The sequence below is a fragment of the Mobula birostris genome, chromosome 6, assembly GCF_030028105.1.
Source record: "Mobula birostris isolate sMobBir1 chromosome 6, sMobBir1.hap1, whole genome shotgun sequence".
NCBI lineage: Eukaryota > Metazoa > Chordata > Chondrichthyes > Myliobatiformes > Myliobatidae > Mobula > Mobula birostris.
Genome location: NC_092375.1, coordinates 41,135,353 through 41,423,710, shown reverse-complemented (window position 1 = coordinate 41,423,710; position 288,358 = coordinate 41,135,353). Strand labels below are relative to the sequence as shown.

The following is a 288,358-nucleotide window of genomic DNA, read 5'->3' as shown; positions in this document are numbered from 1 at the left end:
TTCCCCACTCAGGCCTCTTGCTTCTTCTCCTCAGCTGTCTGTTACTTCCCCCGGCACTTCTCCTTCAACCCAACCTCCAATGGTCCCCTCTCTTCTCCTGTCAATTTCCTCCTTCTCCACCCTTTGTCTTTCACACCACCTGGCTTCATCGATCACCTTTTAGCTTGTGCTCCTTCCCCTCCGCCCTCCCTTTTTAATTCTGTCATTTTTCCCCTTCCTTTCCAGTCTTGATTAAGGGTCTCGGTCCGAAACCTTGACAGTTTATTAAATCTTATAGATGTTGCCTGACCCACTGAGTTCCTCCAGTATTCAGTGTGCGTTGCTCTGGATTTCCAGCATCTGAATAATCTCTTGTGTTTAGGATGTAAAGATATTTTAAGAGAATACTGACAAGCTGAAGGGCTGATTAAGGATATGGCAGACAAAACGTGTGTGAAAGAACGTGACACTTTCCTCATCTTAGGCAATCCTTCAGGACTGAGAATGACTTCCTTCCACTCCAGACTTGCGGGTTCAGATGTGGCCAAGTTGTCACCATAGAAACTACAGATTCTTCCACAGACAGGACAAGAATTGGCCGACAGTGTGAGCAGGTAGGTAATCTGTCAGATGGTGTGTTCCCTCTGCTGCTTATGCAGGCCTTCTGGATGTTTCTAGAGCACAGTCTTGAGGTTCTCAACACCATCTGGAAGTGGCTTCCCCACTTTGAGTTAAAAGGTTCTGAGAGGTCAGTGGAAACGTAACATTTATTTAAGGAAGCTTTAAGCATATCCTGGAATCTTTCTCCTCGGTTCACCTGGTAATGACAAAGTTTGGTAGGAAGTGTCTATTTCTGGAGCCTCACATCATGTTAGAAAGTGAGAAGAGAACTCACTGGAATTCCACATTATTCAAATTGCCTTTTCTGGGACCTAGGAATAAAGGATCGGTCATGTGGGAATTTGATGAGCAGAAATGTATTCAAAGGTGAGTTTTGGTTTAAGATGCTGCTGATGAAGCACAACAACAACCTGTGGGCAGCAAAGAAAAGAACTCGCACACACATAAATAACATTAGAGGATCTACTATAGAAGCTGGCAAATTTAAAATCTTTAATGTCCCTTGTTTTAAATAGCTTTTGTTTAAAGCATGGTAGTTATTTTTGGTTTCTTCAGTCTGGATGTACAGTACGTTAGGGGTGGTGTAGTTTGCCTGATGCGGACTCCCTGGGCCAGAGTCGATGTAGTAGTAGTTTCCTGTGTTAGAAGCCTTTTCAATTTAATGGGCATGAACAGCTCCCATGATCCAAAATCCTCTTCAGATTTTATGAAGCTGGCATTACCTCAAGCCCCACATTCTCCCCCCCCCCCCCCCCATCAAAAAACTTGCAGGAAATTGCAGTACTGGTATTGTCAATGGGTGACTTGCCCGGTTATTACAAACATGATCTGACAAGACTAAATGATTCACAGCACTCCTGACACTCCCACAATACAAGTTCAAATAACTAGTTTCTATTCCCAATCATGTTTAAACAACCAACAATAATCATATCACTTACTACTTTTGCAGATTGCATGTTTCAAACTTCTTTTTCCAGTACAGTAAATTTCTGCTCTTTACTTTTAATCATTAGACCACAAGAAATAGTATCAGCAGGAGTCTTATTTTGCCTCTAGCGTCTTCTTTTATTCTTGCCAGGTTTTGTTTGCACTTCTTTTGCATTGCAGTGAAAACAATTCTCATTCTTCTAATTGCAACAAAGTGGAGCTTAATCTTTCCTCATACAATGACCTGATGTTCCATAAATCAATCTGGTGACCCTTCGGTGTATCTGCTTTATTTCCAAATAAATCCTTTTACTAAGGTGTTGAAACCCATGTAAAATATTTCAGAAGTTCTCTTCTCAACTTGCTCCAATTTAATAGGTGTGAAGACGACCTGAAATATTTTACGTGGATCTCACCTTCTTATTAAAAGGATATATTCGGAAAGGAGTAGATGCAGCCAATTATTTGCTTTCCAAACTGCTCACTTCACCATCATGTTCATATTCAGAGGATTCCATGCTCCCTCCTACAGCAGTTCTGTTAGCTCCCTTATTATTAACCATATAACAATTACAGCACGGAAACAGGCCATCTCGGCCCTTCTATTTATTTATTGAGATTCTAGTCTATGCCGAACTCTTACTTTCACCTAGTCCCACCGACCTGCACCCAGCCCATAACCCTCCATTCCTTTCCTGTCCATATAGCTGGCCAATTTAACTTTAAACGACAACATCGAACCTGCCTCAACCACTTCTGCTGGAAGCTCGTTCCACACAGCTACCACTCTCTGAGTAAAGAAGTTCCTGTTACCTCTAAACTTTTGCCCTTTAACTCTCAACTCATGTCCTCTTGTTTGAATCTCCCCCATTCTCAATGGAAAAAGCCTATCCATGTCAACTCTATCTATCCCCCTCAAAATTTTAAATACCTCTACCAATATTATTCTCCTTTCCTTTTGTAGACCTGAGAAGGGTGCTGAACCATTCCCTTTTTCCTACAAACTCCTAGAAGGTTATTAATTGAAGAACCTGATTTGTATAAACAATTTAGATATTACATTTTTAGGACATGGACACCCAGATCTTTTTAAACATTGATACCTTTCAGTTTTCACCAATTAAAAAAAATACTCTTTCTCCCTCACACTTTTCCACATAATATTCCATGTTCTGCATCCATACCTGTTAACTTAATCCTTCTCCTATCTATTGAAAACCTCTGTCTATCCTGTTCATAGTCCACACCCTGAATTTGCTTGGAATCACCAGAGACACACATGGACTGCAAGCACCTAGCTCTGTAGAACGTGTAGGCCGGGATGACTGACACAGCAACATGCTTCTGAAGCCACAGGGAGAGGCAAAAATTCTTAGTTGCTGTTCTGCAAATATTGCTGAAGCTTACATTCCCTTTTTGCCCCACCCAACTCCTAGAAAGTTATTATTTGTACAAACCATGTAGATGCTGCATTTTATTTGTCCCAATTAATCCAAAAAATCAATTAAGGGGCACAAATACAAGAGATTTTGGAGATGGTGTAAATCCAGATCAACACACAAATTGCTGGAGGAACTCAACAGGTGGGGCAGCATCTATGAGTGGAATAAAGATTTGACAATGCAGCCTTTCATGATGAACAGTCTTGACCTGAAATATTGACTCTTTATTTCTCTCAATGGATGTTGCCTGACCAGCTGAGTTCCTCCAGCGCTTTATGAATTAAGGTTTCCAATCCAGTAGCATATGTGTTGAATCAGATAGACGTGATGTGTTTGGATATCTGACAGAGTTTCAGTGAAGCTGCGCACAGTGAGTTCATTAATGAAGTTAGACATGTGGAATTCCAAATAACATATGGATATGGATTGGAATTGGATGTTGGACTGAAGGCAATGAAAGTGAATAAGCAGGTCCTTCGGAGGTGGTGGGCTGTAACTAGACGGATACCAAAGGGGACAATGCTTCAGGCTCCTGCTATTCACAATTGACATCAACTGTTCAGCTGATAGGACCAAGAGCAGATTTCCAAGTTTGCTGGTGTTGCTAAACCAGGAGGGATGGGGTGAACAGACAGCAGGGTGTAGGAGTAGCCCTCATATTCTATCTAAGTATCCTCCAACATGATTTCATGAACATTAATTTTTCCTTCCAGTAGTCTTTTCCCTTTTTTTCTGTTCACCTCCTCTTTACTTCCCTCTTCTTCAATTCCCCACTCAGGCCTCTTGCTTCTTCTCCTCAGCTGTCTGTCACTTCCCCCGGCACTTCTCCTTCAACCCAACCTCCAATGGTCCCCTCTCTTCTCCTGTCAATTTCCTCCTTCTCCACCCTTTGGTCTTTCACACCACCTGGCTTCATTGATCACCTTTTAGCTTGTGCTCCTTCCCCTCCCCCCTCCCTTTTTAATTCTGTCATTTTTCCCCTTCCTTTCCAGTCTTGATTAAGGGTCTCGGTCCGAAACCTTGACAGTTTATTAAATCTCATAGATGTTGCCTGACCCACTGAGTTCCTCCAGTATTCAGTGTGCGTTGCTCTGGATTTCCAGCATCTGAATAATCTCTTGTGTTGAGGATGTAAAGATAATTTAAGAGAACACTGACAAGCTGAAGGGCTAATTAAGGATATAGCAGACAAAACGTGTGTGAAAGAACGTGACACTTTCCTCACCTTAGGCAATCCTTCAGGACTGAGAATGACTTCCTTCCACTCCAGACTTGCGGGTTCAGATGTGGCCAAGTTGTCACCATAGAAACTACAGATTCTTCCACAGACAGGACAAGAATTGGCCGACAGTGTGAGCAGGTAGGTAATCTGTCAGATGGTGTGTTCCCTCTACTGCTTATGCAGGCCTTCTGGATGTTTCTAGAGCACAGTCTTGAGGTTCTCAACACCATCTGGAAGTGGCTTCCCCACTTTGAGTTAAAAGGTTCTGAGAGGTCAGTGGAAACGTAACATTTATTTAAGGAAGCTTTAAGCATATCCTGGAATCTTTCTCCTCGGTTCACCTGGTAATGACAAAGTTTGGTAGGAAGTGTCTATTTCTGGAGCCTCACATCATGTTAGAAAGTGAGAAGAGAACTCACTGGAATTCCACATTATTCAAATTGCCTTTTCTGGGACCTAGGAATAAAGGATCGGTCATGTGGGAATTTGATGAGCAGAAATGTATTCAAAGGTGAGTTTTGGTTTAAGATGCTGCTGATGAAGCACAACAACAACCTGTGGGCAGCAAAGAAAAGAACTCGCACACACATAAATAACATTAGAGGATCTACTATAAAAGCTGGCAAATTTAAAATCTTTAACATCCCTTGTTTTAAAAAAGCAAGTACTATTATGCTTTTGTTTAAAGCATGGCAGTTATTTTTGGATTCTTGAATCTGGATGTACAGTACATTAGGGGTGGTGTAGTTTGCCTGATGCGGACTCCCTGGGCCAGAGTCGATGTAGTAGTAGTTTCCTGTGTTAGAAACCTTTTCAATTTAATGGAAATGAACTGCTTTGTCCTTTGTTATTCAAATAACAAGTCATGGGAGACAAAGGACATTAAGGACAACCTGAACACTAAAAAGAGGGCGTTTAGAGATGGAAATAGGGAGGAGCTGGGGGAAATACAGAGGGACCTGAAAGCCAGGATCAGGGAGGCTAAAGACAGGTACAGGAGGAAGCTCGAGTGGAAGCTCCAGCAGAACAACATGAGAGAGGTCTGGAGGGGGATGAGGACCATCACTGGGTTCCGGCAAACTAGCAACAGAGGAGCTGAAGGCAGTGTGGACAGGGCCAACGAACTTAACCTGTTCTTTAACAGATTTGACATTGTGACCCCTGCCCATCCCTCACATGAGCCATCTGTTGTCGGCCCCCAGCCAACACATATTCCACTCTCCCCTCCTACCCCTCCTCACAGTCCCCCACCCTGCTCTCATGACTATACCCCTTCCCCACACGAAACCACCACGGTGGGCTTCACAGCTGAACAGGTGAGAAGACAGCTGAAACGCCTCAACCCAAGCAAGGCTGCAGGACCGGATGGTGTCAGTCCCAGGGTGCTCAAAGCCTGTGCCCCTCAGCTATGTGGAGTACTTCACCATTTATTCAACATGAGCCTGAGGCTCCGGAGGGTTCCTGTACTGTGGAAGACGTCCTGCCTCGTCCCTGTGCCGAAGACGCCGCGCCCCGGCAGCCTCAATGACTACAGACCGGTGGCATTGACCTCCCACATCATGAAGACCCTGGAGAGACTTGTCCTGGAGCTGCTCCAGCCTATGGTCAGGCCACACTTAGATCCCCTCCAATTCACCTACCAGCCCCGACTAGGAGTTGAGGATGCCATCGTCTACCTGCTGCACCGTGTCTATGCCCCCCTGCACAAGCCAGCGAGCACTGTGAGGGTCATGTTTTTTGACTTCTCCAGTGCATTCAACACCATCTGCCCTGCTTTGCTAGGGGAGAAGCTGACAGCGATGCAGGTGGATGCTTCCCTGGTATCATGGATTCTTGATTACCTGACTGGCAGACCACAGTACGTGTGCTTGCAACATTATGTGTCCGACAGAGTGATCAGCAGCACTGGGGCTCCACAGGGGACTGTCTTGTCTCCCTTTCTCTTCACCATTTACACCTCTGACTTCAACTTACTGCACAGAGTCTTGTCATCTTCAGAAGTTTTCGGATGACTCTGCCATAGTTGGATGCATCAGCAAGGGAGATGAGGCTGAGAACAGGGCTATGGTAGCAAAGTTTGTCACATGGTGTGAGCAGAATTATCTGCAGCTTAATGTGAAAAAGACTAAGGAGCTGGTGGTAGACCTGAGGAGATCTAAGGTACCGGTGACCCCTGTTTCCATCCAGGGGGTCAGTGTGGACATGGTGGAGGATTACAAATACCTGGGGATACGAATTGACAATAAACTGGACTGGTCTAAGAACACTGAGGCTGTCTACAAGAAGGGTCAGAGCCATCTCTATTTCCTGAGGAGACTGAGGTCCTTTAACATCTGCTGGACGATGCTGAGGATGTTACATGAGTCTGTGGTGGCCAGTGCTATCATGTTTGCTGTTGTGTGCTGGGGCAGCAGGCTGAGGGTTGCAGACACCAACAGAATCAACAAACTCATTCGCAAGGCCAGTGACGTTGTAGGGATGGAACTGGACTCTCTCACGGTGGTGTCTGAAAAGAGGATGCTGTCTAAGTTGCATGCCATCTTGGTCAATGTCTCCCATCCACTATATAATGTACTGGGTGGGCACAGGAGTACACTCAGCCAGAGACTCATTCCTCCGAGATGCAGCACAGAGCGTCATAGGAAGTCATTCCTGCCTGTGGCCATCAAACTTTACAACTCCTCCCTTGGAGGGTCAGACACCCTGAGCCGATAGGCTGGTCCTGAACATTTCATAATTTACTGGCATAATTTACATATTACTATTTAACTATTTATGGTTTTATTACTATTTATTATTTATGGTGCAACTGTAACGAAAACCAATTTCCCCCAGGATTAATAAAGTATGACTATGGCTATGACTATGCTATCATGATCTAAAATCCTCTAAATCTAAAACCTTATGAAGCTGGCATTACCTCAAGCCCACAGATTCTTCCCCCCACCCTTCCCCACCAAAATCAAAAAGCTTGCAGGAATTTGCAGTACTCCTATTGTCAATGGGAGACTTGTCTGGTTATTACAAACATGATCTGACAAGACTAAATGATTCACAGCACTCCTGAGACTCCCACATTACAAGTTCAAATAACTCCAGTTTATTCCCAATAGTGTTCAAACAACCAATAATAATTATATCAGTTACTACTTTTTCAGATTGCATGCTTCAAACTTCTTTTTCCAGTACAGTAAATTTCTGCTCTTTACTTTTAATCGTACGACCACAAGAAATAGTATCAGCAGGAGTCTTATTTTGCCTCTGGTGTCCTCTTTTTCCTCCCTCAGTAACAACATCCAGCACTAATCCCACTGTTCTTGAATCCCACCGTATCTAAAAATCTGTTGATTTATGTCTTGAAATTTCTCAGTGACTGAGCCTAAACAGACCTCCCAAGTGGACAACTGTAAAGATATACTATTATCTGGGTAAAGAAGTTTCAGTGCATTTCTGTCATGAATGGTAAGCCCCTTATCATGAGACTGATCTGTGGTTCTGGCAGCGAACTATGGGAAATATCAACTTCACATCTACCTTGTTCAAGTTCATATTTAATTATCTTTCAATGGTGCCCAAATACAGCTAAATGAAACAGCATTCCTCCGGGGCCAAGATACAAAACACAGTACTAACAGTCATACACAGCACAAATACTTAGAGGCACATATAAGATAAGAAGTAAACATACAGGCACACATAAAAAATATATACAGCCCAAGCCCCTGAGGGACATGTCCTGTAAATTGATGGTGCATGGGTGTTAAAGGTCTTGTCAGGTTTTGTTTGCACTCTTTTGCATTGCAACGAAACCACTTTTCATTCTTCTAATTGCAATAAAGTGGAGCTTAATCTTTCCTCATACAATGACCTGATGTTCCACAAATCAATCTGGTGACCCTTCAGTGCATTTGTGTTTTATTTCCAAATAAATCCTTTTACTAAGGTATTGAAACCCATGTAAAATATTTCAGAAGTCCTCTTCTCGACTTCCTCCAATTCATTAGGTGAGGAGATGACCTCTGAAATATTTTACGTGGGTCTCAACTTCTTAGTAAAAGGATATATTCGGAAAGGAGTAGATGCAGCCAATTATTTACTTTCCAAACTGCTCACTCCACCACCATGTTCATATCCAGAGAATTCCATGCTCCCTCCTACAGCAGTTGTGTTAGCTCCCTTATTATTAACCATATAACAATTACAACACGGAAACAGGCCATCTCGGCCCTTCTATTTATTTATTGAGGTTCTAGTCTGTGCTGAACTCTTACTCTCACCTAGTCCCACTGACCTGCACTCAGCTCATAACCCTCCAATCCTTTTCTGTCCATATATCTATCCAATTTAACTTTAAATGACAAGATCGAACCTGCCTCAACCACTTCTGCTGGAAGCTCGTTCCACACAGCTACCACCCTCTGAGTGAAGAAGTTCCCCCTCATGTTACCCCTAAACTTTTGCCCTTTAACTCTCAACTCATGTCCTCTTGTTTGAATCTCCCCCACTCTCAATGGAAAAAGTCTATCCATGTCAACTCTATCTATCCCCCTCATAATTTTAAATATCTCTATCTCTATTATTCTCCTTTCCTTTTGTAGACCTGAGAAGGGTGCTGAACCATTCCCTTTTTCCTACAAACACCTAGAAGGTTATTATTTGAAGAACTTTATTTGTATAAACAATGTAGATATTACAGTTTGTATATTTTTTGGACATGGACACCCAGATTCTTTTAAACATTGATACCTTTCAGTTTGCACCAATTTAAAAAAACACTCTTTCTCCCTCACACTTTTCCACATAATATTTCATGTTCTGTATCATACTTGTTAACTTAACCCTTCTCCTATCTATTGAAAACCTCTCTCTATCCTGTTCATAGTCCACACTGTGAATTTGCTTGGAATCACCAGAGACACACATGGACTGCAAGCACCTAGCTCTGTAGAACGTGTAGGCCGGGATGACTGACACAGCAACATGCTTCTGAAGCCACAGGGAGAGGCAAAAATTCTTAGTTGCTGTTCTGCAAATATTGCTGAAGCTTACATTCCCTTTTTGCCCTGCCCAAGTTCTAGAAAGTTATTATTTGTACAAACCATGTAGATGTTGCATTTTATTTGCCCCAGTTAATCCAAAAAATGAATTAAGGGGCACAAATACAAGAGATTTTGGAGATGGTGTAAATCCAGATCAACACACAAATTGCTGGAGGAACTCAACAGGTGGGGCAGCATCTATGAGTGGAATAAAGATTTGACAATACAGCCCTTCCTGATGAATGGTCTTGACCTGAAATTTTGACTGTTTATTTCTCTCAATGGATGTTGCCTGACCAGCTGAGTTCCTCCAGCGTTTTATGAATTAAGGTTTCCAATCCAGTAGCATATGTGTTGAATCAGATAGACGTGATGTGTTTGGATATCTGACAGAGTTTCAGTGAAGCCACGCACAGAGAGTTCATTAATGAAGATAGAGCATGTGGAATTCCAAATAACATACAGATATGGATTGGAATTGGATGTTGGACTGAAGGCAATGGAAGTGAATAAGCAGGTCCTTCGGAGGTGGTGGGCTGTGACTAGATGGATACCAAAGGGGACAATGCTTCAGGCTCCTGCTATTCACAATTGACATCAACTGTTCAGCTGAGAGGACCAAGAGGAGATTTCCAAGTTTGCTGGTGTTGCTAAACTAGGAGGGATGGGGTGAACAGACAGCAGGGTGTCGGAGTAGCCCTCATATTCTATCTAAGTATCCTCCAACATGATGTCATGAATATTAATTTTTCCTTCCAGTAGTCTTTTCCCTTTTTACTTTTCTCCTCCTCTTTACTTCCCTCTTCTTCAATTCCCCACTCAGGCCTCTTGCTTCTTCTCCTCAGCTGTCTGTCACTTCCCCCGGCACTTCTCCTTCAACCCAACCTCCAATGGTCCCCTCTCTTCTCCTGTCAATTTCCTCCTTCTCCACCCTTTGTCTTTCACACCACCTGGCTTCATTGATCACCTTTTAGCTTGTGCTCCTTCCGGGGGCGTATCTACGGAAAATAGCGCCTATGGCAAAGCACTGAAATTGCGCCCCTGTCCAAACATCTGACACCCATCTGTTAGATAACCTTACCATAATATCAGCTCAAAAATACAAGTCAATCTCATTAATATTTTAATTAACAAATTATGGCACTACATGAAAATTATAACTGCACCTTCATTGCTTTCACTGATGCAAATTGGTCTATGATGTGATCAAAGTCAGCCTTTTCAGTTTCTTCTCTTTCTACACTCAGCAGAGCAAGATCACAGAGTCTGCCTTGACCCATGGAGGCTCTCAAATTTGAAAGTATTAGTTTTAACTTGCTGAATGATCTCTCATAGCTAGCGATGGAAACTGCAATGGTTAGCATTATCTGAATAGCAACGCAAAGATTGGGGAAGACGCTCTCATCTCCATACTGAACAATAAATTCAAGAAGCTCTTCAGGTCTTGATATTTTCATGTTGACCTACCTTGATAGCAAAATTCCGCAATCCAAAATTTCTTCGTATATCTGCTGTCCATCAACATCAGAGCTGAACAATTCTCCCAAATTTTCACACTTCTTCTTTAGGTCGTTACTGTCGGTGCCGTAACACAGTCCCTCGACATCGAGAAGGAACCCAAACTTGGCGTCAGTGTTGTGCAAACAAGTGAACCTTTCGTCTATTTCTTTGTGAAGACAGTCGAGTGTTCCCTTCATGACTCTTTCCATTTCCTCCTTAGCTGTTAACTCAGCGTCTCTTGAGTTCTCATCAGCCATTCGTTCCTTTCGTCTCCGACGTCTTTCAACTTCAATATTCCATTCTTGACAGAGACCGACTCCTTCTTCAAGTGACTCACTGACCAACACTTCTCTTTCATCATAAAAATGATCTCGGGGGGCTTTCAAATCCAAGGCAGCATCGTGGAAGTTCATGCCAGGATCCTGCAGCCTCTTTTGAATGCGGTCAATGCGAGTGAGTACTTTATTCCAAAATCCGAGCAAAATCAGGAAATCATAACTCAACATGCCCTGCGTCACTTCTTGTTTCACTGTTCTCATTTTCATTGTCTATCACGTCCTGGAGAACTTGAAGTATCTCCTCAAGGTACTTGTTGACGGGCTTCACTGATTCTGTCCTTGCACTTCATCTGGTTTCAGACTCTGACTTAACAACCACAGGCAAGGCGTTTTTGAGCTTTTCCCAGTGCTGTGTTGAACAAGAGAAAAATACGTAGAGATCTTTGATGGTTCCAAAAAACATGACATTCATTGTATCCTGCTTGGCTGCATATATACCTACCAAGTTGAGTGAGTGATTGTCGCAATTCACAAACACTGCCACAGGTTGTTTTTCTCACTTATTCTTTGATGAACACCACTTCTGTGTCCAGCCATCACAGCAACATTGTCATAGCACTGTGACCGACAATCTTGTTGTTCCATTTCATCCTTCTCCAGCTGTTTCAAGTTGTCTTCAACCAAGCTCTCAGCATCCTTCTGGCTTATCTGGATAAAACCAAGGAAGGACTCTCTAACATGGACTGTTTTCCTCTCAAAATCAACTTCCACATACCTCACTAATTCTGACATCTTCTCACGGTGTGCCTCATCAGGAGTCGAGTCAAACATGAGACCATAGTACTTGGCTTTACAAATGCTTCTCAGTAAACTCTGGCGAACAGTGGATGCCATCATGTGGATGAATTCATTCTGGACACCCGGTGAAAGATAAGACGTGGATCCAGGATGACTTTCCAAATGAGCGAGGTGTCCTTTTATGACAGGGTCAAAGATGGCCAGTAGTTTCAGTAAACCAAGGTAATTTCCCACATTGGAGTCATCATCTAGTTGAAGTGACTCCCTGTGTCCTCGCAAAGCCAGGTTCTGAGTCGCAAGGAATTTTATGCGGTGAAGGATTCTCGTCAAGATATCATGCCTCTTCTGCTTTTCCTTCTCAATCTGTGACTGAAATACCACATCAATAACTCCTCTGTTTCCAGCTAAATTTCTTTCCATTTCTTTCCACTGTGTGAAGCATTCCTGACGATTCTTGGCATTTTCATGAACACTAATCCTTTCAGGTGCTATCCACTTTCCTGCTCCAATAAGGATTGATGGTCTGACTGGGAATAGAGAAGACAACAGATACAAAATGCAGACTTTTTAGAAGGAGAATAGACCAGCCATGAGCAAGTCACTTCCTCACCACGACCATTTCCCAATTTCCTCTCGAACCAAGTTTTGTTCATTGAGCAGTTATTTGTTGGTAGGAAAGGCCCCTCACTGTTCTGGAAATACTTCGAACCCAGCATTGTTATTTCTGTTCTCAACATGTCAGGCAGAATTGCTTTTCCAGTATCCTTGTCAAACTTCAGAAGTTCAATGTCATGCTGTTCAATCACTTCTGGGATGACAGTTCGAGGCTCTTTGACACCATCCAGTTCACTAGGTTCAGTGTCGTCAGGTTCAATCTCGTCAATAAACTCAACATCACCACTACCACCACCACCATTGTCTTCCCATCCTGTCATGTCCACGTTCTCTGTGGCAGCCTCACTCTTAATCTCATCATACTCGAATTTATCTGACTTGACTTTCTCCTCGGCTTGTGATGCATTTGTATTTGATCCACCTTCAGATTCTAACAAACTTGTAGCAGGTGCAGGCGACTCTATGAAACGTGTCGAGCTACTTGTCCTGGGCTTTTCAAAGAAAGGCATGAAGAACTTGCTCGACTTCTTGGCTTCCTCCGCCTCCAACTTTCGTTTCTTCTGTCCTTCAGCTCCACATTCCTTCTTCTTCGTGAAGAAATGTTTCATGGTTTTCTTACACAATGCTCCGAAATAAGACCTTCCTAGTGCTTCTCGTCCATGATAATCAAAGACAGATCACACATCTGAAGAAAATTCTTTTTTCACTATCCAGGATGACTTGTCTGACTTTAATAGAAACTGCTCAGTGCCGCCCCCCTTCAAGTGGTGCCCAGGGCACGTGCCATACCTTAGATACGCCACTGGCTCCTTCCCCTCCCCTCACCCTTTTTAATTCTGTCATTTTTCCCCTTCCTTTCCAGTCCTGATTAAGGGTCTTGGTCCAAAACCTTGACAGTTTATTAATTCTCATAGATGTTGCCTGACCCACTGAGTTCCTCCAGCATTTAGTGTGTGTTGCTCTGGATTTCCAACATCTGAAGAATCTCTTGTGTTTAGGATGTAAAGATATTTTAAGAGAATACTGACAAGCTGAAGGGCTGATTAAGGATATGGCAGATAAATGTGGTGTGGAAGAACGTGACACTTTCCTCACCTTAGGCAATCCCTCATGACTGAGAATGACTTCCTTCCACTCCAGACTTGTGGGTTCAGATGTGGCCAAGTTGTCACCATAGAAACTACAGATTCTTCCACAGACAGGACAAGAATTGGCCGACAGTGTGAGCAGGTAGGTAATCTGTCAGATGGTGTGTTCCCTCTACTGCTTATGCAGGCCTTCTGGATGTTTCTAAAGCACGGTCTTGAGGTTCTCAACACCATCTGGAAGTGGCTTCCCCACTGAATTAAAAGGTTCTGAGAGGTCAGTGGAAACGTAACATTTCTTTAAGGAAGCTTTAAGCATATCCTTGAATCTTTTTTCTCTGTTCACCTGGTAATGACAAAGTTTGGTAGGAAGTGTCTATTTCTGGAGCCTCATACCACGTTAGAAAGTGAGAAGAGAACTCCCTGAAATTCCAGAATGTTTACCTTGCCTTTATCGGGGATCTAGGAATAAAGGGTCGGTCAGGTGGGAATTTGATGAGGAGGAATGTATTCAAAGGTGAGTTCTGGTTTAAGATGGCGCTGATGAAGCAAAACAACAATTTGTGGGCAGCAAAGAAAAGATCTGTGGCAAGGCCAAGTCAAGGCAATGGGGCCCAATGCCGAGAATGAGGAACAAGCTGATATTAAACTGATCTAAGCACCAGACCAGATTCAAAAAGTCAAGTATGGGCTGAATCAAGGCAGCAGATCCTTGGCCTGAGATTATAGTGAAGCATCATGGCCTGGATTCAACAGCGAGGAATGAGGGTATTGGGCGTGGAGGCAAGTCACAGGCCAGTGTTCAGCTCATTGCTGGTTGAGGGTGACTCATCGCCGGACTGAACTGAGGCTGTGGTCTGTAACTAATGGGCTCCTGGATCGGCTGTGACTGGCTTTGTGGCTGAGGTCTCACTTCTGTAAACCTCAGCTCTGAATGTTATTTGCTTACTTTTATTGGTTGCACGATTCGTGATTTTTTTTGCTGCACATGAGGTGTTTGATGTCTTTTTTTCTTGGATTCTATTGGGTTTCATTGTTTTTTGGCTGCCTGTAAGGAGGTGAATCTTGCAGACTTTGCTCCAGGTGCATGTTGTACTTGCTGCGACACACTACGCCTGTTTTAGACACCACTTGCACGAAATATCCCCGTGCACATGTCAGCCATGAACAGTGCAGCTTCGAAAGGCCTTATTCTCCGGGCATCAGCATTAATCAAGGGCCTTGATCCTGGTATCTGATGTCCTTCCATTGCCATCCATGCCAATCTCCTACCCCCTCCGCCAATCCACTCCAACAATCTTCATAATCTCTCCCAATAACTTCCTCACCTAGCCCCCTCCCAGATCACACACCCCTTTTCCCTCATACCTTCCGTGCTCATGATCTATTTTGTTACATAATTTTACATGCATTTTAATATCTGGGAAATATAAAAACTCAAAGGAGCTGTATTTATTACTTTTTAAAGAGATACTAAGAAATGATCATAGAAGACCGCTGCATAGGTTTCCTCCGGGTGCTCCAATTTCTTTTCACAGTCGGAAGACGCACTGGTTTGTAAGTTAATTGGTGATTGTAAATTGTCCCATGATTAGGCTAGGATTAAATGGGGGATTGCTGGGCAGCCAAGCCTGAAGGGGCAGAAGGGCCTACTCCATCCAGCATCTTAATAAATAAAAAATAACCACAGTCTCCCATGTGGGGCAGACTGCGAACCAACCTAATGTCTGAGGACTGAGGCATCCATGAGGAGTTGTGGCTCGCCAGCGGCTTAATTGTACTCTGCAAGCTCATGTCTGGGAATATTGCCCATTCTAACATCAGCATCAAATCGGGTGATTGGCCCTGAGCTGGTGAAGAGTGCAGAGGGCATGCCAGGAGCACCATCAAGCACACCTCAGCCTGGCGTAGCTACAAGACGGCTACGTGCCAAACAACGTAGGCAACACACACTAGAAGAGCTGACAAATTCCGCAACTGATGGATCAGATCTAAGCTCTACAGACTGCCTGATTGGTGAACACACTGATGCGATGGATAGTCACTCTCCAGGCCCAAGAAGTCAATTGCTAGATATAGCTTTTTAATAAGTCTCTGTCCGTGCTCAGGAGGCCTTTTGCTAATCTCAGGTTTTTAGCACAGCGGAAGAAGCTGTCTAAGGTTGTACTGCCGAAGGGTTTCGGCCAGAATGTCAGCTGTACGTTTTTTCCATAGATGCTGCCTGGCCTGCTGGGTTCCTCCAGCATTTTGTGTGTGTTGCCTAAGGTTCCAGATGTTTAAGTTGAACCTTTGACTAGTACTATTTAACCATCCTCTTGTGAAACAAAACTGAATTTGTGCAACCCGTCTGATAAAGGCAACTGTGAAAACATCACGTGCAGATGAGTTATCACCAGATGACAGGCAAAAAAAAGAATAAGTATTAGTTGAGGAAGAAATACAGTAACAGCTTTTGGCTTTTAACCAAAAGGATGCTGTTGAGGAGGAACTGGGGGGCTATGGTCCCGGTACAGGTCAATCAGACTAGGCAGAACAATATTTTGGCACAGACTAGATGGGCCGAACAACCTGTTTCTATGCTGTGATGTTTTACGGCATAGGTCAGCTTTGAACTGAGAAGGACTTCTTCCTTCGATGATTATGTTTGTAAGAATTGTACACTGGTGTGGAAATCCTTTGTAAAATCACCGTCTCTGGTGGAAATCCGAACGCTATGAGAGCGGAGCGGGATCCGCGGTTTCTTCTGGTTTTCCCGTGACCTCCAACATTCCTGTTTTGATAAGAAAAAGAATTAATGAAGTGCCTTCAGCTCACATGGCAAACTTACAAAGCTTGATAACTGTTGCACGTCAGCCAAAATCAAATTCAGAAGATGTTTTTAACACGTTAAACATATCCTTAATGTTTGGTCTTTGGCTGGCAAATCACTTTTAAATAATGTTAATTATCAGAAACAACCTTAATGTCATGCTTCTGATGAAGATTTGGCTAGACCAAAACGGCTGTGCAGTTCTTATGGAATCAGCTCCTTCTAATATCAGTTTCGTAACTGAGACCAGAATAAAGAAATGAGAGGGAGGAATAGCCGTTAGATTTAATCATTCTTATCAGTGTAAGCAGATATCATATGGAACATTTGCATCTTTTGAATATCCTGCTGAAATCCTCCCGTCGTGCTTTATTTTTAACTATATACAGGCCACCAAAGTATTTTGCAACCTCTTTTGATGTCTTCGCTGAACTACTGTCTAGGTAACATGTCTGAACAACTGGCATCCTGTCACATAAGAAAATGCTTTGAGAGGCTGGCCAAGGATTACATCTGCATCTTGCTGCCACCCAAACTGGACCCCCTACAATTCAACTACCGACACTACCGATCGACAGATGACGCAATAGCCACAGCTGTACACACTGTCCTTACGCATCTGGAGAGGAAGGATGCTTATGAGAGAATGCTATTCTTGGACTACATCTCAGCATTCAATACCATAATCCCCTCCAGGCTCGGCAAGAAGCTCCGAGTCCTCGGCCTTCACCCTGCCTTTTGCAGCTGGATCCTGGACTTCTTGTCAGATCACTGCAAGTGGTAAGAGTGGGCTCCCTCACCTCTCCAAAGGCCCCTCCTTTACTTTCTGTCTACCCATGTCGGTGTCGCCACCCACAGCTCCAATCTGCTAATTAAATTTGCAGATGATGCTACATTGAGTGGCCTAATCTCAAATAATAACGAGCAGACTAAAGAGAAGTCATCACCCTGACACAGTGGTGTCAAGAAAACAATGTTGCAAAAACAAAGGAGCTGGTTGTGGAGTACAGGAGGAACGGAAACAGCCTAATCCCTATTGAGAGGGTGAATAGCTTCAAGTTCCTCGGTATACACATCACTGAGGATCTCACGTGTTCTGTACATACTGGCTGTGTGGTGAAAAAGGCACAACAGCGCCTCTTTCACCTCAGACGGTTGAAGAAGTTTGGCATGAGTCCCCAGATCCTAAGGACTTTCTACAGGGGCACAATTGAGAGCATCCTGACCGGCTGCATCACTGCCTGGTATGGGAACTGTACCTCCCTTAATCGTAATACTCTGCGGAGAGTGGTGCGGACAGCCCAGCACATCTGTCGATGTGAATTTCCCACTACTCAGGACACTTACAGAGACAGGTGTGTAAAAAGGGCCTGAAGAATCATTGCGGACCCGAGTCACCCCGACCATAAAATGTTCCAGCTGTTACCATCCGGGAAACGGTACCACAGCACTAAAGCCAGAACCAACAGGCTCCAGGACAGCTTCTTCCACCAGGCCATCAGACTAATTAACTCACATTGACACGATTGGATTTCTAAGCTATATCGACTGTTCTGTTGTATATCTTACTGTACATACTATTTATTACAGACTACTATAATTTGCACTTTACACGTTCAGACAGAGACGTGATTTAAAGATTTTTACTCCTCATGTATGTGAAAGATGTAAAAAATAAAGTCAATTCAATTGTTTGCATTGACTTTGACTGGGTAGTCATTGTTGGTGATTTTAATATTCATGTTGATAGCCCCAAGGACAGTACTGCTAATGGGCTGTTTTGTATGCTAGACAACTATGGACTGACGCAGCATGTGATAGGGTCCTCATTCAGCAAAGGCCACACTCTCGACCTAGTCATTTCTAAAGATATTAACACTTCTGAGATTGTGGTAGCCGAATCTGCTCTTTCTGATTATTTCTGTGTTTTCCTTAAAATTACCGTGTTTCTGTTCACTAGTGCTCAAATGGGTAATCACCAAACGGTACATCACTGAAAACACCAAGCATTAATCACCTGGCCTTTTCTTCCTCTCCTGCCCTCTCCCTGGTCTCTGTCAATGATCTTGTAGACCATCTCAACTCTAAAATTACAGATGCAATCGCCCCCATAAAAGTAAAAGTAGTTTCTCGGAAGAAAAAAGCACCATGGAGAAACACCTTGCTGGTTAAACTTCAAAATAAAACAATGCAGGTGGTGGAAAACAAAACTCCAGGTCCATTACAACATTTATAAAGAAACTCTTTGCATCTGTATTTTAGAGTTGAGACGTTCGAGGCAGTCCTTCACTGATATAAATAAAAACAGCAATAATGCACATGCCTTATTTGCTACAGCTGATAGGCTCACATGTCCTCCGGTATCAGCAGCACCAGAACCTCTGTCTACAAAGTCACTGCGTTCCTTTTTACCGAAAAAATTCAGAAGATTAGACATGCTGTCAGTGTCTCTGCATCAGGGTCAGAAGTCAGTGTCATCCTTTTACTCATGTAGAATTAAATTTACTTCAGATGACACAACTCAAACTAATTGACTATCCACTTTGCAAGGAATAATAGAAAAGCAGATTGTTATTTAAATGGTGAAAGATTGCAGCATGCTGTTGTGCAGAGGGACTTGGGAGTGCTTGTTCATGAATCACAAAAAGTTGGCTTGCAGGTACAGCAGGTTATTAAGAAGGCAAACGGAATGTTGGCCTTCATTGCTAGAGGGATTGAGTTCAAGAGCAGGGAGGTCATGCTGCAACTGTACAGGGTACTGGTGAGGCTGCACCTGGAGTACTGTGTGCAGTTCTGGTCTCCATACTAGAGGAAGGATATACTGGCTTTGGAGGCAGTGCAGAGGAGGTTCACCAGGTTGATTCCAGGGATGAAGGGGTTAACCTATGAGGAGAGATTGAGTCACCTGGGACTATACTCTCTGGAATTCAGAAGAATGAGAGGGGATCTTATAGAAACATACAAAGGAATAGATAAGATAGGAGTAGGAAAGTTGTTTCCATTGGTAGGTGTGACTAGAACTAGGGGACATTGCCTCAGGATTCAGGGGAGAAGATTTAGGATGGAGATGAGGAGAAACTGTTTTTCCCACAGAGTGGTGAATCTGTGGAAATCTTTGCCCAGGGAAGCAGTTGAGGCTTCCTCACTAAATATATTTAAGATACAGTTAGATAGGTTTTTACATAGTAAGAGAATTAAGGGTTATGGGGAAAAGGCAGGTAGATGGAGCTGAGCTTACGGACAGATCAGCCATGATCTTGTTGAATGGCGGGGCAGGCTCGATGGGCTGGATGGCCTACTCCTGCTCCTATTTCTTATGTTCTTATGACTATAAAACTTTAGATGAAATTTTGCTACACCTGAAATCCTTCTCCTGTTCCTTTGACATTTTACCTACTACCTTTTAAAAAAATGTTTTTAATTTTTGGCGCCAGAAATTCTGCGAATAGTCAGCATTTCTCTTCTATTAGGCTGCTTGCCAAAAGCCCTGAGTCCTGCCGAAGGGTTTCATCCCAAAATGTCAACTGTACTCTTATCCATAGTTGCTGTCTGGCCTGCTGAGTTCCTCCAGCATTTTGTGTGCGTTGCTCAGATTTCCAGCGTTTGCAGATTTTCTCTTGTTTGTGATTGAAGGCAACAAAATATCTTACCTTAATTATGCGGATGACCCTCAGATTTATATAACCGTGTCATCAAGTGACTATGGTCCCGTACAATCACTAAAAAACTGAACAACGCACTGATTGGATGAGCCAAAATTTCCTCCAGTTAAACAAAGAGAAAACTGAAATAATTGTATTTGGTGCCAGAAAAGAACAATTAAAAGTCAGTGCTCACTTAGAATCCCTGTCATTACAGACCACAAACCAAATCAGAAACCTTGGTGTTGTGATGGACTCTGGCTTAACTGCCGCAAGAAACAATTACAAGTCAGTCTACTACCATCTTAAAAACATGGCAAAAGTTAAAGGGCTTATGTCTCAACAAGATCTAGAAAAACTCATCCATGCATTTATCTTTAGTAGGCTTGACTACTGTAATGGCGTTTTCACAGGTCTCTGTAAAAATTCCCTCAGACAGCTGCTGCTCATTCAGAACGCCGCTGCCAGAGTCCTCACTGAGACCAAGAAAGTAGAACACATCACCCCATTTCTCAGATCACTACACCGGCTTCCTGTCCATCAGAGAATTGACTTTAAAACATTACTACTGGTTTATAAAGCACTGAATAGTCTAGGGGCAAAATACATCTCCGATCTCTTGCTGCATTATGTATCTTCCCGAGCTCTCAGGTTGTCTGGGGCAGGTCTGCTTACCATCCCCAGGGTCAAAACTAAACATGGTGAAGCAGTTTTTGGTTACTATGCTCCACATATCTGGAATAACCTTCCAGAGGATCTGAATTCCGCCCCAAACTTAAGGTCTTTTAAATGAGGCTTAAAACTTTTCTTCTCACTTTAGCTTTTAATTAGAATCTCCTGCACTGTAACTTCTATTTATCATATCTATTTTTGTGTGATTTTATTCTCTTACATATTGTCTGAAATTTGATGTTTGATTTTTATATCTTGTTCTGTGTAAAGCACCCTGAACTGCCTTGTGTTTGACAAGTGCTATACAAATGAACTTGCTCGCTTGCTTGAATAAATTTATTTAAAATAAATAACTGTGTTTAATCTGCCTCATTAGCTGGAATGATCTCCTCCTTGGTTGAGAGAGGGAACTCACCACTCAGGTGAGCTGAGGGCATCTGTCAGTCAGAGTTGACCATGGATATTGTGTCCTAGCTGTATAGATATGCAAGCCTGGGGAGAACGATATTGAGAGCAAGTTGTTGCCCATGTAGCAAGCTCCCCCTGTCCACATATCTGATGAACCCAAAGAAACAGGAAAGACCGATAGTTTAGTACCAGCAGCATCGCAGGTGTTGCTAGTCAACATTGAACTCAGTGTAGGACTGCTTTACGGACTCCGGCGCCAGATTTTTCCCTCAGGGTTTACTCTTGAAACCTTCCCCATGAGTGGGTATAACCGCAAGGCAGCGGGGGTTTGAGATCAGAGTTTTCCTTCTTCTAGATGAGCTGTCAACCATGGCTAACAAGCCCCATCTGCCCAAAGTGACTGGTTTTAAGGTGCCAATAACCTGCCTTTGCTCCTTCTCCTGTCAGTAGAAATGGTTCTGCTGGGCTTGGTACTAAGCCTCACGTGAAGGCCAGGAGCTGGACTTGTTTGTCAGAAGCTATTTGAGGCGCATGCCATTGGGAGCACTTAATAGGTAGTGGGAGCTTGACCCCGTTAACAAACCTGGCTATAACAACCTCAAAGGAACCACTCAGTCATTGCTCAAAATAGTGATTATTGACAGCTAAAACCCTTCAGGAAGGAGACTAAGGGAGTTAAGTAGTCTTTGACCTGTAGGTTGTTCTAGTATAATCTTTCTGAGGTGAGAGTACCGTTAGACACCAATACCTGTCTTGGCTTAAATTTAGGGCTCTAGAACAGGTACACTCAACATCATCACCGAGGAGCAGGCTCCTCAAATATCTCCTTTCCCGATGATGTACAGCAATGCAAAAGTGAAAGCTGAAGCATTTACAAAAAGCTTCAGAGGTGCTGAGTGGGTGATTCCTCACAGGCTCCTCTAGTGTTTCCCAGCATGGCGGAACAGAATACAGAACTTAGACCAGTAACACAGGAACAGGCCCTGTGGCCCAAAATGTCTGCACTGAACACAATGCCGCATTAAACTATTTCTCTTCCGTTGTACCTGACATTGTCCATCCATTCACATTCACATGTCTGGCAGCCTCTTAAATGCAGTTATTTGAACTGCTACAGCCTATTCTGGATACCTACCACCCTCTCCATATTTAAAAAAATGCTCTATACATATCCCTTAAAATTTCACCCTATCACCTTAAATGCATGGCCTCTAGTACTTGAGATTTCTACACAGGGAGAAAGATTCTAAATGCCTCTCATGATCTTGTAAGATTCTATCAAATCTCTCCTCATCCTCCAACGCTCCAGAAGAAACAACCCTACTTTGTCTGTCCTATCCTTATCCTCTACCTTCTAAATCAGCAGCAACCTGGTAACCCTCTTCTGCACCCAAAGGCTTCACATCCAACCAGAACCGCACGCAATACTCCCAACTGCAGCCTGACCAAAGTTCTATAAAGCTGAAACATTAATGCCAACCTTTAGCTAATTCCATTGACTCCACAAGATGGCAAGAAATGGCTAAAATCATTGGATACAGCAAAGGCTATGAGCCCTGGCAACATTCCAGCCATAGTACTGAGACCTGTGCTGCAGAACTTGCTATACCCTTGGGTAAGCTGTTCCAGTACATCTACAACACTGGGTGTCTACCCAACAATATGGAAGGTCCTGTCCTTAAGAAGCAGGACATATCCATCCTGGCAAATTGGCACACTATTAGACTATTCCTGACTATTAGCAAAGTGAGGGAAGGGATTATCAACAGAGCTTTTAAGCAGTACATGCTTAGCAAAATCCTGCTCACAGAAGGTCAGTTTACCTGCTGACCTCGATATAGCCCTGGTCCAAACTTGGTCAAAAAAGCTAACCTCCAGAGATGAAGTCAGAGCGTTAAGGCGGCATTTTATCGAGTATCAAGGTGTTCTGGCTGAATCTGAGTCAATGAGAATTGGGGGTGGGGGGGGGGGAGCCCTTGGGTAGTCATAGCTAGCACAATGGAGGATAGTTGTCAATTATCCCAATCTCAGGACGCCTCTGCAGGAGTTCCTCAGGAAACCTTGCTGGGCCCATCCATCCTCAGCTGATTTATCGATGACCTCCCTTCAATCTGAAAATCAGTAGCAGGGATGTTTGCAGATTACTGCACAATGTTCAGCATCATTCGCAACTGCTCAGGTAATGAAGCAGTTCCCGTCCATATGAAGGAAGACCTGGGCAATATCCAGACTTGGGCTGTTAAGTCACAAGTTAAAATTGTGTCACACAGGGTAGCAAAAGGACGGGAACACCATGCCTGGAAGTTGACCCAAAGCCACACAGCATCCTGACTTGGAAACACATCACGTTCCTTCACGGTCACTGGATCAGACTCCTGGAACTAACAACATTGTGGGTGCTTCAAGGATCGCAGCGATTCAAAACAACGGTTCACTTCCACCATCCGAGTTACATGGAAAGGTTGGTCAGGCTAGGTATGCTTAGAGAGATTATGGGCCAAACACCAGAAATAGGGACCAGCTAACTGGGCACCATGGTCAGGATGGACTTGGGCTGTAGGGCTGGTAGCCGTGCTGTACTGCTCTGTGACTCTGTCTCCAGGACAGTGAGGGATGGGCAACTAAATGCTGCTGAAATCTGCGAAGCCCACACACCGTAAATGAATTATAAAATAAAAGTCACATAAGGTGCCAGATAAGTGGCTAGTGCATAAACTGAAAGTCCAGCATATCAAAGGAATTCATGGCTCATTATTAAACTACATTAATGATCTGCTGAAAGTAAGTTTCCAAAATTTGCTGATGATGCAGAAAGGCACGTTGTGATATCGTCATGGCTATCCCTCGAGGTTGAGGGTGATGGTCTTCGTTCTGTCGATCTGTTTATGGGCTCTCAAGTGGCTTATGTGTCCAATCTTGATCCACAGAACAAATATGCCTGTGCATGTATTTGCTTAACATGTACTTGATGTTAAGTAGCACACGATACTTCACAAATCAACCAACTGATTCCAACGGCATGGAAACCATGATGATTGGAGCTGATGGATTTGTTGCAGCCTTCATCTGACTTCACAGCTGTTGAGTTTGAAGTAACTTCGTCCACCGTTGAGGTCTTGGTTGGATTGTTCTTTGTCAGGGACCTCACCTTCGACCTTACCGCCATGGGTGACCCTACCAGGAGCATAGCTCCAGACAGCATTGCTCTTGGGATCTCAGGACCACACAAGCTTCTCCAATGTGACAAGGTGAAAATCCATGGAGAAAATTGTGATATAGATAATGGACAGAACGATATCTGCTTCTCCCTTGTTAGTGAGAGAGACCCTGTGGGATGTCAAAATGTTGGAGTGAACAGCTAGTTTTTGATGGATTGTAGACCACGGTCTCTCTTTGGGGGCTTTTCTGGCATGGTGGGTGGTGGGAATGCTGATGCTTTATGCTAGAATCAGTTGGGGGAGGGTTGAGGCTGCTTGTCTGTGCAAGGGGGTAGAGGGTTTTGGGGGTTTTTATGCTTTTTTCTTGTCATTCACTCTTTGGGGCTTTTCTTCTGTTTCGAGGATGTCTGCAGAGAGTAAGAATTTCAGGTTGTATATTGTATACATTCTCTGATATTAAATGGAGTTATTGAATTATTGAAGCATTGATACTGCAAAGGGATATAGATAGAGTAAGTGGGGGAAAACCGGCAAATGGGGTTTAGTAAGGAAATGAAGGAGGTTATGAGTTTCAATAAGAGAAAATAAAGGACAGATTAATATCTTGTTTAAATGGATTTGAGTTGGTGGATTGATGTTTTTCTTTTATGGAAGCTTCTATGGTATATAGCTCTGGGATTGTGCTCCCAATGGTTTTTTTTTCATTTATTTTTTGTTAGCAGGTTTTTTTTGTTTTAGTTAGTAGGGGTTCTTTTTTCCTTCTTTTTTCCCTTAAAAATATTCTTAACACTTTTATTTTTTCTTATTATTACTGATATATTGTTTAACTTTGTTAATCAGTTATTTGGTAAGTTAATTCTTCATTGTACATATTGACACATTGACTTGATTACCGCAATGTATTTTTTTGTTGATCTTTAATAATAATTAATAACAAAGATTTTAAAAATGAAATATCTAAACAGAGGATATATGCAAATGAGTGAAGTGCAAAGGAGACAACCAAGAGAGGCTAAATCATTTAGAACATTAATGACACACCTCATTCAAACATATAATATTGTAAAGGGGATTGATGGAGACGGATGTTGGGTTGTTTTCACTAGTGAGAGCCTTAGCAAATGAATTTAACTGTAAAAAAAAAGCCGGTAAGTTAAAATTGGTACATAGAAATTTAATCTTGTAGAGGGTGATGAATCTCAGGAATTTTCTGCCCCAGCAGGTGGTGGATCATTAAAAGTGGAGGTGGATAGGTATTTGATAGACTGACGAATTGATGGCTATAGAGAACTGGCAAAGAAGAGGACTGGAGACCAGCACAGATTGGCATGATCATACAGAACACGGTCGGGCAGGTTTGGGGTGTAGGGTTATCTACTTCTGTTTCTATTTTGTGTTCTTGAATGTCAGAGAAAACTCCTGAAAACATTAATCTAATTCTGGATTGAATTTTTTGTAATTATTACCGTATAAGTTTAATGATGGGAAAAGGAGTCGTCTTCAATTAACATACTTACTGACCCTGAAGGATGAAATGAGTTTACCTGAGAATTCACACACGGGTATAACACACATAGGATCCTGCTGAGTGGTGGCGGAAACATTGTTTGATGTTTACGTGATAACTCAAGCTTCTTCCTACACGTGAATTTTGTTGTAGTAACTACCAGCAGAGGCCAGCAGATGTATTGAAATCTGCTCATTCAGGAATGTGGCTGAAAATAATGAAGAGACACAGAATAAGGTGTGTTACACCTCATATTCTGTCTGGATAGCTTCAATCCTGATGGCACAAGCATCAATTTCTTGAATGTCTGATAATTGTCCACACCCTACAATTTCCCCTTCACCATTCCCCACTCCCATTTCCCTCTTTCACCTTTTCTCCTTACCTCCCTTCATCTTCCTCTGGTGCTCCTCCCCCTTCCCTTTCTTCCATGGCCTTCTGTCCTCTCCTTTCCAATTTCCCTTTCTCCAGCCCATTTCCTCTTTCACCTTTCGACTTCCCAGCTCTTTACATCACCCCTCCCCATCCCCGATTTCACCTACCACCTACTACTTTGTCATTCTTCCTCTCCTCCCTCCACCTTATTTGACTTCTTATCATTTTTTTCCAGTCCTGATAAAGGGTCTTGGCCTAAAACATCGACTGTAGTCTATTCCATATTTGCTGCCTGGCCTGCTGAGTTCCTTCAGCATTTTGTCTACACCCTCAAAGTGTCTATTGCACAACCTCCAACTCCGACTCCAGCCTGGACCTTGACCGACAGCACCTCCAGGGCAGGTCCTTACAGTTCCCCAGTCGCCCCTTCGCCCATCATCACTCTGCAATCTCGTCTCTCTCAGGTCCCACCACCAGCCCTTGGGCCCTTGGAGACTCCATCTTCCTCTCACCCTGAACACCCCAACCCTCCCCTCTCCTCAGACACTACCAGCCTTTTTCTCCAGCCTGATCCCAGCTTTTATCCGTGCTGAGTCTTCACCATCCCCTCCGACCTTCCCCTCTCTGAGGCAGAACAGTAAGGACCTTTCTCCCCCTGCACTTGCACTTCAGTGATTTCTGCACCTGCCATGATACTGAGCTCTTCTTCCGCCACCTCCGTCTCCATGCCTACTTCTTTGGCAAGGGCTCCCCAACATGCACCGATGCCTCTTTCTTCCATCTCCAACCCTCCTCCTCTTCCTGGATACCCTGCTCCGGTCTTCTGCCTGCTCTGGATTGTTCCATTGCTAACTGCCGACAAGACATCAACTGTCTCAATTTTACTGCTTCTCTCTCCATTCTAACTTTACTCCTCCTGAACGCTCTGCTCTCCACTCTCTCCACACTATTCCTAACCTCACCATCAAACCATCAAAATAAGGGGAATGCTGGAGTAATCTGGCGGACTGACCTCTACCTTGCTAAGGACAGGCGACAATTCTCAGACACCTCCTCTTTCTTATTCCTTCAACAGGACCTCACTAAGGGGTGCCAGGCCATTGTCCCCCACACCATCACTGACTTCAGTAACTCTGGGGATCTCCCATCCACTGCCACCAACCTCATAGTTCCCTTACCCCACACCTCCTGTTTCTACCTCCTTCTGAAGATCCATAAACCTGCCTGTACAGCTAGACCCACTGCTTCTATTTGTTCCTGCCCCACCTAACTTATAGCTGCATGCTTTGACTCTGTCTTATCCCCCCGGTTCAGTCCCTTCCTACCTACATCTGTGACACTTCACACATCTTGCTCTTTTCAATGACTGGACCTGGTCATCTCATTTTCACTATGGATATCCAATCCCTATACACGTCCAACCCCTGTCAGGAAGGTCTCAAAGTCCTCCGCTTGTTTCTGGACACCAGACCCAAACAGTTTCCATCCTCCATCACTCTTCCATCTGGCAGAACTGATTCTCACTCTTAATAATTTCTTGTTTGGCTCCTCCCACTTCATTCAAACACTCACATGGGCCCCTGCTGTTCTTGTCTTTTTGTCAGCTATGTGGAATAGTTCATGTTCCAATCCTACACTGGAATCATTCAATGTTCCCACTAAGGTGTGTGCGCCTTTGCTACAAGCGCACAAAGGAATTTAAACTGCACACAAAAGGTTGTCACCCTCTACCTCATTGGTGTGTTAAGTATATTTAACAATTGAACACAATCACATTTCCTTTTCTGGTTTCTAACGCAGACAGTGTTGACAATGTGGAGTTCGTGATGATTTGTCTGCAGATTTTAGAACTGCCTTATTTAAACTGTTTTTATTGAAGAAATTATTGATCACCATGTCAAATTCCAAATAAGCAAATGGCGTGAAGTGCAAAAGAACTGCTAGTTCACTTAAAGTGGAATGGCTTAATGAAACAGTAGAAACTGCTACACCGAAAGCTTATGAATGTGCAGCTATGAGAAATATTTATGCACAATGCAGAAACTGGTGTTACCTGTGTGGATTGTCGTGATGCAAAAGTTGCTGGAGAATTTGCAGGTGGGAAGAATTGGAGAGATATTTGGAAACTTGACTTTTTAAAGCATTATTTAGCAAGCAACTCACACTTGGATGGTCTGCAAAAGTTCCGGTGAGAAAATCCTTCAGTACCCACTACAGGCCTGCTATGGATGTTTTATGACAGTGCAGATGACCGAAAGGAAAAATGATCAAACCCAGAGGAGATCAAAGTTTTTATTGACAGTGTTTGGCTAGCTGTTAAAATGAATACCTATATACATTCAGTTCAACAAGAACATATGGAAAAGTATACTCAATTCCCAGACAAAATAGCTCAGGTTTACTTTCACTTCAAAATTCAGTGCGCACATGTTGTTGTCACTGGGCCAGAAACTGCAAAGCACAAGATTTTTGCACACACTGGTCATTACAAATGAGAGAGAACACGGGTATCACTCCCCCACTTTTCCTACGCTATGACTGCATTGGTGCTGCTACCTGCACCCATGCTGAGCTCATCGACTTCATCAACTTTGCCTCCAACTTCCACCATGCCCTCAAACTTGGTCCATTTCTGATACCTCCTTTCCCTTTCCTGACCTCTCTGCCTTTATCTCAGGAAACAGTTTACCTACTGATATCTTTTATAAACCTACTGACTTTCACAGCTACCGAGACTGTACCTCTTCCCACCCTGTCACTTGTAAAAATGCCATCACCTTCTCTCAATTCCCTCTCCACCGCATCCGCTCTCAGGATGAGGCTTTCCATTCCAGAACAAAAGAGATATCCTCCTTCTTTAAAGAAAGGGGGTTCCCTTCCTCCACCATCAATGCTGCCCTCACGCGCATCTTTTCCATTTCACGCATGTCTACTCTCACCCCATCCACCGCCACACCACCAGGGACAGGGTTCCTCTTGTCCTCACCTACTACCCCACCAGCTTCCGCATCCAGCACATAATTCTCTTTATCTCTGGCATCTCCAACGGGAACCCATCACCAAGCACATCTTTCCCTCCCCTCCCCCCCCCCCCCCACTTTTTGCTTTCCACAGGGATCACTCCCTATGCAAATCCCTTGTCCATTCATCCTTCCCCACCGATCTCCCTCTGGGCACTCACCCTTGGATGCTGAACAAGTGCCACACCTGCCCCTACGCCTCCTCCCTCACTACCATTCAGGGCCCAAAACAGTCCTTCCAGGTGAGGCAACACTTCACATGTGAGTCTGTTGGGTTCATCTACTGAATCTGGTGCTCCCAGTGTAGCCTCCTGTAGATCAGTGAGACCCAACATCCAATGGGAGATCGCCTCGCTGAGCACCTATGTTCTATCCACCGGAGAAAGCAGGATCTCCCTGTGGCCACGCATTTTAATTCCACTTCCCATTCCCATTCTGATATGTCAGTCCATGGCCTCCTCTGCTGTTGCAATGAGGCCACACTCAGGTGGGAAAATAACACCTTATATTCCATCTAGGTAGCCTCCAATCTAATGGCATGAACATCAATGTACCAAACTTCTGGTAATTGCCCCCCACCAATCCCCATTCCCATTTTCCTCAGTCATCTTATCTCCTTATTGCCCATCACCACTCTGTGGTGCTCCTCCCCCTTCCCTTACTTCCATGGCCTTCTATCCTCTCCCATCAGATTCCCCCTTCTCCAGCCCTTCATCTCTTTCACCAATCAACTTCCCAGCTCTTTACTTTACCCCTTTCCCTCTTCCAGTCTCACCTGTCACCTCCTACCTTGTATTTCTTCCTCCCCTCTCCCCATCTCCTTACTCTAACTTCTCATCTTCCTTTCCAGTCCTGAAGTAGGGTCTCAGCCTGAAACGTCGACTGTTTATTCTTTTCCATAGATGCTGCCTGGCCTGCTGAGTTCCTCCAGCATTTCCTGTGTATTACACAGAATCAAAAGGTAGAGCTGGTTCAATATAATCTACCCACAGCCTATGGCAAAACTGAATAACACAAGAGGAATAATCTTACTTTGAGATGAATTCAGGAAAATGGAAAAAAAATATATCTGGGACATTAGTAATTCTATGTAAAGTGAAAATATTCTTGAAGCATAAACACAAGAGATTCTACAAATGCTAGAAATCCAGAGTAACACACACAAAATGCTGGAGGAACTCAGCAGGCCGGGCAGTATCCATGGAGAGGAATAAACAGTTGACATTTCAGGCTGGGACCCTTCATCATCTGACCATTTACTCTGTGTTCTGGAAGCCGACACTTTTCTCTTCTTCTGCATTGCAGGGAAATGGAAAGAGATGACAATACCTGAATCATTGTCTACTGGAGGCTGCACACAATGTCCTCCTCAACTCACCTACCCTACCTGGCACTACCTGCCCGTCATCTTACATCTTTCCCTCATCCTCTGGATCTTTACTTGGCAATCTACTTTTCCTGGCTTTCTCGCCTCTCCACTCTCAGCCCCAATGCAGGGTTTTGACCCAAAAGATCGAGGAATTCTTTCCTCAGCTGCTTGACCTGCTGAGTTCCTCCAAAAGATGGTTTGTTTCTCCGAATTCCAACATCAGCAGCCTTTCGTCTTCTCACCATAAACCAGCATTTCTCTTTGATCATCTCAGGACTATGGCAGCAGGAGTGAGCATTATGGGACCCTTTAGTTCCACAATGCCAAAGATATGGGCAGTTGGGCCAGCTGGCAAAGGTTAAAGATTAGCTTTACTTGTCAAATGTACATCGAAACATACAGTGAAATGCATCGTTTGCATCAAATCAAATTAATGAGGACTGTGCAGGGCAACCTGCTCGTGTCGCCATGCTTCTGGCACCAACGCAGCTGCCAACAATCCATTAACCTAATCAGTACATCTTTGGAATGTGGGAGGAAACCAGAGCACCAGGAGGAATCTCACATCATCACAGAGGGAATGTATACACTCCTCACTGACCACGGCAGCAATCGAACCCCAGTTGGTGATGGATGGCACTGTGAAGTGACGCGTTAACCACTATGCTATGGTGCTGCCCCAAAGCAATGGCCCATGGAATTCAATAGCTAAGGCAGTTATTTAACAGATGCTGGAGAAGACTGTCACAGCTGAATATCCTGTTCAACAGACTGAACACAGATATGATAAAGAGCAGCAAAAGACAAAAACATACAGTAGCCTTCTAATGGTGAGAGCAGTGCATCTGCCCTTCTCTACCTTAACAACAATGTCTGGCATTCTCAGAGAATTGCACTGCAATTTGCCAGAGCATGGTAAATAATTCCAACACATTTATTATGAACATAAGAAGTTTAAGCTCTATTAATTGCCTGGCTGTCACATGATAACGAGTATTTTTAAACCAAAATAAACTTCCCTATCACCTGCCCGCTTGTACTCCTTCCCCTCCCTCACCTTTTTCTTCTGGCTTCTGCCTTCTTCCTTTCCAGTCCTGATGAAGAGTCTTGGCCCGAAATGTCAACTGTTTATTCCCCTCCATAGATGCTGCCCGACCTGCTGGGTGTTAACCTACTTTTTCAAATAATGTTGTGTATTTAATCTTTCAATTATATTTGAATAATCTTATATATATATAGATTAAGCATTCTTGCTTGGTTTAAATAATTCATTACGGGTTAAATGTAAAAATTCACAAATTGCATATCTCATCATGCTGCCATGTGATACATGCACACCTCGCTTAAGGTAAAGGCGAAACCAGACCCGCAATCCCGGACAATCATTTTGAATTAATTTAATGTTTTGAAGTTATAGGGCAACACATTGGCAAGGAGGTATTTTATAACGAACTTGAGGCAGCGAAATGTTCTAAAATAAATAAAATGCACTGGGAGCATTGGCAAGTGAAAAAGGCAGCCTGGCACATGGAAAGATGGTGGAGTTTAAAACAAAAGTAGCCACCACATGTTCTTCAGACGAGAGATTTTAAAAGGCGGTAAACAGAAGAATTCAGGGGCCATATACAGTGAGTACCAGATGATAATAATCATTTTTAAAAAGTCAGTAATGGCTGGCTACATCAGAACAATTGAGCGTTTTGATTACACAACAGGTAATTGGCTTTTGTATACTGAGCTATTGGAATAGTATTTTGAAGCAAATGGAATAGTAAATGAGAAGTGAGTTCCAATTTTGCTAAGTGCATTGGGTTTAAAGGCATACAGTTCACTTCGAACTTTGACTGCTCCAACCAAACCTGCAGAAATGAGCTTTGCTACTATTGTAAAAGTGTTGCAGGAACACTTAGAACTGAAGCCAGAATGTTTTAGGTTTCATAAGCGGAATCATAAAGAAGGGGAGTCCATTTCAGCATACGTGACCGAATTGACGGTAATGTCTGGGCATCGTTAGTTCGGTAATGGTCTTAATGATGCAACGAGGTTTCACTTAGTTTGTGGAATCTTGAAAGAAAAGATTCAAAAATAGTTCCTGACTGAAGCACACCTCACATTCAAATGAGCAATGGAAATTGCTATTTCAATGGAAACCTCAGAGCTGCAGTTGAGTTGCAGTCAGAAATAAAATTACAGCATCTAAACAGAAACAAGCCTGCTCAAACAAATCATATTACTGTTGTGACAGAGGCTCACAACACCAAATAAATGTAGATTTAAAGATGAAACTTGCAGAAAACACGACAAAATAGGACACATACAAAGAGTATGTTGGGCAGACACGGAAGAGAAAACACTAAAAAGTCCCTTACTCACTCTTCCTTCAGTTAGTCCTGACGAAGGGTCTCGGCCTGAAACGTCGACTGTACCTCTTCCTAGAGATGCTGCCTGGCCTGCTGCGTTCACCAGCAACTTTGATGGGTGTTGCTTGAATTTCCAGCATCTGCAGAATTCCTGTTGTTTGCGACTAAAAAGTCAAGTTGCAGTTTCAGAAAGAGTACTAATCTGCCTGCCGCTGATGAGAAATCTGTTAACGATGAAAGTAAATCAGGAGTGGGTACCCGTGAGATTTACAATTTGGAAACTAACAGGAGACAAATTAATTAATTTGACATTCATTGCTGGTGTAAGCCAAATTACTTGTTTTACACCAGGCGTGAATGGTAAATTAATTAAAATGGAATTGGACACTGGCTCAGCTGTTTCAGTCAGTCTACAAAATGATTTTGAACGGCATTTTAAAGTTACTAAACTGAAGCCTGCAGATATCCAATTAAGAACTTACACTGGAGAAAAGATAACTCCTGTGGGAATGATACTTGTAACAGTGAAACACAACAGCCAACAAGCCACATTAAGCTTGTATGTGATGGAAACAGGGGGACTAGCACTGTGAGGACGTGAGTGGCTGAGACAACTACAACGTGATTGGCAATCCATCTGCCATGTGCATGCCACATTCCCTGCAAAAGGTATGGTTGCTAAGTTTCCAGGAAACACTGGGGAGGGGGAGATCTTGACAAGATGGATCTGGAGCATGGAACAATCCAGAACTAAAGGTCAATGTTTATAAGTAAAGGTCACCCACTTAAAATCAGACTTGAGACAAAATACTGTATTTCTCTGAGAAGAGTGAGAGATTGTGGAGTTCTCTCCTTCAGAGGGCCTTTAAATGTTTTTAGGGTAGAGTTAAATACAATAGATTCTTGAAAATATGGAAGTGAAAGATTACCAGAATTACCAAATTTCATGACACATGCCGGTGATAATAAACTTGATTCTGATTCTGAAAAATGTGAGAGATTGGAGATGAGGTGACCATCAGATCAGCCAGGATCTTATTGAAGTCTGGTACAGGTTTGGGAACTAAGTGGCCTGTTCCTACTTCTACAGTACATGTTCTTATATCTATATGTTTATATGCATGCAGATCTGACAACATTCAACAGAAAGTGACAAATAACAAGTAATATTTGCACCAGCCAATGCCACCTCCAACAAGACATTCTAACCATTTACCCTTGATATCTATCATAAAGCAGAATTGTGCTGTGTTTAACGGTTTTCAGCTATTGAACCAGACCAAAAATTGCCTCCTGGGATCAGGAGGCTTTTTGCTTAACACCAGTCTCCTCATCTCTATCTAAAGTCTGCACACAAGAAGAGAATTAAAGACATGCAGTAACTTATCAAACAGTCAGGGACCTTAAGTTATTTTCCTGCGGCCTAGATCTCTCAGAGGAACCTTTTCGTGTAGAGTAGAACTTTTGTAGTAACTACAGTATAGCATCCTACACAACTAGCTGAGTTAGCATTCCAGTTCTGAGGGAGCAAGTAGTATTGGAGATGAGGTTGAGGTCCATTCAGGAAAAGAATAACATTATTAGGAATATAAGTGATGTTCAAACTCCGATGGTGTCCAACAATAAAACTCACAACGATCTCTTCTCCAATCAATACCAACATATCTGCAAGTTTTGAGAATACCATTAAATAAAAGGAAAAGAAGAAAGGTTGACTATACTAAATCTGGGCAAATTACTTGGTTCAGATGGGGGTGCATCCTGGGTTGTGTTGGAAGTGGAGATAGAGATGGCTGAAATGTTTGTCATCATCTTCCAATCTTTCCTAGGTACAGGACTGAGGCCAATGGGTTGAAAATACATACCTAATACATGACGTTTGCTGACCTGCTGTGATCTAATGTTGCAATACTTCTATAAAATTAGCATTGCACAAGGGCAGATATTACAGTCTCCCTGCACCTACTCTAGTAAGTGTGGACAATACACATACAGACACCCTAATTTACTTACTGGATGGTACAAGACTTACTAGAAACTTGTGTGCCTGAAACTAGCATAGGCATCTGGAAGGAAATTGATAGGGACAGTGGAAGCCACGAGCATCACAAAGCTCAACATCACTGTTTGGCAGCAAAAGACAAACAGAAGTGGATTACAGGCAGAAGGAAAAACAAAGGGGTTGATTTTAATTAAAACTCACTTGCTGGTCAATGGTCGAGCCCAAAATGCATGCCAGCTGAATTTTTCTGATCCGTGCACCGAAATTGCAACAGACAATTGGTCCAGTTCTGATGGTAATTCCATCCATCATAACATGGCACTGAGACGCGAGGTCTTTTTGAGGACAATTAACAGGAGGAAAATATAAATGGAACTTGAATTTGTATTTTTACTTTAATGGAGATGATTAAACACAGGTGATGCTAGAAATCCAGGCTAACATGCACAAAATGCTGAAGGAACCCCAGAATTCCTGGATGTCTGGAACAGGTTAGGCATCATCTATGAAGAGGAATGAGCAGTTGATGTTTGGGCCAAGACCCTTCATCAGGACTGGATTATTTACTCGTTATCAGGACAGGATCAGGATTACTTGTTGCCGCAATGAATATGTATCTGAATGTATGGAAATGCATTATGTTGAAAATGCCCTTGAAACCTAGATACCAATACTCTGCCTTGAAATCATATGTTAGAAACATAGAAAACCTACAGCACAATACAGGCCCTTCGGCCCACAAAGCTGTGCCGAACATGTCCCTACCTTAGAACTACCGAGGCTTTACCCATAGCCCTCTATTTTTCTAAGCTCCATGAACCCATCCAGGAGTCTCTTGAAAGACTCTATCGTTTCTGCCTCCACCACCGCCGCCGGCAGCCCATTTCACATGCTCACCACTCCCTGTGTAAAATACCTACCCCGACATCTCCTCTGTACCTACTTCTAAGCACCTGAAAACTATGCCCTCTCGTGCTAACCATTTCAGCCCTGAGAAAAAGCCTCTGACTATCCACATGATCAATGCCTTTCATTATCTTGTACACCTTATCAGGTCACCTCTCATCTTCCGTCGCTCCAAGGAGAAAAGGCCAAGTTCATTCAAAGTATTCTCATAAGGCATGCTCCCCAATCTAGGCAACATCCTTGTAAATCTCCTCTGCACCCTTTCTATGGCTTCCACGTCCTTCCTGTAGTGAGGCGACCAGAATTGAGCACAGTGCTCCAAGTGGGGTCTGACCAAGGTCCTATATAGCTGTAACATTACCTCTCGGCTCTTAATCCCACAATTGATGAAGGCCAATGCACCGTATGCCTTCTCAACCACACAGTCAACCTGTGCAGCAGCTTTGAGTGTCATGTGGACTCGGACCCCAAGATCCCTCTTATCCTCCACACTGCCAAGAGTCTTACCATTAATAATATATTCTGCCATCATATTTGACCTACCAAAATGAACCACCTCACACTTATCTGGGTTGAACTCCATCTGCCACCTCTCAGCCCAGTTTTGCATTCTATCAATGTCCCACTGTAACCTCTGACAGCCCTCCACACTATCCACAACACCCCCAACCTTTGTGTCATCAGCAAATTTACTAACCCATCCCTCCACTTCCTCATCCAGGGCATTTATAAAAATCACAAAGAGTAGGGGTCCCAGAACAGATCCCTGAGGCACACCACTGGTCACCAACCTCCATGCAGAATATGATCTGTCTACAACCACTCTTTGCCTTCTGTGGGCAAGCCAGTTCTGGATCCACAAAGCTATGTCCCCTTGGATCCCATGTCTCCTTACTTTCTCAATGTTAATTGAATTAATGATATATTGTGGAGATATTTTTAGTGCAGTGCCTTTTCTTTTACTTGCTTAAATGGTCTGGTTCATTATCAGAGAATGTATATAATATATAAGCTGAAATACTCGACTATACCTCTTCCCACCCTGCCACATGCAAAAATGCCATTCCCTATTCCCAGTTCTTCCGTCTCTGCTGCATCTGCTCCCGGGATGAGGCTTTCCGTTCCAGGACATCTCAAATGTCCTCTTTCTTTCAGGATCGTGGTTTCCCTTCTGCCGTCATCAATGATGCCCTCACCCGCATCTCCTCCATTTCCTGCACTTCAGCTCTCACGCCATCCTCCTGCCGCCACAACAGGGACAGAGTTCCCCTTGTTCTTACCTACCACCCCACCAGCCTCCGGATCCAGCACATTATCCTCCGCAGCTTCTGCCACCTTCAACAGGACCCCACCACTAAGCACATCTTTCCCTCTCCACCTCTCTCCGCTTTCCACAGGGATCGGTCCCTCCGCGACTCCCTGGTCTACTCGTCCCTCCTCATGGATCTCCCACCTGGCACTTATCCCTGTAAGCGCAAGTGCTACACCTGTCCCTACACCTCCTCTCTTGCAACCATTCAGGGCCCCAAACAGTACTTCCAAGTGAGGCAACACTTCACTTGTGAGTCTGTTGCGGTCATCTATTGCATCCGGTGCTCCCGATGCGGCCTCCTCTACATCGGTGAAACCCGACGCAGACTAGGGGACTGCTTTGTTGAGACCTCTGCGCCGTCCACCACAACAGACAAGCTCTCCCAGTAGCCACCCACATCAACTCTGCTTCACGTTCCCATTCAGATATGTCCATACATGGCCTCCTCTACTGCCATGATGAGGCTAAACTCAGGTTGGAGGAGCAACACCTCATTTACCGTCTACGTAGTCTCCAGCCCCTTGGTATGAACATTGAATTCTCCAACTTCCGGTAATTCCCTCCCCCTCCCTTCCCCTATCCCTATTTCACTCTGCCCCCTCCCCCAGCTGCCTACTACCTCCCTTATGGTTCTGCCTCCTTCTACTACCCATTGCGTTTTCCTCTATTCCTTCTTCACCTTTCCTGCCTATCACCTTCCTGCTTCCCCTCCCCCACCCTTTTATCTTTCCCCTTACTGGTTTTTCACCTGGAACCTACCAGCCTTCTCCTTCCCATCTTCCCCCACCTTCTTTATAGGGCCTCTGCCCCCTCCCTCTTCAGTCCTGATGAAGGGTTCCGGCCCGAAACATTGACTGATCGTTTCCACGGATGCTGCCCGACCTGTTGAGTTCTTCCAGCGCGGTGTGAGTGTTGCTTTGACCCCAGCATCTGCAGAGTATATGGTGCTTACAAAATACTTATCTTCTCAGACATCCACGAAAAGCAGAAGAACCCCAAAAGAATGAATGACAGAAAAATGTTAAAATCCCAAAGAAAAAAATGGAAAAAATATACTATTGTTGATCAACTTTACAGTATAAATATAACAATGCCCAAGGTCTAATAAAACTGTTTAGTCAAACTAAATTCACTCACTGTGCCTTAATGTTATCTTGTTTGATAAAAAAGGCAACATTCTTGAATAAGGGCATATTTGAACTGATGAAAGGCAAATTAAATGGCTAAGCATTTTGATCACGTCTGTACTAACATTCCAATGAATAACCTACTATGAACTTTGCCAACCGCTGGAGCTCTGGTGTATAGTCTATTAGCAACCGTTGTACCTGGCTACTGCCTGGTGTTTTAATTGGCTTTCTGTCCCTGATCCCACTGTGGTTTCTACTCAACCGCCTTCTATGCTCCATTTGCACTCCAGCTTTGCACAGTTATAAAGCACAGCCAAGGGTATGACTAGTTGGCAACAATCTAAGATTCCATTTACTTGACTTATTGGCTGAGATGAGATTTCCATTTGAAGAAACATTTTCAAAATAAATCTCTATAGGCTTACTGCATCATGTGGAAAATGCTGAAGGCCATTTTGTAAAATTGGGAGCTGGGAATGAATTTTTAAAAAAATAGTCCCCTTGGGTCAATTGTAATGTGTTGTGTATGTGTTAATGTTAGCACTTGGGAAGTAATGACTAAAACCAGTTACATGCTGTTTGGACTGCTTTTCTTTGTTCATAACATGTCAAAGGTCTATCACAGCCCAGGGGCTATTTAAAGGTAAAACACAACTTAAAGTGGTAATTTACTGTTGAAAGTAAAAGGAAAGCAGCAGGATATGAAGCCAATCTTAACTGCTTGATTAAAATACCATTTAGATATAATCATTTAGGCATCTGACTCCTTCCAGTGTGTGGCTGGAGACATTAGCAGCATCTCGAACATGCAGTGCATGCTCTATAAGGAAGAACATGAAGGCTGCAGATATAGAAAGATGGTTTCATTTCATTCTCCTTTGCTTGGCACACGTTGCTTGGGAGAGCATGGTTGCTAACAGCATTTAAGAAGCTCAAGATCAGCTGGCAGGAGTATTCAGCTTCTATCTACTCCAATCTGAGGTTCCTAACTGCTTTAAGAAGACCATTATCATTCGACGGCCAAAGGAAAGTAATTTACATGCCTTAAAGGGTATTGCCCAAAAGCTCTGACATCCATCATCATGAAGAGCTGGTCATGGTACACATTAACTTGAGCCTCCCCGACAACCTCGACCAGCTGCATTTCACCTGACACTAAAGCAGGCCACACCTGACACCATGTCCCTGGACTACACGAACAAAGACTCCTAATTTTTGACTTCACCTCCACCGTCAATACCATAATTCCAAACTCATCTCCAAATTCCTAGAGCTAAGACCCTGCATTCCCCTTTGCAACAGGATCCTTGGCTTCCTGACCAAAAGACCACAATCTGTAAGGACAGGTCGTAACACCTCTACCATGATTATCTTCTCACTGGGGCTCTACAAGGATGCGTCTTCACCCCTTACTTTATTCCCTATACACTCAAGACTGTGGGGTCAGATCCTGCTCTAACTCCATTTACAAGTTTGCAGATAATACCACTGTAGTGATCCGAATCCCAAACAAAGACAAGACAATACAGGAAGGAGAAACAGAGCCTAGAGACATGGTGGCAAGACAACAGCCTCTTCCTCAATGCCAGTAAAACAAAAGAGCTGGTCATCAACCTCAGTACACAGCCCTGTCTATGTCAATGGTCCTGAGGTGGAGGTGGTTAAGTACTTCTAGTGTCTCAGTGTAAATATCAGCAATACTTTGTCCTGGTCGAGCCACTTTGGACAAGAAAGCACACTACCATCTCTACATCCTTAGAAGGCTAACGAAATTCAGCACGTCCCTGATGATCTTCACCAATTTTGACAGGAAGCATCCCATCCAGATGCATCTGCTCCGCCTAGGACCACACAAAGTTGCAGAGTTGTGAATACAGCCCAGTCTGTCACCAAAACCAGCCTTCCCTCCACAGATTATCTACACTTAAAACAGTGTGGATTCAAGTACGCTCACTGTAGCATACTCTAGGTAACATCCATGCTATTGAGAACAAGGTTAGTGAAATAAAAGCAAGACTGTCCTATCAAAGGGAACTGAAAAACTGTAGCGATCTCTCTTTCACAGACACATGGCTTATATCAGCTTCACCTGACCACATTGGACAACTTGAGGGCTTCTCAATTAATCAGGTGGACCATTTGGTGTCCTTGGGCAAAGGACACCAATCACCTCCTTGTGGTGCTCAGATGGGACAGACCAGGAGAGTTCCCGCTCACCAGATTTGGAATATCGGGGGTGAAGTGCCATCCACGCTATGTGCCATGGCAGAGCACTTCAGCTCTCCTGATCCCAATGCGGATGGACATGAAGCCTACACTCAATGAAGTACACTCAACATCCTCGAAACAGGATACCCTGAGACTTCAACCAGGCCAGCTTCAAGGGTGTGTTACCAAAACGTTACCAGCACATCTGCTGTGCCAGCAGGAACCCAAACACTGTCAACCATTGCTACACAATTGCCAAGCTTGTACCAACCCGTCCCCAGCCTACACTTTGATAAATCAGATCAGTAGGTTGTGCTTCTTCTCGCTGTGTACAAACAGAAGCCGAAGTGTGAGGAACCAGCTACCAGAAAGTTGTACTGTGCCGGTCTGAGGAAATAGATGTGCGCTGCATGACTGTTTTGAGCTGGTAGAGTGCGTCACTTTCAAAGACTCAGCAGCCAACCTAAATGAGTATGTCACCACCATGATGGACTTTATTAGCAGGCGTGGAGATGACCGTGTTTAAAAGATGTCAGTCTGGGTGCTCCCAAACCAGAAACAATGAATAAAAGCAGGAGATTCACTCCCTACTGTTCAGGGCTGCAGTGTTCAAATCAGATAACCCTCACCTATTCAAGGAATCAAGATACAGCCATTGTAAATCGATCAGGGATAACAGGAGTCAATATCAATCCAAAACTGAGTTCCAGACCAGCTGTCAGTTGTGCCAGGGCTCCCATGCCATGACAGGCTATAAAATGAAGTCAGCAGTATTGCCAACGATAGCACAACTATTCCTGATTAGATTAATGCATTCTATGCATGTTTTGAACAGGATGGGAACAGAATGTCACTACTTGCCCCAAGAGAGCCTTCAATGCACGTGCAGCCACAATCATCCTACCAAAAGCAGCCAATATAATCAAAGCCATTATAACCCACCTTTTTATTCTGGTATCTTCCCCCTTCCTTCTCAGTCCTGAAGAAGGGTCTCCACCCGAAGTATTGACTGTTAATTCTTTTCCATAGATGCTGCCTGACCTGTTGAGTTCCCCCAACATTTTATATGAGTTGCTTTGGATTTCTGGCATCTGCAAACTTTCTCCTGAATATAATCAAAGACCATCTGCCACCCAGACATTTTCTCTTCTTCCTCCATTCTATCAGGCAGAAGATACAGAAGTTTGAGAGCACAGTTTAAGGACAGCCTCTGTCCTGCCCTTATAAGTTGTTGAACAGGCCTCTTGTACAAAAAAGATAAGCTTTCAATTTCTCAATCTATGTCACCTTCACTCTTGCACTTAGGATTAATGTGGCTGGGCACCCACTGATCAGCATAGATGCTTTGGGCCAAGTAGCCTGGTTCCATGCCAGATATCTAAACATGACTCACGATTCCAACCTGGTCCCCAGGCTCATCACACCACCAGACCTACACAGAGATTTATGTTGCCTCTTAATTGAGATGTTTCCTTGTGGCCTCAGCATGGGGAGTAAACGACCGGTAACTTGCAGTGAAAAAGACCGAAAAGACTCGGGGGGGAAAACAAAGTCAGATCATCAGGATAACAGCACTGCTGGCACTTGGGTTACAGCGGGCTGACAGGCAACAGCAGGGTTTCCTGCAGCGGCAGGGGTGAGAGGAGAACGCTGTGTCTAAAGGAGAGCAGCACACGTGCTCACTGGTATAACTGTTGTCACCATAGACCATCAGATAAAGCAACAGCATTAGGCCATCTGGCTCATTGAGCCTGCTCCCCCATTTTATCATACATCCAGAAGACATAGGAGCAGAATTAGACCACTTGGCCCATCGAGTCTGCCCCGACAGTTCATCATGGCTGATCCAACCCTCCTCTCAGCCCCAATCTCTTGCCTTTTTCCCGTATCCCTTCATGCTCTGACCAATCAAGAATCTATAAACTTCTGACTTAAACATGCATAAAGACTTGGCCTCCACAGTTGTTTGTAGCAAGGAATTCCACAGCTTCACCACCCTCTGGCTACAGAAATTCCTCCTCATCTCCATTCTAAAAAGACCTCTATTCTGAAGCTGTGTCCTCTGGTCTTAGACGCTCCCACCATACGAAACATCCTCTCTACATTCACTCTATCAAGGCCTTTAACCATTTGATAAGTTTCAATGGTGTCACTCCTCATTCTTCTGAATGTCAGTGAATTCAGGCCCAGAGCCATCAAACGCTCGACAAGCCATTCAATCCTAGAATCATTTTCTTGAACCTCCTTTGAGCTCTCTCCAGTTTCAGCACATCCTTTCTAAGATAAGGGGCCCAAAACTGCTCACAATACTCCAAGTGAGGCCTCATCAGTGTTTTATAAAGCCTCAACATTACATCTTGCTATTATATTCTAGTCCTCTTGAAATGAATACAAACATTTCATCTGCCTTCCTCACCACAGACATAACCTGCAAATTAACCTTTAGGGAATCCTGTACAAGGACTCCCAAGTCCATTTGCACCTCAGATTTTTGTATTTTCTTTCCATTTAGAAAATAGTCAACCTTTTCATTTCTTCTGTCAAAGTGCCTAACCTGACACTGTAATCAATCTGTTATTTCTTTGCCCATTCTCCTAGTCTGCCTAAGACCTTCTCTAGTCTCTCTGCTTCCTCAAAACTATCTGCCTCTCTAACTATCCTCATATTATCTGCAGACTTTGCAACAAAGCCATCAATTCCATCATCCAAATCATTGACATATAACATAAAAAGAATCGGTCCCAACACAGACCCCTGTGGAACACTACTAGTCACTGGCAGCCAACCAGAAAAGTCTCCTTTTATTCCCACTCTTTGCCTCTTGCCAATCAGACACTGTTTTATCCATGCTAGAATCTTTCCTGTAATAACATGGGCTCATAGCTTGTTAAGTAGCCTCATACAAAGCACCTTGTCAAAGGCCTTTCTGAAAATCAAAGCCCATAACATCAACTGATTCTCCTTTGTCTATTCTGCTTGTTATTTCTTCAAAGAATCCCAACAGATTTGTCAGGCAAGATTTTCCCTTGAGGAAACCATGCCCACGACAAGCCTATTTTATCATGTGCCCTGAGACCACATTCTTAATAATCGACCCCAACATCTTCCCAACCACTGAGGTCAGACTAACTGGCCTATAGTTTCCTTTCTTCTGCCTCTCTCCTTTCTTGAAGGTTGGGGTGGGATCTGCAATTTTGCATTCCTCCGGAACCATTCCAGAATCTAATGACTCTTGAAAGATCATTACTAATCATGTGCCTTCAGAAGATGGTGGCGCGACACAGCGCGCGCGGCCATTCCGAATTGATATCGTATCTGTGAAGTAGGATGCCATGCACAATCCTGATTTGATAGAGACAGATGTGAAGAAGCACGGAGGAACATCTGGAGAAACTTCTGAAATGTCTGCTTCGCTGCCGCTGCTACTGTGCGATCGAGAATCTCCGGAGGGAAGGCCCCAAATCCTCAGCCTTGCCTGTTGCCTGTTGCCAGGGCCGGGGTCAAAGCGCTTGGCAGAGATGGTGCTCGGTGCATCGGTGTCGGGGAGCTGGTTGGAGGCTCGGAGCTTTTGGACGGACTCGGAGTCGGACTGTGGTCGGATGCTTCCAGGATGCTGCATCGGCAAGTTGGCGGCGCTGGAGGTTTACCGTCTGCGTGAGATGATGGGACTTTCGAGAGACTTTGAGACTGTACCGTGCCCATGGTCTGTTCTTATCAAATTATGGTATTGCTTTGCACTGTTGTAACTATATGTTGTAATTATGTGGTTTTTTTTCAGTTTTTCAGTCTTGGTTTGTCATGTGTTTCTGTGATATCATTCTGGAAAAAACATTGTATCATTTCTTAATGCATGCATTACTAAATGACAATAAAAGAGAACTGAGTGTCCTCATAATCCAATCTAATCTAACGCCTCCACAATCTCTTCTACCACATACTTCAGAACCCCGGGCTGTACACCATCAGGTCCAGGTGACTTATCTACTTTCAGACCTCTCAGTTTCACAAGAACCCTCGCTCTAGTTATGGTGACTTCACACACTTCATGACACCTGGAACTTCAACCATACTGCTAGTGTCTTCAGCAGTGAAGACAAATGCAAAAAACATATTCAGTTCATCTGCTGTTTCCTTGTCCCGCATTACTAGCTCTCCAGCATCATTTTCCAGTCACCTGATATCCACTCTCATCTTTCTTTTACACTTGATGTATCTGAAGAAACTTTTGGTATCCTCTTTAATATTATTGGCTAGCTTATGTTTGTATTCCATCTTTACCTCCTTAATGACTTTTTTTAGTTGCCTTCTGTTGGTTTTTAAAAGCTTCCCAATCCTCTAACTTCTGACTAATTTTTTGCTCTATATGCCCTCTCTTTGGCTTTTATGTTTTGGCTTTGACTTCTCTTGTTAGCCATGGTTGTGTTATCTTGTCTTTAGAATATTTCTTCTTCTTTGAGATGTATATATCCTGTGCCTTCAGAATCATGGCTGATCCATTTTTCACTCAGCCCCAATCTCCTGCCTTCACCCCGTATCCCTTCATGCCCTGACTAATCAAGAATCTATCAACCTCTGACTTAAATTTCCTCAATGACTTGGCCTCCACAACTGCCTGTGGCAACAGATTCCACAGATTCACTACTCCCTGGCTAAAAAATTCCTCCTCATCTCTGTTCTAAAAGTACTCCCCTCTATTGTGAGGCTGTGTCCTATGGTCTTAGACTCCTCCACTATGGAAAACATCCTCTCCACATCCACTCTGTCGAGGCCTTTCAACATTCGATAGGGTTCAATCCAGTCACCCCTCAAGCACACACATTGTATTGAAAGCACAGGTAAGTAGGCAAGGGGGGTGTTTGGCTATGCTGGTAAAAAATGAAATCAAATCCTTGGAAAGAGATGAAACTGCAAGGGTAAAAAGACATTGATGGGAGTTATGTACAGGCCTTCAAACAGTGGCCAGGATGTGAGGTACAAATTACAATGGTAGACAGAAAAGACATGTAAAAAGGGCAATGTTGTGATAGTCATGGTGGACTTTAATATGCCGGTAGATTGGGAAAATCAGATTGGTCCTGGATCCCAAGCAAGGAATTTGTAGAATGCCTAGAGATGGCTTGTTAGAGCAGCTTGTGATTGAACCCACCAGGGAAAAGGCAATTCCGGGTTGGGCATTGTGTAATAAACCAGATTTGATTTGGGATCTTAGAAGGCAGTGATAATAATATTATAAAATTTACACTACAGTTTGAGAGGGAGAAGCTAAAGTCAGATGTATCAGTATTACAGTGGAGTAAAGGGAATTACAGAGGCATGAGAGAGGAGCTGGCCAAAGTTGATTGGAAAGGGACACTAGCAGGGATGACGACAGAACATCAATGGCTGGAATTTCTGGAGACAATTCAAAAGGAACAGGATAGATACATCCCAAAGATGAAGTCATATTCTAAAGAGAGGATAATGCAACTGTGGGTAACACGGATGTCAAAGACAGCATAAAAACAAAAGACAGGGCATATAATATAGCAAGAATTAGGTTTGTTAATGCTGCATGGTGGGGTTTAAACTGGAGTTGCAGGGGTATGAGAACCAGAGTACCAGAACAGTTCATGGAAAGGTTGTGGAGGAAGATATTGGTAAAACCTCAGACAAAATTAGGAATCAAAAAGTTGAGCACGATGCAACAAAATCAAAATGGGTGAAACCAGAGCTGAATGTGTTGTATCTGAATGTGCACAGTATGTGGAATAAGGTAGACGAACTTGCAGCACAGTTGCAAATTGGTAGGTATGATGTTGAAGGCATTTCTGATTCATGACTGAAAGCTTATAGTTGGGAGACTAATGTCCAAGGATACACATTGCATCGAAAGGACAGGCAGGAAGGCAGAGGCAGTGGTGTTGCTCTGGTGGTAAAAAATGAAATTAAGTCATTAAAAAGAGGTGACGTAGGGTCAAAAGGTGTTGAATCATTATGGTTAGAGCTAAGGAACTGCACAGTAAAAAGACCTTGATGGGACTTGTATACAGACCCACCCACCACCAAACAGAACTAAGGACGTGGCTTACAAATTACAATGGGAGGTAGAAAATGCATGCCGAAAGGTCAATGTTACAATAGTCATGGGGGATGTCAATATACAGATAAGTCAGGAAAATCAGCTTGGTGCTGGATTACAGGAGGAATTTACAGGGGAATTTCTAGAGTGCCTATGAGTGGCTTTTTAGTTCAGCTCTTTCTTGAGCCCACTAGAGGATCAATGATTTTGGACTGGGTATTGTGCAAAGAATCAGAAATGACCTTTAGGAGAAAGTGATCATGACATGATCGAATTCACCCTGAATTTTGAGAAAGAGAAGCTAAAGTGTGGTGTATCAGTATCAAGTGGAGTAAAGGGAATTACAAAAGCATGAGAGAGGAGCACTGTTCAAAAAGAACACTGGCAGGGATGACAGCAGAGCAGCTATGGCTGGAATTTCTGGAAGAAATTTGGAAAGTACATGATATATATATCCCAATGAGGAAGAAGTATTCTAAAAGAAAGATGACACATCCGTTGCTAACACGAGAAGTTAAAGCCAGTATAAAAGCCAAAGAGAAGGCATATAATATAGCAAAAATTAGTGGGAATGTAGATGATTGGGAACTAAAAAGCCATAAGAAGAGAAAAGATGAAATATGAAGGTAAGCTAGCCAATCAAAGAGAAGGGGATACCAAAAGATTTTTCAGATATAAAAAGAGTAAAAAAGAGAAGAAGGTGGATATCGGACCTTTGGAAAACGATGCTGGTGAGGTAGTAATGGGGAACAAAGAAATGGCGGACAAAATTAATGAGTGTTTTGCATTGGCTTACTGTGGAAGACACAAGCAGAATGTCAGAAATTCGAGAGTGTGGCGCAGGGGGCAAAGTGAGTGTAGTTGCTATTACTAAGAAAAAGGTGCTTGGGAAGCTGGAAGGTCTGAAGGTAGATAATTCACCTGGACCAGATGGATTGCACCCTAAGTTCTGAAAAAGGTAACTGAAGAGATTATAGAGGCATTAGTAATTATCTTTCAAGAATCAATAGATTCTGGAATGGTTCTGAAGGACTGGAAAATTGCAAATGTCACTCCACTCTTTAAGAGGAAGGGGGGGTGGCAGAAGAAAGGAAATTATAGGCCAGTTAGCCTGACTTCAGTGGTTGGGAAAATGTTGGAATCCATTATCAAGGATGAGGTTTCAGGATACTTGAATGCACGTGATAAAATAGGCCAATGTCAGCATGGTTTTTCAAAGGGGAAATCTTGCCTGACAGATCTGTTGGAATTCTTTGAGGAAATAACCATTAGGATAGACAAAGAGGAGTGACAAGATATTGTTTACTTGTGTACGGGGTTTTTCTTTTCTTTGTGTTAAACTTAAAATGACTTCTTTGCTATGTTATACTGGGGAATGCTTCTTTGTTATGTTAAATGCTGAGAAAGTCTCTAGCTAGACAGTTGCCTGGGTTAATACAGACAGCAGGGTGCTATTAGCCAATGAGTGGTCATGTATCGTTTTGTTTTCGGGTGACAATACTGTATCATATGACTGTGGATGGGGTTTTTGGTGGGGAGTCGGAGGAGAGACGAGGAGGACGGTGGACGGGATTTTGGCGGGGAGTCGGAGGAGAGACGGGGAGATGGAGGAGAGACAGGGAGGGCGGTGGAGAGACGAGGAGTCGGAGGAGAGACGAAGAGACGGAGGAGAGATGGGGAGGACCGCGGACGTGCGGAAAGGCTCCAGTCGATCACTTCGGGTGGTCCCGAGCCGTGAGTCGACAGGATTCGGGTGGTCGTCAGGAATCGATTGAGCTCCAACGGTTGCGCATGAAGAACTTGGACTTTGATAAGTCTTGGCACCTTTTTTTTTCCATTACTTCCTTTTCTGTATTGAATTTATATTAATGTCATAGAATTAGTAATATCTATAAAGTGTACTTGGTAAAACGTACTGGGTGTGCTGGCTGATGATTGATGTTTGGGATTGATTCGGATGGCAACCAACTCCGTGGGAAGCGTTGAGGCAGGTGCTGGGTGGGATTTCCCCTAGACATATACGAGCCAATATAACTGAGTGTTACACTTGGATTTTCTGAATGCCTTTGACAAGCTGTTGCACATGAGGCTGCTTAACAAGGTAAGAGCCCATGGTATTACAGGAAAGATACTAACATGGATAGAAAATTGGCTACTTTCAGGATATAGTGAGTGGGAATAAAAGGGGCCTTTGCTGGTTGGCAGCTGGTGACCAGTGGTGTTCCGCAGGGGTGGTGTTGGGAGCCCCAAAATCTTGGTCTCTGTACCTCCCACTGCAACTGGATTCTCGACTTCCTTACTGGAAGACCACAGTTTGTGCAGATCAGAAATAACATCTCCAGCTTACTGATAATGAACACTGGTGCACCTCAAGGAAGTGTGTTTAGGCCACTGCTCTTCTCTCTCTACACCCATGACTGTGTGGCTAGGCACAGCTCAAATGCCATCTATGAATTTGTAGGTGACACAACTATAGTTGGCAGAATTTCAGATGGTGATGAGAAGGTGTACAGCAGCGAGATTTATCAGCTGGTTGAGTGGTGTCACAGCAACAATCTTGCACTCAATGTCATTAAGACCAAAGATTTGATTGTGGACTTCAGAAAGGGTAATTTTATTTTATGTTATTGACATAGAGCATGGAATAGGCCCTTACAGACCTTCGAGAAACACCACCGGGCAATCCCCGATTTATCCCTAGCCTAATCATGGGGCAATTTACAATGACCAATTAATCTAACAACTGGGATGTCTTTGGACTGTGGGGTGGGGGGGCCAACCGGAGCACCCTGAGGAAACCAATGCGGTCACGGGGAGAGCGTACAAACTCCTTACAGGCAGTGGCAGGAATTTAACCCGGGTCACCTGCACTGTAAAGCATTGGGCTAACCACTACGTTACACTACTGTGAGACGCAAGATGAGAGAACACTCACCAGTTCTCGTAGAAGGACCAAAAGTGGAAAGGGTGAGCACTTTCAAGTTCCTGGGTGTCAACATCTCTGAAGATCTATCCTGGGCCCAATATATCGATGCAGTTACAAAGAAAGTATGACAGCAGTTATATTTCATTAGGAGCTTGAGGAGATCTGATATGTCACTGAAGACACATGCAGATTTCTACAGATGTACAATGGAGAGCATTCTAACCAGCTGCATCATTGCCTGGTATGGGGATGGGCACTGTACAGGATCGAAATATGCTGCAGAAAGTTTTAAACTCAGTCAGCTCCATCATGGACTCTAGCCTCTCCAGCATCCACCACATCTTCAAGGAGAGAAGCCTCAAACAGGCTGCAGCCATCACTAAGGAACTCCAGCACCCAGGACATGCTTTTTTCTCATTGTTACCATCAGGGAGGAGATACGGAAGCCTGAAGGCACACACTCAGCGATTCAGAAACAGCTTCCTCTCCTCTGCCATCCAATTCCTGAATGGACATTGAACTCATGATCACTACCTCACTACCTTTTCCCCCTCTTTTTGCACTCTTTACTTAATTTAATTTATAAAATATATATAATTTAGAGTATTTCATTGTTATGCATTGCAAAACAACAAATTCCACGACATATCCCAGTGATATTAGACCTGCTTCAGATTAATTTGTGCCTATGCCCACCGGGTCATTTTGATACACTATGTCTTGAGCCATTACCTCTTAATTTTAAAGAAACTTCATAATTACCCCAACAAGTTCAGCCATACCTGGGATTATGAGGAAACAAATCATGATGAATCTCAAATGAGTCATCTGAATGGATGATGATGCCCAAGTTAACATTTCCCAGTTGTCTGTTGTGAAATCAGTTCCCATTTTTGCTGGTTACAGTAATCTGAATAGATAACATGGATAAGAATCACACATTACCATTTCCTTAAAACATAGGAAGAGGCTATTTGGCCATTAAATCTTTGCCAGCTCACAGAGCAATCCCATTTCTCCACTAATTTTTCCTGTAACATATTCTCCCTATATATTTCCACATCTCTACGGATGTTTCAATCCACTTGCATGAGAGGGAAATTTAGATCAGTCAACTTACCAACCAACTCATATGTCAGCAAAGTGCATTCATATTATTTTGAAGCAATATAAGAAAGCTAAAGTTGTTGGGTGAACAGTATGCCAGCAGGACAAACTGATCTGGTTTTAAAAGAGAAGAGAACTTCACAAAGTTGGTGCTTTTTTAAGAAGTTATGGAACATATGATTTGAGTTTTCATCAATTTTCCAACAAATTTATAACAGACTCCAAGTTACATATCACCTCTGAGTTTGGCAGAAACACTTCCTGCCTTCCAACAGCAGCCTACAGCTCAGCTCTCAGTACCAACCCAACAAGTTGGCAAATAATCGGCAAAGAATTTAAAAGGCCCAAGGCTTGGTCCTACTGTCATGGCCATTGTCCCTATACTTGGACAATCCAAGTGTTAATTGCATATGCATTAATTATAGGGAAGGTATTGATTAGTTGTTGCACCTGGTTTGACATCATTCTGAGATGCTCCATGTGCAAGTTACAGTTTTGGGGAAGAACAAGCAAAAGGGAAGAGTAAATACTTGGACAAGGCAGGGAGATGATCAAATCGGAAGAAAAAGACAGTAGAAAGGAAAGGGGATTGGAAGGAATTAGGGATTTGAAGGAGACTGAAATGGACATAAGGGAGAAAAGTTGAGTGGTTATCAAAGCCTATAAACAAAAGACCATAAGATATAGGAGCAGAATTAGGCCATTCTGTCCATCATCTGCTCTGCCATTTCATCACAGCTGTTTTTTTATTGCTCTCTTCCCCATTCTCCAGCCTTCTCTCCATAATCTTTGACACTCTTACTAATCAAGAATTTATCAACCTCTGCTTTAAAAATACTCAATGACTTAGCCTCCACAGCTGTCTGTGGCTGAAGAAATTCCTCCTCATCTCATTTCTAAAGGGATGTCCTTGTATTCTGAGGCTATGCCCTTTGGTCCTAGACTCCCCCACTATAGGAAACATCCTCTCCCCATCCACTCTATCTTGGCCTTCCTAAATTTGGTAGATTTCAATGAATCCCCCCGATTCTTCTAACTCCAGCAGGTATGGGACCAATGCCATCAAATGCTCTTCAAATAGTAACCCTTTCATTCCCAGATCATTCTCGTGCACTTCCTCTTGACTTGACATGAAGAATAGTGCCTACGATACTCCAATGTTAGAACAAGGTTTTGAAAGGCACTGTGGAGCTAGGTCAACAAAGGGGTGACTTAGAAGGAGGTTCTGAGGCCTACAGGATGGAAGGAGGTGGACAGGTGGAGACCTAACGTGAAAAAACTAGGTTGTGAAGCGTTGGATGACATTATTCTTCAGATGTTTCAGATTGTGACCTGTGCAATATTTATCAATCTGAAAGCATTTTCTAGGAAATCATATGATGAATAAGGTCCCATGAAAATAGATCCAGCTAAGGAGTAGGACAGGTGACAATTTACTAACACTATCATTAGATACTTCACGGCTTTAAATTTAAATTACACAGGATGAACTCCATAATTGATCACATTATTCAAACTCCTTAAATTATCTCTAGGCCTTTTGGCTTCTGTTTAGCAAGATCACTTATTGATACTTCAGTTGACTGATGGCATGAAAAGAATGGATTTTGCATTGACTTGGATGATATTTATTTGAAGCATATATAACATTGGTTTTAAGCAATGATTATTACTTTAAACACCAGAGGATCCTGCAGATGCTGGAAATCTTGAGCAGCACACACAGAAATGCTGGAGGAACTCAGCAAGTCAGGCAGATTTATTTTCAGATTCTTGATTGTATCTTTATTGCAGCAACATTGGAAGATTCCACAGACAGCCTATACGAAACCTTTGAATCAACTAAACCCACTTCTGTACAATTTCCTCATGCCTCATCTGTACCTTGTCTTTAAGATTAAGAAACCTTGAAGACACACACTTTACAATAACAGTATCAATATACATCGGGCCTGTGACGGGGTCCTGAATTACCCCTATAAACTGTGCTCGATTAGCCCTATGAACTGTGCTTTTGAAAAGAAAGAGAGACCAAGATAAGGACTAACTTTTGGACTGTCACTTTAAGGCAAGAGAAAGAACTGGCTAATTCTTGGATTTCTGCTGAGTTGGAGATGGCATCGAGAAGCTTGTAAGTTGCCATGGTGACCGAAGGCGGCGTTATTTGATGGACAATCGATGTTATGATTTTCTGGCAGTGTGTTTATACTCCTCAAGGATATTTGCCTGCTTGTACATTTCTTACACAGAGAAGGGAAGGAGGATTTATTTGAATGAAAGTTGATACTCAGTACGGTGAGATAAATAGGAGGTCAGATGAAATGGACCTCAGACACATGTTTTGAACACTGAATGAGCTTTGTTGTGCCCGCAGAAAAAGTGGGTTTTTGGAGGATTGATCAAGCAGATCGATCAGTGGCTCTTGCAGTGAAAAGAAAAGGCAGTGACCGGTGGGGAGTTGTCCATGTGTCCACCCTTGCCTGGATGATAGCTCCACCACAGAAAACCGGTCCCCTTTGTTGTGGTCACAGTCGGTGACTTTTCAAGGATTTCGGAGGACAACGAGAAGATCAACGGCGTCAGCTCACCTGAAGACTCAAATCTCTCCCTCTCTCTCTGTCCATCACTACTTAACTCAACACCGCGAACTGAACTGAACTTTATTCATCATCATAAGACTGTATCTTTTTACCCCAGACTTAAAGGAGCTTGGTTTTTCAAATATATATTTCCACACTTACTGATATACTTACTTATATATATAATCATTGCTAACCTGTTTGATTTATCTACATTTCTGTTACTATATTGCATAGTTACTAATAAATATTATTAATTAATAGCAATACTGGACTCCAAAGTGTTTTCTATTTCTGCTGGTTCTTTATTCCCGTCACGGGGTACGTGACAGGGCCATACAAAGCTATTGGAAGAATTTCTCTAAATAATACATAAAGGCATAATGTTCCATGTAAGTATAGACTCTTTGATGTAATAACATTCTATTGGGCTACTTCATACAAAGGATTTATATTCAATTTGAAAAGCTATTTTGTGCCTAATTCTGCAGTTTCGGTATATACCTCAATTATTTCTGAATACATTCTTAAAAAGAAATTACTGGACTGGACCCAGTCTGCTTTGATTCATAAATACCTAGCTTGGGACTATTTCCGCTTGTTCTGTTTTCAGCTTTTCAACTTTTCAGAAAAAGTATGGATGATTTTTGTGTGATAATATAACTGACCAAGTAAGCTAAATACTAACCAAGCTCTGCCTAAAAGCAATTGGGTCTAAAACAAAATGTTTCACCATTTATTCACTTATAATACGTAACTCCAATAATGTTATTATTACAAAATCTGTTTCGTAATACTTAGAACTCAATTTTGTACTGAGGGAATTCAATCCACATGAGGACATACAGTTGAGACTCGAGGTCAATTCCTTTCTACAAGACGTAAATGAAACAACCCTGAAAAAAACCTGCTGAATTCCTATTGAACTTCTACTGCTGTACACATGATTTCCTAGAATTATGCTGGTAGGGTTACAACCATGCTCTCTATTAAATTAAGTATTGCAAGAACTCTTTTCCTATTGGAGCTTGTGAGAGAAGTGCAAAGGATCATTGATTCAAGAAGAGTTAATTGGTCGACTACAAGGCTGGCCTTTGATTTCATATGCAGTTCAGTTTTAGAATTCTTGTATCTAAAAAAAGCTTGCAAATTAGTGGTGATGGAGATGAAGAGATTCAAGGCAGGATATCTAAATATCCTTACATCATTACACCTAAACGAGATCCCTACAAATTATGTTGAACTGAGGATGATGAAACTACAGTTTAAATTTCTTCCATATGGCGGTTTTTCATAAATTTAGATTTTTATTTCCTATTCTTTGTAAACAAAAGATTGAACAACTACTCAACTAGTAGACCAATCAGATCAATCATTAACCAAGATTATATAGCTTTGACCTTTTTTTTAGAGCTTTGCGTGCATTGCATTAATATGCAAAAGACTAAATTATGTTGAATTAACCCCAAGGAAAATATCACAAAGCTGAACTCCCCCAAGTGCAAAATGAGCACTGTTGGTCGCCATTACAGGAACATACATTTGTGTTAATGAAATATTTCCAGCTATCTGAAGGTTATTAAAATATTTCTGTCAGGATGCCCTCAGCTAAGAAATCAATTCTGCAAGTTTCCCATTGACGTTGCATGAATAACTGACGAGTGCATCAGAGGTAAGAATTTGTTCCAATCCAATTTTAATTCCAATGCTTTTACATAGAGATTCTAATTTCATTATAGTCCAGTAATTGGATTTAAAATTAAACTCAATAACTTCATAAGAATTACTTTCAGGATCTTAAATGAATGAAATAAGCAATTGCAGAACTTAAGATGTGAGAGCAATGAGCAATCGGGGAAAAATGCTGTTTCACTTAAGTAAGTAAAAGGAAGAAATTATCCAAGATATGTGATCGCCTCTCAAGGACTGGTTTTTACCATAATACCAATTTCCAAAAATAAAACTAGAATCCAAGAAATGGTAAAGTATTTTTAAAAACACTTTTGAAAACAGATAATTTTGGTGGGTGGTAGTAGGTGGTGAGCGAATGGAATATAGAACAAGGACCTTGTTCACTTAATGACGGCTGTTTTGTTAACCTCATTTAAAACAAAAAATATTATTCTAGTAATTCAGATAGATATACACATTGGATGATGATTGACAAGTGTTGAGCTCTCATTTGGTGTGATTTACAAGTAACTTTTTAGATATTTTAGTGGTGAAAATGTCATTAGGGATTAGCTGCCTAACTTTGATTTGAATGGTAAGGCTGTTTCTGTAATGGGTGCCAACCCAGATTACCAGATAAACGCCTGAACTGAAACTTAAAAATAGATGGTTAAAATGGAATATCAACACTTAATGAATCCAATCTACAAAATGCAACCAAATCTCTTTCAATATACCTGATCAAAAAGTGTGTTTTTAAATATACCTTGTCAGAGCACGAAGCAAATCGCTCCAACTATTGCATTATACTTACTTTTTTCATGACATTGGTACTTTATAGACTAGGGTTGGGTAACACCTCAACCAAAAAGGCCAATTGTTTTGTAATTTTGGTTTTTAGTTATCCTGAGCAATGTTTTGTACATATTGCACTGCACACAGCAAATTTCAGCGCTTTGAAATGATTAATACATTTACCACAGTGACTAACCAAAAAGAATTTGTTTTAAGTTGTGAAGTAATGTCCTTATAACTGTTGTGAAACACAAATGATTTCCAAATATTGTTCTAACATTTACTTTTGCAGCTTGGCAGTTTGAGCAATTCATACAATTTATTTTCGAGCCAAGCATACTGCACAATGTGTGCAATAAAGGAACAGCAGTTATAATGGGTGACTTCAATCTACATGTAGATTGGGTGAACCAAATTGGTAAAGGTGCTGAGGAAGAGGATTTCTTGGAATGTATGCGGGATGGTTTTTTGAACCAACATGTCGAGGAACCGACTAGAGAGCAGGCTATTCCGGACTGGGTTTTGAGCAATGAGGAAGGGTTAATTAGCAATCTTGTCGTGAGAGGCCCCTTGGGTAAGAGTGACCATAATATGGTGGAATTCTTCATTAAGATGGAGAGTGACATAGTTAATTCAGAAACAAAGGTTCTGAACTTAAAGAGGGGTAACTTTGAAGGTATGAGACGTGAATTAGCTAAGATAGACTGGCAAATGATACTTAAAGGATTGACGGTGGATATGCAATGGCAAGCATTTAAAGGTTGCATGGATGAACTGCAACAAATGTTCATCCCTGTTTGGCAAAAGAATAAATCAAGGAAGGTAGTGCACCCGTGGCTGACAAGAGAAATTAGGGATAGTATCAATTCCAAAGAAGCAGCATACAAATTAGCCAGAGAAAGTGGCTCACCTGAGGACTGGAAGAAATTCAGAGTTCAGCAGAGGAGGACAAAGGGCTTAATTAGGAAGGGGAAAAAAGATTATGAGAGAAAACTGGCAGGCAACATAAAAACGGACTGTAAAAGCTTTTATAGATATGTAAAAAGGAAAAGACTGGTAAAGACAAATGTAGGTCCCCTGCAGGCAGAAACAGGTGAGTTGATTATGGGGAGCAAGACATGGCAGACCGATTGAATAATTACTTTGGTTCTGTCTTCACGAAGGAGGACATAAATAATCTTTCAGAAATAGTAGGGGACAGAGGGTCCAGTGAGATGGAGGAACTGAGCGAAATACATGTTAGTAGGGAAGTGGTGTTAGGTAAATTGAAGGGATTGAAGGCAGATAAATCCCCAGGGCCAGATGGTCTGCATCCCAGGGTGCTTAAGGAAGTAGCCCAAGAAATAGTGGATGCATTAGTGATAATTTTTCAAAACTCGTTAGATTCTGGACTAGTTCCTGAGGATTGGAGGGTGGCTAATGTAACTCCACTTTTTAAAAAAGGAGGGAAAGAGAAACCGGGGAATTATAGACCGGTTAGCCTAACGTCGGTGGTGGGGAAACTGCTGGAGTCAGTTATCAAGGATGTGATAACAGCACATTTGGAAAGCGGTGAAATGATCGGACAAAGTCAGCATGGATTTGTGAAAGGAAAATCATGTCTGACGAATCTCATAGAATTTTTTGAGGATGTAACTAGTAGAGTGGATAGGGGAGAACCAGTGGATGTGGTATATTTGGATTTTCAGAAGGCTTTGGACAAGGTCCCACACAGGAGATTAGTGTGCAAACTTAAAGCACATGGTCTTGGGGGTAAGGTATTGGTGTGGGTGGAGAGTTGGTTAGCAGACAGGAAGCAAAGAGTGGGAATAAACGGGACCTTTTCAGAATGGCAGGCGGTGACTAGTGGGGTACCGCAAGGCTCAGTGCTGGGACCCCAGTTGTTTACAATATATATTAATGACTTGGATGAGGGAATTAAATGCAGCATCTCCAAGTTTGCGGATGACACGAAGCTGGGTGGCAGTGTTAGCTGTGAGGAGGATGCTAAGAGGATGCAGGGTGACTTGGATAGGTTGGGTGAGTGGGCAAATTCATGGCAGATGCAATTTAATGTGGATAAATGTGAAGTTATCCACTTTGGTGGCAAAAATAGGAAAACAGATTATTATCTGAATGGTGGCCGATTAGGAAAAGGGGAGGTGCAACGTGACCTGGGTGTCATTATACACCAGTCATTGAAAGTGGGCATGCAGGTACAGCAGGCGGTGAAAAAGGCGAATGGTATGCTGGCATTTATAGCGAGAGGATTTGAGTACAGGAGCAGGGAGGTACTACTGCAGTTGTACAAGGCCTTGGTGAGACCGCACCTGGAGTATTGTGTGCAGTTTTGGTCCCCTAATCTGAGGAAAGACATCCTTGCCATAGAGGGAGTACAGAGAAGGTTCACCAGATTGATTCCTGGGATGGCAGGACTTTCATATGAAGAAAGAATGGATGAACTGGGCTTGTACTCGTTGGAATTTAGAAGATTGAGGGGGGATCTGATTGAAACGTATAAGATCCTAAAGGGATTGGACAGGCTAGATGCAGGAAGATTGTTCCCGATGTTGGGGAAGTCCAGAACGAGGGGTCACAGTTTGAGGATAGAGGGGAAGCCTTTTAGGACTGAGATTAGGAAAAACTTCTTCACACAGAGAGTGGTGAATCTGTGGAATTCTCTGCCACAGGAAACAGTTGAAGTCAGTTCATTGGCTATATTTAAGAGGGAGTTAGATATGGCCCTTGTGGCTACGGGGGTCAGGGGGTATGGAGGGAAGGCTGGGGCGGTGTTCTGAGTTGGATGATCAGCCATGATCATAATAAATGGCGGTGCAGGCTCGAAGGGCCGAATGGCCTACTCCTGCACCTATTTTCTATGTTTCTATGTTTCTATACTCATTTCATTAGAGCAGAGACTAGCTAATTCCATACTAGAAATATTTAGTTTATTTAAGTGTAATAGATCACTTATAACAGAAGAAAATGTCCTAAAGTGCTTCACAGGCATGCTTTCAGAGAAAAAAAATAATGTTATCAAATCTGAAAAGAAATATGAAGAGGACTTAAAAATATCTTAAAAATTGGGTAAGGAAGTTAAGTTTGCAGGAGGAAGTAGGACAAGACTTAGAGTTGGTAATGATAGGATGAAGGAAGTGGGGAATGCGCTTAAATAAAACACATGCCACATTCACCACATACCTACCCACTTTTGACCCAATGGGCAGGGTTTAAATTAACCTGAAAATATTTTCCAAAGTATTTATGGTGGCAGGCCCTGCCTGTATAGGTCAGCAAATCAGAGCATGCTGTGATAAAAATCCAGTCATTACGGCGTTCTCATGGCACAAGGTGTGCTGTGAGGAAGATGCCAAGCGGATTTTAGGCATAACAAATGGAATATAATGTGAAAGCATTCACTTTAGTAGAAAACATAGGAAGGTGGAGGATTTTCCCGATTATTGAGAGATTAAAAGTGTAAATTGGCAAGGGTACTTGGCTGGCCTTGTATAAAATCACTGGAAGTTAACAGGTAGGTAAAACAGGTAGGGTAATCGGTTTGTTGGTCTTCACAGTAAGAGAATTTGACTACAAGAGCAAAAGCACCTTACTGTGATTCTATCACACCCTGGCAGGAACATACAGAATCTGGAATATTTGCACTGGTTTGGTTTCCCTGCCTGAGGAAGATCAATAATGCAATAGAGGGAGAGTAGTTAATGTTCACCAGTTTGACCCTTGCAACAATAGGGCAAGGTTGTTCTCTGATACAGAGAATGAGCTTACACCCTTATTCAGAAGACTGAAAGATGATATAATTGAAACAAAATTGGTGGCCTTGTTAGGGAAATGGCTTGGGTATCTAGAACTGAGAGTCAAACAAAGGGTTTGATATCCTTGGCTGAATTAAATTTCTTCATCCTAATGACAGTGAACCGTTGGAATCTACTAACCACAAAGATGAGCTGAAGATTCAGTAACTGGATGAATAAGACAGAAATTGATGGATTTTTAGATATGAAGTGAAATTAATAATAAAGGGATAATGCAGGAAAACGGCACTCAGGGAAAAGATCACCCAAACCAGTGCTGTAGGCATGAGGAGACAAATGGCTGACTGCTTTCAGTTCTCATGCTCTTAATTAAAGTGTCTACCTTGGACTGAGCAATCTATTAGCCAATATCACTAATATCCAAATGTTTGCCAATGAATTTTAAGTCAAAAGTATTTCCTTTAAATAATTAGCAAGTACATGGCAAAAGGAATATATTGGGAAAGATAGTGAGGCCATCATATTTGGAATCAGACCTGTGTGGCCAACTAACTGGTACTCACCTGGCCAATCAGGGAGATACATGTGCATGCAAATTATGTTCTGTAACTCTGGCATGGAATAAGTAATGGCGCAATCTTTTCAAAAATCAGTTCAAATATTTAAACTGTCAACATAAATAGTTAACAAACTAGACCAGCAGTAAGTTCCATTTAATAACTAAAGTCTTCTTTCTAAATTAATTGTGAGGTCCAAACTGGTCCTGTGCAACACAGAAGCAGCAAGCTGTATAAATCAACAGAATTGGGGGGACCCTAAGGATATCCACAGTGGGAAAACACATTTAATTAGGATATCACATAACGAATGACACTGATATTTCATACTGCAAGAAATGGATTAATTCCTTTCTTTTTATCTGAAGGAAAGCTATTTCATGGGAATTTAAAAAATATTCCCAGCTTCAATTTATTCATGAAAATGGCTCTACTTTTCTCTTATCATGATCTTTTGAGTGATTTAATTAGAATTTTTTAACCAACATATGAGAAAAAATCCAAATAAAGGAGAGAATAGTAAATATTTATTTTAAACAGTGAGTAGTAGTTCATTGAACCATGGAAAAAGTTTCATTTAGTTATCAAGACAGAGATGTAATGTGGAAGTCCTCATTCCACAGTCACTGTGAGGTTTATGTTACTCACAGAGATGTGTCAACTTTTGAGATCAATGGAGCAACTTTTTAAAGAATCTTTAACAGAAAGCGTGTTGAGGTGTCCCTATTGGTCTCTAAATGACCACAGCTCCTTGACCTTCAGATAGATTTGGACAAAGATAGGAGGAGGCAGTATTTAGTTAGGGAAGCGCTAATTATGATGCTATTAAACAGAATCTTTGGAGCATAAATTTGGAACAGATATTCTCAGGGAAATGTGCAACAGAATTGTGGAGGTTGTAAGGAGGCACATGCATGGGGTGATATGCTGCGTCTGGTGCTCTCGATGTGGCCTTCTATATATTGGCGAGACCCGATGCAGACTGGGAGACCACTTTGCTGAACACCTACCCTCTGTCTGCCAGAGAAAGCAGGATCTCCCAGTGGCCACACATTTTAATTCCACATCCCATTCCCATTCTGACATGTCCATCCACGGCCTCCTCTACTGTAAAGATGAAGCCACACTCAGGTTGGAGGAACAACACTTTATATTCCGTCTGGGTAGACTCCAACCTGATGGCATGAACATCGACTTCTCTAACTTCCGCTAATGCCCCACCTCCCCCTCCTACCCCATCTGCTATTTATTTTTATACACACATTCTTTCTTTCACTCTCCTTTTTCTCCCTCTGTCCCTCTGACTATACCCCTTGCCCATCCTCTGGGATCCCCCCCCCTTTGTCTTTCTCCCTGGGCCTCCTGTCCCATGATCTTCTCATATCCCCTTTGCCAATCACCTGTCCAGCTCTTGGCTCCATCCCTCCCCCTCCTGTCTTCTCCTATCATTTTGGATCTCCCCCTCCCCCTCCAACTTTCAAATGTCTTACTAACTCTTCCTTCAGTTAGTCCTGACGAAGGGTCTCGGCCTGAAACGTCGACTGTACCTCTTCCTAGAGATGCTGCCTGGCCTGCTGCGTTCACCAGCAACTTTGACGTGTGTTGCTTGAATTTCCAGCATCTGCAGAATTCCTGTTGGTTACATGCATGGGGTTCTGGTTAGGTTTGTTCCATTGAGGTAGGGAAAAGGTGATAGGGTGAAGGAACTATGGTTGACGAGAGAGGTGGACATCTAGTCAAGAGGAAGATGGAAGCAAAGACCAGATGGGTACTTGAAAGTTATAAGGTAGCCAGAAAGGAACTTAATGAGTGACTTTATGTGAGTTAAAAGAGCACATGGGAAGGGTTTGAGTAGGATTTAGGAAAACCCCAAGACATTCTACATGTACATGAAGAACAGGAAAATTATGCATGCAGGTAAAATTCCTCAGTGAAGAGTGGGGTGAAACTGGAGATTATCTTACCATATCCTGTTATAGTCATAGTCATAGTCATACTTTATTGATCTCGGGGGAAATTGGTTTTCGTTACAGTTGCACCATAAATAATAAATAGTAATAGAACCATAAATAGTTAAATAGTAATATGTAAATTATGCCAGTAACTTATGAAATAAGTCCAGGACCAGCCTATTGGCTCAGGGTGTCTGACCCTCCAAGGGAGGAGTTGTAAAGTTTGATGGCCACAGGCAGGAATGTCCTCCTATGACGCTCTGTGTTGCATCTCGGTGGAATGAGTCTCTGGCTGAATGTACTCCTGTGCCCAACCAGTACATTATGTAGTGGATGGGAGACATTGACCAAGATGGCATGCAACTTAGACAGCATCCTCTTTTCAGACACCACCGTGAGAGAGTCCAATTCCATCCCCACAACATCACTGGCCTTACGAATGAGTTTGTTGATTCTGTTGGTGTCTGCTACCCTCAGCCTGCTGCCCCAGCACACAACAGCAAACATGATAGCACTGGCCACCACAGACTCATAGAACATCCTCAGCATCGTCCGGCGGATGTTAAAGGACCTCAGTCTCCTCAGGAAATAGAGACAGCTCTGACCCTTCTTGTAGACAGCCTCAGTGTTCTTTGACCAGTCCAGTTTATTGTCAATTCGTATCCCCAGGTATTTGTAATCCTCCACCATGTCCACACTGACCCCCTGGATGGAAACAGGGGTCACCGGTACCTTAGCTCTCCTCAGATCTACCACCAGCTCCTTAGTCTTTTTCACATTAAGCTGCAGATAATTCTGCCCACACCATGTGACAAAGTTTCCTACCGTAGCCCTGTACTCAGCCTCATCTCCCTTGCCTCATTATGTGCTGCATAGTATCTAGCTCTGTGCACTTTACTCAAGCTTAAAATTAGAATGAACATTTTTTACAACCAGTAAAGCTTTGAAGCATCAACACAACAGTGAGTGAGAGGAATAATACCCATGTGTTTTAGTCCATAAGGTGGAATGCATTAAAGATTTATGCTGATGTCACAGGGATGCTGAGAGTAGATATGATACTAGACTGAAGGTGGTAGGTTTATTGCAACAGGTCAGCCATCTGGATATCCCTTCTGCAACGTTGTGAAACATGACGCAGGAGCTTGAGCCAGTCAAAGAACATTAAAACAGCATGGTGCAACGAGGGACTCTGCTGCACCTCACTGTCTTCCTGAATATCATTCTAGAACACTTGCTGTCTTTGATTACATGCCAGTTTTGCCTCTAGACAATGAGTTGTGGCAAGATCAGAGAGAAGTGGTTTGGCTTACCTTTTTGGGGGTTTTTAAATTAACTGATACTGATTTAGTACACATTCAACATAGCCCAGGCCTGGATGTCTCTGCTAGTGCAGGAAGTTGATTTTCTTCATAATCAGAGGAGTGGGGAATGGAGCTGAACACAATAGAACATAAAAAAGCAGCTTCACTCCTGCCCCAATGTCAAAAGGTAAAGATTTTGATAGATGATTAGAAGGTGTTCTTCTGATGCAATACTGCTCTAGGCTTTCCATAACTGCCATTAGGCTTGTTAATAATTTATTGTGATGGATACTCACTGTCCAGGACCAGGGGGCTTTTTTTTTTGCCAAACTCAGCTTTCTAACATTGCATCTGATACTTGCAGAGATGAAAGAGTTGTTTGTGAGTAAGTTAGACTTCCAACTAATATTCTTTGTTCAGCTTCTGTCGTAAACAGGAGCCGGTTTTTGGTTCTTAACGTAAATTGCAAGTCTGAAGGTAAAAGGACAGCCTTGCAAACAAATAGCACTGTTTTGCCCATGACCTATGAAAATAGTAACCTAATTATAGCCTTATACATGCAGCAAGTATAATGAAGACTTAGTATGCATGTATGTGCAGATGATTCACCTATTATAACAATACACAAACATGAGAAAATCTGCAATGCCTGAAATCCAAGCAACACATCCTTCCTGATGAAGGATCATAGCCCAAAATGTTTACTCTTTTCCATAGATGCTTCCTGGCCTGCTGAGTTGCTCCAGCATTTTGTGTGTGTTGCTATAATAATTAATAGTAAGTTATTGATAAACTTTCTAGAGCTTGGCAACAGTTGTTTGGAGATACAGTCATCCACCAAAGTGGAACATAGCTTCTCATACTTAAAACAAACCTTAAAGAGCATGTGAATTACAAAGGGGATTACATAACAGAATTAAAATAAAACAACACAGGGAAACACTGAGACAAAAGCAGAGTCGATGCTGGTAGTATTTTTGCCTATCTCGTATCTGAGAAGTAATGCAGAAGTAGACCTGACTGCAGTTCCTCAGCAACAAGGAACAATGATGCAGCATATACTGATTTGAAATTCAATATCTATAAGATCAAAAGTGAAATCTACAGAAGTTGTACCTAGTTAATAGTTGAGAGTAAAGGCTGTCCAGTAGACAAAGTGTATCGGATATACTGTACAGAATACTGTATTGAAGTTAACAGGATAGTAATTGACCATCTTTAGATATGAACTACAAGTTGACTAGGATAACTTAAGTTTATCAGTCTGATTCCGCATAAGCTTCATCTCATCATCATGGGTCAGGTGTTCAACCCACTAATTCAAGTCATGGATGGCTGACTCTCCTTTTACCTTTTGATTTTGAAGGTTTGCTTCTTGATATGTGTTGGGGTGGAATAGACAACAGTTAAGAAGGATCACAGAAACATGATTATTATAATTTGTAACAGTCAGCAATATAAAATAACACTGAGGTCTATCTTGCACTGCCAGTCTGTAGCTTAATTTGAAAAACCAACCTAATAAGAACCAGTTCTTTTGAAGGGGGTGGAGTGTTGTCAGGGTTGAACATTTCCAAGGCTCTTCGTGTTCTCTGGGGTCAAGAGGCTGAGTAAAGAAGAGTGGTGGACAACTTTGTTGAGTGGTGTGGGCTGAATCACCTGCAGCTCAAAATCACTAAGACAAAGGAGTTGGTGGTGGACTTCAGGAAGGTGAAAACACCCTGTATTCCCATCTCATAAGAACATAAGAAATAGGAGCAGTAGTGTGTCATTCAGCTCATCGAGCTTGCTCTGCCTTTCAATAAGATCTGTCCATGGACTCCTCTCCACCTACCTGTCTTTTCCCCATAACCCTTAATTCCCCAACTATGCAAAAATCTATCTAACCTTGTCTTAAATATTTTTACTGAGGTAACCTCTCCTGCTCCATAGGGCACAGAATTCCACAGATTCACCTCTCTTTGGGAAAAGAAGTTCCTCCTCATCTCCTTCCTAAATCTACTCCCCCAAATCTTAAGGCAACGTTCCCTAGTTCTAGTCTCACCTACCAGTGAAAACAACTTTTCTACCTCTATTGTTCTACCCTTTTCATAATTTTATATGTTTCTATAAGCTCTCCTCTTATCTTTCCGAATTCCAGCGAGTACAGTCCAGGGCATCTCAATTTCTCCTCATAGTCTAATCCCCTCATCTCTGGAATCAACCTGGTGAACCTCCTCTGCACTGCCTCCAAAGCCAGTATATCCTTCCTCAAGTAAGGAGACCAGAACTGCACCCAGTACTCCAGGTGCAGCCTCACGAGCACCCTGTACAGTTGCAGCACAACCTCCCTGCTCTTAAATTCAATCTCTTGAGCAATGAAGGCCAATGTTCCATTTGCCTTCTTGATAGTCTGCTGCACCTGCAAACCAACCTTTTGTGATTCATGCACAAACATTCCCAAGTTCTTCTGCACAGCAGCATGCTGCAACTTTTTACCAGTTAAATAATAATCCAATCTTCCATTTTTCCTTCCAAAATGGATGACCTCACATTTACCAACATTGTACTCCACCTGCCAGACCCTTGCCCACTCACTTAACTTATCTATATCTCTCTGCAGACTCTCTGTATTTTCTGCACAATTTGCTTTTCTACTTAATTTAGTGCCATCAGCAAACTTAGATACACTACACTCAGTCCCTTCTTCCAGATTGTTAATGTATATCATGAACAGTCGCGGGCCCAGCACTGCACCCCCAAAAGAATGGATGTGGAAGTCATCCAGGACTACAAACATCTGGGTACTCATCTGGACAATAAACTGGACTGGACTAACAATACAGAGGCTCTGTACAAGAAAGGACAGAACTGACTGTACTTCCTGGGGAGGCTCTGGTCATTCAACGTCTGCAGTACTGTGCTGCAGATGTTCTACGACTCAGTGGTGACCTGCGTTTTATTTTACGCTGTAGTCAGCTGGGGCAGCAGGGTGAGAACAGCTGATGCCAAGAAGGTCAACAAGCTTGTCACGAAGTCTGGTTCTGTTCTGGGGTGGAGCTGGATTCCCTGGTGGCTGTGTCTGAGAGGAGGATGCTGCAGAAACTACAGAACATTATGGACAATTCTGGTGACCTTTTATTCAATATTTTCATTTAATTTGATTTATTACTGTTCCAATCTTTTTTTCGAAGTCTTAGATTTGATCAGAAAGTCTTTCTTTTATTTGGTCGTATCCTCAAAATGGACTGCCCAGTCCCTTTTTTTTTGTTTCTTTTTTTTAAAGTGTAGTGGGGTTTGTTTTCTTCATTTAAAATTCAAAGTTTTTTCTTTCCTCTTCATGAACTGATAAGAAGAGAATTGCTGTTTTTTTATTATATATTTTATACTAGCTTAACAATATGTATGATTTTGATAATGTCTATCTTAATCTTGGTTTGTATTGTTATTGATATATATATTTGAAATAATTCTCCTCTTGTTTGTATTTATGTTCCTTTTAAATCAATAAAAAGATTAATAAAGGACCTCTCACCCCCTCCATGACATACTGGACAAACAGAGGAGCACCTTTAGTTACAGATGGATTCCACCAAGGTGCACCACTGAATGTCACAGGAGATCCTTTCTCCCTGTGGCTGCAAGACTCTGCAACTCCTCCTCCTTAAGTATACAAGTACATGGTTTCCTTTCACATCTGTATTTTGCACTATTACTTCTTAATGCACCTTTTGGTTATTTTTGTACCTCACTAAATTTTGTATTTTAAGTACATATTTCTGACTGAATAACAATAATTTCCTTCAGGAAAAATAAAGTTTTATCCTATCATATCTCATGTTTCTGCTCTCAGTTAGACTTGAAACAATCTTACAAGCTGGAATGTGTGAGTCACATTTATGGTTTAGAAGGGAAGAAATTGACTCAGTTAGTTCTAGCGAATCCTTAAATGAAAACAGAAAATGCTGGAAACACTCATTAGTTCCGGCAGTTCTTTGTTCCATTGCCACACAAGGTCATAAGTAGAAATACATTTCAATACAACAGACTTCTACTGTAATGGGCACAATTGCATCGGCTGATTTATCTCAAACAGCTGCGACTCCTTCCTTGGGATGTGACAGAAGATAATTTATTACAGGCACAACATTTCGTTGGCTTTAAATTAATCAGAACAGTTCTGTTGTCTAAGGGACCATAAAACTTCCTCATGTGATATATTAATGACATGATGGTGTTGGGTTTAAAAAAACATAGAAACACAGAAAAACTACAGCACAATACAGGCCCTTCAGCCCACAAAGCTGTGCCAAACATGTCCTTCCCTAAGAAAATACCTAGGGTTACCCATTGCCCTCTATTTTTCTGAGCTCCATGTATTTGTCCAGGAGCATCTTCAAAGAACTTATCGTATCCACCTCCACCACCGTCGCGGCAGCCCATTCCACGCATTTACCACTCTCTGCGTAAAAAACGTACCCCGACATCTCCTCTGTATCTCCTTCCAAGCACTTTAAAATACTGCCCTCTCGTGCTAACAGCCCGGGGAAAAAGCCTCTGACCATCCACACGATCAATGCCTCTCATCATCTTATACATCTCTATCAGGTCACTGCTCATCCTCCGTCGCTCCGAGGAGAAAAGGCTGAGTTCACTCAACCTATTCTCATAAGGCATGCTCACCAATCCAGGCAACATCCTTGTAAATCTCCTCTACACCCTTTCCATAGTTTCCACATCCTTCCTGTAGTGAGGTAACCAGAAATGAGCACCGTGCTCCACTGGGTTCTGACCAGGGTCCTATATAGCTGTAACATTACCTCTTGACTCTTAAACTCAATCTCACCATTGATAAAGCCCACACAGCCTTCTTAACCACATAGTCAACCTGCGCAGCAGCTTTTAGTGTCCTATGAACTCGGACCCCCAAGATCCCACTAATCCTCCACACTGCCAAGAGTCTTACCATTAATACTATATTCTGCCATCATATTTGACCTGCCAAAATGAACCACCTCACACTTATCTGGGTTGAAATCCATCTGCCACTTCTTAGCCCAGTTTTCCATCCTATTGATGCCCTGCTGTAGCCTCTGACAGCCCTCCACACTATCCACAACACCCCCAACCTTTGTGTCATCAGCAAATTTACTAACCCATCCCTCCACTTCCTCATCCAGGTCATTTATAAAAATCACGAAGAGTAGGGGTCTCAGAACAGATCCCTGAGGCACACCACCGGTCACTGATCTCCATGCAGAATATGACCCGTGTACAGCCACTCTTTGCCTTCTGTGGGCAAGCCAGCTCTGGATCCACAAAGCAATGTCCCCTTGGATCTCATGCCTCCTTGCTTTCTCAATAAGCCTTGCATGGTGTAGCTTATCAAATGTCCTGCTGAAATTCATGTACATTTACATCTACATCTACTGCTCTACCTTCATCAACGTGTTTAGTTACATCCTCAAAAAAACGAATCAGGCTCGTAAGGCATGACCTGCCTTTGACAAAGTCATGCTGACTATTCCTAATCATATTATGCCTCTCCAAATGTTCATAAATCCTGCCTCTTAGGATCTTTTCCATCAACTTACCAACCACTGCAGTAATACTCACTGGTCTATAATTTCCTGGGCTATCTCTACTCCCTTTCTTGAATAAGGGAACAACATCTGCAACCCTCCAATCTTCCAAGACCTCCCCCATCCCCATTGATGATACAAAGATCATTGCCAGAGGCTCAGCGATCTCCTCCCTCGTCTCCTACAGTAGCCTGGGGTACATCTCATCTGGTTTCAGAGACTTATACATCTTGATGCTTTCCAAAAGTTCCAGCACATCCTCTTTCTTAATATCTATATGCTCAAGCTTTTCCATGCGCTGTAAGTCATCCCTACAATCTCCAAGGTCCTTTTCTGTAGTGAATACTGAAACAAAGTATTCATTAAGTATATCTGCTATCTCCTCCAGTTCCATACACTTTTCCACTGTCACACTTGATTGGTCCTATTCTCTCACGTCTTATCCTCTTGCTCTTCACATACTTGTAGAATGCAAGTTTGCTGAACGTGAAGTTCTAAACTCAAAGCAAAGATCTTAAACCCTATCTGATATAGATAGCTACAGATACCCTCACCAAAGTGAGGTTTAACTGCAGCTACCTACTCTTCAAAGACTACTTCACTTCACTGTCTATCTTCTATGGTGAGGTTAGCTGCCAATACCCAATATTTGACTGGTAGCCCCCCCACCATTAAGGAGGAGATACTTCAACTAAGTAGTTTAATTACTGTTTTTGTGACACACATTTAAATCCAGACAAAGTTCTTAAAACACACTTAAAACTCATAGAGGTTTACTATCTTATAAAAGATTTCTAAATTACAAAAGATTTCTAAAAGGATTTCCAAACTGCCGATGGGACACTAACCCTCTAGAATTTTTACTCTCCTCCCCCAATTCCAACCTCACTCATAGAAAACCTACATCACAATACAGGCCCTTCGGCCCACCAATGCTGTGCCGAACATGTCCTTACCTTAGAAATTACCTAGGATTACCCATAGCCCTCTATTTTTCTGAGCTCCATGTACTTATCCAGGAGTCTCTTAAAAGACCCTATCGTATCTGTCTCCACCACCATTGCCAGCAGCCTATTCCACGCACTCACCACTGCTGTGGCCTCTCGTGTTAGGCATTTCAGCCCTGGGAAAAAGCCTCTGACTATCCACACCATAATGCCTCTCATCATCTTATACACCTCTATCAGTCTCCTTCACTCCAAGGAGAAAAGCCAAGTTCACTCAACCTATTCTCATAAGGCATGCTCCCCAATCCAGGCAACATCCTTGTAAATCTCCTCCGCACCCTTTCTATGGTTTCCACATCCTTCCTGTAGCGAGGTGACCAGAATTGAGCACAGTACTCCAAGTGGGGTATGACCAGGGTCCTATATAGCTGCAACATTACCTCTTGGCGCCTAAACTCAGTCCCACGATTGATGAAGGCCAATGCACCGTATGTTTTCTAACCACACAGTCAACCTGCACAGCAGCTTTGAGTGTCCTACGGACTCGGATCCCAAGATCCCTCTGATCCTCCATACTGCCAAGAGTCTTACCATTAATACTATATTCTGCCATCATATTTGACCTACCAAAATGAACCACCTCACACTTATCTGGGTTGAACTCCATCTGCCACTTCTCAGCCCAGTTTTGCATCTTATCAATATCCCGCTGTAACCTTTGACAGCCCTCCACACTATCCACAACACCCCTGAACGCTCTGCGCTCCATTCCTACTGCACTAATCTTAACCTCACCATCAAACCGGCAGACAAGCGTGGTGCTGTAGTAGTCTGGCGTACTGACCTCTACCTTGCTGAGGCCCAGCACCAACTCTCAGACACATCCTCTTACTTACCCCTTGAATAGAAACCCACTAAGGAGCACTAGGCCATTGTCTCCCACATCATCACTGACCTTATTAACTCTGGGGAATCTCCCATCCACTGCCACTAACCTCATAGTTCCCACAACCCACACCTCCCATTTCTACCTCCTACCCAAAATCCACAAATCCATTTGTCCAGGTAGACCCATTGGTTCAGCTTTTCCTGCCTCACTGAACTCATATTAGCATACCTCGATTCTGTTTTATCCCCTCTAGCTCAGTCCCTTCCTACCGTGACACCTCACACGCTCTTGATCCTTTCAAAGATTTCAGGTTCCCAGGCCACCATCATCACATTTTTACTATGGATGTCCAGTCTCTATACCCCACCAGGAAGGCCTCAAAGCTCTCTGTTTTTTTCGGGACTCCAGACCCAACCAGTTCCCCTCCACCACCACTCTCCTCTGCCTAGCAGAGCTTGTCCTCACTCTGAATAATTTCTCCTTTGACTCCTCCCACTTCCTTCAAACGAAAGGGGCAGCCATGGGCATTTGCATGGGTCCCAGAAATGCCTGCCTTTTTGTCAGCTCTTTGGAACAGTCTATGTTCCAAACCTACACTGGTGACACTCCCTCATTTTTCCTTGCTACATCGATGATTGCACTGGTGCTGCTTCCTGCTCCCGTGCTGAACTTGTCAACTTCAACCACTTTGCCTCCAATTTCCACCCTGCCCTCAAATTCACCTGGTCCATTTCCAACACCTCTCTCCCCTTTCTCGATCTCACTGTCTCTGTCTCCGAAGACAGCTTATCCACCGATGTCTGTTACAAACTCACAGACTCTCACAGCTACCTAGACTACACCTCGTCCCACCCTACTACTACATCCCCTTCTCTCAATTCCTCCGTCTCCGCCGCATCTGCCATTGTCAACCATTGTTGGTAGAATCTCAGGTGGTGACGAGAGGGCATACAGGAGTGAAATATCCAACTAGTGGAGTGGTGCCGCAGCAACAACCTGGCACTCAATGTCAGTAAGATGAAAGAGCTGATTGTGGACTTCAGGAAGGGTAAGATGAAGGAACACATACCAATCCTCATAGAGGGATCAGAAGTGGAGAGAGTGAGCAGTTTCAAGTTCCTGGGTGTCAAGATCTCTGAGGACCTAACCTGGTTCCAACATACTGATGTAGTCATAAGGAAGGCAAGTCAACGGCTATACTTTATTAGGAGTTTAAAGAGATTTGGCATGTCAACAAATACACTCAAAAACTTCTACAGTTATACTGTGGAGAGCATTCTGACAGGCTGCATCGCTATCTGGTATGGAGAGGCTACTGCACAGGACTGAAAGAAGCTGCAGAAGGTTGTAAATCTAGTCTGCTTCATCTTGAGCACTAACCTACAAAGTACCCAGGACATCTTTAGGGAGCAGTGTCTCAGAAAGGCAGCATCCATTATTAAAGACCTCCAGCACCCAGGGCATGCCCTTTTCTCACTGTTACCATCAGTTAGGAGATACAGAAGCCTGAAGGCACACACTCAGCGATTCAGGAACAGCTTCTTCCCCTCTGCCATCCGATTTCTAAATGGACATTGAAGTTTTGGACACTACCTCACTTTTTTAATATACAGTATTTCTGTTTTTGCACATTTTAAAAAATCTACTCAATAAATGTAATTGATTTACTTGTTTATTTATTATTATGTTTTATTTTATTTATTTTTTTCTCTCTCTGCTAGATTATGTATTGCATTGAACTGCTGCTGCTAAGTTAACAAATTTCACGTCACATGCCGGTGATAATCAACCTGATTCTGATCTGCTCTCAGGATGAGGCTTTTCAGTGCAGAAAGAAAAGGACTTCAAAGAAAAGGACTTCCCTTCCTCCACCACCAACGCTGCCCTCAGCCACATCTCTTCCATTTCACGCACATATGCTCTTACCCCATCTTCCCTCCACCCCTACCAGGGATAGCGTTCCTCTCGTCCTCACCTACCACCCCACCAGCCTCCACGTCCAGCACATAATTCTTCGAACATTCTGCCACCTCCAATGGGATCCCACCACCGAACACATCTTTCCCTCCGCCGCCCCCCCCCCCCCCCACTTTCTGCTTTCTACAGGACGACGACAATGACGTTGACTCAGGCCTGAGAGGCCAGCGTCGGGCATTTTCATGCCTTACAAGGCGTGGAACGAGAAACTGTGTGGCGCACCACTCCTCACACTGATCGCTCCTTAAGTGACTCCCTTGTCCATTCATCACTCCCTCCTGGCACTTATCTTGCAAGCGGAACAAGTGTTACGCCTTCTCCCTCATTACCATCCAGGGTCCTAAACAGTTCCCTTTCAGCTGAGGCGACACTTCACCTATAAGTCTGTTGGGGGACATTTACTGTGTTCAGTGCTCCCAGCTTGGCCTCCTGTACATCAGTGAGACCCAACACAGATTGGGAGACCACTTCGCCAAGCACCTATGCTCCATCCGTCAGAACAAGCAGGATCTCCAAGTGGCCACTGATTTTAATTCCACTTCCCATTCCCATTGCGACATGCCAGTCTTCCACTGTCATGATGACGCCACACTTAGGTTGGAGGAACAACACCTTATATTCCTTTTGGGTAGCCTCTGACCTAATGGCATGAACATTGATTTCTCAAACATTCAGTCGTGATCCCCCCAACCCCCCCCCCCCCCCATTTTCTCCATTTCCCATCCCCTTTCCCTCTCTCACCTCTTCTCCTTGCCTGTCCGTCTCCTCCGTCTGGTGCTCCTTCCCCCTTTTTCTTTCTTCCATGGCTTTCTGCTTCTTTCCCCAATCAACTTCCCAGCTGTTTACTTCATTCCCCCCCTCCAGGTTTCACCAATCGCCTGGTGTTTCTCTCTCCCTTCCTCCCACCTTTTAAATCTGCCCCTCAGCTTTTTTCTCCAGTCCTGCCGAAGGGTTTTGGCCTGAAACACCAACTGTACTTTTTTCCATAGGGGCCTGCCGAGTTCCTCCAGCACTTTGTGTGTGTTGCTAGGAACACGTTAGATACCAAAACCAAATACTTTTTAACAAAGCTCTTTGATGCTCTACTACCTTCAGTGAGAGTGAATACTGTTTGCTCAGTTCCAAAAGGTGACTTATCAAGCTGGCACCAACAGATGGGCAGATTTCCTCAACAGTTTGTTTTGTAGTTGCTTGCTTTTGATACTCAAGCAAACAGATAAGTAGTGGGGACATGGAGCAGTATGTTGCCATAATGGTGAATGGGTAAACGGGACCTGATGGTCTGCATTCCAGGGTACTTAAGGAGGTGGCTTTAGAAATTGTGGACACATTGGTAATCATTTTCCAATGTTCTATAGATTCAGGATCAGTTCCTGTGGATTGGAGGGTGGCTAATGTTGTCTCTCTCTTCAAGAAGGGAGGAAGAGAGGAAACAGGAAATTATAGACCCATTAGCCTGACGTCGGTGGTGCGAAAGATGCTGGAGTCAATTATAAAAGATGAAATTACGACATATCTGGATAGCAGTAACAGGATCGGTCCGAGTCAGCATGGATTTATGAAGGGGAAATTGTGCTTGACTAATCTTCTGGAATTTTTTGAGGATGTAACTATGAAAATGGACAAGGGACAGCCAGTGGATGTAGTGTACCTGGACTTTCAGAAAGCCTTTGATAAAGTCCCACATAGGAGATTAGTGGGCAAAATTAGGGCACATGGTATTGGGGGCAGAGTACTGACATGGATTGAAAATTCACTGACTGACAGAAGACAAAGAGTAGCAATTAATGGGTCCCTTTCGGAATGGCAGGCGGTGACCAGTGGGGTACCACAGAGTTCAGTGCTGGGACCGCAGCTGCTTACAATATATATTAATGATTTAGATGAGGGAATTAAAAGTAACATTAACAAATTTGCTGATGACACAAAGCTGGGTGGCAGTGTGAAATGTGAGGAGGATGTTATGAGAATGCAGGGTGACTTGGACAGGCTGGGTGAGTGGGCAGATGCATGGCAGATGCAGTTTAATGTGGATCCATTTTGTGAGGTTATCCACTTTGGTGGTAAGAACAGGAAGGCAGATTATTATCTAAATGGAGTCAAGTTAGGAAAAGGGCAAGTACAACGAGATCTCGGTGTTCTTGTACATCAGTCACTGAAAGCAAGCATGCAAGTACAGCAGGCAATGAAGAAAGCTAATGGCATGCTGGCCTTCATAACAAGGGGAATTGAGTATAGGAGCAAAGAGGTCCTTCTGCAGTTGTACAGGGCCCTGGTGAGACCACATCTGGAGTATTGTGTGCAGTTTTGGTCTCCAAATTTGAGGAGGGACATTCTTGCTATTGAGGGAGTGCAGAGTAGGTTCACAAGGTTAATTCCCGGGATGGTGGGACTGTCATATGTTGAAAGATTGGAGCGACTGGGCTTGTATACTCTGGAATTTAGAAGGATGAGAGGGGACCTTATTGAAACATATAAGATTATTAAGGGATTGGACACGCTGGAGGCAGGAAGCATGTTCTCGGTGATGGGTGAGTCCAGAACCAGAGGCCACAGTTTAAGAATAAGGGGTAGGCCATTTAGAATGGAGTTGAGGAAAAACTTTTTCACCCAGAGAGTGGTGGATATGTGGAATGCTCTGCCTCAGAAGGCAGCAGAGGCCAAGTCTCTGGATGCTTTCAAGGAAGAGATGAATAGAGCTCTTAAAGATAGCGGAATCAAAGGTTATGGGATAAGGCAGGAACTGGATACTGATTGTGGATGATCAGCCATGATCACAGTGAATGGTGGTGCTGGCTCGAAGGGCTGAATGGCCTACTCCAGCACCTATTGTCTATTGTCTATTGTCTAAACCTGACAAGTTTAGGGATTCTTAGCTGATGAGAGACATCGGGGCTCTAGTCAAGAAAAGAGAAGGATGCATATTTTGGGTTTAAGTGAATCCCTTTATGACTATGAAAAGATTAAGAATACACTTAGGAAGGAAAACAAGAGAGTAAAGTGAAGGTATGAGATGCTTAAGGAAAATCCCAAGAGGTTCTATAGCTATATGAAGAGTAAAAAGGTGGCTGGGGAGAGAGAAAGTCCCCATGGAGATCAATAGGGCTGCCAATATCTTGAGCTGCATGAGGTGGGTGGTATTTGGCCTTTACTACAGTCCCACAATCTACAAATCTCACCGGCACAAAAAAAACTGTCCATCTCAGAAAGTACTTATGGCATCCAAGTCCTTGCTGGAAGAGAATGACAAAGATTTACATCTTCTCATTTAAGTGGCTGACTTGTTACCATAAACTTACTATCTTCGTAATTTTCAGCCCCCTTACAGAGGGAAACATCCACAGGCCAACTGCACAGGAACCAGCCATATCCCCCTAACCCCCTCTACCCCCATCTCTGCCACCCCACCCTCCTCCAAATCCAACTTCAGAATCTTAATAATTTGATAACATCACTTTTTGTTTACAAAAATAAAAATTCACTGTGAAAAGTTGAAAGCTGCTCCTTCTTTCCTCATAAGCCAACCTTCTCATCCCAAGAATCAAAGAACTTCATTATTCAGCAACACACTGTCCTGCCCTGAAAAGCATATCTTGTATTACACAAATTTTTCTTTATGGAACACTGAGGAAACAGTTTATTCTTTGTCACACCCTGTTATTTGGCCATATTGTGAAGACAAATGTTTTTGATATGATCACCTGGCAACAAAATCCCTTGCAATAAGGCCTAAAGCCTGTTTTGGGATCAAGTACCAAATGTGGACTTCTGACTGTCTAACCAGCAGTCTCAAAAGAATTAAATGGTACCAATATGAAGAAATGTTATTTTTTCATTCACCTCAAGATAGAGCCAGTGAAAGTAAAAATAAACTGTCTACTTCCATCGACATGCACCAGGACCCTAGCCCTCCATATCCTACTATCCATGTACCTATCCAAACCTCCCTTCCACATTGAAATTGAGCTAGCATGCACCACTTGAGCTGGCAGCTCATTCCACACTCTCATGAACCTCTAAGTGAAGATGCTTTCCTTCATGTTCCCCTTAAACTTTTCTCCTTTCACCCTTAACCAATGACCTCTAGTTGTAGTCCCATCCAACTTCAATGAAAAAAGTGTGCTTGCATTTACCCTATCTATACCCCTCATAATTTTGTATTCCTCTATCAATCGCCCCTCAATCTTCTACATTCCAAGGAATAAAGTGCTAGCCTATTCAATCTTTCGTATAACTCCGGTACTCCAGTCCCGGCAATATCCTTGTAAATTTTCTCTATATTCTTTCAAACTTATTTACGTCTTTCCTGTGGGTAGGTGACCAAAACTGCACACTATGCTCCAAATTAGGTCTCACCAGTGTCTTATACAACTTCAACATAACATGCCCTCTTCTGTACTCAGTACTTTGATTTATGAAAGCCAATGTGCCAAAAGTTGTCCTTACAGCCCTATCTACCTGTGACACCTCTTTCCATAAGACCATAAGACCATAAGACAAAGGAGCAGAAGTCAGCCATTCGGCCCATCGAGTCTGCTCCGCCAATTTATCATGAGCTGATGCATTCTCCCATTTAGTCCCACTCCCCCGCCTTCTCACCATAACCTTTGATGCCCTGGCTACTCAGATACCTATCAATCTCTGCCTTAAATACACCCATTGACTTGGCCTCCACTGCCGCCCGTGGCAACAAGTTCCATAGATTCACCAAAATGAATTTTGGACCTGTATTCCCGGTCCCTTTGTTCCACCACACTCCTCAGTATCCTACCGTTAACTGTGTAAGACCTATCCTGGTTTGTCCAGCCGAAGTGCAAAACCTCACATTTAAGGCATTAAATTCCATCTGCCATTTACCAGCCCATTTTTCCAGCAGTTCCAGATCCCGCTGCAAGCTTTGATAGTCTTCCTCCCCGTCCTCTACACCCCAATCTTGGTTTCATCTGCAAATTTGCTGATCCAGTTAACCACATTATTATACAGACTTTCTTAACAAGAGAAAATCTGTCAATGCTGGAAATCCAAGCAACACACATAAAGTGCTGGAGGAACTCAGCAGGCCAGGCAGCATCTCTGGAAAAGAGTAAACAGTTGACGTTTTGGTTTCGGCCCAAAACGTTGACAGTACTTTTTCCATAGATGTTGCCTTTCCTGTTGATTTCCTCCAGCATCTTGTGGGTGTTGCTCAGTATACTTCCTTCTCTAGAAGAGTCTGTCAGTGCAGGTTCAGAAATTGATTTGCAATGTAATTTACAGCAGTATATAATAATGGTAATAAAGTTAATAACCAACACAATTGCTGCATACTCTCAGTAGCCACTTTATTAGATACAGCTGCTTGTTAATGGAAGTACCTATCCAAACATGTGGCAGCAGCTCATTGTATAAAAGTATGCAGACGTGGTCAAGAGGATCACTTGTTGTTCAGACCCAACATCAGAATGGGGAAGAAATGTGATCTAAGTGACTTTGATTGTGGAATGATTGTTGATGCCAGACTGCGTGGTTTGAGTATCTCAGAAACTCCTAAGATTTTCATGCACCACAGTGTCTAGAACTTACAGAGAATGATGTGAAAAACAAAAGAAAAAGTTCAGTGGATAAAAATGCTTTGTGAATGAGAGAGGTCAGAGGAGAGTAGACAGAATGGTTCAAACTGACAGGAAGGCAACACATTACAACATTGGTGTACAGAAGAGCATCTCTAAGTATATAACATGTCGAGCCTTGAAGTGGATGTCTACAGCAGCAGAAGACCATGAATGTACACACTGTGGTGACTTTATTAAGTACAGGAGGTATCTAAGAAAGTAGCCACTGTACTGCTGCTGTAAAACCACATACAGTATTTCATGACATGTCAGGGATAGTGAAATGATTCTGATTCTGCCTTAAATTTATTCTTCAAAGACCCGGTGATTTCCAGTTAGCTTTTCCCCTTGCAGATTCTAAAAGCTAGTAGAAAGGGACTGGATTCCCATTCAAGTACCGTAGCTCACTCCGCTCAGGTTCAAGCCTGTAAGGAGCCAGCTACAGATCGGTGGATCTCAGCTGCTTCTGAAGGAGCCTGGCACGATGGCACTATGGCAGATATTAGTTAGCTGCAGAGCAAACAAGCAGAGGAACTGATATCCTGAGGAAGTAAATACATACCATCGCTACGTAGTCACTACCATTCCCACCTCAACCAGTGAGCAAACTACAGGATGAGAGATTACTTAAATAAATCTTGTCTAGTCAGTCCATGAGTCTATGCAACAGGGGAAATAGTCCTCAGTATTCAGGAAAAGAGCAAGGGGAATGGAACTGAATAGGTTGCTCAACAGAGAGCTAGTATGGACTTGATGGTGCGAACTACCTCCAGGTAACAACTCGATTATTGCAGGTGAGCACCAATCACTCCAATATGGTTTAGAGGTCCATAGCTATAGAAGCATGCATTAAATTTGCAAACTCGAGCCACACTGGCTCTAGCACATACATTGATTTAATAGTTATTAATGGTCAGAGACACAGACCAGCCCAACTATGACCATGGGCATAAAAAGTTAGTATCCATTGTGATGACCGCAAAACGAATGATTTACTCATATCCCTTAGAACAACTAATTTCATGCTATTTTTTTCCTTGACTAACAGAAATGAGACCAACATCTTTCAAAATATTTTTGGTCTCCTTATTTAAGAAAGGATGTGCTGACATTGGAGAGGGTACAGAGAAGATTCACTAGAACGATTCCGGGGTTAACATATGAGGAACGTTTATCCGCTCTTGGACTGTATTCCTTGGAGTTTAGAAGAACGAGGGGAGACCTCAGAAACATTTTGAATGTTGAAAGGCATGGATAGAGTGGATGTGGCAAAGTTGTTTCCCATGATGGGGGAGTCTAGTACGACAGGGCATGACTTAAGGATTGAAGGGCGCCCATTCAGAACAGAAATGCGAAGAAATTTTTTTAGCCAGAGGGTGGTGAATCTATGGAATTTGTTGCCATGGGCGGCAGTGGAGGCCAAATCACTGGGTGTATTTAAGGCAGAGATTGATAGGTATCTGAGTAGCCAGGGCATCAAAGGTTATGGTGAGAAGGCGGGGGAGTGGGACTAAATGAGAGAATGGATCAGCTCATGATAAAATGGTGGAGCAGACTCGATGGGCCAAATGGCTGACTTCTGCTCCTTTGTCTTATGTCTTATGGTCTTAAAATACTTAGCAAACTACTCAGTTGGGTAAAATTGCTTCAAAAAATAGTTGATAATCTAGTCTGAGCTCTGAGCATCGGCCTAGATACCAGTTACATCAAAGGAACATCATACCGGTTGACATTCAAAGTTCTTCTTAATATCTGTGGATGGCCAAAATTGGACAGCTATCCCAAAAACTGCTCAGTCGTAGATAGGCAGGATCATGCTTGCAGAACCAAAATTTTTAGCTAATGCCCTTTCATCAGTAAATTTTGATGTGGTTTATCTTAAAGGCAGACCAAGCAGTGGTGCTGGATGTGCTATGCAGTCAGGACAGAGAGAGTCTCAACAGTGCTTCTAAAACCCAGAAGGCTTCTATCAGCGGGTCAAATAGGAGCAAAAAAATCTCTACTGTCTTCTCTCAGCTGATGTATCAGTATTCTGGTATTTTGAACACTATTTGGGGGAAGTGCAAGACCATTGAATATACTCTTGGTGAAAGAGAATGTTTGAATCTTCAAGAATGGCTCAGTGGAATTAGCAAAAGGAAACTTAGGTGGGATGATATGTAAAATTATAAGGAAAACCCGTCATGGTCTTGTACAAAGTAGGCTCCTGAACCAGAGGATGTAGCATTCACTCCCCTGCAGACTGGGATACATTCAAAACAGTTCAAAGTCAGCTGCTGTAGGAGGCACAACCACCTGCAGCATCATTGTCTTCAAGCACATAGACATAGACTGTGAAATCCTTCACTCTACAACTATCATATCAGAGACGTTACCTTCACCCACTGCCAGCTGTAGAAGAAGGCAACATCAGACATAGCTAAAAGCAGCATCTACGAAACAGTCAATGGTCTTGAACTGTTGAAAGGTCATAACCCGAAATGATAACCCTTTCTGTACCGAAGTTGTCTTACCTGCAGAGCATTTCAACATTTCCTGTCGGACTTCCACTATTTGCAAATTTTTAGATCCCTAAAATCACCCTTCTTAACTTATAGTCAAGGACAATTTGCATAATACAGACCAAATGCATTGATTTTATTTTGAAAAAAAAATAATTTGCAAATCTAAGTTTTCAAGAGCATAAATTTAACAGAGCCTGAGTGCATAAGCTTCCAAGGAATGTATGAATGATTTAAATTCAAGTAACAATGGAAACGGTACAGTGCCTCAAGCTGTGTATTACTCCTGTCTAATAGTACAGCTTGGTGTTCTCTCCCCAGGCTGCAATGAATTACTAATTTCAATAAGGGTGCTCAGAGGCTGTTGCACCTACCGTAGTTGACCTCTGCCGGTGCTATAGTTACCATCTGTTACTGAGGCTGCCACAGACCAGTGGTTCCAATGTTACTCTCGACAGTAGTTCCTCTTGGCTTTTAGAAATGACAGTACTTCTTTTTTCGCAATCCTGCATTTGGTTATATTTAACATAACATGCGAAGGAGTTACAAAAACTGCAACTGTATTCACGGTAGTAGAGTTATTGGTAACCACAACCTGGAAGTGGAATTTAAACGTTAGTATTTTTTCTGGTTATAATTCTTTTTAACTCTTACTGTTGTATGGATAATTTAAATTCATTACCTGTATTCATTGAGAACCAATTTGTACGATTTTCACACTCATCAGTTTATTTAGTGGCATTTCTTTGATATAAAATCTTGTTCTGTGCATCATGCTCTGCCAACTTTACTGACCAAAGGGAATTTGAGGTAAATGATGTTTATTTAAACTTTATTCTATTGATGAATGTTTAAATCAAAATTATAATTTTATAGTGGAGGATGTTCTGGCTTAGTGATGTTCAGGTAGCCAGTTAGCCATCAATCAGGATAGCTCACCATCTCATCATGAATGCAAAAGCTAGCATGGGCACAAGTGTGGGGAGAGGGAAAAGCAAGAGGAGTTTTGTTTTTGGAGGCAGGGCCATCAGGGACACCAGGGAACCAAGCATTTTAGAGGAAGCTGATTCCAATTTCCTGTCACCACAATTGTAACTCACCCCACCTAATTTTTTTCCCCTTTGAACTTGGACAGAGGGTGCAATGCCACATTAGTCCCAGAATGGTGGCAGCTGTTTTACTTTTATCACCAATTGCCTGTGTTGGCTACAGAAGAATGTATTCATTTCAGAGCTGGTCACAGAAGCCTCTTTGATCAAACCCACCAGTACAATACTGCCTGATAGATTCAGGCTGGCCTAACACTAGCAGCCAGATTGCAAGACCTGGGATGGAGTATAACACTCATAACAGGTTAGATGCTTGAATAAAATAGTATAGCAGCCCAGGGAAGACCCTGAAAAATAACCTGTGTTTGGCTACTTCACTATAAAACAGGTCATTTATTCCACCTCCTTTGATTTGATGTGAATGATATCTTCACCATCGTTATGTGTACAATCAATTGGTGAAGCGGATTACCCCTTTATCATAGAGTGCATTTGCTTGATATTGACAAGCTAATGACCTGCTTGCTCCGTCTTCCAGTGAGGATGAAAATCACCACTCGTTACCTTCATTGGTTTGCTTCTATATTTCTAGTCAGTGACAGTAACCAATGCTTCTATAAATTATTCCTTTACTCTATCTAGTGAAATTGAGGAGAAAAATGGGAGTAGACGTAAACAAGAACAATTTTGAAGCAACACGTCCCTCGTATAATATGAGGGCATCTGAGGTAAAATTTAAAACATGACCAAATATGCAATGGAAATTACAATGTCAAGCGAAGCTTTGTAATACTAGGTTTGTGTTTTTTTTGAGAATTGAAGCAAAGACAAGTAGGAAGCCTCCAGCTGGATATAATAACACTCAAAAAGCAAAAGTCTACAGAAGCTGAAAATCTGAAATAAAAACAGAACATGTAAAATATACTCAGTAACGCAGGCATTATTGTTGTCAGAGCAGATGCAGCTAACGTTTCAAAGTGAAGGCCAAACAAGAAATCAAATGTTGTAAATAGAGTGCAGAGGGAGAGTGGGAGTAAGGAGAGACCAAGTGGACTGGGTGACAGTTGAGTTGATGAAGGAGACTACAGCTTGCTAATTGCCAATTATTTGTGTAGAGGAGGTACAGTTGGAGAGAGATAGCGTCAGGATAGGTAGCATCAGTGACAAAAGAGTAACTGAGTTACACGTTGTTGGCCTTTCGGTAGAACTGCCCAGTTCTGACACAAAACTAGAAAGGTTGATTTTCTGAAATCATTACATCAACGTTGAACTGTTGAACCTTTGGACCTTCGAACTGGAGAGTTGTAATGTGCTTAATTGGAAAATGACATGCTCTTCCTTAAGCTTACCTTGGGCTTCAGTGAAACATGCAAGAAGGCAAAGACAGTGAGGTCAGAAAGGAAATAGGATGGACAGCCAAAGTGATCAGTGATTCTAAGCTCATGGTCAGCCTTTGTGAAAGGAAGGTAGAAGCCGAGCAAACTGATCACGCAATTTGCCTTTGGTTTCTCCAGTGCAGAGACCACATTGTGAATGGATTGGAAAAAGTCCGAGTAACTTACTGCTTCACCTGGAAGGTGTTTTCAGATCACTAGACTGCAGAAGCTGAAAGGGTAGATGCTGCATCTTGTGCTATTCCATGGAAAGTTGTTGTGATGGGTGGAGTTGAAGAGTAACTTGGGGGACAGAAAGGGAATGATTCTGAAGGGAGAATGGAGGAACAGATATCTTCAGTGGTAACATCACATCAATATGACAGAAACTATGGAGGATAGTCTGCTGACTGTGAAGGTTGGTGAGGTGGAAGTTGAATATAAAAGAAATGCTTATTCTGAGTTGAAAGAGATAGAATAAGAGCAAAAATGCTACAAATGGAACAGATGAAATTGAAAGACCTGTCAACAACGGAACCCAGGGTAAAGAGAAAATGAAGACCCCTCAGAAACAGTGGTAAAGGAAAGTTATGTCATCAGAACAGAGCCAGAGACATGGGGTAACAGGCCTGGAGCCTGCAAAGGAAGGTGGGGGGGTGGGGAGTCTATAGGTTTGCAATGGATATTAAAATCAGTCATTCATCTCCGGAGTTAGAAATAGAGAAAAAAAGGAGAGGAACAGAATGAAAAGAGAACGGAAGCTGGACCATGGAAAAGTGAGAGAAGGATGGAGGTTGGCAGTGGAGGTGCATGAGGGTCAGAAGCAGCATCAATATACTGGGGATAAAAACAGTCCTAGGGACTGTTCCACATATATGCAAAAAGACACAGATAGCCTGCATTGCTGTGAGCTCCCATAACCAAACCTTTGACTTCTGGGAAGTGAGTGAAATTAGAAGGGAAATTGAAGGAAAATGGCAGAAGTGGACTGATTGGATATCTGCTGCAGGAGAAAGTGAAAGGCCCTCAGGCTAGCAGATTGTGGTGGAAATGTAAGCACCTCACTGGTAATCATTATTTTAGGGTACATTTTGAAAGATGTTTGAACAAATGGGAAGGCAAATTAGTTAAATATTGCTTCATTGACAATAATTTTTTTTTATGCACAGTTAAGTTGTAGTGGTTGAGGTTGAACCAGAATGAGCACTAATGAGCTTTTTTCACTCCTGTACAATATGTTTTTCTGTTACTGTTCTATATGTTGTTACGTCGCAGGATATTTAATGCATAAGAATCTGTCAAAAGGTAGTGATATATCACACAAAATGACTGGAGCTTTTTACTTCTCTGTATCTCAGCTGCAGATTTATTTGTCACGGATCATGTTTAGTCTCTGCTGTCACACACACAACTTTGCTTGTTCCAAACTACTCCAATATCTTGAGTAATAATCCACAGGTTACTCAACTCTCACGATATGATGAATTTCCTTATAAGTGAAACATGTTTCCAGGGATTTCATGCACCATAGTAATATTTGAAAGTTCACTCTTATGCCTGACAATGTGAATGTTACATTGGAATAACAAAAACAACTGTATTAACTAGTTATGAAAAATATGCAAATAATTGCTTTTCTGTCAGGTTCCTCCCTCTAAACAGGCATCTCTAACTTCTATTTTTAAAGCAGGTATTTCCAAAAACGTATTTGCGTGTAAATTGTTTTATGCCCCAAACCAGCTGATTTTTCAGTGGAGACACAATTGGCATACAGCAGAGCTAAAACTAAAGCAACAATCTGTTGAAGGAACTTAGCCATTCCAGCAGCATCTGTGATGGGCGCAAGATGGAGGAATTGTACACTTCATTTCCGATGTAAGGCTTTGACCTGAACTATCTACAGTTCCTTCAGTCCTTAGAGCTGGAACTAACATGGTTCTTAGGCTTCAGTGTGAACTATGGGGAGCTGTCAGTACTAACAAAGTACAGGTCACTGATGGGGACGATACCAAATATCAAGCAGAGGTAAGAAAAAATTGAAGTCATAGCTTGTAAGACAGGTAAGTGAAGAATTCAGGATTTTAAACAAAATTTTACACTGTGGGCTCCTGAAGAATGCCTTTAGTTGTACTTTTACTTGCAAGCACTGTGTTTTTCTATGACCTGTCTTGCTTCTACCAGACAGAGAAACATTATACATTCATAGTTATCTTTCGCTGCATCTTTTCCATAATCACAAGCCAAGGGAATGGGAATGGGCTTCATGGAAAGATATAAGGATAGAAAGCAAGAGAAACTTAATCCATGGCAATTCTAAAGTGCAAGCGTTTAGTTACCCGACTTTTGTCTTTTCTTTCCTAAAGGAATCTGACAAAATGGAACAAAGTTGAAGAACTTATTCACTCATTCTAGGAATATATGATCAACTTTTCACAAGATGGAAGACATCAAGGAGAAATCAGTTTTCATCTTTCAAAAATTCTACAGCAGAGTCAACCCCTATTACAAAGATAAGCAAAAACCCTCACTGAATCTTCTCTAAAGAAATATTGGCAGGACTGGAGCTGTCAAATTTGATGAAGAGAAAGGACTGCACAATGGCGCATTATTACTGTCAACTCTTATTCTTGGGATTTACCCTTCTTCAGTCTTACAGTGTCTCAGGATATGGGCCAAACCAAAGGGCACAAAAAAAGGGAGACATTATACTGGGAGGTCTTTTCCCAATACATTTCGGAGTAGCTGTAAAGGATCAAGATTTAAAATCTAGACCGGAGGCAACAAAATGTATTCGGTAGGAGATTAAGTATAACAAACTTTTCAAACAATATTGTGTTATCTGATTTTTTTTCCCTTAAAAGTATTTGTGAACATCTTCAGAACTCTTTTTTGCGATTGAAATGTGACCTCATGAGCTTGTGGAATTTCTCGTGTTAATTACCGACAGGATTACATTCAATTTGTATAAAGGGAACATATGAAAAATATCTGTTCCTATCCTAGACAATTTTTAAAACTCCATTTCCAAAACTGCAATTCAGAACTGACAAAAGTGAGGCAAAGCTGAAAAAAAAAAGCAGAATTGTACTTCAGTTAGGGTTTTGAGACAGTAGTTGAATTGAATTTTCAGTGCATACTGTTGAATTATACCACAGTTTGTGAATAGGAAATTTTCACTGTAACATTGATACAAAAACGCCATTATGTGGCAGACTAATGATTTGTGGTTCCTTAAGGTTGTCATAGCCGAAGGGGGGAGCATTGTGGTTCGTGGGGATAAGCTCCCAATGGCATGCACCTCAAATAGCCTCTGATTACCAAGCCCCGCTCCTGGTCTTCATGTGTGGCTTAGCTACTAAGCCTGGCAGATCTGTTTCTACCGATAGGAAAGTGGGGAAAAGACTTAAAGCCAGTTGCTTTGGGCAGATGGGTCTCATCAGCCGTGATTGGCAGCTCATCCAGGAGAAGGGAAACTCTGATCTCAACCCTTCACTGCCTTGTGGCTATGCCCACTCATAGGGGAAAGCTTCGGGAGTGAGTCCTGAGGGAAAAATCCAGAGCTGGAGTCCCTAAGTCCTAAGTTGAGTTCAACATTGAGTGGCAACTCCTGCAACACTGCTGGTGCCTGACTGTATCGGTCTCTGCCGTTCCTTTGGATTCATCAGCTGCGTGGAGGGGGGAGGCAGAATCTGCTGCATGGGCAACAGCTTGCTCTCTATATCGTACTGCCCTGGCTTGTGTAGACTGCTGGGACACATCATCCATGGTCAACCATTGACCAATGTAGACCTACCAATTGATGAATAATTTGCAGCTGGGGTTTTATTAATCTAGTTGTGATTTATTGAGTTTTGTTTAATGCATATATCATCACATTACAATTCATTGCATTAGGACTGAATTAGCATCTTAACATAGCTATTCACCAATGCAGTATTGGAGATCTTACTCAATTGTGCAGGGAATTAATCAGATTAACTGAGATCTCACTGAGCTCTATTGAAATGAGTGAAGCTAGTGTTTGCAATCTCATCTTGTACTACTTGATTTATCAGAGGTATAGCTTTTATTGTATTGTTTTCAGTTAACTTGTTAATGTATTCCTACATTGTGACTTTACTGAAATCTCACTGAAATAGAACATTGATCTAACTAAACCACAAAATGATGAACTGAAGCTTCACCTAGATCTTAATTAACTGCAAGACTCAGTAGGATATAAGTGAGATTTCTCATTTATGATGGGGTTTCTGAGATATGGCTAAGTTTCAGTAATGTTTGTCGACATCTATCTGAACGCCCACTCACTGTCACTCAGCATCGAGTTCTAACCCAAACCCCAATGGCACTCTAAGCACATCTGAAATTTTACTGAGGATTCATTATTATTTTCTTTGACTGAATCCTGAAATAACCTTCTGAAATGAGAATTAATGTCTTTCCAAGATGCACATATATTCCATGTAACTACTAGTAACCTCGTATCTGTTTTTGTAGTGAAATCCACTACAGTAATGGAACTGAAATAGCATTTCCCCCGAGTTTTGTTCTTTACTAAGATGCAAGTGGAATTTCACAATTCCACCTGGTCAAGTTTCAGGCTTTAACACTGAGTCTTAATAAAATTTAATTCAATAACTGCAATATAAGTGAATTTCACATTTCACGAGGCACTGTTCTGTTTACTAAGACATTAGTCAACTGTCCATCTCAATCAACAGTTACCATGCTGGTAGGGAAGTGAGGAATCTCAGTGACGGGAAGGAAGCAGGACAGAGTACTGTAGTATTTTAATTTTGGCTCAAATTACATTATATTTAGTAAATTGCATGGCTGGAATTGGCTGATTCAAGCATGTTAAGATTCCTTCAACAATTAATCTTGTACATAAAGTTGCACACAGTCAATCCATCAGAAATATTTTCTCGTCTTGACTAATTTGGCCTTGGATAGATTTGAGTATTTTGTTCCAGAATTGCATTTTAAGAGCCTTCCTACATTAATGAATTTACCGAAAACACAAAAAGTAGGAGCGGGAGTAGCCACCTAGATTTTCAAGCCTGCTCTGCCATTCAATGGGATTATAAGTGATCTGCCTTTTCTGTGACAATTCTTCATAGTCTCCAACTATTTGATCGTTCAAAAAATGAATCTCTTTTTTTCAAAACTCCACTGAACAAGCCTCACAACCTTCCAGGCAAGAGAAATACAGAGACATACCACTCTGTGCAATCAAGTCAATCAAGATTTGAAAGCAGTTGATTAGACAATCAAGATTTGAATAGCTCAGACAGAGCAGAAAGCAGCTGATTGGGCAATCGAGGTCAAAGCAGTTTGAACAGCTCAAACAAATAAATAGAGGGGTAGCTCAATTGGAACAGTGAGTGAGTGAGTGAGCGAGTGAGCGAGTGAGTGAGTGAGTGAGTGAGTGAGTGAGCGAGCGAGCGGGCGGGCGGGCGGGCGGGCGGGCGGGCGGGCGGGCCAGTGGGCGAGTGAGTGGGCCAGTGAGTGGGCCAGTGGGCCAGTGAAGGAGTAGAGTTTTGAGGCTTTGATGAGAAGAGGTGGAGGACAAGCTTGTTCCCAGTTAGTCTTTACAATGTCTCCTGAGACGATGATGTGCCTCTCATGTGAGATGTGGCTGTCTTGGGGGAACGCCCCTCTCCCGCAGAGTCACATCTGCCAGAAGTGCATGCGGCTGGGTGATCTGGAAGACTGTGTAAGGAATCTGGAGCAGCAGTTGGATGAACTTCAACTCGTAAGGGAGAATGAGGCAGTCATAGATGAGAGCTGCAGGGAGGCAGTTACACCTAGGCTGTCGGAAGCAGGTCGTTGGGTGAGAGTCAGAGGGGGGGAAAGCGAAGGTGAGCAGACAGGTAGTGCAGAGCACGCCTGTAGCCATTCCCCTGAATAATAAGTTTACCGTCCTGGATACTGTTGGCGGGGATGACCGACCAGGTGTGAGCCACGGTGGCAGGGCCTCTGGCACTGAGTCTGACCCTGTGGTGCAGAAGGGTGGGACGGAGAAGAGGAGAGCTGTCGTCATTGGAGACTCTATAGTCAGGGGAGCAGACAGGAGATTTTGTGGGCGTGAGAAGGACACCCGCATGGTTTGTTGACTCCTGGGTGCCAGGGTCTGGGCTGTCTCTGACCAGGTGCACGACATCCTGGTACGAGAGGGAAAGCAACCAGAAGTCGTGATACATGTTGGGACCAACGACATAGGCAGGAAGAGGGATGAGGTCCTGAAGTGTGAGTTTCGGGAACTAAGCAGAAGGCTGAAGAACAGGACCTCAAGGGTGGTGTTCTCAGGATTGCTGCCAGTGCTATGTGATAGTGATGGTAAGAATTGGAGGAGATGGCAGTTGAATGCGTGGCTGAGGAGTTGGGGCAGGGGGCAGGGTTTTAGATTTTTGGATCATTGGGATCTCTTCTGGGGAAGGTGGGACCTGTACAGATTGGATAGGTTGCACCTGAACTCAAGGGGGAGCAATATCCTTGCAGGTAGGTTTGCTAGCATGGTTTGGGAGGTTTTAAACTAATTTGCAAGGGGGATGGGACCCGGAGCGATAGAGCAGTGAAAGAAGTGCATGGAGTAAAGCCAGATCTAGCATATAACGAGGCTTTGAGGAAAGAGAAGCAGAATAAATGGTGTTAAGACAGTAAGGTAGAAGGGCTAAAGTGTGTGTACTTCAATGCAAGAAGCATCAGGAACAAAGATGATTAACTGAGAGCTTGGATACATACATAGAATTATGATGTAGTGGCCATTACAGAGACTTGGCTGGCACCAGGGCAGGAATGGATTCTCAATATTCCTGGATTTCAGTGCTTTAAAAGGGATAGAGAGGGCGGAAAAAGGGGAGGAGGAGTGGCATTACTGGTCAGGGATACTATTACAGCTACAGAAAGGGTGGGTAATGTAGCAGGATCCTCTTTTGAGTCAGTATGGGTGGAAGTTAGGAACAGGAAGGGAGCAGTTACTCTATTGGGAGTATTCTATAGGCCCCCTGGTAGCAGCAGAGATACCGAGGAGCAGATTGGGAGGCAGAGTTTGGAAAAGTGCAAAAATAACAGGGGTGTTATCATGGGTGACTTTAACTTCCCTAATATTGATTGGCACCTGATTAGTTCCAAGGGTTTAGACGGGGCGGAGTTTGTTAAGTGTGTCCAGGACGGATTCCTGTCACAGTATGTTGACAGGCCAACTAGGGGGAATGCCATACTAGATCTAGTACTAGGTAACGAACCGGGTCAGGTCACAGATCACTCAGTGGGTGAGCATCTGGGGGACAGTGACCACTGCTCCCTGGCTTTTAGCATTATCATGGAAAAGGATAGAATCAGAGAGGACAGGAACATTTTTAACTGGGGAAGGGCAAATTATGAGGCTATAAGGCTAGAACTTGCAGGTGTGAATTGGGATGATGTTTTTGCAGGGAAATGTACTATGGACATGTGGTCGATGTTTAGAGATCTCTTGCAGGATGTTAGGGATAAATTTGTCCCGGTGTGGAAGATAAAGAATGGTAGGGTGAAGGAACCATGGGTGACAAGTGAGGTGGAAAATCTAGTCAGGTGGAAGAAGGCAGCACACATGAGGTTTAGGAAGCAAGGATCAGATGGATCTATTGAGGAATATAGGGTAGCAAGAAAGGAGCTTAAGAAGGGGCTGAGAAGAGCAAGAAGGGGGTATGAGAAGGCCTTGGTGAGTAGGGTAAAGGAAAACCCCAAGGCATTTTTCAATTATGTGAAGAACAAAAGGACGACAGGAGTGAATGTAGGACCGATTAGAGATAAAGGTGGGAAGATGTGCCTGAAGGCTGTAGAAGTGAGCAAGGTCCTCAATGAATACTTCTCTTCAGTATTCACCAATGAGAGGGAACTTGATGACGGTGAGGACAATGAGTGAGGTTGATGTTCTGGAGCATGTTGATATTAAGGGAGAGGAGGTGTTGGAGTTATTAAAATACAGTAGGACGGATAAGTACCCGGGGCCTGACGGAATATTTCCCAGGCTGCTCCACGAGGAGAGGGAAGGGATTGTTGAGCCTCTGGCTAGGATCTTTATGTCCTCGTTGTCTACGGGAATGGTACCGGAGGACTGGAGGGAGGCAAATATTGACCCCTTGTTCAAAAAAAGGTAGTAGGGATAGTCTGGGTAATTATAGACCAGTGAGCCTTGCTTCTGTGGTGGGAAAGCTGTTGGAAAAGATTCTTAGAGATAGGATCTATGGGCATTTAGAGAATCATGGTCTGATCAGGAATAGTCAGCATGGCTTTGTGAAGGGCAGATCATGTTGAACAAGCTTGATAGAGTTCATTGAGGAAGTGACCAAGCATATGGATGAGGGTAGTGCAGTGGATGTGATCTATATGAATTTTAGTAAGGCATTTGACGAGGTTCCACACGGTAGGCTTATTCAGACAGTCAGAAGGCATGGGATCTAGGGAAGTTTGGCCAGGTGGATTCAGAATTGGTTTGCCTGCAGAAGGCAGAGGGTGGTGGTGGAGGGAGTACATTCAGATTGGAGGATTGTGACTAGTGGTGTCCCACAAGTATCGGTTCTGGGACCTCTACTTTTCATGATTTTTATTAACAACCTGGATGTGGGGGTAGAAGGGTGGGTTGGCAAGTTTGCAGACGACACAAAGGTTGGTGGTGTTGTAGATAGTGTAGAGGATTGTCGAAGATTGCAGAGAGACATTGATAGGTTGCAGAAGTGGGCTGAGAAGTGGCAGATGGAGTTCAACCTGGAGAAGTGTGAGGTGGTACACTTTGGAAGGACAAATTCCAAGGCAGAGTACAAAGTAAATGGCAGGATACTTGGTAGTGTGGGACAGCAGAGAGATCTGGGGGTACATGTCCACAGATCCCTGAAAGTTGCCTCATAGGTAGATGGGGTAGTTAAGAAAGCTTATGGGGTGTTAGCTTTCACAAGTTGAGGGATAGAGTTTAAGAGTCACGATGTAATGATGCAACTCCACAAAACTCTGGTTAGTCCACACTTGGAGTACTGTGTCCTGTTCTGGTCGCCTCACTATAGGAAGGATGTGGAAGCATTGGAAAGGGTACAAAGGAGATTTACCAGGATGCTGCCTGGTTTAAAGAGTATGCATTATGATCAGAGATTAAGGGAGCTAGGGCTTTACTCTTTGGAGAGAAGGAGGATGAGAGGACACATGATAGAGGTATACAAGATATTAAGAGGAATTGACAGAGTGGATAGTCTGCGCCTCTTCCCCAGGGCACCACTGCTCAATACAAGACATCATGGCTTTAAGGTAAGGGGTGGGAAGTTCATTGGAGGAAGGTTTTTTACTCAGAGAATGGTGGTGCGTGGAATGCACTGCCTGAGTCAGTGGTGGAGGCAGATACACTAGTGAAATTTAAGAGACTACTAGACAGGTATATGGAGGAATTTAAGGTGGGGATTATATTGGAGGCAGGGTTTGAGGGTCAGCACAACAATGTGGGCTGAAGGGCCTGTACTGTGCTGTACTAGTCTATGTTCCATGTTTGTAAGAATAAATTCTCATGCGCCTCAGTTTTAAATGACTGTGCATAATCTTGTAACCCGATTTCCTGGTTTAAGATCTCCCACTGGTGGAAAGACTTCAGTATTTACCTTGCCATCACTCCTTAGATATTTCTTGATTCTTATAAACTCTAAATAATATGACTAGCAATCTGCAATGGGATAATCTCATCGATAAAGAATCTCATATACTGTTCTCTAAGTATGGCCGCACCAATGCCCTGCATGACTGTAGTATTTGTTAACTCCAACTCCCTATCAATGAAGGCCAACACACCACTTGCCTTCTTGATCACTTGCTGCATCTGTTCATTAACCTTCTGTGTTTTATGCACAAGAACACCTTGGTCTGTCCACACTCGACTCACCTGCATGCTCTCTCCATTTATAGATCATAATCTGTCATCTAACCCTCTCTCCGCTGACTGCACAACCTCACACTTTCCTAAATCCAGCTCTATTTGCCAGGTTTTTGCCCTCTCACTCAGCCTAGCCACATCCTGTTGCAGAGTACAAATTCTAAGCTCTGTTGCAAAATCTCTTTTCTAATTCTAGCTATGTCAGGCAACTGTGAGATGCAGCTGGATGACCATTAAAGAACATGTTAAAGGAACTGGAACTTTGCAGCTGAATGGCCTTCGGCCCATATGGAAGAACGAGGGGGTGATAGATAGAAGCTACAGGGAGATGATCACCCCTGAGTTGCGGAGGAAGTTGGCTAGGTGACTGTCAGGAGAGGAAAAGGGAATGGAAGGCCAGTGCAGAGTACCCCGTGGCCATCCCACTCAATAACAAGTATACTATTTTGGATACTGTTGCGGGAGGGGTGAAGCTTCAGTGACCTGATCTCTGGCACTGAATCTGTCTGTGGCTCAGGAGGGACTGGGAAAGAAGAAGAGTGTAGTAGTGATAAGGGATTTCATAATTAGAGGAGCAGACAGCAGATTCTGTGGACATGAAAGAGGCACCTGGATAGTATGGTGTCTCACAGGTGCCAGCGTCATGGATGTCTCGGATTAGGTCCACAGCATTCAAAGAGTGGACGATGAACAGCAAGAAGTCATGGTGCGTCTTGGTACTAACGGCATACCGTAGGTAAAAGAGAGGAGTCCTAGGGAGGAAATATAGGGAGTCAGGAAGAGACCTGAAAAGCAGGACCTCCAGGGTAGTAATCTCTGGAATACTGCCTGTATCAGGTGCCAGTGAGGCTAATAATAGGATACTTTGGCAGATGAACGAGTAGCTGAAGAATTGGTGCAGGGGGCAGGTTTCAGTTTTCTAGATCATTAGGACCTCTTCTGGGGAAAGTATGACCTGCACAAAGAGGGTGGGTTACACCTCAATCCAAGGGGAACCAATATCCTTGCAGGCAGGTTTAATCTAATTTGACAGGGAGTGGGAACCAGACTGATAGAGCTGAGGATGGGGCAGTTGGTATACAACTAGATGCAGTGCGTAGTGAGACTGTGAGGAAGGACAGGCACATGATAGGGCAAAATCACAGTCTGTGGGATAAATTAAAATGCAAGAGGGGCCAAGGTCAAAAAACAGTGAGGAATAGAGGACTTAAGGTGTAATATTTGAACGCACACAGTATATAGAGTAAGGCAGATGATCTTGGAGCACAGTTAGAGATTGGCAAGAATGACATGGGCATCGCTGACTCTGGCTGAAAGATTATGGTTGGGAACTTAACATCCACATGTATCAAATTGTATAAAAAGATAAGCAGGTAGGTACAGGGGGTAAAATGAAATGAAATCCCTAGGAAGAGGTGACATATAATCAGAAGATGTAGATGCCTTGTGGGTAGAATTAACAAACTGCAGGAATGAAAAGACCCTGATGGGAATTATATACAGACCTCCAAACAGTAGCCAGAATGTGGAATACAAGTTACAATGGGAGATAGAAAAGGCATGTAAAAAGGGCAGTGTTGTGATCATCATGGGGAATTTCAATATTCTGGTAGATTGGGAAAATTAGGTTGGTACTGGCTACTAAGAGAGGAAATTTGTAGAATGCCCATGATTCAAAGATACAAAGTACATTTATTATTAAGATATGCATGCAGTATAAAACCCTGAGATTCGTGTTCCTGCAGAAGGCTGCGAAACATGGAACATTGTTCAAAGAAAATATCAAACATCCAACACAAAAAAACATGTATACAGCAAGAAATGAGAAAGTAAGACACAGAATATTAAACATCAAACCGCAGAGTCATTAAAACAGTCTAGGAATGTTCAGTTTAGTTCAGTTCAGTTTAATTTAGTGTTGCGTTATTCATTGCCTGCTGGTCTTCCCTGATCAAAATCACACTAAATTGCAACAAATAAAAGAGTACAGTAATCAGAAACTAGAAATACATATAACATGTCTGAAGGACATCGCTGTTGGTCTCATGGTTTGCTAACACCATCTTGTCACAGGTCATCATGGCTTTTTTAGAGCAGCTTGTGACTGAGCCTACCAGGGAAAAGGAAATTCTGGATTAGGTGCTGTATAATGACCCAGATTTGATTAGTGAGCATAAGGTAAAGTTACCCTTAGAAGACAGTGATCATATATGATAGAATTAACTTGCAGTTTGAGAAGGAGAAGCTAAAATTCAATGTATCAGTATTACAGTGGAATAAAGGTAATTACAGGGGCATGGAAAGACCAGAAAGCCTACACCCTAGGTTTCTGAAAGAGGTAGCTGAAGAGACTGTGATAAATTAGCTATGATTTTTCAAGAACCATTAGTTTGTGGAATGGTTTTGGAGGACTGGAAAATAGCAAATGTCACGCCACTTTTTAAGAAGGAAGGGAGGCAGAAGAAAAGAAATTATAGGCCAGTTAATCTGACTTCAGTGGTTAGGAAGATGTTGGAGCCATTATCAGGGATGAGTTATCAGGTACTTGGAGGTACATGACTAAATATGCCAAAGTCAGTATGGTTTCCTTAAACATAAATCTTGCCTGACAAATCTGTTGGAATCGTTGAGGAAATAACAGGCAGGATAGACAAAGGAGAGTCAGTAAATTTTGCTTACTTGGATTTTCAGAAGGTCTTTGATATGGTGACGCACATGAGGCTGCTAAACTATATAAGAGCCCATGTTATTACAGGAAATACACTAGCATGGTTAGAAGATTGGCTGACTGGCAGGACCAAAGAGTGGGAATTAAAGGAGCCTTTTCTGGTTGGCTGTTGGTGATAGTGGTGTTCCACAGGGGTTGGTGTTGGGAGTGCTTCTTTTCACATTATATGTCAATGATTTGTATGAAGGAATTGGTGGCTTTGTGGCCAAGTTTGCTGACGATACAAAGGTAGATGGAGTGGCAGGTAGTGTTGGGGAAGCAGGGACTCTGCAGGAGGACTTACACAGAGTGTAAGGAAGTGGATGGTCATGCACTTTGGTAGAAGGGATAAAGGCATGGACTATTGTCTAAATGGGGAGAAAATTCAAAAATCGGGTGCAAAAGGACTTGGGCATCCTTGTGCAGGATTCCCCAAAGTTTATCTTGCAGGTTGAGTCAATGGTAAGGAAGGCAAATGCAATGTTAGCATTCATTTTGAGAGGACCAGAATATGACAGCAGCGATGTAATGCTGAGGCTTTATAAGGCATTGGTCAGACGGGACTTAGAGTATTGTTAACAGCTTTGGGCCGCTTATCTAAGAAAAGGTACGTTGACATTGGAGAGGGTCCAGAGGAGATTTACGAGAAGCATCCCAAGAATGAAAGGGTTAACATACGAGGAGCATTTGATGGCTCTGGGCCTGTTCTGGCTGGAGTTTAGAAGAATTTGGGGGGGTGGGGAAGGATCTCATTGAAACCTATTAAAAATTGAAAGGGCTAAGCAGAGTGGGTCTGGAGATGATGTTTCCTATAGAGGGGAACACCAGGAGCGGAGAGAACAGTCTCAGAGTACAAGGACAGCCATTTACAATGGAGATGAGGAAACATTTCTCTAGTTGGATGGTGGTGAACCTATGAAATTCATTGCCAGAGAGGGTTGTGCAGGCAATGTCATTGGGTGTAAATATAAGGTGGCAGTTGATAGGTTCTTGATTAATTAGGGCATCAAACGTTTCAGGGAGAAGGCAGCAGAATGGGGTTGAGGGGGATAATAAATCAATTATGATGGAATGGCACAGCAGACTTGATGGGCCAAATGGTGTAATTCTGTTTCCATGTCTTATGGTCCTTATGTTATCAGTGCCTGTGTGGGTTACGTGAAAGCTGTGGACCAGGTGCTATGAGACTACTCAGAATGTAGAACAGTGTGGCACAGTATAGTCCCTTCAGAACGTAGAACAGTGTGGCACGGTATAGTCCCTTCAGAACGTAGAACAGTGTGGCACGGTATAGTCCCTTCAGAACGTAGAACAGTGTGGCACGGTATAGTCCCTTCAGAACGTAGAACAGTGTGGCACGGTATAGTCCCTTCAGAACGTAGAACAGTGTGGCACGGTATAGTCCCTTCAGAACGTAGAACAGTGTGGCACGGTATAGTCCCTTCAGAACGTAGAACAGTGTGGCACGGTATAGTCCCTTCAGAACGTAGAACAGTGTGGCACAGTATAGTCCCTTCAGCCTCTGCTCCGAACCAACTGTTCAACCTGCTCCATGATTAATCTAACTCTTCCCCCACACATAGCCCTCCATTTTTCTTTCATCCACGTGCCTCTCGAAGATATCCCTAATTTATCCGCTTCTATTACCAGCCCAGGCAGTACGTTCCATGCACTAACCTCTCTCTTTGTAAAATAAAAAAACAACTACCTCTGATATTGCCCCTATAGTTTCCTCTAATCATCTTTAAGGTATGCCCTCTTGTATTAGCCATTGCTGCCCTGGGGGTAAAAAAGCACAGTCTGTCCACTCTTTCAGCTTATACAGCTCTGTCAAGTCACATCTCATCCTCCTTTGCTCCAATAAGGAAAGTCTTAGCGCACTTAACCTTTCGTCATAATATATATTCTCTAATCCAGGCAGCATCCTGGTAAACCTCCACTGTACCCTCTCTAAAGATCCACATCCTTCCTATAGTGAGGTGACCAGACTTAACAAAATACTCCAAGTGTGGTCTAACTAGTTTTATAGAGTTGAAACATTTCCTCAAGGCTCTTGAACTCAGTTCCCTGATTAATGAAGGCCAACATACCATACGCCTTCTTAACCATCCTATCAACTTGTGTGGTCTGTGGGCATGGACTTCAAGAACCCTCTATTCTTCCACCCTGCTAAGATTCCTCTCATTAACCCTGTACTCTGCCTTCAAAATTTGACCTTCCAAAGTGAATCACATCACACTTTTCCAGATTGAATTCCATCTTCCATTTCTTAACCCAGCTCTACATTCATTCCATTGTAGCCTTCAGAAATCTCCTACACTCTCCACAGCACCACCACCCTTGGTGTCATCTGAAAACTTACTAACTTATGAACTAAGCCTTCAGAAAAGAATTTGTTGCTTCTATCCAACCATTAATTAATGTTTACGTGCAAATTTTGGCACCTCAGGTACAACACTGGTACTCCAGTCCAGAGTATGTGTTATCATCTGGAGTGGTGTCCAATTCCATGTGCTAACTCGGGAATCCCATTATTGAACTAAGATGACAAAATAAATCAATATGTGGATTATTGAGATCTTATTTCACACTTCTGTCAATCACAATATATTTGAATGAAACCTTTAAAATTGTAAGACTTAGTCAGGTTTTGTATGTATTTTGGAAATAATAGCCAGTCTCTGGTTAATTTGGCCGGCTGGTGGCGCAGTGGCATTAGCGCTGGACTTTGAGGCGGAAGGTCCCGAGTTCAAATCCAGCTGGCTCCCGTGCACGCTTTCTATCCGTACTGGGTTGAGCATTGAGCTAGCAACTCGACCTCGTAAAAAAGAAATTGCCTGCTACAGAAACATCAACAGCAAAAAGTTGATGGCCTCTGCTCTCTCGTGAGTTTTTCTTTCTCTGGTTAATTTGAATTTGATCAGTGGGCAGGAGTGTGGAACTGCGGAAAAGGCACGTTCACATTGTTGCCCTGCAAGGGTCTCAGACTTACATTTGCCAAGTTCTGCTCCCTGCTTAGAAAAGACTGGGGACTATGGAGTAGATATACAAGCTCTCTATGGTACCACAACAATGGTGCCGTTCAAGAGGGGAGAGAACAAAGAAATGTCATTGAGCATTAAATAGTTCAAAGAACACACACTGTTCTTTGCAGCAAAGACTGAGAGACAGATAAATGCAGATGCAAAAAAGTTCATTCACGATCTCCCCCATCTCTTTTGGCTTCATGCATAGATGATCTTCAAGTGCACCAATTTTGTTGTTAATATATCTATAGAAGCCCTTGGGATTCTCCTTCAGATTGTCTGCTAAAGCAACCTCATGCCTTCTTTTAGCCCTCTTGATTTTCCTCCTAAGTGTTCCTTTGATACTCCTCAAGCACCTATTCTGTTCCACGCTGCCTTTAACTACTATGGACCACCACCTTCTTAACCAGGGCCTCAATATTCCTCAAAAACCAAAGTTGCTAAAATCTATTAGCCTTGCCTTTTATAAAAACAGGGACATACAGACTCTGTACTCACAAATTTTCACTTTTGAAAGCCTCCCACTTACCAAGCATCCTTTCGCTGGAAAGACAACCCATTCCAATTCACTGCTGCCAGATGTAGAATTGGCCTTTCTACAATTTAGAATCTCAACTTGAGGACTAGTCCTATCCTCTGTAATTATTTCGAAACTAATGGAACTTGGAGTAGGGAGAGGAGAATTTATTTGTTGTAAATCACTTAGGCACTAACAACATAAGAACATAAAATATAGGAGCATAATCAGGCCACTTGGCCCATCAAGTCTGCTCTGCAATTCCATAATGGCTGATTTATTGAGATGCATTCAATATTGAGTTGGAGTTTATAGCTAAGCAGGGAGGAGTGTTGCATATTTAATATTTCAGTAATATTTGAGTAATCTTGTAAATATATTGTTTGATGAAGCACTTGTCGGTGTTTACATAATGCATTGTGCATTATATGAAAAAATATGTGAATGACATACATCTTCATGCCACCAAGTCATATGCGTGCGCCTCACTAAAAGTGGAAATGAAACTTACATGTGTCTTTCAGGCTCCCTTGGTTTTTCTTTCGATTACTTTTATGTTTTGCAGTTACAAAATATAACACTTCTCCCCCTTGAACACATTGTTCTCCATTCTCTCCGCAACAATCTCAAACTCACCATTAAACATGCAGACATAGGGGGCACTGTTGTAATGTGGCAGGCAGACCTCTACCTTGCTGAGACCAGGCGGTAACACTCAGACATCTCTTAATACTTGCCCCTTGAAGAGGACTCCTCTTAGGACAATCAGAAAATTGCCTCCGACACGATCACCAACCTCATTTACTCTGGAGATCTACCAAACTCATAATGCCCTTATCCCACACTGCTCTTTTCTACCTCCTACCCAAGACCCACAAAACTAACTGTCCTAGTAGGCTCTTTGTTTTTGCCTGCTCCTGCTCCACTGAACTTGTGTCTGCATACCTTGACTTCATTTTATCCCTTTGGTTCAGTCCCTTCCAATCTATATATGCGACACTACACATGGTCTTGATCTCCTCAACAACTTGCAATTTCCTGGCCCTGATCACCTCACTTTCACCATGGATGTTCAGTTCCTATGCACTTATATCCCCTATCAAGAAGGCCTTAAAACTCTCTGGTTGTTTCTTGACAACAGACCCGACCATTTCCCCTCCGCCACGACCTTCCTCCATCTGGCGGAACTTGTCTTCGCCTTAACAATTTCTTTTTCAGCTCCTCTCACTTTCTCCAAACTCAACGGTCAGCCATGTGCACCTGCAAGGGCCCCACCTTTGCCTGCCTTTTCCTTGGCTATGTGGAACAGTCCATGTTCCAAGCCTTCCCTGGTAATGCTCCCCAACTCTTTTGAGTGCTACATTGGTGAAGCTGCATGCACCCATGCTGAGCACATTAATTTCATTAACTTCGTCTCCAACTTTTTCCCAGCCCTTAAATTCACTTGCTCCATTTCTGACACCTCTCTTCTCTTTCTCTATCTCTCCGTCTCCATCACTGGAGACAAACTTTCTACCGATGTCTTTTATAAACCCACCGATTCCCACAGCTATCTTGACTATTCCTTTTCTCACTGTTTCCTGTAAAAATGCCATTTCCTTTTCTCAGTTTCTTTGTCTCCACCTGGGCTCATTGTTCCCAGGATGAAGCTGTCCTTTCCTGGACATCATAGATGTTCTCCTTCTTCAACGAATGGGGTTTCTTTTCCTCCACCATTGTGCTTCCTTCACCCACATCTCCTCCATTTCCCAGACATCCGTGCTCACCCCATCTTCCTACCACCTTCACAGGGATAGAGTTCCTCTTGTCCTCACCTACCACCCCATGAGCCTCCACATCCAACACATAATTCTCTGCAACTTCCGTCACCTTCAGTGGGACCCTACCACAAGCACATCTTTACCTCCCCCATCCTCTCACTCTTCCATAGAGATTGTTTCCCCTGTGATTCCCTTGTGTCATCTTCGACCTTCTGCACTAATCTTTGCAAGCAGCAGAAGTGTTACACCTGTCCATTTACCTCCACCCTCGCCTCCATTCAGGGCTCCAAGCAGTCCTCTTCCAGGTGAAGCAACACTTCACATGTGAATCTGTTATATCTGGTGGTCCTGATGCAGCCTTGACGTAAACTGAGGGACTACTTCGACGAGCGCCTCAGCTCCATCCGCAAAAAGCAGAACTTCCTGGTGGCCGACCATTTCAATTCCTATCCCCATTCACGTTCCAACATGTTGTTCCATGGATTCCTCTTCTGCCATGATGAGTTCGCTCTCAGGTCTGAGGAGCAATACCTCATATCCCACCTGGGTAGCCTCCAACCTGATGGCGTGAACATCGATTTCTCCAATTTCTGGTATTTTTCCCCCTGCTCCTTCCCTCTTCATTTCCCCACTCTGGCCTCTTAACTCATCAGTCTACCTTCAATAGTCTGGTCGTTCTCTGGTTATCAGTGTTTCACATTCCTTTACTCACTTCTATCTGAGATTTCAGGCGGGAAATGCTGTTTGACGGGAAACAGGAGGAGGGATGCTCTGTGTCACTAGGTGGAGATGGGACTTGCCCACCTTCTCACAATAGTAGGTTAGGAGTAGGAAGAAATTGATATTCTTGTTCATGGTCGCAATGCACAAATTTCTGTATAATTAACCTGATAACTCATTTTCTTTTTTCTTTTTCGTTCCAAAGATGGTTCTGAATTGACTAGTTAGAATAGTAATGCACGGTGCATTAATAAGGAAATGAATATGTATGTAGATTGTTTGTATTGGCTCATTGGTAACAGGCTACATGCAAGTCATGAGTATTCAAATCCTATTCCAGGAATGAGCAGAAAATCTTCATTGGTAGTCCAGGACCTTACAAGGCCATACTGCACTAATCTGGTTCCTGTGAGTCCTGTCTACCCTCTATTAGTGCCAGTAAAGCATCTATTTTTCAGGGAATATCAAAGTTGTCCCTGGTGTACTGGACAGCACTTAACCCACAACCTAAAAATCATTTTAAAAAACATTATTTAGAGTTATCAGCTTATTGCTTGTGGGACCTTGTAGGGAAATTGTCTAAGCATCTTCTATGTCTATAACCATGCCCTCAAAAGTACTTCACTAGCATCAAAATACTTTGACGCTTCAAGGGTCTGTAATGGAACCAACTAATAAATATTTTTAAGAGGACTTTGTCTTCATCATAGAATCATGTTAGCAATTAAGCAGCATATATTTTTAAATTAAGGCAATAAGAGAACTTTGCAGGAAGTATATAAGCCCTTGTACTGATCACAGCAGACGCTTTCTTGCATCCATTTAGGGTGTTAATTGAGTCAATAAGCCTGTCTGGTTGAAAGTGTGGATGAGAATTAATAAACCAATTTTCATTTAATTTCAGGTACAATTTTAGAGGATTCCGATGGTTACAGGCAATGATATTTGCAATTGAGGAGATCAACAACAGTATGACATTTCTGCCAAATATCACCCTTGGATATCGGATATTTGACACATGCAATACAGTATCCAAAGCTCTGGAAGCAACACTGAGCTTTGTAGCCCAGAACAAAATAGACTCCCTGAACTTGGATGAGTTCTGTAACTGCTCTGATCATATACCATCCACCATAGCAGTTGTGGGAGCAACAGGATCTGGAATTTCAACTGCTGTAGCCAATCTTTTGGGATTGTTTTACATTCCACAGGTGCGTATATTTGACAAAGATGGTTCCATGTAATTACACGCAAATTACAAGCGAAGGCCTGCAGTCATTTCCTGATTCCCTAAGCACTATGCTTCAGCAGGATAAAATCTTATAATCTAAATTGTTCAATTGCATCTAAGGTCTGTATGAGGGAAACATCAATATATTACAAGTATTATTGTATTTTATGTAGGTAACAGTGTGGGCACATGGCCAAGTGGTTAAGGCATTCGACTAGCGACCTGAAGGTCGTGAGTTCGAGCCCCAGCTGAGGCAGCGTGTTGTGTCCTTGAGCAAGGCACTTAATCACACGTTGCTCTGCAACGACACTGGTGCCAAGCTGTATCGGCCCTTGCCCTTCCCTTGGACAACATTGGTGTCGTGGAGAGGGGAGACTTGTAGCATGGGCAACTGCTGGTCTTCCATACAATCTTGCCCAGGCCTGCACCCTGGAGAGTGAAGACTTTCCAGGTGCAGATCCATGCTCTCGCAAGACTAACGGATTACTTACTATGTCTTAGACATAGAGATTTAATCAATATACCAATGATAGTAATACTTCTTCGACTTTGTCACCACCATTCCTTTATTAAAGAAACCAGAGATGAATCCACATTTCCTCCTGTTTAGTGGGATGCTGGTTCGCTGGTTGTGAGATTGTGAAGTGAATAGTCAGGAAAGGCATCAGGAGCAAAAATACTTCCAACATTTGTAGGCCTGAAAGAATTAATTGACACAAAGTGCAATCTTATAACAGTACTCAGGACAGAAAACCAAGATCAATGCAAGAACATTTTACAACAAAATAAAGCTGAAGAAAAATACAGCAGATGCAGACAAATGCCTTGAAACAAAAATCAAAAGTGCTGGAAATTCTCCTACGGACCAACCACATCTGCAATTTACATTCTCAGTGTGAGGCGATCCAACTGTAGCCCCAATCCTCTTCTCCAATGCTGCTGAGTATCTCCAGCTCTTACCACAAATACTCTGTGACCTCAGAATCAGACTCAGGTTTATTATAGAAACATAGAGAACCTACAGCACAATACAGGCCCTTCGGCCCACAACGCTGTGCCAAACATGTACTTACTAAAGAGGGTTACCCATAGCCCTCTATTTTTCTAACCTCCATGTACCTATCCAGGAGTCTCTTAAAAGATCCTATTGTATTCGCCTCCACCACCGTCGCCGGCAGCCCATTCCACACACTCACTACTCTCTGCGTAAAAACCTTACCCCTGACATCTCCACTGTACCTACTTCCAAACACCTTAAAACTGTGCCCTCTTGTGTTAGCCATTTCAGCCCTGGGAAAAAGCCTCTGACTATCCACATAATCGATGCCTCTCATCATCTTATACACCTCTATCACGTCACCTCTCATCCTCCGTCGCTCTAAGGAAAAAGGGCCGAATTCACTCAACCTATTCTCATAAGGCATGCTCCCCAATCCAGGCAACATCCTTGTAAATGTCCTCTACACCCTTTCCATAGTTTCCACATCCTTCCTGTAGTGAGGTGACCAGAACTAAGCACAGTACTGCAAGTGGGGTCTGACCAGGGTGCTATATAGCTATAATATTACTTCTTGGCTCTTGAACTCAATCCCACGGTTGATGAAGGCCAATCCACCGTATGCCTTCTTAACCAGTCAACCAGCGTAGCAGCTTTGAGTGTCCTATGGACTCAGACCCCAAGATCCCTCTGATCCTCTACACTGCTAAGAGTCTTAGCGTTAATACTATATTCTGCTATCATATTTGACCTACCAAAATGAACCACCTCACACTTATCTGGGTTGAACTCCATCTGCCACTTCTTAGCTCAGTTTTGCATCCTATCAATGTCCCACTGTAACCTCTGACAGCCCTCAACACTATCCACGACACCCCCAATCTCCCCAGCCTTTGTGTCATCAGCAAATTTACTAACCCATCCCTCCACTTTCTCATCCAGGTCATTTACAAAAAATTACGAAGAGGAGGGGTCCCAGAACAGATCCTTGAGGCACACCACTGGTCACCGACTTCCATGTAGAATAAGACCTGTCTACAACCACTCTTTGCCTTCTGTGGGCAAGCCAGTTCTGGATCCACAAAGCAAGGTCCCCTTGGATCCCATGCCTCATTACTTTCTCAATAAGCCTGGCATGGGGTACCTTATCAAATGCCTTGCTGAAATCCATATACACTACATCTACTGCTCTTCCTTCATCAGTGTGTTTAGTCACATCCTCAAAGAATTCAGTCGGGCTCGTCAAGCACGCCATGCTGACTATTCCTAATCATATTATGTCTCTCCAAATGTTCATAAATCCTGCCTCTCAGGATCTTCTCCATCAACTTACCAACCACTGAAGTAAGACTCACTGGTCTATAACTTCCTGAGCTATCTCTACTCCCTTTCTTCAATAAGGGAACAAAATCTGCAACCCTTCAATCTTCCGGAACCTCTCCCGTCCCCATTGATGATGCCAGTGGTATATCTAAGGTATAGCAGGTATGGCACGTGACCTGGGAACCACTGAGCAGTTTCTATTAAAGTAAGACAAACCATCCTCGGATAGTGAAAAAAGAATTTTCTTCAGATGTATGATCTGTCTTTGATTATCATGGGTGAGAAGCACTAGGAAGGTCTTATTTCAGAGCACTGTGTAAGAAGACCATGAAATGTTTCTTCACGAAGAAGAAGGAATGTGGAGCTGAAGGACAGAAGAGACAAAAGTTGGAGGCAGAGGAAGCCAAGAAGTTGAGCAAGTCCTTCATGCCCTTCTTTGAAAAGTCCAGAACAAGTAGTTTGACACGTTCCATGGAGTCGCCTGCACCTGCTACAAGTTTGTTAGAACCTGAAGATGGATCAAGTACAAATGTGTCACAAGCCGAGGAGGAAGTCAAGTCAGATAAATCCGAGTATCACAAGATTAAGAGTGAGGCTGCCACAGAGAACGTGGACATGACAGGATGGGAAGACAATGGTGGTGGTGGTGGTGGTGATGTTGAGTTTATTGACGAGATTTTACCTGACGACACTGAACCTAGTGAACTGGATGGTGTCAAAGAGCCTCGAACTGTCATACCAGAAGTGATTGAACAGAATGACATTGGACTTCTGAAATTTGACAAGGATACTGGAAAAGCAATTCTGCCTGACGCGTTGAGAACAGAAATAACAATGCTGGGTTCAAAGTTTTTCCAGAACAGTGAGGGGCCTTTCCTCCCAACAAATAACCGCTCAATGAACAAAACTTAGTTCAAGAGGAAATTGGGAAATGGTCGTGGTGAGGAAGTGACTCGCTCATGGCTGGTCTAGTCCCCTTCTAAAAAGTCTGCATTTTGTGTCTGTTGTCTTCTCTATTCCCGGTCAGACCATCAATCCTCATTGGAGCAGGAAAGCGGATTCAACCAGTGGAAGGCACCTGAAAGGATTGGTGTTCATGAAAATGTCAAGAATCAACAGGAATGCTTCACACAGTGGAAAGAAATGGAAAGAAATTTAGCTGGAAACAGAGGAGTTATTGACGCTGTATTTCAGTCACAGATTGAGAAGGAAAAGCAGAAGTGGCGTGATACCTTGATGAGAATCCTTCACCGCATAAAATTCCTTGCGACTCAGAACCTGGCTTTTCAAGGGCACAGGGAGTCACTTTAACTAGACGATGACTCCAATGTGGGAAATTTCCTTGGCTTACTGAAACTACTGGCCATCTTTCACCCTGTCATAAAAGAACACCTCACTCATTTGGAAGGTCATCCTGGATCCATGTCTTATCTTTCACCAGGTGTCCAGAATGAATTCATCCACATGATGGCATCCACTGTTCGCCAGAGTTTACTGAGAAGCATTCGTAAAGCCAAGTACTATGGTCTCATGTTCGACTCAACTCCTGATCAGGCACACCGTGAGCAGATGTCAGAAGTAGTAAGGTATGTGGAAGTTGATTTTGAGAGGAAAACAGTCCATGTTAAAGAGTCCTTCCTTGGTTTTATCCAGATAAGCCAGAAGGATGCTGAGAGCTTGGTTGAAGACATATTGAAACAGCTACGGAAGGACGAAATGGAGCTACAAGATTGTCGGTCACACTACTGTGATGGCTGGACACAGAAGTGATGTTCTTCAGAGAATAAGTGAGAAAAACAACCTGGTTGTGTCTGTGAATTGCGACAATCACTCACTCAACTTGGTGGGTGTACATGCAGCCAAGTAGGATACAATGATGGTCACGTTTTTTGGAACCATCGAAGCTCTCTACAAGTTTTTCTCTTGTTCAGCACAGCGCTGTGAAAAACTCAAAAACGCTGTGCCTGTGGTTGTTAAGTCAGAGTCCAAAACCAGGTGGAGTGCAAGGACAGAAGCAGTGAAGCCCTTCAACAGGTACCTTGAGGAGATACTTCAAGTTCTCCAGGGCATGATAGACAATGAAAATGAGACCAGTGAAACAAGAAGTGATGCAAGGCAGCTGTAAAACCGTATGTTGAGTTATGATTTTCTGATTTTGCTAGGATTTTGGAATAAAGTACTCATTCGCATTGACCGTATTCAAAAGAAGCTGCAGGATCCTAGCATGAACTTCCACGATGCTTCCTTGGATTTGAAAGCCCTCTGAGATCATTTTTATGATGAAAGAGAAGTGTTGGTCAGTGAGTCACTCGAAGAAGGAGTCGGTCTCTGCCAAGAATGGAATATTGAAGTTGAAAGACATCAGAGACGAAAGAAACAAATGGCTGATGAGAACTCGAGAGATGCTGGGTTAACAGCTAAGGAGGAAATGGAAAGAGTCATGAAGGGAACACTCGACTGTCTTCACAGAGAAATGCTTCGCTCATTTGCACAACACTGACGCCAAGTTTGGGTTCCTTCTCGATATCGAGGGACTGTGTTACGGCGCCAACAGTAACGACCTAAAGAAGAAGTGCGAAAATTTGGGGGAATTGTACAGCTCTGATGTTGATGGACAGCAGATATACGAAGAAAATGTGAATTGCATAACGTTGCTATCAAGGCGGGTCAACATGAAAATATCAAGACCTGAAGAGCTTCTTGAATTTATTGTTCAGTATGGAGATGAGAGTGTTTTCCCCAATTTGCATTGCTATTCAGATAATGCTAACCATCGCAGTTTCCATCGCTAGCTATGAGAGATCATTCAACAAGCTAAAACTATTACTTTCATATTTGAGAGCCTCCATGGGTCAAGGCAGACTCTGTGATCTTGCTCTGCTGAGTGTAGAAAGAGAAGAAACTGAAAAAACTGACTTTGATCACATCATAGACCAATTTGCATCAGTGAAAGCAAGGAAGGTGCAGTTATAATTTTCATGTAGTGCCATAATTTGTTAATTAAAAGATTAATGAGCTTGACTTGTATTTTTGGGCTGATATTATGGTAAAGTTACCTAAAAGATGGGTGGCAGATGTTTAGACAGGGGCGCAATTTCAGCTTGCCATAGGGTCTATTTTCCATAGATACACCCCTGGATGATGCAAAGATCATTGCCAGAGGCTCAGCAATCTCCTCCCTCACCTCCCACAGTAGTCTGGGGTACATCTCATCTGGTCCCGGAGACTTATCCAACTCGATGCTTTCCAAAAGCTTCAGCACATCCTCTTTCTTAATGTCTATATGCTGAAGCTTTTCAGTCCACTGTAAGTCATCCCTACAATTGCCAAGGTCCCTTTCCGCAGTGAATACTGAAGCAAAGTATTCATTAAGTACCTCTGCTATCTCCTCCGATTCCATACACACTTTTCCACTGTCGCACTTGATTGGTCCTATTCTCTCATGTCTTATCCTCTTGCTCTTCACATACTTGTAGAATGCCTTGGGGTTTTCCTAAATCCTGCTTGCCAAGGCCTTCTCGTGGCCCCTTCTGGCTCTCCTAATTTCATTCTTAAGCTCCTTCCTGCTAGCCTTATAATTTTCTAGATCTCGATCATTACTTAGTTTTTTTGAACCTTTCGTAAGCTTTTCTCTTCTTCTTGACTAGATTTTCAACAGCTTTTGTACACCATAGTTCCTGTACCCTACCATCTTTTCCCTGTCTCATTGGAATGTACCTATGCAGAACGCCACACAAATATTCCCTGAACGTTTGCCACATTTCCCTGAGGACATCTGTTCCCAATTTAGGTTTCCAAGTTCCTGCCTGATAGCTTCATATTTCCCCTTACTCCAATTAAATGCTTTCTTAACTTACCTGTTCCTATCTCTCTCCAATGCTATGGTAAAGGAAATAGAATTGTGTCCACTATCTGCAAAATGCTCTCCCACTGACAGACCTGACACCTGACCAGATTCATTTCCCAACACCAGATCAAGTACAGCCTCTCTTGTAGGCTTATCAACATATTGTATCAGGAAACCTTCCTGAACACACCTAATAAACTCCACCCCATTTTAACCCCTCACTCTAGGGAGATGCCAAACAATATTGGGGAAATTAAAATCTCCCATCACCACAACCCTGTTATTATTGCACCATTCCAGAATCTGTCTCCCTATCTGCTCCTTGATGTCCCTGTTACCATTGGGTGGTCTATAAAAAACACCCAGTAGAGTTATTGACCCCTTCCTGTTTCTAACTTCCACCCACAGAGATTCAGTAGACAATCCCTCCATGATAGCCTCCTTTTCTGCAGCCGTGACATTATCTCTGATTAGCAGTGCCATGCCCCCACCTCTTTTGCCTCCCTCCCTGTCCTTTCTGAAACATCTAAAGCCTGGCACTCTAAGTAATCTTTCCTGCCCCTGAACCATCCAAGTCTGTAATGGCCACAACATCATAGCTCCAAGTACTGATTCATGCTCTAAGCTCATCCACTTTGTTCATGTTACTCCTTGCATTAAAATAGATACATCTCACACCATCAGTCTGAGCGCATCTCTTCTCTATCACCTGCCTATCGCTCTGTCTCCAAGCTTTCTCTATTTGTGAGCCAACAGCCCCTTCCTCTGTCTCTTCAGTTCAGTTTCCACCCCCCAGCAATTCTAGTTTAAACTCTTCCCCAACAGCCTCAGAAAAACCTCCCTGCCAGGATATTGGCCCCCCAGGATTCAAGTGCAACCTGTCCTTTTTGTACAGGTCACTCCTGCCCCAAAAGAGGTCCCAATGATCCAGAAATTGGAATCCCTGCCCCCTGCTCCAATCCCTCAGCCACGCATTTATCCTCCACCTCACTCTAGTCCTATACTTACTGTCGTGTGGCACAGTCAGTAATCCTGAGATTACTACCTTTGAGATCCTGCTTCTGCACTTCCTTCCTAACACCCTGTAGTCTGTTTTCTCCCTTTTCCTACCTATGTCATTGGTACCAGTATGTACCATGACCTCTGGCTGTTCACATTCCCACATCAGGATATCATGGACGTGATCAGAAACATCCTGGACCCTGGCACCTGGGAAGTAAACTACCATCCATGTTTCTTTTCTGCATCCACAGAATTGCCTGTCTGACCCCCTAACTATAGAGTCCCCTGTCACTGCTGCCATCCTCTTCTTTTCCCTAGCCTTCTGAGCCACAGGGCCAGACTCTGTGCCAGAGGCGTGGTCACTGTTGCTTCCCCCAGGTAGGTCCCCCCACAACAGTACTCAAACAGGAGTACTTATTGTTAAGGAGGACAGCCACAGAGGTACTCTCTAGTATCTGACTCCTGCCCTTCCCTCTTCTGACTGTTACCTACTTATCCGTCTCCCAAGGCCCCAGTGAGACTACTTGCCTATAACTCCTCTCTATCACCTCCTCACTTTCACTGACTAGACAAAGGTCATCGAACTGCATCTCCAGTTCCCTAACCTGGTCCCTAAGGAGCTGCAGCTTGACGCACCTGGCACAGATGTGGCCGTCTGGGAGGCCGGGAGTCTCCTGGACATCCCATATCTGACACCCAGTACAGAACACCACAGACATACTTCCTATTCTTATTCTTCACAAGTAACTTACCTCGTCTCGACCCGATATTGCCAAAGCCCCATTGAGCGAAAGCCCTCCTACTCTGAGTCCCTCTACTCTGATGCCCGCTCCATAAAGCTGTCTTCTTTTTAAATTCTTTCTGCTGGTCTAACTTGCTGAAGTCCACGCGCCTGCTCAGTCATGCCATGATCAAACTGCTGAAGAAAAAATGCACTCCTTTTAATTATCACTCCATATGCCATGAAATTTGTTGTTTTTCAGCTGCACTACAGTACAATGCACAAGAAATTGCTCTAAGATACAGTTTTATATACATACACACAAATAAATAGTGCAAAAAGAGAGCAAAATGATGAGGTAGGGTTCATGGACCATTCAGAAATTTGATGATGGAGAGGAAGAAGCTGTCCCTAAAATGCTGAATATGCATCTTTAGGCTTCTCTACCTCCTCCCTGATGTAGAGTGCTTAATGATGGACACTACCTTCTCCAGGTACCGCCTTCTGAAGATGTCCTTGATGTTGGGGAAGTTAGTGTCCATGATGGAGCTGGTGGACTCTATAACACTCTGTAGCTTTTCTTGATCTTGTTCATTGGAGCCTCCATTACAGGTGGTGATGCAACTAGTCAGAATGCTCTCTCGGGTATATCTGTAGAAATTTGGCAGAGTCTTTGATGACATACCAATTCTACCCAAACTTCTAAGAAGTATGGCTGCTGGTGTGCATTCTATGTGTTGGGCCAAGGATAGATGTTCAGAGATGTTTACACCCAAGAACTCCACAGAAATTTTACTAAAGCTTTAAAAACTCCAAAAGCTCTGCTAAATGGTTTGCTTATTTTTAAGTTCCCATTAATCTGTCACAACCATAAAAACAGAAAACCAATTAAAGCTTGACACGGGGTCATGACACATTCACCTGTATGTATGAATCACTAATTAAAAACCTCACTCTTTCTTTCACCTGTGCTACCTGTTATGGGTGGAAATCAGGACTCACTGTGCAATGGGGAAATCTACTGACACCATAAAAGGAGGCACTGGAAACCAAAAGTAGGTGAGGTACTAGAGGATTGGAAGATAGCCAATCTTGCTAATGAGGATGCAAATGTCACTCCACTCTTCAAGATGGAGAGAGGCAGAAGAAAGGAAGTTATAGGCCTGCTAGTCTGACCTCAGTAGTTGGGAAGATGTTGGAGTCGATTGTTAAGGATGGGATCTCATAATAAAATAGGCTGTAGTCAGCACGGTTTCCTCAAGGGAAAATCATGCCTGACAATCTGATGGAATTCTTTGAAAAAGTAACAAGCAGGATAGACAAAGGAAAATTGGTTGATGTTGTGTACTTGGATTTTCAGAAGGCCTTTGACAAGGTGCTGCACATGAGGCTACTTAACAAGCTATGATCCCATGGTATTACAGGAAATATTCTAGTATAGATAAAGCAGTGGCTGACTGGCAGGAAGGCAAAGAGTGGGAATAAAGGGAGCCTTTTCTGGTGGCTGCCGGTGACTAGTGGTGTTCTACCAGAGGTTTTACTGGGATTGATTATTTTTTACATTCTGTGTCAATGATTTGGATGATGGAATTGATGGCAGATGATATGACAATAGGTGGAAGGACAGGTAGTTTTGATGAAGTAGAGAGTCTACTGAATGACTTATACAGATTAGGAAAATGTACAAAGAAGTGGCAGATGGAATCAGGAAGTAACAGGAATTGTACGGTCATGCACTTTGGTAGAAGAAATGAAAGAGTTGACTATTTTCTAAATGGACAGAAAATACAAAAAATCTGAAGCATAAAGGGACTTGGGAGCCCTTGTGCAGAATTCCCTGAAGTTGAGTCTGTGGTAAGGAAGGCAAATGTGATATTAACATTCATTTCAAGAGGACCAGAAAATAAAAGCAAGGATATAATATTGAGACTTTATAAAGCACTGGTGAGGCCTCACTTGGTGTATTGTGAGCAGTTGTGGTCCCTTATCTTAGAAAGGATGTGGAGAAACTGGAGAGGTTTCAAAGGCAGTTCACGACAATTATTCAGAATTGAATGCTTATCATATGAAGAGCATTTGATGGCTCTGGTTTCGTATACGCAAGAATTCAGAAGGCCTTGACGGAGTAGAAGGGTAGAGAATGCTTCTTATGATGGGAGAATCTAAGACCAAAGGACACATCCTCAGAATAGAGTGGTGTCCTTTCTGGAATGGAAATGTGGAGGAATTTCTTTAGCCAGAGAGTGGTGAATCTGCAGGATTCTTTGCCACAGGCAGCTGTGGAGGCCAAGTCTTTTTGTATATTTAAGGCAGAGGTGGATAGATTCTTGATTGGTCAGGGCATGAAGAGAATACCGGGGAAAGGTAGGAGATTGGGGCCGAGAGGAAAAATGGATCAGCCATGATGAAATGGTGGTGCAGACTCAATGGGCTAAATGTCCTAATTCTGCTCTTGTATCTTGTGGGCATATAGTCTTATGCGTCTTGTTACACAATTCAAGAAAGGCTCTAAAAATAAACTATGATTTATAGGCTGGCATCAGTGATGGGAAAATTATTCTAAGGTATTTGAGCAACCGGATAAATGAGTATTTGGATAGACATGGACTGATTAAGGATAGTCAGCTTGGCTTTGTGCATGCTAGGTCATGCCTAACTAATCTTATAGAATTTGTCGAGGAGGTTGCAAGAAAAGCTGATGAAAGCAAGGCAGTGGATGCTGCCTACATGGAGTTTAGCAAGGCATTTGACAAGATCCCAAACAAAAAGGGAGACTGATCAAGAAATTTCAGTCACTCAGCATTCAAGTTTAGGTAGTAAATTGGATTAGGCATTGTCTTTGTTGGAGAAACCAGAGAGTGGTAGTAGATGGTTGCCTCTCTGCCTGGAGGCCTATGACTGGTGGAGTGCTGGAGGGATTGGTGCTGGGTCCATTGTTGTTTACCACCTATATCAATGATCTGGATGATAATGTGGTTAACTGAATCAACAAAATTGCAGATGACACAAAGATTGAGAGAGTAGTGGACAGTGGGGAAGGCTATTAAAGTTTGCAGCAGGATCTGGACCAGCTGGAAAAATGGCTGAGAAATGGTAAATGGAATTTAATGCTGCTAAGTGCAAGCAACAAGATAGGACCAACCAGGGTAGTGAACTGTAGGACAACTGTGGAGTGCGGTACAACAAAGGCTTCTGGGAATACAGGTCCATAATTCATTGAAAGTGTCGTCACAGGTAGATAGAGTCGTAAAGAGAGCTTTTGGCACTTGGCCTGCATAAATTAAAGTATCGAATACAGGAGATGGGATGTTATGTTGAAGTTGTTTACGACATTGGTGAGGCCTTATTTGGAGTATTGTGTGCAGTTTTGGTCACCTGCCTACAGGAAAGATGTAAATAGGTTGGAAGAGTATAGGTAAAATTTACAAAGATGTTGCTGGGACGGGAGGACCTGAGTTATACAGGAAGTTTGAATAGGTTAGGACTTTATTCCTTGGAGCATAAAGATTGAGAGACTTGATAGAGGTATACAAAATTATGAGGGGTATAAAAAGGGTAAATGCAAGCAGGGGTTTTCCACTGAGGACTACAATCAGAGTTCATGGGTTAAGGGTGAAAGCTGAAAAGTTTATGGGGAGTATGAGGGGAAACTTCTTCACTCAGAGGGTCATGAGGGTGTGGAATGAGCTGCCAGCACAAGTGCTGCATGTGAGCTCGATTTCAATGTTTAAGAGAAATTCGTATAAGCACATGGATAGTAGGGTATGGAACGCTAAGGTCCTCATGGAGTTTGATGGGGTAGGCAGTCTAAATGGTTCGACATGGACTAGATTGGTTGAAGGGCATGTTTCTATGCTGTACTTTTCGATGACTCTATGGCTCTAGAAAGGAAATGGAGATGAATGGAATAACTAGAAGTGATACAGAGAAAGTAAAACATGCCTCTCAGGGATGTAGAATACCCAGTGACAACTTCAACTAAAAGGTGAGAAGCACCTGAATTAAAGAAAGGGACTGGTGTGGAGCATTAAGAGCTGGGGATTACCCTTTCACTAGTCAGAACTCAGACAGGAATAGACCAGCAAGAGGTCCAAGTGGAAACGTAGAGTGGACAGGGAGGGCTGATCAAGAAAATGCAGGGCCTTCACTGTAATTAAAAAGCACAAGTAACTGCAGATGCTAATACTCTCAAATAAAAACAGAAGGTGCTAGAGATACTCATCTAGTGTAGGGAGAAAGAAAGTGTTAGGATGAGGCCGTTTCATTAGGCATGAAATGTCACACAAGTGGTTGCAGAGAAAGGAGAGGGGTTGAGAAGAAAGGAAATGTCTATTACACACCGTAGACCAAGATTTTTTAGGTGACATTAACTATGTTCATGTCATCTGAAAGAGAGTGATTAATCACAACTGGTCTATCTGAAGTAAATATATAGAAAAAGATGAGGGCAGTAAAGAGAATAAGTGCTAGAACTGTGGACAACATGCTAGAAATCTGAAACGGTAGCAGATCAGATATCATCTGTGGAGCAAAAAACTATGAGCAAAGACACAGGTTGATGGCATGAGAACTGGCCAGTTCTGTACGCAAAGTGAGAAGACCAGTTATACAATAACATTGAATTCCAATTTTGGTTCTCTATGGCTGCAATGTGACTTGTTCAGGATGAGGAACCAAAGGCAGATCATAGTGAGGGCAGGATGCAGAGTTAAAAGTGAAAGCTAACTGAAAGCTTGGGTCACCTCATGCTTTGGTCACAGTGTTTTACAAATTAGTCATCCAGTCTGTTTTTGGTTTGCCCAACACAGTAAACATCCCATTGTAAGAATGTGTTGCAATGCAAAACTTGGGAAAAACAGTGAATCTGCCTATGACTTTACTTCTTTATCCTATTCCCACTATGATCTCTGTCTTTGACCTTCTACTCTGTTTCAACATTGCTAATCTAAACTCACGGAACAGCACCTCATCTTTTGTCTAGCCATGTTGCACCTCTTTGGATTCGATAATCTTTTGTCTAGCCATGTTGCACCTCTCTGGATTCGATAATCTTTTGTCTAGCCATATTGTATCTCTCTGGATTCAATAACCACATTCAATAATCTCAGATAACCAGCCTTTCCCCTTTTCAAAGGGCTAGCCATTTCTTGTGCAAGCTAATCCATTTGTAATTTAACTGATTTTTGATGAGGGGTAAAACTATTATTTAATCTACTGAATATTTTTATTTTATTCCTCCCTGATTATCAGCAGATACTGTACTTTGCATCTCACAGTCCCAATTTTATTCTCTGCTTCCCTCATTCATCTCCCCATCAATTTCTGCTATTATTGCAAGACTATGAATCCTGATTTTATGCTTCTGAATGTAAATGAGTAGATAATGTTTTATAAACCATCTTTTTACAACCTGCTCTGATTATTAATGACTATAGATGAAGATTAGCTTGATTTGTCACAAGCACATCAAAATATACATTGAAATGAGTCGTTTGCATCAATGACCAAAGCAGCCCGTGATCTGTTGTTGACAGCCCGCAGGTGTCGCCGGCACCAACATAGTGTACCCACAACTCACTAACCTTAGCCTGTATGTCTTTGGGAGAAAACCGGTGCACCCGGAGGAGACACACACAGCCACGGGGAGAACATACAGACTCCTTACTGACTGCTGTGGAAATTGAACCCCAGTCTTACAGCTGGCACTGTAAACCATTGTGCTAAACACCATGTCACTCACTACACCTCTGTGCAGTCCAGCCAGTGATCATTAACATTGCTTATTGTGATCACTCAACCCATCTCATATGGAAGCAAACCATGCTTCAGATAACAAAAATGGATCATATTTTGGGTAAACTGTTCCTGGATTTCCACTGCTAAAGCTTGGCAGAGAGGCAATTTGCTGGAACAAATGTGTACTAAGATCTGTGCTCAGGTGATTTTCTTTATTGAAACTATATGAGAGCTTCAGTTAATTAAGACTTAGTGGACATTTGCCAAATTCCCTTAAAACTTCAAATATTTATTGGAGACTTCAAAATGCAAGAAAATCCTTAGAATAATGTACAAGAAATATTCTTGGTAGTTTAATCAAGCCCAACTAGAAAGCAACACTCAATTCCTTTATTTACTTAAAGTTAATTTCCCCTGATGTGTGTTAAGGAACTTTGGTTGTAAATCATTGGTTATTGTTTGGGGTTCTAACATTTTTACTGTCACTCACTCTTTGGGGCACTCTTCTGTTTTCGTGGATGTTTGTGAAGAACAAGAATTTCAAGTTGTATATGGTATACATTCTCTGATATTAAATGGAGCTATCGAACTATTGGAACTATTGAAATGAAACGCAGCACTATCTATAACCCAAACTGTAATTTTGCCTTAATATCATAACTGTTTATTCAAGATAGGTTGAACTCTGCAGTAGTCAGTTTTTCAAGCTCTTGGTCAACGTGAATCAAATGCCCCAACCCTAACATCGAAGTGTTGATTTTAATATTGTTTAACTTTTGCAGAATTGAACACTGCTGACAAATGTGTTTGTATTGAAGGTTAGTTATGCCTCTTCAAGCAGGCTCCTGAGCAACAAGAACGAGTACAAGGCCTTCCTTCGCACAATCCCCAACGATGAGCAACAGGCCACAGCAATGGCCGAGATTATCGAGCATTTCCAGTGGAACTGGGTGGGAACTCTTGCGGCCGACGATGACTATGGCCGTCCAGGAATAGATAAGTTTCGAGAAGAGGCTGTTAAGAGAGACATCTGTATTGACTTTAGCGAGTTGATTTCTCAGTACTATACACAGAAAGAGCTGGAGTTCATTGCAGATGTTATTCAGAATTCCTCAGCCAAAGTAATTGTTGTCTTTTCAAATGGCCCTGACTTGGAACCACTCATACAAGAGATAGTTCGACGAAATATAACTGATAGAATATGGCTGGCAAGTGAAGCATGGGCTAGCTCCTCACTGATAGCTAAACCAGAATACTTCCATGTTGTCGGTGGAACCATCGGATTTGCACTAAGAGCAGGACGCATCCCTGGATTCCATGAGTTTTTAAAGCAGGTTCACCCCAGCAGATCCTCTGATAACGGATTTGTCAAGGAATTCTGGGAAGAGACATTTAACTGTTACTTCACCGAGGAGTCTCTAACGCAACTGAAAAACTCCAAAACACCATCCCATAGATTAGGATTGCATGACGACAGTGTTAAAACTGGGCATTCCCGAAGGACAACATTAAGGCGTCCATGCACTGGAGAAGAAGATATCACGAGTGTAGAGACTCCATACCTGGATTATACTCACCTCCGGATTTCATATAATGTCTATGTGGCAGTGTATTCTATTGCTCATGCTCTGCAGGACATCTATTCCTGCACTCCTGGGAAGGGTATTTTTGCAAATGGATCATGTGCGGATATAAAAAAAGTCGAGGCATGGCAGGTAAGCAAAAATTATTAATGCAAACTTAAAAAATAGTTCAGGCTGTTGCTTCCAATGATCAAAATAGTTACTGTACTTTCAAATATTATGAAGTGCTTGGTAGCATTCAGACTTTCCCTTTAGTTGCATCTAATCAGGATGCAGAAACATCCCATTCATCCATTACTCAACCATGTCATGTGTCACCTGAAAACCACAGCTCATAACTGTGTTTCTGCGTAGTGGAGCCTCGTGACTGTGTATTTGATCAATGCATACCATGTTATTTGCATTAACAAACTAGTGTACAGATGTATCTAATCAAGTAGCCACTGAGTATATTACTATTGCAGACTCATTCTTTTATTTTCTTTCAAACTTTTCTTCCCCACTCTAAACATTTTTCTGCACTCCATATTGCCCTTCCCCATTTCCACTTATCACTATTAAGTTCATAAAAATCTGATTTAAATAGATTCATGGTTTTTTCCTGCATTTACTAAGATCCCATATGCCCCAAGAAGCTACTGTGCCCCCTCACATTTCCAGAAGCTATGTGCAGTGTAAAGTATCACAGCACGTACACAGTCATACGCCCAACTAAAGGCAAATGAATTTTGGTTCTTGAAGGTCTTAAAAGGACATCTGAAATAGGACTTAAGAATGAAAGACAACAGAGCATTCTGATTTTAGATGATAGGGCATTCTGATTTTAGATGGTAGGGCATTTGGATTTTAGATGATAGGACATTCTGATTTTAGCTGACAGGACAAACTGAAATGCTCATTCTGTTTGTTCCTCTTTCCACAAATATTACTCAACTTGAGCATTTCCAACATATTCTGTTCTTCATCTTCTGTCAGTATCTCATGACGAGTATCCAAGCCTCCTTTGTTTAGCAAATTTTACTATCATTTCATCATTTAAAATCTGTTTTTTCCACATTAAATCCCTGTCATTCTTATCTACAGTATTGTGCAAAAATTTTACGCACATATATATATAGCTAGGGTGCCTAAGACCTTTGCATAGCACTGCAGTAATTTTATGTACTTCAATGTACTGCTGCCACAAAAAAAGAACAGTTTTCATGACATATGTGAGAAATGATAAACCTGATTCTGATATGGGTCTCTATTATGGACTGAGAGTGGAAAGGGACTCACAAAAACCGTAATGACCAAGACACCAGTTGTTTGGAATCAAATGACCTTGCTTGGTGTATCAGGGCTAGACACCAACCCCCGTCCCTGGTACTCCTTCTTTGTCACCTGTCTACACCCGTCCCATGGTGCTTCATTCTGGCTATTCCCAACATCCTTTGCTCCCACTAGATTTATAAACTCCCTTTCCACTCCACGTTGTCAAACATAGTACTGATCAAAACTCTTAGGCACCTTAGCTATATATATGTTCCTAATACTTTTGCACAGTAGTGTACCTACTTAACCTGTATCACTCTGTGGACTCTTCAGGCAGGAAACTGCATCTATTGGAGTTGTTTATTGTGTTCATGAAAGTAATTACACATGGGTTGGTTCACTCTTGCAGTCAGAGACTCCATTCTAATTTTTCTAGATCTAAGTCCTGCCTTCGAAACAATAGGCCACAACGTTCTCCTGGAATACCCTGAGAACCGGGTTGGACTCTCTGGTAGTCCTCTAACTGGTTTTGCTCACATATCTTGGAGAGAATTTTTTTTGTCTTTTTCGGAGAACAATTTTCCAAGAGATACAAAGTACCTTTCGGTGTTATTCAGGGAAGCTGTCTTGGTCCCCTACTCTTCAACCTGCACTGGCTTCCCCTAGGAGACGCCATTAGAGAGCACAAACTTCATTTCTACAGTTATTCAGATGACAAACAATTGTACGTCTCAGTTGAGCCTGATGATGATAACACCCTATCTTCTCTGACATCTGGAATGGCTGCTGTAATGTTTTGTACCTCCAGAAATGAACTGAAAGAAAAAACACAGGAGCCTGGGATAACTTGTCTACTTAGTTTTACTTTAGTGAGGCATTCACATATGACATGGTGGTGTACTGACGTATGCCATTCACATACTTCTTAGTGTAAACAAAGAATGTTTAATCAAACAATATAGTTACAATATTACTCAAATATTGAATACACTACTCTCCTCCCTGCTTAGCTATAAACTCCAACTCCATATAGTATGCATCTTAATAAAGAAAAATATATATACTGTATACAGAGTATACTATATTATACAACTACTATATAGACAGCCACAGCATAGTAAAATTTAAATTGCCCCATTCAGGCCTAAAGATTTAATTGCTGAGGAGGGTTTCTTACTCTTGTGGCATAATGCCTCTCCTGATGGGTGGGGGTAGGGTCACTCTGCTTCACTGGTGAGACTTGTGGCTAAGAAACAATCTCAGATTTCAGTGTTTCCTCTTTGAAGGCTGTAGGAGTTGAGTCTGGAACCGCAGCAAGTGTTTCTGACAGCTCTGGAAACCTTTCTTCTCTAATGAATGACTCTGCTCTCCTCAACTGATCAATGTTGTCTCCAGATGATATTAGACGCAATCTCCACTCTACAGGAGAGTGGTCCAGTTCTGTCCTAAATCTTTCCAAGCACTCAACCTTGGAAAGAATTCCTGTAGCCTCTGTGTGATCTAGCTCACTGGCTACTTTATCATGAACTGGACAGGCTTTGTAACCCTTGGGTGTGGTTTTTAACACTATTTTATCTTTGATCTGCTTGAATTTTCCAATGCCACCCTTGAACACTGCTGTGGCGTCATTCAGCACCTTTCCTAATTCGCTTTCAGTTGTCTCTCCTGCATGGGATGTAGCATGCAAATAGTGTTTTGGTTTTTAAAAAGCACAATCAAGTTGTGATTGTCTCAGTCAATCACAGCCCCACAATTCTGACCTCCCTGTTTTTTTTACCATGTACAAGCCCGACGTGGCTTGTTGCTTGCTGTATTTCACTGTTATGAATGACATTCCCACAGCAGTTATCTTTTCTCCAGTGTAAGTTCTTAGTTGGATATCTGAAGTTCAGTATCTTTGAAATACCATTCAGACTCATTTTGTGAAATAACTAACCAGCTGATAGTGTCTAATTCCATTTTAATTAACTTACCATTCACTTCAGGTGTATGCCATATGCTTGTCTCTTATTAGTTTCCACATTGTAGATCTCAAGGGTACCCAGTCCTGTTTCATTCTCATCATGAGCAGCTTTTTCATCAGCACCATGCAGATTAGTGCTCTTTTTGAAACTGCAACTTGATTTTTTTTCACTCTTCTCTGTGCAGTCCACTTATTTTGTCTGCCCAACATTCTCTTCATTTGTCTACTAATTTGTTGCATTTCTGCAAGTTTTGCCTTTAAACCTGCATTGGTCTGGTGTATGTGAGATCCTGCTATAATGGTAACACAATTTGTTCAATGTCAATAAGACCAAGGAGCTGATTATTGACTTCAGGAGGAGGAATCCAGAGGTTCATGAGCCAGTCCTCATTGGAGGATGAAAGATAGAGAGGGTCAGCAACTTTAAACTCCTCGGTGTTCTCATTTTGGAGGATTTGTCTTGGGCCCAGCACGCAAATTATGAAGAAAGCATGGCAGTGTCGATACTTCCTTAGGAGCTTGTGATTATTTGGCATGACATCTAAAACTTTGAAAAACTTCTATAGATGTGTGGTGGAGAGTATATTGACTGGCTGCATCACAGTCTAGTATGGAAACAACTATGCCCTTGAACAGAAAATTCTACAAAAAGTAGAAAAGTAGAAAGCCCAGCCCATCACGCATAAAACCTTCCCCAGCACTGAGCACATCTACATGAAGCTTTGTCGCAGAAAAGCAGCATACATCATCAGGGACACGCACAACTCACGTCATGCTCCCTTCTCACTGCTGTCATCGGGAAGAATGGTACAGGAGCCTCAGGACTCACACCACCAGGTTCAAGAACAGTTTTTCCCCTCAACCATTAGGCTCTCGAACCAAAAGGGATAACTTCACTCAACTTCAGTTAACCCATCACTGTAATGTTCCCAAACAACAGGAATTCTGCAGATACTGGAAATTCAAGCAACACACATCAAAGTTGCTGGTGAACGCAGCAGGCCAGGCAGCATCTCTAGGAAGAAGTACAGTCGACGTTTCAGGCCGAGACCCTTCGTCAGGACTAACTGAAGGAAGAGTTAGTAAGAGATTTGAGAGTGGGAGGGGGAGGGGGAGATCTAAAATGATAGGAGAAGACAGGAGGGGGAGGGATGGAGCCAAGAGCTGGACAGGTGATTGGCAAAGGGGATATGAGAGGATCATGGGACAGGAGGTCCGGGGAGAAAGACAAGTTGGGGGGGAACTCAGAGGATGGGCAAGGGGTATATTCAGAGGGACAGAGGGAGAAAAAGGCGAGTGAGAGAAAGAATGTGTGTATATAAATAACGGACGGGGTACGAGGGGGAGGTGGGGCATTAGCGGAAGTTAGAGAAGTCAATGTTCATGCCATCAGGTTGGAGGCTACCCAGACAGAATGTGAGGTGTTGTTCCTCCAACCTGAGTGTGGCTTCATCTTTACAGTAGACGAGGCCGTGGATAGACATAGCAGAATGGGAATGGGATGTGGAATTAAAATGTGTGGCCGCTGGGAGATCCTGCTTTCTCTGGCGGACAGAGCATAGGTGTTCAGCAAAGTGGTCTCCCAGTCTGCGTCGGGTCTCGCCAATATATAGAAGGCCACATCGGGAGCACTGGACGCAGTATATCACCCCAGCCGACTCACAGGTGAAGTGTCGCCTCACCTGGGAGGGCTGTCTGGGGCCCTGAATGGTGGTAAGGGAGGAAGTGTAAGGGCATGTGTAGCACTTGTTCCGCTTACAAGGATAAGTGCCAGGAGGGAGATCAGTGGGGAGGGATGGGGGGGACGAATGGACAAGGGAGTCGCGTAGGGAGCGATCCCTGCGGAAAGCAGGGGGCGGGGGGGGAAGATGTGCTTAGTGGTGGGATCCCGTTGGAGGTGGCAGAAGTTACGGAGAATAATATATTGGACCTGGAAGCTTACGGAGAATAATATGTTGGACCCGGAGGCTTACGGAGAATAATATGTTGGACCCGGAGGCTTACGGAGAATAATAAACTTTTCGATGATTTTAAGTTCCCTGGCCCCCACCGCTTTATTTTCACCATGGATGTCCAGTCCCTATATACTTCCATCCCCCATCAGGAAGGTCTCAAAGCTCTCCGCTTCTTTTTGGATTCCAGACCTAATCAGTTCCCCTCCAACACCACTCTGCTCCGTCTAGCGGAATTAGTCCTTACTCTTAATAATTTCTCTTTTGGCTCCTCCCACTTCCTCAAAACTAAAGGTGTAGCTATGGGCACCCGTATGGGTCTTAGCTATGCCTGCCTTATTGTTGGCTTTGTGGAACAATCTATGTTCCGTACCTATTCTGGTATCTGTCCCCCACTTTTCCTTTGCTACATCGACGACTGCATTGGCGCTGCTTCCTGCACGCATGCTGAACTTGTTGACTTTATTAACTTTGCCTCCAACTTTCACCCTGCCCTCAAGTTTACCTGGTCCATTTCCGACACCTCCGTCCCCTTTCTAGATCTTTCTGTCTCTCTCTGGAGACAGCTTATCTATTGATGTCTACTATAAGCCTACTGACTCTCACAGCTACCTGGACTATTCCTCTTCTCACCCTGTCTCTTGCAAAAATGCCATCCCCTTCTCGCAATTCCTCTGTCTCCGCCGCATCTGCTCTCAGGATGAGGCTTTTCATTCCAGGACGAAGGAGATGTCCTCCTTTTTTAAAGAAAGGGGCTTCCCTTCCTCCACCATCAACTCTGCTCTCAAACACATCTCCCCCATTTCACGCACATCTGCTCTCACTCCATCCTCCCACCACCCCACTAGGAATAGGGTTCCCCTGGTCCTCACCTACCACCCCACCAGCCTCCGGGTCCAACATATTATTCTCCGTAACTCCCGCCACCTCCAACGGGATCCCACCACTAAGCACATCTTTCCCTCCCCCCCTCTCTCTGCATTCCGCAGGGATTGCTCCCTACACAACTCCCTTGTCCATTCGTCCCCCCCATCCCTCCCCACTGATCTCCCTCCTGGCACTTACGCTTGTAAGTGGAACAAGTGCTACACATGCCCTTACACTTCCTCCCTTACCACCATTCAGGGCCCCAGACAGTCCTTCCAGGTGAGGTGAAACTTCACCTGTGAGTCAGCTGGGGTGATATACTGCGTCCGGTGCTCCCGATGTGGCCTTCTATATATTGGTGAGACCCGACGCAGATTGGGAGATCACTTTGCTGAGCACCTATGCTCTGTCCGCCAGAGAAAGCAGGATCTCCCAGTGGCCACACATTTTAATTCCACATCCCATTCCCATTCTGACATGTCTGTCCACGGCCTCCTCTACTGTCAAGATGAAGCCACACTCAGGTTGGAGGAACAACACCTTATATTCCGTCTGGGTAGCCTCCATCCTGATGGCATGAACATTGACTTCTCTACCTTCCGCTAATGCCCCACCTCCCCCTCATACCCCATCCGTTATTTATTTTTATACACACATTCTTTCTCTCACTCTCCTTTTTCTCCCTCTGTCCCTCTGACTATACCCCTTGCCCATCCTCTGGGTCCCCCCACCCCCCGTCTTTCTCCCTAGGCCTCCTGTCCCATGATCCTCTCATATCCCCTTTGCCAATCACCTGTCCAGCTCTTGGCTCCATCCCTCCCCCTCCTGTCTTCTCCTATCATTTTGGATCTTCCCCCTCCCCCTCCCCCTCTCAAATCTCTTACTAACTTCCTTCAGTTAGTCCTGAAGAAGGGTCTCGGCCCGAAACGTCGACTGTACCTCTTCCTAGAGATGCTGCCTGGCCTGCTGCGTTCACCAGCAACTTTGATGTGTGTTACTATAATGTTTCCTCAACCTATGGACTAACTCTCAAGGACTCTTCATCTCATGTTCTAAATATTTATTGCTTATTTATTTATTGTTATTTCTTTCTTTTTGTGTTTGTATAGTTTGTTGTCTTCTGCACACTGGTTAAACACCCAAGTTGGTGTGTTCTTTCATTGATTCTATTATGGCTTTGCTGAGTATGCCTACAAGAAAATGAATCTCAGGGTTGTAAATGGTGACATACATGCATTTTGATAATAAATTTACTTTCAACTTTAACACTCTGAATCAGAATGTGTAGTAAGTGGCTGGAGATTTCAGCAATCAATGGACTGAATAATTTTAATGAGAATTTCAAAGCAAACATTCGGTAGCATTAATCAAATTGCTTGCATTATATTGACCCAGAGGGGATAGTTTCACTCAACTTTACTTGCCACATTACTGAACTGTTTACCACAACCTATGGACTCACTTTCAAAGACACTTTATCTCATGTCTTGGACATTTTTTATTATTATTATTTTCTTTTCTACTTGCACAGTTTGTGGCTATTTGCACACTGGCTGTCTGCCCTGTTTAGTGCAGTCTTTTATTGATTCCATTATGGTCATTGGATTTTTTGAGTATGCCTGCAAGAAAACAAATCTCAGGATTGAACATGGTGATAAGTATGTACTTTGATAATAAAGTTACTTTGAATTTATTTAACTTGCTTTTAACTATATCTTTTTGTCTTTTATTTTTATTTTATCTTCATGCTTGCACTTTATCCCATTGTAAAGCACTTCGAACTACATTGTCTGTATGAAGAGTTCTCTATAAATAAGATAGTATTATTTTTCTTTCCTCTCAACTAAAGTTGGTAAAACTTGAGGTGCAGGCGTAGCCAAACACGCTCATTTATCAATTGCTAGGAACTTTTGGACAATTTTAGTAGTGTTTAGTATTGCGGCTTTCCGAAGTTTTACATAGATATTGCAATGTAGCCCTAATTGTTTAATACTATTATCTAGTGACTTTAGGATGACACCAGTTGTAGATATTACTATCGAGACAATGTATACCCTGTTCATGTACCAAAATCTTTCGATATCCTCTTTTAATTCAGCATATTTCTGGTGCTTTTCACTTATTGATTTCTGTATGTTTTGTGTGTTTGGAATGACTATATCTATTAAATAAGTTGTTTTTGCTTGTTTATCTTGTATAATCACATCTAGACGGTTATTATGGATTGTCCTATCTGTAATAACTGACCAGTCATAATATAATTTGTGGTATTCTGACTCTAAAACTGGATTATTATTATTAAAATTCCTGGTTAACATCAGCCTATCAGGCATATCACTAAAATGTAATTGACATGAAATAATCTTGAACATCATAAGAAAAGAATTCAGCCAAGACATAATAGTAATATTGCAGGAAACATAACCTTGGTTGACATCACCTGCTCATTACTGGAGATTGACTATGATATGGTAGAAATTAACACTTAGTTGTCAACTAGTATTCCATCCCTGGTCCCTACCTATCCACAGTCTACACTTCTTCAGAGGTCATCAGGAGCCTCAAGTTGTAAGTCAAAGAATGCTTTCCCAATGCATTTTAAGTGATAGGCCACTTAGTTTACTTTCATAGTTTATAATAATCAAATAATGCAGTTCATAAATATTTAACCTATTGTTTTGTTATTTAACTAAATTCATTAATAAGTGGTTTATAGAAGAAAGCATAAATGAAAATGTGTATAATGCACAGTGAAAGGTTAATGACCAAAGGGTGGGCTGATCTATGTTACCTCCAGGTGGAAATATAAAGTCACAAATATTCATTTACACCAGGCCCTGTATGGTATAATTTCTCACCCATCACTCTCCACTACCCCCACAGAAACTCTCCTGGGTCTCACTGCATTATTTGATTGTTATAAACTATGAAAGTAAACAAAGTGAACTATCACTTAAAATGCATTATGAAAGCATTCTTCTATGAACAAAGACCTTCAATGTAGGTGAGGAGGTTTTCAACTGCTAAGAGGAAGCAATAATTGCTGACATATTTTGTAAATTTTAGAAAAGTAGGATACCGTCAGGATGGATCTATAGAGTCTCTCAAAAGCAGAGGTAGAGGAGTATGTCTCACGATCAACTTTTCTTGGTGCGCAAATATATCAGTGCTGTCCCAATTCGGCTCACCAGACCTGGAATATCTTGCGGTTAAGTGCCGTCCATGGGAGAATTCTGGGATCACTTTAGTAGCAGTATACATTCTACCTCGGGCCAATGTCAGTCAGGCTTTAGATGATCGGAGCAATGGGATCAACGTGCACGAAACAGCACACCCTAACGCATTCACCATCGTTTTGGAAGATTTTAATCAGGCCAGTCTGAAAAAAATCACTAAGCAATTCCATCAATAGATCACTTGCAATACTAGAGGAAACAACACACTGGACCACTGTTACACCACCATCAAGAACGCCTACGGTGTTATTCCACGCCCTCACTTTGGGAAGTCTGATCATCTGGCTGTACTTCTACTCCCTGAGTATAGGCAGAGACTGAAGACTGCAGCACCAGCAGTGAGGACCAAGAAGGTATGGACAAGGGAAGCACAGGAGCACCTACGGGACTGCTTGGAATGGTTAGACTGGACTGTATTCAAGGATTCATCTTCGAACCTGGATGAGAATGCTGCAGTTGTTACTGTCTTCATTAAAACCTGTGTGGATGAGTGTGTGCCTGTCACAATGTGGTGCTGGGAATGGACCCAAATGCAAGACACAGACACTGAAGTACAAGGGACAGGACTTGACTAGAGTAGGGACGTGACAGGATTCAGACCAGGAGCAGGGACAAGAACGCAGACTAGAGCTAGGTAAAGTGGGACCAGGACTAGAAACCATGGACTAGGAGACAAGGCTTGGACTCTGAGCCTGAGACGGGACAAGGACCCAGAACCTGGGTCTTGCCTCGGGCTCGGACCCCAGAACCAGGCAAGGACATGACATGGCTTCAGGACAGGACGTGGCTGGGGTTTAGAGGCCTGAGCTTGGAGACAGGCTGAGGTCTTTGCTCTTGAGGCTTGAGGCCGGGGTCTTGGTTCCTGGAGCTTGGCTGCGGGATCCTCGAGGCTTGGGTTCTTGGAGCTTGGCTGCGGGATCTTCGAGGCTTGGGTTCTTGGAGCTTGGCTGCGGGATCGTCGAGGCTAGGGTTCTTGGAGCTTGGCTGCGGGATCCTCGAGGCTTGGGTTCTTGGAGCTTGGCTGCGGGATCCTCGAGGCTTGGGCTCTTGGAGCTTGGCTGCGGGATCCTCGAGGCTTGGGCTCTTGGAGCTTGGCTGCGGGATCCTCGTCTTGAAATGCGGAGGCTGATAACATGGAGGCTGGAGCTGAGAGACCAACTGGGAACTGAACACTTACATAGTCCGGGACTTGTCCTTCGAAAAGCCGGGACTCATCGTTACCATGACACCAATATGAGACAGGACAGTACATAGACATAGAGCCAGGACTTATACTTAGACAAGCCAGGACTCAAACTCTCCACACCAAGGTAGGCCAGATCCACCTGTTGGGTAACGGCAGAACGGCCGGACTTACCTAACAGAGGCAAAGACAAGACAAGACATATCCCCCCGCAGGGCAATGGAAAAACGGCCTGACTTACCCCACGGAGGCGAGGACAAGACAAGACAGATACCCCCGCAGGGCAGCAAAAAACAGCCTGACTTACCCCACAGAGGCGAGGACAAGAAGAGACCAACACCAAAGAACAACAGACGGTTCCATCTCTGCTTCAGGGTAGCTCCGAGTCTCAGTTCGGCCAGCAACCTCAGCTGGCTGCGGAAACAGCCGTATCCCTACCTAGCTCGGAGTGGCTGGCAGCCACTCAGCTGGCCCAGGAAACAGCCAAATCCATATCACAAAGACAGCTCCAACTACTGACAGCAAGGCTCCATGAGGGGATGATTCCCCAACGCAGCCTAAAGATGGCAAGTGGTCGCTCTAGCTTTCCACCGGCAGGTTGCTCCCAGGGGATCTTGACAAAACAAACCAGCAGCTCACACTCAACCCCAAGGCTACTCATATTCCAAGCCCCAAGATGGGAATCTGGTGTCTTTGATTAACTCAATCAAGGGACAGCTGGATGACCCGGAGTCCTGAGTCCACAGACCGGACCGTGAACCAGAATATGGACTTCATGGACCGGACCATAACAGTGCCCACAAAGACTTACTGTACATTCCCAAACCAAAAGCTATGGATGAATCAGCGAGGGCTATTTCAAGGGCAATGAGACAATTTCAAATGAGTTTGGAGGTGACATTGGATGTACGAAAACTCTGGCAGGGTTTGCAAGACCTTACTTCCTACAAAGCAAACCCAATAGCATGAATGGCAGTGATGCTTCACTACCGGATGAACTTAACACCTTCTATGCCCGCTTTGAAAGGGAGAACACAACTACAGCTGTGAAGATCCCTGCCTGATGACTCTGTGATCTCCATCTCAAAGGCCGATGTTATACTGCCTTTAAAGAGAGTGAACTCTCGCAAGGTGGAAGGCCCCGATGGAGTACCTGGTAAGGCTCTGAAAACTTGTGCTAATCAACTAGCGGGAGTATTCAAGGATATTCTCAACCTCTCATTGCCATGGGCAGAATTTCCCACTTGTTTCAAAAAGGCAACAATTATACCAGTGCCTCAGAAGAGTAATGTGAGCTGCCTTAATGACTTTCACCAGGTAGCAATCACATCTACAGTGATGAAATGCTTTGAGAGGTTGGTCATGACTAGACTGCCTCATCAAGGACCTGGACCCATTGCAATTTGCCTATCGCCACAATAGGTCAATGGCAGATGCAATCTCAATGGCTCTTCACACAGCCTTAGACCACCTGGACAACACAAACACCTGTGTCAGGATGCTGTTCATCGACTACAGGTGGCCCCTGTTTTCCGAACGTTCGCTTTACGGCACCTCGCTGTTACAAAGGACCTACATTAGTTACCAGTTTTTGCTAACAGAAGGTGTTTTCACTGTTACGAAAAAAGGCAGCGCGTGCCCGAACAGCCAAGCGCCTCCCCCGGAACTGCATTCTAGCCGCCATTGCTTAAACACGTGCTTTATCTCGATTTATTTTTTGCATCCATTAGCAAGATGAGTCCTAAGGTATTGGAAAAGCCTAAAAGAGCTCATAAGGGTGTTACATTTAGCGTAAAACTAGACATAATTAAGCGTTTCGATCATGGTGAACGAAGTAAGGACATTGTCCGCGCGTTGAACTTGTCTGCATCCACCATTCACACTATTTATACGCAGAGAGAAAGCATTTTGAAAGCTGCCGATGTTACTGTTGGTTCTGCTCATAGCAAAGTGGTCTCTCTCAGTTGGCATCCAATAATGGATAAATGGAAAGTCTATTGTTTGAGTGGACTGATGGGTGTACAAAACGTGGTGTTCCGTTCAGTTTTCTTATACTTAAGGAGAAATCAGTCAGTCTTTTTAATAAGCTGAAACAGAAAGCACTGGATGATGGTGATGAAAGTGTTGTGAAAGTGGAATTTAAAGGTAGTCATGGTGGTTTGATCGGTTTCTGAGGCGAGGGCAGCTTCATAGTTTAAGCAGTGGTCCCCAACCTCTGGGCCACGGACCGATACGTAACCGCGCAGAATATAGTGGTGCAGCAGTAGTCCGAACACACCCAGCACATCTTTAAGAAAAGAGGCAAAATAAACCAGCTAATTAATTAGGTGTCGCCCAGCACGTAAATGTCGGCCCAGATCAGAGGCGATTGCCGATTGTGTCAGGTGGTTATTCGTATAAGCAAGTGTTTAACTGTGACGAAACTGCAATTTATTGGAGTCTTCCCGATTCCAGTAAGTGAAACTACACTGTACATACATTATTTCTACTTTATATAGGCTGTGTATTTTTATGTGGTATTTGGTATGATTTGGCAGCTTCATAGCTTAAAGGTTACTGGAGAAAGCGTTTCTGCCGAAAGCGCTTCCGCGAGATTTTCGCTGCGCTAGACGGAGCTGCAGAAAAGTATTTCTACTTTATATTGGCTGTGTATTTATCATATCATTCCTGCTTTTACTATATGTTACTGTTATTTTAGGTTTTATGTGTTATTTGGCATGATTTTGTAGGCTATTTTTTGGGTCTGGGAATGCTCAAAAATTTTTCCCATATTAATAAATGGTAATTGTTTATTCACTTTACGACATTCTGGCTTAAGGAACCCTTTCATAGGAACGCTCTACCTTCGGATAGCGGGGGAAACCTGCATAGCTCAGCATTTAATATCATCATTCCCACAATCCTGATTGATAAGTTACAGAACCTGGGACTCTGTACCTCGCTCTGCAACTGGATCCTCGACTTCCTGACCAGAAGACCACAATCTGTGCAGATTGGTGATAACATCTCCTCCTCGCTGACAATCAACACTGGTGCACCTCAGGGGTGTGTGCTTAGCCCACTGCTCTACTCTCTCTATACCCATGACTGTGTGGCTAGGCATAGCTCAAATACCATCTGTAAATTTGCTGATGATACAACCATTGTTGGTAGAATCTCAGATGGTGACGGGAGGGCGTACAGCAGTGAGATATGCCAACTAGTGGAGTGGTGTCACAGCAACAACATGGCACTCAATGTCAATAAGACGAAAGAGTTAATTGTGAACTTCAGGAAGGGTAAGACGAAGGAACACATACCAACCCTCATAGGGGGATCAGAAGTGGAGAGAGTGAGAAGTTTCAAGTTCCTGGGTGTCAAGATCTCTGAGGATCTAACCTGGTCCCAACATATCGATGCAGTTATAAAGAAGGCAAGACAGCGACTATATTTCATTCGGACTTTGAAGAGATTTGGCAAGTCAACAAATGCACTCAAAAACTTCTATAGATGTACTGTGGGGAGCATTCTGACAGGCTGCATCACTGTCTGGTATGGAGGGGCTACTGCACAGGACCGAAAGAAGCATGTAGTTGGTCAGTTCCACTTGGGCACTAGCCTACAAAGTACTCAGGACATGTTTAGGGAGCGGTGTCTCAGAAAGGCAGCACCCGTTATTAATATCCTCCAGCACCCAGGACATGCCCTTTTCTCACTGTTACCATCAGATACAGAAGCCTAAAGAAACACACTCAGCGATTCAGGAACAGCTTCATCCCCACTGCCATTCAATTCCTAAATGGACATTGATCCCGTGAACACTACCTCACTTTTTTAATATATATAATTCCTTTTTTTTGCACGATTTTTAATCTATTCAATATACATATACTTTAATTGATTTACTTATGTATTTGTTATTATTATTATTTTTTTCTCTCTTCTCTATTCTGTATTGCATTGAACTGCTGCTGCTAGGTTAACAAATTTCACGACACATGCTGGTGATAATAAACCTGATTCTGACTCTGAAATAGTATCACTTCACCATTTTAAAAACAGTAATGATTGCAATATTACTAAGTTAAAATAACTCCTATTGAATTCTCTCTGCGAGTGAAAATCACTGCCTCTCTGGATGTTGCTTGCTGAATTTCTCCATCTCTCTTAATTCTTTGACCATATTTTTGATCATCTATCCTAATGTCACTTACATAATTCAAGGTTAATTTTTGTTAATTAATCCTCTTGTGACACACTCTGGAATATTTTGTTACACTAAAACTGCTACATTAACATTTGTCATAATTAAGTTTAACATACTATGAAGCTTATGTGATCTAGAGAACCAAACATATAAACACATCTTCTGTATTCAGGAGAGTTCACTTGATAGACGATGTAACTTGTCCAACTGATTTTACCTTTTATCCGAATCACATGTAGTTGTCAGCCTGATATCAGATTGAATTATGTGATGAATAGCAAATTACTAAAATTAAACTGCTTTAATTAATGCTGCTACAAATATTAAAAATAGCTATTTTTAATACTTGTCTGGTCCATTTCCTCCTTTGTTACATAATGTTACCTAACAGAGTTTGAATACAAGCTGTGTAAATTGGTAGAGTAGTTCTTAATGTAACATTGTGCTTGAGCATTCTAAATAGCCACTCTAATGGACTTTCTCAGTCATGGAATTACACAGTATCGAAACAGGCCCTTTGTTCCACTATGTATGTGCCAGCATTTCTGCACATACACAATAACCCTAGTTGCTCACCCCGTAACCTTCTATGCTTTGCCTATTTAAGTGCGTCTAAAAGTCTCTTAAATGTAGTGACTGGGATTCACATCTTCCTAACAATTCTGTTAAAAAAAATCTTTACCCTCAAACCACCTTCAAAATATTTCCTCTCACCTTAAACCTAAAACCCATGCCCTTTTGTCTTTCCTATCCCAGTCATGGAAAGAAGATTCTATCTACCTACACTTCTCATCATCCAAAATATTTCTGTCAGGCCATTACACAACACCCACTCCGGAATTGCCGTTCTCAACCACAAGCTGAACTAAAAAGCTATCTTGTGGGCATCCTACAAATTCCCTCTTCTGGGATCCAGCACTTACCGGATTTTCCCAATCTACCTGCATATTGAAATCCCCCATGATTATCGTAGCATTGCCCTTTTTACATGCCTTTTCTATCTCTGTTGTAATTTGTAGCCCACATTCTGGCTGTTGTTCGCTGGCCTGTCTATAAATCCCATCAGGGTCTTTTTACCTTTACAGTATCCTAACTCTACCCACAAGGATTCTGCACCTTCTGATCCTATATCCCCTCTTTCTAAGGATTTGATTTCATATTCCACAAATAGAATTACCTCACCCTCTCTGCCCACTTGCCTGTCTTTTCAATACAATGTGTATCCTTGGATGTTAAGTTACCAACTTTGATCTTCTTTCAACCACATCTCAGAGATGCCAGTAACGTCATACCTGCCAATATCTAACAAGTTTAGTTAATCATTTATTGAGATACAGTGCAGAATAAGCCCTTCGAGCCTCACCGCCCAGCAACCCCCCGATTTAATCTGAGCCTAATCATAGGACAATTTACAATGACCAATCAACAGGTATGTCTTTGAACTGTGGATGGAAACCAGATCACCCAGAGGAAACCCACACGGTCACGGGGAGAACATACAAACTCCTCACAGGCAGCGGTGGGAATTGAACCCAGGTTGCCTGTACTGCAAAGTGTTGTGCTAACCACCATGTTACCACGCCACCCCGCCAACCTTATTCCGCCTACTGCGTTGCACTCAAATATAACGCCTTCAGTGCTGTATTCATGACCCTCTTTTTGATTTTGATCCCCTGTTATATTTTAATTCATACCACTGACAGCAATTTTTCCCTGTCATCTACCTGTCCATCCTCACAATCTCACTACACACTGCGTCTAGTTGTACAGCAACTGCTCCACCCTGAGCCGTATCACTCCAGTTCCCATCTCCTGCCAAATTAGATTAAACACTCCTCAACCCCTATAGCAAAACTGCCCCCAAGGATATTGGTCCCTCTTGGGTTCAGGTGTACCCCATCCTCTTTGTACAGGTCATACCTTCGCCAGAAGAGATCCCAATGATCCAGAAATCTGAAACCCTGCTCCCTGCACCAATTTCTTAGCCAAGCAATCCTCTGCCAAATCATCCTATCTGTACCCTCACTGGCATGTGGCACAGGCAGCAATCCAGATGTTCCGACCCTGGAGATCCAGCTTTTCAGCTTTCTGCATAATTCCTTATACTCTCTCTTCAGGACCTCCTCCTTTTCCCTACCTATGTTGTTAGTACCGATATGTACCATTCCCATTCCCCCTTTAGAATTCCAGACCTGATATGAGGCATCCTTGACCCTGGCCCCTGGGAGGCACATACTATCCGAGTGTCTCTTTCACATTCACAGAATCTCCTCCCTGCTTCTCTAATTATGAAATCCCCTATCACTACTGCACTCCTCTTTTTCCTCGTTCCCTTCTGAGCCAGAGCCAGATCGTACCAGAGTCCATTTCATTGTGGCTTCCCTGGTGGGTTATCACCTCTAACACTATCCAAAGCCGGATACTTATTACTGAAGGGGAACAGCCACAGGGGTACTCAGCACTGGCTGCCTATTCCCTTTCCCTCTCCTGACAGTCACCCAGGTACCTGCTCCTGCAACTTAAGGTGATTACTTCCCTATAGCTCCCGCCTGTCACCTCTTCATTTTCCCGTATGTGCCAAACGCCATCCAGTTCTTTAACACGGTCTCTAAGGAGCTGCAGCTTGATGCACTTTGTGCAGATGTAATTATCAGGGAGACTGGAAGTCTCACAAATTTCCCATGTCTCACACAAAGAACATACCACTACCTCCCAATCCAATCAGAGTGCACCAGATATCTACCAACAGAAAGAAAAACAACTTACTTAGAAGCTCCAGCTGCACTTGTCCTAGCCCACTCTTGCCAAAGCCAGACCATTCGTCGAGAGATGGTGATTGGGAAGAGTTGTTAACACGTTAGACTGCAATAAAATGATATTGTGCTATTTAATTATGTTAATTGTTCTTAATCTGAAATGGAAAATATTCTTTCATCACTGAAAGGGAAGGAATAAAACTAGTCTAATTGAAGCAGAAAGTGGAATAAATTAGAACCAAACCTAAAGATTCAAGCAACACACATCAAAGTTGCTGGTGAATGCAGCAGGCCAGGCAGCATCTCTAGGAAGAGGTACAGTAGGCGCTTCAGGCTGAGACCCTTCATCAGGACTAACCGAAAGAAGAGCTAGTAAGAGATTTGAAAGTGGGAGGGGGCACCTCCCCTTCCACTTTCAAATTTCTTACTAGCTCTTCTTTCAGTTAGTCCTGATGAAGGGTCTCGGCCTGAAACATCAACTGTACCTCTTCCTAGAGATGCTGCCTGGCCTGCTGCATTCACCAGCAACTTTGATGTGTGTTGCTTGAAATTCCAGCATCTGCAGATTTCCTCATGTTTGCAGCCCTAAAGACTGTTTTGTTGGTTCTGATTGTGAAATAGGCTCGATTTTGGTGTTGTCAAGAAACAAATATTCACTTGAGGAATGAGTCACAAATAAGACAAAATCTATTGAGTATATAAACTTAAGGAGTAAAAGTGGCAGAAAGCCATTCAGCCCCTCTCCTCACAGAACCTCATAGGCAATCTCTTCCTGGACTTGTCTCTTAAAATTCCCATGAAATGGTTACTAGCTAGAGGCAAGAACTCTGGTTTAATTTAAGAACCAATTAAACTGTAGATTCCTTAGAAGGCAAGAACCACTTGAATTGAATTAATTGCCTCAGTAGTCAAAGACCTCCAGTCAAAGAGGCAACTATCTACGGCCTCTCTTAGGCTTCATCCTGAATGCCAAGCAATTGAACCTTCTTGACCAACCACCCACTTGGCAATATGTCAAAGGGCTTGCTGAAGTCCATGTAGACAATGCCCATTTCCTTCAGCAACTTTCCTAGTAACCTCCTTGAAAAACTATGTAACTTTGATAAGACCAACTGTACCTCACACAAAACCATGATGACTATCCCTAGTCAGTCCCTGTCTACCCAAATACTTGTATTCAGTCCCCAAGAATACCTTCCAATAATTTATTGATGTCAGGTTCATAGTTTCTCAGTTCATTCTTGGAGCTTTTCTTAAACAATGAAACAACATTAGCACCATACCCATGGTTAAGGACATTTTAAATACCTCTGGGGTACCAGCCTCCCACAAGGTCCAAAAGAATATCTTGTCAGGCACTGGGGACTTATTCACATTACTGTGCCTCAAGACAGCAAGCACCTTTTCTTCTGAATTTAGCCCATGACTTCACTGCTGTTTCTCTTGCCTTCCCCACCATTCAATTGTTTCTCTCTCCCTCTTTACGTTGATCTTGACAAAAGCTACCACGAGCCATCAGCAAGATCTTAAATGTGCCTTTTTTGTCAAGTACAATTTCTCGCATTTTAAGTTGACTCTTCTATATGATAGGATCATACATTTAGCAAGTTGGAAAATCCTATGAAAGCAGTGTTTACAGCCCAGTCTATCACTGGTAAAGCCCTCCCCACCATTGAGATCATCTATATGGAGCACTATCACAGGAAGTAGCATCCATCATCAAGAACCCCAACCACCAACATCATACTCCCTTCTCTCTGCTGCTATCAGGAAGAAGGTACAGGATTCTCCAGACTGACTCCACCAGGTTGAGGAACAGTTACTCAACCATCTGGCTCTTGAACCAGAGGGGATAACTACACTAAACATCACTTGCCCCATCACTGAACGGTTCCCACAAGCTATGGACTCACTTTCAAGGACTCTTCCTCTCATGTTCTGGATACTTGTTGCTTACTTGTTTATTTTTTCTCTCTTTCTTTTTGTATTTGCACATTTTGTTGATTTTTTTGCACATTGGTTGTTTGCTCGTCATTTTGTGTGTGGTCTTTCATTGATTCTATTGTGTTTCTTGTTCTCACTGTAATTGCCTGTTAGAAAATGAATCTCAGGGTTGTATGTGGTGGTATATATGTACTTTGAATATAAAGTTACTTTGAACCTTTGTAAAGAATATAAACATACTTGAAGTACATAGTGCCTTCTCTTCACTACCTCCACAGTGTTGTGTATTTAATATTTCAATAATATTGAAGCAATCTTGTTTCTATATTGGTTAATTAACCATTCTTGTTTGTTTTAATTATGGGTAAAGCTACGTGAATTTCCTATGTTGTCATGCTACCACGTGATATGTATGTGCCTCGCTTAAAGTAAACTTAAAGACAGACCCATATTTTTGGACTCCTGTGTCTTCCTTTGATGTTTAATGTTTTGAAGATACAAAATACAACACTGACAATGAGGTATTTTTAAAAAATGAACCCAAGATGGCTACCGACCTGTTAAACACAGTGGGACATTCAAATTAAAAAAAAACAGTGAGGAATGTCAAGTAAAATACACAGCCCAGCACGTGTAGACTATCAGGTTAAAAAGAAGCATCACAGCACATATTCTTCAGAAGGGAAGACATGATTGAGTTTTTAAAAAAGTCAGAAGAGGGAAGATTTCTTGGGTTGTTAAAGAGAACGGAAGGATTCTTGGGTTGATCAAGAGTGAGTACTGGGAGATAATAATCAATAAAAAAAGAGCAGAAATGGCTGGCTATATTGGAAAGATTGACACATTTGATTACATGACAGGTAATTGTTTCATGTATACTGAGCTATTGGAACAGTATTTTGAAGCAAATGAAATAGCCAATGAGAAGCAAGTGCCAATTTTGCTGAATTCATTGGGTTTAAAGGCATAAGTTTGCTTTGAAGTTTGACTGTTCCAACAAAACCATCCGAAATGAACTTTGCTAATATTGTCAAAGTAATGCAGGAACATTTAGATCCAAAGCCAGTTGATTGCAGAATGCTTTAGGTTTCATAAGCGGAACCAAAAGGAAGGGGAGTCCATTTAAGTATACGTGGTGGAATTGAAGAGATTGTCTGAGCATTGTCAGTTCAGAAATGGTCTTAATGATGTACTGAGAGGTTGTTTAGTTTGTGGAATCCTACAAGAAAGCATTCAAAAACTGAAGTACAACTTACATTTCAAAGAACAGTTGAATTGTTGTTTCAATGGAAACTAAAGATAGATTTCTCAAGTACCTTATTTGTTCTTTGCTGTCTATACATGCTATGGACCTCTTTCTTCTTAACCAGGGCCTCATAATCCTTCGAAAACAAAGCTTCCCTAAACCTTGGATATTTTAAATGCATTTGTTTTGACCACTGCAATGACAATATACAATCAAACTTTTAAAAATAGTTACTGTGTAATGCTGTGCAAGGTGACTAGTGTACCAGAATGAATTATGTATGCAACATTTGTTACAATGACTTCCAAATTTCTACCCAGGTCCTCAATCACCTATTGCATTTGAAGTTTACAAACAGCATGGGCGAGCACGTCGATTTTGATGATCAGGGTGACCTCAAAGGAAATTACACAATTATCAATTGGCAGTTGTCCCATGAGGATGTGGTGTTTCAAGAAGTTGGCAACTATAATGCGTACGCTAAACCAAGTGACAGACTCAACATAAATGAAAAGAAAATCCTGTGGAGTGGATTCTCCAAAGAGGTATGAGATTAATTATTCACCACACATTTTACCTCACCCTTATAGCATTTGCAAGGTTAAAAAAATCCATCATTTGCATTCACTGTGCACTGTACTTCTGACATTCATTAAGAAGATCACTTAAGCTAAACTGCCATTATATTATGAAATTTAGTTAAAAAAAACTTCTGCTTTCTTTTTTTGCAGATAAAGTTATAGCTGAGTAATTTTTTAGATGGTTGTACTCACTGGATTAACTGTTCAAATGCCCAAATAGTGCAAGAATTCCACGATACTTTCACTGCACTGGGATCAATTCTATAGCTTTTTAAAAAATATACTCAGTTTATAGATGTGGGTGTTGCTGGTAAGGCCCATTTTATCATCCATTCCTGCTTACGGGGAGGTGTCATCTTGAAACATTGCAGACTAGGTGGTGTCAATAATCTCACAGTGGTATGGAGTAATAGGTTACAAAATTTTGCACCAACAGTATATTTAACAATCAGGAAGGTGTCTAGGAAGGGAAGATGCAGCTGGTGATATTGCAATGCATTTGATACCTCTACTGTTTGTTTTAACTAGGTCGTACATTTGAGAAATAAAGAAGACACCCTTGTAATAGCTGCAATTGTAGAATGGTCCTTAATCTGTTATTCTTGCAATGCATTTCCTATAATTTTTATATAAAACCCAGTTGCAATTATGAGAGATAAATGACTGATGATTATTTTTCTCATAAACATTTGGTTCTGAACAACAAAATGTCAAGCAATGGTGATAAAACTACCAGGCAGGAATATCAAGTACGAGAAGTCATTGGTCCATCAAACTCTTGTAGAGTTGTATTATGAATAGCTGTCAGACCAATCATTCTCCTGAAGGGGAAAATCTGCTAGGTGTATAATTTTAAAGGACAGGTTAAATGGCACCTTACAGGAAAGATGTAGACATTCAAAATGAAATAAATAATTTAGAAATGTAGATCTGTTGATGCTGTATCTCCCAAAATTATTACTTATTTCAGATATCACAGTGGATTTCACTTCAAGCTGTTGTCCAATTTAATTGTTTCTTAGTTGGCAACCAGCAGCATACTGATTTGGCAGAAATACTTCTTAATGAACAAATAATTCTTACAACCAACTTTTTTTAACAAAGACTCTCACTTTTCCTACCAAGAAGTCTGGCTGTCACAGGCAATAGAAACTAAACTACAACCATCCACCTTGGGTGCACCTGCTGCCCGTTCGATATCTCAGCTTTTCTGTAAACATCGGTAATGCTCATTAGGCTTATGAGGACTTTTGTTAATTATTTGAATGCAAGGGGTAGAATTGCAAATGCAAATAGTGTGCATGCATATAACACACACAGACACACACTCACTTGCTGTAATGTTGAATTTCAAGTTCAAAGCAACTATAGTTATGTGAAAAAGTCTTAGGCACATGTAAAGAAATTCTGCAAAGCAAAGACGCTTACAAAAATAATCCAATGTAAAGTTTATAAATATCAAAAAAAATAGTATAAAGAGCAGTAACAGTAAAAATCTATATTAAATCAATACTTGGAGTGACCACCCTTTGCCTTGGAAACGGAATCAACTCTGTTAGGTACACTGTCGTGCAGTTTTATAAGAAAATTGGCTGGTAGGTGGTTCCAAGCACCATAGAGAACCTGCCACAGTCCTTCTGCAGACTCTGGCTGTCTCACTCGCTTGCTCACTTGCTCATGCCGGCCGGTTTAGCGAACAGAGTGGCGGACACCCCTGCTGAAATCTGGAGGAAAACACACAGAGGATGCAGAGGGGGATCACAAAGGCAAGGAAGGAGGACCGGGTCGAGACAACAGAGACTTATGGAGAAGAGGAGTTCAGTGGGTCATAAAATGGGACGAGTTGACAGCGCTAGCCAGGAGTCAGAGAACATTTTTGGGAGTGCAGTGTTATGTGTTTTACTGAAACGGGGCTGCACGAGGACATACCCAACCAAAATTTTTCCATGGAGGGCTTCCAGACCGTTCGGGCTGACCGGAAGTGCACTGAGAGCGGTAAGCGTAAAGGAGTTGGAGGCTTGCTGTTCTGGTTAACAACGGATGGTGCAATCCTGGTCATATTACGATCCAGGAACGTGCTTGTAGACCAGATATTGAACTTTTTGCTGTTGGACTCCGGCCATATTCCACCGAGATACAACACTGGGCATCACGGGAGGTTGTTCCTGCCTGTGGCTATCGAACTTTGCAGCTCCTCCAGTGGAGGGTCAGACACCCTGAGCCAATAGGCTGGTCCTGGACTTATTTCCATCTGGCATAGTTTGCATATTGTTGTTTGATTGTTTGTGGTTTTTGTATTGCTATATTTATGCTCTATTCTTGGTTGGTGCAGCCGTAATGAAGCCCAATTTCCCTTGGGATCAATAAAGTATATCTATCTATCACGTAATGCCAGTGAAATCTTGATGATGTTGAGATCAGGGCTCTGCGGAGGCCCTATCATCAGGCTTATTGCACAGTACAGTACATATGAACAAATGTATAGTAGAAATGGGCCAAAAACAGCTACAAAAGAATAGTTACATGGCAGAATTGCTTTGAATAGAAATAGTTTGTTTTATATAGGTAGAAATATCGGAGTATGTAACAGCTCAATTACTGAGAGAGTAAGTAAACATAAATTTATTCAAATTAACTAAGCTTTTCAATCAAAGTTCTAAAATGTCCTGTCTCTATTTGGTTTTGCAGGTTCCTTTTTCCAACTGCAGCCGAGATTGTGTGCCTGGCACCAGAAAAGGGATCATCGAGGGAGAACCCACCTGCTGTTTTGAATGTGTCGCGTGTGCAGAAGGAGAGTTCAGTGATGAAAGTGGTAATTAAGACTGTTTTTACACGTAAAAGTACCTGAGACTGGTACAAAAGTTTAATTCTCAGTCAATTTTCTTTGGAAATGTGTAGACTACAATGATGTGTTCAACGAAACTACTTTCATTAGGTACCTTTAGAGGAGATTGGCTCTACCAGGTTACCTATGTTTAAAAGAACTAGCAAAATGTATAAGTGAAGAAATTCAACACTGTTACATTTAAAAAGTGGATAGCTTCAGTTATAAATCAGGAGGAGGTCTTTTTGCTCTCCCTACAATTCCCGAAGCTGTCTACTGCTACATTCAGGCAATCTGCTAAAGAGCAAGCAACCTGGGTGTTTGCAACGGATCGACATACAAATGGTAACAACTGTAAGTTCGGATCTCATGCAAATTATTTGGAGAAATTCGCTAAGATGGGAAGGTTGGAAAATGAATTCCAGTAAGGAAGCTGAAGACCCTACTAATAATACTGAAGTATTGAGATAATAGAACACACAGTCAGCAAAGAATATAAAATGGGAAATAAGGCTAGTGGAGACTGGTGTCAGCAGTCGCAGACAAGCAGATGGGTTAAGACATGAATGGTGATCATTCTGATAAGCTCTAGTGTGTAACAGATGGACTTGAAGAAGCAGGTACAGTGTGTGGTGGGGAATTCAAGGCAGGATTAAATTTGTAGCTGCATGTATGGTTTAGAGGAGCTAAACAGGAAGTGCTTATACTGTTGGAAAAGAAATACAGTAGGTGGTCAGTATATCAAACACATTTGTCATTATGAATTTAACAAAAAAATTCTTGATTTTTTTTATCCCAGAACATGATGTTAGTTTTGGTAGTCAGTCTGAGGCAGCAGATATTTTTAGACTTCAGTCCTTAAGTACTTCGCTGGAAGGGAGTGGAATGTAATTTCCACCACTGTTGCTGTCTTCCATCCTCCACCCTTACTGACATCTCCATTTCCTGGACATCCGCTCTTACCTCACCTTTCCGCCGCCTTAAAAGTTCCTCTTGGCCTTAACTACCATCCTATAAGCCTCAACACATCATTCAACACACCATTCTTTGCACCATTCTTTTCATCCACCATCTCCAAAGGAATCCTACCACCAACCATATCTTTACCCCCCCTCAACTCTCCACATTTTGCAGGGATTACTCCCTCCTTGATTTCCTTATCCATTCATCCCTCCTCACTAATCTCCCTTACAGCACATCATCCTGCAATTGGCCGAAGTACCATTCACCTCCTCCCTCACCTCCATTCAGGGCCCAAACAGTCCTTCCAGGTGTGGGAACACTTCACCTGCAAATCTGCTGGGGGTCCCTATTGTAGCTGGTGCTCCCAGTGTTGCCTCATCTACACCGGTGAGATCCGTCGTAAATTGAGGCACTGCTTCATCGAGCACCTCTGCTCCATCCACCAAAAGCAGAACTTTCTGGTGGTCCAACAATTTGTTTCCAACTCCCATTCCCACGTCTGTCTATGGCCTCCTCTTGCGCCATGGTGGGGAGGAGGGTCAGCGCCTTATGTTCTGTTTGGGTGGCCTCCAACCTTTTGGCATGAATATCGATTTCTCCTTCCAATGAAGAGATATCTCCCTCCTCTCTTTTTCTATTCCCCACTTTGGCCCCTTACCTCTTCACATCTGCCTATCACCTCCCCCTGGTGCCCTGCTTCCTTTCCTTTCTCCTATGGTCCACTCTTCTCTCCTATCAAATTCCTTCATCTCCAGCCCTTTGCCTTTCTCACCTTCCTGGCTTTGCCTATCACCTTCTAGCTACCCCTCTTCCCCTCACACCATTTTTTAAATTCTGGCATCTTCTCCTTTCTTTTCCAGTTCTGATGAAGGGTCTTGGCCTGAAACTTCAGCTGTTTGTTTATTCCCATAGATGCTGCCTGATCTGCTGAGTTCCTCCAACATTTTGTATGTGTTGCTTTGAGTTTCCAGCATCTGCGGAATCTCTTGTGTTTCTAACTATACCTGATCGGTTGTTTCTTTTTCTTCTTTAGATGCAAGTGCGTGTACAAAGTGTCCCAATGACTTCTGGTCAAATGAGAATCACACATCATGCATTGCCAAGGAGATTGAGTACCTGTCATGGACTGAACCGTTTGGAATTGCTCTGACAATATTTGCTGTGCTCGGAATATTGATTACTTCCTTTGTTTTGGGAGTTTTCATTAAATTCAGAAATACTCCAATCGTGAAAGCCACCAACAGAGAACTGTCCTATCTCCTTCTCTTCTCTTTAATTTGTTGTTTTTCCAGCTCATTGATCTTCATTGGAGAACCCAAAGATTGGACATGTAGACTGCGACAACCTGCATTTGGAATCAGCTTTGTATTGTGCATTTCTTGCATTCTGGTTAAAACAAACCGTGTGCTATTAGTCTTTGAGGCCAAGATCCCAACAAGCCTCCATCGGAAGTGGGTTGGCCTCAATTTGCAATTCCTATTGGTTTTTCTCTGTATTCTTGTGCAAATTGTTACGTGTGTCATTTGGCTTTACACAGCACCCCCTTCAAGTTACAGAAATCATGAACTAGAAGATGAAATTATTTTTATTACGTGTGATGAAGGCTCCTTAATGGCACTTGGTTTTCTCATCGGTTACACGTGTCTGCTTGCTGCTATTTGTTTCTTCTTTGCCTTTAAGTCTCGCAAGCTCCCAGAGAACTTCAATGAAGCCAAGTTCATTACTTTTAGCATGCTGATATTTTTCATTGTCTGGATCTCATTCATTCCTGCTTATGTCAGCACCTATGGGAAATTTGTTTCAGCTGTAGAGGTCATTGCCATACTTGCATCAAGTTTTGGTTTACTTGGATGCATTTATTTTAACAAATGCTATATTATTTTGTTCAAGCCGTCAAGGAACACCATTGAAGAAGTCAGATGCAGTACGGCTGCCCACGCTTTTAAAGTCGCTGCGAGGGCAACTTTGCGACGCAGCACCATGTTTCGTAAGAGGTCCAATAGTATAGGTGGTTCAACTGTATCATCGCCATCATCTTCAATCTGCAGCAGGAATGCCCACGATGAACCCATTACCATGGAGATGCAGAGGTGTAGCAAGCAGAAGGTCAGTTTTGGCAGTGGAACTGTCACCTTATCTCTGAGCTTTGAGGAAACCGGAAGGTATGCGACTGTTAGCAGGAACATGAGGAGGAGAAATTCGATGGATGCCAAAAATAGTGACGACATTCTGATGAAGCACAATGTTTTGATCCCCCTTCAGAAATGTGACACGGGAAATGACACACAATGCAAGATATCAGGAAAGAATGGGTCTGGAACTTTTCAGTCTCTGGATGATAGCAAAGAATGTACCAAAAGTGCTGAAGAAATCTCCTCCAACACTTCAGTAAATCTGAGAAATCTTGTTGATGGCAACATTGTAGATAATGACATAAATTCTTAATGATGGTTGTTGCTTTCAATTTGGGCAGTATAAACTCAGATAATTCCAGCATATTGTGGAATGGTATTGGTGCAGAATTAACACACAAAATTATGCTTAGGACAACTACCCAAGTGCCAATTAAAAATAATAAATAAGCCCCAAGCCTGACCTATAGGAGAATAAGGGCTAGTTTCTGGATTTTCCCATAATGAGGAATGCCAACTGTAAAATAAAATGTGAGCCTAGCAATGTAAGAGCTAAGTCAGAAACATGAAAGTAAACAAAATCTTAAAGCAGGATGGCCTGTGGACACAACATTTAAAAGCATCATTCTTTCAACAAACAGCAACTCAATTTACTTGAAGGGCAATTGAAATTATGATTGCACAAAGTATGTTTTTGTGTTGATATGATGGCTCCATTCATGTTGCAAACAAACTTATGTATCAGAGAAGTACTGAATTGTCTAACACAATGTTAAAAATGTTGCTGGTGTCACAAGAAACTTTTTGATATGCTTTAAGATCTTTATGCTGTTATTAAAATTAATTGCTCAAGCACAATACTATTGTTGTATTAACACAGTTGTTTTTTTTAACACAAATTTAGCCAAGTGTATGGAAACACCATGGCAACTAAATGTTGCAAGAAGCAAGGTCCATCAAATGTGACTCCGGAAACTTGCAGCAACATGTGATCATATTACTTCACCATCGTCATTATTGTACTATGTTACACCAACTTATCTCATTTGCAAATGAATGTTAAAGTGAGTGTTAATTGTTCAAAGAGCAGAGAAATAAAGAACAATTATAAATATCAGAAACGTAGGTGATGTAGAAAAATTACACATGTTGTTATCAGATAGAAGTCATCATATTGATGAAGGAAAGTGACTTAAACTGAGCTGGGTGCTGAAAGAATTCTATAGTGGAAAATGCAAGTTAAAGAATCAGGAAATTAGTATTAGAAAGAAGCAAGACATTTACTTCAGGATAATGGTTGTGGAGATTTTTCTAAGGATTATTGAAGTGAACAGCACATATTGGCTCATATAGAACATTCCTGGGATTGAGATACTGCTCCGATGAGTAGATAGCAGAGAAGCTTTGAAAAAAGTGAGTGTCTTAGGCTAAAAATTCTAAGGTTTTGAACTTGTGCATCTTACATCTACTAAAAGTTATTTTGTAGTATATTCGTATTAAAGTTTGGTAAAGCAAAACCTGTACCACAATGTTTCAGTTCCAGTATTAAGACCAATCCTGTTTTAACACGCTGGTACTAATGGGTCTGGTCACATGAGCCATGTGACCACATGGTTGTACGGACAATTGTGTCAAAGGGAAACGGAGGAAAGGCAGTGGTGTGAGTCCATCAGAAAGCGACAATGATAATGTAGAGTTTGTAAGTAAATTGTAATGATGTGGTTTAGGATGGATAGTAAGTAAATCAAGTATTTTAACAATTATTAAACCTATAATCAACAGTCAATGGCTTTAGAAAAGGAGGGAAAAAATGAAACAATGATGATGAAGAACCTAGGACTGAAATACCATGATGGAGGTGACGTGGAACTAGTAGAATTACGTGACTGTTAACAAATCATAGTTTGGTAGCAATGTAATTTATGGTATTAATGAAAGTGCTAATACAGTGAGAAGGAAACATTCTAACAATGGCAAAACAAAATGGGACAAACTAGCAGCTAATGACAGTGGTGATTAAGTGAAGTAACAATGCAAGATTATTATCACAGTCTTATTGAAAGAATAGTGTTATTGAAACGATGTCACAACAATAAAGACATTATATGAGATCAATAGACAACAGTAATAAAACCACTTAACAGTAGTGAAATAGCAATGGATTTTCAGCAAGCGCAGAATCTTTTGTGTATAGCAATCGAGGAATATGACAGCAATTAAAGAGAAATAATGGCGCAGTGTATCAATGAGAGACGTGTTAGTGGAACATGGTAACATTTGAAACAGAAATTGTGCGGCTATAGGAAAAAATGCACTTAAAATTACCACATTATTTATTGGACAGGATGTATAACTGAAGTGATGACTACTCATTTCTGAAGCATTCTTAAGTTCAAGGTTCAAAGCTCAAAGTAAATTTTATTATCAAAATATGTCTATGTCACCATATACAACCCTGAGATTCACTTTCTTGCAGCCATACTCAGCAAATCTATAGAATAGTAACAATAACAGGATCAATCAAGATCAACCAGAGAACAGGAAGCAACAAACTGTTCAAATGCAAATATAAATCAATAGCAATAAATAATGAGCACATGAATTAATGAGATAAAGGTTCCTTAAAGTGAGATCATTGGTTGCAGGAATATTTCAATGGTGGGGCAAGTGTGTGCAGTTGTTCCCTTCTATTCAAGAGCCTGATGGTTGAGGGGTAGTAACTCTTCTTGAACCTGGTGTTGTGAATCCTTGAAGCACCTGTACCTTCTGTCTGATGGTAGCAGCAAGAAAGGAGCATGTCCTGGGTGGTGGGGATCTCTGATGATGGGTGCTACTTTCCTACAGCAGCTTTTCATGTAGTTGTGCCCAGTGTTTGGAAAGGCTTTACCCATGATGTGCTGAGCCAAGTCATGTAGGATTTGTAGGATTTTCCATTCAAAGGCATTGGTGTTTTTGTACCAGGCCGTGATGCAGCCAGTTAATATACTCTTCATTACACATCCACTGAAATTTGTCAAAGTTTTAGATGTTATGCCGAATCTCTGTAGCCTTATGAGACTTGTTATTTTCTGATTTGAATGTTTTGAATTATATAACAGAACAATACAACACAACAAATATCATAACTAGGCAAGCTGAGTTTTGTAAAACTGTGCAGCCAAATAACTGAATTGACTTTATCCTATCTCACTATATTACAAACATTTGAAGTATTTTTAGTGAAATTGAATTTCTGGTATTGTTAAGTTGGTTGATTAAATGGTAAATTGAGCCACCTGAAGCTGTGACCACAATTGCCACCGAGATTATGAAGATGTTTTATTGTATTTGTAGTTGAAACGTGGACTCCTACTAAGTGCAACAGGAATATAATAACTGTAACAAAAATTTATTAAGATTATGTTAAAAATGAAAATTGTATTTTAAATATCAGATGTGTAAAATTGGTAATTTCATCTGCACATTAAATGCATATTTCTTGATAAATAGTTACTTAATTGAATTGAAACATGTATTTTTTGTAGGTTTTTGATACAATGTATTCAGTGATCAGATTTCCTTGGTTTCAATTAACCCCAATTCAAGAAAATCACATCAAAAGTATATCCATATTAGCTTTTGGTCTTAAGCTTAGAAATCAAACTTGAACCCATTTTAAAATTTCATGATTTAATTCCCCAGTGTGAGCTGCAACACTTTCAAAGCTCTATGCCAATATCATCACATCATTATTAATAAAGCAGGAAGCATAAAAATAAGATTACCATTATTACTCTTCCTGCAGATCTGTCATTTAGGATCTCCACAAGATTAGTTGGAGAGGACTCTCACAAAGGGCATTCATCAGACAAATAAGTATTGAAGAACATAAAAGACTTGGAAGTAATGAACAAAACAGGTTGCTTATTATTTTAAATGTATAATTCCATCTGTGGCTTTGGCAAAGCAAGCATAATATTCTTCGTTCTGCCTGTCCCCCGCACTGGCACACATTTCATTCCTTTAATCCTTGTAGAATCAAATGCCACATGTTCCTCTTATTAAAGAGGTAGGAAGGGGGGGTGTGTGTGTTGGTGCTGGTCTGATGCTCCAAATGTTCCTCTTAAACTAGCTCAGGATCCTAAAAACAACTCCTCCAATGATAACAGCCTTTCATTTCATACATATTAACACAATGGGCCACCAACAATGCCAATTGGTGCATCTGCCTTAACTGTGAGCCTTTCCTCTAGTTTTCCCATTAACCTTCTTATAAACAGCATTGGATGATCACTTTCTCAACTATAAGTACTTGCTATCCGAGGCATGGGTTTTTAAGCTAATAGAAATGCAAGAGCATGTGCAGAGATTTTATTGAACACCTTTGAAGAAACACATTAAACACATGTGCATATCCTTAACCTGTTCAATGATTCTAGTTAGGGTCGGCAGGTATAGGGTAGGGGATCATATTCCTGTTGGCACCTTTCCATCCCTGCAAATGGCAAATGACCTTGCTCAGGACTTGTCTAGGAAAAGAGAAGGTGGTTTAATTATTGAACAACTGTGCCGCTGTCTTAATAATTCAATGAAGAATCACAGGAACACAATTTTATTTCCCTTTCTGTGTCTCCTTAAGAGGCACTGCTCATTGTTCACCATTTCAACCTTGCACTCCTGCAAATTTCTCACAGAAGAGTGGTACAGGAGGAGGAAAGGAAAAAGGAAAGATGTTGTCGACAAGGTACTTCAGAGTCATGGCTGAATGATACTGATGCCTCTTAAATCCTGTGCTGTCGGCAGTGCTCTCCCCACCCCTCCTGCCCCCCACTGCAAAAATCCAGTGGAAACTGGAGCAACAGTGGGGGGGGGGGGCAGGAAATCTTCCCCAGAATAATCCTTCTTGGAAAGGCTCCAACCCAAAAAGTGAATCCTCATTTCCGTGAGGTAATGACTGGTCTGGTTTTATTTTGTTTCAGATGTTTATAACATTTTTAATTTTATTGCCAGCTGCTTTAGATTGTTGAGCTGTATTGGTTTTCACATTACTTACTGGAATGCAGGGCTTAGACTTACTTTAATTTAGTATCATGTTACTGTTTTGTTTAAAATATATGTGACCTCACTCTATTAGTCAAATGGGTCATGCTTTTTAAAATTTCTGGCCCAATTTAAATTTAACATTAATTAGTAACCAACCTGGCTGGACATCCTCTTGAAGCATATGAATTAGGAGCAAGAATAGACCACTGGCACCCACACACCTGCGCCACCATTCAATAAAGTCATGTCTGATCCGATTACAATATCAACTCCATATTCCCTCCTATCTACAATAACCTTCCATCTTCTTGCTTATCAATATCTATGTTTGCTGTAAAGATATTCAAAGGTGCTGTCTTTGCATCCGTTGAGGAAGAGTGTTCAAAAGAGTCACAATACCTAGAGAGAAAAAAAATTACTAAACTCTTGCCCTAAATTGGCAACTCTAATTTCAGACGATCACACTGGTTTTAGATTCTCCCACAACAGGAACTATGCTGTACACAGTCGCACTGTCAGAATTTTACATGCTTCAATCAAGTCATTCTAACCTCCAGTGAATGTAAGCCATTCTTCTTCAATCTTTCCTCATACAACAACCCACCCATTCAAAGTATCAGTTGAAAGAAAAGACCTAACTTCTGCTGAATCTTCAAATGCTAGGTTTCAATAGTTTTGTAGAATGGGATTGAGAGGGATAATAAATCAGCCATGATTGAACGGCAAACTAGACTCAATGGGTTGAATGACCTAATTCTGCTCCTGTTTTATGTCCTAAAAATCTTTTACCAAAATTTAACTGAACCATACAAGAACATTGTAATTAATTCAACACTATAAAAAATGAACGTTAAATGTGCCATTGCCAGCCTTAACAAATTTCAAAGAACAAATAATTAGTTTTTAACAATCTCTCCAAAGGGAAATGAAAGCTCTGTAATACGTTTGTTTATGAACATACAGCTTAAAACTAACTCAACACCCACATGGGAGATTGGTCAAGAAGGTTCATTCACTTTGCATTCAGGACAAGGTAGCAAATTGGATTCAATATTGGCTCAACGGGAGAAACCAGAGTGGCAAATGGTTGCCTCTCTGACTGGAGACCTGTGACTAGTGGTGTGTCGCAAGGATTCATGCTAGGTCCATTGAAATTTGTCGTCTGTATCAATATCTGGATGAAGTTGTGATTAACTGGATCATCAAGTTTGTGGGTGACACCAAGATGGGGTGGGGGCATTAGTGGACAGCAACAAAGACTATCAAAACTTGAAGTGGGATCTGAACTCACTGAAAAAAAAAAGGGCTTAAAACTGGCAGATGGAATTTAAAGTGTGAGTTGCTGAATTATGAGAGAACAAACCAGGAAAAGACTGACACAGTAAATGCTTGGGCACTGAGAAGTGCAGCAGAACAAGGGGATCTGGGAATACAGATCCATATTTCCTTGGAAGTGGCATCACAGGTAGATAGGATCATAAAGAGAGCTTTTGGCACATTGGCCTTCATAGAATCAAAGTATTCAGTACAGGAGTTGGGATGTTATGTTGACGTTGTATAAGACATTTACGAAGCCAAATTTAGTGTATTGTGGGCAGTTCTGGACACCTACCTAGGGGCAAGATATCAATAAATCAGGAAGAGTACAGAGAAACTTACAAGGACATTGCCAGGACTTGGGAATCTGAATTATAAAGAAAGGTTGAATAGGTTTGGATTTTATTCACCGGAGAACAGGAGAATGAGGGAAGTTTTGACTGAGGTATACAAAATTATGAGGGGTATAGATAGAATAAATGCAAGCAGGCTTTTTCCATGGTGGTTGGGCGAGACTAGAAGTAGAAGTCATAGGTTATGGGTGAAAGATGAAATACTTAAGGGGAACCTAAGGAACAAATTCTTCACGGTGAGGGTGGAATGTGCTGCCAGTGAAAGTGGCTGTGGGTTCGATTACAGCATTTAAGAGAATGTTGGATAGGTGTCTGGATGAGAGGCCTGTGGACAGATATGGTCCAGGTGCAGGTCAAAGAAACTAGGCAGAACAAAATTTGGCATCGGCTAGATGGGTCAGTTTCTGTGCTGTATTGCTGTATAACTATAGGACTCTATCTCAGGAAGCTGTTTCTGGTAAACTAACTATAATAATTCTGGTTTTAGCTCATTTGCAGAAGTACTTATGAAGAACACGTTGATTTTTTTCCCCATTTCCTGTCCTGAACACATTGTCGCACTTTCTGTGTTAGCGTTTCAAGGTGATGAGTAGTTTCCTCAAATAGTCTATTAGTTATTTGGTTCAAAGAGACTGGTGATGGGAAAAGCCATTAGAGCTGAACCTGGTCTTATGATTACGCAGGAACAACAGCCATTTCTAAGATATGCCATTGAACAGCAAATGGGAACAAGAACAGTAATGGTTTCTCTTCCTCAGTAAATATATAATGGTGTCTCTAACTTAGCACTGCTGGGCAACTTTTGGTCATTGCAGACAGTTTCATTTTGTTTTTCACAAATGCACACAACTCAACCACAGCTTTAAATCAGGAAGTTTTGAAAAATGTGGCTAAAATGTCATTATTTTCCAAGTTTCTTGGAGACTTGGCAGGTGAACCTTTGAAAAATGTAATTCCTGAAGTATTTATGCCCACTTGAATTGAAAGACAATATAAAGACCTTACCATATGGAGCCTAGGCTCAATTGTACCTCTCCTTTTTATGTCCAAAGTTTGGGCATTCTATTGCTCCACTTTGGAGAATTAAGCACATATTCTCGACTGACAAATAACCACAGTACCAAATGTTGTACTTAGGAATGGCCTTCTTTCAGAGGTGGTATTAAACGGAGGTGTAGTCTGTACCAGTCAGGTTAACCCAAGTTTTTTTGGCTTGTATTTAAATACAAGCAGGGACATTTTCTTGGCTATTGTCATCATTATTTGGAATGGAAATTTCATTCAGAGCAATTTTTGGGCAATTATTGGGAGCTGTGGGTTTGTAATGTACACTGCCTGAAGCTACATGGTTTAGCTTAAGGCATTATCTACCCTTCCTCCACTGCTCTATATTGATTTGGTTGGCGCTAAAATCAAAAACTAGCTACCTTAGTGGTGTGGTGGCCCTTACATCAATCCTAATGCAAGGTCTTGACTGGAATTTTTGCCTATCCTTTTGCCTCCACAAGCACTGCTTGGCACACTGAGTTCCTCCAGCAGATTATTTTTTGCTTCAGATTCCACCAGACTCTTGTGTCCTGGTCCTTGGCTAATAGCTGGAAGTTGTTAATAGGAGAGGAAGTATGGAATTATTGACTACAAGGAAAGAAAGCAGGAGAATCAGAGCTCCTTGACGACCCCTTGGGGGAACAAAGCTCAAAGAAAAGGTAGGGAACCAGTGGTTAAAAGACCAATGAGTGGAAATCAGAGGTTGGCGATTCTTGAAACAAGTTACTAAAAGATCTAAGCCAGGGGGATTTACTCTTACAGAAAAATCTCGTCCTGACACATTCACCCTCTTTCAATTGTCCTAAGAGATTACCCATATTGCCTCTTGGTGCCAGAGCTTCCTGCTCATAATAAAGCAAGCCCCAAAATTCCTAATCCTATTTGATGTGTCTTTCCGGCTGGTGGAACAATGTTACTGCTGCTATGCTTTTAAGATCAGTAAAGCCACCATGTCCCTAGCACAATCAGATTTGTCCCCCCTCCCCACGATATTGGGGGGTAACAAAATAGCATGGACAGAGTATTTGCTAATAGAAAACAGAGTCAGGATAGCATTTTCAGGTTAGTATCTGTAACTAGTAGGACGCCAAAAGGATTAATGCTGGAGCTTCAACTATATACAATGAATTAAATGAGGTAACTGAGTATATTGTAAACAATTGTGTTGATGATACAGAGATACGCGGGTTTAAAGTGAAAGGGAGTTGGTTTAGAGGGGATCTGAGGGATGAACTTTTCACAGAAAATTATCTGGAATGAATTGTCAGAGGAAGTGGTGGAGGCAGGAATAATAGCAATTTTTAAGATGCATCTGGGCAAGTACTTGAATGAGCATGACAAGGAAGGATATGGAATTAATGCAGGCAAGTGGAATTAGTATAGACAGCCATGATAGTCAGCATTGATATAGTGGGCCAAAGGGCCTGTTTTTATGTTGTATGAAAACAAAGTTGTAAGAAGGACTCAAAAAGATACATTAAGTGAACAGGCAAAAAATTTGACAATTAGCATATACAGTGGGAAATGAGATCTTATCCACTTTGATAGAAAGAATAGAAAAAAAAGAATGTTGTTTAAAATGAGAGACTGAAGTGTTGTACCATGCAGGTACAGGAAATAATTAGGAAGGATAATGCAAAGTTGACCTTTATTTTAAAAAAGATGGAGAATTAGGTATTCTTTGTTTACAACTGCAGAGGGTTTGATGATCTCAACTTGGTGTAATGCATACAATTTTGTTTTCTCCTTATATAAGTAGGGATATACTTGCATTGGAGACAGGAATCAATTCAGGGAATCTTCTCTGAATGGTTGGCATGACGACAGGTTGAGCAGGTTAGGCCATGCACATCAGAGATCAGAAAGATGAGAGATAGTCAAGGCTGATGCTGAGATAATACATCCCTCCTAATGGGATTGAGAACTTGAGAGTATGGTTTCAAAATAAGCAATTAGTGATTTAATATGAAGTTGAGGAGAATTTATATTACAGCATCATAAATCATTGGAATTTTCTTCTCCACAAAGTTGTGATGGCTGAATTATTGGATATATTCAAGGTTGCGATAGACAGATTTTCAGTTGACAGTCAAGGATTATGGAGAATAAGCTGAGGCCAAAACCACAACAGTCATGGTCTTATACCACTGGTTTGCTCTGCATCTATTTCTTGTATCTTCTCCTTCAACCAAAAGCTGATGCCAATTGAATCCAGTTGTTCATTATAATAACATACATTTGTGGAAATTCCTGTATTAAGGAAGTTGGTTTAAGTTGTTTCTCGCCCAATAAAACTAAGGCATGTTGTGTTCTTTATATTTATACGCACCATGGGTTACTAATAAAGAATCATATTTTGGAAGAAATAGAAATTTTATTTACAGCAACAACCAAACCACGTTTTTACAGTATCATGTTCTCGATCATTCTATCATTTCTGCGCATGCTCAGAACTCTCTTCAATCACGTTCTGACACTTCATATCACCACATCTTCCTTTCCTTAAAAAGAAAAACAATTAGCAACATTGACCAGAGAAAATGCATAATTTGATATGTTTCTATCAGTCTCTCTGGGGGGTTTATGAACACGAGTAGACCTTCTAAGTGGTTAACACAGTTCTTGTGTTTCATTGTTATTTCCATGTTTTGTCTGGTCTGCATCAGTTAACTGAAACTCTGAAGTTGGCTCTTTCTTGAGGTCTTTGCGATTTCTTCTTAACATTGCTCCTTCTTATGTTTGGACCATGTATGATCTGGGTTGTACTTCCTCAAGTACTGTAGCTTTCTGTGTCCATGTGTTCATTTTGTCTTGTATCCTTACTTCATCTCCTTGGTGCAGTTTAGGTAATGGACAAGAATATTTGTCAAAGTATATTTTCTGCTTTGCTTTGTGTTCATTTTTCCATCTTCTCACCTGTTCACCTCCCTCTGTTCTCAGAAGGCTCTCACCTATTGGCAGACTGGATCTCAAACGGCGTCCCATCAAGAGCTGAGCAGGTGAAAATCCACATTCAAGTGGAGTAATGCGATAGGCTAACAAAGCTTTATAAAAATCACTCCCACTATCTTTCGCTTTGTGCATCAATTTCTTGATAATTCCTACCGACTTCTCAACTAATCCATTGGACTGAGGGAAAAATGGACTAGATGTTGTATGAACAAAGCCCCATTCATGCACAAAATGTCTCATGCGTTCACCATTGAATTGTGGACCATGAAAACTTCATCAGGTACACGATGTCAGGAAAAAACTGATTTCATGCATGTAATTACATTCTCTGCTGTTGTTCTGCTCAGACCACACACTTCAGGGTACAATGAGTAGTAATCTGTTATTAATAGATTATCTTTGTTGTCAGTTACAAAAAGATCAACGCCTACCTGCTGATAAGGTCTCCGAGGACTAGGATGTGGATGCAGTGGCTCCTTAGGGTTACTAGGTTGGTATTTAAGGCATATTTGACAAGAAGACACCAATTCTGCAATTTCTTGATTCATCCTGGGCCAAAAAGTCACTTCCCGTGCCCCCCTCTTACATTTTTCAATACTTAGGTAGCCTTCATGTATTTTCCCAAGCATTCCTTTTCGGAGACTTTTAGGAATCACAATTCTGCTACCTTTGTACAATATCCCATCCACAACAGAAAGTTCTGATCTGTGGTCCCAATAATCTTGTACTTCTGAGGTACAGTCATGCTTATTATCTGGCCATCCATCCATCACCACTTGTATTACCTGACTGAGAATTTTGTCCTTCTCTGTCTCAAGATGCAGCAGTTTCAACTTTTCAGCAGAAACAGATACAGTTTCTATGATCAAATCAACAAATGCCTGAACATCAACAGCGTCCCTGTGACTGTCTTTTGTTGTTGGATCCACAGCTCTGGAAAGTGTATCAGCCGTGTACATGAATTTTCCAGGTGTGTATGACATATTCAATGCATATCTTTGCAATTTGATCATCATTCACTGAACTTACAAAGGACAGTCACTTAAAGGTTTGCGAAACAATGCAATCAGAGACTTATGATCAGTTTCAACATCAATAGATTACCCTGACACAAACTGATGAAATCTCTCGCAAGCAAACATAATGCTGAGCAATTCTTTTTCAATTTAGGCATACCTTGTTTCTGAATCAGATAATGAACGAGATGCATATGCCACTAGTGGCCATTTCTTATCGTGTTTCTGGAGTAATACAGCCACTAATCCTGCTTGAGATGCATCACATAAGATTTTGATGGGTCTCTCAGCATCATAAAATTTCAACACAAGTTCTTTAGTAAGCACCTTCTTGAGATTTTGCCATGCCTTCTCCTGTTCATGATTCCAGCTCCATTCATTTTTCTTTTCTGTTAGCTGCCTCAATGGAGCAAGCTGTTCCAAAAGATTGGGTATGAATTTTCCCCTTATGTTGACCATTCCCATAAACCTTTGAACATCCTTTTTACATTGTGGTCTTGGCACGTTCTCAATAGCAGAAACCTTCAATGGATCAGGACGCAGAACCCACAAAGGTAAGTTCAGTCACTCCTAGCTGATGTTTGTCTGCATTCAACTTCAGGTTTGCCTTGCGTGTTGCCTCAAAGACTTGTCTGAGTCTAGCGTCATGCTCTTGTTTAGATGATCCCCAAACAATGATATCGTCCATGGAAGTATCCACGCCCTCAATGTGCTCATATCGCATGTGAATGGTTTTATGGTACACTTCAGGAGCTGATGCAATTCCAGACAGAAGCCAAGAAAACAATATCTGGCAATAGCAGTGTTAAAGGTACGCAACTTTGAACTCGGTTTATCCCGATTAAATTGCCAGAATCCAGAGGATGCATCTAATTTACTAAAGTACTTTGCATTAGCAAACTGTGACATAATTTCTTCATGAGTAGGCAATCTGAAATGCTCTCTTTTAATGGCTCGATTCAAGTCTCTTGGATCTAAGCAAATCCTCAGTTTTCCATTTTTCTTAACAACAATGACAAGCGAATTGACCCATTCAGTCGGCTCATCAATTTTTTTATGACTCCTAGCCGTTCCATTCTGTCAAGCTCTGTTTTCAGTTGATGACATAATGCAAAGGTACTTTTCTACATGGATGTACTATGGGTGGCACTGTGTTGTCAATTTCAATCGTGTGCTCCCCTCGAAGACAACCAAGCCCTTTGAACAAGTCCTCATACTCTTTCATCAAATCACTGTATTCTGACTCTGTGTCACTGTCCAGGACTAAGACTCTTTTCAGCAAATTCAGTCTCTCACAGGCAGATAAACCCAGTATTGACTGTACATACTTTGGCACCACCACAAATGAACGCCTGTGCACAATATTTTTGTGTGATACTTTTGCCACACATTCCTTTAACTGGAATGTCTGCATCTGAATACCCAGTCACTTTTATATTTGTCTTATGAAACTTTGGTCTTGGCTTTAATGCATTAAACTCAGATTCTGCAAGAACATTTACTTGTGCTCCAGTATCGTTTAAACAGAACATTGTTCCCATTCACTTGCAATGTCCAGTCATTCTTTCTTTGTTTGTTTCCACAAAGCACATCTATATAAAACTCCTCAAGTTCATTTTCAAGCACAGCATTTACTTGTTTTATTTTCTTTCTACTTCGGCAACAGTGTGAAAAATGATTACTCTTACCGCAGTCACTGCACATTTTCCCATACGCTGGACACTGTTTTGGCCGATGTTGCCACCCACAGCGATCACATAGCTTTTTTCTCTGAGATGACGCCTTCTCTCTGTCGGTTTTGTTGTCGTTTTATTATTTTTCCTAACATGTTTGCCCTTTTTTACAGCGTCTACGTTGCAGCTCCCTGTGACGTCACGGTTTCCGAAGCTTTGCAGAGCATCAAATTTTTTTCCAAGTCTAAGTCTTGTTCTCTTAACAGTCTTTCTCTCAGACCATTATCCCCATTGCCACAAACAATTCTGTCTTTAAGGAGAGAGTCTGTCTGTTCTCCAAACTCGCATGTTTTACTCCGGTGTCTCATCTCAGTAACATATTGATCAATTGGTTCACCAACTCTCTGCGCACATGTAAAAAATTTATGCCACTCATACGTCACATTACATTTCGGTATACAAAATGCTTCAAATTTGTCCATTATCGATTCTAACTTTAAATTATCTCCATTTTCAAAAATAAAATGATTATATACCTCAATTGCATCATCACCTATTACGTGGAGTAGAAGCGCAGCTTTCATTTTTTTCAGTTTTTGATCCGCTTCGATCGCCGATACAGTTCAAAACGCTGCTTAAATTTTCTCCAGTCCTCAGCTACGTTCCCAGATAATTGAAGTGTCGGTGGAGGCTGCAAATCTTCCATCTGTAAACTGTTAGCAAACACCAAAATAGTTCGAACTCTTTCTTCAGAAAATTATCTTCGATTCTCCCGTTTTAGGAAACGTATTATTCTTCCAGACCAACTTCTGACACCATGTTGTCTTCCAGACCGACTTCTGACACCATGCCGTGTTCTTTATATTTATATGTACTATGGGTTACTAATGAAGAATCACGTTCTGGAATAAATAGAACTTTTATTTACAGCAACAACCAAACCACCTTTTTACAGTACCATGTTCTCGATCATTCTATCATTTCTGCGCATGCTCAGAACTCTCTTCAATCACATTCTGACACGTCATATCACCACTGGGCATGCTTAAGAATCTTTCGTAAGAGAACCAAGCCTGATAAAAGGTTATTCTCTCCCCCCCCCCCAGGGGTGTTGTCTGATCAGTGGTGGAATTGTCCCAGCATTGTGCAGATACATGAGGTGAATTCATTCCCAGTGGCGGCGCTGAGGTGGCGCAGGATCCAGGCGCAGATCCGTGGTCTCGCGAGACTAACGGATGCCACATACACACATTGTGCTTTTACAAGCTAGCGTGGGCCTGGCATATGCATTATTTTGACCGGCATGAAAAATGGATCGATTTTTAGTGCGAAAACCATCTCATCCAGAGGAATCAGTGGTGTCTCAGCCTGAGTCTGTCTTAATTGAAAGTGACATGCCGAAAGAAGTAAGTGGGGATGAGGAGGACAGCAGTTCATCATGAAGAAACAGAGAGAACTGGAATCAACTGCACAGCCCGTGGAGTTGAAGAAATTGTCAGGTACACGCTGGGCATGGCGGTGTACACGCTGGGCATGGCAGTATACAGCTGTGTGGGCTATAAGGAAATCACTCCCTGCCATTCTAGCTACACTACAGGATATTATGGGTCAACCAAATACACGGAGGAAAACGGAGGCCAGAGCTGTAAATGGATTGATTGACGAGCAGTTTGCTTTACTTCTCGCTCTGTTTGAGGATTTATTCTGAGTCACCAAGTTCATGTCAGATCAGCTACAATCTCCCAGTTTGGAGCTTTCATCCACTGTGGACTTGGCTCAGTCTGTTATCGATGCACTCTCTGCAAAACATGGAGAGGAATCATGGAGTGAAATTCAGGCAAGACCTAGGGACCTGTGCGTCAAGGCCGGTATACAGAGCAGACCACATGAAAGGAGACAGGTCCAGCCACCCCGCCGCCGACATGATTTTGTTGTTGAGGCCCAAACTGAACGCACTCCTGTCACATCCTCTGATGACCTTCGCAAGCACTGTTTCTATCCAGTTATAGACAGACTTCTGACTGAAATGAAAAGACGGTTCTCAATTGAGACTGGGGGTGTTCAGACTGCATTCTCAGCATTGAGTCCCAAACACAAGCTCTTCCTAAACAAGAGTTGTCTTTGGCCAATGGCCCAATACTATGGAGTAACTGAAGTGAACCTGACTGCAGAGCTACATCAGGTTCAGCATCTGCTGGAAACAAAACAAAAGCAAGGACAGACAGTGAACGACCCAGTGGAATTTCTAGCTCTAATGAGACCCTACCACGATGCAATTATAGATTTATACAAACTAATCTGCATATCACTGACTCTACCTGTGACATCTGCCTCATGCGAACAGAGTTTCTCTTGCCTCAGATGCCTCAAAAACTACCTAAGGAATAGCAACTGCAATGCTCGGAACAGCAACTTGGCCCTGTTGGCCATAAACAGCCGGAGGACCAAAGCACTTGACATCCAGAAAATCATTGATGCTTTCGCCACCAATCACAACAACCGACGGATTGTGCTTCTCTGAAAACATCAATGGTGAGTGCAGTTGATTTTTTAAAAATTTGGGCTTAGACTAATGCTGATTATAATTATTATTTTTGTGGTGGATACCCCATTGTCCTTATGTTTCTTGCAAATCCTAAAATATTACATTTACTGCTATTAAGCCTATTGGTTTTGCTTAGACTTCCAAGCGGTGATTCTATTGAGTTTTAAATTCAGTAGCCGAAGTAATTGAGGTATTTCATGGTCAGAGTACAATTTGTCCAACTCCTGATAAAGCCTTGCATCTGTTGTTTGCCTAATTTGATTTTAATAACGGTGTATCTTTTGGCATTGTCTGTCTATGTAATGCGAATAGCATAGGACATTGTGGGTGAGTGTTGTGTTTTTCAGTTGAAAAGCACGCATTTGATGCTGATTGCGGGATTGGTGCGTGATTCACATTGAGCGCTGTGAATCAGATGCTCTGTTGGTTTATTTGTTTATGCTCTGTGTAGCCCGGGTTGTCTCTGATGCTGTTGACACTGTCACAGTTCACTTCTATATTAGATCTATCAATTGCTGTTGCTTGTGAATCAACAGAGGCGTTTATAGTAGGCACATAATGCTTGAAACTGACTTTTGAACGCCACGCGTCTAGCCTTGCGAATACATATTACCATAGGGTACATGCCTCAGCACCATCACTGAATAACTGAGCCCCACTGTAGCACCAGCAAGAAAAAATCTCTGGGACCGCCAGTGTTCATTCCCGAGTTTGTGTTTTAGTCTCAATCTGTTTTGAACACCTTCCACTTTTTTTCCACTGAAAAACTCATGGCTGACAAAATGCCTCCTTTGAGAGGTTCCAATAATTCTACAGAGATGTGGTAACAGCACAGACCATCTGTAAAAGCGCAGTGCAACCAGTTACACCTACCGACCCAAGGGCCTGAAATATTTTCCTCTAAATGAATCAGTTCCCTTATATGTCCCTGCCAGCTTATTAAACTGGCCACTTGCTGAGTATTTAATTATTTTTTCCTTCATGCCATTTGTACTAACTTCGCAAATCACCTTAAAATAGAATCCTTTTTCTCACCGTGCAGACCCTAATCATACTGAACTTGCCTTCTTTCAAAGTCCAGGGAGAACGAACAGCCCCAACGTTTCCAGGTCAATAAACAGAACTCTCTTTTGCAACAACCACATCCTTTAGCAATGCGGCAGCCTAGTAATTCGTCCAGACAATAACCTATGAATGAGGAAAATTAATTTTAACAAACTTTCTATGCCTTCAATTTTCGCCTGCTACTCTGTCCTGATTTTTCGTCGGCTCAATATGTAAATATAACCTTTTCCTTTAATTCTACTGATCGGAGCAGGTGCTAGAAAATAGGGATCAGTTGGCCAATCGTGGAGAGGGATCGCTGCAGGCCGAGCAGAACGAGAACGTCCTTCCTCGGTGTCAGTATCATTTACAACCCGTGTTCTTTTGTTACTTTTCTGTTGCCATGGAATTGGTTTGGATGGTGTTGGCGGTGATCGCCTTTTACTTTGGGTTCTTGCACCGCTGCACGGGGTGTCGGACCCGACCGGTGATCCGGGAAAAGGGCAAAGCGGATGGGTTGTACGGTTACGGTGTGAAAGACGCGGTAAGTGAGCCGAGCCGGGCCCAGGACAGCCGCCACCTGACCGATCTCCCGCCATCGGCTCCCTTTTAACTTTTTGTCCCTTTAGTTTCTCATCTGAATTACACGTCTCCTTTATGTTCAGCCCCTGCCCCCACCCCACCACTATCTCCCCGTAGATTCCCTTCCTAAACCCAATGTACACGCCCGCAACGCGAGGAGATAACGTCAAAGAATACAAAAGGAACACGACTTCACTCCTGTTGCTCGCTGATAAATTATGGGATTTGTCGCGCTTTTCGAATCAAATTTGGGAAACGAAGGTCAAAAAATGCAGAATCCTGCGGAGACTATTTATAGCTGTCAACCAAAAAGCCGGTGCCGATTGAACCCAGTCGCTGTGCTGTAATATCAAACACTTGCGGACATTCCTGTGTTAAAGAAGTTGGTTTAAGTTGTTCCTCGTCTTGAATTTTTTGATCACGGCCTTGCTGGTGACTGGCATTATTGAGCGTTCCTCGTTCTCTTTATATCCACAAGGAAGCTAAAAGTAAACTTAAATCGATGGACCGGGAGTCGCATGTTAAATCTATCTGTCCCCTAAGGGATAGAGTATTGGTGGATCCTCAGGTGACTGGAAAGGTCCATATATTTTGGCGCAGTGTGGCCAAATTTAAGTGGTGGCTGTGGTTAGGTTTTGGGGTGTCTTGGTTGTTCAATTGCGTCTTTCACAGCTATCGCTATTACTACGTCAGGCGTATCAAATGGAAGGTATTAGTGAACCAAACGGGGCTTCTTAACTTCACGCTCGTTAATAATGAGATTAGGTTTGTAAAAAAAAACGTGTTGAATACCTAAATTTTCCTGGGTATCATAAAAAGATTTGAACGTGCATTCGCGAGATTAGTTGTTCGGAATTATTTTCTTATTTCATCAACAATTTTATTTTTGTTATTTTCAACACAAGCCAAATGATTCATCTTTAGAATATCAATTTTCTGCAATGGTAGAATGTCTTTAAGCACGCGCCTTTCCCATGGAGCGTTGCTTTGGTTGCGCCAAACCTTGGACAGTTTCTTGTGAAGGAAGGCCCAGCAAGTGTTAATTGTTAAGTACATCCTGCACTGGGAAACTTCTGGCAGTAGTCGGTGTGGCCTTGGAATGTCTTCCTGGGGACAGGCAGTAGAGTTAGTGCTCTATATATTACGCAGCTGTTTGGATGAATCCCATCGGTAAACACCGCAGCAACTTTTTTCTGACGTCCTTGTACATTCCAGTAGGTAGATGGATAATGGTCTGGAGTCCAGTGCTGCTGAGTGTCCAGCAGTGTGAGAAGGATCTGAAAGGGAAGGTGCTTCTAACCACCATCTTTGCAAGGTCTTGTGTTTTTTTTTGAAAGCTCTGGTGATGAAGCATCCAACAGGATTGACCATCTCCTTTACCTTCAGGGCCTTAAGGAAATTTGGTGTCCAGGGTATTCTGCAGACATTTTATTCAATGGCCAGGTAACACAATATGAAAATTTCCACAGCTTTGTGGCCAGATTGGTTCTCTGGGGTAGGGATGCTTCGGTGCCCAAGGTCTATACATCTGTACCAAGACGTAGTGCTAGGATGTTAGGTACATTGGTCTGCCCTTCCCCCTCTGGAGCTCTGTGCATTGTATCTTTGTGGACATAGTCAATTTTCTGATCTGCAGATTAAAATAGGGACTGTTTTGGTGATTGTTGTGGTGCAAAGTGTGGGAGCAGACCATATGCAGCATCCCAGAGGGTACCTTGCACCTTTTTCCAAACACGAGATTGTGGAAATGCAGAGGAACACACAGAATGTGCTGGAGGAACTCGAGAGATCAGGCGGCATCTATGGAAATGAATAAACAGTTGACAAGATCCTTCAGGGCTGGAAAGGAAGGGGGAAGATGCATTAGGGTTGGGAGGAGGGGAAGGAATACCAGCTAGAAGGCCAAATGGGTGGAAAAGGTAAAGGACTGGAGAGGAAGGACTCTGGGAAAGGAGAATGGACCATAGGAGAAAAGGAAGGTGCAAGGGCACCAGGGGGAGGGGATAAGCAGGCGAGAAGAAGAGGTAAAAGGCCAGAGTCAGGAATAGAAAGGGGTGGAATTACTGGAATCTGGAGAAATCAATGTTCTTGCCATTAGGTTGGAGGCTACCTAGAAGGAATATGAGGTGTTAATTCTCCAGCCTGAGAGTGGTATCATCATGGCCGAGGAGGAGACCGTGGACTGACGTGTCAGGATAGTAATGGGAATTGAAATTGAAAGTGGGCACAGGTAAATCCAGTTTTTTGTGGATGGAGCAGAGTTGCTCAACAAAGTGGCCGTGTCAGGTCTGACCAATGTAGTGGAGGCTGCATTGGGAGCTCTGGGTACAGTAGGTGACCACAACAGATTCACATGTGAAGGCCTGTTTGGAGCCCTGAATGCAGGTGGGTGGGCAGGTGTAACTCTTCTGTTTGCAAGGGCAGGTGCCAAAAGGGCTATGGGGGGGGCGGTGGAAATGAATGGACAAGGGAATCACCGAGGGAGTGATCCCTGTGGAAGGTGGAGAAACAGGAGGCAAAGATGTGCTTGGTGATAGGATCTCACTGAAGATGGTGGAAATTGTGGAACATGATTTATTACATGCGCAGGCTCATGGGGTGGTAGGCGGTGAGAGGAACTCTATCCCTGTTACAGCGGCAGGAAGATGTGGTGAGCATGGATATCCAGGGGATGGAGGAGATGCAAGTGAGGACAACATCAATGGTGGAGGAAGGGAAACCCCATTCTTTGAAGGAGGAGGACCTCTCTGATGTCCTGGAAATGAAAGTCTCGCCTTGGGAACAGATGCAGTGGAACGAAGGGAGTGAAAATGGGGAATGGCTTTTTTTTTACAAGAGATAATGGGAAGAGGTATAGTCAAGATAGCTGTGGGAATCGATAGGTTTATAAAGGATATTGGTAGATTGTTTGTCTCTAGAGATGGAGACAGAGATCAAGAAAGGGGTGTGTAAGTGAAAAGGGGGTTAGAGTATGGGATAGGAAGGGTTAAATGGTGTATGTGACCTGGAAAATATAGCAGGGGCTGGAACTAGACAACAGAACTGGGCACGGTTAGAATGTTGCAACTGCATGCTCACCTCTTAGAATAGAAGCGCTTACTGACCTGTACCTCTGCACGTGAAGCTATTGTGACTAAGATGAAATTGCTAACCACAAAACCATCATAAGTGTGGACGGGGGAAACAGGTGCTAACTGAAACCTTTTTTTCTGGATATAAATGTAACCTTGTACTCGTGCTAGGCAGAGCTGATTGCCAGACGCGGTAGAAGCGTATGGTGGTTACCTCTCCTCGGATCAAATTAAATAATGAATTGATCGAGCGAAAACGTGGCCTCTGAGTGTTTTCTCCAACTGAATAACAAATCGGTAAGGACAGCGGGAGAGAGAGGTGTCAGAGATAGACCAATAAATTTAAGGGCAGGGTAAATGTTGGAGGCAAAGTTGATGAAACTGACGAGCTCAGCATGGTTGTGTACATGAAGCAGTAGCAATGTAGTCATTAAATTAATACGGAAGGATTTGAGGAGCATTTCCTGGTAAGGCTTGGAGCATGGACTGTTCCGTGTAGCCAACGAAAAGGCAGCATGGCTGGGGCCCGTGCAGGGGCTTGTGGGTATGCCCTCTATTTGTTGAGGGTGAGGATCAGTTCCGTCAGACGGCAGGGAGTGGTGGTGGAGGGGAACAGGTCGGGTCTGTTGTCGGGAAAGAAGTGGAGAGCTTTAAGGCCTTCTTGATGGGGAATAGATGTGTCTAGGGACTGGACATCCATGGTGAAAATGAGGTGATCAGGACCAGGGAATTGAAGTTGTTGAGATGGAGTGCATGTGAAGTGTTGCAGATGTATTGCCTTTTTCCATTTGGTTTGCAGGAAGGACATGGTAGCTGCTATTCCAGTGTCTGTTTCACTTGGCTGAATGTTCTACCTAGTTTTTGGTGCATGCCCTGAGTTTCCAGATCACTGCTTTTGCAGTGACTTGACCAATAGGCCACTGTTGCACAAGTCCCAGAGCAGTAATATCCTGATGCATGTGACGAAGCCTTGATTCAATCAGGTAACGTTGTTAAATCCACTGAAAGCAAAGTAAACCTTCGTTTAGAAATCAAACTTTGTCATTTTGGGAAAATCCAGGAACTAGTGAATGGGCATATTCTACTCCTCCAAGGTTTGAGGATCTTTCATTCCTTGACGTTCTCAGCTTGAGTGGAAAATTAGCTTGTGTATCACTTCTTATCACGCATTGTTGGTGACTTTCATTCAATTGTGCAGATTTTCTTTTATCTGTACACTCTATCTGGCTGAGAGTGGGGATATTTTGTGCTGAATTTTCTCTTATTGATTCCAAATGCAAGGAAGAGATTTTTTTGTAACATCAACCTTTTTTTTTTGCTTTCATGCCCTCCTCCTTGATGCGAAGAGCTTGCAACTCCATCCGTTCAAAATGTTTCTGCTGATAAAACACTTAATCGATTGTCAAGGATGAGATTACAGAGTACCTGGAGGCCTATGACAAGATACGCAGAACTCAGCATGGATTCCTTAAAGGAAAATCCTGCCTGACAAACCTATTACAATTTTTTGAGGAAATTACCAGTAGGCTAGACAAGGGAGATGCAGTGGATGTTGTATATTTGGATTTTCAGAAGGCCTTTGACAAGGTGCTACACATGAGACTACTTAACAAAATAAGAGCCCATGAAATTACGGGAAAGTTACATACGTGGATAGAGCGTTGGCTGATTGGCAGGAAACAGAGAGTGGGAATAAAGGGATCCTATTCTGGTTGGCTGCCGGTTACCAGTGGTGTTCCACAGGGGTCCGTGTTGGGGCCGCTTCTTTTTACATTGTACATCAACGATTTGGATTATGGAATAGATGGCTTTGTGGCTAAGTTTGCTGATGATGCGAAGATAGGTGGAGGGGCCGGTAGTGCTGAGGAAACGGAGAATCTGCGGAGATTCTTGGAAAGATTGGAAGAATGGGAAAAGAAGTGGCAAATGAAATACAATGTTGGAAAGTGTATGGTTATGCACTTTGGCAGAAGAAATAAACGGGCAGACCATTATTTAAATGGGGAAAGAATTCAAAGTTCTGAGATGCAACGGGACTTGGGAGTCCTGGTACAGGATACCCTTAAGGTTAACCTCCAGGTTGAGTCAGTAGTGAAGAAGGCAAATGCAATGTTGGCATTCATTTCTAGAGGAATATAGTATAGGAGCAGGGATGTGATGTTGAGGCTCTATAAGGCGCTGGTGAGACCTCACTTGGAGTACTGCGGGCAGTTTTGGTCTCCTTATTTAAGAAAGGATGTGCTGACGTTGGAGAGGGTACAGAGAAGATTCACTAGAATGATTCCAGGAATGAGAGGGTTAACATATGAGGAACGTTTGTCCGCTCTTGGACTGCATTCCTTGGAGTTTAGAAGAATGAGGGGAGACCTCATAGAAACATTTCGAATGTTGAAAGGCATGGACAGAGTGGATGTGGCAAAGTTGTTTCCCATGATGGGGGAGTCTAGTACGAGAGGGCATGACTTAAGGATTGAAGGGCGCCCATTCAGAACAGAAATGCAAAGATATTTTTTTAGTCAGAGGGTGGTGAATCTATGGAATTTGTTGCCATGGGCAGCAGTGGAGGCCAAGTCATTGGGTGTATTTAAGGCAGAGATTGATAGGTATCTGAGTAGCCAGGGCATCAAAGGTTATGGTGAGAAGGTGGGGGAGTGGGACTAAATGGGAGAATGGATCAGCTCCTGATAAAATGGTGGAGCAGACTCGATGGGCCGAATGGCCTACTTCTGCTCCTTTGTCTTATGGTCTTATGGTCCTAATTTGTATTCTATTAATTAGAGTTATAACGAATGAGAAAGGCAGATGACAGGCTGCAGAGGAGGCATAAAACAAGTCGCTGCTGATCAACAGGCTGCGTAACTAATTCTGTAATGGAAGCCAACTTGTCGTGATTGATTGCCAAGTGAAAATTTGCCAGGCAAAGGAAGGAAACAAAAGATGAAGGGGCTCAGTTTTATTGGATTAAACAATGTCACTAATAAATGCTGAACACTGACTCAAAACTCCTCCTATAAAGATCGAGAAAATTAATTTTCCCATGGATAGAGTGAATGAAATTATTGTTAAACGAAATGTTACTTGTTATGATCCAGGTGCATACAGGAAGCTCATAGACATTTATTTGTACTTTATTTCCCCTCAGCTATTCCTTCATATATCTGGCCTTGCACTGAGAATATCTGCACACCTATTGAACACAGTAAGTGATTACATTTGAAATTGTCAAGAGAAAAGTAATTATTTAAGATGGATCTTTGTAGCTTTATTTGTGTTATCATTTTAAGTATTTCCTATTAAAATCAATTTAATGTTTATTAGTACATTGGTGTTGTAGCAACAACAATTCATGCTTCCTTGAACGTTCATGCAATAATCAGACAAATGGGGACTTGTGTGATATTAGTAAATTAAAGCTGAGCCTGAGTTGTCGCAGAGTATTCCCTTTGTCCAACCAGTGGGTTTTCCATCTCCATACAGTTTCCATTGAAACATCACTCTGCACTGCATTTGCCCAGATCATTTAATCCTGTATTATAACATGCTGCAAATGTTGGAAATATGGGGGGAAAATAGAGAATATCAAAAACACTTAAGATAGGTTGGAGAGAGAAGCAGAGTGAATGTTTCATTAAAAGTGGGCAAAGTTGGAGATCTAATAAGTCAAACGTAAAAAACTGTATTGATAGAAATGAGTGAATTGCATCTACATGTGACTTTCTGTTGTCCCCTTGTTTCATGGACGACTTTTTACCATTTCTGACAAAAGGTTTCTCTAGTCTGCCTTGATTAGAGTAGGTCACTGAAAAATCCACTGATTCAAGGGGTGGTATAATTAACCAAAGGTAGAAGAAATTGATAGAGATCATCCCAGATGTGAAAATTAAAATGAGATTTTTAAGGCACCTATTTAAATTTTTAAAACACTGTAATGGCTTCCTCCTCAATAAGATTAATAAGCCTCCTGTGTAATGAATTATTTTCAGAACTGCTACAAGCACAATATGGAAATAAGTCTTCCCGTAAGATGGTGGGGCATTTCATTGCAGCGGCTTCTACGGGGTCAGTGAAAGGTGCTATTGACCTTTTTAACCATATTTTTTATGATTGCAAGATTCTGCTAGACATTAAGAACTTAAAGTAGTGCAGGTCTGCCCCCATCAGCGAGTTCCAGCTGGCGGAGAAAAGGTAGGAGCTACATGTCTTGCTGCTGCCTGAGTCGAAGGAAGCGTAAACAGCAAATAACTGTCTTGGTCACTTTTCTTGTGATCGCAAGACCCTTTTGGACATTGTTAATGTGAAATGTCACAAGTTTGATTCACTAATTCAATGGCTATGTGGCCTCTGTCGTAGCAAGGACTAGGCCTCAAGCCGCAGTGTCGTCTGTTTACAGCTGCCAGGCGAAGGGTGCCGGAGCTGGTGAGCTCCACTGGGGGCAGTGTGGCGCAGCGTTGAGGCTGGAGTCGATGCTGCTGTCCGGTGTTTGCTCGGCAGAGGACAAACTGTATTGTGAATGACTGCAGATGTCTGCAGCAGTCATGGCTCTGGTCTGAACTTTTTTATAGCATGGCTATATATAACTGATATCTTTATGCTTACTATCTTGTTTGTTTCAAAGGTACATTTAATGTCAGAGAAATGTATACAATATATATCCTGAAATTCTTTTTCTCCACAAGCATCCATGAAAACAGAGGAGTGCCCCAAAGAATAAAAGACAGTTAAATGTTAGAACCCCGAAGTCCCCTCAGCTCCTCCCACCCACACATAAGCAGCAGCAAAGCAACAACCCCCACTCCCCCACCAGCAAAAAAATGTATTGGCGCCCCCCACTGAGCACTCAAGCATGCAGGAAAGCATCAATAAAGGCACAAACTTGCAGTACCCCAAAGACTACTCGATCATCCAGTATTTGACATACCACAGGTTCTATCTCTCCATAATAAGGGAAAAAGAGGTGTCCCCGTTTCACAGTGAGAGGAGAGACATCACAAAGCAACTCGCTGATTTATGATGTTAATGGTCTGTTGCATCGCTTCTTCTGAGCTCTGTGCCGAAAGAACTCGAGTCTCTGGGCACACAGCCACCAGCCAGCTTGCTGCTTTCGATCCTCCGTCTCCCACAACACACCGATTTCCTGCGGAGGCACCGACCTCGAGTCTGCCCCCCTCCAGAGCCACGAAAACCCGGAACCCTGAAGGCGCGCTAGTCTTCCAGGCCACGTCCTTGACATATTGAATAGCGGCCAGTCAGGAGACCCCGAGAGCGGGTCCCATTCCCGCAAAGAACCAAAGTTAGTGTGTCACTCCAGGTCAGGGTCTTCAAAAGAACTCTGAAAAGGAAAAATAGAGATATTAAAGATAGAAATAGAGCTGTTTCTGAAGATGCAAACAAAGGAGTCACTGTTAGGTGTCATGGTTCTCCTAAGCCCTTCCTCCTCCTTGTGCTATGTGTGCTTTGTGCTGTGTGTGGCTATGGTATTGTGTTTTGCTCCTTGGCCCCAAAGTAATACTGTCTCATTTGGCTGTATTTGGGGGTATTCATGTATGGTTGAATGACAATTAAACTTGAATTGAATTGAAATTTTTTTTTCTTATTTAAGCAGTAAAAATAATACTCCTGATATTCTAATTTTGTATGTTCTCCCCGTGCCCTATTTTAGGAAAGGGTGTAAATTAAGAGTATACCAATTTTATAGGTTACAGTGACTCAGTTTGATGAACTCTGTGGAGTAATTACTGTTCTGAAATGTTAACATTTGATTGATGCAAAGTAGTGAACTGCATCATTATTACTAAATACAGGGCTGCTAGCATGGGTTGATGTCTCATCTTGCTTGTCTTAACTTTCTAGTGAGCTTTCCCACTTTTTTTGAAGGTTTATGCTTAGAATACGAAACAATTTAAAAAATGGCAAATGATAATCACAATAGATTCTGCAGATGCTGGAAATCTTGAGGAACACACACAAAATGCTGGAAGCACTCAGCAGGCCAGACAGCAGCAATGGAGAAATTCAGTCATTTTCCCACAGACAGCCACAAACCAAAGAAAACCATGAAACTTGTCCAAAGAAAAAAAAATTCAAATCCCCAATGCACAAAAAAAACTAAATCATGCAAACAGCAAAAAATCTCACAGTTGTAAGTATAAAGTGAGTAGAACAGGGAGCTAAGCACACAGCCTTATGTTTGTCCATGGCCTCCTCTACTGCCTTGCAGTCCAAAATTGGGTAGGAGGAGCAATTCCTCATATTCTGTCTGCGTATTATTTCCAACCTGATGGCGTGAACATCACTTCCTCTAATTTCTGGTAATTTCTCCCTCTCCACATTCTCTTTTTCCATTCCCCATCCTGATGACCCTGTCGCCCCTTTTCTTCTCTTCACCTGCTGTGTGGTTCTCCCCCCACCCCACCCTTTCCCTTCCATGGTCCACTGTCATCTATTGAATTCCTTCTTCAGACACATATCTCTTCCACCCATCACTACCCAACTTCTCACTTCATTCCCCTTCTCCACCCACCATCTCCCTTACCTGGTCTCACCTATCTCTTGCCATCTTCTACCTCTTCCCCTCCTCCACAATCTTATTCTGACTTTTGCCACCTTCCTTTCCTGATGAAGTGTCTTGGCCCAAAACGTGTACACGCGCGCGCGCGTGTGTGTGTGTGTGTGTAAGTGTAAGTGTAATATAGCTATCTGGAGCAAATGAAAAAGACACAGGCAAGGGGCTAGGACATGATATTTTGCTCTTTGCTACTCATCCTTTCTATGATCATTAAGGATATGTATGTAAGTGTCTCAAGTTGTAATCTGGATTCCTTGCTTTATACTCTGCAACAACAAGAAATGTCTATAAAGATATTCCTTTTTGTGGCATGGAGATCCCATTTCACAGCTATTGCTTCACAGTGAAGTACAGGGACAAATATGGGTGGCATCTCTCCAAACAAAGAAAGCTGAAAAATGCATTTACTGTGTAGACATGTGAACTGTAGCTAGGTCTAACTTTCCACTTCCCATTCTGACTAGCCTTTTGATGCAGAGCCACATCTTTAAGAATTGCTCTTTGGAACTTTCTTTAAAGGTTAGAAAACAACGTAGTCCTGAATTTCTGATGTGCTCTCTAAGATGGGTGAGATGCTCCATTAAGTATGAAACTAAAATTTCTCCTCACCCTTGTTTTAAATTGGAGGTTGTGAAGTTGCCAAAAGAAAAATTCCAGTAAAAGACCCATGTAGAACAAAAGGATTACTATACCAGTACCTTTCCCTTTTTAAAAATAAGTAGTTGTTATTGATTCAATAAATATTTACACATGCTACTAAAGAAATGACCTTCACCTCTCCTGTCATTTGACCCTGGTCGAGACCTGAAGGAGCTACTAATTATTTTAAGTGCTATTTTCTGTTTTTATTATTTAAAGTAAATCAACTATCTTCCCCAGGAAAGAAATTTTAATAGCATAGAAGAAGCATTTAAAATGAATGCTTTTCCAAACTCAATCCTAAATGTTGCCTGGAAGAAAATTGAATGCTTTGCCAATGTCATCTAGCTGGTTTAGAAATGAACCACATGACTGAAAGAATGACGTGCAAAATAAATTACTTATTTGATTTTTTTTTCTATCCTGGCTTGATGGGGCTTTTTATAGTGCAACTCAAGATTTGTATGGAAAATGTGTTCTTGGAAGTCACAGGGAAATGGGTTAGTTTGGAGAATGCTGATCTTTATTATGTGACCTAGAATAGACCTGTTTATTACATTCTACAGTATTTTTAAAGCGAACATATTGAAAACTGTCATAACATGTCAGTCTTTTGTTAAGAAAAGAAACAACTAATATTTATAATCTACAGTATGCTTTATTTTTCCCTTCAGATTGTTGTTTCAGAAAATGTTAAGCTGCTTAATATGGCATTATAAAATCAGAGTTACAATTGTTAAGAATAATCTGATAAATTCAAGTTCAGTCTTGTCTTGCTGATGGATAATATTTTGCTCCTGAGATATTTGAATAGCTTTGGAGACGTGAGGACAATCTTTTTACAAACCTGTTCACCTTTGGTTGAAGACCTGTTAAAATGTGAATGGCAGAAGTTGATTAGCTACTGGGAACATGAGATTGCAATTGTTGGAATCTGGAGCAGCAGGTAACCTGCTGGAGGAGCTCAGTGGGTCGAGCAGAGTCTGTAAGAAGAAAGGATGGCTTGGATTAGGAGCCAACTCTCAGTCCTATGAAAGGTTTTGATCCAAGTTATCAACAGTTCTTCCCCAAACACACCCCCCCCATCCCACAGATGCAGCTCAACCTGCTGAGTTCCTCCCCCAGATTGTTCATTACTTCAGTCGGCTGCTATTCTTCTGCAAAAAGTAGCTTTACTTAAGGAGTACCAACACAATGATATTGCATACAAGCTCTTCCCTTAACCCAAAAAATATGCAATATCTCTGTCACTTGCTACATCAAATATTATTTTAATCATTTTTTAAATTAAATTTTGGAACTAATATTATATTGTGTTCATTTTCAGATCTTTGGACAACTGATTTTAATTCCACTGATCATGAGGTAGTGTATTGGTACATTAATCCTTAAGTACCTAGGCCACCAATATCACTTGGATCCAGAATTTGCTGTAACCACCTGTCAATCATTGACATAGATGTAATAGAAGCCATTAAGCTAACCTGTAAGTGAGTCATAGTATCAGTTCTCTGACAAAGGGTTATCAAAGTAGTGCCACTTTCTCTTCAGGGCATCTAGATAAATGTAAACAGGTGTACATCAGACCGTAAGACGGGAGCAGAATTTGGCCATTCAGCCCGTCGAGTCTGCTCTACCATTTCTTCATGGCTGATCCCAGATCCCACTCAACCCCATACACCTGCCCTCTTGCCATATCCTTTGATGTCCTAACCAATCAGGAAACTATCAACTTCCACCTTAAAAAGCAAAATATTGTGGGAAAGAGACTGGATTATGAAGGGAAAACATGATACTGTATACTCAGTGGCCACTTTATTAGGTACACCTTTCAACTTTGTGTGCTCCTCTTCTGTCGTAGCTGATCTACTTCAGGGTTCGATTTGTGCATTCAAAGATGCTCTTCTGCACACCACTGTTGTTGTTTGAGTTAATGTCGCCTTCTTGTCTTTGAACCATTCCCCTCTAACTCTCTCATTAACAAGGCATTTTCGCCCACAGAACTGCAGCTCACAAGATGTGTTTTTTGTTTGTTTGTTTTCTGTAAACTCTAGAGATTGTCATGTGTGAAAATCCCAGGAGATCAGCTGTTTCTGAGATACACAAACCTCTTTGTCTGGCAACAATTATTCCATAGTCAAAATCACTTTGATCACATATCTTCCCCATTGTGATGTTTGATCTGAACAACAACAGAACCTCTTGACCATGTCTGCTTGCTTTTATGCATTGAGTTGCTGCCACATGATTGGCAGACTAGATATTTGCATTAATGACTAAGTGTACCTAATAAAGTGGCCACTGAGTATATTATGACTTTATATATAAAATGATACCTGTAGGAGTCAGACCATGCTTGTGAAAGTTAATTTTTTAGCTTCCACAATTGGATTTGCAACAATTCAGATTCTGTAGCATTTATTGGTACATAACCTGAAATAGACAGCTTTAATTTTCTATAACAAGTTTACTTTATATATCTACTGTGCAAGTGTAAGAATTTAATGATGTTCAGTCAATGTTAATGACAAGTCATTAAGTCATAGAGCAATACAACTCGGAAGCAGACACTTTGGGGCCCAACTCATGGATGCTGATCAAGGTACCCACCATTTTACCCATGCTCCTCTAAGCCCTTCCTATCCATATACTTGTCCCAATGTTTTTTAAATGTTCTAATACCCACCTCAGCCACTTTCTGTGGCAACTTGTCTCATAAAGGCATTATAGAATGAGTTGCCAGAGAGGTGGTGAAGAAGTTGTTGCTTGGATCCCTTTTAACCTTCCCCCTCTCACCTTAAACCTCTCTAAGGTGGAAGGTAACATGCTGCATTGACTGGTAATAGTAGAAAAAATTGTTTCTAATAGCATCTTGTACGTTTTTGAGCTTTGCCATATATCACCCCGAATGCTTTGATTAATTTTTCTCCCCATTTTCTCCAAAATTGTCATAAGGCCTCTGGAACCAAGAAGGTCACAGACTTCTAGTGGCTGGTTTGGGCCTGCACTTACTGGAATTTAAAATAATGTGGGGGTATCTCATTGAAACTTACTAACTAGATAGGGTGGATACGGAGAGGATATTTTCTCTGGTGGGGGTATCCAGAACTAGAGGGCACAGCCTCAAAATTGAGGGGCGGCTCTTTCGAATAGAGTTAAAGGGGAATTTTTTTAATGAGAGAGTCGTGAGTCTGTGGAATGCTCTGCCACAGACTGTGGTGGAGGCCAAGTCCATGGGTATATTTAAGGTGGAAGTTGATAGTTTCCTGATTGGTCAGGGCATCAGGGGATATGGCGAGAAGGTAGATATGTGGGGTTGAGTGAGATCCGGGATCAGCCATGATGGAATGGTAGAGTAGACTTGATGGGCTGAATGGCCTAATTCTGCTCCTATGTCTTATGGTCTTACGCTGTTAATTAGTCTATCCTGGTTACTTGGTTTGCCCTCTCATTGTTACCTGACCTTGGCCGCACTCACCCCAACTTGCACATCCCTTACTGCAACTCTAAGTGACTGTCCAATATTGTATTCAAACTTTCTGGTTCAAACTTATCGTCCAACTTCTGTTCAGATTATTTTGTACCTATAAGCCCCATGGCAGGATGTTTATCCTAGAATGCCACTAACACATTTTTTGATCTTTGTGAAAGGAGATACTTATAGATACAGGTCCACAATCCCTTATCCAAAATCCTTGGGGCCAGTTGCATTTCGGAATTCAGAATTTTTCAGATTTCAGAAAATTGATAATTATATTGATAAATTAACCTGTCTCAGTGCGGTGGACCTTAGGACCCAGTGGGGAGGGGAGCTCCGGACCTACACACATCCTCCCATATACAGCACTTTAAATCATCTCTAGATTATTTATAATACCTAATACAATATAAATGCTATGTAAATAGTTGTTATACTGTATTGTTTAGGGAATAATAGTAAGAAAAAATGTCTGTATATGTTCAAACAACGAGTGCTGGAGAGAACTTTATTGTTGCCAAACAATTGATACTAGAGTGTACAATCATCACAGCGATACTTGATTCTGCACTTCGCGCCCCCGGAGTACAAATTGATAGTAAATAGTATAAATTTAAATTATAAATCATAAATAGAAAAGAGAACGTAAGGTAGTGCAAAAATCAGAGAGGCAGGTCCGGATATTTGGAGGGTACAGCCCAGTTCTGGGTCAGGATCCATTCAGCAGTCTTATCACAACTTCTGGGTTTTCCCAATCCATGCTCTTTTACAAATACTATTACAGTTTATTTATAGAGTAATAGACTGATAAATGAAATAGTGAGATAATTATAGACCATAAATACACCAGTACATTTTATTTCCAACAAAAACATTCAATAAAACGTAAAAATATACAGCTTCAAACGAACCAAATCAAACACATGGTAAATAACTTATTGGAATAAATATAAAACGTAAATACTCTAGGACCTATATAGGTTCAAACTAAGCTAAATATGTACAGGTACCTCTAGTTAAGTTGCATTATGTCTGGCAAACAAAGCTAAATACTCTACAGGTACCTGATGGGCCAGGAACAGGATTCTCAAGTTAAGAAGCAGCACTATGACAGAAGGCATTTTTAAAGACTTCTTCAAGTGTCATCTGTCTCATTAACATAGGGTATGTCTAAGCAATCTCTCTTTAACTGAGTAAACTGCCATAATCTCTTGCTCACTGATAAATGCACGTTGTTCAAGGCCAGCAATTAACTGATCACACATTTTCACCACATCGTTATCAACTGTTGTTAATGTTTTTCTAGGAATGTAGCGCCAGTACAAAGCTGTTTCATCAGCATTGTAAATTTGTTCAGGGCTAAGGTTTTCATCAGTTATTATCTTGGCAAATTCATCAATGTAATTTTCAGCTGCTTCATGATCAGCAGAAGCTTTTTCACCACAGATTTTCAGGTATTTTACACTCTGACGCTTCTTAAATTTCTGCAGCCAACCCTCTGAGTACTTTCTACGTTATTGATAATGATAGCTGCTTCCTTCTCTTTTTCTCATTGTTACCCATAGGGGTATCTGCAGCTCTTTTTGACATCTTCACAGTGAAATTAAACACAAAATCAACAGTGAGCACAAAATATCAGCGAACAGCACATGTAACCAGTATGAGCGCTGATCCACAACTGATGTCTGGCGGTCTCTGCTGGTGCTGCCACGTCACACCTGAGTGACGTCAGCTGTTGGCGCGCCAAACAAGCCTTGTTACGATACGCTCCACACTCCACGAAAAAAACTTTGGGTTTCGGAGCTTTTTGGATTTCAGAATTTTGGATAAGGGATTGTGGACCTGTACAGAAGTATTCAGTTCACGAGGTTATCATCTTTTAGTCATATTTTCACTTTGCTGTACCATGGAAACTGTCATAGGGAAGAGCTAGGATAGAAAGCCAGGTCAATGGCATCAAAATAGCATCATAGTTGGTATTTGGGGAAGCATTAAATGATAAAAAAATTAATCGAGCAAAATTGGCAAATTAATTTTATAGTAGGCAAATGTGGCTTTGCCCACAGTGTATCCAAAAAGGATGGAGCAAGTTAAATTTTCTATTTTCTAGAAGTTCTTGGACAGCTACAGAAAATACTTTTTAAAAACCAGTGGAGTGCTGAATTTTATACTGAGTGAGATGCAAGAAGTTACACCCAGTTTATATAAACATCTATTTAATCCACGTCTAGACTCCAGTTGCCACACCTCAGTACTAAAACTTCAGGATGGCTCATTGGTCTTGGCAAGACTGTAATAGACCAGGCTGTCTGATAACTTGATTCTAAGGATTAAAATTTATGCAGTGCAGGAAAGAAATTAACAACTTCTATAACATTTGTTTCCTGAAATGTGGAAACTTAAGGGATAATTCAGATTTTGAAGATAGTACCTGATTGTTTATCTGTTGGCCAGGTACATTAAAAATATATTAACCTTTTTCTAACAAAATAAATAGCACTAATGCAAGCTCAATTGTTAATTTTATATTTGAGTTTGTAGATAATTTTTAAGCAAATGTAGGAAGGGATATTAGAAAAGATGGGTATACAATACTGCAGATCAGCCACAATCTCTTTGAACAACTGATCCAGCTCGAGACTAATCTTACCGGCTCCTGTTTCTTATTGTGTGCCAAATGCAATTGCATTCATTGAATTGTAATGAGTATACCATGCACGATTATTTTCTACTCTTACATGCTTCCATTTCCACTGTAATTATCAATATTAAGTATGCTTAAATGAGGGTTCAACACACACAAAGCTGGAGAAACTCAGCAGGTCAGGCAGCATCTATGGAAGGAAATGAACAGTTGACATTTTGTGTCAAGACCCTTTAGCTGGACTGAGGTAGAGGGGAGATGTACAAAATTATGAGGAAAGATAAGGTAAATGCAAGCAGGCTTTTTCCACTGAGAGTGGGTGAAACAAGAACTAGAGGTTAAGAGTGAAAGATGAAATGTTTAAGGGGAACATGGGGGGGGGAGATCTTCACTCAGGATGGTGAGAGTGTGGGACGAGCTGCCATTGAGTGGTGGATGTGAGTTTGATTTCAGCATTTAAGAGAAGTTGAGGCAAGTACATGATGGGAGGGTATGGAGGGCTATGTTCCTGGTGCAGGCTGCTGGGTCTGGTCAGCATAATGGGTTGGAATGAACTAGATGGGCCAAAGGGGCTGTTTATGTGCTGTAGTGTTCTGTAACTCTGGGGAGCCACTATAAAATGGTGGAGAGAGAGAAGGTGGAACAAGGTGTACTTGCTAAGTGGGAGTCCTTCAAAAGTGAAGTTTTGAGAGTACAAAGCTTGTATGTGCCTGTCAGAATAAAACAAAGATAACAGCTGCAGGGAAACTTGGTTTGCGAGAGATATTGGGGCCCTGGTTAAGAGAAAAAGGTGCATAGGTAGAAAGGAACAAATGAGGTGCTTATGGAGTATAACAAATGCAAGAGAACACTTAAAGAGATCAGGAGAGTTAGAGGAAGGCATGAGATTCCCCTAGCAGACAAGGTGAAGGAGAATCCTAAAGGATTCTACAGATATGTTAAGAGCAAAAAGATTGCCAGGGCCAAAATTAGTCCTCTGGAAGATCCACGTGTGGAGCCAAAAGAGATGCGGGGGGGGGGGGGGCGGGATCTTTAATGTTTTTTTTGCATCTGTGTTTACTCAGGAGATGGACACAGTCTAGAGAAGTGAGGCAAAATGGCTTCAACTTCATGGACAAAGGAGGAGCTGTTTGCTGCCCTGAGGGAAATTAGGGTGGATAAATCCCCAGGGCCTGATGAGGTGTTCCCTCAGACCCTACAGAAGCAAGTGGAGAAATGGCCGGGACCCTAGCAGAGATATTTAAATCATTCTCGGTGACAGTTCGAGTACCAGAGGATTGGAGGATAGCTAATGTTGTCCACTGTTCAAGAAGAGCTCTAAAAATGGCTCCAGGTAGCCATCATAAAAAGGTGGAGCAAGGGCTGGCAGATGGATACAGGTGAGAGGGTTGATAGGCAGAGTGGGAGCGGCAATAGAAGTTGAAAGGTGATAGGTGGAAGTGGCAAAGGGCTGAAGATGATGTAACGTGATAGGAGAGCAAGGTAGTGAATGAAATAAAGAGGATGCGGGAGGAGAAACAAGTGGACCAACACCATAAATCCCACTTTCCCACCCCCTTCATCTGCCACAATCTCCTCCCACTGGTTCTCCTCTCCATCTCCCTCCATTTGATCACCTGCTGGGAATTGCTATCATTGGATGTCTATAGCATGGAGGAAAATGTATTATTTAAATGAACCTAATTAATGTTCCTTTTTAAAACTTGTGCTTATTTCTAGAATGATAAATCTCACTTTGCTACGACGTACAGTTATTCCAGAAGATCCCATATTCATTCCGGTTGTTAACCCTGAGAGCAGCAATAAGCCACTAAACCATGACCACAATGATGGTATTCTGAATGAACTGCTGCAGCTGAGGTAGGCAGCAAGTATTGGGTAAGGTTTTAGTCAGCAGTGTTTTTGAAAGACAGATTTGTTTTTTTGGAGTTTAAACAGATATGCACATCTAAAGCAACTGAATGACATAATTGCCAGAGAAGTCAATTATAATGAAGTGAATGATCACAAAACTGCAAATTAAACTTAGTTTTTAGTATTATTTATTTATTGGCATTGCAGCAATCCTGAATGCATTTAATTGGATTTTCTTTTACAAGTATGTTTCATTGTAAGTTAATTTGATAGGATTTTGATAAGCATATGATATACTGCACAAAAGGTAATTAATATTTCAAATTAACCTTTTCAAATGAGTACTTTGCAATATGATATTTAAGAACCCGAGGCTCTATAAATTTTGAAACCTGCTTTGCCTTAGCCCAGCACTGGGTTTGCATCAAGATGATTCATTGAATGTTGAAAAAGCGTCATTCTCACACTGGGTAGTGCAGTCGATGAAGGGTGTTGGTTGCTGACGGCTGCATTTAGTACCTGAGGATGAGAAAGTGGAAGACATTTTACAGTGTCAATAGTGGAACAGTTCTTGGTGCTATCAATCAATAAGATGGAAAAAAAAACAGCCTGAGTGTGTATTGGTTTGAAAAGTAATTTCTGTTGCGTCTCTTTAATACAAATAGGACTTGTTCATATTTGCAATACCTCTTGGGGAGTATTCATTGGATTTTTTTTTGCCAAAAGTTTTGATTTATTGACTTACTTTGTGGAAAGCACGGAATAGAAGATTCCTTTATTTTTAAAATGCAAGTAGCAAGGAGAGTGTTTCAGATTCCCTCCTTAGTTACACCTGGCAAGTGAGAATTATGTCTTTCGTTGTCATTAGTAAGTGGAATGGATGTATTGGACATCAGTCTTGCAATTAGTTTCTGTTGACTGCAGTAGAACTGAATATCAGAAGCTGAATTCTGCATACAAAAGCAAGTATGTCACACATTTGGTGCTGCTATTGGAGAAAGTGCATTTTTGCCCAGCCCTCTTATTTCTCACATTCTGCGCTGCACTGCCAATATTCGTAAATATGCTAACTAATGTTTTCTTAAGGTTATCAATACTGATCTATTGTAAAACCTTATGAAGTCAAAATAAAATTAAACTATAAAACACTACATCACCCTGCTGCTTGTATCAATTTCATCCACCTTCTTGAGTTCTTGTAGACTTGTGCACCCTGACTTTTTCTTCTTTTGGAATGCCTTATTTTCTGTATGTGTTGAGCCAATGTAATCAGTAGGCCAGCAAAATATCAAACCACCAGCAATGCTGGAGAAAATTAGCACAGAAAGTTTTGATAATCTGAACAATCTACTCATCAGACCCGCTGGTAATTTCTGAGGATAGCCAGGAAGGTAAATTCTAAGTTCTAAGTACTAAGGTACTGAGATCAATTTCTATTAAAGTATAACCCTTGATTTTCAAACCATAGTCCATTCTGATCACTGCAACATATAGGAAGCATTCAGACACTAGGGCAGTGGACGGTAATCATAGAACCGGTAGCTTGCAATCTGTGTCATGATAAATACTAAAAAAACACGAGTTTTGTTGTTCAATCTTCTCTGTAAGAAACATTGGGTTGCTTAATGTTTGTGGGTTTGTTTGAAGTGGTTCTAAGTTGCTAAAAGTAATAGCTTTATATATAATTTTGCAGTGTTACGGAAGAGAGGCATGGATTCAACTTCAAAAGCATTTCTGATTTCATCCAAGCATACAAGTATGTATATAAATATAAGAAGTGATGAATTTTTTTTAATTCCTTACCATGTGGACAAAACTGATAAAAGTTTAGAAAGCAGGATTAATGCCATTCCAATGCAACACCATTACCTACTCAAATATGTTCTCAAGTGCAATTGTAATCCTGTTAGAAGGGAAAATGCTTTGTACTTAAAGTATGTTTATATTCATTACCTATTTGCTAAACCAATGACCTTATCATATAAGAGATAACATAAAAAAGCTAGCAATTGTAAGTGCCTAAGAAGGCACATTTGAAAGTTTTACTGATGGTTCATGGTAGCTTTAGTCAAGATCAAAGTAAACGGGGGGGACAGAGAGGCAATTGAATGGTGGGGAAGGCAAGAGAAATGGAGAAAATTGGTCTTCAGCATTTTGTACCTCTTATCATCCCGTGCTTGCATCCTCCATGTCATGTTGATTGCAGATACGTTTCTTTATTTACTGAGGCATAGCTTGTTAAACTGAGCGTTAGCATAATGCTCAAAATTGAATGCATTGATGGAAGAAAAGTAAGACCATTCTGACCAGAACGATATAAAATTCCACGAACAATTTTCTGCCAAAAGTATTCTATGATATCAGGCAAGAATATTAAAATGAGCTGTATATGTTGCTGATATTTGTTTCCTATTTATATTATGAGCAATAACTGATTTGGGTTTATAGATTTGAACAAAGTCACAGTTTTGAGGAGATCAGTGGCTTTCTGCAACAAATTCGATAAATTATTTAAAAGGTAACAGTTGTTTCACTGTCGGCTTGAAAAGGATATTGTTGACCTTTAGAATATGGAATGAGAGCCTACACTAAAGTGTCTTTTCACTTCCATTTGACCTCCTTTTATGATGCAAATATATTACAAACTTGCATAGACATGGGTTTCGTCTTCATCAGAGAAACAGCAGTTTTCATGGCTACTATTCTGTGAAGATGAAAATCTATCTCAACCCCTGAACTAAATTTTAACTTAATCTTAATATAAAAATACAGTTAATTGGGCCATCAGTTAATAGGTGCCGTTCCTTATTTCAAAGGTTCATTTATTATCAAGGTATACAACTCCTGAAACTCTTCTTCTCTAGATAGCCACGAAACCAAGAAAGAGAACGGCAGTACAATCATCAACCCCCAAATGCTTCCTCCACGCACAGAAAGAAATGAACAAAAACAGAGCAGTCCCATCGACCCCCCCGCCATACAAAAAAATGAGAAAGATCAAACAAAAAACACAGAATACAAAAAAAGCATAAGAATGGGGGAAAAAATGTCCACAGTCCAAAACACAGAAAACTTGAGTAACATTCTTCCTCTCTGTAGCAGAGCGATCGCACCAGCAGTAAAAAGGCAGTCTCTCCTCTCCGGCAGTGGAGCAATTTTAAAAAGGCAGACAGCTGGTATTTAAAGCTTTAATCAGCGAAAGAGTCTAAGATCAGCTTGCATCCTTCTTACCACAAGGTTCATGCACGTTGTCTGTGCCTCTCAGAATCCCCTCAGAGACTGCAGAGAGCTGAAATACCCAAACGATCTCCAAACTGCAAATCACTATCTTCAGCATTTCCAGAATTGCATTCAAGACCAAAAAAAAGACACAAAAGAAGTGGAATGTTTGGTTTTATATATTATCTAGAAGATGTCGACTGAAGGAATGCTGGGATAACTCTTAAAGAACAAAAACTAGTTGAGAAAATAGCTGGGGTTCACTTGTTTATTTGGGACATTATGTTGCTTAATTGGGATAGGAGACTGTTGCTGAACAGTTTATAACTAGCGTCAGTCACGTGTATTTGTATTTTTTGCCACTGTTAGTTGGCAAGAAATAAGCAGTAAGACTCTTCAGAACTGCTTTGCTCACTGCAGTTTCCAGCAGTCAGAAACATTCACTGAAAGTGAAACAATTTCACTACTTCAAGTTCGGAACTACAAAGAATTTGAAGGTATTGACATTTATCTTGATTGTTACAATAAAAATGAAGGTTTGGTGGATGCATTGTATGAAGGCAGTCCATTATCTACACTAGGTGTCTGCATGATTTTGTTAATTTGCAGACATTCAAAAGAACATGTCAGTGTACCACCAATAACTATTAGGAACTAATACACAATTTTATAGCACAGTAGTAGAATTTGTGGTGTTCTAACTCGTTTTGTATTTCATTTAATTACATAATTCATTACTTGGGTAAATTGCTGTTTGTGTTTTCAAAGATTCAAAGTACATTTATTATCAAGGTCTGTGCATAGAAGACAGTTTCGTCCTCCTATAGCCAGCCACGAAATCAAGAAACACAATGGAGCCTGCTCAAGAAATCATCAACCCCCAGTGCAAGAAGAAAGAACAAATTGTGCCAACAGCAAAAAGCGAGCGAACAATACACAGAACACCAAGCATCAAACCAGGAATCAAGTAGAACTCAGTTTAGTTTAGTTCAGTCCAGCGCCACACCACTAGTCCACTGCAGGCTGCACGCAGGGCCATTCTTTGCTGAAGTGCCCCAGACTGCATCGATCGCCCTGATCAAACCAAAAAAAAAAGAGTAACCAGAATCTAGAAATGCATGCACCGTGAACCTCAGTCCCCCAAAATGAGTCCACAGTCTCAATGATCAATCCTTGCAGCATGGAATCCAAGGCACCTGCACTTCCTTCTGACAGCAGCATGTCCTCTGCTCTTGTCCTCATTGACTTCAACCTTGCCTGACACCTCAATCCGAGAGAAGCAATGACGTCGATCATGGGCCTTTTTATGCCTTTTTAACTATTTCTATGAAACTTCGGCTATGTGGCAGCCACTTACTTGGGCCAAAATGTACTGGTCGTGATACGTTCCTATTTACCAGAATCCACTGTATTTTGCTTTTACTTTTTCCATTCTTGTTTATTTACATCCCACCTGACTTCATTTTCTCCTGATTTATAAATAGGCTAAGATCATCCCCAGATGCTTGGGTCACTGTAAAAAGAACCTATTGGTTAATATCTTCGCTAATGTTCATGATGGTCTTTCTGATTAAGTAGTTGATCTAACCATCGCCATTATATTAAAAGCAATTAATTTGTAACCCATCCTGTTTTGTGCTTGTATAGGTCAGGCAAAACTACTCCAACCCAAGTAGCTAAGAATGTGATCAGAGCTCTGGAAGATGCCCATCAAACAACTGCCCCATTGCGAGCTATTGTGCAATATGACAGTCACCTGATAATGAAGGTTGGAAATATTTTTAATTTATCAGACAACGCAATTAACCCCCCCACCCCCACCATACTGTGTGACTTATGATGATTAGGAGGGAGGTTTTAATGGCTAGAATGTAACCTTTCATCTTAAAATGCAAGTGTATATATCTTAAATCCAGGCTTGGCAAGGCATTCAAAGATTATATTGTGGGGTGTGTGCAAGTCAAATTCTAAACAATTATGGAACAATATCTTATTTTAGTGTTTCCTAAGCTTCTTATTAGTAGGCAGATACTAATGATCCAAAAATGAAGTTCTTTTCTGATTTTTCACAATTTATCTGTCATTGCAGATTTGAATTTGCTGCTTGCCTGTACTATTGCTCCCTGTGTTCTTTACCCATTCCTGTATGTCTCAGGCTTTCATTTTGTCTTGTTCCTCGATATTGGAGGAGTGGGATGAGGGGTGGGATTGCAGGAGGAGGGTGCAGGGTATCAAGGAAAGGACCGAGCTTCTAACAAGGTTCTACAATATCTCATTAAGTATTTTCTTATTCCCGGTGACAATTGTGGCAGGCTGCTTCGCTGTTAGGCTAATGCTGTCAAGCTCAATCATTTCTTCCCATCAGTACTCTGGGGGAGAAAAATCTGTTTCCTTAATGGGTGCAAAGCTTTTCAAGGAATATTGGACTGTAATATGTTATTGATAAGGAAGTTACTTTAAATTTGCCCATCAGACAAATTCTTCATTTTCTCCATGCCAGCAATTGATTGTTCCTTAAATAGCTTTTGTTTCCAGTAATCAAGACGTGTACTAGGCAACTGTGCAAAAGGCTTGGGCATATACATATAGCTAGGGCGCATAAGACTTTTGCACAGTACTGTATTTTTTAATGTGGATAGGAAGGCGAGTTTGTAAGTCTGGTGGGAGCAAAGGATTTTGGGAATCCTTTGCTGAAGTGCCCCAGACTGCATTGATTGCCCCGATCAAACCATCAAGAAGAGAGTAACCAGAATCTAGAAATACTTGCACCGTGAACCTCAGTCCCCGAAAACAAGTCCACAGCCTCGCTGGTCAATCCTTGCATCATAGAATCCAAGGCACCTGCACTACCTTCTGATAGCAGCAAGTGAGAGGAAGAGGAAGATTGGTCACACCCAGGCAGATGGTGCCAAATACCTGCCCGTTACCCCTCCCCCCCACAGTCCTGAGACACCAGGCAGGGTCATTTGGTTCGAAATGATTGGTTTATTGATCTTTACAGAATGCCTCTTTGGTGCTTCCTGCTCCCACGCCATCTCTTCCCCTTTTCCCAACCATGATTCCCCTCTCCCTGCCCCCTTCCCACTCTCAGTCCACAGTAGAGACCCACATCAGGATCAGGTTTATCATCACTCATGTATGTCATGAATTTTTCTTTTTGTGCAGCATTCAGTGCAATACATAAAGTTTCTACAGTATTGTGCAAAGGTTTTGGGCTCCCTAGCTGTATAGACCAACTTTTAGCTTCTTAACTTTCTTGTTGCATTGCCAGTTTGTTTCTACTTGCATACTCATCTTTTGGATGAGAAAGGACAAAAATGGCTGGGTGGAGGGAACTAATTTGGAGCACCCAGTGTGGTATTTGGAAATTGTAGATCCCCAGCTTCTGTTTCTTCATCCATTTAAAGTAACTGGCTGGATAACTATGTTGCCCTTGTTTTGGGGCACCAAGATCGCGTAGTGGGTAGTGTGACGCTATTACAGCTCGGGGTGTTGGATTTCAGAGTTCATTCCTGGTGTCTCCTGTAAGGAGTTTGCACATCCTCCCCGTGGAATGCGTGGGTTTCCTCCGAGGGCTCTGGTTGGTAGTTTACCTGGTGATTGTGAGTTGTCCTGCGATTCGACTAGGGTTAAATTGGGGGTTGCTGGCGACGTGGCTCGAAGGACTGGAAGGGCCTATTCCACGCTGTATCTTGATAAATAACCAACGTGTTGCAATACTGTGCATGCTGCGGGTGACACTTCCAATCTGCCATTGCATACACATCAACAATTTCTGTTTGACTAGCAGTGATGTGGATCTTGGACCTGTAATCAATATAAAGAGTGTAAACCAAATATATCATTTGGCAGAACAAGCTTAAGTGGAATGGTTGGTGTAGAGTGGAAAAAGAATTACTTCTAAAATGTTTCCTTTGCGAACTTGAATTACAGTTGCTATGACTAATCAATAAGCTTCTAGAGCTTTGAGCAGTGCCCAATCGGAGATCAGAAGCCTGAGAAGACTTGAGTGAATAAAAAAGGGAGCGATGTGAGGCTTTGAGCAGCGGCCATTCAGCATTTGGGACTGATTGACAATTACAAATTAAAGTAAGGCGGGGCAAGTGGAGCGGCCTTTGTTGGAGTGGACAGAGTTAGAGTGGAGATTCTGAGGCTTTAGCTCTTCAAGGCTTCAGCGAGGAGGGGCTTGAGTGAGAGAAGACAAAAAAGCTGTAGGCTGAGTTTCTTTTTTTCCCTTACAGTTTATTGTTTTTTCTTCTTTATATCTGCTCAGTTAGAACAGTAGAGGTGCAGAATGCTCCTCTTGTGGGATGGCAGGGAGACCTCCAGTGTTCCTGCAACTACACTTGAGAGAAGTGCATCCAGCTACGGTGTCTAACATTGCATTAAGAAGTTGGAGTAGGAACTGGATGATTTCTGGATCATTCGGGAGGCTGAAGGGGTGATAGATAGGACATGCAGAGATGTAGTTACACCCAAGGTGCAGGACATAGGAAACTGTGTGGCAGTCAGGAGGGGAAAAAGGATTAAACAGGCAGTGCAGATTACCCCTTTGGCTATCCCCTTCAACAACAGGTTGAACACTTTGGATACTGTTCTGGGGAGGACCCAGGAGAGGAAGGTCAAAGCAGCCAGGTCTCGGACTCTGACTCAGAAAGGAAGGGGATGAAAAGAGGAGGGCTGTAGAGACAGGGTTTTTGTTAGTTAGGAGAACAGAAAGGAGGTTCTGTGCACAAGAACAGGATTCCTGGATGGTATGCTGCCTCAAGGTCCCAGGGTCTGGGACATCTCAGATCGAGTCCTCAGCATTCTGAAGTGGGAGAGTGAATAGCCAGATGTCGTGGTCCATGTAGGTAGGAAGAGTGACAAGGTTCTGTAAAGTCAGTTCAGGGAGGTGGGTGTTAAGGTAAAGGGCTGGACCTTCAGGGTTGTAATCTCAGGATTGCTACCTGTGCCATGTGCTAGTGAGGCCAGAAATAGGAAGATTATCCAGTTAAACACATGTCTAAAGAGTAGGTGTAGGAGTGAGGGCTACAGATTTTTGGATCATTGTGCTCTCTTCCAGGGAAGGTGAGACTTGTACAGAAGAGATGGTTTGCACCTGAGCTGGAAGGGACTAATATCCTAGCGGTAAGGTTTGGAAACGTTGCACAGTGGGGTATAAAATAGAGTTGCAGAGAGTTGGGAACAAGGCTGCCAGAACAGTTGGTGGAGAGGTTGTGGAGATATGTTGTTAAGGCCTCAGACAAAGTCAGGAACCGACAAGTTGAGCATGGTGCAACTTGTGCCCTGAGCTGCGATTGTTTCAATGCAAGAAGTAGTAAAGGTAGATGAGCTCGGGGCATGGATCAACACCTGGAATTATGATGTTGTAGCTATCAATGAGATGTCGTTGCAGGAGGGGCCAGTACTGGTAGCTCTGTATTCTGGGGTTTCGTTGTTTCAGTCGCAACAGATTGGGAGAGGTTAAAGGAGGAGGAGCTCTACTTGTCAGGGCAAATGTCATGGCAGTGCTCAGTCAGGACAGACTAGAGAACTCATCCAGTGAGATGTTATGGTTGAACTGAGAAAGAAGAAAGGTATGGCCATGTTAATGGGGCTATATTACAGACCATGCAGAGAGATCACAGACCGTTGCAAGAAGCATAATGTTACTTCAGTGGTGATTTTAACTTTCCACATTGACAGAGAATCCCATACTGTAAAAGGACTAGATGGGATAGTTTGTCAAATGTGTTCTGGAAAGTTCCCTTAATCGGGTGATTGAGGTCCCAATGAGACAGTGTGCGATACTTGATCTCCTATTGGGGAATGAGACAGGGCAGGTGATGATAATTTTTTTTTTAGATTATGAGGACACGTAGTCCTCTTTTATTGTCATTTAGTAATGCATACATTAAGAAATGATACACTATTCCTCCGATGTGATATCACAGAAACACAGGACAGACCAAGACTGAAAAGCTAACAAAAACCACATAATTATAACATAGAGTTACAACAGTGCAACAATACCATAACTTGATGAAGAACGGGCCATGGCACAGTAAAAAAGTTCAAAGTCTCTCGAAGGTCCCACATCTCACGCAGATGGGAGAAGGAAGAAAACTCTCCCTGCCATGCCCGACCACAGTCCAACTCTGAGTCGTCCGAAAACTTCAAGCCTCTGATCAGCCGTCCGACACCGAGTACCATCTCTGTCCGAACGATTCAACCTCAGCCTCGCTCGCCAGCAGCAGGCAAAGCCGGGCATTTTGGGGCCTACCCTCCGGAAGATTCTCAATCACCCAGTAACAGCGGCAGTGAACCGGTGTTTCAGAAATTTCTCCAGATGTTCCTCTGTGCTTTCACGTCTGTCTGCATCAAATCAGAATTGTCCACGGCCCCTATTTAACAGAAACAATATCATTTCACTGGAGAGCTGCGTGCGCTGCGTCGTGCCGCCATCTTCTCCTCGTTGCCATTATTTTCAAAGTAAATATGTAAACGGATAAGTTTGGTCTGCGGGTTGAGATTCTAAATTAAAGAGAGTCAATTTTGATGGCATCAGAAAGAATCGGGCAAGTATAGATTGAGACAGGCTGTTTCTGGTAAAAGTATACTTGGCTTGTATGTGCCTGTCGGAACAAAAGGTAAAGATAATGGGTGTAGGGAGCCTCGGTTTGCAAGAGGTGTAGTCTAGGTAGCTGTGAGAGTCTGTGGGTTTGTAATAGACATTGGTGGATAATCTGTCTCCAGAGATGGAGACAGTGAGATCGAGGAAGGGAAGAAAGGTGTCGAAAATGGACCAGGTGAATTTGAGGGCAGGGTGGAAGTTGGAGGCAAAGTGGATGAAATAGAGTTCAGCATGGGTACAGGTTGCAGCACCAATGCAGTCGATGATGTAGCGTAGGAAAAGTGCGGGACAGTCACCAGTGTAGGTTTGGAACATAGATTGTTCCACATAGCCGACAGACAGGCATAGCTGGGACCCATGTGGGTGCCCACGGCTACACCTTTTGTTTGAAGAAAGTGGGAGGAGACGAAGGAGAAATTATTGAGAGTGAGACGAGTTCCATTTGGTGGAGGAGGGGAAGTGGCTAGGTCTGGTGCCAAGAAAGATATGGAGAGCTTTGAGGCCTTCCTGGTGGGGAATGGAGCTGTATAGGGACTGGGTGTCCATAGTGAAAATAAGATGATGGGGGCCAGGAAACCTGAAATCCATGAGAAGATCAAGAGCGTGTGAGGTGTCACGGATGTAGGTAGAAGGGGACTGAACTTGGGGGGGGGGGAGGGTGGGTAAAACAGAGTCAAGGTATGCCGATGTGAGTTTAGTGGGGCACAAACAAGCTGAAACAATGGGTCTACCTGGACAAATGGGTTTATGGATCTTGGGCAGGAGGTAGAAATGGGAGGTGCAGGAGCTATAAGGTTGGTGATGGTGGATGGGAGATTCCTCAGAGTAAATAAGGTTGGTGATGGTGTGGGAGACAATGGTCTGGTGTTCCTTAATGGGGTCCTGTTCGAGGGGTGTGAAAGGAGATGTCTGAGAGTTGGCGCTGGGCCTCGGCAAGGTCAAGGTCAGTTCGCCAGACTACTACAGCACCTCCCTATCTGTGGGTTTGATTCTTAAGAAAGAAATCAGGAGGGCTATAAGAAGGCATAAAGTTGCCCTGGCAGACAAGGTGAATGAGAATCCTAAGGGATTCTACAGATATGTTAAGTGCAAAAGGATAACAAGGGACAAAATTGGTCTGCTGGAAGATCGAGTGGTAATCCATGTGAGGAGATGGGGGAGATCTTAAATGAATTTTTTTGCATCTGTATTTACTCAGGAGACAGACACAGAGTCATAGAAGTGAGGCAAAGCAACATCAACTTCATGGACTCTGTACAGATTATAGGAGAGGAGGTGTTTACTGTCTTGAGGCAAATTAGGGTGAATAAATCTCCAGGGCCTGACAAGGTGTTCCCTCAGACCCTATGGGAGGCAAGTAGAGAAATTGCTGGGGCTCTAGCAAAGATGCTCAAATCATTCTTAGTGACAGGTGAGATACCAGAGGATTGGAGGATAGCCAGTGTTGTTCCACTGTGCAAGGAAGGCTCTAAAAGATAAATCAGGAAACTATAGGCTGGTGAGCCTGACATCAGTAGTGGAAAAGTTATTGGAAGGTATTCTGACAGACCAGATATAAGTATTTGGATAGACATGGACAGATTAAGGGGGGTCAGCATAGCTTTGTGCATGGTACATCATGTCTAACTGAGTTTTTCGAGGAAAGTTGATGAAGGCGAGGCAGTGGGTGTTGTCTACATTGGATTTGACAAGGTAACGTGGGAGGTTGGTCAAGGAGATTCAGTCACTCAGCATTCAGGATGAGGTAGTAAATTGGATTAGACATTGGCTTTGTGGGAGAAGCCAGAGAGTGGTAGTAGACGGTTGCCTCTCTACTAAAGTCCTGTGATTAGCGGAGTACTGCAGGGATTGGTGCTGGGTACTTTGCTGTTTGTCATCTATATCAACAAACTGGATGATAACGTGGTTAACTGGATCAGCAAAATTGCAGATGACACCAAGACTGGGGTGCAGTGGACAGCAAGAAAGGCTATCGTGGCTTGCAAAGGGATGTGGATCAGCTGGAGAAACGGGCTGAAACACGGCAGTTGGAATTTAATGGAGATAAGTGCCAGGTGTTGCTCTTTGCTTTGATCAACCAGGGTAGGTCTTGCACAGTGAACCATAGGGCACTGAGGAGTGTGGTAGAACAAAGGGATCTGGGAATGCAAGTCCATAATTCATTGAAAGTGGTATAACAAGTAGATAGGGTCGTAAAGCTTTTGGCACATTGACATTTATAAATCAATGTGTTGAATATAGGAGATGGGATATTATGTTGAAATTGTATAAGATGTTGGTGAGACTTAATTTGGAGTACTGTGTGCAGTTTTGGTCTCCTACTTGCAGGGAAGATGTAAATAAGGTTGAAAGATTGCAGTAAAGATTTGAAAGGATGTTGCTGGATCTGGCTCCAGAACGTTGATCTTGCAATCTCAATTCTTTGTCTAATTTCTGTATCACATTTCCCATCCTCTGTGACCATCTGTCCCAAGTACACAAACTTCTTGACTTGCTCAGTGCCTACGTCGTTAATTTTGATACTGATTTTGGGGACGACTTTCTTCTGTGATACTACCATCATCTTCATCTTTGCAGCACTTATTCTCATTCCAAATCGTTCACCTTCAGCATTTATCTTATCTATTATTTTGAGTAACTCATCCTCAGTCTCGGCTAACAACACTGAATCATCTGCATACCTCAAGTTGTTCACGGTCACTCCACCAATTTGGATACCAGCTTCATTGTTCAACACCCGAAGATAACCTCTGAGTAAGTGTTAAATAATAAAGGGGAAATATTGCAGCCCTGGCGAACCCCTTTTTGGATCTCGACTTCCAGTGAATTCCCACCACTAGTTCTGGAGCCTGAGTGGCAAGAGGTTGGACTTTGGGCTGCGCTGTAGAATTTGGAAATGCTATGTCTGGAGCAGTCTGTTGTATGGAATCGAATCGTGGACCTTATGCAAGGAAGCGCAACGACGACTGGAGGCATTTGAAATGTGGTGTTTAAGGAGAATGCAGAAAATTAGATGGGTGATGAAGGTCAGTAATATGGAAGTATTGAAGAGAGTGAGGAGAGAAAAGGAATTGCTGAAAAATGTGCAGAAGTGGAGGCTGGAATATGCCAGGCACTTGTTAAGAGGTGGTGGACTGCAGAATTTGTTACTGGAAGGGATGATAGAGGGAAAGAGGAAGGCAGCGAACCACTTGGTACGATAATGTGAGGCAATGGACTGGGTTGAGTTATGCTGAGGCCAGGAAAAGAGCGCAAGATCGAAGAAGATGGAGGTGCATAGCCGTCAACTCCAGATTTGGGACGGCACCCACTGACTGACTGACTGCTGGATCTGAATGACCTGAGTTATAATGAAAGGTTGAATAGGTTAGTACTTTATTCCTTGGAACATAGAAGATTGAGAGGAGATTTGATAGAGATGTACAAAATTATGAAAGGTATAGGTCGGGTGGAACTACAGCCGGAGGTCATGGATTAAGGGTGAAAGGTGGAAAGTTTAAGGGAAGCATGAGGGGAAACCTGTCCTCTCAGGGTTGTGAGTGTGGAACGAGCCACTAGCACAAGCGGAGTATGCAAGCTTGATTTCAACGTGTGAGAGGAGGTTGGATAGGTATACGGACGGTAGGGATATGGAGGGCTATGGTCCTGGAGCAAGTTGATGGAAGTAGGCAGTTTAAATGGATCGGCATGCACCAGATGGGCCAAAGGGCCTGTTTCTGTGCTGTATTTTTCTATGACCTTGTCCTCAATACCTCCTTGTGCAATTGGATCCTCCATCCCTTCACTTGCAGACCCCAGTCACTTGGAGATTGTTTTTGGAGATATTGTTGGGGTCTGCATCGGCGCAGGTGCATCACAGGGCTGTGTACTTAACCCCCTGCTTTACTCACTTTACACTTATGACTGTGTGGCTAAGCACAGCTCCAGTGTCATATTCAAGTTTGCTGATGACATCGCTGTCATAGACCGAGTCAGAGGTGGTGATAAATCAGCATATAGGAGGGAGATTAAAAATCTGGCTGAGTGGTGCTACAACAAGAACCTCTCACTCAATGTCAGCAAGACCGAGGAGTTGATTATTGGCTTCAGGGGAAGAAAACCAGAGGTGGAGAGGGTCAGCAATTATGAAGAAAGCATGGCAGTGCCTCTACTTCCTTAGGAGTTTGTGGAGATTCAGCATCACATCTAAAACTTTGACAAATTTCTATAGACGTGAAGTGGGGAGTATACTGACTGGCTGCATCACAGCCTGGTATGGAAACACCAATGTTCTAGAATGGAAAATGCCACAAAAAGTAGTGGATATGGCCCAGTCCATCATGGGTAAAGCTCTCCTTACCACTGACATGAAATGCTGTTGCAGGAAAGCAGCATCCATCATCAGGGACTCTCTCCATCCAGGGCTTACTCTCTTCTCACTGCTGCCATCGGGAAGAAGGCCTCAGGACTCCCATCAGCAAGTACAGGAATAGTTACTACCCCTCAACCATCAACGAGTTGGGATAATTTCATTCAACTTCACTTGCCATCATTGAAAAGTTCCCAAAACCGATGGACTTGCTTTCAATGACTCTTCATCTCATGCTCTTGATGTTTATTTGTTTTATTTATATATTTTTTTTTCTTTCTTTTGGTACTTATGCAGTTCATTGTTTTTTGTACAATGGTTGAATGTCCAGGCTGGTGCAGTCTTTCACTGATTCTGTTAGTTATTATTTATTGTTATAGTTATGGGATTTATTAAATGCTCCCAAAGGCATGTGCCTCAAATGGCCAAGTCCAGCTCCTGTCCATGACATGTAGCTTAGCTACTAAGCTCAGCAGAACCACTTATACTGACAGGAGAAAGAGCAAAGGCGGGTTACTGGCGGCTTAAAACCAGTCGCTTCAGGCAGTTGGGTCTTGTCAGCAGTGGTTGGCGGCTCATCTAGGAGATGGAAAACTCTGATCTCAAGCCTCCGCCACCTTGCGACTATACCCACTCCTGGGGAAGGCTTTGGGAGTAAACCTAGAGGGAAAAATCCAGAGCTGGAGTCCCTAAGGCAGTCCTACATTAAGTTCAAGACTGCTAGTACCAGACTTGTCAGTCTCTGTTGCTCCTTTGAGGCTCACTAGATGTGTGGAGAGGGGAGGGGGAGCTTGCTGCATGGGCAGCAACTTGCTCTCCATATTGTACTGCCCTGGCTTGTGTATCTAGACTGCTAGAATGCAATTTCCATGGTCAACTGACTGACGGAGGCCCTCATAGGATTTATTGTGTATGCCTGCAAGAAAATGAATCTTCAGATTGTATATGGTGACATACATATACTTAGATAATAAATTCACTTGGAATGTTTGAACTTAGAACTAGTGAACTTAGCAGGTTTTTAAAAACCAGTCTATTTCAGGAATAAGCCAAGTAGCACATTGGCAACTATTCTAGTTTATCGGCAGTTGCCAAGATTTGTTTAATTCCAATCTTTCTTCCAACATGTAATTTTAAGCCAGCCAAAAGTCATTACGGAATGATGGCATTCTGTTCAAGGCCCAAAAGAAAGGTAACTCCTAGTGATCCTCCACATTCTCTAAATTTAATACATACCTTCTCTAAGGACGCACATTGGCAGTAAACTTCACTTGGTACACGCTGTTCTCATTATTGTTTTCTATAGTGAAAACTTGCTGTTGTTTTGCCAAATGATGCCATGAAAAGAATGATTGTCCAAAATGTCTACCATAAAGTTCTCTTTGTGCTGCTTCAGTTAATGCATGGGTGCTGAGATATTAGGAGGCAATCAAATGGGTAATTTGAGGAACCTTGTAAAACTGGTGTGTAGTTTTCCCACGGTGAATGCTGTTGTTGCTATGCAGAATTTAACTTGACGGATGCTGTTGCACAAAGGTGGTTACGCACACAGTGTGCTATAACCATATAAGTCATGAATCCACTGATTTGGGGTAATTGCTGACAAACGACGGGAAAGCAGTTATGAGTTTTCATGTAGATGTAACTAGGGAGTTGTTGATTCCGTACAGAATTGTTTGACTTGCAATTTTATAACCTTGGTTGTTTCTCGCACCCATCATGACAGCCGCTGATTCATTTTGTGTAATTTGTTGACCTTGTGCATAGCCTCTTCTGAGCAGCAATATCTTTGCCATTCAAGGACGCCTGGCACAGTAAATTTGCATAGCATTTTAGCTATGTGCTGCCACATGATGTGGAAATGTTTTGCTACTGAAAATTACAGGAATGGGACCTTCAGTTTGAAATGTAATCAATTTTTGTATTAAACATTTGTCCCTTTCACCAAAGAATTTCAATGATTCAATGTATTTGACAGTGCTATTATTCTTAATTTATAATTGGAATTCTGTTATGTATAGATGGCAGAAGCCTCCACTGCTCGGTACAGAGCCAGTGCACCTCTTTCCCCGCTGGATGGAATTCCTGTGTGCATTAAAGAGGAACTGAAAGTTGTAAGTATAATACTGTTCAACTGAAGATTAACCAGTGTGTAAATATTTGAGAATGAGAAATGGTTTTGGATGAGTACCATCCATTGGTCCGTGTGTATGGTTCCTAGAGCCAAAAGCTGAAGAACTGGGCAGGAGGAGAGGAACAGAAAAGAAGTTAATTTGAGGCATTGATTGAAGGGGGGGGGGGGGAGAAATGGTGTTGCTGGTTCCCAAAATTTCTTCTGCTGCTGAAGTGTGGGACTTAGGGGAGGTAGGAGGCAGGGAGGGAGAAAACAACATTGAGAGGAGCATTGTGGTCATTCCAAGAAACAAGAAGGTGTTGCAACCGAGGAATAGAAGTTCATGGATCGTGACGTACTGTAAGTTGTGCAAAAAGCTGAGTAGCTGAAAAGAACGGACATAAATGGATCTGAAGTTAGGGGTCACGAGTACCTGTGCTGAAAGCTTTTGTGTGTTCGTTTATACTATTATATGAAAGCTGTTTCACGTCATTTGACTGGATTAAGAAACTTCTGACTCTTAATGAAATTCTGAACTTCCAATTATTGCATTTCAATTTTGCACCTTCCAGGTCTACTATTTTATAGCTTCATGGAGTTTTACCGCATGGGGAAGGCCCTTCAACCCGACTCATCCATGCTAACCAAGTTGCCTGCATTTGGCTGATATTTCCCCTAAAACCCCCCCCCCCCATCCACATACCTTTAAGCGCTGTAATTGGACCTGCATCCTCCATCTGCTGTGACAGCTCATTCCATAAATTCACCACGACTCTATGTGGAAAAGCTACCCCCCCCACCACGATTCCCCTTTAAATCTTTCCCCACTTGCTATAACCCCACTGCCTTTGAGTTTCAGACACTCCAGTGCTGGGAAAAACACTGTGATTATCCACCTTTTCCGTGTCTCTCATTATTTTATAAACGTCTTTAAGGCAGTCCTTCAGCGTGCTTTTCTCCAGGGAAACAGTTTCAACCTATCCAATCTCTGTTTAAAACTCGAACTCTCCAGAGCCATAACTTTCCTGTGAATCTTTTGCACACTCTTTCTGGCTTAATCACCTCCTTCCTGTGATATGTAGCCCACATTTGTCCATGGAGGGAGTTGATTAGTCCTGTGAGCATTTGTCTTATTGCAGTCTTTCAATGACACTCACCCTGGCCGCAAAGCCTGCCAACAGTTCCAACAGGCCATAGAACCCCCCTCCCCACCCCCACATCTTAAATAGAGCAGCCTGTGATGATCTGACAGAAACGTATGGAGCAACACCATGAAAGGGTGCAGATCAGAGGGAGGATGTACTCTTGTGCACCCCCAGATCTTTTCCATGTATAGCTTTAGGCAAGAGCAGACTCATAGTAGGCACAGATCAGTCACTGATATGTCATTGTGGTACAGTATTAGTGGACACAAGTCTATCATAGTATAAAACTGGTTCACTACTAACAGGTAGTGGCACACAGTGATGAAATTCGCCATTGCCTACAGGAGGGCAGCAGAGCTTTTGCCTGAGTAATGTGGGGAAAAGAGTATTTAGAGATCAAGACTGCAGTCCATGCACGCCACTGAAGTTCATTGGATAGCACCATCCCTGTCTTCCTATGTGCTGCTGATACCTGAACTACCCAACAGCAAGAATCTTAGGGCACTGGCAAGATGCCACCAACCCTGTCTCTGCATATTCCACTAAATACACTCGCTATCTTTTCTTTCCAATTTCAATGTCCTATCCCATCACCAGACCCAAGTTCCATTCAATCAGATTCTTTGGGTAGACCATGTCATTCACATGACTTCCAAAACAGAAGCTCTTTTCCGTGTTCTGTCATAGAGTTTACCAAACAGAGAAAAAGAATCAAGGTCATGTTTAATTTTTTTCATGAAGAAATGCAGCATTCCCAATGGCCTTTCATATTTTTTCTTTTTAAAGTATGATTCCTGAGTGCCTATTGGAGGTGTTTTGGATTAGAAGTCCATACCTCCCTAAGAGAAGTTGTGCACTAATATATTGTAACAAAGTTGAAGGCTCCTGCCCCAGTTGGACTGCTGCTCTCCTGGCTGCTGTGTTGCACAATATATTGTGCAAGAACCCTGGAGGTGCTTTTGAAATGAAAGTGTATTCCAAACACTGAACTTGCGTTTCTTGTGAACTTTCTTCTGTGTCAGTTAACTTTGTTGTATAAAGTCCAAGTACATATTGGTTCTCTGCAATGTTTCCAGCTCAGGGCTGTCAACTTTATGCTCAATTTCAAAACAGTTTGTTATTTTTTACTGATAACTAGGTTTAAAGTTTCAGAGAATGACATACTCATGTTACTAACCCACATTTTCATTTTTGCTTCTGGGTCAATTTAAATTGCAAAACAAAATGTTAGGCGAGACTGACGTATTTTGATGTTGCTGTATATTTTTCGTATTCAAGTGTACTGCTTTATGATTTGCTCAAGGCATGTGGGAGGTTTTGTCTGTACTGCATTTGTTGTGCTCCTAGTTCCTCAACACTGTTTGTTACAGACCTGTTTCTGAGATGAAGAACTCTTTGTGCTGATGTGTACAGTGTAGGTTTCTATGCTTCAGTATGACTATCAAACTTGGACATAGATGTTCACCCATGTGTGCAGAGAGGAAAGAGTGACCAATATAGAATCTGCATTTGATAGTGTAGATGAATTGTGCACAGATAATTTTTCTTTGGAAGAATGAAGTTCAGAAGTTAATTTGTTTACATTTTGTTTTGAAAGGATAGAATTGTCAGATAGTAGAGGGCCATGCTTTAAAGTGAGGGAGGTGAAAGTGCAAAGGAAATTTGAGGAATAGAGTGTGGTAGGTGCCTGGCACATGCTGCTGAGGGAAGTGTGGAAGCAGTTATGTTAACGACATTTAAGAGGCATGTAGGCAAACACATGAAAAGGCAGGAAATGAGGATGTATTGAGATTTTAAGTGAAGTGGAATATTCTGGAAATACTTAGCAGGGCAGATAGCATCTGTGGAGAGAGAAAGAATTTTGAAGTTAGAGGGCCAAGATGTTCCAGAAGACACGGGAGCAGAATTAGGCTATTTAGCCCATCGAGTTGGCACTGCCCTTTGAGCATGGCTGATTTATTTTCCCTCTCAACACCGTTTTCCTGCCTAAGGACTTGTTCTTCATGGTGAATTCCACTGATTCACCACTGTCCGGCTAAAGAAATTCCTCTTCATTTCTGTTCTGAAGGGGTGTCTTTCTATTCTGAGACTGTGCCCTCTGGTCCTGGTCTCTGTCACTATTGGGAACCTCCTGTACGCATTCTCTCTGTCTAGGCTTTTCAATAGTTGGTAGGTTTTAATGAGGCTCCCCCCCCCCGCCCCCATTCTTCTAAACTCCAAAGAGTACAGGCTCAGAGCTATCAAACACTCCTCACACTCCTCATACATATTTGATGTCAGAAAGTATTACACCAAGGGAGCAAGAAAACAGGGGAACTGAAATTATTGATCCTCTATTTAAGAAGAACTAAATGGAACCTCAGGACGACCTGCTGTGGGGAGAAGAAGTAGAGCGATTGGATATCTAAGAAACTGGATTAAGTAGAAGAGGGTTGTCTGTATGATGTGGATGCATCTGAAAAGAATGGAGGGGAAAGAGAATAGAGTTTAAACAGGAAGAAGTAAATCAAATCAGTGGAAAGAAGTGACATAGAATTGTAGGTAGAGCTAAGAAACTGCAAGGGTAAAATGACCCTAGTGAAAGTTGTATACAGATCTCTGAACAGTAGGAAAGATATGGGCTACAAATTACAACACAAATTAAAAAATGTCTGTCAAAAGGGCAATGTTGCAGTAGTCTCGGGGGAATTTCAATGTGCCAGTAGATCAGGAAAATCAGGTTGATGCGAGATCCCAGGAAGGAGAATTTGTAGAATGCCTACAAGATGGCTTTTTAGAGCAGTTTAGGATTGAGCCCACTAGGGCAGTGGTCCCCAACCACCAGGCCGCAAAGCATGTGCTACTGGGCCGCGAGGAAACAATATGAGAGTCAGCTGCACCTTTCCTCATTCCCTGTTACGCCCTCTGTTGAGCTTGAACGCACGTGAGGTCATTACCCATGCATCATCCATGTCAGCGCGGGAAGGAGATCAACACCTGGAGCTTGCAGATGACAGCGAGCTGAAAAGTGTGTTTGACATAACATCTCTGCCGGCATTCTGGATCAAAGTCAAGGCTAAATATCCTGAGACAGCCACGAAAGCACTGAAAACATTGCTTCCATTTCCAACATATCTCTGCAATGAATGCAACGAAAACTAAACTGCGGAATAGACTGGACATAAGGAACCCCCTTCGAGTATCGCTGTCTCCCATCACCCCTCGATGGGACCGCCTTGTTGCAGGGAAACAAGCCCAGGCCTCCCACTGATTCAGCGATGCTGGTGCGTTGCAATGTTTTTATATGTTCATACGGGGAAAATATGTGCTGTGTGTTTAATATCCAAATGTTACTTAAAATGTTATGATGCTATTGACTGACTTATATAATGATATAACAATTATAGCACGGAAACAGGCCATCTCTGCCCTTCTAGTCCGTGCTGAACGCTACTCTCATCTAGTCCCACTGACCTGCACTCAGCCCATAACCCTGCACTCCTTTCCTGTCCATATACCTATCTAATTTTTCTTTAAATGATAATATCGAACCTGCCTATACCACTTCTAGTGGAAGTTCGTTCAACACTTACTTCAAGCTCCCCTGATAATTGACTTATCACTATATTCATGCGAGGAAAATATGCGCTGTGTGTTTAATATTAAATTTGTTAGATAAACCCTTTTAGAAACGAAATTGAGTGTATTAGCTAATTATCATCTATATTCTGGTCGTGATTAACACCCCCCCCCACCCCACCCCCCCGGAACAGAATCGCCAAAAACGATTTGTAGTACGAAATATCGGCACGTACACCCATGCGCACTGGTGCCCGCGCAAGGCTTCATGGTCATTGTCTTTCTCGGGGTAAACACATATGTATTTGACTGCTACTCTTGTCCGTTGGCAACCCTACCCCCCACCCCCGCCCTGGGTTGGCCGGTCCGCAAGAATTTTGTCAATGTTAAACTGGTCCACAGTGCAAAAAAGGTTGGGGACCCCTGTCAAAGAGGATACTAAAAGCTTTTTCAAGTATATAGAGAGTAAAAGACAGGTGAGAGTAGATACAGGACCGATAGAAAATGATGCTGAAGAAATTGTAATGGGAGATAAGGAGATGGCGGAGTAACTGAACAAGTATTTTGCATCAGTCTTCACTGAGGAAGACATCAGCAGTATACCGGACACTCAGGGGTGGCAGGGAAGAGAAGTGTGCGCAGTCACAATTACGACAGAGAAAGTACTCCGGAAGCTGAATAGCCTAAAGGTAGATAAATCTCCTGGACCAGATGGAATGCACCCTCGTGTTCTGAAGGAAGCAGTGTGGAGATTGCAGAGGCATTAGCGATGATCTTTCTAAAGTTGATAGATTCTGGCATGGTTCCGGAGGACTGGAAGATTGCAAATGTCACTCCGCTATTTAAGGAGGGGGCAAGGAGGCAAAAAGGAAATTATAGACCTGTTAGCTTGACATTGGTGGTTGGGAAGTTGGAGTCGATTGTCAAGGATGAGGATATGGAGTACCTGGAGGCACATGACAAGATAGGCAGAACTCAGCATGGATTCCTTAAAGGAAAATCCTGCCTAACAAACCTATTACAATTTTTTGAGGAAATTACCAGTAGGCTAGACAAGGGAGATGCAGTGGATGTTGTATATTTGGATTTTCTGAAGGCCTTTGACAAGGTTCCATACATGAGGCTACTTAACAAGATAAGAGCCCATGGAATTACGGGAAAGTTACATATGTGGATAGAGCATTGGCTGATTGGCAGGAAACAGAGAGTGGGAATAAAGGGATCCTATTCTGGTTGGCTGCCAGTTACCAGTGGTGTTTCACAGGGGTCCATATTGGGGCCACTTCTTTTTACATTGTACATCAACAATTTGGATTATGGAATAGATAGCTTTGTGGCTAAGTTTGCTGACGATATGAAGATAGGTGGAGGAGCCGGTAGTGCTGAGGAAACAGAGTCTGCAGAGAGACTTGGATAGATTAGAAGAATGGGCAAAGAGGTGGCAAATGAAATACAATGTTGGAAAGAGTATGGTTATGCACTTTGGCAGAAGAAATAAACGGGCAGACTATTATTTAAATGGGGAGAGAATTCAAAGTTCTGAGATGCAACGGGACTTGGGAGTCCTCGTACAGGATTCCCTTAAAGTTAACCTCTAGGTTGAGTCGGTAGTGAAGAAGGCGAATGCAATGTTGGCATTCATTTCTCGAGGAATAGAGTATAGGAGCAGGGATGTGATGTTCAGGCTCTATAAGGCGCTGGTGAGACCTCACTTGGAGTACTGCGGGCAGTTTTGGTCTCCTTATTTAAGAAAGGATGTGCTGACGTTGGAGAGGGTACAGAGAAGATTCACTAGAATGATTCTGGGAATGAGAGGGTTAACATATGAGGAACGTTTGTCTGCTCTTGAACTGTATTCCTTGGAGTTTAGAGGAATGAGGGGAGACCTCATAGAAACATTTCGAATGTTGAAAGGCATGGACAGAGTGGATGTGGCAAAGTTGTTTGCCATGATGGGGGAGTCTAGTACGAGAGGGCATGACTTAAGGATTGAAGGGCGCCCATTCAGAACAGAAATGCAAAGAAATTTTTTTAGTCAGAGGGTGGTGAATCTGTGGAATTTGTTGCCACGGGCAGCAGTGGAGGCCAAGTCATTGGGTGTATTTAAAGCAGAGATTGATAGGTATCTGAGTAGCCAGGGCATCAAAGGTTATGGTGAGAAGGCGGGGCAGTGGGACTAGATGGGATAATGGATCAGCTCATGATAAAATGGCGGAGCAGACTCGATGGGTCGAATAGCCGAATTCTGCTCCTTTGTCTTATGGTCTTATGGTAATGTTGAAATTGTACAAGGCATTCGTGAGGCCAAATTTGGAGTATTATGTACAGTTTTGGTCACCAAATTATAGGAAAGATGTCAGCAAAATAGAGAGAGTGCAGAGAAGGTTTACTAGAATGATACCTGGGTTTCAGCACCTAAGTTACAGAGAAAGGTTGAACAAGCTGGGTCTTTATTCATTGGAACGTAGAAGGTTGGGGGGGGACGATAGAGGTATTTAATATTATGAGAGGGGTAGATAGAGTTGACGTGGATAGGCTTTTTCCATTGAGAGTGGGGGAGATTCAAACAAGAGGACATGAGTTGAGAGTTAAAGGGCAAAAGTTTAGGGGTAACATGAAGGGGAACTTCTTTACTCAGAGAGTGGTAGCCGTGTGGAACGAGCTTCCAGCAGAAGTGGTTGAGGCAGGTTCGATGTTGTTTAAAGTTAAACTGGACAGCTATATGGACAGGAAAGGAATGGAGGGTTATGGGCTGAATGCAGGTTGTTGGGACTAGGTGAGAGTAAGAGTTCGGCACGGATTAGAAGGGCCGAGATGTCCTCTTTCCATGCTGTAATTGTTATATGGTTATATAACATCTCTGCCGGCATTCCGGACAAAAGCTAAATATCTGAGATAGCCACAAAATCACTGAAAACGTTGCTTCCATTTCCAACATATCTCTGCGAAGCGGGCTTTTCTGCAATGACTGCAAGGAAAACTAAATTTCAGAATAGACTGGACATAAGGAACCCCCTTCGAGTATCGCTGTCTCCCATCACCCCTCGATGGCACCGTCTTGTTGCAGGGAAACAAGCCCAGGGCTCCTACTGATTCAGCAATCTTGGTGTGTTGCAATGATTTTATATGTTCATATGGGGAAAATATGTGCTGTGTGTTTAATATCCAAACATTACTTAAAATGTTATGATGCTATTGAATTATAAGTGACTTGTAGAACCGTATAACAATTACAGCACGGAAACAGGCCATCTCTGCCCTCCTAGTCCGTGCCGAACGCTACTCTCACCTAGTCCCACCGACCTGCACTCAGCCCAAAACCCTCCATTCCTTTCCTGTCCATATACCTATCCAATTTTTCTTTAAATGATAATATCGAACCTGCCTCTACCACTTCTACTGGAAGTTCGTTCAACACTTACTTCAAGCTCCCCGTCCTCCCCTGATAATTGACTTATCACTATATTCATGCGAGGAAAATATGCGCTGTGTGTTTAATATTAAATTCGTTAGATAAACCCTTTTAGAAACAAAATTGAGTGTATTAGCCACTTATCACCTATATTCTAGTCATGATTAACACCCCCCCCCGAACAGAATTGCCAAAAACGATTTGTAGAAAAAAATTGGCACATACACGCATGCACACACAGGTGCCTGCTCAAGGCTTCGTGGTCATAGTAGTCTTTCTCGGGGTAAACACAACGTATTTGACTGCTACTCTTGTCTATTGGCAACCCTACCCCTCCCCCCCCCCCCCCCCCCCGGCCGGGTCGGCCGTTCCACAAGAATATTGTCAATAATAAACCGTCCGCGGTGCAAAAAAGGTTGGGACTCCTGCATTAGGGGATCAGCTATTCTGGATTGGGTGTTGTGCAGTGAACTGGAATTGATTAGAGAGCTTAAGGTAAAGGAATCCTAAGGAGTCAGTCATCATAATGTGATAGAATTCACCCTGCAATTTGATAGGGAGAAACTAAAGTCAGATGTATCAATATTACTGTAAAGTAAAGGGAATTACAGAGGCATGACAGAGGAGCTGGCTAAGATTGACTGGAAAGAAACACTGGCAGGGATGATGGCACAGCAGCAATGGCTGGAGTTTCTGGGTGCAATTCGAAAGGCATAGGATAGATACATCCCAAAGAAGAAGCATTCTAAAGGCAGGATGACGCAGCCGTGGCTGACAAGAGAAGTCAAAGCCAATATAAAAGCCAAAGAGAGGGTAAGAATTAGTGGGAAGTTGGAGGATTGGGAAGCTTTTAAAACCAGCAGAAAACAAGTAAAAGGACATAAGGAAGGAAAAGATGGAATATGATGGTAAGCTAGCCAATAATATTAGAGGATACCAAAAGTTCTTAAGATTTATGAATTGTAAAAGAGAGGTGACAGTAGATATTGGATGCTGGAAAATGATGATGGAGGACAATTAATGGTGGAAAAGGAACTGGCAGGTAAACTGAGTAAGTATTTTGCATCGCCTTCACCTTGGAAGACACTGGCAGTACGCTGGAAATCTGAGGGTGCCAGGGGGCAGAAGTGTGTGGTTGCCATTACTAGGGAAATAATTTTCAGGAAACTGAAAGGTTTGAAGGTAAGTAAGTCACTTGGACCAGATGGTCTGCACTCCCAAGCTTCTGAAAGAGGTTGCTGGAGAGATTGTGGAGGAACTAGTAATGATCTTCAAAGAATCAATGGATTCTAGCATGGTTCTGGAGGACTTGAAAATTGCAAGTCCCTCTCCACCCTTCAAGAAGAGAGAGAGGCAGAAGAAAGGAAAGTAAAGGCCAGTTAACTTGACCTTAGTGTTGGAATCAATCTTTAAGGATGCAGTTTTGGGGTACTTGGAGGCACATTATAAAATAAGCCAAATTGTTTTCTCTAGGGAAAATGTTGCCTGACAAATCTGTTGGAATTCTTTTGAGGAAATAATAAGCAGGGTAGGCAAAGGAGAATGTTGATGTTGAGTACTTGGGTTTTCAGAAGAGCCACACATGAGGCTGCTTAACAAGTTAAGAGCCCATGGTATTACAGAGAAGCTGCTTGCATGGATGGAGCTTTGGCTAGTTGGTAGGAGGCAAAGAGTGGGAATAAAAGGGGAGTGCTTTTCTGGTTGGCTGCCGGTGACCAGTGGTGTGCCTCACGGGTCTGTTATAGACCGCTTCTTTTTTCATGATAGACCAATGATTCGGATGTTGGAATTGATGGCTTTGTGGCCAAGTTTGCAGATGATACAAAGATAGGTGAAAGGACAGGTAGTTTTGAGGAAGCAGAGAGGCTACTGAAGGACTTGGACAGATTAGGAAAATGAGCGAAGAAGTGGCAGATGGAATATAATGTTGGGAAGGGTATGGTCATGCACTTTGGTACAGTAAATAAAAGGGTAGACTATTTGCCAATGGAGAGAAATTTAAAAGTTGGGAGCCCTTGTGCAGGAGTCCTTGAGGGTTAATGTGACGGTTGAGTCTGTGATGAGGAAGGCAAATGAGATGTCATTTCGAGACAATTAGAATCTAAAAGCAAGGATGTAATGTTGAGGATTTATAAGGCACTGGTGAGGTGCTACTTGGAGTATTGTGAGAAGTTTTGGACCATTTATCTAAGAAAGGATGTGCTGACATTGGAGAGGGTTCAAAGGAAGTTCAGGAAAATGATTCATGGATTGAAAGGCTTATTATATGAGGAGCATTTGATAGCTCTGGACCTGTGCTCACTGGAATTCAAAATGAGGAAGAATCCCAATGAAACCTATCGAATAGCGAATGGCCTCGATAGAGTGGATTTGGAGAGGATGTTTCCTGTGATGGGAGAGTCCGAGACCAGAGGACAGCCTCAGAATAGAGGGGCATCCATTTGGAACGGAGATGAAGAAATTTTTTAGCCCAAGAGTAGTGAATATATGGAATTTGTTGCCACAGGCAGCTGCAGAGGCCAAGTCATTAGGTTTATTTAAGGTAGAGGTTGATAGTTTCTTGACTGGTCGGGGCATGAATGTTTATGGGAAGAAGGCAGGAGACTGGGGCTGAGAGGGAAATGGATCAGCCATGATGAAATGGTGGAGCAGACTTGATGGGCTGAATGGCCTAATTCCACTCCTGTATCTGGTATTACATTGAAACACAGAAAACAGGAGTAGGCCCAGCTGGGTTCCTGCTGTATTCTGTGTGTGTTGCCTTGGGTTTCTGGCATCTGCAGGTTTTCTTGTGTTTATGAAAGGGGAGTAGAAACAGCCTTTCACCATCCATCCTGTCCTGTTAGAATTTTGAAGATATGAGGGCTGCAGATGCTGGAATCTGGAGCAACAATCAATCTGCTGGAGGAACTCGGCAGTAAACAATCGTCTAGGAGGAAAGAAATTGCTGACATTTCAGGTTGGAACTCTGCCAAAGATCTTAATGCATGGTTTGAACATGAAGTATCAACAATTTCATAGATAAGATCAGGCTGAAAAATGGTCCAGCAAGACAGTCTGGCTTGCGGATCTTGGAGAGGGGTTGGAAGCAGTGTCTCTAAGTTTGCTGTACCTGTAGGACTGGAGGTTGTGGAGGGGTGATTTCCAGAGGGAATGACATCTGTGACTGGGAGGAAATGACCCAATGTTCTTGAGGTAGAGGTGTGAGGAGGCTTCGTGGAGCTGGTTTTCAGCTTCCACAAGGTTTGCCAAACGATAACAACACTCAATGCCTTATGTGCTGGCATTGACTGTCAAAACATGAAGCAATCTTCAAGAACTCCTACAGCCCCCAGTGACCCTGTAATTTCAGTCTCTGTGTGTGACTTGGAAGCATCCTTCAGGAGGCTGAACCCTTGGAAAGCATCCAGCCCAGACTGCGTATCTGGCTGAGAACTAAAGTCCTGTGCTGATCAACTAGCTGGAGTGTTCACTTATTTTTAATCTCTTGCTTCAGCAGTTTGAGATACCCACCTGCTTTAAGCAGGCTTCAGTTATACTGGTGCCAAAGAAGAATGAGCTAGCCTGCTTCAATGACGAACGTCCAGTTGCACTTACATCCACAGTGATGAAGTGTTTTAAGAGATTGCTGATGAAACATATGAACTTTTGCAGGTCCTCATTAGATGCCATTTCATTGGTTCTTCACTCAACACTGGAACATCCGGAGAGTGAAGATGCTCTTTCTTGACTACAGCTTGGCGTTGAATAGTATCATACCCTCAAACTAATCAGTAACCTTCTAGACTTTGGCCTCAATACCTCCTTGGGCAATTGAATCCTCAACTTCCTCACTAGCAGACCCCAATCAGTTTGGATTGTCACTAACATCTCCTCAATCTCCATTATCAGCAGTGCACCACAAGGCTTTGTGCGTAGCCTCCTGCACCACTTGCTTACACTTATGACTCTGAGGTTAAGTACAGCTCCAATGCCATATTTCAGTTTGCTGATGACACCATTGTCCTTGGCCGAATCAAAGCATGTAGGAGGGAGATTAAAAATCTGGCTTAGTGTTGTCACAACAACAACCTCTCACTCAATGTCAGCAAGACCAAGGAGATGATTATTGACTTCAGGAGGAGGAAACTGGAGGTCCATGATCCAGTCCTCATTGGGGGATCAAAGATGGAGAGGGTCAGCAATTTTAAATTCCTTAGTGTTATCATTTCAAAGGATTTGTCCTGGGTCCAATATGCAAGTGCCAAAATGAAGAAAGCACGGCGATGCAACTACTTGTTTTAAGCTTATGCTTGTGAGGCTAAGCACAATTCCAATGTCATACTCAAGTTCTTGAGGACAATGCTGTCATTGGCTGAATCAAAGGTGGTGACAGTAGGAGTGAGATTGACAATCTTGTTGAGTAGTTCCACAACCACCTCTCACTCAGTACCAACCACTCGATTATCTTGGTAGTGGTGGAGTAGACAGTTATTTTTCAGATTGTAGGCTTGTGACCATTGGTGTGTCACAGGGATTGGTGCTTGACAAGTAAATGGTTTTGATGGGAATGTAGTTGTAGGTTTGTGGATGACAGCATAATTAGTAGTATAGTGGATGGTGAAGGTTACTACAGGATCTAGATCAACAGGGAAAGTGGCAAATGGTAGATTGAATTTAACTCCCAAACCAGACCTGGACCCTGGGGAGCATAGAACAGATAGATCTGCAAGTATTTAGTAGCTTGCAAGGTAACTAAGATGGCCCGGAAGGCATAAGAAATGCATTCCTTCATCATCTAAGGCACAGAATACAAGCGTTGAGATGTCCTTTTATGGTTGTACTTGAAGTTATTTGAGTCACACTGGATTATTTCATCAGTTCTGTTATGGCACTAAAAGAAAATGTGATTAAGCTAGAGATGATGTAGAAAAGAATCTTGAGGGTCCAGTTTGGGCTGAGCAGCTTGAGTTGTAAAGAGTTTGGATACACTGGGTCATTTTTTTTAATTGAAGTGAAGGAGAGAGAGACTGAGAAGGGACTTGAAAGAGGGATATTAAATTACGGGAGGGATAAATACACAGATAGGCAGAATCTATTTCTCATGTATGGGGTATATAGGTTCCTATCCTCTTAACAAGAAGAGGATGATGATGGGACAAAATTGCAGTCAACAGGTTGAGTTGCAATGTAAAATGCAGACAAAACTGAAAAGGGTGAATACAGGTCTGAAGGTGTTATATTTGAATGTGTGCAGTATACGGAATAAGGTAGATGAGCTTGTAGCAGAGTTACAGATTGGCATGAACTGTAAGATGTAGGCATCACTGAATCATGACTAAAAGAAGATTGTATCTGGGAGCTTAATGTCCAAGGATACACATTGTATTGAAAGGAGGGGCAGGAAGGCAGAGGGGGTGATGTTGCTCTGTTGGTTTAAAAAAAATTAAATCAAATCATTACGAAGAGGTGACATAGGGTTGGAAGGTGTTGAATCATTGTGGCTAGAGATAATGAACTGCATGGGTAAAAAGACCCTGATGGGAGTTTTTTGCAGACCCCAAACAGTAGTATAGATGTGGCCTTACAAATTACAATGAGAAATAGAACATGCATGCCAAAAGGGCAATGTTACAATTGTAATGGGCGATTTCAATATGCAGGTAGATTGGGAAAATCAGGTTGATGGATCCCAAGAGGGGGAAATTTCTAGAATGCCTACAAGATAGCTTTTTAGAGAAGTTTGAGATTGAGCCCACTTGAGGATCAGCAATTCTGGATTGGGTGTTATGCAGTGAACTGGAATTGATTAGAGAGCTCCAGGAAAAGAACCCTTCAGGGAAAGTCATCATAATATGATCGAATTCATCCTGAAATTTGAAAAGGAGAGCCTAAAGTCAGGTGTATCAGTGGAGTAAAGGGAATTAGAGGTGTGGAAGAGGTACAAAGTTGATTGGAAGGGTACTCTAGCAGGAATGACAACAAAACAGCAATGGCTGGAATTTCTGGAAGCAACTCAGAAGGCACAAGATATATACATCCCAAAGTGGAAGAAGTGTTCCAAAGGCAACATGACAGAACCATGTGTAACCCTCAGGCTGGGCCAGCTCGTGTTTGTCTAGGGGGAAACAGCCTCTGGTCCCGCCAAACTGAGAAATCACTTTTGTGTGGATGCGGTGTAATGTACCGCCCAGTTACAAACCCACAACACAAAATATCAGACCATATGTAAATAAATGATTGAACTTTATGAATCTTAATCTGAATATAGGATTAGTAATGAAAAACGGAAAAGGGCCCATTTTAAGGAAAAGTCAAAAGTGCACGTTGGAGCTCACTAATTCACCATTCTTCCACCATCGATCTCCGCCAAGCATCGCCGACCTTCGGGCCCTCAGATCGCAGTCCATTCCATCCGGTGGTCTACCAGCTCTCTCCACATGCATCTTCCCTCTTCACCTCTCCTCGACAAAAGACCGCAAAAAGTCTACTTCCAGATCCACAAGACAGAGCAGCAATCTCCTGATTGGTTAACATGCATAACCAAAGTCCTGTTATCTCCAGCTATAACCCAAACATTGCTGCTACAGAGAAACGGTTACCTCAGCAGTGAACATTACAGAGAAGCCATTTCATTAGCCTTAGTAGTGAAATATTACAGAGAAGCCATTACATTAGCAGTCAATCCTTACAGTGTGTTACACATGGCTAACAAGAGAAGTCTAAGCCAACATAAAAGACAAATAGGGCATATAATAGAGCAAAAATTAGTGGGAAGTTGGGGGATTGGGAAGCTTTTTAAAAACCAATAGAGGCAACTAAAGTTATTAAGAAGGTAAAGATAGAATATGAAAGTAAGCTAGCCAATAATATCAAAGAGGATACCAAACACTGCTTCAGATGCATGAGGAGAGCCAAGTGAATATCAGATCACTGGAAGACGATGCTGGAGAGGTAGTGATGGGGGACAAGGAAATGGCAGACGAACTGAATAAGTATTTTGCATCAGTCTTCGTTGTGGATGACACTAGTAGCATGGTGGAGGTGTCAGGGGTCATAAAGTGTGTGAAATTACCATTACTAGTGAGAAGGTTCTTGGGGAAACATAGGTAGATAAGTCAACTGGTCCAGATGGAGTACATCCCAGGATTCCGAATGAGTTGGCTGAAGAGATTTTGGAGGCATTAGTAATGATTTTTCAAGAATCACTAGATTATGGGTTGGTTCCAGAAAACTAGAAAATTGCAAATGTCACTCCACTCTTCAAGAAGGGAGAGAGGCAGAAGAAAGGAAACTATCGGCCTGTTAGTCTGACCTCAGTAGTTGGGAAGATGCTGGAGTCGATTATTAAGAATGAATTCTCAGTGTACTTGAAGGCACATGGTATTCAGCATGATTTCCTCAATGGAAGATCTTGCCTGACAAATCTGTTGGAATTCTTTGAAGAAATAACCAGCAGGATAGACAAAGGAGAAGTGGTTGATGTTATGTACTTTGATTTTCAGAAGGTCTTTGACAAGGCGCTATACATGAGGCTGCTTAACAAGTTATGAGCCCATGGTATTACAGGAAAGGTTCTAACATGGATAAAGGAGTGGCTGATTGGCAGGAGGTAAAGAGTGGGAATACAGTGAACCTTTTCTGGTTGGCTGCCAGTGACTAGTGGTGTACCACAGGGATCTGTAATGGGACCAACTCTTTTTACATTATACTGTATGTCAATGATTTGGATGACAGAACTGATGGCTTTGCTGCAAAGTTTGCAGATAATATGAAGATAGGTGGAGGGGCAGGTAGCTTTGAGGAGGTAGCGAGGTTACAGAAGGTCTTAGATTAGGAGAATGGCAGTGTTGGAAAGTGTATGGTCACGTGGTAGAAGAAATGAAAGGGTAGATTTTTCTTTAAATAGAGAAGAAATACAAAAAGCTGAGGTGCAAATAGATTTACTTGTGCAAAATTTCCTGAAGGTTAATTTTCAGGTTGAGTCTGTGGTGAGGAAAGCAAATGCAATGTTGGCATTCCTTTCAAGAGGACCAGAATATAAAAGCAAGGAGTCTTTATAAAGCACCGGTGAAACATCACTTAGAGTATTATGAGCAGTGTTGGGCCCTTTATCTCACAAAGGACGTTATGAAACTGGAAAGGATTCAAAGGAGGTTCAGGATTGAATGACTTGTCATATGAAGAGCATTTGATGGCTCTGGGCCTGTATTCACTAGAATTCAGAAGAATGAGAGGTGACCTAATTGAAACCAATCGAATTGTGAAAGGACTTGGTGGAGTGGATGTGGAGAGGATATTTCCTCTGCTGGGAGAGTCCAAGACTAGAGGACACAGCCTCAGAATAGAGGGGTGTCCTTTTAGAACAGAGATGAGGAGGAATTTCTTTAACCAGAGACTGGTGAATCTGTGGAATTCGTTGCCACAGACAGCTGTGGAGGCCAAGTCCTTATGTATATTTAAGGCAAGAGGTTGTTAGATTCTTGATTGGTCAAAGCATGAAGGGATATGGGGAGAAGGCAGGAGATTAGGGCTGAGAAGAAAATGGATCAGCCATGATGAAATGGTGGAGCAGGCTTGATGAGCCAAATGGCCTAATTCTGCTCGTATAACGTCTTATTTGTTAAGTTAAAATGAAACAGAGTTTTACAGTAAATCTAAGGAGTAAATTTTTCATAGTATAGTTGATATTTGGAAAGAGCTGCCAGTGGTTGTGGTGAGGTCAAGAGTAATAGTTTTTAAGAGACATCTGGACAAGTATAAACGAGTTGGGTATGGAGGGACATTGTATTAATGCAGGCAATTGGAATTGGTTATGTTGATGCTAGGCATGTTGATCAGCATGGATACGATAGTCCGAAGGTCCTGGTTCTATACTGTACAACTCTGACTTTGATATGCCCTCCCTGCGGATCTATGAAATGCAAGTTGTAGTTTTATCCTATCCATTCAGTAGCAATCTGAAGTTACAAATTCGGCAAGTTGTAAATGAACTCTTCTGTCACACTGTTTGACTTTTAAATTGTCACATAGAAAGAGGTTCTCTTATACCTGATGGAGGCTGTGAAATTTAATGATTGTTATGCTCTGAATATTTTTGCATGCAAATTACTTTGGTTGGGGCACAAACTTGAGATGGTGTGAATTATAAATTGCGGAAGTGTAGTGCTGCTTCAGTAATCTAATCACTTCAGTCTTCAGTCCACTTTGAAAAACACAACTAGTTGACAATGATCATAATTTTGCTCTTCAACTAACATTTTGATTGCTGGTACTTAGTTTTTGCATATCATATTCAAGTTGCAGACCAATTGCATTATTATATCTATCAGCATTCAACAAGTTTCTGCTTTTAAACATTACTTTTGTGTAGGTTCCATACCATCATCGGGTGGGAACTGTTTATCTTGGTGAGGAGCCAGAAACTGAGGATGCCACAGTCACCAGAAAGTTACGAGAGGCTGGAGCAATTATCATTGGTGTTTCCAATATGCATGAGCTTGGACTGGGAGTAACTGGCTGTAATGTCAACAGGTGATCCCGAAATTATTATTAATTTGCAACTCCGGCTGTTTAATTCAATGACTAAAAAGCAGATAGGTGTGTTTTAATAAATGCTGCCTGATCTGCATTTTTCCGTACTTTTATCTTGAATATTCAGCATCTGTAGATGATTGATTTTTAATTTTTAATTTCAGTTCTGTTTTTTCACAGCAAATATTCTAAATAATATGGAATTGCAGAACTTCCCAATGGAATTGTGAGCAGTTGTACGGGGGAGCTTCATCAATTTAAATTTGACACTTGACATACAGGGAAATACAGGGGACTGCAGATACTGGAATTTGGTGCAACAAAAAATGTGCTGCAGGAGCTCAGTGGGACCTGATACGGGGTTTCAACTCAAAACATCGGCTGGTCCTTTCTCATGCTCATGTACGTGCCCCGCTGAGTTCCTCCAGCACATTGGTGTACAAGAAGATACAAGAGCAAATGGCCAAAATTTAGACAGTGGAGATAATCTAAGTGGAGAGAGGCTTAAGATACAGGGAGTATCATTTTATGCTTTTCCTTACTAGTGATTTTTTTTAAATGGCTGGTGAGTCTGACTCCAGTTTATTATCACTTTATGGCAGCAGTACAGTGCAATACATAAAAATGACTCAAGTTACAATCAATCGATCAATAAATAGTGCAAAAGAGGAATAGCAAAATAGTGGTCATAGGTCATTCAAAAATCCGATGGTGGAGGTGAAGAAGAAGGTGTTTCAAAAATATTGAGTGTGCATCTTCAGAGTCCTGTACCCTCCTCCCTGAGGGGAGTGGTGAGAAGAGGGCATTCCAAACAATCAGAATTGTGCTGCTGCAACCTTTGTGATTCAGTGTTTTGTATATAAAATGTAGAGAACTTAAAGTATTCAAGTCCTTGTATGATCCAGGATCTAGTCTTCCCCAGCGTATAGGACGAATAAACTCTTCTCTGGCTTTCAGCTGGGTATAGATACTGATTTTAACCAATGTTTCGATAACAAGCTCTGCCATCTTCATCAGAGATGATGCCTAGGCATGTCTAGTCCGGTGGTGTTTATACCCCCGTCACCTGTCCCTCCTGATTGGTTAGTCCTCATCCAATCAGGTTTCCGCTGTCCCACCTAGTTTACAATTGAATTCCAGTTCTTGCATAAAGCGAGACATTCATCTTTGTTAAAATTCTTTTCCACTAGTTTTATTTCAATGGCTTCCTTCACCAGGCAGTCCGAAAGCCTATTGGTGCAGCACAGTTGTTTTGTGCCATTAAAGTCAATTCTATGGCCATTGCAAATGCAATGTTTTGCTACTGCTGATTTCTCTGGGTAATAACGGTGAGGATTTTGAGGAGAGGAAATAAGTTGATTATGCAGCATATATGAGCTAGGTGGGATGCATGCTGGAAACCGGCATCAAGGAGCACAGGAGATGTATCCATTTGGGTTACCCGGAGAAATTGGTGGTAGCAGAACTTTGCATTCATAATGGCCATAAGATTTACTTTGGTACAAAACTGCTGTGCCACGCCAATGGGTTTTGGGGCCACCTGGTAAAGGAAGCCATTGAAATAAAACTACATAAAAAGAACTTTAATAAAGACTAAGTTCTTGCACTAAGTAAGAACTAGAATTGGAAACCTGTTTGGAAGAAGGCTAACCAATCAGGAAGGACAGAGGACAGGACTGTACCACCAGACTAGACATGCCTAAGCTCCATCCCTGATGAAGATGGCAGTTTGTCATCGAAACGTCAGTTAAATCGAAACCTGTACCCACCTGGAAGTCAAGAAGAGTTAATTGGTTGTATGGACCATATCATTATTCTTGCATATTCTACCCCTTTCTCATCAATCGGGGCTTAAATTCAGACTTCCTTCCAAATTTTCTGTTTTTTAAATCATCGTGGTAGGCCTTAATTACCTCATTTCTTTGTAAACCCACGTTACAGTTTGAAGCCATTTTGAACTCAAATGACCCTGACCTGATCTTGTATGTGCTTGTGCATAGAAAATTCTGTGCAGATCGTTTCCTCTACTGCTGGAAGGTTTCAACCGACAAAGGCACCTTCCTTTTACCTTCTAGCAACTTTTGCAGTTACAATGTCAAAATAGGAAGCATCGTTAGGTGTTGCATTAGTGTTAAATAATTTGTGTAAGCGTCAGAATTTTTAAAGGTAAATCATCTCTGGATCCAGAAATACTAAGGCACTTTGCTTCCTCCTGCAAGGACACACATTCCCCATAAGTTTTCCATACTCCAATCAGAACATGCTGACCAATAGTGCCTGGATTACAAAACTGCAGAATGGTTATGGCAAGAATGGACACCTTACTCTTTGCGCAAGGAAAAGAAAAACAATCCTCATTATCACAAGATATTCTGCAGTTGTTCAGAAATCCAAAGCAACACACGCAAAGTGCTGGAGGAACTCAGCAGGTCTGGCAGCATCTATGGAAATGAATAAGCAGTCGGCATTTTGGGCTGAGACACCCCTACCACCACCACCCCCCCCCACCCCCCCGGACCATCACCAATCACTTTCATGTCACTTTTGCTTCATTTGCCAATTAACTTCATTCTACGAGGGGTGATTGATAAGTTTGTGGCCTAAGGTAGAAGGAGACAATTTTATAAAACCTAGCACATTTATTTTTTGCTACATTTACACACTTAATCCAGCGGTCGTGGAGCATACGGATCCCTTCTTTGTAGAAGTCGGCGTCTTGGACCTTCAGAAGTGGTCCACAGCAGGGGTAATTGATAAGTTTGTGGCCTAAGGTAGAAAGAGATGAGTTATTAACTTCAAACGTTCTGCATTTTCACTCAGAGTTGAGCTTCACGTGCATGTAACAAGAGCTGCATAACTCATCTCCTTCTACCTTAGGCCACAAACTTATCAATGCCCCTGCAGTAGCCCACCTGGAGGTCCAAGATGCTGTCGTTACATGCACATGCAGTACAACTCTTTGAGTGATAATGCAGAAAGTTTGAAGTTAATAACTCAGCTCCTTCTACCTTAGGCCATGAACTTATTAATCACCCCTGCTGGGGACCATTTTCCAGAGATCCAAGATGCCGACTTCTACAAAGAAGGGATCCGTATACTCCACGACTTACTGGACTAAATGTGTAAATGTAGGCGGGGACTATGTTGAAAAATAAATGTGCTAGGTTTTCTAAAATTGACTCCTTCTACCTTGGGCCACGAACTTATCAATCACCCCTTGTATGTGATCTGTCTCCTCACCCTTCTACCAAAGGCATTTATGTACTCTTTTTATGCCTTTTTTCAAGATTTTAAATGTCTAACAGAAGAGATTACAAAGGGCTGTGATTTGAGGAGAATAACGTGAGCTTTTCCAGTCTATCACATTACTCATCCCTGGGGTGATTTTGCTGAATCACTTTCACGCCCTCTCCAAAGCTTTTATTTCTTTTTAAAAGCTGGGCAACCAGAATTGGACATCAGTACTCTGGTAGTTGCTGAACTAGTTTTGTGATCTTAATTCCTTACACCTGAAGGCTGTTCATATAGCACAGGATCATGTGTGTTTCTATTCCCACTGTAATTCTTCTCACCAGTATGCAACATTTCATGTTTTCTAGCATTGTATTCCATCTGCCACCAAAAATGTCAAATCTTACTATGACTTGGATTACTTGCATCTGCAGATTTGTAAATTTGTGCCTATTACGTCCAAGTTCAAGTCATGTGAGTAATTCCATCTGCTAAGGGTAACCACAATTTGCCATGGCCTTCCTACAGCCACAAAAGGCTGTAGAACCTAAATTAGTCATTTTGATGAACCAAAGAGAGCTGTTAGCATAGTTGTATATTGAATGATGTGTCTTTGTTTTGATGGGCAGGTGCATATTACTGGTATAATAAGTTCAATGTCTCCCTCCAGCCATGCACATGAACATGTGGTCATCAGAGATGGGTTATGAATATGGTATGGTCTTTCACTACAAGACATATAGTGGCATGTAAAAGTTTGGGCACCCCAGTCAAAATTTCTGTTACTGTGAATAGTTAAGTGAGTAGAAGATGAACTGATCTCCAAAAGTCATAAGATGAAGCATTCTTTTCAACATTTTAAGCAAGATTAGTGTATTATTTTTGTTCTGTACAATTTTAGAGTGGGGAAAAAACGAAAGGAGCACCATGCAAAAGTTTGAGCACCCCAAGAGATTTGAGCCCTCAGATAACTTTTAGCAAGGTCTCAGACCTTAATTAGCTTGTTAGGGCTATGGCTTGTTCACAGTCATCATTAGGAAAGGCCAGGCTATGCAAATTTCAAAGCTACCCTGACTCCTCAAACCTTGTCCCAACAATTAGCAGCCATGGGCTCCTCTAAGCACCCTCACTGGCATGTGGCACAGGCAGCAATCCAGATATTCCTACCCTGGAGATCCAGCTTTTCAGCTTTCTGCATAATTCCCTATACTCTCTCTTCAGGACCTCCTCCCTTTTCCTACCTATGCTGTTAGTACCAATATGTACCATGAATTCTGGCTGTTCCCATTCCCCCTTTACAATTCCAGTAACCTGATCTGAGACATCCTTGACCCTGGCACCTGGGAAGCTACATACCATCCGAGTGTCTCTTCCACATTCACAGAATCTCCACCCTGTATTCTCCTCTAATTATGAAATCCCCTATCAGTACTGCACTCCTCTTCTTCCCCCTTCCCTTCTGAGCCAGAGCCAGATCATACCAGAGTCCATTTCATTGTGGCTTCCCTGGTGGGTTATCACCTCTAACACTATCCAAAGCCGGATACTTATTACTGAAGGGGAACAGCAACAGGGGTACTCAGCACTGGCTGCCTATTCCCTTTCCCTCTCCTGACAGTCACCCAGGTACCTGCTCCTGCAACTTAAGGTGATTACTTCCCTGTAGCTCCCGTCTATCACCTCCTTATTTTCCCGTATGTGCCAAACGCCATCCAGTTCTTTAACACAGTCTCTAAGGAGCTGCAGCTTGATGCACTTTGTGCAGATGTAATTATCAGGGAGACTGGAAGTCTCACAAATTTCCCATGTCTCACACAAAGAACATACCACTACCTCCCAATCCAATCAGAGTGCACCGGATATCTACCAACAAAGAAAAACAACTTACTTACTTACTTACTAACTAACTCCAGCTGCACTTGTCCAAGCCTACTCTTGCCAAAGCCAGACCAATTGCGGAGAGATGGTGATTAGGAAGAGTTGTCAACATATTAGACTGCAATAAAATGATATCGTGCCATTTAATTATGTTGTTTGTTCTTAATCTGAAATGGAAAATGTTCTCATCACTGAAGAGAAAGGAATAAAATGAGTCTCATTGAAGCAGAAAAATCAAAAGTGGAATAAAATAGAACCAACCCTAAAGATTATTTTGTTGGTTCTGATTGGGAAAGCAAGAGGTCATTGTAAAATAGGCTATATTTAGGTGTTGTCGGGAAACAAGTCTTCACATGAAGAATGAGTCACAAATAAGACAAAATCTATTGAGTGTATAAACTTAAGGAGTAAAAGTAGCAGAAGGCCATTCAGCTCCTCTCCTCACGAAACCTGATAGACAATCTCTTCCTGGTCTTTTCTCTTAAAATTCCCATGAAATGGTTACTAGCTAGAGGCAAGAACTCTGGTTTAATTTAGGAAGCAATTAAATTGTAGATTCCCTAGAAGGCATGAATCACTTGAATTGAATTAATTACCTCAGTAGTCACAGAGGCAACTATCTCAGGCTTCATCCTGAATGCCAAGCAACTGAACCTTCTTGACCAAACTCCCACTTGGAAATTTGTCAAAGGGCCTGCTGAAGTCCATGTAGACAATGCCCACTTCCTTCAGCAACTTTCCTAGTACCTCCTTGGAAAAGCTGTGTAACATTGATAAGACCAACTGTACCTCTAACAAAGCCATGGTGACTAGCCCTAGTCCGTCCCTGTCTACCTGAATACTTGTATTCAGTCCCCAAGAATACCTTCCAATAATTTATTGATGTCAGGTTCACCAGCCCATAGTTTCTCAGTTCATTCTTGGAGCTTTTTCTTAAACAATGAAACAACATTAGCACCACCCCCATGGCTAAGGACATTATAAATACCTCTGGGGTACCAGCCTCCCACAAGGTCCAAAAGAATATCTTGTCAGGCCCTGGGGACTTACCCACATTAATGTGCCTCAAGACAGCAAGGACCTTTTCTTCTGAATCTAGCTCATGACTTCACTGCTGTTTCTCTTGCCTTCCCCACCATTCAATTGTTTCTCTCTCCCTCTTCAAGTCAAGTCACTTTTTATTGTCATTTCGATCATAACTGCTGGTACAGTACACAGTGAAAATGAGACAACATTTTTCAGGACCATGGTGCTGCATGAAACAATACAAAAACTACACTGAACTACGTAAGAAAAAAAACACAAAAACTACACTAGACTACAGACCTATCCAGGACTGCATGAAGTGCACAAAACAGTGCAGGCTCGTCAATAAATAATAAACAAGACAGTAGGCACAGTAGAGGGTACAATAGGTTGGTGTCAAGCCAGGCTCTGGGTATTGAGGAGTCTGATGGCTTGGGGGAAGAAACTGTTACATAGTCTGTTCGTGAGAGCCGGAATGCTTCGGTGCCTTTTGCCAGATGGCACCAGGGAGAAGAGTTTATACGAGGGGTGCGTGGGGTCCTTCATAATGCTGTTTGCTTTGCGGATGCAGCATGTTGTGTAAATGTCTGTGATGGCGGGAAGAGAGACCCCGATGATCTTCTCAGCTGACCTCACTATCCGCTGCAGGGTCTTGTGATCCAAGATGGTGCGATTTCTGAGCCAGGTCATGATGCAGCTGCTCAGGATGCTCTCAATACAACCTCTGTAGAACCTCTTTACGTTGATCTTGACAAAAGCTACCGCGAGCCATCAGCAAAATCTTAAATGTGCCTTTTTTTTTTCCGAGTACAATTTCTAGCATTTTAAGTTGACTCTTCTATATGATAGGATCATACATTTAGCAAGTTGGAAAATCCTATGAAAGCAGTGTTTACAGCCCAGTCTATCACCGGTAAAGCCCTCCCTACCATTGAGTTCATCTACATGGAGCACTATCACAGGAAGTAGCATCCATCATCAAGAACCCCAACCACCAACACCATACTCCCTTCTCTCTGCTGCCATCAGGAAGAAGGTACAGGATTCTCCAGACTGACTCCACCAGGTTGAGGAATAGTTACTCAACCATCTGGCTCTTGAACCAGAGGGGATAACTACACTAAACATCACTTGCCCCATCACTGAACGGTTCCCACAAGCTATGGACTCACTTTCAAGGACTCTTCCTCTCATGTTCTGGATACTTGTTGCTTACTTGTTTATTTTTTTCTTTCTTTTTGTATTTGCACTATTTGTTGATTTTTTTTACACATTGGTTGTTTGCTCATCATTTTGTGTGTGGTCTTTCATTGATTCTATTGTGTTTCTTGTTCTCACTGTAATTGCCTGTTAGAAAATGAATCTCAGGGTTGTATGTGGTGGTATACAGTGGCATGCAAAAGTCTGGGCACCCCTGGTCAAAGTTTCTGTTACTGTGAATAGTGAGTAGAAGATGAACTGATCTCCAAAAGTCATAAAGTTAAAGATGAAACATTCTTTTCAACATTTTAAGCAAGATTAGTGTATTATTTTTGTTTTGTACAATTTTAGAGTGGAAAAAAATGAAAGGAATACCATGCAAAAGTTTGGGCACCCCAAGAGATTTGAGCTCTCAGGTAACTTTTACCAAGGTCTCAGACCTTAATTAGCTTGTTAGGGCTATGGCTTGTTCACAGTCATCGTTAGGAAAGGCCAAGTGATGCAAATTTCAAAGCTTTATAAATACCCTGACTCCTCAAACCTTGTCCCAACAATCAGCAGCCATGGGCTCCTCTAAGCAGCTGCCTGGCACTCTGAAAATTGAAATAATTGATGCCCACAAAGCAGGAGAAGGCTATAAGAAGATAGCAAAGCATTTTCGGGTAGCCGTTTCCTCAGTTTGTAATGTAATTAAGAAATGGCAGTTAACAGGAACGGTGGAGGTCAAGTTGAGGTCTGGAAGACCAAGGAAACTTTCCAAGAGAACTGCTCGTAGGATTGCTAGAAAGGCAAATCAAAACCCCCATTTGACGGCAAAAGACCTTCAGGAAGATTTACCAGACTCTGGAGTGGTGGTGCACTGTTCTGCTGTGCGGAGACACCTGCACAAATGTAACCTTCGTGGAAGAGTCATCAGAAGAAACCCTTTCCTGCGTCCTCACCACAAAATTCAGCGTCAGAAGTTTGCAAAGGAACATCTAAACAAGCCTGATGCATTTTGGAAACAAGTCCTGTGGACTGATCAAGTTAAAATAGAACTTTTTGGCCTCAATGAGAAAAAGTATGTTTGCAGAAAAAAGGGTGCAGAATTTCATGAAAAGAACACCTCTCTAACTGTTAAGCACGGGGGTGGATCGATCATGCTTTGGGCTTGTTTTGCAGCAGCAGCATGGGGAACATTTCACTGGTAGAGGGAAGAATGAATTCAATTAAATACTAGCAAATTCTGGAAGCAAACATCACACCGTCTGTAAAAAAAAACGCTGAAGATGAAAAGAGGATGGCTTCTACAACAGGATAATGATCCTAAACACACCTCAAAATCCACAATGGGTTACCTCAAGAGGCACAAGCTGAAGGTTTTGCCATGGCCCTCACAGTCCCCTGACCTAAACATCATCGAGAATCTGTGGATAGACCTCAAAAGAGCAATGCATGCAAGATGGCCCAAGAATCTCACAGAACTAGAAGCCTTTTGCAAGGAAGAATGAGCAGAGATCCCCCAAACAAGAATTGAAAGACTCTTAGCTGACTACAGAAAGTGTTTACAAGCTGTGATACTTGCCAAAAGGGGGTGTTACTAAGTACTGACCATGCAGGGTGCCCAAACATTTGCTTCGGGCCCTTTTCCTTTTTTGTTATTTTGAAACTGTAAAAGATGGAAATAAAGTAATCTTGCTTAAAATATTAAATGTGTAATCTTTAACTTTATGCCTTTTGGAAATCAGGTCACCTTTTACTCGCTTAGCTATTCACGGTAACAGAAATTTTGACCAGGGGTGCCCAAACTTATGCATACCACTGTAAACATGAAAAAGAATTGTGCATGTATGACACAGTGTACATGTTAGCAAAGTATTGATACAGTATGAAGCATATTTTGACTTGTCACTCCAGGTATCACGGTATTCCTAGGAACCCCTACAACCCTCAGCACTTCCCAGGAGGAAGTTCCAGTGGTTCGGCAGCAGCTGTAGCAGCAGGTCAGTTTCATTGTTCACAATACAAGGCTCTCTGGCGTAAGTTTTTAAACCAACACTAAATGGTGCACATTGCATCTTTCAATATCACTTGAGCGAGCATTGATTTTCCCCTTTAACCATCCACTAACCTCTGACAGCAGCCTAATATCAGCCTAATCGTCTCTTCTGTCTTCAACCATAGTTTCATTTAGCTTCCTTTCAGCCAGTGAGTGAGTGGGCCAGTGAAGGAGTGGAGCTTTGAGGCTTTGACTCGAGAGGCTTCGACGAGAAGAGGCGGAGGACAAGCTTGCTCGCAGTTAGTCTTTACAATGCCTCCTGAGACGGTGATGTGCCTCTCATGTGAGATGTGGCAGTCTTGGGGGAACACCCCTCTCCCGCAGAGTCACATCTGCTAGAAGTGCATACGGCTGGGCGATCTGGAAGACCGTGTAAGGAATCTGGAGCAGCACCTGGATGACCTATGACTCATAAAGGAGAATGAGGCAGTCATAGATGAGAGCTACAGGGAGGTAGTCACACCTAGGCTGTCGGAAGCAGGTTGCTGGGTGACAGTCAGAGGGGGGGAAAGCGAAGGTGAGCAGACAGGTAGTGAAGAGCACCACTGTAGCCATTCCCCTGAATAATAAGTTTACCGTCCTGGATACTGTTGGCGGGGACGACCGACCAGGTGTGAGCCACGGTGGCAGGGCCTCTGGCACTGAGTCTGACCCGATGGTGCAGAAGGGTGGGAGAAGAGGAGAACTGTCATTATTGGAGACTCTATAGTCAGGGGAGCAGACAGGAGATTTTGTGGACGTGAGAAGGACACCCGCATGGTTTGTTGCCTCCTGGGTGCCAGGGTCCGGGATGTCTTTGACCGGGTGCACGACATCCTGGTACGAGAGGGAAAGCAACCAGAAGTCGAGATACATGTTGGGACCAACGACATAGGCAGGAAGAAGGATGAGGTCCTGAAGTGTGAGTTTTGGGAACTAGGCAGAAGGCTGAAGAACAGGTCCTCAAGGGCGGCAGTTAATGGTGGCTGAGGAGTTGGTGCAGGGAGCAGGGTTTTAGATTTTTCGATCATTGGGATCTCTTCTGGGAAAGGTGGGACCTGTACAGATTGGATGGGTTGCAGCTGAACTCGAGGGGGAGCAATAACCTTGCAGGTAGGTTCACTAGCATGGTTTGGGAGGGTTTAAACTAATTTGCAAGGGGGATGGGACCCAGAGCGATACAGCAGTGAAAGAAGTGCATGGAGTAAAGCTAGATCTAACATATAGAGAGGCTTTGAGGAAAGAGAAGCAGAATAAAGGGTGTAAAGGTAGTAAGGTAGAAGGGCTGAAATGTGTGTACCTCAATGCAAGAAGCATCAGGAACAAAGGTGATGAACTGAGAGCTTGGATACATACCTGGAATTATGATGTAGTGGCCATTACAGAGACTTGGCTGGCACCAGGGCAGGAATGGATTCTCAATATTCCTGGAATTCAGTGCTTTAAAAGGGATAGAGAGGGCGGAAAAAGGGGAGGAGGAGTGGCATTACTGGTCAGGGATACTATTACAGCTACAGAAAGGGTGGGTAATGTAGCAGGATCCTCTTTTGAGTCAGTATGGGTGGAAGTCAGGAACAGGAAGGGAGCAGTTACTCCATTGGGGGTATTCTATAGGCCCCCTCGTAGCAGCAGAGATACAGAGGAGCAGATAGGGAGGCAGATTTTTGAAAGGTGCAAAAATAACAGGGTTGTTATCATGGGTGACTTTAAATTCCCTAACAACACACATCAAATTTGCTGGTGAACGCAGCAGGCCAGGCAGCATCTCTAGAAAGAGGTAGAGTCGACGTTTCGGGCCGAAGCCCTTCGTCAGGACTAACTGAAGGAAGAGCTAGTAAGAGATTTGAAAGTGGGAGGGGGACATCTGAATTCCACATCCCATTCCCATTCTGATATGTCTATCCACGGCCTCCTCTACTGTAAAGATGAAGCCACACTCAGGTTGGAGGAACAACACCTTATATTCCGTCTGGGTAGCCTCCAACCTGATGGCATGAACATTGACTTCTCTAACTTCCCCTAATGCCCCACCTCCCCCTCGTACCCCATCTGTTATTTATTTATATACACACATTCTCTCTCTCTCTCTCCTTTTTCTCCCTCTGCCCCTCTGACTATACCCCTTGCCCATCCTCTGGGTTTTTTTCCCCCTCCCCCTTTTCCTTCTTCCTGGGCCTCCTGTCCCATGATCCTCTCATATCCTTTTTGCCTATCACCTGTCCAGCTCTTGGCTCCATCCCTCCCCCTCCTGTCTTCTCCTCTCATTTTGGATCTCCCCCTCCCCCTCCCACTTTCAAACCTCTTACTAGCTCTTCCTTTAGTTAGTCCTGACGAAGGGTCTCGGCCCAAAACGTCGACTGTACCTCTTCCTAGAGATGCTGCCTGGCCTGCTGTGTTCATCAGCAAATTTGACGTGTGTTGCTTGAACTTCCAGCATCTGCAGAATTCCTCGTGTTTACGTTTAACTTCCCAATATTGATTGGCACCTGATTAGTTCCAAGGGTTTAGATGGGGCAGAGTTTGTTAAGTGTGTCCAGGACAGATTCCTGTCCCAGTATGTGGACAGGCCGACTAGGGGGAATGCCATACTAGATCTAGTACTAGGTAATGAACCAGGTCAGGTCACAGATCACTCAGTGGGTGAGCATCTGGGGGACAGTGACCACCGCTTCCTGGCCTTTAGCATTATCATGGAAAAGGATAGAATCAGAGAGGACAGGAAAATTTTTAATTGGGGAAGGGCAAATTATGAGGCTATAAGGCTAGAACTTGTGGGTGTGAATTGGGATGATGTTTTTGCCGGGTAAAGTACTATGGACATGTGGTCGATGTTTAGAGATCTCTTGCAGGAGTTTAGGGATAAATTTGTCCCGGTGAGGAAGATAAAGAATGGTAGGGTGAAGGAACCATGGGTGACAAGTGAGGTGGAAAATCTAGTCAGGTGGAAGAAGGCAGCATACATGATGTTTAGGAAGCAAGGATCAGATGGGTCTATTGAGGAATATAGGGAAGCAAGAAGGGGGCATGAGAAGGCCTTGGCGAGTAGGGTAAAGGAAAACTCCAAGGCATTCTTCAATTATGTGAAGAAAAAAAAGATGATAGGAGTGAAGGTAGGACTGATTAGAGATAAAGGTGGGAAGATGTGCCTGGAGGCTGTGGAAGTGAGTGAGGTCCTCAATGAATACTTCTCTTCGGTGTTCACCAATGAGAGGGAACTTGATGATGGTGAGGACAATATGAGTGAGGTTGATGTTCTGGAGCATGTTGATATTAAGGGAGAGGAGGTGTTGGAGTTGTTAAAATACATTAGGACGGATAAATCCCCGGGGCCTGACGGAATATTCTCCAGGCTGCTCCACGAGGCGAGGGAAGAGATTGCTGAGCCTCTGGCTAGGATCTTTATGTCCTCGTTGTCCATGGGAATGGTACCGGAGGATTGGAGGGAGGCGAATGTTATCCCCTTGTTCAAAAAAGGTAGTAGGGATAGTCCGGGTAATTATACACCAGTGAGCCTTATGTTTGTGGTGGGAAAGCTGTTGGAAAAGATTCTTAGCGATAGGATCTCTGGGCATTTAGAGAATTATGGTCTGATCAGGGATATTCAGCATGGCTTTGTGAAAGGTAGATCGTGTCTAGCAAGCCTGATAGAGTTCTTTGAGGAGGTGACCAGGCATACAGATGAGGGTAGTGCAGTGGACGTGATCTATATGGATTTTAGTGAGGCATTTGACAAGGTTCCACATGGTAGGCTTATTCAGAAAGTCAGGAGGCATGGGATCCAGGGAAGTTTGGCCAGGTGGATTCAGAATTGGCTTGCCTGCAGAAGGCAGAGGGTAGTGGTGGAGGGAGTACATTCAGATTGGAGGATTGTGACTAGTGGTGTCCCACAAGGATCTGTTCTAGGACCTCTACTTTTCATGATTTTTATTAACGACCTGGATGTGGGGGTAGAGGGGTGGGTTGGCAAGTTTGCAGACGACACAAAGGTTGGTGGTGTTGTAGATAGTGTAGAGGATTGTGAAAGATTGCAGAGAGACATTGATAGGATGCAGAAGTGGGCTGAGAAGTGGCAGATGGAGTTCAACCCGGAGAAGTGTGAGGTGGTACACTTTGGAAGGACAAACTCCAAGGCAGAGTACAAAGTAAATGGCAGGATTCTTGGTAGTGTGGAGGTGCCGAGGGATCTCGGGGTACATGTCCACAGATCCCTGAAAGTTGCCTCACAGGTGGATAGGGTAGTTAAGAAAGCTTATGGGGTGTTAGCTTTCATAAGTCAAGGGATGGAGTTTAAGAGTCACGATGTAATGATGCAGCTCTATAAAACTCTGGTTAGGCCACACTTGGAGTGCTGTGTCCAGTTCTGGTCACCTCACTATAGGAAGGTGGAAGCATTGGAAAGGGTACAGAGGAGATTTACCAGGATGCTGCCTGGTTTAGAGAGCATGCATTATGATCAGAGATTAAGGGAGCTAGGGCTTTACTCTTTGGAGAGAAGGAGGATGAGAGGAGACATGATAGAGGTGTACAAGGTAATGAGAGGAATTGATAGAGTGGAGAGCCAGCACCCCTTCCCCAGGGCACCACTGCTCAATGTAAGAGGACATGGCTTTAAGGTAAGGGGTGGGAAGTTCATTAGAGGAAGGTTTTTTACTCAGAGGGTGGTTGGTGCGTGGAATGCACTGCCTGAGTCAGTGGTGGAGGCAGATACACTAGTGAAGTTTAAGAGACTACTAGACAGGTATATGGAGGAATTTAAGGTGGGGGGTTATATGGGAGGCAGGGTTTGAGGGTCAGCACAACATTGTGGGCCGAAGGGCCTGTACTGTGCTGTACTATTCTATGTTTTATGTTCCTCTCCACATCACCCACTTCCTCTCCGGCTGCAAAATCTTTAGTTACAGAGTGGCGAGCTCCTGAAAGCACTGTCCATGGAACACTTGTCCTTTGCTTTTGCTGATGGCACACAGTAAAGTTAGCTGTCTCTCAGATGCCAAAGCCCAGATCATATACGAGGTTTTCTCACCAGTGGTTGTCCAGGAGCTCGAAAGTTCGCTCATGACACAGGGTGTCCATTCCATGGGTCTGCAGACCCTTTCCATTCTTCTTTTTAGTTAAAATGACCTACCAACGCAGTTCCTCTCCCCCAGCCCTCCCCACCAACTTCACCTGAGACACAGTGTTTAAAACTTAGAATCAAGTTTGAACCTTCATTTGTCCGATATACAGCTATTGAAATCGGTTCTAATTTTCCATCACCTTACAGCTGATCCACCACAATAAAGGATCAGTTTACTATATTTCAGATCCACGTGAATTTGTTGTACTCTGAGAATAAACTGACAACATAAATGAATATTTCTGTATTTTATCTGTGATATCACTTTTATTTTTGTAATTCAAATTTTTATTATTATTTATTCTTATTTTACAAAGCAGCACAGCATATCATAGAGCAGATGGAGTACAGCCTATTTACACAGCCATCCCATGACAGGAAAACAAGTAAAACTTAGAAACAGAAGGAAGTTCTAATTTGAGTTTAAATTAACATACAACCAAAATTGATCCCACGCATCTTGCACTTTTCCCTCACTTTTAATTCTTCCCAACAAGTGTTCATATGATGAAATCTTAATCATTTCCTCAGTCCATTCCTTCACAGTGGGACATCTGGGTTTTTTCCAGTTTTGCAATATAGTTCTTGCAGCTGTGATGAGACCCACCTTTAAAATAGTGAACTTGTCATTGTTTATGTTGGGTATCATTGTCTATCACTCAGGAGACAAAGCCGTGGGCACAAGGGCAGTGTGGAACCTGACCAACTCCCCAATAAATCAAGAACTTTACACCAAAATGGACGAACCATGGAACACTCCCAAATCTTGTGAAAGTATATGCCCACCTCATTTTCACATTTCCAGCATAAATTATTATCAACAATCCCTACTTTGTAGAGTCTAGTTGGTGTCCAATAATAATATGTGATATCACTTTTGATATCTGAGTAACTTTTGCTGGACTTTATTATAATAATGTATTAGAAAACAGTTTGCAAATCTAAACTCAGAAGATGCAACCTTTCACTGTGGAGGTGACCTGTATTAATGTGATTGATTTCTTAAAGGTATCTGTGCACTAGCGATTGGGAGTGATGGAGGAGGTTCAGTAAGAATCCCAGCATCGTTTTGTGGGGTGGTAGGACTGAAAGGTATTATTGTTTTGGTATGAATATATGATATACTTGCAAGAAAACGCTTTTCTGATTTTGGAAACTCTTTAACCATTTTGTTACCTGATCACATCTAAGTATTTTTCCATAAAGTATTTCTTTAATCACAGTTCCTTTACAGAGATGAGTTGAGTAATTGACTTTCAAATGCAAAATTGTAACTTGGGGTCCAAAAGCTGAATAACCCTACAAATTGATAACTGTGAATGCTAGTCTCTTCTTTGATATGGTATCTGAATAAATGGATTAATAAAGAGAGTTTTTTTTTTGACGTTGCTTTCTCTGTAAATTTGGGCATGAGACCACATTATCAGTGCTCAGATGACCCTGGGCACCTGCACTTCTAATATGGGTGAAGCCTCTTAGAAGAATAGATTCTGGAAATGATGCCTTGAAGTGGCTGTTGGGTGTCCTTCATGCATTCTTAACCAGGCTTGTGGAATACAAATGAAAACAAAAATGTAATTTCAGTAACCACTAAGCTGTTGCAAGGGATCAATTTAAAAATGAACATATTGAACAAGATTGTTTGTTTAAACACAAGAGACTGCAAATGCTGGAAATCCAGAGCAATAATGCTGCCTGACCTGCTGAGTTCCTCAACACACATCAAAGTTGCTAGTGAATGCAGCAGGCCAGGCAGCATCTCTAGGAAGAGGTACAGTGGACGTTTTGGGCTGAGACCCTTCGTCAGGACTAACTGAAAGAAGAGCTAGTAAGAGATTTGAAAGTTGGAGGGGGAGGGGGAGATCCAAAATGATAGGAGAAGACAGGAGGGGGAGGGATGGAGCCAAGAGCTGGACAGGTGATAGGCAAAAGGGATATGAGTGGATCATGGGACAGGAGGCCCAGGGAGAAAGAAAAGGGGGAGGGGGGAAAACCCAGAGGATGGGTAAGGGGTATAGTGAGAGGGACAGAGTTAGAAAAAGGAAAGAGAGAAAAAGAATGTGTGTATATAAATAAATAACTGTTGGGGTACGAGGGAGAGGTGGGGCATTAGTGGAAGTTTGAGAAGTCAATGTTCATGCCATCAGGTTGGAGGCTACCCAGACGGAATATTCCGTCTGGGTAGCCTCCAACCTGATGGCATGAACATTGACTTCTCTAACTTCCCCTAATGCCCCACCTCTCCCTCGTACCCCAACAGTTATTTATTTATATACACACATTCTTTTTCTCTCTTTCCTTTTTCTAACTCTGTCCCTCTCACTATACCCCTTGCCCATCCTCTGGGCTTTTTCCCTCCTCCCCCTTTTCTTTCTCCCTGAGTCTCCTGTCCCATGATCCTCTCATTTCCCTTTTGCCAATCACCTGTCCAGCTCTTGGCTCCATCCCTCCCCCTCCTGTCTTTTCCTATCATTTTGGATCTTCTCCTCCCCCTCCCCCTCCCACTTTCAAATCGCTTACTAGCTCTTCCTTCAATTAGTCCTGAAGAAGGGTCTTGGCCCGAAACGTCGACTGTACCTCTTCCTAGAGATGCTGTCTGGCCTGCTGCGTTCACCAGCAACTTTGATGTGTGTTGCTTGGATTTCCAGCATCTGCAGAATTCCTCGTGCTGAGTTCCTCCATCATTTTGTATGTATTGCTTTATAAAAGTGAGCCCTGTTTGAGGGTATTGGGTGTTTTTTTTTAAGTGGCATTATGGTGTTTAGCAATTGTCAAAATAGTCAGTAGTCAAAAAGCAATAGTATATAGATGTTGGAATTCTAAAAAGAAACAAATAAAATCTCGGAATACTCAGGTCAGGCAGCATCTGTGAGAAAAGAAACAACTCGTTTAGGGTTAATATCTTCAGTCCTATTACAAAACCTTTTAGCCTTTAGTTTTTTTTGTGGGGGGATGCGAGCATTATTGGTAATGCTATCAATTGGATCATAAGACAAAGGAGCAGAATTGGGCTATTCGGCCCATCGACTGCTCCACCATTCCATCGTGGCTGAGTTGTTATTCCCCTCAACCCTAATCTCCTGTCTTCTCCCCATGACCTTTGACACTCTTGCTAATCAAGAACCTGTCAACCTCCAGTTTAAACATACCCAATGACTCGGCCTCCAAAACTGTCTGTGGCGATGAATTCAACAGATTCACCGCCTTCTGGCTGAAGAATTTCTTCCTCATCTCTGATCTAAAGGGGCATCCCTCTATTCTGAGACTGTGCCCACTGGCCCTGGAGTTCCCATTAAAGGAAACATCCTCTCCACCATCCACTGTATGTAGGGTTTTCCATATTCAATAGGATTCAGCGAGATCCTCCCCGCCCCACCCTGTTTTTCTGAACTCCAGTGAGTACAGGCCCAGAGCCATCAAACACTCCTTTTACCATAACCCTTTCATTCCCAGAATCATTCTCATGAATCTCCTCTGTATCCTGTCCAATGCCAGCACATTCTTTCTTAGATAAGGGGCCAAAAATTGCTCACAATACTTCAAGTGTTGACCAATGCCTTATAAAGCCTCAGCATTACATCCTTGTTCTTGTATTCCAGTCCCCTTGAAATGAATGCTAACACTGCAATTGCCTTCCTTACCACCAACTCCTCCTTTAGGGAATCCTGCATTAGGACTTCCAAGTCCCTTTGTAACTCTGATTTCTGAATCTTCACGCCATTTAGAAAATGGTTTGTTGTTATTTCTTCTACCAAAGTGCATGACCATACACTTCCCTATGCTGTATTCCGTCTGCTCCTTCTTTGCACATTCCACTAATCTGTCCAAGTATTCCGCAGTCCTCCTACTTCCTCAATGCTTCTTGCCCCTCCATTTTTCTTCGCATCCAAAAAATTCCAATAGATTTGTTGGGAAAGATTTCCCTTTAAAGAAACCATGCTGACTTTGGTCTATTTTATCACATGCCTCCAAATACCCAGAAGCCTCATTCTTAATAATGAATTCCAATGTCTTCCCAACCACTGAAGTCAGGCTAACTGGTCAATAATTTCCTGTCACTTACCTCCCTCCCTTACAGAGTGGAGCAACATTTGCAATTTTCCAGTCCTCCAGAATCAGAATGAATCGGGTATGTGCAAACTGTTGTATATTAAGTAGTTAAATTAAAAATAGTGCAAAAACAGAAATAATAATAAAAAAAAAGTGAGGTAATGTTCATGGGATCAATGTCCATTTAGGAATCCGATGGCAAAGGGGAAGAAACTGTTCCTGTATCGCTCGCTGAGTGTGTGCCTTCAGGCTTCTGTACCTCCTTCCTGACAGTAACAATGAGAAGAGGGCATGTCCTGGGTGGTGGGGATCCTTAATGATGGATGCTGCCTCTCTGAGACTCCACTTCCTGATGATGCCTTGAGTGCTATGGAGGCTGGTACCCAAGTTGGAGCTGACTAATTTTACAACTTCCTGTAACTTCTTTCAATCCTGTGCAGTAGCTTTCCACTCCCCGCCCCCCCCTCCCCCAATCACAGGCAGTGATGCAGCCTGTCAGGATGCATCTGTAGAAGTTTTCGAGTGTTTCAGGTGACAAACCAGATCTCCTCAAACTCCAAATGAAATATAGCTGCTGTCTTGCCTTCGTTGTAGCTGCATGGATATGTTGGGACCAGGTTAAATCCTCAGAGATCTTGACACCCAGGAACTTGAAATTGCTCACTCTCTCCACTTCTGATCCCTCTATGAGAATTGGTTCCTGCTCCCTTGTCTTACTCCTTCTGAAGTCCACAATCAGCTCTTTGGTCGTACTGGCATTGAGTGCAAGTTTGTTGCTGTGACACCACTCCACGAGCTGGTATATCTCACTCCTGTACGCCCTCTCATCTCCATCTGAGATTCTCCCAACAATAGTTGTATTATCAGCAAATTTATAGAGGGTATTTGAGCTGTGCCTACCCACACAGTCATGGGTATAGAGAGAATAGAGCAGTGGGCTAAGCACACACCCCTGAGGTGCACCAGTGCTGATTGTCAGTGAGGAGGAGATGTTATCACCAATCCGCACAGATTGTGGTCTTCCAGTTAGGAAGTCAAGGATCCAATTGCAAAGGAAGATACAGAGGCCCAGGTTCTGTAGCTTTTTAACCAGAGCTGTGGGAATGATTGTGTTAAATGCTAAGCTAGAGTCAATGAACAGCATCCTGACAAACAAGAAAATCTGCAGGTGCTGGAAATCCAAGCAACACACACACAAAATGCTGAAGGAACTCAGCAGGCCAGGCAACATATATGGAGGGGGAAAAAAAAGTACTTTTTTCCATAGATGCTGCCTGGTCTGCTGAATTCCTCCAGCATTTTGTGAGTATCCTGACATGGGTGTTGTATTTACCAGGTGATTTAAGGCCATGTGAAGAGCCATTGAGATTGCATCTGCCATAGACCTTTAGTGCTAATAGGTAAATTTCAGTGGGTCCAGGTCTTTGCTGAGGAAGAAGTTCAGTGTAGTCATGACCAACCTCTTACCAGGTTCCATCGGGGCTTGCTGCCTTGCAAGGATTCACACTCCTGAAAGACAGCCTGACATTGGCCCTTGAGACAGAGATCACAGGGTGACCTGGTGCAGCAGGGATCTTCACAGCTGTAGTTATACTGTCCCTTTCAAAGTGGGCATAGAAGGCATTGAGCTTGTGATTCTTGAAAAATCACTCTAATGCCTCCACAATCTCTTCAGCTACCTTTTTCTGAAGCCTGGGGTGTACTGCCTGACCCTAAGTGCCTTTACAAAGGTGTTGGTAAAATTGCTGTCATCCAACTGAATGGCAAAAACCTCTGGTATTGTAGTGGGCTAAAGTAATATTAGGTCGGACAAGGTGAGGATGTTAACTTTCTTGTCCTCATTTACTGAAGCAGTTTGTATTTTAAGGATATTTAGATAAATGTATCTCTGGTCATCTTTACTGATGGTATAATCTTTGAGAATTTCTAAAACTGAATTCTACAGCTGCAGTTACTTGTGTTCCTGGGTTTATGGTTTTCAGTCTCTAGTAAGCCAATTAATTCAAAGACTATGTCACCATCAGATCTTTATTGTTACTCAGTATTCAGCCAAATGTGCTCATTCAGCTGGAGAATGAAATGTACTATTAAAACCTATGAGCTTGATATCTGATCTTTACGAAGTTTTACTGAAGAAACAACTGCTTGTCGGACTTCGGGATTTATCTGAAAAGAATCTGTGCAGACAGAACATCCAGTACACTTTTCACTTTGTGAACACTTTAGCTGATATGCATTTTTCTGAATTGTATTGCCACATTAATGCAGGGAATTGTTCACGTCCAAGACTTTCTGTTTATGGAGTTAAATTTGTGCATTTCTAATTGTACTCGGACTTTTGTTACTGTCTCAGAATTGTGTTGACATGCATATTCAAAACATTTGAAACAATTGTATTGCTAACAAAATAAGAATGTTAACAGAATTATTTTTCTTTTTAGTTACTTTTGGTCGAATCAGTTGCTATGGGTCTTATCCTCTTTCTTATTCAACTGTTAGTTTGGGTAAGATGACTTGGGATACACATGCAATTTTCTGTCCTTTTTTTTTAAAGTTTCAAAGAAATGTACATGATATATGTATAGTAAACCTAATTTATTAAAATATTAGTTTTAATATACTGAACAGTATTTCATGAAATGTTTTAATATGTTGAGTGGTATAAATGTTTGAAAGATAACTGGGCAGCATTATCTTCATATATAAATGTAGAGAATAGGAGCAAGCGTAACTTACTCTGCCCTACAGAGTTGCTTCAACATTGAATATGATCATGGTTTATCATCCATATTCCCACTCACTCTCCATTTACCTTGAAGCTCAACATTGATAATGTTTGAATTAATCCAAATTTATATTTCTGCAATGTCATGTTGAAATTGTACCTTGCCTACAACATAAGGTAATTTTCCTGACAGTCAAGAATAGTAGATATCAGGACTTAATCGAATTAATTTCAGTTTATGTATCTTGTTTTCCTAAAGAAAATCTGATTAACATTTGAACTATATAGCACTGAAACAAACCCTTCGGCCCTTCTAGTTTATGCTAAACTATTAATCTGCCTAGTCTCATCATCCTGTACTCGGACCATAGCCCTCCTGTCCGTGTACCTATCCAAATTTCTCTTAAATGTTGAAATCGAACCAGGATACATCATTTGTGCTGGTAGCTTGTTCCACACCCTCTGAGTGAAGAAGATCCCCTTCATGTTCCCCTTAAAAATTTCACCTTTCACCTTTAACCCATGACCTCTAGTAGTCTCACCCAAACTCAGTAGGAAAAGAACCTGCTTGCATTTAACCTATCTATATCCTCATAATTGTGTATGCCTCTATCAAATCTCCTTTAAATCTCATATATGTTCTATTTAATCTTTCCGTGTAATTCAGGTCTTCAAGTCCCACCAACATTCTTGTAAATTTTCTCTGCACTCTTACAATCTTATTTGCATCTTTCCTGTAAGTAGGTCATTAAAACTGCACACAATACTTCAAATTAGGCTTCATCAACATCTTGTATAATTTCAACATAACATTCCAACTCCTGTACTCAATACAGGATTTTTGAAGGCCGATACGCAAAAAGCTCTCTTTATGACCATATATACCTGTGACGCCACTTTCAAGGAATTATGGATCTGTATTCCCAGATCCCTCTGTTCTACCACACTCCTCGGTGTCCTACCGCTCACTGTATAAAATCTACCCTGGTTGTCCTCCTAAAGTACAACACCTCACACTTGTCTGCATTAAATTCCATCTGGCATTTTTTTTAGCCCATTTTTCCAGCAGCTCCAGATCCCATTGCAAACTTTGGTCTTTCTCTGTGTCAACTACACCCCCCCAATCTTGGTGTCATCCACAAATTTGCTGATCTAGTTTACCACAATATCAACCAGTTCATTGATTTTGATGACAAACAACAAAGGACCCAGCATTGATCCCCGCCGCACACCACTAGTCACAGGCCTCCAGTCAGAGAGGCAACCATCTGCAACTACTCTCTGGCTTCTCCTGTGAAGCTAATGTTTAATCCAGTTTACGACCTCGCCTTGAATGCCAAGTGACTGAAACTTCTTGACCAACCTTCCATGTGGGTTCTTGTCAAAACACCTTGCTGAAGTTCATGCAGATATCGATTCCCTTGCCTTCATCAGTTTTCCTGGTAGCTTCCTCAAATCTCAAAGATTGATTAGACACAACCTAGCATGCACAAAGCCATCTTGATTATTCCTAACAATTCTGTCTATCGAAATATATTGGCTCTCTTAGAATACCTTCTAATAACTATCCCACTGCTGATGTCAGCTTCACTGGCCTATCGTTCCCTGATTTATTCTGAGTCTTTTTTAAACAACAGAATAACATTACCTATCCTCCAACATCCGGTGCCTCACCCTTGGCTAATGATGTTTTAAATATCCCTGCTAAGCCCCCTACAATTTCTGCACTTGCCTCCCACACGGTCCAAGAGAATGCCTTCTCAGATCCTGGGGATTTATCCACCCTAATTTGCCTCAAGACAGCAAACGTCTCCTCCTCTGTAATCTGTGCAGGGTCCATGATCTTGCTGCTGCTTTGCCTCTTTTCTATTGACTCTGTCCATCTCCTAAGTAAATACAGATGCAAAAATCCATTTATGATCTCCGGGGGTCCACACATAGATTGCCACTCTGATCTTCCAGAGGACCAATTTTGTCCCTTGCTATCCTTTTTGCTCTAAGTATAATCTGTAGAAACCCTTGGAGTTCTTTTTCACCTTATCTGCTAGGGCAACCTCTTTTAGCCCTCCTGATATCCTTCTTAAGTGTTCTCTTGCATTTCCCATAGTCCACAAGCACCTTATTTGTTCCTGTCTGCATTAACCTGCTATGCACCACCTTTTTCTTAACCAGGGTCTCAATATACCTCAAAAACCAAGATTCCCGGAACGTGTTATCCTTGCCTTTTACTCTGACAGGAACATATAAACTCTGTCCTCTCAAGATTTCATTTTTGAAGGCCTCCCACTTACAAAGTACATCTTAGCTAGAAAACAACCTGTCCCAATCCACAAACAACAGGAATTCTGCAGATGCTGGAAATTCAAGCAACACACATAAAAGTTGCTGGTGAACACAGCAGGCCAGGCAGCATCTCTAGGAAGAGGTGCAGTCGACGTTTCAGGCCGAGACCCTTCGTCAGGATTTGGGGGTCCCAATCCACGCTTGCTGGATCCTTTCTGATACCATCAAAATTGGCCTTTCTCCAATTTAGAACCTCAATCTGAGGACCAGACCCAGCCTTTTCCATAATTACCTGGAAACTAATGGCATTACGATCACTAGATGCAAAGTGTTCCTCTACACAAGCTTTTGTCATCTGACCTGTCTTCATTCCCTAACAGGAGAGCAAGTAACATACTCTGTTTAGTAGGGACTTCTATGTGGTGCTTAAGGAAAGTTTCCTGAACACATCTGACAAACTCTTTCCCATCTAGTCCTTTTACAGGATGGGAGTTCCAGTCAATATGTGGAAACTAAAAATCACCTACCTATCACAACCTTGTGTTTCTCGCATCAATCTGCCATCTCCCTACAAATGTGTTCCTCATTCTGACGAACTACTGGGTGGTCTATAATATAATCCCATTAACGTGGTCATACCTTTCTTGTTCCTCCATTCTACCCAGAAAGTATCACTAGACAAGCTCTCCAGTCTGACCTATCTGAGAGCTGTGACATTTTTCCTGACTAGTAATGCCACCTCATCCCCTTTAATCCCTCCCACTCATATCTCATCTAAAACAATGGAACCTCAGAACATTGGCCAGTCCTGCTCTTCCTGCAAGCAAGTCTCACTAATGGCTGCAATACTATAATCCCATGTGTAGATCCATGCCCTAAGCTCTTCCGCCTTTTCTACAATACTGCTTAAATTGAACTGTGCAGTTCAGAACATTAGTCCCACCATACTCAACCTTTTGATTCCTGACTTTGTATGTAGGCTTAACATCTTTCTCCACAGTCACTCCACTATCTGTTGGTGCTCTGGTCCCCATCGTCCGCAACTCTAGTTTAAACTCCACCCCCCCCCCCGCCCCATGCAGCATCAGAAAGCCTTTCCGCTAGGATATTAATCCCCTTCCAGTCCAGGTGCAAACTATCCCTTCTGTACAAGTCCCACCTTCCCTGGAAGAGAGCCCAATGATCGAAAACTTGAAGCCCTCCCTCCTGCACCAACTCCTTATCACGTGGCTTCAGATTTTCCTTGTGTACATTGTTATTTTTGTTAATGATGTGAAACAAAAGGAAATAATGACATAGTAATTTTTGTGTGCCACATGTGTGTTTGATTGCAAAGAGTTGAAGCAGCATACTGGAAATTTAGCTGGGCACCTCTGGCCTCGAAACACCCTTGTGTTATCAGGCACATGTGAAGTGATGTAATTGTCTGCACTGAGTTCTCAGGACTTTGGTTCACTTTATCGTAGGATACACCTGTTCATTAAACATACTCAGAATGATATTTTTAATAATCGTACTCTGAGCAGGTCATGGCCATGGGCTAAGACACTGATCCTACCCCCCCCTTCCCCAAATCAGTTGGCCTGACCCCATCCAATGATGATTCTCCCTGGTTTCACCAGGACTCAACTAACTCCCAATGCAGATCGAAGCTCCGTGCAGGGAGGATATATGGGCAATTCACTTGTATTCAATGCCTTGTATAGGTATGATTGAACTTAATTCATTCAGTGTGGCAAGTTCACACTGTCCTTCCCCCGGTGACAATAAATTTCTCAGCCAGTTTGCTCAAAGAATTCAATATCCTCTTCAATTCCCTACTTAATCTAGTTTTCTCCTTTGTTTCTAAAGTAGTAATGAAAAAACTGTTAATTCTGTTGTTCAAAACTGAAATTCTGAATAATGTGTATTTCCAGGACCGCTTTGTACCTCTGTAAAAGATGCCGCCATGGTCTATACAATTCTGGCTGGCCCAGACCCTAATTACTCATACAGTAAGTGTTCTAACTTATTTGTACATAATACTTCTGAAAACCATTGTTTGAAATTTAGAGCATCAAAGTAAATGCACTTAGTGTCTGAGAAAATTATTACCGGCGTAGTTGCAATAGAAGTGACTATTTTAAATCTGGGAGTGCAGCCTCATGGCCATCTTCCACATTGTGCAGAAATCAGCCTGTATCAGAAATGGCACGTCAACATTTCCTTTTTTTTTCAAAAAAAAAGGAAAATGCATAAAAGTTCATTGGACTGAGGCTGAAAATCTCGATAGTAGGACTGTAGGCGTTGCACCTTTTCATATTCGAACGTACGATTGTAAAAACATATTAAGCAGCTCCTTGAGCTTGCGGAGCCATTATGTGGCTGACCCAGTCTGGGCTTCAGCACCACTTTCCCACTCTCATCTCATATCCTTTGCAGTTTAAATCTGTGTGGATCACGTACTCAATAATTCTGCACTGTGGTGTGCAATTCCAAAGATTTAGCAGCCTCTTGGAGATCAGAAGGCTTTTCTTCTCTGGGTGAACAATTAATCGAAAGTATGCCCCTTGGTTCTAGATGCCCCACAACAAGAAACATTCTCTCAGCATTCATCCTGTTAATCCTCCTCAGATTTTATTATGTTTCAATATAAGACCTATAATATAGGAGTAGGAATTAGGCCATTTGGCCCTTCAAGTGCTCCACCATTTCATCATGGCTGATCCATTTTCTCTCTCAGCTCCAATCTCCTCCCTTCTCCCCATAACCCTTCATGGTCTGTCTAATCAAGAATCTATCAACCCCTACCTTAAAGACTTGACCTTCACAGCCTCCTGTGGAGTTCCACAGCATTCCACAGATTCAGCACTCTCTGGCTAAAGAAATTTCTCCTCATCTCCATCCTAGAAGGATGCTTCCCTATTCTGAGGCTGTGTCCTCTGGTCTTAGACTTTTCCACCATAGGAAAAATCCTCTCCATTCTACAAAGGCCTTTCAACATTTGATAGGTTTCAATGAAGTCACCCCCATTCTTCTGAATTCCAGTGAGTACAGACCCAAAGTCATCAAACGCTCTACATGTGACAAGTCATGAATCATTTCATGAACCTCCTTTGAACCCTCTTCAGTTTCAGCACATCCTTTCTAAGATAAGGGTCCCAAAACTGCTCACAATACTCCAAGTGAGGCCTCATCAGTGCTTTGTAAAGCCTCAACATTACATCCTTGCTTTTATATTCTAGTCCTCTTCAAATGAATGCTAACATTGCATTTTCCATAATTCACTGATGCCCACAACGTCATATATGCCCATCTGTAACTGTGCTACAAATTCATCTACCTTGTTCTGTATACTGCGCACATTCAAATATAACACCTTCAGTTCTGTATTCACGTTTTTCATTTTTTTTTGTCTGCCTTTAAAATTGCAGCTCATCCTGTTGTCTGCAATTTTGCCCTATCATCAGCCTCTTCTTGCTAGGAGTCTCACTACACAGTGCCTCTGTTTGTAAACCAACTACCCCATCTCCCTGCCAAATTAGTTTAAACCCTCTCGAGCAAACCCACCCACAAGGACATTGGTCCCCTTTGGGTTCAGGTGCAACCCTTCACTTTTGTACAGGTCACACCTCCCCCAGAAGAGATCCCAATGATCCATAAATTTGAATCCCTGCCCTGTGCACAAGTTCCTCAGCCACACATTCACCTGCCAGTTATCCTAATCTTACCCTCACTGGCATGTGGCATGGACAACAATCCAGAGATTACTACCATGGAGGTCCTGTTTCTCAGCTTTCTACCTAGCTCCTTAAAACCTCTCTTCAGACCTCCTCACATCTTTTACTTGTGTCAATGGTGCCAATATATACCTAGACCTCTGGGTGCTCACCCTCCGGCTTTAGAATGCCATGGACCCGATCCAAGACCCCTGACCCTAACACCTGGTCGGCAACATATCATCGGGGTGTCTCTATAGAGCCCACACAATAGTGACTCTGTTCCTCTGACTATGAAATCTCCGATCACCACTGCAGTCCTCTTCACCCCTCTGCTGTTGGCCAGAGACCCAGTTACCGTGGCTCCCTACTGGTATGTTCACCTCTCATTCTTCTAATGAGCGTAGGCCCAACCTATTAAAGGAATTGATAGATGAAGAAACTTTAAGTCTGATGAAATTTCTCTTTATTGCCTCTAATGCAAGTAAATCCTTTCTTAGCTATTACTTTATACTTCATACTTCATTATCGCCAAACAATTGATACTAGAACGTACAATCATCACAGCAATATTTGATTCTGCGCTTCACACTCCCTGGATTACAAATATTAAATATTAAAAATATTAAAAATAGTTAAAATTAGTAAATATTAAAAACTTAAATTGTAAATCATAAATAGAAAATAGAAAAATGGGAAGTAAGGTAGTGCAAAAAAACCGAGAGGCAGGTCTGGATATTTGGAGGGTACGGCCCAGATCCGGGTCAGGATCCGTTCAGCAGTCTTATCACAGTTGGAAAGAAGCTGTTCCCAAATCTGGCTGTATGAGTCTTCAAGCTCTTGAACCTTCTCCCGGAGGGAAGAGGGACGAATAGTGTGTTCGTTGGGTGGGTCATGTCCTTGACTATCCTGGCAGCACTGCTCCGACAGCGTGCAGTGTAAAGTGAGTCCACGGACGGAAGATTGGTTTGTGTGATGTGCTGATATTAAAACCAAACCTGGAATCACACCAGGTTTTACAAAGGTGTTTGACAATGTCCCTTCTTCTACTCTATTACTCTTGGAATAGATGCTAATGTTCTATTATTCTTCCTGACTTCTTGCTGTACGTATGCTAATCTTTGTTTTTTATGTACTAGGACCCCTCCCAAAATTCATTGTACCACATGTGTAGTCTTACCCCCCCCCACCCCCACCACCAATTATTGCTTGCCAACTGAAAATAACCCATTTATCCTCATCCTGTTTTCTGGTAATTACCATTTCTATATCCAGGACAATATAATAATTTCTGTCTCTTGTGCTGTTGTGTGATAGTCACCTTTTATGTGACACCTTATCTAAAGTCCTCTAGAATTCCAAACATACTCTATTTATTGGTTCCCTTTATCCACCCAGTTTGTTGTTACATCTTCAAAGAACTCTTGCAAGATGTTCCAACATGATATCCCTTTCATAAAACAATATTAACTCTTTAGTTTTTTCAATATTGTTAATAGTGGAGTCCAATCTTGCCAATGGTAGTTTGCTCTCATCACTTCTTCCTAGTTTAGAAAGTATTAAATGTTGACTAAACATTTCCCAGTCTTCTGACCTCCCACGAATCTTTGCAAAATTCTGTGCCTTTTGGATTTTTTTTGACCATCCTTGGTTAGCCAGAGATTGCATCCCTCTAGCAGAGTATCCTGTTTTACATTGGGTTCTACGTTTGCTGAGTTGTATGAAACATCTCCACAAATATTTCCTGCTGTTAAATTACAGATTAAAGCCACCTTTAATCTGTATTCTGAGAGCAATGAGCCAACATATTATTATTTCAGTCTAATTGCCTTTATTTAAGTTTAAAACATTGGCTTTGGACTGATATTTATCTCACTCGAACTGAATATGAAATTCTTCCATGCTGTGATCATGCTCTCCTGAGGTTCCTTCTCTATGAGATTGTTAATTAATCCTGTCTTAATGCACGACACCCGTGGTAACATAGTCTGGTTTGTTCCTCAGTCTATCTCTTGAATAAACTTACATTGCCTATAAAAAGTATTCACCCCACCCCCTTTGAAATTTTTATATTTTATTTTTAAAACATTGAATCACAGTGGATTTAATTTGGCTTTTTCGATACTGATCAAAGGAAAAAGACTCTTTCGTGTCAAAGAGAAAACAGATCTCTGTAAAGTGATCTAAATTAATTACGAATATAAAAGACAAACTAATTGATTACAGAAGTATTCAGTGCCCCCCCCCCCTTAATATGACACACCAAGTCATCACTGGTGCAGCCAATTGGTTTTAGGAGACACATAATTAGTTAAGTGGAGATTACCATGTGCAGTCAAGGTGATTCAATTGATTGTAGTAAAAGTACACCTGCTGGTGAGTCAGTATCCTGGCAAAAATTACATCATGAAGACAAAACAACACTCCAAGCAACTCCACAAAAAGGTTATTGAAAAGCACAAGTCAGGAGATGGATACAAGAAATTTTCCAAGTCACTGAATATCCCTTGGAGTACAGTAAATTCGATCTTCAAGAAATGGAAAGAATATGGTACAGCTGTAAATTTGCCTAGAGCAGGCCGTCCTCGAGTGACCGCACAAGTGGGGACTAGTGAGGGAGACCACCAAGAGACCTATGACAACTCTGGAAGAGTTACAAGCTTCAGTGGCTGAGATGGGAGAGACTGCGCATACAATAACTGTTGCCCAGCTGCTTCACCAGTCATAGCTTTATGGGAGAGTAGCAAAGAGAAAGCAACCTTTTAAAAAAAAAAATCTCAAATGAAATCTCAGAGTTTGCCAAAAAGCACGTAGAAGACACTGAGGTCAGCTGGAAAAAGGGTCTATGGTCTGATGAAACCAAAATTGAACTTTTTGGCCATCAGACTAAATGGTAGTATGTTTGGCGTAAGCCGAACACCACGCATCATCGAAAGCACACCATCCTTACTGTGAAGCATGGTGGTGGCTGCACCAGGCTGTGGGGATACTTCACTCCAGCAGGCCCTGAAAGGCTTGTGAAGATAGAGGGTAAAATGAATGCTGCAAAATACAGGGAAATCCTGGAGGAAAAATTCAGTCTGCAAGAGAACTGTGACTTGGAAGAAGATTTGTTTTCCAGCAAGACAATGACCCCAAGCATGAAGCCAAAGCTACACAGGAATGGCTTAAAAACAACAAAGTTAATGTCCTGGAGTGGCCACGTCAGAGTCCAGACCTCAATCCAACTGTTCACTCATGAACTCCGCATGCAATCTGACAGAGTCAGAAAAGCCAAATTATATCCACTGCGATTCAGTGTTGTAAAACAATAAAACACGAAAACTTACAAGGGGGTTGAATACTTTTTATAGGCACTGTATGCGCTCAGTGGAACTCATTCTCAATGCTACTATATGCTAATTCCATCAATAACTTTGTTCTGTTTGTATGTGTCTCAACGCAAACTGAGTTCCTGAGCCAATAGCATTCCTCAAGACTGCAGTGAGCTCATCCTTCATTAAGCCTACCCTTTCCGCCTGTTCTTCAGAGTATCAGATGCCTCTGACTTGTCACTTTCTGACCATGGTCACCTATCAATCATGTCTCTTTAATGGATATTAGATTATACCCATTTATTTCTGTATCTCTGCTTGGGAGACCTACCTTGGAAATGAGACCCAGATGTACTTGTGACTGTGGGAGGAGGAAGTATGGGGGTGGGGGGATGGGGGGATGGGGCTTAGAACAGCAATGACCTCAATTCGTTGGTGGCCCATGTATAGTCTTGTAAAATGGAGAAGGGAATGAAAATATGTTCAATTCCTGGAATGGGGAAGTTGATTTGAGGAACTGCCTTTACATAAGAAAGGAGACGAGACAACACAGTTGGGGAATGGAGATGGTCAGTGATCTGTGTAGTGACTGGAAGTGCCTGGGGATCTCATTATGTTAACCTGTAGGCTAGCTTGTTGTCCCATTAGTATCCTAAGTGTGTGATTCATAATCCCCGGCAGTGCCCCAGAAGGAGCATTGCATGGGAAAAGACATTATCCTAGGCAGACCTGATGTGAAAATTGCACTGAGGCAATGGGTGATTTGTGACAGGAAAAGCCAGGTCAGATGTTATTATTGTGATTAGTCCCAGAAATGGGACCTGGTTTACTTTAGGAAGTATTGATCTTTTTTAAAAAATAAACAGCACTAAATCAGTTATATAATTTCTTATCATGTCAGACATAATTTGAACAGTTTCCAAACCTGCTCTGATTGTAATTCCTGATTAAATCCCAGGAAAGTGCATGTGACCCAGCAGAGTGATTTAAACACACAAAATTCTGGACTCCTGAGCAAGCTTGGCAACGATTGTTATGAGAGGAATGGCATTTCTCCTGAATATCGATTGGCCTGAAGTGTTAACTCCATTCTCTCTCTACAGAGGCTGTCTGACCTGCTGAGCATTTTCCAATTTTATTTCAGATTTTATATAACAGCAATATCATGTAGTGGCGTAGTCTTTGAATCTTCGAGCTTTTAGCTTGAAAGGATAGGAACATTGAGAAGATAGGCTTTTGGGTGAATATACTACTTGAATTTATGGAGAATGGTACAAAAAATGAAATAAACTTTCAGTGAATGACAGTTTTTGTGGGTGGAAATGCCTTGTTAATGAGAGAAGGTGACAGTGACTCAAATAACCACGCATTACAACAGTGGTGCCCAGAACAGCTTCTCAGAGTGCACAACATGTCGAACCTGAAGTGGATAGGCTACAGCAGAGGAAGACCACAAACATACACTCAGTGACCTCTTTATTAAGTACGGGAGGTAACTAATAAAGTGATCACTGACTGTAGAAGATCATATATAATATTGAGGAATATGTTAATGAAAAGTGACCTTATCAGCATCTAATCATGAATTGACCCAATGTTTGATCTCGATTTGTTGCTCCTTACAGGGTATACCATTTTAGAGCCAGATAGGTACATAGAAGATTCACTATTACAGTTTAGATTAGATTCCGTAGATAAGTTAGTCTGCTTTCATTGTCTTTATCTCTTCATACATTACCAACCTATGCAAAAATTGTGGGTATTTTTGTTTCCTCCTCCTAGTCTGTAAGTAGCATCTATGGATTTCAGTATATTTTGTTGTTGCTCCTTTATGCACCTTGTGGCAATCTTGCTGCTTCTTTAGCATTTGTCTGTTTTTTACGAGGCTGAGCACAGAAAGAAAGCGTACAGGGAGCCGGCTGTATTTGAACCCGGGACCATTCGCCTTGAAGTCCAGTGTGGATACCACAACACCACTGGCCAGCTTCCCTTTAATAGATTGTTTATCTGTGATTTTTAATCCATTTTATCTAGCCTGTGAATTTGGCTTTAAAAAGTGTTGAAACTGTGTTTTAGGAATTTACAGGACGTGGATGTTTTATAATTTGGAGTGCAAAAGAACACAAAGATGTAAGTGGGATGTTAAATCTGTGGGAAAAATCTTGTAGATAATTTAAAACTGGCCAAAATTGTCAAGTTTCCCTAAAATAAAACAACTGCAACATTATAAAGTTGCCTAGTTCTATATTCACCTAATCAGCACTTAAAAACTAAAGTGATGCACTTTGAGAGGACTGTATGGAAGAGCAATTTATCATAAATATTATTTTGCAAAATATTTTAACAGAGAGACCTTGACATTATATTCATACAGGCAGTCTCCAGGCTATGACACAGTTCCATTCTTGAGAGCTGTTCGTGACCTGAGCTGTTTCTACGTCAGAAATGGTCACGCAGTGGGTAAGAGAAGATCAGAGGAATGGCTGTGATGGGAGAGTGAGAAGGCACAGGAAGATCAGCAGCCAGCAGGCCTCATGAACCTATGAGTAAGCCTGCTCACTCTGGGACTGAGTGCTCCCAACTCTCTGCTTGGGTTGACCCAGCTGGGGTTGGAGAGTGGGTACAGCAGTAGAGAGAGAAGAAATATAGAAATACTCCATTCCCATGTGGTAGAAGATGGCTGCCGCAGCACAGCAGATACCGATTTTATCCCTCTGGTCTCCTTAATAGTCATTTGTAAATACCACGTCTCCATAAACCAGGCATTCATAAACTGAGGAAGACCTGTAGTTATGGATTCTGAAAAAATGCAGAAAAGTGGTTCCAAAAACAAATCAAGGTTTGTTAGGGAGGGATTTTAAAAATGAAGAGATCTTGTTTCTCCAGTTTTATTTTCCAGTGGTTGGGCATCAACTGGAGGAAAATTTTGACAGTGCTCTTTGGGGAAGACATAAAGATTCCAGAAATGTTACTAGGGATAATTATCAAGATGGCAAATGGGAAAGGCATCTTCTGTCCGGAGTGGTTAGAAAATACAAGATTTTGATTCCTTTTGCAATAGAGAAAGTTTAAGAGGTTTTGTGGTTTTCATAGTGGTGAAAGTTTATTTCTGAATAACCTTAGATTTAAAGAAAAGATCAAAGTGGGAGCTGAGATTATCCTTTTCCCATAATGTTTTGAAATCTGAAATGCAGTCTCTAGAAGTGACAAATTATTAAAAAGAGTTTGATAACATAATTTATTTTCAGCAGTGTATGGGATTAAAGATGAAAAGTAGGTTTGAAGAAATTGGAATTCCTCTTTCAAAGAGCCACTGCTGGAAAATGGGCTAAGTTGTCTGCCGTGATTTTGCTGTGACCATTTGGTCACTGGTTTCATCTTTTTTTTTCTTGGTGTAAAAACCGTTTTTCTTTATGGGGATTGGTTTCAGACTGGATCCATTGTGGACTGCTGTCATGTTGTTCTTTCAGGTCTGAACCAGCCACCATTGAATTTTGATGATATTGCACATCCTGATCTACAGAATATAAGATTTGGAATAGATTGGAAGTTCTTCACGGTAAAGTGCATCTTCACCTACTGTAGTGGAATAAATTTGTGTGGGAATGTATTGTCAGGTACAAAAAATGCGTAGAGTGGCATCACTTATAACAGTTTTGTGGAGGTTCTCCATGAATGGGGGGGCTGTAGCTCAGTACTCTATACCTTGGGGATGACATTGGAATCTGGGCAAAAGGTGGGGGGGGGGGGTGTGGCTGGCAATTATACTGCTCAGTTGGAGAGGAGTTAAAGCTCTTTCAATGTCCAAGACATGGCATGTGGCATGGCTGTTGCAAGACTGAGAGGCAAGCAGTAGAGTGTACAAGAGCTACTGCAGTGTGGAATGCTCTAGACCTGCTTCCTGGCAGGTTTCCACACCATATTCATCCTTGCTTTTATTTTTTTGGCTGCTTTTCATTTGAGTCTGGTGTGTGAGCCGCTTATCTGGTGAGGTACTCAGGTACTTGGGGTGAAGCCGAGGGTAAGCTGCCTTCTGTAGAAAGAAATCTTAAATCCAACACAGTCACTTAACTCAATTGAAGTAGGAACGATTGGAACTATTCCCTGGAAGTACCTGAAGAAAATTGTCCTAACAGTATTTACAATTTCAATGGACCTTAGAGGGAATTAATTGACAATTCTCTGGAATTAGTGAGCTTTCAGCGCTTGCAGTTGATTTTTTTTTTGGAAGTATAGGATGAAATGTGTATCTAATTTCATTGTTTTAGAGTCTGTATAGCCTACTAGATATTAATCAGGGTAAAGTTATGGAATATGCTGGAGGTGCTTTCTATATGACACAATTAGGATGTGCCCAGTAAATGTCTCCTACCTCTTTAAAATGGCTCCCAAAGAGAAGGTACGAATCCAGTAGTTCCGGCTAAGTCTCAGTTTGCCACTTTCCTAACTCAGCCAGATGCACACCACAACCTTCTCTGCAGCCTCTATGTCTTGATTCCCATTTTGCAATGTTTGTATTATATTCTATTTTAAAATTCCACTATGGTCTGAAATTTCTCTTCTCTTTTAACAGGACTGTGAATCTGATGTTTTATATGTTTGCCAGAGAGGTATGGATATCTTAAAACTTTAAAATTTGTTGCAATATATAATGGATTGGAGAGTCATCTGGACAGTCTCTACCTCCAAAACTGGACTCTCATAAATTGGAAGAATATTATTTGATGTAATTAAGCTGTATCTCTGTCTTTATGTGGGTGGGCAAGAAGAAAGAGAAAAATTGGCATTACATCTGAAGCCTCCTCTCTGAAGACTGGCCAGCTATTACATGGGTCCTTGTTGACGTTGGCCTATGATTCACGCCATGTAATTTAACTGGGAGGATTTCAGAGCATGCATTTAGACACTAAGATGTGTTTCATCTGGATTTCAAGTTGAGATGTGATCAAAGGGTAAATTTGGGATTTCAAAGTTCATCAGTTTAAAGAAAATGTGCTATGTGTGTGTCCTCATCTCTGAGTGCAGATTATTACTGGATTATAAACAGAGTCCACAAGTTCAGCATTTGTTGGGTTTACTGGACATAAATCACCTGTGCCTGTGTAATTTCCTGATTTAAATTTTGGTAGGCAAGACTGTATAGGATGGACATTTGAGTGAAAAAAAATTATCCACTAAGATGCTTCAGAGGCCAGTTCTGTGTAATCCAAGCTGCACCCAGATAAACTTGTATTTCCCTAACTCCTTGTGATATAGGAGCCCACTTCAACCTTTGTCAATACCAGCTCCCATTTCCCCTACTCAGTTTTTCTGTATTCTGTTTACCAGCACCCACCATATTCCCTTCAGCTCCCTCCAGATTCTACCATTACCCTCACTTAAGGAACTTACAATGGCCTGTTAACCTACCAATCCCTGTGTCTTTGGGATGTTGGAGGAAACAGGAGCCCTGGGGAAGATCATGTTTGTGGAATTCCATATCAGCATGCTGGTAGTGATGAGGTCATCTTGACCAATGGTATTCTATATGGGTGGTGCTTCATCCTTGACCTGTGACAGCCTAGCAAGAGAAAGGGAAAGTACTGTCTTTGTGAATTACATCTCTTCCCCCATGCTGATTCATACCATTAGAAGTATGGGTGAAAAATGTATCATTTCCTCTCTGTGAATGCATGTACCTTGACAGAAAATAAAATGATCAGATTTGAAAAGGAGAATGAAGATTGACCAGGTGTGTAAATAGTTATTGCTTCAACATTTTAAAAATTAGCTGTCGGATCTGAAATTGTGATATTTGAGATATCACCGGATTTGCAGAAGGGTGTCTTGCTGAAATATTGCATCTGCAAAGGGGAGGGAATTGGAGACATTGTGTTACCTTTTATCACTAAAATCAGCCCTCATAACTTTGGTCAGAGTAGGTGGCCTCATAACATGTGGTCTCCATAATCAAATATGAAAATCTGAAAATATATCTATAAACGAGAAAATGCACACAAATTATTCATGTACTTTCTAAGTCGTAGTTAATTTTGTCTCACTTTAATGCAGCGGTACAGCACTTAATAAGTTTGGGTGCAACAGTATTAGACGTGCACATTCCAGAGTTGGAGGAAGTACAGACTGCACACCTTATCTGTATTTTGAGTGAGATTCGAGAGTTTTTGAACATGGATTTTAATAATCAATACGACAAAATGGTAAGGAATTGTTTTTAATTAAAAACACTAACTTGAATGCTTTTGTATGGTGGAAAGATTGCCCTTCATTACCTAATTCCCGGTACTGATTAACTGTGCTTCAAAGTAAATATTTTTTTGCACTCCTTGAATGTCTTTGAATTCCTCTGTGGTCTGTAGGCAGCTGTTCAATCAAGTCCTTGTTGTAGCTGGCTGTAATCCTGTACAAAGCAAAATTAGTGTGCAAGTTATTTACTTCTGCTTATATGTATCAGCTGAGCACCATTCGTGTTTTGAAAATGGAAAGAAAATTTTCCATTTAGTTAGTTGAAATAATTAACTATCAGCAGTTCAGTTAGGTGTAGTTCAGAATGATTATATTTTTGCCATTTTGTACTAAGTGATACTTTAAAAGGACTGAGATGAGAAACACCTCCTGCATGTGATGTTCTGCATCCCAGATTTTCAGATGGAGTATATCCAGAGATTGTGTATGCATTAATGATGCTCTTTTTGAAATCCTCTGATTCCAGGTCTGTCCCAGGGTACCAGACACTAACACATGTAGCACTGCTGTGTAAGAACAGCTGCAGAGAGAGAACTATGGGGTTGTAGAGCGGTTAGCCTCCTGTTTGTTGCTGGCAATTGCTAGCCCTACCTTTAAGAGAATGGAATGTGGGCACTGTGGAAACAATAACATAATATGGAGAATGAAGATGGTTTTATGAGGAGAAAATAATATTTTTAGATTATGAAGACACGCAGTCCTCTTTTATTGTCATTTAGTAATGCATGCATTAAGAAATGATACAATATTTCCTCTGGTGTGATATCACAAAACACAGGACAGACCAAGACTGAAAAAACTGACAAAACCACATAATTATAACATATAGTTACAACACAGTAAAAGTTCAAAGTCTCTCAAATGTCCTTCATCTCACGCAGGCGGGAGAAGGAAGAAAAACTCTGCCTGCCATACTCGACCACAGTCCGACTCTGAGTCATCCGAAAACTTCGAGCTCTGCTCAGTTCTCCGACACCCAGTACTGAGCGCCATCTCTGTCCGAACGATTCGACCTCAACCTCGGTCGCCACCAGCAGGCAAAGCCGGGGATTTTGAGGCCTGCCCTCCGAAAGATTCCCGACCACGCAGTAACAACAGCAGCGAACAAGCGTTTCAGAAATTTCTCCAGATGTTCCTCTGCTTTCACGTCCATTCTCCATCAAATCAGAATTGTCCACGGCCCCTATTTAACAGATACGATATCATTTTCACCGGAGAGCTGCGCACACGCGCGGTGCGCTGCCTCTCTCCTACTGCCTACTCATTTGATAAATCAAATGATTTTCTGAAGACTTCGTGAGCAGGATAGGTAAGAGTTAGATAGCAGTTGGACAATCTACACCAGGAGTGCATGAAAAGGGCTACTTTTTAATCGAGATTTTGATGGCACAGTTTTGCCGCAGTATTGCTGAGTCAGCAAGAGGGATTCGTTAGAAAGGGCCAATAAAATAATTCAAGTGCAAGCAGAGCGGCCAGTCGTTAGAGTGGCTTTGGCTCATCACTTTTCAAAACTAGAATCTTGGGTGCCTGGAGTTGATTTTCATCACTATTTATCAGAAAATGATCTGCTACAGAGAGTGGAAATAAGTTTATTCTGCTTTTGCGTAAGTGTCTTGCCTGTGATAGCAGCTGTGCAATGTTTGGCTATTATCCCATCTCTCACAGTATATAACAAATTGTCCATTCTCCTTTCCTATATGCACCCCTCTGCATTTGTCACTGTTAGATTTCATCTGGGATTATTCAACTCCCACTGTCCAACTCATTATTTCATCTGGTTAGCGCATTCCACAGCCCAAACAAGTGGATTTTGTCTCTAAGGAGGGCAGACTAGAACGTATCCTATCTGTCCATTGTCTCTCTGAAAGTGTTACCAAATAAGTTGTAGTATATTTGTTATAATTTAACATCATCAATTTCTTTGAAAAATGAACACATAGGCTTGTTTACATGCTAGTAGGATCTGTGGTAGTTATTGTATTAGTAGAGAATTATGCTGTCCACACTTCCAGCCCAGCTGATAAGGAGGGCTGAAATCACTGGCTCTTGCACCCTGAGGTAACTTCAGAGACTAGGTGTTAGGCAGAGTGATCCTCTCCCTGGAACTTAGTGAGCTTTGAAAAGCAAAACCAGGGGAGAGCGGCTGCTCGGGGCGCGCGCTGCCTTTTATCGCGCGCTGATTTTTTATCGTAACAGTGAAAACACCTTCTGAAAGCGAAAACGGGGTACTAATGTAGGTCTTTCGTAACAGTGAGGTTTCGTAAAGCGAACGTTCAAAAAGCGGGAGACACCTGTATGTCTGTTTTTGTAGAAGTATTTTGGTGCTTAAAGGGTCATTTTTCAGGCAGAAGTATAAAACTTTATCCTCTAGAGCGAGGAGCTGTTTGAATATCTTTTCCAAAAGACTTGATTGACACATCAGAAGCTGTTAGTGCAAAATTAAAACTCCTCACTGAATTTTGAAGCAGCAATGTGGACTAGAGTTTGCTTCTCTCATTATACTTGGAAGGCATTACAACTCTACTATTTTTGTGCATGCATGTGGCCATCGTAGCTGCAATACTAGATTGATTTATATTACTTATTCCAGACTGTTTAATCTTGAGTGACATCATCTGTTTTCCTTACAGAATCTAGATACTCGTATAACTTTAGCTCTTGCATCGAAATTCACAAGTTCTGACTACATTCAGGTATGAACAAAACACAAATCTTCATCTACTAACTAGGAAATTTTTGTCTTTTTGCATCCTGTATGTTTTCTTCCCCCTGTCCTCTGATGTTCCAGGAGCTGTTTGGAGCCAAACAGTTCCCTTGTTTCGGCAATTGTGGATGTAGCTGGTACAAAAAGTTAACAAATCCCTTTTACCTGCTGGTGTACACTCCCAAGTTATAAAGAGATTAGGGATATAGGGATCGAGGCATGGCTGCGAAGGTGCGTCGATGTCAGCAAGTTAGACCAGCAGGAAGAATTTAAAAAGAAGACAGCTTTATAGAACGGGCGTCGGAGTAGGAGGGCTTTGGCTCAATGGGGCTTTGGCGATAATGGGTCAAGGCTAAGTAAGTTACTTGTGTAGAATAGGAACAGGAAGTATGTCTGTGAGGCCAGTGTTCTGTACCTGGTGGCAGATGTGAGAAGTCTGGGAGACTCCCAAACTCCCGGACAGCCACATCTGCGCCAGGTGCGCCAAGCTGCAGCTCCTTAGAGACTGGGTTAGGGAACTGGAGATGCAGCTCAATGACCTTCATCTGGTCAGGGAAAGTGAGGAGGTGATAGAGAGGAGCTATAGCAAGTAGTCACACCGGGGCCTTGGGAGACAGATAAGTGGGTAACAGTCAGGAGAGGGAAGGGCAATAGTCAGATGCTAGAGATTGCCCCTGTGACTGTACCCCTTGACAATAAGTACTCCTGCTTGAGTACTGTTAGGAGGGACAGCCTACCTGGGGGAAGCAACAGTGGTCGTGCCTCTGGCACAGAGTCTGGCCCTGTGGCTTAGAAGGGTAGGGAAAGGAAGAGGATGGCAGCAGTGATGGTGGACTCTATAGTTAGGGGGTCAGGTAGGCAATTCTGTGGACGCAGGAAAGAAACACAATAGTAGTTTACCTCCCAGGTGCCAAGGTCCGGGATGTTTCTGATTGTGTCCACGATATCCTGAAGTGGGAAGGTGAATAGCCAGAGGTTGTGGTACATATTGGTACCAACGACATAGGTGGGAAAAGGGAGGAGGTCCTGAAAGACTACAGGGAGTTAGGAAAGAAGCTGAGGAGTAGGACCTCAAAGGCAGTAATCTGGGAATTGCTGCTTGTGCCAGACGACAGTGAGTGTAGTAATAGAATGAGGTGGACGAAAAATGCATGACTGAGGGATTGGAGCGGGGGCAGGAATTCAGATTTCTGGATCATTGGGACCTCTTCTGGGGCAGGCATGACCTGTACAAAAATGATGGGTTGCACTTGAATCTGGTGGGGGGGACCAATATCCTGGCAGGGAGGTTAGCTGAGGCTATTGGGGAAAGTTTAAACTAGAATTCCTGGGGGGTGGGAACTAAACTGAAGAAACGGAGGAAGGGACGGTTGGCTCACAAATAGAAAAATCTTGGATACAGTGAGAGAGGGAGGATAGGCAAATGATAGAGAAGGGATGCGCTCAGACTGATGGTTTGAGATGTGTCTATATTAATACAAGGAGTATCATGAACAAAGCAGATGAGCTTAGAGCGTGGATCAGTACTTGGAGCTATGATGTTGTGACCATTACAGAGATTTGGACAGCTCAGGGGCAGGAATGGTTACTTAGAGTGCCAGGCTTTAGATGTTTCAGAAAGGACAGGGAGGGAGGCAAAAGAGGTGGGGGCATGGCACTGCTGATCAGAGATAATGTCACGGCTGCAGAAAAGGAGAAAATCATGGAGGGATTGTCTACTGAGTCTGTGGGTGGAAGTTAGAAACAGGAAGGGGTCAATAACTCTACTAGGTGTTTTTATTAATAGACCACCCAGTAGTAACAGGGACATTGAGGAGCAGATGGGGAGACAGATTCTGGAACAGTGCAGTAATAACAGGGTTGTTGTGATGGGGGATTTTAATTTCCGCAATATTAAGACCATAAGACAAAGGAGCAGAAGTCGTCCATTTGGCCCATCGAGTCTGCTCCGCCATTTTATCATGAGCTGATCCATTCTCCCATTTAGTCCCACTCCCCCGCCTTCTCACCATAACCTTTGATGCCCTGGCTACTCAGATACCTATCAATCCCTGCCTTAAATACACCCAATGACTTGGCCTCCACTGCTGCCCGTGGCAACAAATTCCATAGATTCACCACCCTCTGACTAAAAAAATTTCTTTGCATTTCTGTTCTGAATGGGCGCCCTTCAACCCTTAAGTCATGCCCTCTCGTACTAGACTCCCCCATCATGGGAAACAACTTTGCCACATCCACTCTGTCCATGCCTTTCAATATTCGAAATGTTTCTATGAGGTCTCCCCTCATTCTTCTAAACTCTAAGGAATACAGTCCAAGAGCGGACAAATATTCCTCATATGTTAACCCTTTCATTCCCGGAATCATTCTAGTGAATCTTCTCTGTACCCTCTCCAACATCAGCACATCCTTTCTTAAATAAGGAGACCAAAACTGCCCACAGTACTCCAAGTGAGGTCTCACCAGCGCCTTATAGAGCCTCAACATCACATCCCTGCTCCTATACTCTATTCCTCGAGAAATGAATGCCAACATTGCATTCGCCTTCTTCACTACTGACTCAACCTGGAGGTTAACTTTAAGGGTATCAATTTAAGGGTATCGACTTTAAGGGTATTGATTTGCATCTCGCTAGAGCAAGGGGTTTAAATGAGATGTGGTTTGTTAGGTGTGTTCAGGAAGCTTTCCTGACACAATGTGTAGATAAGCCTACAAGAGGAGAGGCTGTACTTGATCTGGTATTGGGAAATGAACCTGGTGAGGTGTCAGGTCTCAGTGGGAGAGCATTTTGGAGAATAGTGATCACAATTCTATCTCCTTTACCATTGTATTGGAGGGGGATAGGAACAGGTAAGTTAAGAAAGCATTTAATTGGAGTAAGGGGAAATATGAAGCTATCAGGCTGGAACTTGGAAGCACAAATTGGGAACAGGTGTTCTCAGGGAAATGTACAGCATAAATGTGGCAAATGTTCAGGGGATATTTGTGTGGTGTTCTACATAGGTACGTTTCAATGAGACAGGTAAAAGATGGTAGGCTACAGGAACTGTGGTGTACAGAGGCAGTTGAAAATCTAGTCAAGAAGAAAACAAAAGCTTGCAAAAGGTTCAAAAACTAGAAAATGATAGAGACCTGGAAGATTATTAGGCTAGCAGGAAGGAGCTTAAGAATGAAAGTAGCAGAGCCAAAAGGGGCCACGAGAAGGCCTTCGCAAGCAGGATTAAGGAAAATTCCAAGGCATTCTACAAGTATGTGAAGAGCAAGAAGATAAGACATGAGAGAATAGGACCAATCAAGTGTGACAGTGGAAAGGAGTGTATGGAACCGGAGGAGATAGAGAAGGTACTTAATGAATACTTTGCTTCAGTATTCACTACGGAAAAGGACCTTGGCGATTGTAGGGATGACTTGCAGTGGACTGAAAAGCTTGAGCATATAGACGTTAAGAAAGAGGGTGGCTAGAGCTTTTGGAAAGCATCAAGTTGGATAAGTCACGGGGACTAGATGAGATGTATCCCAGGCTACTGTGGGAGGTGAGGGAGGAGATTGCTGAGCCTCTGGCAATGAACTTTGCATCATCAATGGGGATGGGAGAGGTTCTGGAGGATTGGAAGGTTGCATATGTTGTTCCCTTATTCAAGAAAGGGAGTAGAGACAGCCCAGGAAATTATAGACCACTGAGTCTTACTTCAGTGGTTGGTAAGTTGATGGAGAAGATCCTGAGAGGCAGGATTTGTGAACACTTGGAGAAGCATAATATGATTAGGAATAGTCAGCATGGCTTTGTCAAAGGCAGGTCATGCCTTGAGAGCCTGAATGAATTTTTTGAGGATGTGACTAAACACATTGAAGGTAGAGCAGTAGATGTAGTGTATATGAATTTTAGCAAGGCATTTGATAAGGTACCCCATGGAAGGCTGATTGAGAAAGTAAGGAGGCACGGGATCCAAGGGGACGTTGCTTTGTGGATCCAGAACTGGCTTGCCCACAGAGGGCAAAGAATGGTTGTAGACAGGTCATATTCTGCATGGAGGTTGGTGACCAGTGGTGTGCCTCAGGGATCTGTTCTGAGACCCTACTCTTCGTGATTTTTATAAATGACCTGGATGAGGAAGTGGAGGGATGGGTTAGTAAATTTGCTGATGACACAAAGGTTGGGGGTGTTGTGGATAGTGTGGAGGGCTGTCAGAGGTTACAGTGGGACATCGATAGGATGCAAAACTGGGCTGGGAAGTGGCAGATGGAGTTCAACCCAGGTAAGTGTGAAGTGGTTCATTTTGGTAGGTCAAATATGATGGCAGAATATAGTATTAATAGTAAGGCTCTTGGCAGTGTGGAGGATCAGAGAGACCTTGGGGTCCAAGTCCATAGGACACTCAAAGCAGCTACGCACGTTGACTCTGTGGTTAAAAGGGCATATGGTGCTTTGGCCTTCATCAATTGTGGGATTGAGTTTAAGAGCTAAGAGGTAATGTTACAGCTATATAGGACCCTGGTCAAACCCCACTTGGAGTACTGTGCTCAGTTCTGGTCGCCTCACTACAGGAAGGATGTGGACATTATAGAAAAGGTGCAGAGGAGATTTACAAGGATGTTGCCCAGATTGGGGAGCATGCCATATGAGAATAGGTTGAGTGAACTCAGTCTTTTCTCTTTGGAGTGATGGAGGATGAGAGGTGACCTGATAGAGGTGTATAAGATGATGAGAGGCATTGATTGTGTGGATAGTCAGAGGCTTTTTCCCAGGGCTGAAGTGGCTAGCAGAAGAGGGCACAGTTTTAAGGTGCTTGGGAGTAGGTACAGAGGAGATGTCAGGGGTAAGTTTTTTACGCAGAGAGTGGTGAGTGCGTGGAATGGGCTGCCAGTGACAGTGGTGGAGGTGGATACAATAGGGTCTTTTAAGAGGCTCCTGGATAGGTACATGGAGCTTAGAAAAATAGAGGACTGTGGGTAATCAGACGTAATTTCTAAAGTAAGTACAGCATTGTGGGCCAAAAGGCCTGTATTGTGCTGTAGGTTTTCTGTGCTTCTATATACTAGTACAGAGCTGACAAAATTTCTTTCAGATTTATGAATGATCTCAGTGGCTTCTAACTGTAACAACTCTACTCAAAGGGAGGGAAAGTGATGTTGGGAAAGAATATTTGCCATGAATTGGTTAAAGGAGAATTAACAAAATAGTTTTTTTTATGCCAGGCTGTTACTAGAGGAAAAAGCTTTGAGTCTTGATGTGTGCAGTGAACTTTTTGATGCCATTACTCATGTTTATTTCTTTACATAGTGTTTGTGGTGTAGACTGTTAAGAATTGGATCTTAGCAATAGGATTGTTTTGTGGTTGGCAAAAAGGGGATATCCTGAGGAAATCCCAGACTACAGTGTCCACAAGTGGGAAGCAGTTTCACTCCAGATAGGTTCCCAGTTAACTATCTTAAAGGTCTTGTATCCGCTCCTCTTCTTGACCTTGTAGCTGAATGTTTCTCCTCCGAGACTCACAAGCCAGCCTCAAGAACTTACTGACCTCCTCTGAGTCCTTTTATATACGGTACACGATGCTTACAAACATATTTGCATATTTATTATGATGTAAAGGAAACCAGTCTGTCTGCCAGTGCAGCTATAGAACAGAATTTTTTAAAAATTGTAGTATATATTACTTTTTTTCAGGGTGGAACTGAGGTTCAGTGATCGGACAATGAGGTGGGTGTTGGGTGAGGAAAGCATCTTTTGTTAATCTCTCCACACCTATTCCATATGTCCTTCTCTATGCATCTTTGTTTTAAGCCCAGATTTTCACTTCAGTAAACAAAGGACCTTATTTCTTTATCTTTTTCTTCTTTCCTCCTCACAGGCTTGTCGTCAACGATCACGGGCTATGCATTTTCTGAAAGAAATTTTCAAAGATGTGCAATGTATCATTACACCAGGTAAAGCAATTCTTTTGAACAATACAAAGTAAAGTCAAATTCTAAATTAAATCACTGTGTCCAAATTGTTCAGTAAAAATGACCCTAAAAGTATTTAAATCAATGCTTTAAATTTATATTTGTGACTGAATTTTAGTGTTTTGACTTGGTATTCATGAGATGACTTCTGTAGGTCCCGGTATGTTTTGTAACATCTCTGACCCTTTTTACTTTTCTCTCTCTGGATTTACTCTTTCTTTGCCACATACTTTCTTTCCATCGCATCCTTCCTTTTTCTTCTAGTTTGTGCATCTTGATCTTGGGAAGTTGCGCTTAGTTCACTGGTATTCTCTCATTAATTCCTCTTTTGTTTCCTTTACAGTCTGATCTGTCCTTTTAGTTTCTGGATCCACAACATCATCTGATGAATCTCCTGTTTTCATATTTCCATTGACGCCCTCTATTTTTGGCCTTTCATTCTTCCATCTGGGCTTTGGTCCTTGCAACTACTTTTACAAGCAGCTTTTTGTCTCCCACTTGAAGTTCATGTATTATCCTCAATGCACACAGAGTAGATTCTGGTTCTTTACACTCACAAAAGCTGAATGTTTGAAACTTTCCTGAAGCCCAATGAACTCTCTTCCAGCTTTTTCAAAAAAACACTACATTTTGCAAGGAACTGCCCAATTAACATATCAGAAGCTTTCTCAGATACGTTGTCTACAAAAACTGTTGTAGTTAGACCACTGCTTTATCGCTTGCATGCTTCCCCTCAGCATCATGGTCCAATATGCTTCCCAACCAGGGGCACAGAGATTGGCATCAACACCTGTTTCTCCTCTGGCGAATAGTTCATGGTGTACAGCACGGAGACTGTTGTAGCATCATCCAGTACCTTTCTTAATTCACTTTCAGTTGACTTCATTGCAGAGGATGTGGCATGCAAATGGGGGATGGATCTCCAATCAAGTTGTGGTTGTCTCAGCCAATCAGATCCCCGTAATGCTGGTCCTTCTGATTTTACCACATACAAGTACAATGTGGCTTAACAGTTGTTGTATTTCACCGTCATGAATGTCATTCCCACAGGAGTTATCTTTTTCTCCAGTATAAGTTCTTAGTTGGATATCTGCAAGCTTTGGTTTAGTATCCTTGAAGTGCCTCTCAAACTCATTTTGTGGAATGAATGAAACAGTTGCACCAGTGTTCAATTTCATTTGAATTAGTTTGCCATTCACTTCTGATGTAAGCAGCATTACTTGTCTCTTGCTAGTTTCCAAATTGTAAATCTCAAGTGTAGCCAATCCTGAGTCACTCTCATCATTATCAGCATACAGATTAGTGCTCTTTTTGAAACTGCAACTTGACTTTTGACTTTCACTTTCCTGTGCAGTCCATTTATTTTGACTGCCCGGCATGTTCTTTGTATGTGACCTATTTTGTTGCATTTTCTGCAAGTTTCGCGTTTAAATCTGCATTATTCTGGAGTATGTGAGCCCCTGCCACAATAGTAGTACAATTTGTTTAGCCAGGCAGGTTTCTGTCCACTGCTTGTTCCATTGCAAGTTGTGCTTCAGTTAGGGGCCATTTTCTTATAAGATTCCACAAACTAAATGATTTCTCAGTGTGTCATTCAGCCCATCACTGAACTGACAATGCTCCATCTCTTCAATTCAGCTACAGACACTGAAATGGACTCCCCTTCTTTCTGATTCTGTTATGAAACCTTAAGCATCCTGCAGTCAACAATGGCTTTGGTTCTAAATGTTCCTGCATCACTTTGACAATAGTAAGAAAGCTCATTTCTGCAGTTCTGATCGGAGCAGCCAAACTTTGAAAGAAATTGTATGCCTTTAAAACTCATGACTTCAGCAAAACTGGTACTCACTTCTCATTGGCTATTTCATTGTTCCAATAGCTCAGTATACATGAATCAATCTCATCAGTCTTTCCAATGTCGCCAGCCATTTCTGATTGTATTTTTAATGATTATTATCACCCAGTACTCACTCTTTATGAACTTTGAATTCTTCTGTTTATGGCCTTTTTTTTAACTCAATGGCTCTGTGTGTGCTGGGCTGTTTCTGTTAAATTCAACCTTCCTCCAAGTGTTTTTGTTTTTAGTTCGCACGTCTCTCTCCTCTTTATTTTAAATCTTTTTATTAATTATTATTGAAAATCAACAACAGAGAAAAATACATCAAAATAATCAAATAACATATCCATAGGTAGAACAAGAGTAAAACTATCAACCAGGCTGAACAGTATATCAATAATAATCAAAAAACAAAATATTAAAGCTTTTTTTTTTGGAAAAAAGGAAAGAAAGAAAAAAAAACCCTACTAATTAAAACAGAGAAAACCCCTAATAACTTAAAAAAAAAGGGGGGAAAAAAAAACCATTTGGAGCACAAACCCGGAACTATGCGCCATACAAACTTCCATAAAAAAAAGACATCAAACCGCCAACCAAATCCATATAACCAAGCATCAGAAAAGGACCATCTTTACTAACTCAAGTCAAATGATAATAACGGGCAAAAGAACCCCACCTTTTCTCGAAGTCAAATTTAGGATCAAAAGTTCGACTTCTAATTTTTTCTAAACTAAGACATAACATCACCTGAGAGAATCATTGTATCGAAGTGGGAGCAGAGGCATCTTTCCATTTTAATAAAATAGCCCTTCTAGCCAATAATGTGACAAATGCAATTACGTATTGGTCAGATATAGAAATACCGTGAATATGTTGAGGAATTATACCAAACAAAACTGTCAATTTATTAGGTTGTAAATTGATTTTTAAAGCTTTAGAATTTGTAGAAAAAATAGATTTCCAAAATTGTTTCGATACAGAACATGACCAAAACATATGTGTCAATGTAGCTATCTCAGTTTGCATCTATCACACTGACTATTTACATTAGGAAATATTTTAGACAATCTCTCCTTTGTCAAATAATAACAATGTACAATTTTAAATTGAATTAGAGAATGACTGGCACAAATCAGAGTTAACCAGCTTCAAAATTCGCAACCAATCCTCTGTTATCAAGGTCATATTAAGCTCTCTTTCCCAATCTTGCTTAATCTTAAGTAAAGGATAGTTATCCTGTTGTAATAGTAAATTATAAATTTCCCAATAAAACCTTCCACTAAAGGGTTCATTTTTAAAATAATGTCTAACAGGTCAGAGTCTTGTATATATGGAAAATTACTTAAATATTCTTGTAAGAAATGTCTGACCTGAAGATATTGCAAAAAATGTGAATATGAGAGAGAGTATTTAGTTACTAATTTCTCAAAGGACATCAATCGACCTTCTTGAAACAAGTCCATAAAGAAAAAAATTCCTTTATTCCTCCAAAGAGAAAAGGTAGGATCACTAAGTGAAGGTTTAAATAAATAGTTTCGATAGATTAAACTAAAAAGGTTAAATTTTTTAAGATTAAAAAACTTACGAAACTGGTACCAGATTCGTAATGATTGATTAATCATAGGATTTATATTTAGAATAGAAATTTTGGCTAATTGTAGAGGTAAAGGAGCTCCTAATAACGAAGTTAAATGAAATTGTTTCACAATTTTCAATTCCAAGTCAACCCAAGGTGGTCGTTCCTTTTTATCAGTCCAAGAACACGCATAACGTATATTAACCGCCCAATAATACATTCTTAAATTAGGCAAAGTAAGACCTCCATCCTTTTTTAATTTTTGTAAATGACATTTTCCAATTCTTGGTCTTTTATTATTCCAAACAAAAGATGAAATAATAGAGTCAACCTGATCAAAAAACTTCTTAGTTAAAAGAATAGGAATGTTTTGAAATACATATAAAAATTTTGGTAAAACCATCATTTTAACTGCATGAATTCGACCTACTAACGAAGGTGTAAGTGGATTCCATCTAGAAAAAAATTGCTTCATAAAATCCACTAAGGGAACTAAATTAGCTCTATAAAGGTCTCCATAATTTTTAGTGATGATAATACCTAAATATTTAAAAGAATTCGTAACTTTTAGAGGAATGTCATCATATATAGAAGCGGAATCATTTAAAGGAAATAATTCACTTTTATGCAGGTTTAATTTATATCCTGAAAACAATCCAAATTCATTTAATAATTTCAATAAGCTAGGAACAGATTCTTCGGGATTCAAAACATAAACCAGAAGATCATCCGCATAAAGGGAGATCTTATGAATAGTCCCATTTATAGAAATTCCTTGAATATTTTTAGCTTCACGAAGTGCAATAGCCAAGGGTTCCAACATCAAGTTAAATAACAGAGGACTTAACAGACATCTTTGTCTCGTACCCCGGGAAAGTTGGAAAAAGGGGGATCTACAGTTATTAGTGATAACAGTGGCAATAGGGCTTTTGTATATCAATCTAATCCATTTATTAAAATTAGTGCCAAAGCTAAATTTCTCTAAAACTTTAAATAGATATTTCCATTCAACTCTTATCAAATGCCTTTTCAGCATCTAGAGAAACCACACATTGGGGAGTCTTAGAAAGGGATGAGTATATAATATTTAACAATCTCCAAGTATTAGAAAAAGAATAACGGCCTTTTATAAAACCCGTTTGATCCTGAGAAATAATTTTAACTAGTATATTCTCCATCCGATTAGCCATTATCTTTGAAAGAATTTTGGCATCCACATTTAATAATGAAATAGGTCTATACGAAGCACAATCAGTAGGGTCTTTATCTTTCTTAAGAATTAAAGAAATAGAAGCTTCATAAAACGTGGAAGGTAATTCTCCCAACAGAAAAGAATCTTTAAGCATTTCCAACATATAAGGAGTAAGCAAATCTTCAAATTTTTTATAAAATCCTACAGTAAAACCATCCAATCCAGGAGCTTTAGCAGATTGCATTGAAAGAATAGCTTTCTGAATTTCTCTTTCAGTAAAAGCAGCATCAAGAATTTGCTGATCTTCAACAGATATTCTAGGAAAATCAGTCTTTTGTAAAAAGGCATACATATTAGAAGGGTCAGATGGAAACTGAGATTTATAGAGTTCACTGTAATAGTCTTAAAAAATTTTATTAATATCTTCATAATTACAAGCTAAACTACCATCTCCCTTACGAATTTTTAAAATTTGTCTTTTAGCTCTAACCGCTTTAAGTTGAGATGCTAATAGCTTGTTACTTTTATCTCCAAACATATAAAATTGACTTTTTAATTTAAGCAAATTTCTTTCAATAGGATAAGTTAATAGTAAATTATATTATGATTGAAGTTCAACCCTTTGTTTAAGTAAATCAACATTAGGAGAAACTGCATAACTATTATCCAGATCTTTAATTAGTTTGGAAATTCTATCTAACTCTATTTTTGTCTGTTTCTTAAGTTTAGGCAAATAAGATATTATCTGACCTCACAAATGTGCTTTGAGTGTATCCCATATAATGAATTTTGAGACATCTCCTGTATTATTAACAAGGAAGAAATCTTTTATCTGAATCTCTATAAATTTAACAGTCCGAACTTTGTAATAAACTTTCTGGAATGCGCCAAGGGAAGTTTACGTTACTAACATCATTTAACTCAAAAGTTAAGCTTAAAGGCGCATGGTCCAAGACTGCAATAGCATCATATTCACATTCCTGGACTTTGGACAAAAATTGGAAATCAGCTATAAAATAATCAATTCTCGAATATTTATTATGAACATGTGAATAAAAAGAATAATCTCTGTCATTAGGATGTAACTTTCTCCAGATATCTATCAAACCATAATCAGTTAAAAAGGAATTAATAAGTGTTGCCGAATGACTCAGAAGCTGTTGGTTGGTTGAACTTTTGTCAATCAAAGGGTTTAAACAACAGTTGAAGTCACCTCCCATCAGCAGCATATATTCATTTAAGTCTGGTAATAAACCAAATACGTTTTTAAAAAAGGAAGAATCATCTACATTAGGTCTGTATAGATTAACCAGGACAATTTTCCATTACAAATTGTTCCTTTAATAATTAAAATTCTACCAATATTATCTGAAACAATGTCTTCTTGAATAAATAAATTATTAGATTTAATAAAAATAGATACTCCCTTTGTTATATTTTGACAAGTAGCATGGTATCAAAGGCCCTTCCATGTGTTAAAAAATCTATTTTGATTGCCCGTTCTGATATGCGTTTCTTGAGCAAAAATTATATCTGGATGGAATCGATTAATAACTTTAAATGTCTTCCTTCGCTTAATAGGGTGATTCCAGCCACGTACATTCCAACTAATAACGTTTATCTGTTTAAGTACCATTGGATATTATTCTTAAACACAACAATACACGCATACCATCGCGGGCTAATCAAAGATGGGGGCGATGAATATAACCAAATAGAGAACGCGCATGCTCCGGAACTCCATAATGGAGAAAAAAACAGAAAGTGTGTGTGAAAACAAACCCCCACAATAAACTCCAAAATACAAAAATATCCCCAAGCCTCCCACCATCCCCAGAGCAGGAAATCCGGCAAAAGAGAGAAAAAGCCGGAACGCATCCCCAAGAAAAGAAACATAAGAACGGAATTCCGCGTGCCGCTCAATTTAAATAATGATTAAAAGTTTTTTCTCCCAATTCAGGGAAAATACGTAACCTTAAGATAAGAAAGCTCAGCAAAGAAAAAAATGTTTATACTTAATCATTGAAAATAAGCTAAAGGAATGCGAAGACAGTCTCCAAAGACACCAAAACAATACTATTAACCCAAACAGTTTAATGTCTAAAGAGAGAAAAGCAGCGCCATTATTCTTTAACTTACTACCTTATTTAACAAAAGAATTAAAGCTAGTTATCTATTACTAAACACTTCATAATATAAGAAAAAGGTCTTTATAAACTGCAAGCAAACTATTAATTAATAAAGAAAAATAGAAGCAGATAATCAAACCAGTCCACAATCTATCCGCTGTATTAATTCAGTCCGTATACTAAACAGTCTTTTAAAAAAAGTAATTCTTTAGTCAAACGAAGAAGACCACCTCTTCTTTAAGTAATCCATCAATCAAGAGATATCTTCAGCATACCGAAATCTTCAAAACCTGTTTTTTTTCAGAAAATTATTCAGAGACTCTAATATCCTTCATACATCAGCTGATTCCACAATAGAATTGACAAAATCCGATGCCGCTTGGGGATCCAAGAAGACATGAGGGGTAGAATTTTTAGGAAATAACTTAAGTCTCGCTGGGTCACAGTTTGAGGATAAAGGGGAAGCCTTTTAGGACCGAGATGAGGAAAAACTTCTTCACACAGAGAGTGGTGAATCTGTGGAATTCTCTGCCACAGGAAACAGTTGAGGCCAGTTCATTGGCTATATTTAAGAGGGAGTTAGATATGGCCCTTGTGGCTACAGGGATGGGGGGGGCGCAGGGGTATGGAGGGAAGGCTGGTGCAGGGTTCTGAGTTGGATGATCAGCCATGATCATACTGAATGGCGGTGCAGGCTCGAAGGGCCGAATGGCCTACTCCTGCACCTATTTTCTATGTTTCTATATCTCAAGGATGGAAAAAGACTTTTTCGTAAGCGATCTTCATGACTGGTATGAATTTGATCCATTGTTCCATAACTTCCCGTGGATAATCTTCATAAAAACGGATCTCGAAACCGTTAAATTTAAAAACTTTCTATTTTCTTGCACATTTTATGATTTGGTTTTTAACTTTAAAGCGAAGAAAGTTGACTAAAATTAGTCGAGCTTTACCTGACGAAGTGAAAATTCTGTGAGCTGTTTCAATATTGGGAGGCTGAGATAGAATATCCGGGAACAGAGATTGAAACGGATTGGCAAAATAATCCAATAAATTCCCAGATTTGGAGCCTTCCTGAAGACCCAGAATACGAATGTTATTCTGATGAAACTTTGCTTCCAAATCGACAATTTTGCGTTGAGTCTGTACCAATCTGGTTGAAGTATCCACAATCTGACGTTTCGATTCTTTAAACTCAGTATTCAAGGAAAGAATATTTTCCTCAATAGTCTGTAAACTCTGTCGGAACGACTTCAACTCAGAAGTGTTATTGTACATTTTGTTATCGAGACCCATCAATGTACATTCCAAACGCTCAGCCCAGACAGGCATATCCTCTGATTTTTCTTTCGAAGTTTTTCCCTTTCCATTGCTGGGTTCAAAAGGCTGTTTTCCACGTCTTAAAGGATATGACATAATGACCACTATTTCCCTCTAAGATCCAAAAAATAAAAGTTGAATAATTCAAGGTTTAGACTGGGGAAAAGGAGGAATTAAAGGCAGCCACAGAATTTATGTGTTACTCCATCGAGCTACAGGCAGAAGTCCTCGTCTCTCTCCTCTTTAACAGGTTGGTTCATTTTAAAAGTACCTTGTCTCCAATGTTACGCTTTGTAACTTCAAAACATTAAACTAATTCAAATATAAACCTGCAAGCCCAGAAATGCTGTCTGACATTGCCTTTACTTTAAGCAAGGTGTGCACGTATCACGTGCTAATGTGATGATTTATGTAATTAATGTACTTTTAACCAGTAATTAATTATTTAAACAAACAAGAATGCTCAATAAAACAACATGTACACAAAATTACTCAAGTAGTATTGGGATATCAAATGCACAACAGACCAATTCTTTCCAATCAGGTGTAATAATAAAATATATTGACCAAAAATTTTCGGTGTAAGTTTACTTTGTAACATTTCTGCCCCTTACTCTAGGGTATGCTGTGCTGGGAATTACTTTCTATGGGATGAGAATTACTTTAAGTAATCTTGTCTTCAGCATTTTTACATCGCCATTGTCTGTTCAGATAGCATAGAGAACTTCATGGAGGATATTTATACTGATCAAAAACAGACTTACAGCCATCACTAAATTTAGATGATGTAAAGAAGCAGAAATTAAATATGTTAGCTCCAGATTTTCTGTGATGGACTTGCCTGTGACATTTTCTGATTTTGCAGCATTCTTTAAAGCAGGGGTCCCCAACTTTTTTTGTACCACGCACCGGTTTAATATTGACGATATTCTTGCGGACCGGCTGATGGGGTGGGGTGGGTGTTCAAGTTCAACAGTGCGTGACAGGGAATGAGGAAAGGAGCAGCTGACTCATATCGTTTCATATCGCCAAATCAAATTGTGTCCTCGTGGCCTGGTAGCACATGCTTTGTGGCCTGGTGGTTGGGGACCACTGCTTTAAGGTAACTGATGTACATAATTACAAAAAAGACAAATATTAACACTCCTGGGTTCAAGGAGGAGCTTGAAAAAGTGAACCAATCAAGTTGAAGCCCCCAAGAGGAAACTTGATCTGAAGAATAAATTATGCCAGATCTTGTTGCAGTAAGAAATAATGAATACAATTGCCTTTCATTATAAAGGCATAGTTTTCCTCGCCACTGCAATCGCCACTGCAAATTTCCCCTCAGCTAGAAGAATATAATTGTATTGAAAGTAAGTAACCAATGTAAAGCGCAATTTCTTTGGTTGACTGTTAAATACATGTTATTGGACAAATAAATGAGATCTGGTGTTATTTCTTAGCAGTTGCATTGCCTGGAATGAGACTTCTGAGGCTTAAAATGAATTTTCAACACTTAATAATTCTTTAGGCTGGGTTTGCCTGATTGTTGGTTTGCAAGATTTCTGCAATTGTGTTTCTGGACCTTGAGTTTGGGATAAACAGTTTGAATGAAACTTTGGGGTTTGCCCTTGGAACTGAAAAGGGCACCTAAAGAATATAATAGGATTGTCGTCTGTTTAACTTGTTCTCTGATCACCCTAATTCTATAGGCACAAAGTAAACATGTCCATTACAAGATGCCCCTTTTACTTCATGGTAATATAATAAAGTTCCTTAGAATTTCAAGAACAATCATTATATTTAATAGAGTCGTGATGTTTGCTGCCATCTTGAAGTGGGTGATAATGTTGGAACAAAATAATGGCAGATGCTGAAAGTCTGAAATAAATGAGAGGGAGCAATCTGTCAGTGTTCAGCAGGCTAGGCAGTATGTGTGGAGGGAGAAACAGGGTTAAGGCTTCGGGTCAATGACTCTTCAATATTAACTCTCCACAGATGCAACTTAACCCCAGCATTTTCCATTTTTATAATAGGAGATTTCCTTTGTCCTAAGAGCCCAGGCATCAGTTGCAACTATAGTTTATTATGTCCAAGATATAAAATGGCAGCTGAGTTTCAGTGTTGTATCTGTTGTAAGGGATCGCTTCATCATCCTGCTCATAGTTGAGCGACTAATCTGTGACTCTCGGGATAATAACTACAAATAGCATCATTGCGTGCATGGGACATCTAACGCCGTCAAGTGGAAATTTTCTTTAAAAATAAGAAGCAAATTTGTTACCGGTTTTATACAGGTAATCTTCATTTGGTTATGTTATTCATGTTTTATATTGGTAATCATTTGGTCTGTTTCTAGCGATACCCAGCACTGCTCCACCTTCTAAATCCTTTGACTTCAGTTACGGTTGCAATGATCTTCATATCCTTTACAGCACAATAAGGTAAATGTGAGCAATTAAAGGATAAGAATCTCAGGTAAGGGATACCAAAAGGGAAAATCTGAAGTACGGTTAAAAACGTATGGATGTGCTAATGATGAAACAGATGGTGCAACGAAGCAGACAGCTGGCTTTATTTTAGAAGCTGAAAATCTGGAGATTTTCTCCACTATACTTTGTGTGGTCATGCTCTGCCTCTCCTGACAAGTTGTCTCCTTTCACAAACGAGAAAATCTGCAGATGCTGGAAATCCATGCAACACAGACAAAATGCTGGAGGAACTCAGCGGGCCAGGCAGCATCAATGGAAAAGAGTACGGTCGACATTTCGGGCTGAGACCCTTCAGCAGGACTGGGGGGAAAAAAGATGAGGAGTAGAGTTAAAAGGTGGGGGGAGGGGAGAGAGAAAGACACAAGATGACGGGTGAAACCTGAAGGGGGAGGGATGAAGCAAAGAGCTGGGAATTCAATTGGTTTAAGAGATACAGGGCTGGAGAAAGGGGAGTCTGATAGAAGAGGACAGAAGGCCATGGAAGGAAGAAAGAAAAGGGCGAGGAGCACCAGAGAGAGCGAAGTGCAGACAAGGAGATGAGGTGAGAAAGGGAAAAAGGGATGGGAAATGGTGAGGTGGGGGGCCATTACTGGAAATTCAAGAAATCGATATTCATGCCATCAGGTTGGAGGCTCCACAACTTCTCAAACTTCCACCATCTCCAATGTGATCCCATCACCAAGCACATCCCTCCCCCCTCCCCCAACCCCCACTTTCTGCTTTCTGTAGGGATCACTCCCTATGAGACTCCCTTATCCATCGTCCCTCCCCACTGATCTCCCTCCTGGCACTTATCCTTGCAAGTGGAACAAGTACTACACCCACCCCTACACCCCTTTCCCTCACCACAATTCAGGGTCACAAACAGTCCTTCCAGGTGAGATGTTGGGGTCATATACTGTGTCCAGTGCTCCCGATGTGGCCTCCTGTATATCGGTGAGACCCGACATAGCTTGGGAGACCACTTTGCCGAGCATCTACGTGCCGACCGCCAGAAAAAGCAGTATCTCCCAATGGCCACCCATTTTAATTCTCATTCCTATTCCATTATGTCAGTCCATGGCCTCGTCTACTGCCACGATGAGTCCACACTCAGGTTGGAGGAGCAACACCTTATATTCTGTCGGGGTAGCCTTCAACCCGATGGCATGAACATCGATTTCTTGAACTTCCAGTAATGGCCCCCCTCCTCTCCTTCACCATTCCCCATCCCCTTTTCCCCCTCTCACCTTATCTCCTCACCTGCCCATCGCCTCCCTCTGGTGCTCCCCCCCCCTTTACTTCCATGGCCTTCTGTCCTCTCCCATTAGACTCCCCCTTCTTCAGCCCTGTATCTCTTTCACAATCAACTTCTCAGCTCTTTATTTCACCCCCCCCCCAAGTTTCACCCATCACCTTGTGTTTCTCCCTCCCCTCCATCACCTTTTAAATCTACCCCTTATCTTTTTTCCTCCAGTCCTGCCGAAGGGTCTTGGCCCAAAATGTTGATTGTACTCTTTTCCATAGCTGCTGCCTGGCCTGCTGATTTCCTCCAGCATTTTGTGTCTGTTGCTTAAGTTGCCTCCTTTGTGCATCTTTTCTTGTTTTGTCTGATATATTATCACATCACGTTAGTTTGTTAATCTAGGAACTTGGTGACTCCAATGCAGAGATTTTAACCTTCAGCTCTTTATCTTTAACCTTCCCCTGTAACTTATTTCAGCCTTAAACTTCTCAATCCTTGCACACCCAGGAGCAGAACTCCCTGTCCCTATCTGTCTACCTTGAATCCCTTTTTTACCCACATACCTCCTCTCCTAATTTAACCGCAGTATAATTTCAAAATGTTTATCCTTCAAATTGTCAACCATTACGTCCTGATCTGAGCCTCTCGAGTTCTTTCTCTGCACCTTTTTATTTGCTTAACAGTTCTTTCACCCATGACTTTTCATTAAAACCATTGCCATGCTTCCTGGATTAAAAAGATTGTTTCAGATGTCCTGGAACATAAAGCTTTGTCTTAAAGAGCAGATCTGCCAGAGAAGTTGAAACAGGGAAAAAGGACTGGTGTCCTCACAAGAGGCAGGATAGGAAGAGGTGTAGTCCAAATAGCTGTGGGCGTCAGTATGTGTTGTAAGTCATATATATGTTGTAACTGGGTTAACTGTCTGGGCATGCCCCTCTGCTGACTGCCCCTGTGGCTCCTCCCACAGAATCCTGTATAAAGGTGTTTCACCTTGCCCCTCCCCCTCAGTACGGGGGCAGACACTCAGCATGGAGGTCATATTGTACAGTGAATAAAAGCCTTTCAGTATTTTACCCAACTTCAGTCTTTTGGAGTTATTGAAGGTGCTTCAATATGTCTCTCTGTGTTAGCCATCTTGCCTCTTCACTCTGTCTTGATGCAGGGTTTTGGTCCAAAACATTGACTGTTTCTTTCCTGCCCAATTGCTGCTTGACCTGATGAGTTCTTCCAGCAGGTTGTATGTTGTTATTGTGTCTTTTCTTTCTGCAGTGTTACTCTAATATCACAGTAAAAAGGTACCAATTGTTTAATAGTTGGAAGAAACTTAATTAACATCAGGAAAGTGGGTGGGGGGGGGAGCACTGGAGAAAATTAAAAGGACTGAAATGAGAAACGCCTCCTGGATGTAATGTTCTGCATTCCAGATTTTCAGATGGAGTATCTCCAGAGATTGTGTATGCATTAATGATGCTCTTTTTGAAATCCTCTGGTTCCAGGTCTGTCCCAGGGTAAGAGACACTAACAGATGTGGCACTGCTGTATAAGAACGGCTGCCGAGAGAAAACTATGGGATTGTAGAGCAAACAACAGGAATTCTGCAGATGCTGGAAATTCAAGCAACACACATCAAAGTTGCTGGTGAACGCAGCAGATCAGGCAGCATCTCTAGGAAGAGATACAGTCGACATTTCAGGACGAGACCCTTCGTCAGGACACTGCTGCGTTCACCAGCAACTTGGATTGTAGAGCAGTTATCCTCCTGTTCGTTGCTGGCAATTGCTAGCCCTGCCTTTAAGAGAATGGAATGTGGGCACTGTGGAAACAATAACATAATATGAAGAATGAAGATGGTTTTATGAGGAGAAATTAATATTTGATAAATCAAATGATTTTCTGAAGACTTTGTTAGCAGGATAGGTAAGAGTTAGATAGCAGTTGGACAATCTACACCAGGAATGTGTGAAAAGAGCTACTTTTTAATCGAGATTTTGATGAGTTTTGCCGCGGTATTTCTGAGTTGAGGAGTGACCAATCAGCAAGAGGGTTCGTTAGAAAGGGCCAGTAAAATAATTCAAGTACAAGCGGAGCGGCCAGTCGTTAGAGTGGCTTTGGCTGAGATCGGGCTTGGGTGAGGTAAAATGTCTAGGAAGTTTCTCTCTCTCTCTCTCTCCCCCCCTCCCTCTCCCCCTCCCTCTCCCTCTCCCCCTCCCTCTCCCTCTCTCCCTCCCTCTCCCTCTCCCTCTCTCCCTCCCTCTCACTTCATTCCCCATCTGTCACTGCATATAGTGAGAATGGCTCCAGGGGCAGTGTTTTGTACTGTGTGTGGGATGTGGGAAGTCTCCAGATAAACACATCTCCACCAGGTGCACCAAGTTGCAGCTCCTCAGAGCAAGTATTAAGGAACTGGAGCTGCAGCTGGATGACCTCCGACTCGTGCAGTAGAATGAAGAAGTGATATAGGAGCTACAGGGAGGTTGTCATCCCAAGCTTGCAAGAGACAGGTAGGTGGGTGACTATCAGGAGGAGGAGGGAAAACCAGTGCAGGGTACACCTCTGGCCATTCCCCTCAATGTATATAACTTTAGGTACTATTAAGGGAGATGGTCTACCGGTGAGAGCCATTGGGTCTGGTGCTCTGGCTCAAAAGAGCAGAGGTGAAGACTACAGTGTTTGTAGGAGATTTCATAGTCAGAGGAACACAGACGAGGTTCTGTGGGTGCGATAGAGACACCTGGATGGTATGTTGCCTCCCTGGTGCCAGGATCAGGGATATCTTGGATCAGATCCGTGGCATTCTCAAGGGCGAGGCTGAGCAGATAGAAGTCTTAGTACATATTGGCCCAAATGACATAGGTAGACAAGGTGAAGAGGTCCTGAAAAGAGGTTTTAAGGAGCTAGGTAGAAAGCTGAGAAACAGGACCTCCGGGGTAGTAATCTCTGGATTGTTGCCTAAGCCACATGCCAGTGAGGGTAAGAATAGGATGATCTGGCAGGTAAATGTGTGGCTGAAGAACTGGTGCAGGGGGCAGGGGTTCAGATTTGTGGATCATTGGGTTCTCTTCTGGGGAAGGTATGACCAGTACGAAGGGGATAGGTTACAAGCAGGCTTGACAGAGATGTTTAGGTGGGTTTAAACTAATTTGGCAAGGGAATGGGAACCGGAGTGATAGTGCAGAGGATGAGGTAGCTGGTTAACCAACAGAGGCAGTGTGTAGTGAGACTCCTAGCAAGGAGAGGCTGATGATCAGGCAAAATTGCAGTCACCAGGGTGAGCTGCAACATAAAAGGTGGACAAAATCGGAAGAAGGTGAATACAAGACCAAAGGTGTTATATTTGAATGCACACAGTATACAAATAAGATGGATGAACTTGTAGCACAGGTACAGATTGGGATGTATGATGTTGTAGGCATCACTGAATCATGGCTGAAAGAAGATTATAGCTGGGAGCTTAATGTCCAAGGATACACATTGTATCAAAAGGACAGGCAGGAAGGTAGAGGGGGTGGCTTTGCTCTGCTGGTTTAAAAAAAAATGAAATTAAATCATTGGGAAAAGAGTGACATAGGATCAGGAGGTGCTGAATCATTGTGGATAGAGCTAAGGAACTGCAAGGGTAAAAAGACCCTGATGGGAGTTGTATACAGACCCCCCCCCCCAAACGGTAGTATGGATGTGGTCTACAAGTTACAATGGGAGATTGAAACTGCATGCAAGAAGGGCAATGTGACAATAGTCGTGGGGGATTTCAATATGCAGGTGGATTGAGAAAATCAAGTTGGTGCGGGATTCCAGGAGGGGGAGTTTCTAGAATGTTGTGAGATGGTTTTTTAGAGCAGCTTGTGGTTGAGCCCTCTAGGGGATCAGCTGTTCTGGATTGGGCAATGAATTGGAGTTCATTACAGTGCATAGGGGAAAAGAACCCTTAGGGGCAATGATCATAAGATTGAATTCACCCTGAAATTTGAGAAGGAGAAGCTAAAGTCAAATGTATCAGTATTACAGTGCAGTAACTGGAATTACAGAGGCATGAGAGAGGAGTTGCCAGTATTGATTGGAAAAGAACACTGGCAGGGATGACAGCAGAGCGGCAATGGCTGGAATTTCTGGAAGCAATATGGAAGGCACAGGATATATACATCCCAAAGAAGAAATGTTCTAAAGGCAGGATGACACACCCATGGCTAACAAGGGAAGTCAAAGCCAACATAAACGCAAAAGAGAGACATATAATAGAGCAAAAATTATTGGGAAGTTAGAGGATTGGGAAGCTTTTCAAAAACCAACAGAAGGCAACTAAAAAAGGTCATTAAGAAGGTATAGATGGAATATGAAAGTAAGCTAGCCAATAATATTAAAGAGGATACTAGAAGGTCTTCACATACATAAAGTGTAAAAGAGAGGTGAGACTGGGTATCAGACTGCTAAAAAAAAAATGATGCTGGAGAGGTAGTAATGTGGGGGGGCGGGGGGACAAAAATGGCAGACGAACTGAATAAGTATTTTTTATCAGTCTTCACTGTGGAAGGCACGCGCAGTATGATGTAAGTTCCAGGTGTCAGAGGTTGGGAAGTGTGTGAAGTTGCAATAACTAGAAAGAAGGTTCTTGGAAAACTGAAAGGTCTGAAGGTATACAAGTCATCTGGACCAGATGGTGTACACACCAGGGTTCTGAAAGTGGTGGCTGAAGAGATTGTGGAGGCATTAGTGATGATCTTTCAAGAATCTCTAAACTCTGGAATGGTTCTGGAAGACTGGAAAACTGCAATTGTCACTCCACTCTTCAATAAGGGAGAGAGGCAGAAAAAGGGAAACCAGAGGCCAGTTCGTCTGACCTCTGTTTGGGAAGATGCTGGGGTCGAATTGTTAAGGATATGGTTTCGGGGTGCTTGGAGGTGCATGATAAAATAGGCTGTAGTCAGTATGGTTTCCTCGAGGAAGAACCTTGCCTGACAAATCTGTTAGAAATCTTTGAAGAAATAACAAGCAGGATAGACAAAGGAGACTAGCTTGATGTTATATACTTGGATTTTCAGAAGACCTTTGACAAGGTGCCACACATGGGTATTACAGGAAAGATTCTTGCATGGATAAAGAAGTGTTTGATTGGCAGGAGGGAAAGGGTGGGAATAAAGGGAACCTTTTCTGGTTGGCTGCGGGTGACTGGGGGTGTTCCACCGGGGTCTGTGTTGGGACAGCTTTTTAGGTTACATGTCAATGATTTGGTTGATGGAATTGATGGCTTTGTTGAAAAGTTTGCAGACAATCTGAAGATGAGTAGAGGGGCAGGTAGTTTTGAGTAAATAGAGAGGCTGCAGAAGAACTTGGACAGATTAGGAGAATGGATAAAAGTGGCAGATGGCATACAGTGTCGGGAAGTGTATGGTCATGCACTTTGATAGAAGAAATGAAAGGATTGACTGTTTTCTAAATGAGAGAAAATACAAAAAAAAAAAAAAATTGAGGCACAAAGGGATATGGGAGTTCTTGTGCAGGATTCCCTAGAGGTTAATTTGCAGGTTGAGTCTGTGGTGAGGAAGACAAATGCAACGTTGGCATTAATTTCAGGAGGACTAGAATATAAAAGCAAGGATATACGTTGAGACATTATAGAGCACTCATGAGGCCTCACTTGGAATATTGTGAGCAGTTTTGTGCCTCTTAGAAAGGATGTGCTAAAACTGGAGAAGGTTCAAAGAAAGTTCATGAAAATGATTCCAAGCTTAAACAGTTTGTCATATGGAGAGCATTTGATGGCTCTGAGCCCGTATTCACTGGAATCTAGAAGAATGAGGGGTGACCTCATTGAAACCTATTGAATGGTGAAAGCCTTTGATAGAATGGATATAGACAGGATGTTTCCTATGGTGGGAGAGTCTGTAACCAAAGGACACAGCCTCAGAATAGAGAGGCGTCCTTTTAGAATGGAGATGAGGAGGAACTTCTTCAGCCAGAGAGTGATGAATCTGTGGAATTCTTTGCCATAGACAGCTGTGGAGGCCAAGTCTTTATGTATATTTAAGGCAGAGGTTGAAAGATTCTTGATTGGTTGAGGCATGAAGGGATACTGGGAGAAGGCAGGAGATTGGGGCTGAGAGGTAAAATGGATCAGCCAAGATGAAATTGCCTAATTCTGCTCCTATATCTTGTAAGGAAGGACCATTAGATGTACATAGTCTGGATTTTTGAAAGGCTTTGATAAGATTCCACACTAAAGATTGAGGGTAATACATTAGCATGGCTAGAGAACTGGAATCAGGGAGTAGTAATAAAGAGGTCATTTTCAGGTTGTAGCCTGTTACTGTGAGCTACACATGGATCTGTACTGGGGCATCAGCCATTCACAATTTATATTAATGACACGGATAAAAATACAGATGCAATCCATTCAAGTTTTCCGATGGCATGAAGCTTTACAGAAGACCCAAATAGTTAAAGGAAATTGACAACTTAAATGAGGGGTTAAGCAGGTACCAGTTTGAGTATTAAGTGAAGGAACATTTGAGGTTATTTTAGTGGAAAGAATTTAAAATGTATAGTAATTAAATGATGAGAAGGTGTGCTGGCTCTTGAGACCCTAAAATTAAACATGCAAACAAAAGTAACAAGCAAGGTAAAAACATGTTTGCCTTTGTTGCAAGGGAATTGGAGTGTAAATTTGGTACATGTTAATAAGATTTGACTGAGTTTAGTTGATCTGAAGGACTGTATGCAGTTTTGGTTGGTGTTTGAACCTTCCAAGTTGTGCATTGCTTAGATTGGTTCTCCTATGAAGAGAGAATGAGCAAGACTAGCCAACACTCATTGGAGTTTAAAAACTGAGAGGTAATTTCTTTTATGACATATAGTAGACAATTCTGAGAAAGACTGATGTGGTAGGAGCCAAGGGTTGATCTTTTTTCTGCCTACGGTATGCAAAAATAGGGGATATTGGGGAGTGCGGGGTTGGGGGGGGGAACGGAGAATGAAGTACCAAAAAATAAAATATGGGGAGGTTTGGGGGGGGGAAGCATTCTCCCTCAGGGAGATAACCATTTTATACTGATGAGGAACATTTTAAATTGCATGTTGTGTTGTGAATTGTGTTTTCTCTACATCCAGAGAGACAAGGATGCTCAGCAGATGAGGTTTTTAGACACTCACTGAGTCAGAGGATATGGGCATTTGTTGGCTATGTGGGCATGAGCCACAATGTCAGCCATGATTTTACTGAAGAGGCAGTATGGCATATTACAGAGAATATAGAACAGCACAGCACAGGATGGGAATAAACTGTTTGCCTCATGATATCTACATTGAACATGATGCTGAATTAAACTAAGTTTCTTCTGCTTCTACATGAACTGCCATCTGGCTATTCACTGCATATTCATGTGTTTATTTAACAGTCTGTCAAATGCCACTATCATATAATATACCTTTACTGTTCATCTCCTTTGCACTGCAATATTAAAAGGGATAATGAAAGGAAAGAGGCAGATTGTGGCTGTATCTAAATGTTAAAAATTAATATTTTTATTCCTATATTATACCAAATATTTTAAGTTCTTTGCCTTCTGGCCTTAAAAACTTGGATAATTTATTTAACATTTTTACACATCCTTGGACAGAACATCATAAGTTCAATTAAACTTTGTACAGTACAGTTGGAAATCTCCATTATCTATCATCTACAGCTTACTGATCTATACACCGCTCATAATTGTTATTACATGCAGTAATTGGGTATACAGTGAAAACCATGAATAGAATGACAAATGAAATTCATTATTAAGTTGACATTATGAAATGATAAATCTTACATCTAAAAGGCAGTTTCCTTTTCTTCATTTCAGATTCATGCAGCTTGCAAATCTCACAGGAATTCCCTCTCTCGTGGTTCCTGTTGGATACAGCTCCTCTGGTCTACCCATTAGTCTTCAGGTAATGTCACCTTCCTTCTCTTGGATATTTGCTTTTCATTGTATGAATTGACTCAATGGGAAGATGGTGTTTTTTGATATGACATATTGTAAACTTTTTACCGCTGTCTTAATGCCCAGCTCACCAGCTGTATTTCCAGTTGTCTTGCACTAAGCCATGGGAGCACTAAAGCTGAACTGCCATTGCAATGTCATATTTCGATCACTTGGTCTGTCTTGTAATAAAAAAATATCATGTGTGGTTACAATAATAATTCTAATCCTCCCTCCCAGATTATGAGTAAATGGTGGGACGAAGCAATTCTTTTCCGGGTGGGATTGAAGGTGGAACAGTTCCGTGCTGAAACTAAGAAACCTCAGGTTTACTACGATCTTCTGTAACAAAGCATGAAATACAAGATGGTCTTTGTTTTGTAGTTTGGAGCCAATTCTCCCTATGTACTCTTTTTAAAAAAAATCAAACAAGCCATATACTGTTAACTTAAAGCCTGTCTACTTAAAGCCTGTCTACTTATGCTTTTGCTTCATTACCTGCGGCTGTGTCTCCAGTTTATTTGTCCCAATACACTTGTTGGATTGTATAAGAATACAGATTAGTTAGCTGAAGCACAGCTGATAAACCATTTATTTTGCCGATTACCTCTTGTCAGAGTCAGACAGCATGGAACCGGTCTCTTGTCCCCTCTGTCCATGTTGATGGAGGAGCCTACCAGAGTTAGTTCCATTTCTCTACGCTTGGCCCACATCCCTCTTAAATCTTTCCTGCCCAAATGCCTTTGGAAGGTTGTAATTGTGCCCATCGCTACCACTTCTTCCAGTAACATATATCCACCACCCTCTATGTGAAAAACACACCTCTCAGGTCCCCTTTAAATGAGACCATAAGTGCCAGGCATGTTGCAGCTTCCAGAGTTTATTGGACCCCTGCCCAAGGTTAAGGAACACATCTCATCTTTCATCTAGGCGCACAGCAGTCTGAAGGACTTTACGTCCAATCCTTCAAATTTTAGATAACTCGTGCTTTTTTTCTTGTTTGGATCATGACTGATTTTTTTTGTCTTATCACATTTTGTTTGGACCTTTTTTGCCCCAATTGTATAGCATATGTCAGTAGACCATACTTCTCAACACTAGCAACCCATTATACAGACCTTAGCAGCCTGATTATTTTACCTTTGTGACACGCAGACACACTGACTCTTCAGCTATTCACACAAACTAGCTTCTCGCTTTCTTAGTTCTGATAAAGGGTGTTGGATCTAAAGCGTTAATTGTTTCTCCTTCTACAGATGCTGAGTGTTTCCAGCATTTTCTGTTTTATTCATTTCTACTGCTATTTAATAGAAAGACTGACAGGTATATATAACAAGTCATCTATTTGTTAGAATAGATGACTTGTTGAAAGTACAAGTGAATATTACTTAAGAATGTAGGCTGATATTAAATGATTTGAATGTGAATATCCTATATTGTACCTGTAATGTTTGATGTATTCTATCTACTACTTCATATTGTGATTTACTTAAAATGGAATGTTAATAATGAATATAATTTAGCATTGGTGACTCTGAAATATGTTCATTTAAATTAAAAAATATATATATATATATTATCAGGTTCTTAGGATTTTATCTCTTGCCTTGTCAAAGCATAGAGATTTTTAAAAGGTTTTAGCATTCCCATGCTGGAATTTAAGAATAAAAAACATAAAATTTAATCAATTCTCTTGAGTGAGATTCCTTGAATGTAGTGCAGTGTATCTTGCCCCTGACTATGAAATTGAGAATTGAGGCCAGTCTCTTCACATTGAGTCCAAACTGGTCGCAACTCTCTTGAACTGCTTCCGCCTCCAAGCCTGGACATCTCCCACCACGTATCAAAATAGGTTCATTCTTCTTTGAGTTAAAAATTTGATCCTTTTATTGAGGAAGAGTTTACCTACAAAAACATTTTTTTTTACTAAGAGCATCTTGCAGCTCTCCATTGTACCAAAAGAAGCTGCAGAGGGTTGTGAATGTAGTCGGCTCCATCTTGGACACTAGCCTACAAAGTACCTGGGACATCTTCAAGGACCAGTGTCTCAAAAAGGCAGCATCCATTATTAAGGACCTCCAGCACCCAGGGCATGCTCTTTTCTCACTGCTACCATCAGGTAGGAGGTACAGAAGCCTGAAGGCACACACACAGTGTTTCAGGAACAGCTTCTTCCCCTCTGCCATCCGATTCCTAAATGGGCATTGAACCTTTGGATACTATCTCACTTTTTCTGGGTTTTTTTGCATGATTTTTAATCAATTTAATATACGTATACTGTAATTGGTTTATTTATTTATTTATTCTCTATATTATGTATTGCAATGAACTGCTGCTAAGTTAACAAATTTCATGACACATGCCAGCGATAATAAACCTGATTCTGATTCTGATACATTAAATATGCCATCTAATTTGATTAGAATTGTACACTGAGCCTTTGAAATATTTCCCAATTTCCAACCAATGGCTCACTAGTCAGTAGTTTGTGAGTTTCTACAGGAATTGTGCATTATTTCCCAGATGATTTTTGTAATAGTATATTTTAAAATGCTGGCTTCTGACTTTTATATAAAGCATCTATTTTGCCGTCTCGTTGATCATCATTACATAAGGTAACACTGGATTCATTAATAGATTTAACTAGTAGTAAAGGGACTAGGCCTCATTAAATTATAAACATAAGAATTGTGCCTATTTACATTTGCCGTTATTTGATTTTTTTTCATATTTGAAATGCCTTCATATAAAATTATTTTGGGTCTCATTGATACTGTACTTTGGAGGGAAAATATTGCATTTGACCTCTTACAGGTTCTTCACACTGCATTCCTTTCTGGTGATGTCAGTGCTATTTTCAAATTTATTTTTACCTCCAACATCTTCCATGACCTTGGGAAATGTAATGACCACTTTGCAGGCAAACATCAGATCTGCATGGTCACGAAGGAGATGGCTCTACTTTAGTGTTGTTGCTGAATGTGGTTAATGTTTTAAGAGCTGGGGGAAGTAAGAAAACAAGTTAAAGGTTCCACTACTGGTGAAATCATTGAGTGACTTAGAATGGAAAATTTGTGAATATATTGCTGCATATATTCTCCACGGCACATTTTCAAGGTTGTCAAGAGACCTCACTGGTGGAAGTTCACCTCGCCCTGTCTAGTAAGGCATACTAATTGTGTAAAAGGTTGACGATGACCCTGTTGTAAATTGTGATGGATAGGCATAGCTGTGTTATCTTGGGAGGGGAGGGGGTGGGTAAGGAACAGCATTATCTCATTGCCCAGTGATAACTCTACCTTTCCTTGGCTCTGCGTCCTTTGCAATGGTAAGCTTGCCACGACACTCACCACACATTATTTCTAACTTAATGATCCTTCCTAAACTGCACTTCATTCTCTGTTTGTCAAAGAGGCCCTGTTTCTTCTATTCCTGTCTCGGCTCTGAAAAGGTGACTTGCTGCATGCCTTCAATACCTACTTTGCAAATTAATGCAAGTTTGCGCTGTATTATTTTAAAACGAAAAAATATCTGCTGAAGGAACTCGGCGAGTCAGGCAACACCTGTGGGAGGAGAGGAACTGTCAATATGTTGAGTGAGAGTGGCCAATCTAAAGAGAGGGACTGAGGGGGGTTGTAAGATGACAGTTAAGTTATGCCACGTAACCATCAATTTCTATGAATAAAGAAAAATGACAGCAGGAATAATCATTTGGCCCTTTTAAGTTTGCTCTGCCAAGACTGGCTGATTTTTTTTCTCTACTACAATGTCACTTTCCTGCCTATTCTTTGACATCTAGATCCCCTTAAGATCCAGAAATCAGTTCTCATCCAAAGGGCAAATCAGAATTACCATCATTACCACTGACATGTACAGTATGATGTGAAATTAGTTGTTCTGCAGCAACAACATTTATTGCAGAGATTTATTTTAAGGGTAATGAAACAAAAGCACCAGATATGTAGATTATTAAAAATGAAGGTGGGGGATTGTATATCTTAAGTCTTGAGAGGAATGTCTTTTTAAGATGTTCATTATTTTTAACATTAACTGTATTCCTAATTTGTTTGAGGGTCCAATTAGAATTAGGTTGTTTTAGCCCTGTTGATTTGTATTGCATGTTTTAAAATTTAGCAAAAAATTTGCAGTCCACTTAAGTGCTGCGATTTACACCTACTTAGAAATTGATACCAATCTAGAAAGAGCAGGAAGGAATAATTTAAGTCTGTTATTGTAGAATGCAGGGGTAAGATGCACTGAAGATTGACAGTCAAGACAAAAGTGAGTGGTAGCAAAAACTTAGTCCTGTGACATGCAATTAGTTACAACAGTGATGGGTCTTGTTCTCAGATTTTTGTCTCAATTCTTTATTCATCCATATCATGTATGTTGTGCACATGTATTGATCTCTCGATTCTTTATTCATCCATATCATGTATGTTGTGCACATTTATTGATCATGTACAATCAGCACATGGAAAACAGCTCTCTAGGGGGCGATGCAGCACGCATTTACAGGCTAATAACCATTTATAGTTCATTCAAAGTAAACTTATTATCAAAATAAATATGTCACTATATACAACCCTGAGATTCATCTTCTTGCAGGCATTCACAGTAAATAAAAGAAACACAATAGAATCAGTGAAAGACTGCACTCAACAGGACAAACAACCAATGTGCAAATACAAACATTTGTACAAAAAGGGAAAGAAATAATAATAAATAAATAAGCAATAAATGTGGGGAACGAAATGAAGAGTCTGTGAAGATAATGAGTTGTTGCTCAATATTGCAATAAAAATTTCCTCCATCTGTCATCCAAAAACAGGGATTATGTTTCTACAAACACAAACACGAGGAAATCTGCAGAAGCTGGAAATTCAAGCAACACACACAAAAAATGCTGGTGAACGCAGCAGGCCAGGCAGCATCTATAGGAAGAGGTACAGTCGACGTCTTGGGCTGAGACCCTTTGTCAGGACTAACTGAAAGAAGAGATAGTAAGAGATTTGAAAGTGGGGGGGGGGGTCCAAAATGATAGAAGAAGACAGGAGGGGGAGGGATGCCTATCCACTGCTACCAACCTTATAGTTCCCACACCCCGCACTTCCCGTTTCTACCTCCGACCCAAGATCCACAAACCTGCCTGTCCAGGTAGACCCACAGTCTCAGCTCGCTCCTGCCCCTCTGAACTCATTTCTGCATACCTCGACACTGTTTTATCCCCCCTTGTTCAATCCCTTCCCACCTATGTTCGTGACACTTCTCTCACTGAATTTTTTCAATGATTTTAAGTTCCCTGGCCCCCACCGCTTCATTTTCACCTTGGATGTCCAGTCCCTATATACTTCCATCCCCCATCAGGAAGGTCTCAAAGCTCTCCGCTTCTTTTCGGATTCCAGACCTAACCAGTTCCCCTCTACCACCACTCTCCTCCGTCTAGCGGAATTAGTCCTTACTCTTAATAATTTTTCCTTTGGCTCCTCCCACTTCCTCCAAACTAAAGGTGTAGCCATGGGCACCCGTATGGGTCCCAGTTATGCCTGCCTTTTCGATGGCTTTGTGGAACAATCCATGTTCCAAGCCTATACTGGTATCTTTCCCCCACTTTTCCTTCGCTACATCAACGACTGCATTGGCGCTGCATCCTGCACGCATGCTGAGCTTGTTGACTTCATTACCTTTGCCTCCAACTTTCACCCTGCCCTCAAGTTTACCTGGTCCATTTCCGACACCTCCCTCCCCTTTCTTGATCTTTCTGTCTCTGTCTCTGGAGACAGCTTATCTATTGATGTCTACTATAAGCCTACTGACTCTCACAGCTACCTGGACAATTCCTCTTCCCACCCTGTCTCATGCAAAAAATGCCACCCCCTTCTCGTAATTCCTCCGTCTCTGCCGCATCTGCTCTCAGGATGAGGCTTTTCATTCCAGGATGAAGGAGATGTCCTCCTTTTTTAAAGAAAGGGGCTTCCCTTCCTCCACCATCAACTCTGCTCTTAAACGCATCTCCCCCATTTCACACACATCTGCTCTCACCCCATCCTCCTGCCACCCCACTAGAAATAGGGCTCCCCTTGCCCTCACCTACCCCACCAGTCTCCGGGTCCAACATATAATTCTCTGTAACTTCCGCCACTTCCAATGAGATCCCACCACTAAGCACATCTTTCCCTCCCTCCCCCTTCTGCTTTCCGCAGTGATCGCTCCCTATGCGAGTCCCTTGTCCATTCGTTCCCCCCCCACCCCATCCCTTCCCACCGATCTCCCTCCCGGCACTTATCCTTGTAAGCGAAACAAGTGCTACACATGCCCTTACACTTCCTCCCTCACCACCATTCAGGGCCCCAGACAGTCCTTCCAGGTGAGGCGACACTTCACCCGTGAATCGGCTGGGGTGATATACTGCGTCCGGTGCTCCCGATGCGGCCTTCTGGGAGACCGTTTTGCTGAACACCTACGCTCTGTCCGCCAGAGAAAGCAGGATCTCCCAGTGGTCACACATTTTAATTCCACGTCCCATTCCCATTCTGACATGTCTATCCACGGCCTCCTCTACTGTAAAGATGAAGCCACACTCAGGTTGGAGGAACAACACCTTATATTCTGTCTGGGTAGCCTCCAACCTGATGGCATGAATATTGACTTCTCTCACTTTCATTAATGCCCCACCTCCCCTTCATACCCCATCCCTTATTTATTTATTCCTCCCCCCCTTTTTCTATCTCTCTTTCTCCCTCTGTCCCTCTCACTATACTCCTTGCCCATCCTCTGGGCTCCCCTCCCCCTTTCTTTCTCTCTAGGCCTCCTGTCCCATGATCCTCTCCCTTCTCCAGCCTCGTATCCCTTTTGCCTATCACCTGTCCAGCTCTTAGCTCCATCCCTCCCCCTCCTGTCTTCTCCTATCATTTTGGATCTCCCCCTCCCCCTTCCACTTTCAAATCTCCTACTATCTCTTCTTTCAGTTAGTCCTGACGAAGAGTCTCGGCCCGAAACGTTGACTGTACCTCTTCCTAGAGATGCTGCCTGGCCTGCTGCGTTCACCAGCACTTTTTGTGTGTGTTAATTATGTTTTTATGTCGGCTTGTTAGGCTAAATAGCATTTTCTAGCTCTGATTTTTTTTTCTTCTTTTAATTTGAGGAATCTTGTTTCTGCCTGCATGCAAACATAAACTGAAACGTGATGATTCGGGATGGATAGACATATAGTGCCGGTCTGAACAAATAGATTAACTTCTACGCCATTGTTCTGAGTCAGCTGACCTGTCCATGGTCAACATCTCAGCAGCCATCTTGAATATGTCACCACTGTCACAGACTTTATCAGCAAGTGTGTTGAGAACTGAGTCTGCACTTTATAAGGAATTGAGATATGACCTCTAAAGCTATGAGAAATGCCAAGAGATAATACCAGTCCAAAATAGAGTTCCAGACTAGAGATATGACCTCTAAAGCTATGAGAAATGCCAAGAGATCATACCAGTCCAAAACAGAGTTCCAGACCAGCCATCAGTTGCGGCAGGGCTTACATGCCTTAATGGGCTGCAAGCTGAAGTTTGACAATATTGCTGACAACAGCACGCCCCTTCCTGATGAACTTAATACTTTCCTATGCATGTTTTGGACAGAAGGAGATCAGAACATCACCACTCCTCCAAAGCACCTGAATCCACAATCAGTGCAGGAGAGTGCCACAGAAAGCATCTGGCCCAAGGTTACAGCCTCAGCCCCTCCAACTCTAATCTATACACTTGCATCTGCATGGCCAGATTCTGCCCTAATTCCACCTACAAATTTGCAGATGATACCACGGTAGAGGGCGTAGTCCAAATACTCCTAGGAGTACAGGAAAGAGAAAGAGAGCCTGGTGTCATGATAATCTTCTCACTCTCCCCTCCCATTGACACATTTTCAATCTGTCCCTGGCCCAGGTAGTTGTCCCCACAAGCTTCAAGATCGCCACCATCGTGCCAGTGCCGAAGCACTCCACTGCCACGGGCCTGAATGACTTCCACCCAGTTGCACTCACCCCCATCAATGCAAAGTGCTTTGAGATACTGGTTCTATCACATCTGAAATCCTGTCTGCCCACTATCCTGGACCCCCATCAATTTGCCTATCGCACCAACAGGTCAACAGAGGATGCCATCTCCACGGTACTTCACTCTGCCCTGACCCACCTGGACAGCCCCAACTCTTACGTCAGAATGCTGTTCATTGACTTTAGTTCGGCATTCAATACTGTGATCCCCTCCAAGCTAATCATCAAACTTCGCCAGCTTGGTATCAGCTCACCCCTCTGCAATTGGACCTTGAACTTTCTGACTAACAGACCCCAATCAGTTAAGTTAGACAACCTCTCC

The 288,358-nt window shown here is 42.1% G+C and overlaps 3 protein-coding genes across 7 annotated transcripts; 2 read left to right on the top strand and 1 right to left on the bottom strand.

The window, feature by feature from the left end:
* Window positions 1-4,625: 4,625 nt before the first annotated feature.
* On the bottom strand, window positions 4,626-11,278 carry LOC140198681 (uncharacterized). Its single transcript, XM_072259703.1, has 2 exons — window positions 10,701-11,278; window positions 4,626-4,650 (listed from the first exon to the last, which is right to left on the bottom strand). The coding sequence occupies exons 1-2, from the start codon at window positions 11,276-11,278 to the stop codon at window positions 4,626-4,628; spliced, it is 603 nt and encodes a 200-aa protein (XP_072115804.1).
* Window positions 11,279-54,522: 43,244 nt separating this feature from the next.
* On the top strand, window positions 54,523-148,635 carry casr (calcium-sensing receptor). Of its 2 annotated transcripts, none has more exons than XM_072260309.1 (7): window positions 54,523-54,728; window positions 85,339-85,769; window positions 102,505-102,811; window positions 117,276-118,172; window positions 138,948-139,172; window positions 141,897-142,020; window positions 144,029-148,635. In XM_072260309.1, exons 2-7 carry the CDS (start codon window positions 85,552-85,554, stop codon window positions 145,438-145,440), a joined length of 3,183 nt encoding a protein of 1,060 aa, XP_072116410.1. In that variant the 5' UTR covers window positions 54,523-54,728; window positions 85,339-85,551; the 3' UTR covers window positions 145,441-148,635. The 2 variants fall into 2 exon arrangements, with proteins under 2 accessions (XP_072116410.1, XP_072116411.1); XM_072260310.1 differs by lacking the exon at window positions 54,523-54,728 and adding an exon at window positions 81,014-81,167.
* Window positions 148,636-162,352: 13,717 nt separating this feature from the next.
* Window positions 162,353-282,557, top strand: LOC140198979 (uncharacterized). 4 transcript variants are annotated; one of them, XM_072260305.1, is made up of 20 exons: window positions 162,353-162,640; window positions 168,892-168,948; window positions 174,281-174,318; window positions 180,795-180,935; window positions 182,623-182,685; window positions 185,796-185,916; window positions 197,134-197,226; window positions 214,693-214,853; window positions 224,085-224,170; window positions 230,330-230,413; window positions 235,813-235,875; window positions 240,296-240,373; window positions 248,862-248,950; window positions 249,965-250,001; window positions 251,443-251,591; window positions 254,268-254,330; window positions 260,191-260,266; window positions 270,680-270,764; window positions 279,873-279,960; window positions 280,233-282,557. In XM_072260305.1, the coding sequence occupies exons 1-20, from the start codon at window positions 162,500-162,502 to the stop codon at window positions 280,338-280,340; spliced, it is 1,821 nt and encodes a 606-aa protein (XP_072116406.1). In that variant the 5' UTR covers window positions 162,353-162,499; the 3' UTR covers window positions 280,341-282,557. The 4 variants fall into 4 exon arrangements, with proteins under 4 accessions (XP_072116406.1, XP_072116407.1, XP_072116408.1 ...); XM_072260306.1 differs by lacking the exon at window positions 162,353-162,640 and adding an exon at window positions 162,947-163,246; XM_072260307.1 differs by lacking the exons at window positions 162,353-162,640; window positions 174,281-174,318 and having other exon boundaries at window positions 168,891-168,948; window positions 280,233-282,556.
* The last annotated feature ends 5,801 nt before the right edge of the window (window positions 282,558-288,358 follow it).

Coding starts and splice junctions, on each gene's coding strand:
- LOC140198681 (XM_072259703.1), bottom strand. CDS start 11,278: ATGAAAATGAGAACAGTGAAACAAGAAGTGACGCAGGGCATGTTGAGT. Junction 4,651..10,700: donor TGCGGAATTTTGCTATCAAG/GTAGGTCAACAT, acceptor CTTTATTCCTAG/GTCCCAGAAAAGGCAATTTG.
- LOC140198979 (XM_072260305.1), top strand. CDS start 162,500: ATGGAATTGGTTTGGATGGTGTTGGCGGTGATCGCCTTTTACTTTGGG. Junction 224,171..230,329: donor GGCAGCAGCTGTAGCAGCAG/GTCAGTTTCATT, acceptor GATTTCTTAAAG/GTATCTGTGCACTAGCGATT. Junction 260,267..270,679: donor GCAATGTATCATTACACCAG/GTAAAGCAATTC, acceptor GTCTGTTTCTAG/CGATACCCAGCACTGCTCCA.
- casr (XM_072260309.1), top strand. CDS start 85,552: ATGAAGAGAAAGGACTGCACAATGGCGCATTATTACTGTCAACTCTTA. Junction 102,812..117,275: donor GATTGTTTTACATTCCACAG/GTGCGTATATTT, acceptor TTTGTATTGAAG/GTTAGTTATGCCTCTTCAAG. Junction 118,173..138,947: donor AAAAAGTCGAGGCATGGCAG/GTAAGCAAAAAT, acceptor ATTTCTACCCAG/GTCCTCAATCACCTATTGCA.